This window comes from Panthera pardus, unplaced genomic scaffold (genome assembly GCF_024362965.1).
Source record: "Panthera pardus isolate Hobbes unplaced genomic scaffold, ASM2436296v1 HiC_scaffold_8, whole genome shotgun sequence".
Lineage (NCBI taxonomy): Eukaryota > Metazoa > Chordata > Mammalia > Carnivora > Felidae > Panthera > Panthera pardus.
The window spans coordinates 110,043,574-110,293,374 of record NW_026527013.1 but is presented as its reverse complement, the minus strand read 5'-3'; the positions used below and the strand labels follow the sequence as shown (position 1 = coordinate 110,293,374).

The 249,801-nt window shown below is 36.1% G+C and overlaps 1 protein-coding gene and 1 long non-coding RNA gene across 4 annotated transcripts; one reads left to right on the top strand and one right to left on the bottom strand.

The window, feature by feature from the left end:
* Positions 1-43,746: 43,746 nt before the first annotated feature.
* Positions 43,747-56,414, bottom strand: LOC109263788 (uncharacterized). The gene is made up of 3 exons (XR_008420591.1): positions 55,905-56,414; positions 46,747-46,966; positions 43,747-44,351 (listed from the first exon to the last, which is right to left on the bottom strand). It is a non-coding gene; the product is annotated as an uncharacterized LOC109263788 (long non-coding RNA).
* SNX13 (sorting nexin 13) lies at positions 55,064-196,358 on the top strand. Of its 3 annotated transcripts, XM_019443527.2 has the most exons (27): positions 55,071-55,876; positions 99,961-100,073; positions 104,221-104,323; positions 106,065-106,154; positions 107,336-107,457; positions 113,292-113,363; positions 122,624-122,745; positions 122,838-122,939; positions 124,194-124,282; positions 128,976-129,059; positions 132,642-132,780; positions 133,148-133,236; positions 137,726-137,825; positions 139,613-139,806; positions 147,200-147,304; positions 147,906-148,038; positions 150,580-150,617; positions 155,083-155,152; positions 159,464-159,603; positions 176,805-176,912; positions 178,646-178,756; positions 183,454-183,615; positions 185,087-185,158; positions 188,099-188,244; positions 188,523-188,591; positions 190,249-190,361; positions 192,811-196,358. In XM_019443527.2, exons 1-27 carry the CDS (start codon positions 55,079-55,081, stop codon positions 193,056-193,058), a joined length of 3,732 nt encoding a protein of 1,243 aa, XP_019299072.1. In that variant the 5' UTR covers positions 55,071-55,078; the 3' UTR covers positions 193,059-196,358. The 3 variants fall into 3 exon arrangements, with proteins under 3 accessions (XP_019299074.1, XP_019299072.1, XP_019299073.2); XM_019443529.2 differs by lacking the exon at positions 183,454-183,615 and having other exon boundaries at positions 55,064-55,876; XM_019443528.2 differs by lacking the exon at positions 113,292-113,363 and having other exon boundaries at positions 55,104-55,876.
* Positions 196,359-249,801: the final 53,443 nt, after the last annotated feature.

Below are 249,801 nucleotides of genomic sequence, written 5' to 3'. Positions count from 1 at the left end.
GACCTTATATAGTAAAGAGGATTTACTACAATCATCTTGACAATCTTGAAAAAATAAAACTATCGTAAAATAAGAATAGAATGAAGCTTACTTGACCTGATAAAGCAAATCCATTAGAGACTTACAAAGATATAATTAATAATTCCCACTACAAGCAGTCAAATTTCTAAGCCAGTGGAATAAGACAAGAAAAAGAGCAGTATTGGATAAAAAGAGGCAGAACTGTCAGTATTTACAACTGTCATAATTATCAACAAAAAGATCCAACAATCAAAAGAAAAACTATTTCTTTGAGAGGTCAGCAAAATGACTACCGATAAGATAAAGTATTTGCCTTTCCTAAACACCAACAAAACATAATTTTAAAATATATTTGAAAAAAGATTGCCACAACCTAGAGCAATAAAATCTGCAAAATAACCAGTAAGAAACTCCAAAACTGTAGGATTGGTATGAAAAAACTTTGCTAAAGGATATAAAAAATATGAATCTGGGAGGAAGAACAATATGAGAGTTTCCTCAAATCACCTAGTTAGTATAATCCCAATAAAAATCCTAATAGTATTTAAAAAGACAGAGAAGCTTTTCTTGAAGTTCATCTAGAAAGATAAGTAATAAATATTCAAGATATTTTTCAAAATGTTTTTGTACTATAATAAAACATGAGGTTATAGTAATTAAAACTGTTGTATTGATGCGGGAATGAACACATAAATTAATATTACAGAATTTAAATTCCTGAAACAGACCCATGAATACTTACAGGAATTTAGCACACCCATACCCCATTTAATGGAGGGATTGTATTACTGGACAGAGAAGCATAACTGAATCAATTCTATAGGAGAATCACTATCACAAATCCCTATGGGATATGCTTTTCTGGTATCCTGCTTTGGCAACCACTCCTACAATCTACTCAGATTCTCTGAAATGGGGATGAGATTCCTGCCATAATCTTTTCCTTAAGTATCTTCATATAATTGTTGGTCAATCTAAATCATAGTGATGTTATAATGGGCTTTTTAATGTCAGTTGTCACTTATCAATATATATCTTTTTGATGATCTTAACACTCTGCTTACTTGATTGTATCCTGGAAAGCACCTCCAGCCTCTTCAAAACTTATATTTTAAGTACCATTATAACACCATTACCTTGTATATATGAAATATATCAAGTGTTATTTCTACACATTTAACCAGTCATTTTGGACAAACTGTTCTCAGAATACAAAACAAACGAAAGAGAAGCCATAGCATAATAAATTACACACACTGCAGAATATATTCACCAAATGGTTAGCAAAGTAGCAGATTCTGTAGCTGAAAGCTATAGTGTACTTATGCTTAGTGGCCAAGAACTATTTTATACAGTCCATCACAATACATACCAGCTCCTATTGGCTGAGAGCTCACAACAGTACTTAGAAGCTGAAGGGGAGGAAATACATATATATATAGAGAGAGAGAGAGTTGGCCCTTGAACATGGTGAGAGTTAGGGGGTGTTGACCCCACAAACAGTCAGAAACCCTCTTAAAACTTTTGACTTCCCCCAAATTTAACCATTAATACCCTACTGTTGACTGGATGCCTTACTGGTAACATAAACAACAGATTAACACATATTTTGCATATTATATGCATTATATACTGTATTTCACAATAAAGTGGGCTAGAGGAAAGAAAATGTTATTAAGAAAATTATAAGGAAGAGAACATACACTTATAGGACTGTATAGTGTTTATGAAAAACAATTGGCATGTAAATGGACTGAAGCAGTTCAAATCTGTGTAGTTCAAGGGTCAACTGTGTGTGTGTGTGTGTGTGTGTGTGTGTGTATGTATATATATATATGTATATATGTATATATATGTATGTATATGTATATATGTGTATATATATGTATGTATATGTATATATACATATGTATATGTGTGTGTGTGTGTGTATATATATATATATATATATATATATCTCATAATTAATTCTTCCCAAGTGGCATTAAATCAAGTATGCATATATGACAAAATTGGTATATCATGTCATTAGATAAATAGTGCCTTGATCAATCAATGATGGTGGAAAACTATTAATTGGGAAACAAGTTTTTTCTCATCCTTAAATGATGCATAAAAATAAATTCCAGGGGAGATGGTAATGAAAAACAAAACTCTAAAGCAGTGGAATAAAATGTGGAATAACTTTTATATTCTTGTAACGGAGAAGGCAATATACCGTATAGCCTTTCAAGCCTAAAATCCCACCTTGAAATTTTGCCCTCTCACTTCCGATAACTATATTCACAAAATTATGGAATCTGTTGGTCTAAAGTCACAACTATTCCACTGCTCTTTAATGTATTCATTAAAATAATTTAGTTAAGCAAATTGACTATAGATCATTCCCTTTCTCAATATCCCAATCCCTCTTTGAAGTTTTTTTTTTTTTTTAGAAATTTTCTATAAGACTTCCTTGTTTGGGGATCCTATCTTTTTTAAGTTTGTTTTTACTTATTTTGAGGGAGAGAGAGAACGTGCGCAGGTAAGGGACAGAGAGAGAGGAAGAGAGAGAGAATCTCAAGCACGGTCCACACTGTGAGTACAAAGCCCAATAGCAGGCCTCAAACTCTCAAAATGTGAGATCATGACATGAGCCAAAATCAAGAGTTGAAGGCTTAACTGACTAAGCCACTCAGGAACCCCTATCTTTTATCTCTATGAACTTTCAGTTCTTTCATTCTATTAGGATTTGTTGGCAATTGGTTTCCATGTATTTTATATCATGTGGAAATGATTTACTTTTCTGTCCTTTTGATGGTTTCCCTTCGGGCTAAGCATTTATTTTATTTTTATTTTATTTCTGTTGGCCTTCCTCATTCTCCTTGGCATTTCTAAAATCCATTATCAGATTGATAACTATTTTGTTATCAAGATGACCTCTCTCCCTGACTTTTTATGACCCTCCAATAGAGGCTTTTCTCCCAACTCTTGGCACTTCTCAAACTTTTCCCCCAACAGCCCCCAATACAGCTTATTCTCAGCCACTGTGGGCAAATATTAAGGGTAAAGACCTCTTTACATCACTAATGTCTAAGGTAAGAACCCTAATATCCTCCTACAGATTCTCTCTGCACTTCTGCCAGACTTATTTTCCTAAAATATTTTTCATTACCTTGATCTCATAATAAAGTTTTCAATGATTTCCTTTTTATTGTTTACAGAAAAACCATCCTTTATTCTGATGCCTGACTATCAAAATCTGGTCCACTATTCCCAATATACACTTTCTGCTCTGTTCATATTGGTCTATTTATTGACCCAGAAGATAGTTGCAAATCTCTGCCATCATTCCTTTACATACATTCTCCTAACTTCCAATAGCCTCTCTGTTACCCTCCACTTGACTAAATCTTACTTTTCTTCAAGGCCCTCTTCTTTTACAAACGTCACAATTTCTGATCTCTTTGTGTCCTTCTCCTGCAAGCTCCTATTGTCTGCATCATTCTTTACAATGTTGCCTATTCCGATGAGATTAATTTGGGTAGTCATTAAGGAATGGGAATGCTTCATATATTCTTTTTTTGTTCTTTTTTCTTTTAGAGAGGGAGAGCGTGCATGTGCACACCCTGAGAGGGAGTGAGACAGAGGGAGAGACAGAGAATCATCTGCCCAGAGAATCATCAGAGCCTGATGTGGGGCCCGAATCAGGGCTTGATCCCATGACCCTGGGATCATGACCTGAGCCAGAGTCAAGAGTCACATGTTCAATTGACTGAGCCACCTAGCTGCCCCTCATAAATTTTTTGCATCTTCAAGATGTCTTACTTAATGTTTACCATATACTAAGCAGTCAGTTATTATAGTTTGGTTGATATTTTTAAATTGATATAAATCTTGCCTAAAGATGGGTAAACCTAGGAATAGCTAAACTGGTGTCTTAAATACCAACCTAAAGATTTTATATTTACTTAAAAAGTAATAGGGAGTTTTGCAGCCTTTTCAGTATATTTTCAATAGACGGTGTTAAAATGAAAATAGTACTTTCTGAAGATAATACAGGAGAATTGTATAAAGTGAACTGGACTAGAAAGACTCTGCCACTGGGAGATCCATGCGTCTAGGTGATTTCCATTTTGAGAAATTAGGCCAAAATAATATTTTTCAAAAATTTATATAGTAAATTAAGAAGCTCTCATTTTCCTAATCTCTAATGTACACAAGGGATGTTACTGGAATTCAGCCTGAGTATAAATTTCTAAGTGTAGCTTTGACAGTATCTCTTATCAGATGACATGATTAATGATGTTTTCTTCAGAGTGGCTTCAGTTAGTGTTTTATTAAGATGCTTCCCAAATCCTAATGCTCATTCAAAGATAGTCAGATGATTCTACTCAGGAGCATCTGGCAGGAATCAAAAAAGATAAGGCAGTGATTGAATGGTTTTAAATAATATATTTTACCCAGATTTAATTATTATTCAACTAGTGACTTCGTTCTCTGTTTTTATATTCATCATTCTTGATTTTCTAGAAAAAAACCATTATTTCTTTACCCTCATTTCATTGCAGACACTATGCAATGACTGGCATAACTCATTGCTTAGAGCTAGGGCAGGGAGCCTCCCTTTTATAACATTAAACAGCTTGATTGTCATATAAGCAATGAGTCTACTTCACAGACTTAAAATCTTCTTCCTTGCTTACCAATTAGCTTTTTCACTTAATAGTCCTACCACTTCAGAGAGGATTAGGGGCACCAGCCCTGTGAAAGTCTCCAGGAATGACATACCATGCAGGGAACAGCAAGGACAAAGGCTGTGAGGTGGAAACATGCACATGTTAGAACAACAGAAAGAAGGCTAGTATTTCCCAGAGTGGAGTGAGTGAGAGGAAAAGAGGAATGAGTCAGTAAATTGGGCAGAACCAGATAAGGTGGGGAAGCTATCACATGCACCGAATTTCTCGGATCAAATGGGTCTGTTGTTTGCTCCTGACCGGTAAGTGCTCAAATCTCTATCAGGAAGATTATGTCTTAAATTATTACTGCTCAATAACTTAATGTCTGTCCCTCAGAGAGGTTTTCTGAATAAAAAGACAACTCAAGGGCACCTGGGTAGCTTAGTTGGTTAAGCATGGAACCTGAGCATGGAGCCTACGTGAAACTGTCTCTTTCTCTCTATCTGCCCCTTTCCCCTGCTCGTGCTCGCTCTCTGTCTCTCTCTCCCTCTCTCTCTTTCTCAAAAATATAAACAAACAAACAAACAAATAAATAAGGCAATTCAAATAATCCCAAACTTGCCAGAACATAAAATTCATGGACTCCTAGTCTTAACCTTCTGAATCTTCCAGATAAGAAGCCTGGGAAACAGTATTTTTAAACAATTAATCTAGATGATTAATCGAGATGATCAGGCCAGCTTAGAAAAAACAAAAGTGAGAATAATTTTGAGAGAATTAAAGTGAGAGAATTTTGAGTGCGGAAGGCAGTTTTGAGCAGTAGCATATCAAATCACATACTACTTTGTTTATATTTGTGGCAGCTCAAGCCAATACAGGCACATAGCTGCCATTTTCCTCACCCATGTCCCTGGCCTTCATCTCCAATGGATCCCAGGGCGCCTTCCTGTTGACTTACACATGACCTCAGATTTCTTCTCCATGCAGAAATCCAGGTGGCCACTACCAATTAGTAAGACCTGACAGCAGGTGAAACTTATATGCCATTCCTCTGTTACGGTGACCACTAGATCAGGAGGATTTCTCAGCTGATTTGTATTTTGAGAAATATTGAATTGTTACATAGAAAAATGTATTTGTATTTGTGGGTTGGTCTGTAGGATTAACTTTGTTTAATTAACTCAGAAAATATATTGATATAGACCTCGTAGCTGCAGCATCTTTAAAAAATGGATTTAGTACTTTCATTTATAAAAGTTTATGTATACAAACGTATTTTTGTAATGTGGGGCAGTAAAAACAAGAATGAGCTCTAGAAGTAGACACACCTTAATTTTAATTCTGACTGTGCTGCTTACCAGCTATACTATGAGCCAGTTAATACATGTCTTTGAATCCCTGATTCCTCATCTCCGTAATGGAGACAAAATATCTCACACAATGTTGTGATTCACTATGAACATGTATGCAACAGCTAGAACAGTTTTGGTCAGATGGTATGTATGTGAAATAAAGCCTAGATATCCTCTTTGCCTTTGCTTGAAGCAGAATTCTTCCTCTGTTAATAGACACACTTATAGACTTTGTCCTGTGTTCCTCTATTTGGTAACAGAATTTGGGTAGTGTAATGTGGAAACCTTAAGAAATACTCTAAAATGTTATTAATTCAAAGTTTGATAACTAATATGTATTCAAACAAGCAAAATCCTCAATTAGACTTTCTTATGTGTATGGGTGTATGTCTAGGCTCTTAAGAAAACTATGGAACGATAGTCCCTTAGAATTAAGTGGGATCCTCCACATCATTAGTGCAACATGCTGAACTGCTACAGGCAAGTGATAAAAAAATAACCTCAAATTGGGGCCTCATTTATAAAAATGTGTGTCCTGGAGTTAATATGGAATTGTCCAAAACTATACTTTGTGCTTCTTCATTAAAGAATAACGTCTGTGAATTATATGTAATAGTCAATTATTGAAGTAATACCAAGTTACGTGCATTATACCACCATGATAAGTCAGGAGAGTTAAGCTAACCTAAGAAAAGTAAATATAGGAAGAGTTTATGTCCATAAAAGTTTTCTACACAGCTCAAACGGTCAGAAATCTGAATGAATCAGGGCACCTAGGTGACTAAGTCAGTTAAGCATCTGCCTTTGGCTCAGGTCATGACCTCATGGTTGAGTTCGAGTCCTGCTTCCACTGAGCTCATGCCCCACTTCAGTTGAGCTCAAGCCCCACTTAGGTGACCACCAGTCCACTTTGGGTGAGCCCTGCTTCTCTCCCTTTCTCTCTGCCCCTTGCTTACTTGCACCCCCTCTCTATCCAAAATAAAAGAAGAAGAAATCTGAATGAATCAGAACAATACAATCCCTGTACATGATAGTTATTTAACGTTTTACTGAAATTATATGTAAATACCTCTCAAATTTTCCCATCTTCTTTGTTGCCTCTGCCACTTAGACATGTGTACTTCTTCAAAACACATGTCAATGGGCTAAAATATAAAAAAGTTAGACTATGGGCTCTTGCTAACTGCATTATTGCCTCAGTTCCAAGGGTCAATCCTCATTTTATATCTCCCACTTCTCCTTCCTCAAGTACTCTCGCAGGGATCTGCTAGTTTCTGAACGGAAATCAGAGATCAAAAGCTTTGAATCTGTAAGCTGGTATAGGCTTAGAATTCATCGCTGTGATGCATCTGCTACCCGTAGTGCTTGGGTTCTCACTGTCCTTTTCTTCTTTACCATCAACACAGCTCAGCCCAAGGTCTGCTATTTGAGGACCAAGCCTCAGGTGTCTAAGCATTCCTTGGGTTGGCATACTCTGACACTCTCTCCTCCCATTATCTCTCTTCTCCATATTCTTTCAGCTTTGTGCTCTGCTTCCTGTTTGGTCTGGGGCCCTACATTAAATCCCAAGTGATATCAAGGCTCTAGAAGTTTGCTGGCTCTAGCATCTGCATCCTTTCCTGGGGAGAAGCCTGGAATAGTCTCTCCCACACCTGCTACATTGTCACATCTGGTCAGCTCTCTTGCTCCATCACTTAGATTTCCCATCACTGTGTTCTGTCCATCAGATGAACTCTTTTAATTCTGGCAGTTGCCAGTATCATGCCCAAGCATGCCTTTTGGATGCTGTGCTTTGGGAGCTTGCTTCTGACCTCACTGGGCCTACTCTACCACTTCCTGTACCCTTACCTCTGCCACAGTGAATAAGTAGCATTCTACCCAGTGTTGGCCGTCACCTGCTCCTTGCTGTGGTCCCTATCTGCTTATTAACAAGGCCAACCTAAAGTAGTTCTACTTCTTCCCCTGCCATTAATTTTAACCTATACAATCTCTTTAATAATGCTGACAGATTAATCTTCAAAGGCATCCCTTTAATGTCATCACTCTAATGCTCAAAAGCTCTATAATAGCTTCCTATTCCCTATTGTGTTTAACACATTTTTCTTTTGACTTTTAGAAACCTCCCAGAATCCATCCAAATGTCCGAATAATTCCCAAGAGTCAGATATTACTTGCTCACTGGCCAAGTCCTTCACTCATGCTGTTGGTCTCACATAAAGTGCCTCCTTCCTCTTTCCTTAATGCCCCAGTCCTAGTCATTGCTCAAAGACAAATTCAAGTGGAAATTCCAACATACAATCTTTCCTGACCTCTCCAGTGCTTTGGTACATTGACCAGCTTTTACCAATTTTGTTCTTAATTATTTCCTCATTGCTCCATACGTTTCATCAATGAGCCCTCATTTTCCAAAGAAGTTTGGAAGGATTCTGAAAGAGATGACTATTTTCTCTGGTCCTTATCCCTTTCAGTGCTTGGAACAGTAATGGAAGGCATGAAATAGACAGATAAAACAAGTTCATTTGGTTTAGAAAGTGCCCTACAGAGGCACCTGGCTGGCTCAGTCAGTAAAGTATTCTTGACCTCAGGGATGTGAGTTCAAGAACCACTGCTTTGGGTGTAGAGATTTCTTAAAAATAAAATATTAAAAAAAAAAAAAGTAAAAAGTGCCCTATAGGCAAATTTTTAATTTCCATTGAAAACACATTGGTCACTAAGCTGAATAGCGATTTAGTTATGTTTGATATAGTGATTCAATTATATGGTACTTTCCTCTGTCAAAGCTAAGTATCAAAGAAGACATAAGGTGACTCCACCTGTGTAAAGCAGAAACAGGTGTTACAATTGTGGAAGCCTGTCTAGAGCGGTAACCGGGATGGTACCTGACTTGGCTGAGTTAAAAAGCCTGAGAATAACTGTTTCCTGGTTGTTTTACTCAGAGAGAATTTCTGAGGTATTTCTTTCAAACAGTGCAGAGCGCTGAGAAACTATGCTCCCAAATAAAAGAAAAAGAAAGAGAGAAGAGGGTGGGGAGAGCGGAGATAGGGGAAGAACAACGAATATAAATATAAAGATTCTTCTCTATGAAACAGCTAAGAATTTCATCAGAAAAAGCTTATAGGGGAGCCATGCCTAGCAACATTTACCTTGCATGTAAACAGGGGGTGCTGGTAAGTGCTTAACAACCAGCTCTCTGGAAAACAAAAGCCCTGATTTGTACTGTTTGCATATTTCCTTGGAATAAACACTCCAAATTGCCAAATTCAAGCTACCAACGTGCCCTTAGTGAACACGGAATTGGAAAGAATGAGTGTAACTGTGTCACATGTGCTGGTAGGCGAGGCCCTTGCATAAAAGTTTAGGAAAGTCTCAATGAAAACTTTGTAAATAAACATGAGGGCTTTTAAATTCTCTCATATTATTCAGTTTTCTGAAGTTTCAGGCAGTGAACCCCTTATTGAAAAGGGCTTAACTGCTCTTATTAAAATAAGACTGAGCCACAGCAACTTCTTACTCAACACTTCTCCAGGGGCAAGGGAAATAAAAGGAAAAGTGAACTATTGGGACCTCATCAAGATAAAAAGCTTCTGTACAGGTAAGCAAGCAATAAGCAAAACTAAAAGGCAACTGACAAAATGGGAGAAGATATTTGCAAATGATATCAGATAAAGGGTTAGTATCCAAAATCTGTAAAGAACTTATCAAACTCAACACCCAAAAGAGAAATAATCCAGTAAAGAAACGAACAAAACACATGAATAGACATTTTTGCAACGAAACATCCAGATGGCTACCAGACAGATGAAAAGATGCTCAACATCACTAGTCATCAGGGAAATATATATCAAAACCACAATGAGATACCACTTCACACCTGTCAGAATGGCTGAAATTAACAACTCAGGAAACAACAGATGTTGGTGAGGATATGGAGAAAGGGGAACCCTCTTGCACTGATGGTGGGAATACAAACTGGTTCCGCCACTCTGGAGAATAGTATGGAAGTTTCTCAAAAAGTTAAAAATAGAACTACCCTATGACTCAGCAATTGCACTACTAGGTATCTATCTAAAGGATATAGGAGTGTTGATTTGAAGGGGTACCTGCACCCCAATGTTTATAGGAGCACTATCAACAATAGCCAAATTATGGAAAGAACCCAAATGTCCATTGACGGATGAATGGATAAAAAAGATGTGGTGTATACACACACACACACACACACACACACAGACACACACACACACACTGGAATATTGCTCAGTGATCAAAAAGAATGAAATCTTGCCATTTGCAACAATGTGCATGGAACTAGAGTATATTATGCTAAGCGAAATTAAAGACAAATATCATATGATTTTACTTGTATGTGTAATTTAAGAAATAAAACAGATGAACATATGGGAAGGGAAGTGAAAATAAGATAAGAACAGAGAGGGAAACAAACCATAAGAGACTCTTAAACACAGAGAACAAACTGAGGGTTGCTGGCAGGGTGTTGGGTGAGTGGATGGGCTAAATGGGCAATGGGCCTTAAGGAGGGCACTTGTTGGGATGAACCCTGGGTGTTATATGTAAGTGATGAATCACTCAATTCTACTCATGAAATCATTATTACACTATATGTTAACTAACTTGGATTTAAATTTTTAAAAAATGAAAAAAAAATAAGATTGATGACATAGTGTTCTGGGAAGACTAGGTCCTATTCTTCAAATAGACTTTGGAAGCAAACAACCCAGTATTGCAGAATATATAGAAACATTTGCCATCAATTTTTCTGTTCTTGAAATAATTGTTTTTATAACTAACAACATTCTTGTATAATCCACAATTTTTATGAGAAGAATTTGGTTTTTCACAATAATAACCTGTCTTAGTCATTTTGGTCTGCTATAACAAGATACCATAGTTTGGGAAACTTACACAAACATTTCTTTCATGTTGTTATGGAGGCTGGAAAATCCAAGATCAAGGTGCTGGCAGATTCGATGTCTGGTGACAGCAGGCTTCCCAGTTTGCAGCCTTGCTATATCCTCGCAGTGTGTAGAGAGAGATTTTGTATCTCCTCTTCTTTTTGTGAGGCCATTAATCCCATCATGAGGGTCTCACCCTCTTGACCTAATCTCAACCTGATTTCCTTCCAAAGGCCCCCATCTCCTAATACCATCACACTAGGCATTAGTGCTTCCAGCAACACTGGAATCTGGGGGCAGACCCAAACATTCATTCAGTCCTACATAACCAAAAGGAGTAGGACAGGAGTTGTGGCCAGCATTGGGGGCAGGAGGAAGCTGAGAAAGGGTAAGGTAAAGCAGAGAGCTTGGTGGAGAGCTCTTATTCAGCTTAACTGAACATACCTTTCTTCCTCTTAGGCCAACAGGGACAATAATGTTCTATGGCGATTTTAGAGAAGTGAAAGTGAGAAACTGTTTAAGAATTAGTTGACCAAAAAGTAAGTAAACTGATCTAAGCTAAAAGGTAACAAAATATAAATTGATATTAGCGTGATCTATACAAAATAAGTTTGGACAAGTTTGATTTATTTAAATGAATAAAAACAAAATGTTAATTTATGAACATAATTCGGTAGGCTAATTAGTCATGCAGTACAGCATTGCCCTTCGACAGTTTATTTCCATCAGCAGAATTAATCACAGCAGAGCAGATGTAGTAGGGACAATCCAAGGTTAAAACAAATGATACAAAATAATGAACTAGAGCACAAGATGATAACCTGGAGAAAGTAATGATTTATTATTCTGCCAGAGCCTTCTGTGGATTGTGCAGCCACTTTATGCAAGCCTGTCTCCCTTTTAACCAGATATCTCTGATTGTAGTGATCTTTTACTTTGCATTAATTTTATCTGCCTTTGAAGGTAATGTAACTGTGATAAGAGCCAATTAGTTTTGCACCATCGAGAAGCACAATGAAATGTGACTTAAGAAAACAAAGATAAAATTAACTGTCTAAATGAGACTACAAGGCAATCTCATCTTTGCTATTTTCTTATAGGGCTAAAGCACCATACGTTCAGCATCATAAACTGAAGGACAACTATAAGGATATTTAAGTTGGTTCAAAGACATGCTGTAATGAACACAATTCTTCCAGAGTAACATTAACCAGTAATTTAATGCTAACTTTCCACAGGCCTTGAGATCTATATCTACAGATTACATTACAGACAAACACAAATGGCAGGGTAGCACTATGGGGAACCAAGTCCCTTTTAAACTTTGTTTGGGATTTTGATTATGAAATAAAATGAGCCAAAAGGGTCTTCAGTTGAACATCATCTGGCTTTATTATACCATCATCATTGTTTCCCTGTTGCTTCAGTATACCCAGGAAAATTCCAGTGTTTAAATCTCAGAGGTATTGGAAAAAGGAAAAAATTTTGGTGGAGTTAAAATTTTGCATGACTTTTGTGTGTTTAGCTTATGCTTCTGGTAAGAAATGGATGCAGATAATGGTTACGTAACACAAACCCATTACATTCTTCTAGGTCTCCTATTTATCATAAAAATAAATAATTTAAAATCTTTTTTTAAGATTTTATTTTTAAGTAGTCTCTACACCCAACATGAAGCTCAAACCTATAACCCTGAGATCAAGAGTTGCATGCTCCACTGACTGAGCCAGCCAGGCACCCCAACAATTTTAGTCTTATATGAGTTTTTTGAGGGTTAGACAAATTGATAATGAAAGGTTGTAGTATTTTTTAATCAAGAAACTTACACATATAGACCAAAGGAATAGACTAGAGAGCCCAGAAATAAACCCACAAATAAATGATCAATTAATTTACGACAAAGGAGGCAGGAATATAAAATGGAGGACAGTCTGTTCAATCAATGGTTTTGGGAAAACTGGAGTGACTCATGCAAAAGGATGAAACTAGAGTACTGTTTTATCCCATAAACAAAAGTTAACTCAAAATGGATTAATGACTTGATTGTAAGACCTGCAACTATAAAACTTCTAGAAGAAAACGTGGGCAGTAAGCTCCTTGACATTGGTCTAGGTGATGATTTTTTGGATTTGACTCCAAAAGCAAAGGCAACAAAAGCAAAAATTAATAACTGGGAATACATAAACTAAAAAGCTTCTCATGGCAAAGGCAAAAATGAAAGGCAACCTGCTGAATGGGATAAAATATTGGCAAATCATGTATCTGATAAAGGGCTACCATCCAAAATACATAAAGAACTCATGCGACTCAATACCAAAAACAAACAAACAATCTGATTTAAAAATGGCAGTTTCAAAGGAGAACAGAAGTTGAAGACTCCAAAGACCAAGAAGGCCAACACCAAAGCAGAAACTAAGTGAAAAAAAACACTAGTAAAAACCATGAAAAGCAAATAGATATGGTGATGACACTAGAAGTCAGGTCCAGTGAGTTCCAGATTAATTTTTGGGCAAGGGGCTTGTTTGCAGAGAAGCCCCTTCACCAGGCTCTCTGTACCTGGCACCTGGCAATTTTTGAATTCTAGTTTAAAACTATATTAAGGCTGGACTTTAAAGAACAAATGGAAGAGAATTCTTTCCTAAGCACTATGATCCATTAAAGAAGTTTCTAATCCTAGTTACTCTGCTCCCACTATGTGAGTCACATGGGAAGAATTATTTTCCCCTCAGTATCTCAGCTTTCCATCTATAACCAGGGAGAGGATTCAGCTAGTCTCTACCAACCTTAAACTGTTAGCATCCAATTATTGTATAACTAAACCTACAATTGTTGGAATTTCCTCTCTCTATCTTAAAAACAAGGATGTTTTAATATTAGTCACTTAAGTCAGGGTATTTAAGCAAATGTTTTACTGTTGGAGACCTGGTATACCAATGATGTTCACACAAGGTTCAATATCGTTGAGGATATTTGCAGGTACTCCATATGGAACATATGCAGTGACAGTTTTAAGAAAATCAGTTTCCAGATCTTTTTTTTTTTTTTTTGAATGTTGTTTTTCTTAAGCCTAAGAAAATGCCTATGGTCAAAGTATCATGTCTATTTTCTTCTTCTACCTTCACTTTCCCTAACACCCTTGTCCACTTTACCAGAGAAAGGCATATCCTCACCCGCCCTGAATTTACAAGGTGGCATTTCCCCAGGTTATAGAAAGATGATGTGGTTGCCAGACAAAGGGTAATTCTAAATGTGGGGGTCTGTGAAGCCTCCCTTGATCAAGACACCATTTGGGTCTCTTTTAATTTTTTAAAATGTTTTCAAGGAGTAGGTAGTGAAATATTCCATATTTATGTCCTATGAATGTCTCAGGTCTGAGAGGAAAGAACAATGGTGAAGGTAAATTAGTGGGTTTCGGTTTTGTTCATTTTTTTTTAGCATAAACTCAGAGCTGGAGGATATATATTTCCATTAAGATTTGCTAAAATATTATTGATGATGTCAATTCACATTTGTCTTTTCTTTGGGTAGGTCTCCTGCTTAGCATCACTTGCTAACTACTTCTCTGGTGATTTTTTCATTCCTATCACACACTTACTCTGTTTGGACCCACTTAAAGAGGATGTGTTGTGGATTCTTCTGTAAATAATGCACTTAGAAACACTCACGAAAAGACTTCACGTAAGCCATAGACTTATCAGTGAACTTTTAGTGACCTTTCACTAAAACTTGTCTCACTTTGGAAATAAGGCATAGTTAGCCATGGGTACACCCTTTATTGAAAAGAGAAAAAGCTGCATTCATCATATTAAGAAATGCATCTGATAAAATCTTACTTAAATGTTTAACATTTTATAAAAAACATAATAAATTTAGGTTTCTTTGACCAATCAGTTAATATTAAATATCATCATAATTCAACCCAAAAGAAAGAAATTGTAAACACTTAAGACTTTATGATAATAGCCAATAAATCAATTTTCAAATGTCATTTTATGTGTATATTTTGATTCAGAGAGGTGTAATACTATACTCAGTAAATCCTTTTTTTCTTAATGTTTGTTTTATTTCTGAGACAGAGAGGGACACAGAGAGAGAGAGAGAGAGAGAGAGAGTGGGAGTGGAGAAGGGAAGAGAGAGAAGGAGACACAGAATGGAAACAGGCTCTAGGCTCCAAGCTGTCAGCCCAGAGCCCTATGCGGGGCTCAAACCCACAAACTGTGAGATCATGAACTGATCTGAAGTTGGAAGCTCAATAGACTGAGCCACCCAGGTACCCCTCAATAAATCCTTTCAAAACATAAATACTTCAAACATAAAATACTTCAAACATAAAAATAGAGTATATTAGAACAAAAAAAAAAATCAGTGAGGTGAGTGTAATGAAAATATAAGGAGGAAAAGGAACAATGTATACTTTCTGACAAAAAAAAGCCTGTTGATGTATCTTTCAAATGTACCATGATGGGCATCCAATCACTATGATATTGAATTCCATTAGCTATATTTAAGAACACTGTAACAGTTTTAGTTTATTTAAAGTGTTAATATTTTAAAAATGTGGAAATGGCATGTTTACTAATTATTATTCCCCTGATAAAATTTAAACATTCACTTAAAATGAGTAATTAAGTATCTGAATTTTTCAAAACATTGTTAAGAATAAAACAAAAAATTCAAGAATCATAAATGGGAAACTTTATATTTGGTATTTAATGTTTTCATGCCATTACAAATGATCTTACTAAGAACATGGAAAAGCATTCAAAATATATGCTTACTAAATGATGATCTATCATGATATATTGCAATTTGAAAAATCTAGAGATGCTAAAATTTTAGCACTATCATCATATTATGCCATTTATTTGAAAAATATTCATTAGGTTATAATATTAATATTAAATACTAAAATATTAACAATGGCCTGGGTAGAAAAATTATAAGTAATTTTAATCTTAGTTTATGTATTTTCCTACTTTTTCTTTTTTTCTAATTTTCATACCCTAAGCACATATTATTTATGTCGTAAGAAAAATTATTTAAAATAAAACAGTAGAGTCTATATTTTGATCTGAACACCAGCAGCTTTCTAAGCAAAAACAACAACAAAAAAAATCCCTGCGAAATTAGATTTTTTTATTATAATTCTGAAGCTTTCGCCAGGACAAATGCTAAAATAAAGCCTTCCTTTTTGATCCAAAATTCAGCTGTTTTTATCTAGGATTCTCAGGACATTTATTCTGAACAGGAAGGGCAGAATCAGGTCCCATAATAGCAACGGTACTACATCGCTAAAAATATGCTACATAAGTCTTTGTAAAAAGGCCAATCAGCAGAAAACATATTCTATAAAGGCATCTCCTGCATGTTCCTGAATTATAACTTACCTTAACGGAAAAAATATAGAAACTAAGGAACACAGAAATAGTAGACAACTTACATGCCACATTAAGTTTGAATTATTATTCTTCAAGGAGTTCTGAGGCTGTTCAGTGTGTATTAAATCTCGAACAAGTTACAGGTTTTTGGAACCAAACAGTAATTGGTTTGTAAAACTGGCTTAAGCATTTCCATCTGCACACATAAAATTTTGATTAATTTTCTTTCTAGCTATGTGGTGAGGCATAGCAATGTATTTTGACATTGAGCTCTTATCCACATTTAGAAAGCTGAAAGGTCATTATACTTGCACTCTCAGTGAAGACATGTCTTGATAGCAATGGCCTGTTCAAAAATAGTACCAGGTGATACTTGGGTGACACTCATATGGAGTTCTGTTTTGTCTATAACCACAACTTTCATAGGACTTGATTCTACAAACCCTTGACTGAACACTTTGATTGTGTTTGTGTCATCTTGCATATTTTGGAAGTATTGACCAGAAGAATATCCTTATAACTTTATGTCAGTACACGTCTCTTTCCTCATCTTAACCATTGTCTCCAAAATTACCCGTTATTTTAACATATGGAAGACAAAGTTTCACAGAAAATGTAAATTAGAACATACTAATAAGCAAAGTTGAAATTGTGCTTAATCTAGCCCAGTGGGTTAATGAAATAGAACTTTGGATGCCAAATGGGATATTAAGGCAAGGCCGAGTCTTGAATCCATACTTATTTCAAATGTACAGGTTATTGCATTCTATGGGTTACCTCTAAATACTTAGGGAAGAGAACCCTTGAGTTTCATGTAGAGATAGGTGATATTACTCCCCTGGAAGTAGAACTTTGAAATAGAAGCAACTTAAAATAAGCAGCGATGAACAGTTCCAGGGTACTTTTATAGAAGGGCTCTTGAAGAGGAGAAACTGCACTCAAGTTTGAACTGCCCACCAAACCCTTCCTCGCTTATAAAAATCTACTTTTCATTTTAATAGGTGATTTATCTTCCAACATACTGCTGAACATTGTTTTCTAATATAGAACATTCCTCATAAAAACAGATTTTTGTGCTAGATTTTGCAATTCATTCTATGCTGCTTTCACCCTATAACTGTCCACACAGTGCCCCTTCCAAATTCTTTTTAGTTTATATTTAGAGACTAACGGTGGCTACCATAATTCCATAATCACTTCTGATGAGATGTTAGGAACAATACACCTAACATCAGAATTTGAACACCAATTCTAATACTGACTAGGTGTTTGACACTTGACACATTACTTGAATATCCAAAATGTTTGTTTCAGCAACATTTAGGTGGAAATAGTAATATCCACCTCATGTTGTTGCAAGGAATAAACAGGGAAAAAATCTTTTCCTTTTCCTTTTCTTTTAAAAAATGTTTATTTATTTTTGAGAGAGAGAGAGAGAGAAGACAAGCAGGGAAGGGGCAGAAAGAAAGGGAGACAGAATCTGAAGCAGGGTCCAGGCTCTGAGCTGTCAACGCAGAGCCCAACACAGGGCTCGAACCACGAACTGTGAGATCATGACCTGAGCCACTTTTTCTAGCACTTAATAGTTCCCCAACAAGTGTTCTGTTATATTTTCTCCTACTGTACCATCTATTTGGTTACATTTATTGAAAATTAACCATGGGAAAATCTCTATAGGATTAATGCTAAGAAATCAATAACTATGTGAAAACAATATTCTTCTGGCCATCAAAGTTGGATGGATCAGGTTAGAGATAAATCTATGTTAAACTGAATTCCATGCCATAATTGGTTTGATCACAGTCTGTATTAACCATCACATGCTCTGATGTACTTACCTTATTGGTGCCTTTGTTTAATGGATGTCCTTAATAATTCTGTCAATGTCAATGCTGTTTAAGCTTTTTAATTGTCTTTAGAGTTCAGTTAACACAGTGATGTTACATTGAAATTAAGAATATAATTTAAGATCCTAAGTGTTAAACAAATGTGGTTTGATTTGGCTAAAAGTCCAAAAGCAAACGAAGAAAAAAGAATTTGCTGCCATCGATAGATTTACTTTTATTGAAGATCAAATTAGTGAAGGCTTACTGCAAGGGGAAATTTATTAATAAAAATCATCCTGCAAATGTAGGATTAACCACAAAGCAATTAAGGAAAAGCGAGTGCCACTCATTCACATGTGGAGAAAGTATTAAATAGTCATTTCAATGCTGTTGTGACCTTTGTTTCCCCAGGCAATGACAACTTTGGAAGCAATCAAAGCTTAGGCAAATAATCACATTAGTAATTGGGTCCATTTGCCGTACAGAATTTTTCCTGGGACTCCAAACTCTTTTTTCCTGGTGGGGCTATTTAAAAAAATTGAATAGAGCTAGTCAGTTATTTTATGTAATGCTACTCTGGAAATTTCCATGGATATGTTAAAAGGGCAAGTTAATTAATACAAACAGAAATAACTACTGGTTTTCTTCATCAATTCCCATCTGTTGTTAGGAGCTCATAATTATAACATACTCTTGCTGATAAAAAGCACAGACAAATAACAGGAAAGAGAAGGGAAGCATACAGTCCCTCTTCCTACTGGAAAGGTTCTTGCTCAATTCCCGTCTAACTGGTTCACTGAGTAGATAAAAGCTCAGTGTAGTAAAATCTCTACTTATGCAGTTCAGTATCACCATGGAAACGTCTCCCCCTCAGTGAAATAATGAGATGGTAATGAAAACAGCTGCCACATAATGAACCTAGGCACAAGCAGAGGCCAAGTTACTCATGCCAAAAAGTGAGTGACAGAAGGGTCAAATAGATAGGGGTGGGATGGGCAAGGAGTAAGAAGCAAGCCCATCAGTGTGCATTATGGGAAGGGGTGGGAAGAACTGGAATTCTAATATTGAAACTCAGAATTTGGTTATTGCAACTTTTGGTACTGAATTTGTGGCATTCCCATTTTAGAGACAATTGGGTATAGAACTTGAGTTTGATTATCTGAATTCAGCCTAATATTTCACATTTTCAACACTTCAAACTCACAATATGTGGCTTAACCATTTAGGGTTCTATATTCTGCTGGGTTCTAAGGAGCATGTGTAAAATGGGAACTACATCAGGATGCCAGGGGGACAGATACATGTTGGAGGAATAAAAGGATGTAATGCCTTCTCTCAAAGTGTTCCCAAGTGAATAGAAACTACAACCTCCTCTTCTGGGCCCACCAATTTTAAGATTAAGAGTAGAAATAGGTTGGAACTAATGAAAAGGCTTGGATTCATAGAACAAATGTGGTGGCATGAACTCAAAAGGTCTGGGCCAAGAGTGAGAAACAAGGAATATAACAACATGAAATACACACATACACACACACACACACACACACACACACACACACGTATATAATTTATATGTAAGTTATATTTAATGTAAATATCATGTATATGTATATACATTATATATTTATAAACATTAGCAATTGACCTGAAAATCTCCTTTAAGGAGAGAGCCACTTTTGTTTGATCAGGTACTGGGAGACTGGGTCTTCAGGGCTATGATATAGCTGGTCACTGAAAGGGAACAGGGCATCATGGATCTTGCCCTAGATTTCATCCAGAGATAAAGTGATAACTAGACCCAGAGAAACCATTTCAAAAGGGAGTGGGAGACAAATATACATGTTTTTTAATACACTACATAAGCTATTCTGATTTGATATAATAGTTTTACCTGGTAACTTGCTGCATATACAGGCTAAGGGAAAGGAAACTATCACAAAAGGAAAAACAGGCATGAAGAGGGAAAATAAGGAGTTTGATTTCAGATGAAGTAGGACTACCAGAGTCTTCAAAAACTTGTTGGCAATGGAAATCTTATTTATTTCTTCCACGCATCCATGCATCTATTCCTTAATTGAATAGAACATTATCAAATGTCTATTAGTGCCTGCACTGGGATTAGAGGGGAGGGCAAGTGTATAGAGCAGTTAACAAGACAGATGTGGTCTTTGTCCTCATGGGTCTCACAATCTCAAGGGTTGACACCAGAGGTAGAGACTATTGGTTCATGAAGATTGGCTTTAAGAGGAAAAATGGAAGAAACTAGAGGCAATGGCAAAGTTAAAGATTTTTTTTTTTTTAATGAGGAAAGAGCTAGTAGGCAGAGGTTAAAGATACAGAGAGGAGATAAATGATAAAGTAGACCTAGAAGAAGAAAGGAAGGTCTGGACTTGATAATTCTCACATATAGTTGGGGAAAGATGATGGGAGGTACAGTTGGCCAGGGAAGGAGTTTCAGTTGCTCCAGTTTGCCAGTGTCTATGCCCATGGTGAGGTAGAAAGTAAGGACAATTGCTAAAAAGATCTGGAGGGCAGGAGTCCTAGGGGTTTCTATGAGGAAGTTTAGAATGGCCTGATGAGAAATATGCAGTCATCTAGTGGTTAAAATGCATTGTTCTGACATCAGAGAGGAATTGGTTTGAACTCTGGCTCCTTCATCTACTATGATGAGGGGCAAATGGTTTAATGTCCCCAGTCCTAAATTTCTTCACCTGTAAGATGAAGTCAATAGTAATACCTGTCATGGGGTGCTTGTAGGATTAAATGAGATAATGCTTGTAAAATATCTATAACAAGGAGTGTTCAATAAATATAAGCTATCAATTATATTAACAGAAATAAAAGGGCAGACAAATTACTAGAGCTTTGGAGAGAGTGTATATTGACACATGATATTTTTAGAAGGATTTTCACATGGCCTTAAAGGACCAACTGAGACTACTCTATATTTTGAATGGCCCCCTTCTCTACAGTTAGGCAATATTTATAGCTGTCCTTTGCAGCCTGGATATAACAGGGGGGGAAAGGATAGATTGTACAATTGAGTTGAGAATTTGCAGGCAGGATTGACCAAAGAAACTTTAAGGGTGTTAGTGAGAGATGCTTTGGCATCCACTGTGAGGTACATTGTCTGTAGAGAAGCAAGTAGAGTGGGCAGAAGTTGAATGAAAGTGAAGATGCTATGAGAAGGCAGATAACCTTGAGCCAGAGGGAGGTAGAGTGAAACTAGAAGGAGCCATCTAAGAGCTGGAGAAAGAAAGTGTTGCTATGAATAGAGAGTATGACTCCAGAGAGCTCCACAAGAGCTCTGTCCATCCACAGCATGCCTATGAAAGCAGGTTAAGGTTCACTGAGGGCTCAAAATGTGGTCAGCAAACCCCACTTCATGAGGTCCCAGCTGCTCCCAACCAGACAGGCAGCTCATGTATACTGCCTGCCTCCCATTCCACTGAGTTTCAAATGGCTTTCTCAGATGATTCAGAGTCCTTCTCAATGGTCACCCAGTATAAGACACCAGTCTCTCCCCATTGTGCAGTCCCAATACCATCAGGGGTTCTGTAAGTGTTTTCTCTTGGAATACACATATCCCCAATATTAGGGGAATTAGGCAATATTTATAGCTCATCCACTGTGAGGTATGTTGTGTTTACAGAAGCATTGCTCTGTCCCCAAGGTGCTAATCAAACCCTTCATTTCAGGTACTCCTCCATAGGCGGGCTTGTTCTTGACTAATAGCTGATGACCCTAACTTAGGTGATCAGGTAAAGGCTGATGAGCCTTTCTGCTCTTCCCTACCTCAGTCAAGCTGCCAAAAAGCCCCCAGCTGCCCCCAGTGGCTGATGACTCTAAGGTCTCTCCTCCCTGTGACCGGCCTTAGCTGGGGTAGGTACGAGGAATGCCAAAATTTTCCTCCTGATGCAAACCAATCAGTAAAGCTCTGCTGATGATCGAATGGATGATGGAAGACACTAGCCATTAGAAATGGTATCAGTTTTGCAGTTTGTTTAGTAGGTTTAAAATGTGCAGTCATTACCCAAATATGCAGAAATGATGATGGAAATCTCATACTTCTACCATTTCAATACCTTTAACTCTTCTTTAAAATGTAATGTCTTCCAAGCAGGTGGTTAAAAAAAAAGTCATTTTCCTTCTCCTTCTCCTCCTCCTCCGCCTCTTCAATCTTCTCTTCTCTCCCCTAAGTGAACCAAGTTCCCTGAGAACAGGGAGTATCTTGTCCCAAAACTGTGTGCTTTGTCAGTCGTGTCCTGTCTCTATCCTGTTCCTCTCCCTTCACCCACTACCCATCTTCAGGCATGCTAACTTGGCATTTGCTATGGTTTGGATGCCCTTACTTGGCCTTTGGGTATTATGGGCTGCCATCTGCTGCTGCTAACCGTGCTGACTGCCCTGATGCCTGGTCACAAGATCCCATGCATTTGGAGATTTCTCATCCTAATTTCAAGCCTTTTTCACCCCCTCCCTCCACTTCTTAGCTCTTCTATATACCTCTAGAGAGCTCAAAGACACGCAGCTGTTTTCCCCTCCTATGCTGCAATGTGTGTGGGTCTCTGCAAGTGCACCATCAGGGTCTATTGTCCAGACACATTCTCCAGCTGCGGATCCAAGTCCCATAGCAGCAGGATTCTTGCAGAATTTCTTTAAGGAGTCTGTGTTCTTCTTTGCTATTTTTCTTGAATTCCTCTTCAATCTGTTTGAATTTTCTAGCTAAGGCAGGATCTAAATCTTAGTCATCTTCCTCTCACCTTCTTCTTGACAACTAGCTAAAATGTTATCTCTTTTCCTAGTGGTGAGAAAGATGCCCAGACATTAAAGAGTAAATTCTTCCCATTTTATGATTTATAGCGTAAACCATAGATTTTCAAGGTATAAATTGCAATTCATTAATAGGTTATAAAATCTATTTTTGTTAACGTTAAATAGAATCAAACATAATAGAAAATGCTACTCTATCATATCATAGGTGTAAGTATTGTTTTGTAAAACTTCTGTTTTATTTGTGTGTTTGTGTGTGTGTTGTATACTGGATCAAGATGTAAAAATATTAATTTCTGTGAACTACCAACAAAAAAAGTTTTAAAAACCCTGGTGTAAACTTTTTTTCAGTTCTCCAAGCTCTGGCTTTTTGGAGCCTAAAACATTTTTCTCCTTCAAATTGTTTGGCTCTTGTAAATCAAAGTGTTTGACCTGTCATTGGTTTTTGACATAAATTTTCAGATATCAGTATTGGCTTTTTATTCCAGATTCTATCATATCTTCCTCTGAGACAATGGACAACACTGGATGATTGGGTAAAGATGCTTATGACAAGAAAAAAAGTAGGAAAAAAGAAACTGGGACTAAAGTGTTCATAAATTTTCCTATTAAATGGTCTCAGAATGCATATCAACAATTAACTTCCCAAGTGGGTGAAAATAAAAGGATTCACACAGTTCCATATAAATGAAGCTATGATTGTTTTATGCAATAACTATATCTAACATTTACTGAACATCTAACGTGCCAGGGATGGGAACATAGAGATGAATAAGAAATTTCTGCTCACATCCTAACTGTGTAGGCAGATAAAAATAATTCATAATGTAGTAAGTGCTGGTAACATAAGTCAATGCAAAGTGCTGAAGGTCCATAGAAGAAGAATGTCAAATTTCAGAATTCTGAAGACAAATAGGGGTTTTCCAGGCAAAGAATGGGAGGAAGTATACTCCAGGCAGAAGGAATAGCAAAAGTGGGAAAAGTACATGAATGCACAGTGCATGTTTAGGGTAATTGGATGGAAAATACAAGGCAGAAGTGTAGTGAGATAAGGCTGAAAACAAAGACTGAGGACAGACTGAAAAATGGGACGTTCTTAACACAATCCTGGCAATAGCATATATTAATTTTATTGCTATGTGCCATGCTTAGGTATTCGTACTTAACTTTTGTAAGGCACATGGGAGCCGGAAAGTTTTAAACAAATGTGTGCTTTTTCAATGTGTTTTAGAAAGGTAAGTGCAGTGGAGAAATGTTATGATGTGAAGAAAGTTAGTAGAATCAAAAAGAATATGGCAATCAATTGGAGGTGGGGAATGAGGGTGCCAAGGGCATTCCAAAAGCCCCTAGCTTAGGGTAAGTGTGTGGATGGCAATAGCAGTACCTAAGATGTGGTTTGTAGGAAAAATTGCAGATTTGAGAAGCATAGGATCTCATGTGAAGTTTGACATAAAACTACAAGTAGGGGAAGAAACTATAAAGGTCATCAACAATATTAAGGGAATTTATTCTAGTGTGGGTTTCCAGGAAGGGAGGACTGAAGATGCGTGCCTATCATAAAGATACTCTTTCTCAAGGTGTTTGATGAGATCTGACTGCATCAGAATGGGGCAGAAGGGGAGAATAGATAATCTCAATATAATACTGGGGTGGGGCATATGCTGAGGCGACAAATCCAGTTGAAGGCTAAGAATGTCTGTGTCACCTAGAGTGACTAGAGATAGGCAGTAGGTGGTAGTAGAGTCAAACCTCTGTAAAGGGAAAATCTATTTTGACTTGTTTGTCTGATGGGCAACCAAGCATAATGATATATAATTCAGGGAAAGATAATATCTGGGACTCCCAGTGGGCAGACAACTAGTGCTTGTGTGGGGGAAATCTGTCAGTAGGTAACACATTCACTGGTGGGTCTTATGGGAGAATTCTAGTGCCTAAGAGAAAAACTGATAAGGCAAGTAACTACAGACCTTTGAAAAATGGAATACTCTGTGGGTTAATACCCCACTGGCATCCCCACTAGGGACCTAGGTAAGGAAACAAAAACAGGGATCCAAGTATAAGGCTCTGGGTACAGTTTGGGAAGTGGGTCTTGGCAATAAGATAGAAGCCTATTACTAGCTGACCAGGCAGAACATGGAGAAGAGAGCTGATAGGGAACTGAATTGCAGAATGTTAGTACTTCTCTACGTGGCTAGCACATTATAATCACTTGGGGGTAATCGAAAGAAATATCTTCGCCTAGTACCAAATCTAAACCAATTAAAATCAGAATCTCTGAGGGTGAAGACTGGGCATTGATATTTAACACAAAAACCATGCAAGTGTCCTAAGTCAAAGTTGAGAAACACTAAAGTATTCTTAACCTTAACTGCCCATTGTAATCACCTGGGTAGCTTAAAACAATCCTGAGGCCAGGTTCAATCCCAATAGATTCTACTTTAACAAGTCTGGGGTTTGGCTTGGACATCAGGCCTTTAAAAAAGGTCCCTAGACAATTATAATATGTAGAGATTTGTGGTCTAAAACTATACTCTCCAATATGGTAGCCACTAGCTACATGTGGCTATAAAGCACATGAAATGTCACTATTCTGAGTCAAGATGTTCTATGAGAATAAAATACATACTGGATTTCAAAGACTATGAAAATAATAATGTAAAATATTCATCAATAATTTTTAAGTTGATTACATGTCAGAATGCTAATATTTTGGGTATGTTAGGTCAAGTAATATATTAATAAACTTAATTTTGCATTTTGTTTTACTTTTTAAAATTAGCTACTAGAACATTCAAAATTACTTATGTGACTCATGTTATATTTCCATTGGACAAACGACAGTCTAGCGCTTCTTACATGTTTCCAGCCTGAAGTCCAAATTGGTTCTAAGGAATGCAATTGAACTAAGCCTAGGATAGACTGGCTGTGGGAGGAAAAAGGCCTGTGGCCAAAAAGATCTTTTCTTTATACAACCCTTATTTACTCATAAAATTAAAGTATGTCAGGGTTAAAGGGAATATTAAAAGTCATTCAGTTTAACTCCATTTTATACTAAGAACTGTATATTTCATTTCACTTTGTTGTCCTAAATGAAATACTTCCAATTAGTTATTATGATTAGGTAACAAACATTTTCCTTTAATAATGTAAATAACCCGAGACTAAAGAAACTTAATCACTGACACAAGATTCAAACAAATTCTTTCCTTGTAGTACCTAAGGGAAGGCTGTGGGGAGACAAACAGATTGCTTTTCTCATAATCCCTAAAGGAAAGCTGTGGGGGAAGAAATTTGAGTTTGGACTTGGGGAGGGGAGCAAGGTAAATGGGAACAGTGAGTACTCTGGAGAATAAAATAGGTCTCAGAGGAATCCTACAAGGGGCACTTAGTACAGGAAGAAGACACCATGAATCTGAATGGACCAGGAGGAGATAGTGGAAAAAAAAAAGATACTAAAAGGAATTGGGAAGCTTTTTATTTCAAAATTTTGCCTGTTTCCAAGGAAACAGGAGAAAGAAAACTCGATCTCCATTTTTGCAATTCCCGTAAGTCTGACTAATACTACAGTATTAAAGTTTAGTGACACTGAAAGTTAAATAGGCTTTTAAAAATTAAAAGTTGCCCATGTAGAACACTGACTGTTAAGTGGAAAATTCCTCATAAAACTTAGCTACATACAGCACCTGGATTTTCTAAATGGTAGCACATGGCATAAACCTGGACAGAACTACACTTTGGAGGGGTTGCTTTATAGCTCAGAGTTTGTGTCTCTTTGAAGGCTAATATCCTTGAGTTAGATACTTTGGACAAGAAGGAAAGTGTTCATTTCCTCTTCATATATGAGAGTTGGCCATGATGTAGTTTAGAGAATCAGGAACATTAAAATGGGCCTAGGAGTCCAAACTTGATTTGGTAACTTTTTGACAATGAATTTTTTTAAAAAGTAAATTCTGTTTCCTGTGCTTTGAGAAAGAGGTCTCTGTTTCTCCTATCACTTCCTCATATGAGATGATGATCATTTAAATCCAGTTCTATCTGTGCAACTTGTAGCAAATGCAAGATTCTTCTTTAAGGTGAGGCATTCTGCTTTTGGGTACAAAAATAGAACCTCAATCTACACATTCAATGCAATCCCAATCAAAATTGCACCAGCATTCTTCTCGAAACTAGAACAAGCAATCCTAAAATTCATATGGAACCACAAAAGGCCCCGAATAGCCAAAGTAATTTTGAAGAAGAAGACCAAAGCAGGAGGCATCACAATCCCAGACTTTAGCCTCTACTACAAAGCTGTCATCATCAAGACAGCATGGTATTGGCATAAAAACAGACACATAGACCAATGGAATAGAATAGAAACCCCAGAACTAGACCCACAAACGTATGGCCAACTCATCTTTGACAAAGCAGGAAAGAACATCCAATGGAAAAAAGACAGTCTCTTTAACAAATGGTGCTGGGAGAACTGGACAGCAACATGCAGAAGGTTGAAACTAGACCACTTTCTCACACCATTCACAAAAATAAACTCAAAATGGATAAAGGACCTGAATGTGAGACAGGAAACCATCAAAACCTTAGAGGAGAAAGCAGGAAAAGACCTCTCTGACCTCAGCCGTAGCAATCTCTTACTCGGCACATCCCCAAAGGCAAGGGAATTAAAAGCAAAAGTGAATTACTGGGACCTTATGAAGATAAAAAGCTTCTGCACAGCAAAGGAAACAACCAACAAAACTAAAAGGCAACCCACGGAATGGGAAAAGATATTTGCAAATGACACATCGGACAAAGGGCTAGTATCCAAAATCTATAAAGAGCTCATCAAACTCCACACCCGAAAAACAAATAACCCAGTGAAGAAATGGGCAGAAAACATGAATAGACACTTCTCTAAAGAAGACATCCGGATGGCCAACAGGCACACGAAAAGATGTTCAACGTCGCTCCTTATCAGGGAAATACAAATCAAAACCACACTCAGATACCACCTCACGCCAGTCAGAGTGGCCAAAATGAAGAAATCAGGGGACTATAGATGCTGGAGAGGATGTGGAGAAACAGGAACCCTCTTGCACTGTTGGTGGGAATGCAAATTGGTGCAGCCGCTCTGGAAAGCAGTGTGGAGGTTCCTCAGAAAATTAAAAATAGACCTACCCTATGACCCAGCAATAGCACTGCTAGGAATTTATCCAAGGGATACAGGAGTACTGATGCATAGGGGCACCTGTACCCCAATGTTTATAGCGGCACTCTCAACAATAGCCAAATTATGGAAAGAGCCTAAATGTCCATCAACTGATGAATGGATAAAGAAATTGTGGTTTATATACACAATGGAATACTACGTGGCAATGAGAAAAAATGAAATATGGCCTTTTGTAGCAACATGGATGGAACTGGAGAGTGTGATGCTAAGTGAAATAAGCCATACAGAGAAAGACAGATACCATATGGTTTCACTCTTATGTGGATCCTGAGAAACATAACAGAAACCCATGGGGGAGGGGAAGGAAAAAAAAAAAAAAAAAAAGAGGTTAGAGTGGGAGAGAGCCAAAGCATTAGAGACTGTTAAAAACTGAGAACAAACTGAGGGTTGATGGGGGGTGGGAGGCAGGGCAGGGTGGGAGGGAGGGCAGGGTGGGTGATGGGTATTGAGGAGGGCACCTTTTGGGATGAGCACTGGGTGTTGTATGGAAACAAATTTGACAGTAAATTTCATATATTAAAAAATAAAAAAAAAAAAACAAAAAAAAAACAAAAAACAAAAAACAAAAATAGAACCTCAGTAGGGTGGTAAAAAGAAATTCTGGCCAAGCGAAGGGGGCCATGTGAATAAAAAATTTAGATCAGCCAAAAAATTTTGAATTGATATTCTGCTCTAAATATATTATTGGCTCACTCACACAAACAAAACAAAACAAAATAAAACTCCTTATGTAATCTTTGTGAAAGAAAAATTGACCAAAAATTTTAATGATAAGAGGAAATTCGAAGATTACAAGAGAAATGTGTTTAGTTAACAGGTTTGTGGGTGCTTAGATACTCACTTATATCTTGTGGGCTTTATTCTTCCCAGCTTTGTAAACCAAGATTCACCTCCCAGAACTTTGAGTACCAGGCTGCTGTCTGATTGAGTTCCAGAAATGTCTCTACATGTAGTGCAGTTCTTTTTAAAATCCCATGTCCTTATTTATCTCCTTTTTCTCCACTCTGCAGCAATGGACCCATCTGAGTCAACTGAGTATACAGTCAATTGCCTTTTTTCAAAAAGAAACACTTTCTTGCTTCCAAATGAGTCTGTGCTTAACAAATTTTTTCTTCTCACATGTAAACTGATTTTTTTCTTGATTGAAAAACAAGTCTGTGATTCTCAGAGTTTCTTAGGAAGTAAAAGTGAGGCATAGAGAACAACTTAAAGAGTCCAAGAGGCTCTTATAAACTAGCTTCAGAAAACTTCACAAACACCTCAGGAAAATGTGGCAGTTATGAAATTTGTTGTGTATCAAATTCCTAGCAGAGCTTTTATACCTCCTACTTGGAAGTTTCTTACTTTTTAATTTTTAGTATGCATTCAAATCTAACTTATCAGAATCACATTGGCCCAAATTGGGTAAATAGGGTATAATAATGCATGACATTTCTTCCTAGTTTTTTAAAATTTTTTTAAAATTTTTTGATAACATTAATTCATTTTTGAGAGACAGAGTGTGAGTGGGGGAGGGGCAGAGAGAGAGGGAGACACAGAATCAAAAGCAGGCTCCAGGCTCTGAGCTATCTGCACAGAGCCCAATGCGGGGCTCAAACCCATCAACTGTGAGATCATGACCTGAGCTGAAGTCAGACGCTCAACTGACGGAGCCGCTCAGGCACCCCTCTTCCTAATTTTTAAATAAAATAGTGTCACTTTTACTTGTGGTTTTTAATAGAACCCTGGTTTTTTAACTGAGTACATAATCACTCAGAATAAAGACTACATTTCTCAGCTATCCAGGTAGCTCATTATGGATACTAATAAGTTCTATTCAACGAGAAAAAATGAAGTGATGAGCACAAGTTTTAGGAAGAATATCATTCAATAAAATGGGAGTGCAGATGGTGATGACATTACAATGCATACCTCTTTCTCCATCCACACATATTATAAATATATATGCACATATATATATATCTACACACACACATATATATATACACATGTATATGTATATATACACATACATATATACATATATATGTGTAGATATATATGTGCATATATATATACACATATATATATATATATATATATATATCAGAAGAAATGCAGAAACCATTCCAAGCTTTGCCAAATATAATTTTATATTCGTTTTTATAAACAATTAGACACATTTTGGAAATTGTTCATTTTCTCACTTCAGTGACTAATATCCTCACCCCCTACGCCCATGCCATATGGCTTTTTTTAATGTTCCTTTTACACATAAAAGAGTATGGAGACAGGGCTAGGCCCAGGAGAGCCTAAATAAAATCTCTTTATGAGTTTGTCACATTGACCAGTCTCTTTGAGATTCTAGCTGATACCATTTATCAGTCAGAAGAGCATATGATTTTTGATCCTAGGGTGGTGAGTTTGAGCCCCATGTGGGTGTAGCAGTTACTAAAAATAAATTAATTAATAAACTCCCAAAAACGAGAATAGTAAGAACAAGAATAACCAATATATACATTCAGAATGTCAAGTGCCAGTCACTGTGTATAAACATGATCTTATTTCATGCTTACTGCACCATAGAGAAGTAGGTATTGCTATCATCCCCATTTTAAAGAAAACCTAATTTTAGGATAAAGTTTAATTCCTTATTCATTCTTCTCTTGCTGGGACTAAAAATGAAAGAACTGTGAAGTGTAGCAAGTTATTTGGGTGGTAAGTGCCTGGAGTTATTCTGCACAACCCATTGCTGGGGCCCTTACAAATATAAAAAAAGCACAAAACACCTCATACAGATGTGTTTTGTGAGTAAGTGGGTTGGAGGAGGGCATTGTTTTTAATCAGTCAGCCTGAGTATTTTGGTCCTTGACAACCTAATTAAACTCTAGCTTTGGCTATTTTCTGTCAATGAGATGCAAAGAAACAAAGATATGAGTCATTTTGCTTTTTTCTTTTTTGGATATTTTTCCTTCAGTTAAATCAATATCATTAAACAATCTCAGAGAACCTGGAGTTTTGGACATCCTTCATATTTTTGAAAATTAGTGTGTTCAGGAAAAAAATTATTAATACAGAATTCTATTCCGCATGATAAAAATACAACCTTGACATGAAACTGTTGCCAGGAGAGGATTATATTCCTCAAAGAAAAAATTGGTTAAAACATTCATCTTTATTCTTTTTTGCTTCATCCCATCAACTTAATGAAACCACGAATGACAAGCTATAAGGAAAACCTGCATCTCAAGCCATGATTTTCTTCCTAAAATCAAATCTATTTTTAACAGCTACTGTGAGCCAGGGACTAATTTTTACACAAAATTATACATTCATGGAAAAACTGTGAATGAATCTACTGCTTGTTAAATGAACGTTAAGTAAGTGATGGAGTAAGCTGCCACCTAGAGTTGAGATTTCAATTCAGTTCAAAATATAATATGAAATTGATTCTATCAGTCTGAGATTTTTTTTTAATGTCTCAATATTTAGATGTACACAGAAGTCCTTTACTTCTGAAAGTTAATGTCTGTATAGATTTGGAAATTTTGCCAAAGAAGAAAAGGGTAATATTTCTTAAGGAAGCTACAAGAGTCCTAGAAGTTAAATATGTTGATATGCATTAGCCATATATATATATTTTTTAATGAGTCTTTGGGAAAATATATTTAATATGTGAACACATGTAAGTACTCCCAAAATGATTTGGAATGTCTTATGTTAGGGCACCTGGCTGGCTCAGTTGGTAAAGCATGCAACTCTTGATCACAGAGTCATGAGTTCAAGCCCCATAGTGGGCATGGAGATTACTTTAAAAAAAGTCTTATAACTTTCTGGAACAACAGTCTATTTAGCCCAACTCTTTTATTAATAACCTATTTGATTTCCTGCTTCACTTACAGCCATACTGAGGGCCAAAGGCTTCTACTGTATGTGTATCAGGATCAGTGTCAAAATCCGGGTCAACTGGGGCACCTGGCTGGCTTGTTGGAAGAGCATGCGACTTTTGATGTCAGGGCTGTGAGTTCAAACCCCAGGTTGGGGGTAAAGATTACTTAAACTATTATTTATTTATTTATCTACCTATCTATCTATTTACTTATTTATTTGGCAGAGGCAGGCAGTTATGGAGGGGCAAAGAGAGAGGAGAGAGAGCACAGAGCCCGACTTGGGCTCAAACTCACCAACTCTGAGATCATGACCTGAGCTGAAATCTAGAGTTGGACGCTTAACCAACTGAGCCACCCTGGCACCCCAGGTGTAGAGACTACTTAAATAAATAACACTTTAAAGAAAAATCTGGGTCACTTATTCAAATTTAAATATGACTGTTAATTGTTCAAAGGTCTGGAAAGCTAATGTTTTCACTTCCTTAAACAAGGTTGGTCTAAAATCATACTCTTGTCAGAAACGCTGAAATTAATAGATTAGTCATTAGAAAACCCAGCTGGCTTAATAAATTGTGAATAGCCCATTCTCACCCTGAATTTGCATCTACCCAAAAGTGTGGAAAGGATTTCTATGTCCTAACCACTCCACGTGCAGCATGGATGGAGCCATGACTGCATGGATGGAGACATACATGCTCTGTATGGATTTTCTGAGTCAAACAGAGCTGGAGATTGTCTATGAAGTAAGAGTTTAGGGTAAGGGGTACCTGGGTGGCTCAGTTGGTTAAACGTCTAACTTCAGCTCCTGTTGTGATCTCATGATTCATGAGTTCCTGGCTCAGTTGGTTAAACGTCTAACTTCAGCTCATGTTGTGATCTCATGATTCATGAGTTCCAGCCCTGCATCAGGCTCTGCGCAGCCTCCTATCAGGCTCTGCACTGGCAGTGTGGAGCCTACTTGGGACTCTCTCTCTCCCTTTCTCTGCTTCTCCCTTGATCTCTCTCTCCCTCTCTCTGTCTCTGTCTCTCTCTCTCAAACTAAATAAACTTAAAAAAAAAAGAGTTTAGGGTAAGCTATCTCTTCATCTGCACAATTCTATGATTGTACGTTTTTCACCTGACTACACTCATTCTTCAACCTTGGCCATGTACCTGGTTTATCTATCAGTCTCTTGGTGCGTGGAGAATAAATTGTTGACTCTTTTCCACCTCACGGAATGTCCTACTTCTTTCTCCTACTCCAGGACTTCCTCATTCTTGTTCTCTCCACCCACTTTCACAGCACACATTTATTGTCCTCATTTTGTCCCACAAAATTCTTTTTCAATAATCCTTTCCCCCTCATTTCCATCATCCTCTGTGTGACCTCTATGGCCCAGTCCCCTGAGGGCAAATGTGTGTTTAATCCTGTTGATTTGTTTTAACTTCCCTTGGCTCTTCTAGGCTCTCCCTAAGAGTCCTTGCCTCCCTTACAGCTCCCCATAGGAAGCTCTTGCTTTCCTGCTTCTACAATCAGCCAGAAAGGAAGCAAGATAGGTTTCCTTCTCACTCCCTGGCAATGTCTGTATTGTTAAACTGTATTCTTTGACTTGTCATTATTTGACATTTGCACTTTATTCCTTCTGTCCAACTTGCCTACAAGTCCCTATGCATCTTCTTTTCTCTTTCTTCTCCCCCCCCCCTTCACTAAGCCATTTTTGTCTACTTTAGACATTTTTGATCTTCTTTGCCCTCTTGGTTTCTACCCCATGTTTAACTATAATATTAGTGTCTTGCCATTTATATCAAAATGTCTTACAACATGAATTGAATACCCGCTGTGTGAAAGGCATTATTCTATGTGCTTTGCAGTAGTTATTACTTCATGTTAAAAAAAAAAACCAAAAAAACAAAAAAACAACTTCAAGAAGTAGGTATTATTATTGCCCCTATTTGGCAGGTGAGGAAACCTATGCACACAAAAACCTAAGTAACTTGACCAAGGGAACACAGGCAGTAATTAGTAAACCAGGAATTTGAATCCCAAAAGGTTAGGCTCCAGAATCCATAGACAAAGTCACTAGGCTCTACTGCCTCCATGTCTTAGCACTTCTCTTAACTCTTCCTTTTACTTCCAGTGCATACTATGACTCTCAAAAATTATCAGAAAACCTAGATTCAGGTTGCTTTGAGAAGGGGCTATGAAAGTCTTCTCACCTCAGGCCACTGCAACAGCAAAGCACTGTGGATCCAGGCAGCTCTGCTGTAAACAGCAAAATGGTAGAAAGGATTTGGAATTAGACAGACTCGGATTTGATTCAGGCTCCATCCCGTATATGGTAGACGTTGTGTGGTTATTTGGCTTTTCAAGTTCTTCTTGTGTGACACGGAGATAGGTGTCTATCTTTAGTTCATGTCAGGATTCTAATCCAAAATTAAGTCTCTTTCCATTTTCCCTCTTACTCCTTCTAGTCATGTCTCCACTAATTTATTGTTTTAATTATTTTCAATGTTTATTTATTTTTGAGAGAGAGAGAGAGAGAGAGAGAGAGAGAGAGACAGAGCATGAGCAGGGGAGGGGCAGAGATAGAGGGAAACAGAAATCGAAGCAGGCCCTAGGCTCTGAGCTGTCAGAACAGAGTCCGATGCAGGGCTTGAATTCATGAGCCATGAGATCATGACCTGAGTCAGATGCTGAACCAACTGAGCCACCCAGGCACCCCTTGTCTCCGCTAATTTAATACTGTCTTCTGGTAGTTGTTCTCAACTGAGAAAGATGACTGATACCTGAGCTGATAGAGATCTGGAGCCCTGGACCCTATCCTTCCCCCTCTATACTCTCTTCATTGTCCACTCTTGTAATGTTTGATTCTTATCAGCATCTGCTAAATGGAAGGCTAAAATTATTTTCTATAAAACTCACCAGAAGTAGTAAGTAAATGCCTAGAAAACAAAGGGTATTTTCCATAGGAAGTGGGAAATGGGAAAATTGCTTGTGAATGCAAGGTGACTCAAAGAATCTTCACGGTATTTGTGGAGAGTTAGGCAAATATACATATATGTTCTACCATCTATAAGTGACTGTATGAATTAGTATACATATATATGGGTTACAGATTTGTGAGGGAATATTAGATGAGATAACGCAAGTCAAACGATTAGCATAGAGCTAGGCATGTAGTAAGTACTCAATAAATATTAACTATTGTTTTCATTACAGTCCTGTAAGTGAGTCTATCACTTGATTATTAAAAGCCTGACTAGTATTCTTTGCAAATAAAAATAACAGGACATGCCCATTTCAGAAGTGAACACACAACTGCTTTCATATTTTTATCTTTTCAGTTTGATCAAATAGATTACACTACTCACATACTACCGATTATACTGTACTTGAATTTAGATCCATATTAGCTTTTCAAATTTAATGTTGTAGTCTGAATGGTGCTCTTAGAATATAAGTGGGAGGGCACCTGGGTGGCTCAGTTGGTTAAGCATCAGACTCTTGATTTTGGCTCAGGATATCATCTCGTGGTTTGTGAGATTGAGCCCCATGTTGGGCTCTGCACTGACAGTGCCAGGCCTGCTTGGGATTTTCTCTCTCTCTCTCTCTCTCTCTCTCTCTCTCTCTCTCTCTCTCTCTCTCTCTTTGTCTCTGCCCTCTCCTGCTCACTCTCTTTCTCTCTTCCTCTCTCTCTCTCTCAAAATAAATAAGTATTTTAAAAAATATATAAGGGGAAACTTTAAGCAATATCAACATTGCTTAATCAATGTGTAGATCAGATCATTTCTCTTCACCAATATGTTGAGAACACTGAAAATATGCTACAGGAATGTGAATGTTTTAGGTGTTTAGAAAACAAACCATACTTTTCTAGGGGATTATTTTTGTGTGTATTATTGCTTCATGTCATATTCCAGCATGGGCAAAAGGAAACCTGCTCTGGTTAATAAAATGGGCTAATTCTGGAAAGTGGCATCAAATATAGGCAGAAGTTTCGGGAGCAGTTGTTCACCACAAAAATGCATACGTGCAGCTGTTCCTGATAAAAAATCAGAAATCCCCCAGGAAACTGATAGAAGCTAAAATGGAAAATAGATGGGTAACTAGATACTATCAACAAAAGTTCAGGGTTCAGGGACAGATGAGTACTCAAGAATATTGCTAGACCCATGAGCCACCAAGGTTATTGAGTTGCCCTGGACACATTAGTAAACTCTGCCTGCATCTTCTTATTTGTAAGACAGGGTAATAATAAACCTATGGGATAGGATTGTCTAGAGAATTTAAAAAGATAGTAAGCGGAAAAGCACTTCAAACAGCTTCAGATCATAGTATCTGCTTATTAGATGTTAGTCGTCACCATCATCATCATCATCATCATCACCATCACCATCTGTATTTAAATTTAAAAATGGGCCATCTGAGTACTTATTCCCTGGAAACTCCTTCCAGTGATAATCACTTTGACAAATTTCCCATCTGCTAGGAATTGTTTCAGCCCTGTGAATTGATCATACTTCTACCATTTTCTTTAGCCTCATATCATTAAAGATATAGCAGCAGAACGTCCTTTATTAATAGTGAAAGGGAACCAACAATTATTTTCTTCTTTACATTTATTCTAGTCTGAAGATTTAAAAATCATGTTGCCTTTCATCAGCACAGATCCCAAGGAAGTTTACTAGTTCTTCAAGTTTGAGAAGGGCTTGATATTTTCTTTCTTTTTAAAAAAAAATTTTTAATGTTTTATTTTATTTTTTTGAGAGATAGAGAGAGACAGAGCACGAGCAGGGGAGGGGTAGAGAGCGAGGGAGACACAGACATCAAGGCAGGCTCCAGGCTCTGAGCCATCAGCACAGAGACCAATGCGGGGCTTGAAACCACGGATGCAGGATCATGACCTGAGCCAAAGTCGGATGCTCAACTGACTGAGCCACCCAGGTGCCCTAGAGCTTGATATTTTCAAAGCAGCTTCAAATATTAAACATCCCCATGAAGTAAATCAGTAACTTCATCTTTCATCATAGATAAACAGGACACGGTGAGTTAAAACAATAATTTGCCTTAGGTTATGAACTAGCTCATCATTTGAAATGTCTTCCTTTCAGTTAACTAGTCTGTGCTTCAATCTAATAGGCCAAGCTACAACAAACAATATCAAAGTACTTATTTGTATTTTGTTATATTTACTGAGTCATCACGGTAACCTGTTCCTCATGAATCTGAACTTTGCATCTCATGTTCTACCTGCATGAAATGGCCTTTCTTCCCTAGCCCCTTTGTATTCTATTTTCTACTCACTGTTGTAACTTATATGCAACCTCCTGTAAGAAGCCTTCCCCGATTTGCAGTCTCCTATTTATTGTTAATATAACACTCTGGATCCCACAGATCCATAGTGTATTACAGCAAAAACTATACTCTATTGGAACAATAGGCTCTCTGGAAAAAAAAATTCTTATTTGTTTTTATATTCTCTAGCACATGCCTAGCACATGGCATATGCTCAACCAAAAATTTTGAAGAAAGAATGCCTAAATGATATGTGTATTAGGACACAAGAGGATGTACCATGACAACAAACGCAGCCTACGTTTATTTCTAATTTTAATATAAGTATCCAACAGATCAGAAGGAGGTTCTTTCCCAATAATTCAAGAATACAGGTTGACAAGGCTCTACCATCTTGTGGTTACTGGCTTGTCTGAAGAAGGTGGCCACGATTTCCAAGCAGGTTCTGGGTTGCCAAGATGGGAGAGGAAAATGCTGGCGGATGGCACAGGAAATGAAATTTACCTGTGATAGTAATTTCCTTCCAAAAATTATTGGCCAGAACTACTCAACATGTAAGGTAGACAATGCGTATCCCTGGCTTATCTCCTTCTGTCTCCAGCCTACATGAATTCAATGGATAGCACCTGTGGCTCCTTTTCAACCACCTGCCTTTGAGCAGGTACTCTCTTTGAAACTTCTTTGTACAGATTTAGAAGTGCTTGGCATTCACATGGATGAACCCTGATGTGGGTGTTGTTTAATGACTATTCTGTGCAAGAATATAAGCTCAGTTTCCTTTTCTCAGCTTAGGACAATTCAGAGATGTCACTTATCCTCCAGAATTCTCCTGTGGGATCATGCTAAAACCTATCCTGAGTGGGACTTTTGTCTGAACATTTACTTGGCTTTATTTAATTCCTTGTTTTGCTTCATTTCTTTACTATTCTCCCTTGTGAATATTTTCTTAATACAACACTTGCATACACATTTTTGTCTTAGAAACTGCATCCAAGAAGCTCAACCTAAAATACTGACACCTAACTAAAAGATGGGCAAAGGGGCACCTAGATGGCTTAGTTGGTTAAGCATCAGACTTCGGCTTAGGTCATGATCTCGTGGTCTATGAGGTTAAGCCCCGCATCAGGCTCTGGGCTGACAGCTGAGCCTGGAGTCTTCTTCAGATTCTTTGTCTCCCTCTCTCTCTCTGCCCCTCCACTGCTCATGTTCTGTCTCTCTCTCTCCTCCTCCTCTCTCTCTCTCAAAAATAAATAAACATTAAAAAAAAAAAAGGTGGGAAAAAAAGTATTACACATGTCTTTTCCTGAAAGAGAAGAACCGATATAGGTAAGCCCTGTTATTTCTACCACAGCACGATGAAAATCAATTTGATGATTAAAGGCTAAAAGACGTGGGGTTTAGCTATCTAACTACCAAACAAGGACTAGACATCAAGAAGACGGAAGACAGAAAAAGGTTCCCTGAAAAGAACGACTTCTTTGCTGGGTGAGAAGCTGGGGAAGTCAGGCCAGTGGCCCAAAATACAAAGTTGAAAGAAGCCCTGGGCTTGGTTCTGGCAGAAGTCGTTACTTGAGGAGGGTCGATTGTGCAGTACAAATAAAGATGACAGGCAATACAAGGAGCCCACGTGACATCACAGTATAAACAGTATATGCAGGAAAGCGTAAACACCGGAAGAAGTCAATTTGATGCTACTTTTGGGTTATTATTTCACAATAGGTCCTTAATCAATGATGAACGGTAGGGGGATTTGAGGGATAGGATGTGGCCTTCTGATGGGAAGATGGCAGTAAATTTTATGCAGGGTTGCCAGGTAGTAGAGAAGCAGGCTAGAGGCTCCAGTTTCAGTCTAGTACCAGGTAGGGAATCAAAGGCAGAATCCCAATTGTATGAAGTAAGCATGCTGTGAGAGAGAGAGTCATGTTGCCCTTGATTGGCACAGATCTGCTCAGTGTGCATAGACACCCTAGTACTGATTCCTATAGCTGCAAGATTCATCCCACACCCCTCAAGTTGATTTTCTCTGCTCAGCTTCCTATTGAATAAAGATTCCTTCAGGAATAAAGGATGGGAAGTAAAAGATTTCTTATTAATGCTTCCAGATTTTGAGTTAAAATTAAAAAGCCTTTCCATCCACCCATGTTTTAAATGAATCCACTTATGTTTTGTGCTTATATGATATTTTTTACATTAGATATCCGATGCAGTCAGAGTTTTCTCTTTGGTATGGGTGAGATACGCGTCTAATTTTGTCTCTTCCAAAATTCTGTTTAATATTCTAAAATAATTTTTTAAATCCATCATTCCCCCGGTCATTTAAACAGCCACCTGTATATCATTTACTAAGTTCCACAGGTAGTTGGATCTCTTTCTGGGCTTGTATTGTTACATGTGTCTCTGTATTCATGTATCCACTCCCTATTTTTTAAATTATAGAGACTTTATAGTGTGTTTTGTATCACATAGGGCTAGTCCTCGCTCATTAGATTTTCTTTAGAGTTTCTCTAGCTACCCTTGCATGTTTATCTTACCATATGAACTTTAAAATCAACCTATATTAATCAAAACAAAAACAAAAACAAACAACTTCAAGGTATTTTTATTAATATTAATCAGGATCACAATAAATTTATATATTAACTTGGAGAGAATTTACATCTTTATAATGTTGAGTTGTTTTATCTCAAAACAAGGGATGCCTTTCCATTTCTTTAGGTCTACTTTCTGGGTTCAAGAGTATTCAAATTTTTTTCTATATAGGTTTGTCACCTTTTTTGTTAAGATTATTCTTAAGTATTTCTCTTTTCATTGTTACTATATTTTTTTTTAATTTTTTTTTTTAACGTTTTATTTATTTTTGAGACAGAGAGAGACAGAGCATGAACGGGGGAGGGGCAGAGAGAGAGGGAGACACAGAATCGGAAACAGGCTCCAGGCTCCGAGCCATCAGCCTAGAGCCTGACGCGGGGCTTGAACTCACAAACCGCGAGATCGTGACCTGAGCTGAAGTCGGACGCTTAACGGACTGAGCCACCCAGGCGCCCCTCCATTGTTACTATATTTTTACTTCAATTATAGATTTTAAGTGATTATTTGTCTGTGAAAGTTATTGATTTTTATAGTTAGTTTAATATCTCCTACCTTATTAAGTGTTTTTTCTTATTGGTATTAGAATTGATTCTCTTCTGTGTTTTAGGTGTACGAATATATCATATGTCATTGGATATAGTTTTACTCTTTCTTTTTCGATTCTTATACTTCTGCTTATTCTCTCTTATACAATTGAATTCACTGATACCTCTGCTCCAAGAGAATAGTAGTGGAGCTAACGGGCATCTTTGCCTTGTTCCTGACTTTGGTGGTTCTCTATAAACTCATCATGTTATGGAATAGTGTACCAACTTGCTGAGCTTTTTCAACATATGTAGGCCTGTGTATGGTTCCTGAGGATCTGTTTTATGAAAAGCTTCAAAAGTGATTCTAATATAAACTCTCATTTGAGTGTATGCTCCATAATCATACAAGATAAAAGTAAGTAAATTAAACAATTACATGAACATTTGAGTCACATTTTGTATAGGAGTGGTGGATATGAAGACAGCATTTTTTCCTTCAAGGAGCTCAATTTAATAGACAAGAAAGACATAAACCCATGGTTGTGTACAGTATAACTATTACTCAATAGAAAGTGTTCCATCACTAGTATCCTTCCTGAAAGTTGTCTTTATCTAGAGAGTTAATAAAATATTTACTGTGAAGTTTTCCAAGATTGCATCCTATAATGCTATCTATTGGTCTCTGATTTTTAAACTAATTCAAAATTGGCCTTTATCAAGAGTCACTGACTGAAAAAACCATGATGTCCCACAAAAATTCTAAATTTCCTGCCCTGCTTCCCCCTCACCCCACATCTTATTTTCAAACTGTAGCTATATTGATTATAGCAAGCAATGTAACTCATTTGTCAATTCCTGGTATTGTCATAATTATTTTACCATCAGAGAACAATCGGTTGTCTGTTAGACAAAATTATGTGCTACATTGTTTTAAGAAGAAAGGAATTCTCTACTTTTGTTAAGCAGTTTACACAAATATTTTAAATATTCTTTACCTATCCCAAACCAACTCTGAGACCCATATTTTCCCTCTGTGCCTATTGGGTTTATTCTTTTTAAGTTCTCAGGTACTTTCAAATTTGGAGGGGGGTATAAAAGATGGTCTTAATGCTTGCGGTGGAGGGTAGAAGTAGACCTTTTGGAAAAAGAAGAGATAGAGTTTTAAACCTGAAATGGACTGTGGAATTTTACAAATTAGAAATAATGGGTTAAATCTTTGTCCTTCTGTGTCCTTCAGCTTGTTGGTGCAACATTTGGATGGCTTTCTCCCACTTGCTGTCTCTCTGTCAGTCTCCTTGGTCGGAAGGACTGTCTATTTGGGAGTTACTCATGATTATTGTTTAATTTGAGATAAGTTAATACTTTTTTTAAAGTTTATTTATTTTGTAGAGGGAGGGGCAGAGAGAGAGGGAAAGAGAGTGAATCCCAAGCAGCCTGTCAGTGCGGAGCCCGACTAGGGTCTTGAACTCAGGAACTGGGAGATCATGACCTGAGCCAAAATCTAGAGTCGGGTGCCTAACCCAGGTGCTTTGGGATAAGTTACTACTTTTAATGTCACGGTAGGGCATCTTATGGAAGAACTGAATATATAAATAAGTATATGATAAAGAATAATGAGTCACATATTTCTTGTTCCCAAACAGAATTTTAATGTCTAACTTTTTATTCTTGGAGCTGAACACCTACAGCCATGTTCATTTGCACTTCTATAATGAACTGTGATGAAAATCTGGATTCCGGGGACAGGAACATCCAGGGGCAAATCTCTTAGCCTTGTTGTACCCAAACCTTTCTTTTAGCTGTAAATTAAAGGATGGCAAAACATTGTCTGTTTGGTCATCGGGGCCTTCATACCTTTCTATTTCATGCTTATCTATCAATCTATTTGTACATGTTTGGATTAATAATATAGCCAATAGTATAAGAAATATTTGTAAAGGCAATTGTAGACTCCAAGAATGTGAGCTAGCCTTAAAGGTCAGACTAGCTTGACTACCCATTAAATAGATACAACCTACTGTAGCCTTAGAATTAAAGATAGAATTTCTTTCTGTGCATCTATGAATCATTCTCAACTGGGAACTTAATGATTAACATGATTAGAGAAACAACACTAAATTTCATCTCAAAGTAAAGTTGGAATGTGGTAAAATTTTTGTTAAAATGGTCCAGTTGATTTGATAGCTTTAGCTCCTAAACTTTCATTATTAGATTTACCAGTTAACCTGATATCTTAGTCTAGTTGTATTCAGTATAAGCCTTAAACATTATTCACTTCAGCCTTGACAGGATATTTACAATGTTGTCTATTGGCTATGATGACAAAGTATTTTTAGTTCTTAGAAACTTCAGTGTACCACATTTTAATTTTCAAACCAAATATATTTTCAAAGAAACCTTGACTACATTACTTTATTGTGGCCGTTATATTTTAAATGAGATTTAAATAATTTCTTCTGGTGCAATAGGTACAATCCACCAGAACTGTTACAAAGGCTAACAAAATATTGCTTCAGTGAGGTAAGTGGGGCCTGCACAGCCTTCTGTGTCATGCTTATCCAAGCAATAAATTACTTTCTTAGACAAAAATCATCTTATGAAATTGCTTTAGCTTTTTCTGAAGTAAAGGTATTGAATACATAGTATTGGGAACACTTTATTTTGCTTTTTATCACATACAATTATTTTCCACTTGATAGCTAACACACAAGAGAACAAGATGGATTTCTTATATTTTACTGTTTTCTCATTTATATTGTGTCCAGTTTTAATTTTCCTCAATAAAGATTCTTTCTGCCCTATAACTTAATTTCACTGGCTTCTTAACCCAGAAGTCTTTTTGAAAGTAATCTTAAAACGTCTGAGTTGTATTTATCAAATTTAAATTTAATGCATAATATTATTTCCCTATTGTTTTCCTGAAGGTTATTTCCAAAGGTAGATAAAAGTCAAGTCTAAAGGTTTTTTAGAATATAGATAGTGGCTTCTTATTAGATGTTCATCTTCTTTGATGTTTGACAAGTGAATAGCGAGTGCCTCTCATTTTACTCTCTTGAGAAATATGCTAACAATATCACACATATACAAATAGGCTAGTATGTGAAGAAAGTAACAAGGAAGGAATTAAATGAAAAATAAGTGTCTTTGGTATTTAAAGCTCTTAGGAAGCCTTAGAATCTAGTTTAAAAACATCAGGCAAAGACAGACTCCAATCCATACTCAGGTGAATGTAACCACCTTGGTATGGTATATTCTGAGTAAATTCTGACACAGAAAGCTATTTGTTTAGTTTATTTTTATTCATACTAACTTAAGTCAGCTTTTGTGGGCTTATAGGTCTTTTTTTTTTTTTTTTTTTAATCTGAGGCAAACTACAAAACTATTCCCGGGAGGCGGGGATGCAAAGTGCACTTAGAATCGAACACAAAATCTTGCATACAATTTCATGTAGTTTGCAGACTTGCCAAAGCCCACCCATTAACTGCATAGGGATTTGTATTAGTCGGGACTCTAATATTACAAGTAAAGAGGAAATCAGTTCATGTTATTTTAAGGCAAAGGTAAATGTAGTGGTCCCTGTTTCTAGGAAGATACTGAAATAACTCATAGAAATGAAGAAATGGCTACAGAAAGTAATGCCTATAGAAAGAATTGGATCTGGGAACTCAACATTCCCAGAACATACTCTTTCTGCTGCTCATTTCTGCTTGTCTCTACTTCTCTTGACATATTAATATCACTTTCTCCTGTTCTGCAGATATGCCTCCTTTATGTGGCACAGAACATACTTGCCAGCAGATTCTACTTAGCAACCCCAAAAATATAGTATCCTGAACATACATAGTATCAAAGCCAGAAAGGGATTCCATCTCTGCTTATATCACTTGTCAATTCACTAATCACTGTTGCTCAAATTAATCAGGTGCAAGTTCTACGGCCACTTCTGTGGCAAGGGAGGCAGAGTCTGTAAGCAAAAGAAAGAGGACGGGTCACCTTAAACACTATAACTGACATTGTTGGGTCTCCACATCAAGAATCTGAAATAATAGAGATGCTGAACAAGGAATTACCTTTCTCAACCTTTGAGAACTATTACAAGTCATAACCAATCAAATGTGAGGTTGGAGGAGAGGAAGAATAAGCTGGCAACCAATGGCTGAACTGAGACTGTGTGAAGGGGGTCAGAGTGTCAGTGCTCAACAGTGGTAAGCTGGTTAAGTGGCTCTGCAGGGGGAAAAAAATGGTACACATATATTTATAGGTATATATAGATTTATCACGGATTTTACCAATACCAGAAAATGAGTGGCACACAATTTATTTAAAATGATACAATGTTCAGGGGACACCTGGGTGGCTCAGTTGGCTAAGCATCCGACTTCGGCTCAGGTCATGATCTCGTGGTCCATGAGTGCAAGCCCTGCATTGGACTCTGTGGTGACAGCTTAGAGCCTGGAGCCTGCTTAGGATTGTGTGTCTCCCTCTCTCTCTGTCCTTCCCCCACTCACGCCCTGTTTCTCTCCTTCTCTCAAAAATAAATCAATGTTAAAAAAAAGAATATAGAAAAAGATACAACGTTCAATATTGTTTATTATTTGCATATAGGCAATTAACTCTCTTCTAATGATTTTGTCGATTTTTGCGGAATTCTTGTATTCTAGCTCAACTGTGATTGCAACTGACAAACAAGTGTGAACAAACACTGGTTGATATTTTATTTTTCTTTAACAAGTAAGATGTCAGAAGTTCATTCATTTGTCAACAGTGTGAGCAACTTCCTTCCTGAAATGGATAGTAGTGTTTGAATACTAGAATAGTTCCTCAAATTTTTTTGTGTGTTATTTACAATATAACAGTTGGTCATGACACCTTTCAAGTTTAATATGCATTATCAACATGTTCTTGATCCCTTCCTTAACTCTAGAAAATCAGCAAAACAGTAACTCACATCTTGATTTTGTAATATTTACCAATTTCCTTGGTGTAAACACTCCCTCCACAGCTGGTCTCCAGCTATCACCAGGATACCACGAACAAAGAGTTAGGAAGAGATGTGAAGTAGCCCACTATTCTATAGTTTTTTTTCCCCACGCAATAAACATAAATGACCTCGAAAACACAGATAGTGGTAAAAAGTAGTAAAATAGTTGGGAAGCAAAGATTTTTTTTGAGTATTTGTGGCCTTCATTTTACATATAATTTATTTAATTGTAAGTTCATATACTTTAATTTTTAGTAATGATTGTATCTAAAAACCGGCGAGTAAAATTCCACGAATTTTAACAATTGGCCCCTAGCTCATGAGTCAGGCTGAAGCAGCTCTGTGATGCTTTGCATGATTTTTATGAAACATAGGTAAGAAATAGTACTTGAAGTTACTGTAAAATAGAGAGCTAAAATGTAAAATTAAGGTTCTGTTATGGCATCACTATGATTTCTCTAAAATAGTGTACTCAGTAATACTGGTGGATATCCAGTATTAAACATGCTCAAATTTGAATGGCTTTACTTCATAGTTTGACAAGTTTTAGATTGTTCGCCATTTTAGATTTTTCAAATCCATTTTCTTTTGTATTAGGGCAAGTGATCAGGTACCTATTTTATCACACTAACAAAATGTGTCATTTCCATTAGCTTTATATTTTAGTTAGAAAAGGAAGCCAAAGCAGAATCTCTGCAAGCCTTTTCTGCTCCTTCATCAATGTGTGTGATTAAAATCTCACTTCTTTTGCTTCATTGCATTATAAACTATCAGAATCTCTTTCATATTCTAATAATCTTCTAAAAAACTATACTAGACAAAGTGGGACAATGAACACTAGGAATACGCTTTTTATCTTAGATAGACTGCCATCTTTCAGAGAAAATAATTTGGCCAAAAAATAGGAATGAAGGAAAAGAACAGTGAGAAAACCTTTGATATTTTACTTTACTTTTACATTTTTAGCACCAAATACAAAAGCATCTGCTTACTAGCTTTCTAGCAACTCAAAACTCTCATGTGCTTTAAAGGAATACATGATATGGATAAATGAGAGTAATTGTTGAATAAGTTAAGTTGAAAACTGGATAGTAATTGTGTCATTTAGTAATCATTTTGTCTTGTGGAGGGCAGATTTATTACTTTTAAACATTGTATTGTGAAAACCTATCAGTTTTAGCTAGCATACATTTTGAATTTTAGTGTGTTTCTTAAAATAAGCCAAGAAAAACATACGATTATAGGAGACGCAGTATTCCAAAGATATTTCTAAGGAATTGGTTAAAAAGAAAAGGGATAATGAATGAGACTAATAAATAAGGGAAAGATAATCTGGGGCTTAGGAGAAAAATCAGAAATAAACTGATAATAAACTTACTATCAAAATGGGACTTTGCAGATCAACTCTGGACTTAACTTCTCATAAATGTCCATGTGCTGCAGCAAAACAGACATGCTGTTGAAGTTAGCGCACAACTGTACTCTGTAGTTTATTCTTACTGGTGGTTGCAGATCACAGGTCATCCCTTTCAGTTCCAGTGGGGCTCAGAGGCAGCCCGTGACCATGGTCACAAGGACATTAGGGACTAAGGGTTAGCCTAAGGAGACAGAGAAAGAGTTGATTAATGAGAGACTTATCAATGTCAGACACAGTCGAGGAGAAGGGATACAATTGGTTTAGGAAAATGGAAAAGCATAGGTCTCTGAGGGTGAAAAGTGAAGGAGAAGAGAAATTACACAGCTCAAGTCTGGTACTTCACTGGGGAAGGGAGGCAGAAGAAAAGACATAGACGGGATACCATCCCCTTAGGTTACAGTGTAAGCCCGGCATGAGGCAGAGGCCAATAGGCGTGAGGCAGACATAGAAAGATCGCATGATGTCAGTGATAAAGAGGCCTCAAGTGGGCTCAGAGAAATTAGCTGAATGTATTATGCATATCAATCAATGAGAAAAATTCAATAAAAACGTGAGATTAACTTTTACTATCAGGAGAGGTAAGTTGTGTTTACATTAGAGTAGAACTATGGTTAGATTTTGACAAGTTAACAGAAAAAAATCAGATAAAACTCTATAGGGTTCATACCCTTATTTCTTCTTTTATGAGGGAGGGGGGAAAGTGGGTAAACTGGAAAAACAAGTTATTTTTAGATACATTATAGTTTAATTCAAGAGATCCTGAAGAGATCTAGGCTGCAACAAGCAGGAAATGTTTGAGAAAAAGAGAGTTTTTATTGGACATTCAAAGGGCATATTAACTCCTAGATTTGTGGCTGAGTGTGTGGGAAATATAGTAGGAAAAAAAAGTTTCAAATCTGAAAAGTCTAGACTCAAATTGATTTGCTATTAGCACAGAACTCTGAGGTGAATTAAATAAACTTCTGAGTCTCGATGTCCTCATTTAAAAAATGTAGCTAACAATACTTACCATGAAGTGTAAAGGTAACAAGACACCCAATGCACCTGGCACAGAGGTGTGTAATAACATTATTTCCCTTGTTCCTGAGTGAACTTTCAGTGTGGGAGACTCTCCTGATCAGGGTGAGGAGCACCTGTAAGGCATCCCCAGGCAAAACTTGCCCCACAGTCCAATTAACCAAAGTCATTCTTTGATACAACTCCCGAGCCAAACACCTGACTGTATTACCTCCTTAGTTCCCAATTTTGCCACATTCTTGGATAATGGGTATTGGAACTCCCTGGGAAGGCTCTTACCACTTTAAGAGGAACTTGTCCTTCGTTTCTGGTTCATGCTGGCCTTTTATTCACTCTTTTTCCTCTTCCATTAACTCTCCTGGCTTTCTTTTCTGAGTAGACCAGATGAAACAGGGTCTTCAGCCTGTCCACCTCTCCCAGAAATACTCTGTGTGTGTGTGTGTGTATGTGTGTGTGTTTAATGTGTAACACTAGGTTGTGATTTGATAAAGTAGTTCTACTTAAAAACTGGTGTAACTACTAAGGCTCTTCTTAAGTACTATCACTTAAAACAGTCCCCTCATCCTGGGAATTGGGTGGCAGAAGAGAGGGTAAGGATTTCTCAGGTTAGACACTTTATACTCCCAGTAAGTTGAGTTAAAAAGTATTTTATTTGGGGTGTATATTGCTAGATGTGATAACAACAACTCACAACAACGAAATAACTTGTCACTCATGCAAAGTCTAAAGTTTTTTTCTTTTTTGATCTAATAGATGGGTTCTCCTGTGTGGTTCCCTCCATCTATTACCTTAACCAACAGCCAAGGTCACCTTGGAAGGTGGAGAGAGAGGAGGATTGCTACATTCCATTGGCCTGAGCTAGTTACACAACCCCACCTAGACAGGCAGGATTTGTAATTTTTTTCAATTCCCAGAGGAAAATGAAATGACTAGGTCAATACAGCATCATCTGCCACAGAATGATTTAGACAGATATTATGAAATATTCCCTCTTTCCCAAAAGCTAATGGTTCATAGATTAAAAACTTGCTTCTAAAGACCAAAATCAAATTTGGAAGATAGAAACTTAATTACATTTTCACATCACAGAATTTCAGTGTAACCAAAATTTCTGGCATAACCATGAAGAATACATTTGATGAATTAATCAGAGACACAGCTTGAAACAAAGTAAAAGCTCTTGTTTAGGAGATCTACAGTCTTTCACAGAGTAATACAACACAATTAAGGTACTGATAACATAGAACTTAATTTGGGGTTAACGAAATTATATTAAAAATAATTTTGTAATTGTTAAATTTAGGATAGCCAGAATGGCCATTTTTCATGCAGTTTTAAGCTCAGTGTATATCAAACTAATATTTTATACTTATTTGCTTGCCTGTGATATTTCCCCCATCAGCTTCCTGCCCTAAACAGTGCAAATAATATATAGAAAGATGAAGGGCAAGATGGCTTGCATTTTAATTATATGATACTAAGATTTGAAGGGAAAGCCAGATCTCATTTATTTCTTTCCCTACCCCCTTTTTTTGGAAGCTAAATTACATTAGATGAAAAATGTAAAGATGATAAATGTCTTCTTTGTACCTTTTAACCACTGGAAGTTCAGTGGTAATAAATGTTTCAGTATGAATTCTATAATCCTGTGATCTTTACAATTTGGATAGTTAGTCCATTTATGCTTTAGTGAATAAAATGATGTGTAAACAAATAAACCAACTTCATGATTCTATTAAAGAATCTGGTAAATAACCAATCATATTCCTTTACCCAGAAGGCAGACATCTCACTTACAGAAACAGTTTTTTTTTTTTTAATGGATTCCTTCATTCATCCTTCTGCTACTCCTACCAATAAAAACAAACATTTCCCATTCAAAGCAGAACATTTAGCTCTGTTAGCAACAGAAAGAACACTTCCCCAGCAACAGGAAAACCCAAAAAGGACATCTATTTTTAAAAATAAAATGTGAAGCCCTCTGCATTTTGCTGATTTAGTGAACAAGATAAATCTTATCCATCCAAATTAGGTGAATGCCCTATAGATTTCAGGAATAAATAGCCTGATTTCACATTCCTTTTATTTGAGTATTTGCTTTGTTTTTTTTTTATAGCCCAGGACTTTCCTTGACATGTTTGCTGATTTCTCTGTTCGTGGATATTTACACACATTGCCATGATAAGGTAGGAAGTGTCTTATTTTAAGTGGTAAGGTGGTAATTCAAGGAGTTCATTACCATACGCATAACAGTTCACAGCAGAGTGTGCCTCTGTTCTGTAGCAAGGTTTTTGAAAACGGTGATGATGAGTATGTTCGTTGGAGGAAAGTGATAGGAAAATGAACTGCAACTTACTTGCTATCATTAAGTACCAGTTTTAAACTTGAAAAAGCTTAAAGAGTGTTTGCTCTTGAGACAGAGGACATTGTCCAATGCTTCAAATAACACCTCCCATGTATACAGTATATTAGTGTTAAATTAATTATATGTTTTAATCTCCTAGCTTTACAGAAAAAGACAGTATGCTCAACAAATGATGGATTTTCATTTCCAAGGTTTAATCTTATTTGATAGTAAAGACGGGACCACAATGTAAATCTTCTCAGGCTCATATTCATTACATTCGACAGTCAATATTATGGGGCACATGTCTAATATCTCTTCAACTTAATTGTGTGTATGTCTATTACGAATAGGTTTAAATGTAAAATTTTTATTAAACACAGAAAGATCACTGTACATGCAAGGGTGAAGGCAGGTCAAATTAACTTTGTACCAATTAACATATTACCATTTAAAAACAATAGTAATTTTTAGAATGATCTTATTTTTTTACCTTAGTTGTTAAGCTATTAAAGTAGGGAACAATAGAATAGCAGTGTTTAATTTCACCCTTACTCTGTAAAAATGGAACTAGCTGAGTTAAGCTTTAAATATGGGGACATATTGGGTTCTGTCTATGAGCACGGATTCCTTTTCTCATTTCCTCCTTGGGATAAAGGCAAAAAAAGGAGGTCAAAGGCCAATCACAATTCTTATGATTCACATAAGAAATTGAGGACATGATTCTTGAAAAATTTTAATTTTTAAGATTAACTAATTTAATATACTTGAAGATACAGTATTTACACATATATAATTCAGAATTATACAACTATACAGAATTATATAGCTATATATATATATACACACATATATTTTTTCATTAAATATAGACTACATATAATTATACATTGTATGTAGACACTATGCATATGTCTGGGTATACATTAAATATAGACTACATTCTACATGCATACATTGAATAATACTATGTATACTATTTATACATTAAATATAGATTACACTATATGCAGACATTATGTATATGTCTAGGTATACATTAAATATAGACAATTTGAGCAACAAAATAAGAGTATTGGATTTAACCTGAAGTATAAAATAAAGGTCTATGAATCTTTACTCATATGATTGAATCAATAAAAAATGAAGAAGAGAAAGATTTCCCATGCCAAATAATTTCAAATCATTTAAGTAGATATTCCACCTTCATAATTCCCTGCTGATAGTGTCTGGCCTGCTGATAGCGACTTCCTTCCAAGGAGTAGAGCAATATGGAAAGAGGGAAAAAGTAACTTTGTACTGGAGAAGTCTGACAAACGCTACCTCAGCCAGGTTGATTGAAACCAGCGTTAACAGTGATAAATGATGTTGATAGTGTGTATGCTTGATAGATGACTTGGATTCACTAACTTTGTCATGGTCTTAAAGTGTAATAAGATCTACTGTGAAAGTCTTCTTCAACTGTTAAGTATATTATATGCAAAATGCCTCCCACAGCATCTTGGGCCCATCCTAGGTACTGAAAAATAGTGTTCGTATTTGAGAATTAAATGTTTGAAAGGTGCTCTAGTTTTTGTGATGTTAAAAACAAAACTATTTTATTTAAAAACTATTTATTTCAAAAACTATTGGCTGAGGTTGCCAGTGATCTTATACTTTTGAAATGTCAACATTATTATTTTGCTATAGCTGCATCTATTGTTAGGAAAACTTCATATTGTTTGTTTCTTAGGCTTGAGTTGCCTCAGTATTTCCTCAAAAAATACTATGTAAGAAAAAAGCACAGACTGGGCTATTTGAAGCTAGACTTCAGATCACTCTTAAATGCCCTGAAATTTCTGCTTACTGCTGTTTACAGCTGTTACTAAAGCTTTAACAAAGACTCAGGATATCCTGCTGTTGACTGTTCTTAGAATGTGTCTTCTCTGTTGGCAGTACATTACTTCAACGCCAATTCACTGGCTTTGATATTGGGCTTTGTTAATGAATGTGTAGTACTATTTAATGTTCAGTAGAGGTGTAGTTGACACTGACGATATTGTATTACAAGGAAACTGGAGTTAATAAAATGGCTCAAAAACCCAAAAGATTAAAAAGTAGCAACTGTTTGATAGGTGTGATTTGCTTGAAACGTTGATGCTCTATTCTTCCAGTTTCTCAAAAAGAATTGTAGCCAATTTGTGACAACCTGAATACTTGGGAGAGTTTTTTTCGTCTGATATATCCAGGCAAACTGGATATATCAAATTGTTGCTTGGGGGTTTAGAAATCACTGGCAGTGGCCTGTTGAAAAGCATTATACACTTGATTTTTGCCTCTGACCTCTTTTGTCATCCTTTCCTGCATTAATTGGGCAGATTGGACAGTGCTACTGGGGAATCAAACCTTTTGCAGTAACAGCCACGTAAATATCCTTATCATGTGTTTAAGACAGATTGTTTTGTTTTGAATTTCTGATTGATAGCCAAAGGACCCTACGTCTCAGATCAGTTGGTCCCAGGTTTCCTCTGTAACAACTGATATGATGTTTTTAAGACTACATGGAATGCAACTGTAATCTGTACCAAATTAGGTGCTTATTTTAAGCTAGTGGATTCTGTAAACATTCTCTTTCCCAACTATATAACTCAATTTCCATAACTCGCCAAAATGGCATACCTTAATCAGTTTCTGCTTGCCTTGCTAGCAATTAATTTTAACTCATGCCCAAGATAGAAGGTTTGTTTTGAATATATTTTATCTTTATTATCCCCTATCCCATTACCACCATTTAAAATATCAGCAATGAGCTAGGTGAAGGAAAAGGCATAGCTCACAATTCTGTCATAAACTTTTCTCTAGCATTCTAGTGACAGTAAAAGTAATTCCCCCATAATTGCAAAATAAGAACACATAATCGCCAATTTTTTTTTTTTTTAATTAACCTTTCAACAGTAAAGATTGCGTTTTAAATCAGGGGCACCTGGGTGGCTCAGTCCGTTAAGCATCTGGCTCTTGATTTCAGTTAGGTCATGATCTAGCCCCATGTTGGGTTCTGCACTGACAGGCCAGGGCCTGCTTAGGATTCTCTAACCCCCCCCCCCCCCCCCCCCCCCCGCTCCGCTTGCTCATATGTTCTCTCTCTCTCTCAAAATAAATAAACATTAAAAAAAATAAATCATCTTTAATTAGGCTTTTTCCTTTTGAGGTCTTTTAGGAAATGATTTACCCATTCATTGAAGAAATTTTTATTGAGTATCTACTATGTGTCATGCAGTATTCTTATATTATAGGTGCTGAGGAAACATCCATGAACAAAGCAAAAAAATCCCTGACCTTGTGGAGTTTATGTCCTAATGGAAGGAAGGCAGACAATAAGAAAAAGAGTAACTGTTAGAAAGTGTAAGAGTTATGAACTAAAGGAAGGGAGGATAGAGACAGGCAACATTTTAAATGGGATGGTCAGAGTAGGCTTCTTTAAAAAGATGACATTTGAGCAGGGATGGGACAGAAGTGAAGGGGCTAGCCATGCAAGTATTTGGTGGATAGATCCTTCTAGATAGAGTGCAGTCAGTGCAAAGGCCCCAAGTCAAGAACATGACTTGCTGTTATAGGAGCAGGAAAGCTGGGACAAAGTGCCTGGTAGAAATGAGGTCAGAGCAGTGGATGTGAGGAGAGACCTGCAAGGCTAGCTAGCATAAGGTTTTTTAGGTCACAGAAAGGACGCTCGCTGAGAAAACTGGGAGCTGATGATTTTGGCTTTCTCTCTCCTAGGTCTACAGATAAACTCTTAAATATTAAAAGCATGTCCGGGTCATATTACAGGTTGGTATAAACTGAAGTAATGCCTACACTTACTTTACTACCTTTAGACCAAGTGAAAATGTATTACTTCTGTAATGGGAAAATACGTGCAAAAAGTTAAATACTTAGGCTAGACACCTAAATTATAGTTGTAATTCACTAGTTGGTGTCTTAAATATTAACAAGTCTCCTTCTCTGTTTTCTTACTTACAGGTTGGAACAATATCTTTTTCCAGCTTCCTTGTTGTCTCTAGTATCTCTTAGTTTCCCTTAATATCTTAGTCCAGATAGTATTTTCCAATCGTATTTCCTATCATGGCTTAAACACATTTTATTGTGTTGCAGAGGTCAGAATTCTGCTGGCCCAGGAATACGGAAATTATGTATCAGATGTGTATCAAAACAAAAACTACTTTGCCTCAATTAGTTGAATTGGGCAAAATGAGGGTTTTTCTTGATTTTTTACCTGACTACCTAAATAGTTTTGTTTCCTTGGGGAGGATACAATAGAGATAACACAAGTTTGTAATATTTTGAGACTATAATAGTAATGTATTAAGCAAATTTCATTTTATAGAATAGTACCGTTGTTAAGGAAGGAGATTCGGGAAAAGGGGAATGAACGACGTTAGTTTTCAAAGTGCTTTTGTACCCCTCATAAAAAAAGATGGAAGGGTTCTGCATATCAAATCTGAAAATCTTCAATTTCCTTCTAAACTAATTTCTAACACACAACAGAACAACACGCTTTGACAGCAGGTTCAGGTAAACCACTTTCGTTAAAATTCAGGTAGAAGTGACTGCCTCTAACTCCACATATTGTAACTCATCTAGTGGTAGATTCAGAATGGTGTCAGTCTCAGGGGCTTCTTTGAATGCACACTGAGGGCCAGAGTTCAGTCCCATTTCAGCTTGGCACTAGCTACAATGCCACTTGCTGAAATCTGCTCACACTGATACACCAGACACATTGTATCAAGAGGCTAGTAGAGCTGTAAAAGATGACAGCTAAAAAGCAAAAGTGGCTTTATTATTTTTTTTAAGAGGTCTCTTAGAAAAAGCAAAACTAAGATCTCATTGTGATGTAGGTGCTGGCCAATCACTTAATCAGCGACCGTCCTAAGTGCTAGGATCCTGGGTAAAGCTGATATGCCTGTATCAATTCTACAACCTGTCGCACACCCCAAAAGAGGGCTCGCTGACGATTGGTTAAGGACAAAGGAAAGTTTCTGTCAAAGTTCAAGAAGAGAGGGACTGCGTGAGGAGCAGTTTCAGATCATATTTAACCCCAGACCGTGGAGGGAACCGAGCCTCCGCGTGCTCTTCGGTCGCCGCTGTGCAAAGGAAATGCCAGAGGGAAGTTTGTCTACAGGACATCTGCCTCCCAGTTCCCGAGAAGCGCGAGGTCCGCAGCGCCATCAGTCGAAGGCTCGGCCTCTGCCCATCTTACTCCACCCTAGGGCCGGCCTACGCCGGCGAGCCGCGGAGGACGACCCAACCCGGAGGGCGAGCGCGCCCGCTCCCGGGCTGGCCTCACACTGGGCCCCGTCTCTACTACCGGCAATCGCAAGTTACCCTGGGAACCCAGCTTTGGAGGCCTCACCGCGGTGGCCGAGTGGGCCGCGAGGCGCCCGCCTCCGCTTCCCCACGCGCCGGCGCCATGGAGACGGTCACGAGTCGCCGGCGGCTCCTGCGCCCACCAATGGAAGCGCACGTCGCAGAGAGACGCGGACGTCGCTCTTCCAAGATGGCGGCGCGTCCGTCGCGAGCAGCCGGGCCGGGGGGAAGCCAGCGAAGCCGAGTAAAGCCGCCGCCCGGGAGACGACTGAAGGAGCTGTTTCGGCCGTTGGCGGCGGCTCCGGCAGTTTTCGCTGCTGCTACGGCTGTTGCCATGCGGCGAGGCTAGGGAGGAGCTCACTTCCCCGGGGTGTAATAATGTTAACAGAGGTAAGCGGCGACGGCGGCCAGTGTTTACCTGTGAAATGGGGAAGGGGCCGGCGCCAGCTCTTCCGAGAACAGCGTTTCTCCTGACCGCGGTCCCGACCCTGCGTAGCGGGCCCCGGGGCCCGAAGAGCAACGGGGATCCTACAAGTGCCCCCTGAATAGGAGCTGTGCTGACTCAACAGAGTCCCACCACCTCCGGCTGCTGTGCCTCTTCTTTCGTAGTTGCCACTTGCCCGTCGCCCGAGGCACTGGCCACCCTCTTGCTGTCGCTACCTCCTAACTCATCGTTTCCTTCGTGGTGTCCCCTTACACGCTGCTCCGTGGCAGCGTTGGTCTCTGCGTTGGTGCTGCTGTTCCCCTACGGTTTGCCCGAGATCTCCCTTCTCCGGTCCCTGGCCTCCAAGGGCCCTCCACCTCCAAGCTCGGTCAGCATCCTGGGTTTGTCACTTGGCCAGACCGGTTTTTCCTACCCCCTACTTTGACTACTTCGTGAAGTGGACCTTTTTTCTCGAGCCACACTTGGATAGCCCAGTTATCTCACCTCCCCCTCTAACCCCCACCCATTGTCACCTTTTTAAATCGTAGGAATCAGAAAGTTCAGTTTAGCATCTACACTCTTGATTTGCTTAAGGCTCCCTTGATACTCTCCGTGGAATAGCTTTTTTTTTTTTTCCCCCCCTCGTTTGGACCTGAAATGGAAGTAGGGCAACTATGACTAGCCAGTCAGTTTCCCTTTTCTAGTGCTTGATGTCCATTGCAAAAAGCAGACTTTTTGAAGAAGTAGAGTTCCTTACTAGCAATACGTTCAGGGGAGGAATTAAATTGATCTCATCAGATACTTGACCCCGGTTAACAGTTAGGTGTAGTGCTATGTGGTGGTGTGGGCGTCACTGAAGATAAATTGTGCAGCTTGTGGATTTGAGCAAATGTCTTAGAAGTTACTCGCTTGAAGTCCTGTGAAGGTTCTGGTATCAGCTGTCAGGGACTACTAGTTTGGGCATCTTTGTGGGCTGCACTAAGGAAAGGAAACAGTTTTAATGGGCAGTATTCCTTCCTACCTGGGCCAAAAGGAAATAAAAACGTTTGTAGATGAGTGGCTTTTGTGGCGTGAAAATGTGATGAAAAAGCATTTACTTGCCTTTACCATTTGATTAATTCTGAGGAAGTTCACACTTGGTATTTGCACATAATGTACGCACAGAGCCTGGAGTATGATGTATCTGGTAAATATTTTACTGGCTGACTTTAATGAACTAATTATCTCTAATAGTTTGCATTTCACTTTATATTTTTAAATTCCACATTATTTTGCATCCTGGAGTTTATTTTATTCCCGGAGATTATGGTATAAGTTTCTGTTTTCATTAGCAGTATTAGGTTAAAAAAAAAAAAAAGACCTAAGTAGCAGTTCTATTTTTACCTTCACTGTGATATTTTGGTGAGAACAATTAGCCTTCTAACAAGGTTTCAGTGCTGTCTCTAATGTACGATATTTTATGATCTTTCGATGAAACTTGGCTTAGGTTAGCATGTTGTAAAAAGTTGTAATGCTGTCATATGAGCTCCGTGTCTGCTAGTAAAATGCTAGTGTCTTGATGTGGAAGGACTGTGCCTTCTAAGTTTCTGTACTGTAAAACGATTTTGTGTTTCAGGGAAATATTTTAAGCAGTAAACCATTGATGCTAGTAAGAAGTACTGTAGTGCTGGGGCACCTGAGTGCTCAGTAGGTTGTGTCCCTCTGTGTCAGGTCATTCCACGGTTTGTGGGTTTGAGCCCCGTGTCGGTCTGTGTGCCGAGAGCTCAGAGCCTGGAGCCTGTTTCAGATACCGTGTTTCCCTCTCTCTCTGCCCTTCCCCCGCTCGTGCTCTGCCTCTAGCTCAAAAATAAATAAACATTAAAAATTTTTTAAACATTAAAAAAAAAAAAAGGTGTCCTCTGGTGCGTTGTGTGTCTACCGGTGTGCAACTTGTAAGTGGCAGAGTCAGTGGCAGTTCCTGCTGAGTCCATTCTCTTAACTACTATGTGGGATTGCCTCTCCGGAGAAAGGCCCAGATTAAACGGCACTTGGATTTTATCTTTGGTTTTTAGTATTCATTTTATAGATTAGAAAACTGAAGCCCAGGGACTTGTCCAAGGTCAAGCAGTTATTAGTTGCAAATACGAAACTTGAATCCCATCTCCTGACTCAGTACAGAATTCTATTTAGCTTTCAGTAATTTTCAGCTCTCTTGATCGATGTTAATAATACACTATTTCTTGTCTGAATATTGTCAGTAGGTAAACTGAGACTTATCATTACTTAAGAAAGACTTCTTGCTTTAGCTTTTTTTTTTAAGTCTGAAAAATAGTCCTATTTTGAAATATCGTAGATATAAAATTGTACTCCATATTGGTTACTAAAAAATTAGTAGTGTAGTACTTTATTTTACTGCTTCTCTTAGTTTTAACACAGATCAGGAGGCATTAGGGGAGGTGAAGAGGTGATTTAATTCATGTTAGATTTCAAAATATTTAGTTACGAGCTGTGTTACAGAAGATTCTCTTGTTCAACAAGTGTATACTATGCTTAGAAAGTGGTGAGTGGTACTATCTGCTTGGGTCTTTTGCATCTCAGCATTGAGGTAGGAGATACTATTCTCATTAGCCAGGTGAGAAGACAGAGACTCAGTTAAAATAGTTGGCTTAAAATTATATAACAAGTGGTGGAGCTGGGAATCATACCTAGGTCGTCTTATTCCAAATTGTGTGCTGTTTTTGTGGCTCAGTATGGAATGTGTCATTGATTTTCTTTTGTAATCGATAGTCATCAGTATACTATTTTTAGGTTTAGGTTTTTTGGTTTTTGTTTTTGAACCAAAGTAGGGATGCCAAGTATATAGATACATAATAATAACAGTAGTGATAAACATTCATATGAAACTTTTCAGTTTTGCATTTTGTCAAAATAGATCTTTGAAACCTTTTCAGAAATGAGAAACCATTCATGTGAGCAATTAAGGGCCATACTAAGCTACAAGGAAAAATTACTCAATTCAGCAAATTAATATGTACATTGAACTTTGAAACCTGTGATATGATAGATTGGTGTGATTTGAAAGTAGAGCACCAGTAGGTTCTTCTGCCCCCGTCCCCCCCCCCTTATTTAAAAAAAAATTTTTTTTTAATGTTTATTTATTTTTGAGGCAGAGACAGAGCATGAACGGGGGAGGGTCAGAGAGAGGGAGACACAGAATCTGAAACAAGCTCCAGGCTCTGAGCTGTCAGCACAGAGCCCGACGCGGGGCTTGAACTCACTGACCGCGAGATCATGACCCGAGCCGAAGTCGGCCACTCAACCGACTGAGCCACCCAGGTGCACCCCCCCCCCCCCTTATTTTTTAAAAGAGGAGGTAGCATAGTTTCTGATTTAAACCTTTTGACTTCAATTTGTATTATTTTCATTCTCAATATAATTGAAATATTTATGAGACTTGCTAGACATATCTGTGTGTCTTTTGCATTTTCCATATAGGGATGACAGCTTTGTTTGTTTTAAATGTTTAAATTATTTTTCCCCTTCTGTCTTTGCCCTTTAGGACGTCTTACTCTTAATGTTACTCTTATTTGTCATAGTATACTTGAAAATTATTTGTTTCATACCCACTCTTCCTCCACCACTCTCTTTTTAAAAATAAGTGTAAATTTCCATATATCATAATTAGGGTCTGGGATGTTTACTTAAGGATTTGTTAAAATCTGAATTTTCACAGCATTAGAATATAATGAAATATTTATCAGTGAATTTTCATTAAACACATTTTTAAACTTTTTTCAAAAGCTATTAAGGTTATTATTCTGAGCATTTGTTATTAACAGAGAACTAAAGCTATAGAAGATACAAGAAAATGTGTTGAATTTGAACCAGAGCTGTGGTATACTCAGGAGATTGTTTTTGCCTAACACCCAGTTATCAGTCAGCCTGTTGACATTTGTGTGTGCTTTTAAAAATATGGAGTGAAAAGTTGTAGCTGTTTAAACTTAATAGTTTGAGTTGTGTGCAAATGTGAGGCATTAGTAGATGTTAAAAAAGGTTTACGTTGGTGTTAAGTCACTGCCACCCAGATTTGTTGGTTTTTAGATATTAATACTAAATTGTTGATTTTGTGGTTAACAAGTATGATACAGATGGGAAAAGATGTAGTCTGTAGCACTTTTAAAAGTTCCAGGTTAATAGTTGTTAACAGAATAAAATTTTGTGTTTCAAATACATTTTGAAGATACTTGCACAAAGGAAGATAATTGCTTTGTTCTTTCAGGATTTCTCATAGCTTTTGATAGGTGATTTGCTCTCAAAGAACGTGATAGAATTTGCATTATATGGCAAAGTTGTTTAAATTTTTTTTTTTTAACGTTTATTTATTTTTGAGACAGAGAGAGACACAGCATGAACGGGGGAGGGGCAGAGAGAGAGGGAAACACAGAATCGGAAGCAGGCTCCAGGCTCTGAGCCATCAGCCCAGAGCCGGACGCGGGGCTCGAACTCGCGGACCGCGAGGTCGTGACCTGAGTTGAAGTCGGACGCGTAACCGACTGAGCCACCCAGGCGCCCCAATGGCAAAGTTGTTTAACCATGTGATGGGTAATTTTGTCAGTTTGGCCACGGAGGGTCAAGATTAAACATTATTTCTGGGTGTGTCTCTTAGGGTGTACTGGATGAGGATGAGATTAGCATTTGAGTCAGTGGTCTCTTTAAAGTAGATTGCTCTTCCATTGTGGATGCTCACTATCTAAACTATGTAATCCATTGAGTGCCAGAATAGGACACATGGAGGGAGGAAGAATTTGCCTCCCTCCCCCCCCACCCCACCCCGCCCCACCTTACTGCTTGAGCTGGGCATCCATCACATCTTATTTCATCTCCTGCCCCCAGGGATTTAAATGATCAGTTCCCTGGTTCTTAGGCCTTTGGACTGAATTACCACTAGTTTTCCTGGATCCCCAGCTTGCACATGGCAGATGGTGGGACTTCTCAGCCCCTGTCATCATGGGAACCAATTCCTCATAATCTCCTTAAAAAGTTCTGTATCTATATCTCCTGTTGTTTCTGTTTCTTTGGAGAACCCTAATAGCAGAGACTTAGAGAGTTTCTTGTATGGGAAATCCTGAGATGTGATAAGTTGTACAGCAAGGAAAGGTCTTTGGACGTTCAGGGCTCTTTTGAAAGACACATACACACACACACACTCTCTTGCCCATCATAAATGTTTAGTAAAAATTTATGACTTGATTAGGTTAAGAGAAATATTCTTGGGATGGGTTAATCTTTAAACTGCATGAGCAATTTTTAAAATAATTAATTAATGATATTGTAAAGGCTACTAACTAGAATAAGAACTATAGCCTCAATTGGCATTTAAAGGATGTTAAAAAGTAGGAAAGAGATTTTATAAGGGGAGTGGAAGGACATCACTGTCTAGAATGAGACTGGCTTGTAACTGTACATACAATATTGTTTAGCATCTTTTGATAAGCCAAATTGAATTTTGCCAACATTTCTCAAGAATTTTAAAGGGGTGGGGTGCCTGGTTGGCTCAGTCACTAGTAGGGTGTGTGACTCTTGATCTCAGGGTTATGAGTTTGAACCCCGTATTGGGTGTAGAGATTACCTAAAAATAAAATCTTAAAAAAAAAATTAAAAACAAAGTTTATTCTTGAGAGGGAGAGAGAGAAAGAGAGAGAGGGAGGGAATGAGGGAGGGAGGGAGAGGGTGAACAAGCAGGGGAGGGGCAGAGAGAGAGAGAGAGAGAGAGAGAGAGAGAGAATCTGAAGCAGGCTCCAAGCTGTCACACAGAGCTGACATAGGACTTGAACTCACGAACCACAAGATCATAACCTGAGCTAGTCGGACACTTAACTGCCTGAGCCACCCAGGCGGCCCCCCCGCCAAAAAAAAGAAATTTAAAAGGCTTTTGTTTTATTTTTTCCCTTTTGATTCCAGGTTTTCAGAGCTTATAAATAAATTACATTCATAATTACTTTCATTATGTTTTATTAATCCAGCACACATAAACCCCTTCCCTCCTGATCAGTAGCTAGCTAGTTGATCGAATTGCAAGCAGAAGCAAATATATGTGACATTTTAGTTAAGCCCTGTAACTTTATATTGAACATGCCTTCCATTTGGTATTTTGAAATACTAAAATAGAGGTTTTAGATGTTCATAACTATCCTTGGGGGTCCTAAATAGGGAGATATCAGTGTATATGACTCCGTTGTTTGGATGGATTGTTCTAAAGTTTGTTGACCAGTTTTCCATAGACATTGATAAAAACTATTTTCTTAACTAGTCTATGGTATGTTTATGGTTAAAGTGTTACATTAATTGCTACACATTTATAAAATTATTTTATTTGAGGAAATATGGAATTAAATTTGGGAGAAGAACTGAGAAATAAGTAGAAGTGTTTGTAGTTTTAAAGATTACAGGTATTGGTTGTATGTCATATGGTCCCTGTAAAATGTATTGGCTTTTCATCTCTTTACGTAGTAACTACCAGTACATATATAGCCTTTTGCAGATTATGTAGTGTGGTTTCTGTATTAATCTGGTTATGTTAAATGTGCTCATGCTTGCTTATGTTCAGTTTCATTTCTAGCTATGGAATGAAGAGAAATCTCTTAAAGGGAGAAGAAAAGGGGAATGAGAGGATCTTTGCTTCAGGTGGAATTAAGCCGTGTTAGCCGAATTATAATGGGAAAGGAGGGAGCATGAACTTTTGGAAGAGGGAGAAAATAGGTTCTATCATGGGGAGGAGTGTTCAGTGCTGGTCACTAACTAGCTAGCTATTTGGTGACTTTATGGCATTCCCTGAGTGACTTTTTAAATGTGTTTTGAAATTTTGTGGTTTCACAGACCATTAATTGCTCTCTTTATTGATGGTAATCTAAAACTGGCTTTCCATTTCTCAGGTTTAATTTTGATATTACAACACTTTATTATTATTTTTTAAAATGTTTATTTTGAGAGAGAGAAAAAGCTTGCGAGCAGGGGAGGAGCAGAGAGGAAGGGAGAGAGAATCCCAAGCAGGTTCCTGCTGTGTGTGGAGTCCTACATGGAGCTCGATCACGATCACTGTGAGGTCATGACTGGAGCCGGGGGATGCTTAACCGTCTATGCTACCCAGGTGTCCTGTTACTACAGAGCTTTAAATATCTGAGAGGAGAGGGAACTTTGAATTAAATCAAGTGGACAGCTTTTAAACTATCTTAACCCCTTTAAAAAGAGGTTAATATTGAGTGAATAGATAGGCTGGACTCGTGGTAATGCATCCTCATGTCTGTAAACAAGTTACACCTACCATGGTAGTGAGACAACATACAAATAACCTTAAGTAATATAAGGCTGAGTCACAACTTCACTTATTTATGATGTGACATTGGGGAAGCTGTTTGAAATTTTTGAGTCTTAGTTTCCTTCTTTATAAAATTGGATAATAATAGCAACTTTCTAGCTGCTCTCACATTGTTGTGAAGATCAGATAAAATGAGAGTACAGAGAATATAACTCTTTGTAAATTGCCAATCATTATACAAATATTAGTAGTTAAACTGTCAGGTGTTTTCTCTGTATGCCTTGCACTAGTGTGAATTCAAGTCCTAGGCTCCATCCAGGTTTATGGCTCACTAGCTGCTCAGTGGGGGGATGAATGGATCTCCTGAGAAAGAGGGTGCCCCCCTGGCCATCGGTGTAGTTATAGGGGAATCAGGCAATAGGTTAGAAGAGGTGAAAGAAAAAAAAAAGTAGACCAAGAGCATGTCTTGCAAACTAGTAATGAGGTTAGTTTCCCTTGTAGTTGGTAAACTGATTAAGAATTTTTGAAACAAATTCTAAAACAAATATTTTGAAAAAGGTTACTTATTTGAGGTTTAGTAGTCATTTGTACATGTTCTTAAATATTTGTGACAAAAGAAAACTTTTAATCAGTCCTAGTTATTTCTTTAAAGAAGAAGCTGTTAGGATAATTTTCATTAAGCTTTGGTTTTAACTTGTACTGGATATTCATTTTTGTGGATTAATTTGTTCACCAAACACAAATATACCTACTGTATGGTAGGCAAATAAGAAGTTCTGGTGCTGAAGTGGTGAGTCAGATCTGAAACCTGCCCTCAGAAAATTCACTATCAGAGCTAAATTGTGCCAGTTGGGCAGTCACTCAGCTGAAGCCTTGAAGTCTTTTGTCAAAATAAAACAAGTACCATAATTAAAGGATGGGAAATTAAGAGAAATAAAAGGTTGGAATATGTAATCAAAAGGTAATTACTTGCATTAGCTTTATAACTCCAGGTAGAATTACCAGTTTGGATGAGATGGCAGCTCTAAAATGAGTTTCTCCTTGCAGTTGAAGCATCAACCATCTTGCCTGTCTATGTGTGTATATATATATTCATATATATTTATATATGAGAACAGAGAAGCAAAAAAAAAAAAAAAATCTGTGAATTTGTCATGTTTCTCCACCCCAAAAATATTCTAAATCTCCTTAAGAGTTCTACTATAGTCTACTGAAGGATCCAGCTGAATTCCATTATCCTGGTGAAAGTAACACTTGGTCTCCACCTTCATATGCTATATATTCATTTATTTATCTTTTTTGTGTTTCTTCCCCACTAGAATGTAAACTGAAGATGTGGCTCACATTTGTGTTTTCAGTGCTTAGAATAGAGCTTGACACCTAGTGTCCTCACTAAATATCTATTAAATGAATGAATGTTAAATATTTCCTTCAGTAAGGTTAAGGTAAAAGTGAAAAGACAAAAGCTGTCTACCGTAAATTTAAGCTGTCACATTAATTATCCTTCAAGGATTAGTTACTATCAGTGTCTATTAGACATTTTTCAGTAGGGCATTGTGGTTGAATATTGTGTTTGGGATCACAAAACAACAACAACAAAAAAAAAATAGAAAAAGTTGAACACCAGGCTTTTTTGTTAGAATGTAATTAATTCTGTCTTGATTTTTCCAACAGGTAAAAATCTGATTGGATTGATCTTTTCTTCTTTTTTTTTTTAATGTTTATTTATGAGAGAGAGAGAGGAGCGAGCACGCATGGGTGGGGGAGGAGCAGAGTGAGAGAGGGACACAGAAATTGAAGCAGGCTCCAGGCTCTGAGCTGTCAGCTCAGAGCTCCACGTGGGGCTCAAACTCATGAACTGCGAGATGATGAACTGAGCCGAAGTTGGATGCTTAACCAACTTGAGCCACCCAGGTGCTCTTGGATTGATCTTATTTTCGTATGACCAATTACAAATGCAGGAACAACTTAGAATTTCATCTTGCATCTTTTTAATACTTAATTTTTCTTTTTTTTAAGTTGGCTCCACACCCAGAGTGGAGCCCAGTGCAGGGCTTGAACTCACAACCCTGATGAGATCAACACCTGAACTGAGATCAAGAGTTGGACACTTAACCATCTGAACCACCTAGGAGCCTCGATACTTGATTTTTATTACGATCTTACGTGTACTATTTAAAATCTATATTCCTGAACTAGATAAACTTAAAGCTTTGTTTCTAATAGTATAATAGTGCTGATTTTTGTGTTTTGTTGAGTGTTTCACAGTTTGCATGGCCTCTAATGCTATCTTGAAAGTTTGCAAGTATGAGTAAAAATTTGGGCATGGATATTAAAAAGTTGGAAATTTTGGGGGGTATACCTTCAAGGAAGGCAGCTGTTGCTCTAATCTCTTGACTAAAATTCCTCTCAGTGTCACTATTGGATACAGAGTATTGTTAGATCATTTCACTCATCTATACTTCCATTGTAAATTTAGAAATCGTATGTACCAGAGAAATTCCCAAAGTAATTCTATGTTCAACTGTGAGAATTGAACTGTTTTAATGATCTTTAAGTTAGTATGAAATACTCACATAAGGAGGCTGGAATTATTTACTATAGTTGGTTTATTGTACTGTTTTCTCCAATTTCACGAGGAACATTTTTATTCTGATGCATCTGTGAAACCCCCAAGGTGAATCCTGCTTTTGCCTTGTCCTTAGCTCTGCATTACAGGGGAGTCCTTGTAAGTTACTTCACTTAAACCTGAATTGGTTTTGCTCCTGGAGCCCTGGGACTACTTTTAAGTAGGTTGGCTGTGGTTTGGCACCTGAGAGAGTGTGTGATTCTTTGTATTGTGACTTTTTAAAAAAATTTTTTTTGAGAGAGAGAGAGAGAGAGAGAGAGCGAGTGAGCGCATGTGCAAGTGAGCAGGGGAGGGCAGAGAGAGAAGGAGATAGAGAATCTGAAGTAGACTCCAGGCTCTGAGCTGTTTACATAGAGCCTGACATGGGGCTTGAACTTACAAACCATTAGATCATGACCTGAGCCAAAGTTGGACACTTAACTGACTGAGCCACCCAGGCGCCCCTGTATTGTGAGACACCATGCATGTGTGGAGAATGGCTTTTGGATTCACCATCATTTGAGGCTTAGACATCATAAAACTGATTGAAGTTGTACAGTGCTAATGGAAGAGTTAAGTGTAGTGTGAAATAAAATGTCATCTCATTTTAGTTATTAACATAAATTTTGGGAAGTAATTGGTCTGATGTTAAGATATGATCTTTTGTGTTATGTACTGTTTCTTTAAGTCATAATATTGTACTTTAGAGTTCTTGATTTCTCTTCCCGAGTTTATTTGAGATGGCATATTTTTTTCAGGATATTTAATCAGACTGCAGCTATTAATATAATCAGCTATTTTTACATCCGAAGTTAATTACTAACATCTCATGCATTTTCTTGGGTAGTACCTAAGTGCTTAACACTTTAAACTGTTGGAGTAGTCTAATTCTGGTAAAAGTGGGCAGAATAAGGGGAAATGGGCTAAAGGGATGTTGGAGGCAGCTTTAAAGGTGTAACAGTAAAGAGAAAAAGAAACATTGAAATAATGTATTTTACAAAGAGAGAGTGTGTTTACTACATAACAATTTTAGAAATATAAATTAGGCTTAAGAGTATTTTATAATTTATTAAAAGTTTGTTGTATGAACCAAAAAGCTCTGCAAGTTAATGTCTGATAACTCAGAATATTCAATCAATTAATAGACACTAACGCAAAATTTACAGGACTACCAAAGTGTGATTATCTTTGTAGTGGGGTGCAGTGATAATCATCATTTTTTCTATATCTATATACTTTTTATCTGTACATGCACATATATGTGTGCATCTTCTGATCACAAATTGAACATTCCTAAGTTTTAAGTGTCATATATGGATGGTTAAGAGTGATGGCTGTGTCATATTATTTGGATTTGAATCAAAGTTTTGTCACTTTGGAGCATTTTGGCTTTGAAAAGTTATTAATTTTTTTACCCTTAGTTTTCTCATCTGTGTGACTGTAAGTTAATGGTACTCATGCCACAGGGTTGTTAGAAGTATTAAGTGAAATAACACATGTTAAGTACTGTGAACAGTGTTTCCCACAGTAACACTCAGTAAATACTAGGTTTTATTATTGATTTTTCAGATGTAAATAGCAAGTAGCTTATTTTCATAACTTACAATTTAGTGTTTGGAGTTGTTTTCTGTGTTGTTTGTGTCATTAAGGTTTCAAAATGTCAAAAATAACAAATCCTCTTTGACCTAGATGGTCTAATTCTTCCCTTTCTGTCTCCATTTTTACTGACTTTCTAATTTATGTATTACATTAAGTGCTAGATTAAGACTGGATTTCAGGAGGAAATAGGTGCTACCTTTACATTATGAATTGGTCATAACTAGAACTTTTGACTAACTAATGTATCTCTTCTGGCCATTAAAGTTTTTTACTGTAGATGAAGTGAAAGGGAAAAGTAGTACAATTTCATATTAAGCTTTAAAAATGCCAGTGTTGTGGGGTGCCTGGGTGGCTCAGTCAGTTAAGCGTCCAGCTTCAGCTCAGGTCATGGTCTCATGGTCCATGGGTTCAAGCTCCACATCAGGCTCTTTGCTGACAGCTCAGAACCTGGAGCCTGCTTTGGTTTCCGTGTCTCTCTCTCTCTGCCCCGCCCCCCCCCCCCCGCCCCCATGCTCTGTCTCTCAAAAATGAATAAACATTCAAAAAATTTTTTAAAAATGTCAGTGTTGTGTAGTTTTCTATTATGGGAAGTACTATGATTCTTGTCAGTTTGATAAAGTTTTATGTAAAGCAGCTTTGAATTTAGGTAAGCTCTTTTAGATTGTTCCTTTTATAGGGGATAGACAGGTGAGGAACACAAGAATCCTTTGTTTAAGATATAAATATGTATATATATATATATATATATATATATATATACATATATACATGCATATATAATTGGCTTGATTAGTATTACTAATACTGTGCAGTAGGTTAAGAAAAGGACTGAGGGCTACGCTATTACAAATAAAATTTGTACTTACGAGTCTAAATATGGATACGAAATATAATTTCAGTCTATACAACAGCTGCCTATTTGCATTCATACAATAATATAATAAACTGCTATACTTAAGAAGGGGGTGTTCATGTTATAAAAACATTTTACTTAGCTGGAGATTATGCCATCACAGTCCTTTGTGGGTGAATCTAGATGTCTTTATCTTCCTTTCTATACTTAGTTTTGCTTTCTTATTACTGATGCTTTTTGGATGTGTTGATTATTTTCTCTTGGCTTCTGTCTTTTACTATTCTCTGTGTCTGTAAGCTTGCAGTTTGCTCTCTTAGGGCTTTTCCCCAATCTTTACCCTTTCCTCCCTCCCTTCCTACCCTAAACAGGACATGATAGAGAATTTAACTTTGATTTTTAAATTACACAACACTTATGGATATAAAAATATTTTCTGTTGTTAACTTAAGTGGTGAACAAATAAAACAGTTTATATATATTTAATACATTGTATTAGAATTTCTTTTTGTGGTTGTATGCCTCTTGTCTAAATTTATTTTGATTAAAAAAGACTCATCATCTCTGAGTTAATGAACACTGCTGAGGTTTTTTTTTTTTTTATTATGATTTTAGAGGATTTTGTAGTACTTTCAGGGTCATTGTTCTGATATTAAGTTGTTACTGTACAGCCTTCAGAAATGTGAAGGAAATTATGTGAATCTGTGCCAACTCTAGAACATACCCTGAAAGTTATCTGAATTCTAATAGCTGCATCAGATCTAATTGACATCAGATTCTTAAAGAGTACCAAGGGCTTTAAGATATTAGTGTCAGTTTAGTTACTTTAGGTATTTCTGATAAATTGAATTTTTAAAAATAAATCACTTTTATTTGGCTATTCAGATATCGGGTATAGAATTTTGCCTATCCCCTCCTTTTTTAAAAAGTCTACTTGAGAGTCAGTTTATTTTATTTTTTTAAATGTTTATTTATTTTTGAGACAGAGAGAGACAGACCATGAACGGGGGAGGAGCAGAGAGAGAGAGGGAGACACAGAATCCAAAGCAGGCTCCAGGCTCTGAGCTGTCAGCACAGAGCCCGATGCGGGGCTGGAACTCACAGACCATGAGATCGTGACCTGAGCCGAAGTCAGACGCTTAACCGACTGAGCCACCCAGGGGCCCCGAGAGTCAGTTTAAAATAATGGTATAGAGCATGCTTGAATTTTAAACAAAGTTCAGTTCATGGTCCAGTTCTATGACTGAGCTGTTCCCTCATTTGCAGAATAGAGTTAGTAATACAACTTCTGTCAGAGTTGTTGTGAGAAATATACGTAAAGTGGTTAGCAAAGGTCTTAGCCAGTGCTAAGCACTTAATAAATGATGGCTCCTATTGTTTTAGAGGATGCCCTTTTTCATAAGAAAGAAAGGAAAGGTAGAAGATTGGTGATAGTTCATTGCTAAGCTGTACGTTGAAATACAGCTCTCTCTGCTGTGATAGGCTTGTGTTGTTTTGATTTCCCCTTGGTGCTATATTATGGGGAAAAGCAGAAGTTGAGTTGTGAATATCAAAACTCTTATTCTTGTATTGTTATAGTCATATATAAATGAGGGAGAAGAGAGACCATTTATGAATATGGCCTGTTTTATCTTGCTTTTGCACCCAGGAACTGCTGTGGTAAAAGTTTTGTGTACTTCAGAACACTTTTGTAAGTGGAAGTCTTCTGGTGTATTAATTGAATTCATTCTTTATAATTCAGTTTTTTTAAAGGTACTTATTAATATGAATTGCCATGTAACTAAGCTTATTTTTCAGTATGAGTTAATGATAAGAGAATGGTCTTTGATGTTTGAGGATCTTTATGTAGCCCAGAGAGGGTAGGTAAGCAGTATACCAATTGTGGGATTAGAAATGCCAAGTGTAATATTGTATTATATCAGAACAGTACATTTCAGTTTAGTGTCATAGTGACAGGATCTAAAGAGAACAAGGTATTTGTGGAATGGGAAGAAAATTAGTGAGAAACCTGGACATTCAAGATTTTAATTTTTTTTTTTTGTTTTCTTGCCTTGCAAAATATAATGGAACAATGCCCCCTTTCCCATTAAAACATTTCCATGGTTGTTTGAAAAAATGTAGTACATGAAAACACTCTCCATTATTCAGAAGGATAATTTTTAAAATAATGTACTTAAAGAAGTATATAAATTATATAAAAATAAAAAGTACATAATTTAAATCAATTTTTTAAAATGCAAGTTTGCAAACATACAGAAACCTTGAAAAATACTGCCATTAGCACCCATGTACCTGCTAAGTACTTGGATTTGCTAACATTTTTTTGTCATATTTGCTTTATTTTTGACTCTGTGTGTGTTGTTATTGTAGCTGAATCTTTTTTGTTTTTTTGAGTTTATTTATTTATTGTGAGAGAGAGAATCCCAAGCAGGCTCTGTGCTGTTAGTGGGGAGAGTCTGGTGGGTGGGCCCAGGCTCATGACCATAAGATAGTGACCTGAGCCAAAAAATCAGCAGTCGGACCCCATAACCGAGTGAGCCACCCGGGTGCTCCTGTAGCTGAATCATTTTAAAGTAAACTGCAGATATTATGTCACTTCTCCTCACAATATCCCATAATCTTCCAAAAATAAGGATTTTTTTGGGGGGGGAGGGGACTTTTTAAGTTTCTATTTTAATTCCCGTATAGTTAACCTACAGTGTTCTGTCAGTTTCAGGTGTACAGTATAGTGATTCACCAAGTCCGTACATTACCTGATGCTCGTCACAAGTGTGCTCCTTAATCCCCATCACCTATTTAACCCATCTCCCCATTCCCTTCCCCTTTGGTAACCATCATTTCTCTATAATCAAGAGTTTGTTTCTTGATTTGTCTTTTTCCCCTTTGCTCATTTGTCTTGTTTCTTAAATTTCATATATGAGTGATATATGGCATTTATCTTTCTCAGACTTATTTTGCTTAGCTTAATATTCTCTAGCTCCATCCATGCCATTGTAAATGGCAAGATTTCTTTCTTTTGTATGACTGAATAATATTCCATTGTATATATATACACCACATCTGTATCCACTCAGCAATTGATGGACACTCGGGCTGCTTCCATATCTTGGCTATTGTGACTAATACTGCTAAACACAGGGGTGCATGTGTCCCTTTGAATTGGTGTTTTTGTATTCTTTGGGTAAATAAGTACCCAATAGTGCGATTGCTGGATCTTAGGGTAGGTCCATTTTTAATTTTTAATTTTTGAGGAACCTGCATACTGTTTTCCAGAGTGGCTGCACCAGTTTGCATTCCTACCAACCATATGCAAGTGTTTCTTTTTCTCCACCTGTTGTTTGTTGTGTTATTGATTTTAGCCATTCTGACAGGTTTGAGGAGATATCTCACTGTAGTTTTGATTTGCATTTCCCTGATGGTAAGTGATGATGAACATCTTTTCATGTGTCTGTTGGCCATCTATACATCCCTGGAGAAATGTCTGTTCATGTCTTCTGCCATTTTTTTTTTAAAAAAGTGTATTTACTTATTTATTTTGAGAGAGAGAGAGAGAGAATGAATCCCAAGCAGGCTCCGTGCTGTCAGTGCAGAGCCGGACATAAGGCTTGATCTGATGATCCGTGGATCCGTGAGATCATGACCTGAGCTGAAACCATGAGTTGGACGCTTAACTGACTGAGCCACCCAGGTGCCCCTGCACATATTTTAGTTGGATTTATTATGGGTATTGAGTTTTATCAGTTCTTTATATATTTTGGATAGTAACCTTTTATCAGATATGTCATTAGCAAATATCTTCTCCCATTCCATCGGTTGCCATTTAGTTTTGCTGATTGTTTCCTTCTCTGTGCAGATGCTTTTTATTTTGATGTAGTTTCATATATTTGCTTTTATTTCCCTTGCTTCAGGAGACAACTAGAAAAAAGTTGCTATGGCTGATGTCAAAGTGGTTACTGCCTATGTTCTCTTCTAGGATTTTTTATGGTTTCAGGTCTCACATTTAGATCTCTAATCCATTTTGAGTTCATTTTTGTGTATGATGTAAGAAAGTGGTCCAGTTTCTTTCCTTTGCATGTTACTGTCCAGTTTTCCCAGCACCATCTGTGAAGAAACTTTTTCCCATTGAATATTCTTTCTTGCTTTGTTGAAGATTAATTGACCATATAGTTATGGATATCTGGGTTTTCTCTTCTGTTCATCTCTATGTCTGTTTTTGTGCCAGCTCCATACTGTTTTGATCCCTGCAGCTTTGTAATATAACTTGAAGTCCGGAATTGTATGACTTCAACTTTTCTTTTCCTTTTCGAGATTGCTTTGACTATTTGGGCTCTTTGTGGTTCCATACAAATTTTAGAATTGTTTGTTCTGGTTCTGTGAAAAATGTTGTTAGTATTTTGATGGGGATTGTATTAAATGAGGATTAAAAAAAATTTTTTTTAATGTTCATTTATTTTTGAGAGAGGCAGAGTGTGAGCAGGGGAGGGGCAGACAGGGAGGGAGACACAGAATCCAAAGCAAGCCCCAGGCTCTGAACTGCCAGCACAGAGCCTGACGCGCGGCTCGAACCCATGAACTGTGAGACCATGACCTGAGCCAAAGTCAGACGCCCAACTGACTGAGCCACCCAGGCACCCCAAATGAGGATTTTTAAAAATTTAGCCACAGTATTATTGTTACACCTAATAAAACTACCAGTAATTTTCTGTTGTCATTGAATATTCACTGTATTAAAATTCCCCAGTTTGAACCAGGATCTACTCCAGTAATATCTTTAATCCAGAATAGGTAATCTCATCTTTGTTTCTCCTCTCTTTCTCATCCTCAGTTTCCTCTTCATTGTTGTGAGTGTTCTGTTTTAGGATGCTGTGTGGAATGCACACAGCAACATCGTGGACCTCCATGATTGTACCTACTCCTCTACCTCCCATCACCTTTTGATAACCAAAAAATGGCTCCCATGTTGCTAAATGTCTCCCAGGGAGCAAAGTTGTCCCTGGCTGAGAGCCACTGCATTAAAGGTAGTACCTTTTCTGCACTTCAATTTTTTAGATACTTATTCTTTAGAATTTTTTTTTTATCTTGATTCTGTTCTGTTGTTCTGCGTGTCCAGCCTGTTTTGCTTATTTATTTTACTTTTCTTTGTTGTTTAACTAGTAAGTGGTACTCTAAAAATAGTTTTATTGAGATATTATTCATATACCATATAATTCATTCAAAGGGTATAAATTCGGTGACTTTAATAAGAATTATGCTTCCATTGCTGCAATAAGTTGTAGAACTCCTTACCCCCAAATAGAAAAACCCTCACCCTTTAGCCATCATTTCCAAATCTTCCTTCCTTTGAGCCCCAGACCATCACAAATATGTCTCTGTGGATTTGCCTATTCGGGACATTTTGTATGAATGGAATCAGAATATGTGGACTTTGTGATTGGCTTCTTTCACTTAGCATGTTTTCACGGTTCATCCATGTTTGTAGCACGTATTAGTACTTGAAACTTTTTTAATTGCTGAATATTCCATTGTATAGCTACACCACATTTTGTGCATCCTTTTATCTTTTGATGGGCATTGGGTCATTTCCATTTTTGGGCTATTCTGAATAATGCTGGTATGAACACTTGTGTGCAGGTTTTTGTATGGACATATGTTTTTATTTCTCTTGGGATGTATACTAGGAATGGAATTTCTGGATCATATGTTAACTATATTTAACCTTTTGAGGAACTGTGGAGTGTTTTCCAAAGCGGCTTATACCATTTGACATTCCCATCAGCAATATAGTTAAGGTTCTAATTTCCACATCCTTGAGATTATTTGTTATTATCTCTCTTTTTGGTTATAGCTGTCTGGTGGGTGAGAAGTGGTGTCTTATAGTGGTTTTGATTTGCATTTCCCTTATGCATAATGTTGTTGAACCTTTTTTCATCTGCTTTTCATGACCAGTTATCTTCACTGGAGAAATTTGTATACGAATCTCGTGCTCATTTTAAAATTGGGCTATTTGTATATTTCTTACTCAGTTTTAACAGTTTGTTGTATGTTATATATAGAGGTTCATTAGCAGATGTATAATTTATAAACATTTTCTCCCATTCTGTGTCTTGGGTTTCATTTTCTTGATGGTATCATTTGAGTGCAAACTTTTCTGATCTTGATATAGTCCAATCTATCTACTTTTCTTTGGTTGATAGTGCTTCTGGTGTCAAAAGGTATTTACATTTTGCAATGCATTTTTGGTTAACTTCAGGAGATAGTATTAACTTAAGATAGACTTAACAGATAAAAGTAGGACTGAAATTAAATCGTTGCAGTTTTCTCCAACTTGAGTTAAAAAAAATTATTTTTTGTGAATTTTAATATCATATCTAGGTGGTGTGTATGTGTTTATAGAAAAGACTTTACTGAGATTTGAGGGTGATGAGTTGGGTTTACATTGTGCAGTGTTGGATAATTAACAACCACTGTATTCTTTAGTGGGGAAGCTAACTACAGTAACCTGAAATTCTGCAGTGTTTCTGTCTTCATTTGCCTTGCTATGAGTGTTCTTCATGGTTAGTAACACCCCTGGAGGAGGAGGAATCTTCGAAAAGCAAAAATACAATATATTTCCAACCTTGCCCTCTCTGCTCCTGTAATCTGCTTACTCCTGCTCACTAAATTCTTGGATGCATTATCTCCTTGATAAATTCTTAGTTGTATTATCTCATGATAATTTCGGTGCTTATTCATTATTTTTTCTCCTAGCATAATCTGAGTTTCTAGGTACTAACTTTGGAGATCCTTTATTGGCCTGGCTTGATTCAGCATGACTCTAGGTTCAGGAATCTTATTTCAGATCATGATACTCTTGAGGATCATCTCTGTTTATGGTTCGGCTGCCTCTCCACAGTCACTTGCAGCAGTGTCTGCCTTCCTCACCCCCACCTTCTTAGTTATACTTCTTACTGAATGTTGTAAGATTCTTGTTAACTACTTAAATAGACTTTGGTAATATACAAATATCTAGTTTTTCTTTAAGATTTTCCATATGCAAATCTGTTTTAAAGGTCATGTGTGTTAAGCTATTGCCTCATTATTACCGTAATTTGACCACCTATTTTGTCTTGCTTTCTCCAGAAGGTGAAAGGTTTTACTTGGTGAAGTACAAGTTTTATGACAGCCTTTGTGATCTTAGCTTGATAGGAAGAAATGTAATAATGTATTCATTTAAATATTTTAAGTGAATTGTTAATCAAATATTAATAAAATCAGTTAAGAATATGGTATATCTTTTGTAGGAAAAGTGATATGTGTAATCTAAAAATAGTATTGTTTGCGCTTTATTTTCTTGTTAAAAAATTACATGAATTTTGAAAAGTAAATCAGTGCAAAAGCATTTTTTAGTAAAAAGTGAAAGTATTGTTTTCTTTTTCCATTAAAAATGTTTCTGTATTTACTTCCATTCCTTTCTCTATATTTCAACACGCTAGAGAATTTTCATTAAATGTTTAAAAATTACTGTTAAGATAGTGATGTGAATTACCTTTTCCTGCTTTGATAAGTTTCTGAAATGTTTATCTAATTTTTCCAATGGTTTTTGTTTGTTGGTACACTTAAACTCTTATCTTCTCTCTACTGTGTAGACAGTAGTTGCTCAATGAATTGATTTGATACAGAAACCAAGGGTAAGTGGAACCTAAGTGTTTGGATGCCAGTTGATGATCAGAAAGGAAGATAAACTGTTGAAGATTAATATTGGGGAAAAAAGTCTTGATATGTATAATGTTTTAGATGATTGATCAGGATACTGTGTGTTCAGTATATACTACTGAGAGCATACTGTATGTGCCAAATGTTACACTTGGCACCAAGAATACATCAATGAACAAAACATACACAATTTATGTCCTCATGAGACTTATAGCATATGGTATATATATCAGAAAATAAACAAGCACTTCCAACATAATGTGATAAATGAGGATATTGGCAAGAGAGTGGTTGAAATGGTAAACCATGGAGTCCTATTTAGATAGGGAAGTGAATACAGAAGTGGGCTAAATGAGGAGAAAGTAGAAGAATCAAGTGTCTGCAACTCTGAATGACAAAAATAGTTGCAGTTGATATAACTAATTTGAGCTGGAAGATTGTGGTCAGAGAATAAGATAATTTTCACATTTCCCTTTCAAAAAAGACAGGTGATGATGAAGTCTAGAGTGTGGTGTTATAGTGGCTAAAGTGGAGTTGCATTGAAAGTTGGCAGAGATCAAATGCTAATGATGTTCAAAGTAGCGTAATGGTTGGATTATCCATATGTATGTTAAATACTTCAAGGTTATGTAGCATTTGGGAGAGAAGAATATTGTGTGCCATGTATAAAGAGTTTTGAGTGAATAGTTAGGAATTCCTTGGAGACTAATAGTTCCCACCTGTGACCATATTGGAATCACCTGGGGGACTTTACAAACTAATAATGCTCTTTCCTTAACTTTGATGCACCTTGGAAAAATGGCTAGCTCTCATCCCTAGCTTCTCTGATTCAATTTGCATGTGGTGTAACGTGGGCAGTGAGACTTTAAATGCCCCAGGTGATTCCAAGGTGCAGGAATTGCACAGGAACAGGGGGTTTTACAGGAAACTGCCTGGGACTTATGATTGGGATCATGACCCAGCATCAAAAAGTGGGACTAAGTGATAAATGAAAAAATAAGCAACCTTTGAGAGGGTTGCTGGAGAAGCAGCTTTTACTTAAAGCCAACAGTGAGGGTTTTGAGGTGTGCTAGTTTTTATTGTGGAGCAGAGTAAACCTACAGGAAAGCTTTGGGAGGGAAGGAGGCAGTGGGAAGTAGGATAATGGAGGGGAAAAACGCAAGAACAGTACAGTGGTTAGTGTACAGGTGAGTTCTGGTAAGTGAATAAATTTGTTGGTACTGACCAAAAACAACAGGGCATAGTGGGTTTGGAATTCATGTGGAAAGTACATTCATTAGTCCCACAGTGGATGACAGTTGGTAATGGGTTAATGGTTCTCAGGAGTTAGTTTCAACCTTGATGGGTTCAACATCATAGGAAATGGTAGCCTTGTACCCTTCTCTTTGTTACAGGGTTTGGGTTGATTGAGCAAGATCCATGGAGAGACCCAGAGTTCTGGGAGGTTAGTCTACAGGCTCCCTGGGGAGGGGTTAGAGGCATGGTCTGTTTGTTCTGCTACTGGCAGGTGGCAGCTTTGGAGCCTTAAGGCTTGGTCAGTTCTGCATAGCCTAGTTTTGTTTACTCCAATTTGCTGCTTATGTGATTTTGGCACTCTGCTGTACCTACTAATACTGGCAAAGCCTTCCCTATTTCTTTACTTTTACACTTGATGCTTTTCAGGAAAAATTTTGTTTCCAGTTTCAGATTTGTGAGCAACTATTGATGGGTTCCCCGCCCCCCCCCCCCCCCCCAATGTACAAGATGTGACATAGACTTAGAAATAGTGAAAAAGGACCTTATGTATTACATAGGCAAACTTCCCTTATTATATATTAGAATTTTAAGTTGTAGAGAGTCAAAGTGAGTTTCACAAAGAAACCACTCAGCCTAGATTAACTGACGTATAAACCATATATGGGCCTAAAGGTTTATAATTGTTAAACTGATTCAAATTTGTGGCAGAATAAATGGGTTAGTTGCAGCTCGTTTAATCATTTTGACATGTAACTTTAAACTTGGGAAATGAGATCATCAGACCTCCCTGTCAACAGAGTGCAGCCAGTTTACTTTTCTTTTAAAATTAAAGCTTTTTAAAGTATAATACTTGAAGGCTGAAAGAGCTACCCTAGCTATGCAAATATACTATGAAATTACTTTTGAATGAGTTCATTCAAAACATTCTAAAAAAATTTCGATATATTTTGGTCAAAATAAGGTAAGTAGTAATGTAGTAAATTTGATAACAGCCTGGTGTAGAAATAAGAAAATTGTATGCTAAGTGGAAAACAAGACTTTTTGCATAATTATAGTGTATCATGTTAACTAGCAATTAAAACCCATGTGCTTTTACTAAGCAAAATGTATGTCATGATTAAAGCTTTTATACTTTTTAAAATTAGATGATTTTTCATACAGTGACCTTATTTCATATGTGTTTGAATTGTGGAATTAAAAGTAATTTTTTGAGGCTATGATACAAAGCAAATGAAGCCTATGATAGGTCATGGGGATTTAGGGTACATAAAAAAGATGGTTGTAACAGCTAGGTTATGACATGCGTTTTTATATCTTTTGTATTCATAGTTTTCAGATGTACTTAGCAAAGTGAAAATTGAGGCACAATTATGCTAAATAGTGCTTGTTTTCCTTTTCTGTCTTTTTTTATAAGTTTTAGAGCACATGAGTGGGGGAGGGGGGGGAGAGAGAGAGAGAGAGAGAGAGAGAGAGAGACAGACAGACAATCTTAAGCAGACTTCACGCTCAGCATAGAGACCAACATGGGGCTCTATCCCATAATCTTGGCATCATGACCTGAGCTGAAATCAAGAGTTGATGCTCAACCAACTGAGCCACCTGGGTGCCCCTCCTTTTCTCTTCTTGGATTGCGTTCATTGACTTATCTGATGTTTAGGTCGATATGAATGGTACTGATAGTTCTAAAACTCAGATGATATTTATTAAAAAAACTACACGACAAGTCAGTTGTCTCAGTCATCTTTCGTTACATCTTAATGTTTAAACAATACAGATTCAGGTGATTCAGAGGAATGTTAAAATTTTTCTTTGGTTATGACAGCTGACATCTTTTGGCTTAAATTTTCTAAGCCAAAATTATTTCTACTCTCCTGTATGGTGGGAAATTCTGGTAACTCAGGTCAACATTTGTTATGTTGGAATATATCGAAAGCTGCTTCCTGTGGGAAACTTTGGCTTTTGCTCATTTGTTTTTGCTTTTGTCGGCCACCTTATAAAAGTAGGGTTGTGAGAACACTAGTTAGTGTCTTTAAGACTTACCTGATTTTTAGGTGTATGTGGGTTAACTCTAAATTAGAAATATAGACTACCAACATCTCAGACTGTATGATACTCAGTACAGAGCCCAAAAGATTTGATACTGAGGCAAAATCCCCAACAGTTATTTAATCCAACTTTTCTTCTAGACTCTTTCATCTAGTTTTTTGTTGATAATTGTGGTTAGATTCTCTAATTTTTGCACTTGGATATGTAGTTTGACCCCTAGAAAACCTTAATCTTAGAACACATTAGTTTTACTCCTTGCAGAATTGTCTTCATTGAATTGACTTTTAATGTTTATGTCCACTTTTATTTAAAGTCATTATGAGAAGCAATGTTGTTAAACTTTCTAATGACTTTCCTGCATAACTATTGTTGAGAACATTAACCAGTACTTCATGCTTTGTTTTTCAGATAAATTCCTATATGATACAATTGTTTAAAAATTCAGAGCTGCAAATAGAGAGCACTAGTTAAGTGAGAGGAACCTTGGATATCATCTGTTTCCAACCTGTTTACAGATGAAGAAATTAAGGCCCAGAGAGGTCAGCTATAAGTAGCTGGCCTAGAACCCGAGTCTGGAAATTGTGTCTTCTAACAACTGACCCAGTTTTTTTTTTAAGTTTTTAAAAAAATTGAGATGAAATTGAAGTTGACATAGCAGAGTTAACCATTTTAAAATGAACAGTTCATTGGCATTTAGTATATTCACAGTGTTGTGCAACTACTACCTCTATCTAGTTCCAAGACATTTTCATCACCTCAAAAAGAAGACTTTATTCATTACACTTGTTCCCCATTTTCTCCCTCCTCCTCCTCCTCCCCGCCCCGCCACCCCCCCCACCCCCCACCCCCCACCCCGGCAGTTGGCAGCCACCATTCTGCATTCTGTCTCTATGGATGTAGCTATTCTGGATATTTCACATAAATGGAATCATACAGTTTGACCTTTAGTATATGGCATCTTTCATTTAGCATAATGTATACATGTTGTAGCATGCATCAGTACTTTATTCCTTTTTATGGCTGATTAATGCTCTGTTGTATGTAGATACCACAATTTGTTTACATCCATTCACTTATTGACAGACATTTGGGCCATTTCCACTTTTTGGCTATTATGAATAGTGATGCCATGAATGTATATGTACATGTATTTGAGTTTTCAGTCCTTTGGGGTATTTCACTGGAAGTGAAATTTCTGGGTCACGTAGTAACTGTTCATTGTAGGGTCTTTCCATTTTACCTATCACCTAGTTTTATTTATTTATTTTTGTTTCCTCTCTCCTCCACTATGATAAGAGCATGGTGACTTGGAAAAGAAAGTGAGCCAAAAAAAGTTTTTTAAAGGTATGAGCTCTTGGTATGTTTTATGCAATAGATTTTCTTTTTTTTTTTTTTTTTTAATTTTTTTTTTTTAAGTTTATTTATTTTTGAGACAGAGAGAGACAGAGCATGAACGGGGGAGGGTCAGAGAGAGTGGGAGACACAGAATCAGAAGCAGGCTCCAGGCTCTGAGCCATCAGCCCAGAGCCTGATGCGGGGCTCGAACTCACGGACCGCGAGATGGTGACCTGAGCCGAAGTCAGACGCTTAACCGACTGAGCCACCCAGGCGCCCCTGCAATAGATTTTCAACCACACTTATCCTTTTTTTTTTTTTTTTTTGCTCCCTGTGGTTTATTGGTTTATTGAATTTGATTTTGGTTTGTTCCTTTCATTCAAACTGAAATTGTACTCCTTCATTTCTTTTTCCTTACTAGAACCCATGAGAATGGTTTTAGACATCTAAGTAAATTTATTTATTGTCATTTATGACAACGACCTGAAGATAATCGAAAAGAAGAAATAGCAACACAGATAGTCTTGGCTTCTTTCAAGGAGTTATGTTTAGGTTTTAATTGACTTAAGTGCAGGTCAGATTTCTTTGTCTTCCACTTGTGTTTTTGGGGTCAGTTGGTAGGGCTTGGCAGTTTTTGTGTTGATCAAAAATTTTGAGACCATTGCATCACTTTAATGTATTTATTAAAACAATGCCTTATATTATACTTGATGAATGGTTGTTGTAGAAAATTTAAAGTAAATGCTTTAAGGTAGATTAAATAGTCATCAAATCTCTTGTTTTTGAGGTAAAGCTGATTTTGATTTAGTTGGACTAAATAATGACCCTCTGTCATTATTGAAGTGTCATATATATATATATATATATATATATATATATGTATGTATGTACATATTTCATTTTTTCTTTGGTTTTAATAATAAAATGGCTCTCACTGAATTATCTGTTTGCCTAGAAAGAAAAAAAAAAGTGTTAAACTATTGTTAACCCTGGAAGACCTAATTGAGTTTTCCTGTTCACTGAGAAAACTTATTCCAAATAAGATTATAAGCCTACATTTATAGTACTTGAGGAAAGACTCTGGAGGTCATTATTATTAGTATTTTTTTTACTTCAGTTTTAGAAGATAGAGATATAACAGGTACATAGAATACATTTATTTAACTTTATGAAAAGTATTAGGTAAATTAGACTTTTTTTTTTTTTTTTTTTTTTTAACATGCAGAGCACAGAGCAATTTTGGAATTATCTTAGGTGACAAGAATTTTATTGAAAAGGTAGATGATGAAATCAGTAAAATAAGAGCATTATTACAGTCATGCTTCATAGAACAGAGAAATGCCTTGCCTATTTAGCTACCTGGTTACCTTGTGACCCTCTTCAGCATTAGATTTTTGTTAACCCCTGTGGTAGTGCTTTGCTATTATTATTATTGACTCTCTGTTACTGCCTTACTGCTGCTTTTATCCCTCTTAGTACCAATTGACAGTTTTAAGAGAAGATCTTATCAGTCATATCAGAGTCACCATTTTCGCTAGGCTACCTATGTTATTTGATAGAGCTTTTCTGCCAGGTCATCTCACAGAACATTAAACCGGCTATAGAAATCCACCATTATAGCGGTCTCTGGTCTATCATGGTGGGGGTCATTTATGTGAATCAGAACATGGTACTGTATTCTTAAGGAATCCTTCAGAAGATCCTTTAAGGTATGGTAGGCAGGTAGGACTTTTTTGAGAAAAGTCCAAGAAGGGAGGCATTATATCAGGTGAATACCTTGCTTGTCTTGAAGTTTTATATTTTGACATAGTTACTACATTTGCTTTAGGTGCTGCTTTATGGATTTCTGGGGTCTTAGGAGAAAACCATTTTATATTCCAAGTTTACGTCTTTCATGTAGTTAGAAAAATTTGCAAGAGACTTCCAAAGGGTTGCTTTAAGAGTAAATACATGTTTGAATTTGTTGTGTATGTACACATAAACACACCCCTCACACTGTCATCTCGAGTTAACTTTTAAGCCATTTGAATATGGGAGATCTATAATCCAATTCCATCTTTTCAAAGTGAGTAAACAAAAGTTGAGAGACATTTTGATTGCCCAGATTTGCACGATATCTTAGAGGAGAGCTATGATTAGAAACCGGAATTTCTAACTACTTCTGCCTTACAGTGTGTAGTGCCTATTTAGTGACTTAGAAAAACAAAAACAGCTTCTGTATTCCTGGCATTAATCTAATCTTGTTTAGGACTTTCCAGTTGGGAATCTTAATTGTAAGAAACAGAAATATACCCCAGCTACCTCATATAAAAAGGAGAATTCAGGGAAGTAAAATGAAACACAGCTGGTCCTGTGGGAACTGAAAAGCTGACTGAGATCTCAACTCTCTCAGTCTCTCTCCTCCTCTTCTTTCTCTCCTTCCCTCCCTTTCTTCCTCACCCTCTCTCCTTCTCCCCAATCCTTCTTTCTCCTTCTCTCCCACTTTGTCTTTCTTTCTCTCACAGGTAACCACAAAGTCTCTCATCTCAGCTTTGCAGGGTGTATTTGCTTCATTTTCAGTTTTTGTCTCAGTTGGTTTCCTGGCTTACTCATTGGCTTATCTGTTCCTTAAAATAGCCACCTCAGCCCCAGAATGTACATATTCTTTTTCAGGTCCATTGCCCACCATTGGCTGGCTACAATTTGTACTTTTTTAAGTTACTGACAGAGAGCCTAGCTCAGATCACTGATGAAGTCAGGTCTCACAAGGTATACATTGTCTGCTAAACAGTAAGTTGACTTCCTTTGTGTCATAGAAAGGAAGTTGACTTCCTAGAGATACCTGGTCTAGACCATGGTGAGGTTGGGGGAGGGAAACGTAAGTAGGATAATAGGATTCTTAGAGCTGTGGATGAAAGGATGGGATGAGTAGATGTAACCTGCTTTTTACATATGTAACAATTACTGGCTTTATATTTCAAATAAAAATTATTTTGTCTTGTTCACTCCTAAATAATTGGATGGCAAAGACTGAAAAGATCTTAGCATGGGACATCATATCCTATACATTTGTGCATTAAGTTCCATTAATTGTGAATGAATCTCTGAAATGATAACTTGAGATACTTGATAATTCTTATTATCACTTCTAGACACATGCTTCTAGGGGCTATTTCTTTTTAGGTTTTTTTTTTTTTGGGGGGGGGTCAGTTCTATTAGAAAAGGAGCCTCCTCCTGAATTCATTCATATATTCGTATTCATACATATCACAGACTCTGAATTGTATTATGTTCCAGGAATTTTGGTAGCTATGAAGAGATAACGTTGAACATGATACCTAAGTTCCGTGCGGTAAAAGAACTTTAAATTTTGGAAACAGCTATACCTCTTGCAATTAATTAGAGGTCCAACTGTCTTTGTACCTTTGAACCCTTCAGCTACTGCTCAGTCACACCTATTTGATGTGTCTTCTTTTTACTAGGTTTTTTTCCTAGACCCTGGCATACATACAAATCTCTTCCCACTTATTCCTAAAACTACTGCAGTGTTGTTCTATGCTTACTACTCTATTATGCTGCTCTCAGTAAAATCATCAGTTACCATTTGTTGTCAAGTCCCCTGGACACTGCTGATAACTTCTTTCTTATGGAGATACTGTTAGCTTCTAGGACTCCACTGAGTTATGGGTTCTTTTTGTCTTTTTAAGCTTGCCTTCTCAGCCCTGGTCATGGGCTTCATTTTTCTTTTTCTGCCCTTTAAAATGTTGATGTTACCAGTATTTCAGTTTTGACTTGATGCTCTCTTCATGATCTACTTCATTCTAATTTATAAGATTACTATTTGTGTGACAGTAACTTCAAATTCTGTATCTGTAGCCAGAGTATTTTTCCTTGAAAATAACTTGTATTACTATATTCAGTTGCTTGCAGATTATCTTCACTTGAGGTCTTGTATATTACCCTCAACATGCCCCTTAATGAACTTGACTTCTTCATCTACAAAACAAAACAATAAACATTCCCCCAACCCTGTTGTCCTCGGTGTTGTTTTGGGTGACTGGTTGTTCAGCCAGTTACTACTGAAGCTTAAAAAGCTATGATGATGGCTCTTTCTCATGCTCCATGCAGTTACGCACAAGGTTTATTGCTTGAGTCATCCAGATACTTCTCCAGTCTATAGACTTTGGTCCATCCACCCTACCTTTGCCCTGTTTCTGACTTTTAGATAACATGACTGTAATTGCCCTTCATAGGTTTTTCTGTCTCCAGTTTTGAAATCTTGCAGGTAGTTGATAGAATGGTTTAAACTTGAGTATCGTGTATACTTCTTACAGTCTACTTTATAAAAACAACCTTCACTGGACTCCCCATGGAAGCGTTTCTTGCTTCAGTGCCTATTCCTGTCGTCTTTTTATCAGGTTCCCTGTTCTTCATCTGACTATGGCCTGTTACTCTCTGAGACTAATCTTAGGTATCACCTGTTTCAGGTTGCTTCCTCTGATTTGTTGTCCTTTCTCCTCTTCATGCTGGATCAGATCACTTATTGCCTTGCAATAGCTGATGCATTTCTATCATTTTACTTACTGCATTTTTTTATATTTGTATATATGTGATTCTTTTCACAAGACTGTGAGCTTCTTGAGGCATGAACAGTGCTTTACTTATCTTTGAAACCGCAGAACTTGGCTATGGTGGGCACATGATAGATCTTAGTAAATGTTTAGTCAATTAATGAAAGAAGCTTCCAGTCTAGAAAGGCACATACATATGAATAACTCTGTAGAATTAAAAAAGAAAAATTTAATGTTTATTTTTAAGAGAGAGACAGAGTGCAAGCGGGGGAGGGCAGCGAGAGAGGGAGACACAGAATCCAAAGCAGGCTCTAGGCCCTGAGCCATCAGCACAGAACCTGATGCAGGGCTAAAACTCACGAGCCATGAAATTATGACCTGAGCGAAAGTCGGACGCTTGACTGACTGAGCCACCCAGGTGCCCCTGTAGAATTTTAAATAGTGCTGTGTAGACAGAGAATGCAGGGACTGAACATTCTCTCTATGGAGAGAGATGTGCTTGTGAGGGAGGACTTGTTTCATGGAACATGTAAGTTTGAGCTGGTACTTGAGGGGAATTTGATAGAGATTCTTGCTAAAGAGGAAAGATAATCCATCCTAAAGGATACACAGAAGAGAATGAGTTCTGCTCATGGAATAGCCAGGTATTTCAGAATCTTTTCAAAGGTCATTTTGGCAGTAAGGAGGATAGAAAAGAGGGGAGGCAGAAATTGTAGTCTTGCAGGCTATAGTGAAGGTCTTGCCTAAGGCTTTAATGGTGAAGAGGGGAAGGACCCAAGAGATATTTAGGATATAAAATGTAATTGGTTGGATGTGACAGTTCCAAGAGGGGACAGTCCAAGATAACTCTGAGATTTATCTTTTCAGTAATTGGATAGGCACTGATGCTTCTTTTAAGTAAGGGAATATAGGAGATATTTAAGGTATGTAATGAGTTTAATTTTAGACATGATGAATTTGAGGTACCCATGAGAACCTTAGGCAGAAATGTTAAGTATGCAGTTCAGTGTAAGTTTTAGAAACTCAAGAGGCATATGTGGGCTGGAGGCACAGTTCTGAAAGTCACAGACAGTACATAAGAGGTAGTGAAAAGTGGTGGATTAGAAAACAAAGTTACTCAGGGATTGGATGTATAGAAGATTCTATGACAGTGAAAACAGAATCCTGGGAATTGCAGGCTTTTTTTTTTTTTTCTTCTTTTTTTTTTTTTTTCTTAAAGATGATCAGGGCATATGTACAGAGCAGTATTAATTTTCCTTGATCCCTTTACTTATTTTGAAGGAGAGAGAGAGAGAGAGGGAGGGAGCACAAGTAGGGGAGGGGCAGAGAGAGAGGGAGAGAGAGAATCCTAAGCAGGCTTTACTCTCTGCACCAAGACCAATAATGGGGGTCGATCCCAGGACTGTGAGATCATGACCTGAGCTAAAATCACCAGTTGGGACACCTAACCTCCTGAGCCACCCCATCGCCCCTCCTTTTATCCTTAACCACTTTAACAGATTTCAGAAGTTTCCTGTTTGTCATCCCTATTTGTGATTTCCTAATTTTTTTTCCTTCCTTTTTTTACCCATTGGATTCTTCTAGAGACTATTAGCTTATTCTTCTTTAAAGTGTTTGTTGTCAGACTAAACTAGGGAAAAGGAAAGGCCTGACTTAGATATGTGAATTCAGGTCTCTTCCATGAAATGGGCACATGCATTTATACCTTTGCTTCCACTAAGTAATAGACTGTTGCCATTTTTAAAACATGTTACTCTTGGTTTATCTTCTGTTTTCCCACTTTTGATAATGACATAGTTATAGGTCAACATTTGGCATCTTTAAAACAGCTGTGAAGTTCTGACGATAAATTACATCTTGGACCCAGAATCAGATAAACCTTAGCAGGTGTTGGTACTGTGGCAATACTGAGGACTTCCTGGCTCATTTTCATGGGGGTTATTGCCACTCAATTTTATCTCATTGTTCCCTTGCAGGCATGTTATTCTTTGATATCCAAATTTTTCATTTTTCAAGAAAAGCCTGAAATTCTGATTTGTATGTGATGTTTTAAATGTTTATTAAGAATTAAAAAAAAATCATTTGTTGGCCAAATAAAACACACCACTTTTTCATCCCTTTCTCCAACCTTAAATTGTTTATAACAAAGATCAACCAGAGATCAACCAAAGATCTCAGAATCACCTACTGAGATATTTGAGATATATTTGGTTCTATTGCATATTAGGATAAGAGAGGAAACTTGACTGGAAGCCACAGAAGACTATGGTGGAAAAGGAGACAGGTTCAATCCCTTAGTTTGGAAGATTGAATAATAATTGGGTCATGAAGTCAAATGGGCTGAGACTTACTCCACATGCAGTAAGTATTCTGACAGTGAATTTTCCTTACCCTCTGCTCCTTGTTTGCTGAGGTCTTGATTCTGAACACTTAGGGAGGATATTTTTCTATTATTTTATGCTGAATATTTAAGTACAGAATTAAAACACCCTCCTTCTCCTCTCTCTCTCTCTCTCTCTCTCTCTCTCTCTCTCTGTGTCTCTTTGTTTCTGTCTCTGTCTTTCTCACACCCTTCCCACTCTACTTTGTTGTTTTGCCCCAAGAATGCAACCCAAATAAATAATGTTTCTGTCAGTTTCAAGTTCAGAACACCTAATTTGTTAGGGCTTACGGTATTATCTTGATTTATTTCTTTTTGTTGAGTCAATTTTTATAGGAAGTCTCCTACTCATTCCATGGGAAAATCAGAGAGATATATTGGAGCTTACCTTTGGCTTTTCTGCTTTTTCTTCATGGGAGGGAGGAGTAATGATTCTTGCAAGTGGAACTGTCATAGTTTTGATTGTGCATGTTTTAGCAACAGCTTTTTCTCGTAAGTAAATAAATTTCATTGGTATAAAAATTAGAACTTACAATTAAAAATTATATTTAAGGGGCACCTGGGTGGTTCAGTCGGGTGAGTGTCCAGCTTCAGCTCAGGTTATGATCTCATGGTTCCTGAGTTTGGGCCCCGCCTAGGGCTCTGTGCTGACAGCTCAGAGCCTGGAGCCTGCTTCAGATTCTGTGTTCCCCTCTCTATCTGCCCCTCCCCACTCATGCTCTGTCTCTTTCTGCCTCTCAAAAATAAAGAAAACTAATAAAAAATTTTTAAAAAATTATATTTAAAATAGTGCCACAAAATGTTAGAATTTGATGATTAATTTTTGAATTCACTGGCTTTTCACCGTATCATAGTAGATTATAAGAGGTATTTATTTACTAGGAGCCTTGAATAAGGGAAGTGTAATTTTCTTTGGGTGGAGAGGGGACTCTAAGTGGAATTGAAGTATGTGCTGGTATATTATATCAACCAAAATTTTGATGATCTAATAATTATCCATATTTAGGTGATACATATTTTTTATATGTTTGTAGTTTATCTTAGAGTTTTCTGTGTCAGAGTGGTTGATCTCTAGTTTCCTATACTAAGATGAGAGATTATGAAATTTGTGAAGTGAATTTAAATAGTTAATTTTAATATATAAAAATAGTTTTGTGTTTTTTTTTTTACATTTTATTAAAAGTTGCATGAATTTTGAGTTTGACTTTTAGCATTTGTTCTTTTATGACTGATGGCATCTTGTTATCATTTTCTCTCTTTGTGAAATCATTTTGTACTTGTGATTATTTATATGCAGTTTTTAAAAGATTTTTCGGTGAGCAATTTTCAGTTTACGAATTGGGGGAAAGGTATAGAGATTCCTATCTGTTTTCTGCTCTCATATACATGTAGTCTCCCTTATATATCTCTCACAAGAATGGTAGATTTTGTGGAGGCTAAACTTAAATTGATGCATGATAATCACCCAAACTCTAGTTTACCTTGGGGTTCACCTTTGTTCGTGTTGTACATTTGGTGGGTTGCAGCAGAAGTATAATAACATATCCATCATAATATCATCCAGGGTGTTCTCAGTCCCCTAAAAATTCTCTGTACTCTTTACTTGTTCGTCTTCCTATCTTGTCTCCCTCAACCACTGATGTTTTTATTGTCTTCATAGTTTTGCCTTTTGTAGAATGTTATATAGTTGGAATCATACTGTATGTAACTTTTTTATATTAGCTTTTTTAACATTGTAACACACATTTAAGGTTCTCCATGTCTTTTCATGGTTAGATAGCTCATTTCTTTTTAGTGGTGAATAATATTCCATTGTTTGAACGTACCACAGTTTTATCTACTCAGCTACTTTAGGACATCTTGGTTGCTTCTAAGTTTTGCCAGTGATGAATACACTTGCTTTAAATAAATTCTGTGCAGGTTTTTATAGGCATGTTTTCATTCCTTGTGGGTAAATACCAAGGAGCATGATTTCTGGATCATATGGTAAGAGTATATTTAGTTTTGTAAGAAATCACCAAATTGACCTCCAGAATGGCATTTTACCTTTCCACTAGCAGTGTATGAGATTTCCTGTTGTCCCACGTCATGTCAGTATTTGGTGTTGTCAGTGTCCTGGATATTGGCCATTCTGATAGATGTGTGGTGGTATCTCATTGTGGTTTTAATTCACATCTCCCTGATGACATATGATGTAGAATATCTTCTCACATGGTTATTTGCGTGTATATCTTCTTCAGTGAGGTGTCTATTAAAGTCTTTGGCTCATTTTTTAATTAGGATTGTTTGTTTTCTTATTTTTGAATTTTAAGAGTTCTTTGTATATTCTGGATAACTCCTTTATCTGATGTGTCTTTTGCAAATATTTTCTCCTAGTCTGTGGCTGATCTTTTACTTATTGTGATACTATCTTTTGCTGAACAGAAGTTTTTAATTTTAATGAAGTGCAGTTTATCATTTATTTCTTAATGGGTTGTCTTTGGTGTTGTAGCTAAAAAGTCATCATCATGCTCAAGGTCATGTAGGTTTTCTCTTATGTTTTCTTCTGGAGTTTTATAGTTTTGTCTTTTACTTTCAGGTCTTTGATCTATTTTGAGTTATTTTTTATGACAGTTATAAGATATGTTGTCTTAAATTCATTTTTTTTTTTTTTTTTGCATATGGATGTTTATTTTTCCCAGTATCATTTGTTGAAAAGAATGTCTTTGATTATGTGTAGTTTTTTGGAAGTTCTTGAATAGTGCATTTATCCCTCACAACTTACTTTGTTGCCATTTATAAATGGAATCTTTAAATATATTTAGGGATAACATTATAAATAGCCTTGAGCATTGGGCTTAAATTCAGTAAACAAATGATATTCTCTGTCCTACTTTTAAATCCAAGGGTACTTTCTCTTGAATAGCCTTAGCATCTGTGAATCTTTGTTCAGTTGGAGTTTTTATTTTTGGAAATTACCAGAACTTTAGTGAATAAAGTTTGTAATCAGTTTTGGGTAATACCATTTTGATGGAAAAAAAGTAGCTGACTGTAAAGAAAAGAGATTGATTTTCTTAACTGCAAAATTGCCTTTTGAAGGCAATTTCAAAGGAGTTTGCTCTAGAGGCTTTATCTTTTCTGTATTTCCACTTTGTAAATCTTTTTATTGTGATACTTAATCACTGTTCTATGTTGTCATTACAAGTGTATTTTACTTATTTAGTTTGTGAGCATATTGAGGACAGAAACTGATACATCTTTGTATAATTAAGGCCCAGTACATAACTATGTAATTATTATAGAATCATATGAAATCCCCCAAAATAATTATTTTGAATAGTTGTTCTTATATAAAACGTGCACGTAACCACGCAAAAAATAGGATGTTAAAACTCATTACTTAGTTGCATATTTAAAAGAATCTTTTTCTTTTCTTTTTCTTTTCTTTTTCTTTTCATTTCTTCTCTTTTCTTTTTGAAAGAGACACATGTGAGTAGGGGAGGGGCAGAGAGAGAGGGAGACACAGAATCTGAAGCAGGTTCCAGGCTCTGAGCTGTCAGCACGGTTCCCAACGTGGGGCTCAAAACCATGAACCATGAGATCATGACCTGCACTGAAGTTGGATGCTTAACTGACTGAGCTACCCAGGGGCCCCTAAAAGAATAATAGCCAAGTGTATGTTGCTCTACTGTGAACTAATGATAGGAAATTTTTAATCCCAAATTATTTTCTGGGGTGTAAACATGGAGCATGTTTGTGGGCTGTTTATTTTGTGAAGTGGTTACTTAAGAAATTCAAGTACATTTGCTATGTACGTAAATTTTGTGATTATTGTGTATGTTTAAACAATTTTTTAATAAAGCATTTCAAGCATTAAAAGTAGAAAGATTAATGAATTCCCTATCCTCATGCCCAGCTTAGACATTTATCAACACATGGGCAGTTACGTTTTATCTATATGTTTTTTCACTTTTTCCCCAGTCTCTACTTACAGAATTATTTTGAAGTGTATTCTAGATATAGAATTTAATCTGTAAATAATTCCTCATGTGTCTGTAAAACATAAAGATTCTCTTTGTTAAAATATAACCATAATGTCATTCTACCAAGTAAAAAATAAGCAGTAACTTAATATCATTAAATATCCAGAAAATATTAAGAATTACCCATTACCCATTTCTCTTTTCCTTCCTCATCCTTTTTTCTCTTTTCCTTTCTCCACTGTATTTCCTTTAAAATCAAGTTGAATAAGCTCTACATATTGCAATTTTACCCACAGATTCTCCCAAACCCTCTTCCTTCCTCCCTTCCCCCCTTCTCTTATATGGGTTTTCTCTTACCCTTCATTTGTTGAAGGAACTCTGTGTTTTTTGCCCTTTAGTGTTTCTCACAGTCTCGAGTTTTTGCTTAGGTCATCTCCATGGTGTACTGTAACATTTTCTCTAGTCTTCTGATTTCCTGAAATCAGATTCAGGTTTGATTCCCCCTCCATACAAGAATATTTCATAGATGGTGGTGTGTTTTTTTCTTTCAGGAAGCATATGATATCTGGTTTGTGTTCGTTCTTTCTCTCCCTCCCTCCTTCCCTTCTTCCTCTGCTAGACCTCTAATATATTAAGGATTGCAATATGGTGCTATTCTGATTCAATCATTTCTTCTTTATTATATGGAATATTTCCTTAAAGAGAAATTAAATTTTCATAAACTGTCTGATTACCCTGATAAATGCTTAATTCTGTGCCACTTTTCAAACAGAGTTGCACCCTTTAAAGGTCATTAATGGAATTTAAAAAAAGTCTTCATATTTTCATGAACTCAAATATTTGAAGTGCTCCCGTCCACTGCAGTTACTAATCTTAGTGATGCCATCTTTAACCAATTAAAGCGTTTTCAGGTTGTCTTGAGTCCTTTTTTTGTTTTTGTTTTTTTTCAACGTTTTTTATTTATTTTTGGGACAGAGAGAGACATAGCATGAACGGGGGAGGGGCAGAGAGAGAGGGAGACACAGAATCGGAAACAGGCTCCAGGCTCCGAGCCATCAGCCCAGAGCCTGACGCGGGGCTCGAACTCACGGACCGCGAGATCGTGACCTGGCTGAAGTCGGACGCCTAACCGACTGCGCCACCCAGGCGCCCCGGGTCCTTTTTTTAAAGTTTATTTGTTTGGGGGGCTCAAACCCATGAACCGTGAGATCATGCATGACCTGAGCCAAAGTCAAGAGCCTGACTGAACCACCCAAACGCCTCTCCTGAGTCCTTCTGACTTGTCCTCAGTGGTCTATAGTAGCTTTCTGGTATAGCAAGGTACGCAGGCCCAGTTTAAACTTATTTCCTGCCCCAGTCTTGGAATCAACCATTGCTTCAATAGCCCTGGTTTGCTTTAGTGGAACTGTCAACACTATTTTTCTACTGAAGCACACTATTAGATTTTCATTGTTATTGTTATTAGAGTGCATATCACTAATGATCCACAGTTGAATAACTGTATTGTAAAATCACTTAAAATAGTTTCTCTGTGTGGTTATTCCACATTAGTAGTATATAGTTAGATTGATTTTACTTTGCTTTTGATGGTGTAAACGTATTTATACCATTACAAAATCAGATCCACACAACAAAGTATTTTTAGATGTCTAGTTCTTATAATTGTCTCCTCTACCTCCATTTTCTTCATTCCTCATAAATCATTTAAAAAAGTATCTGTATATACTTATATTAAAAAAATAAGCAAATGTGTGTTTATTTATAACTCTCTTCTTAGGTGAATGATAGCTATACATACTTTACTAATATGTAGTTGAATTCAGAATAATCAGGGTCAGTATGCTGATACAAAAAAAAAAATGCAGTTTGTGTAGAATACATAGAACTGGTATTTTCCGTTCTGATATCTTGATGGATTCTAGTAGCACATAATTAGAAATTTAACTGTCTTATTCTTTGGTACGTTTAAAATTTTTGCGTTAATCAGTTATTTTTTAGGGAATACTTTTCCTTTTTGTATGTCATATATATATACGACATGTGTACACATATGTCATCTATATACACACATATGTTTGTCTCCTTCATAAACAAATTAAAAATAGACCTTTATCTGCCAAATGGAAACATTAGGAAAAGAATCTATTTTGCTTCTTTTTGATGGAGATTGAAGGTTTATTATTTAAACATATCTCTATTATTTTTGAGATTTATTACTTACATAGACTCCAAAACAGTATGTGTAACTAGAAATATGTAGTCTCTGAAAATCTCTTTTGATTAATTTATTTCATTCTTGTGTATCTACTAGAGACCTTTTATTAGAAATTCGGGAAACTTTGATAAAGTAGTTTTTCAGTTTGAGGCTTTGAGTATTTATTGGAAGTCTGTCAGGACTATTCTTTGCTATACTGCTTCATCCACATTTTAAATAATTTTATGATTTTTCCTGTATAAGAGAAAGTGTTCAGTTAATACAGTCTTTTGTTTTCTTTTGTTTTCAATACTACAGTTACATCAAGACTCCAATTCAGTGATTCCCAGTGTATGGGCTGTGGGGATGAGAAGAGGGTCTGCAGCCTATAACGTAGTTTGTATCCTGAATAAACAAATGCATATTATGAATGTACCTGCTATTGTTTTCAAACTGTGTATAGGTATGTGGTAATTGACAGTAATCTAGTTTAAAAAACAGTAATTTATTGTAGCTTGTATATTCTTTGTCATTGGATGCTAGGAGTCCTGATTGTGTATAATTGTGTGGTAGTCTATGACCTTTTATAACTACTGCTCTAATAAAAAGTGAAGGGTTTGTTCAAGCGGTCATCTGTATATTTGTATATAATTCATTCTTGAAAATCTGTAACAGTTGAACAATACACTTTTCTTGTAAGGGAGAAGGTTCTATTACCAGAGAACTAAAAATACACACCCCCGATTGGGAGAGGTAGGAGAAACTCCACAAGTATCCAGTGGCTGTTACCTTTGCAGGTTGGGTATTCAGCCATCTTGGAGACCAGGGTCATTGACTGAGGTGTCTACCCTTTCCACAGGCCCTCTGTCTCCCCTGGCTCAATACACCCGATCACAGTAGTCTTTAACTATCCTCCCAAGAATATACTAGGTATCTTAAGTAAGAGTGAGTGGAAGAGGGTCTTTATTCCTGTGTCCCTGGAGTGTGAAAAGCGGGGTTTGGGACCAGTTGCCCCAGCAAATGTACTCATGATCCCTGTGTGGCTCCTGTTCTGTGACTTCCTCCCTGAAAAGGAAATAATAAGGTGGGATGCCGTGAGCATGTGTTGAGGCAGCCTAAGGAAAGCTTTTTTGTACATCAGTCTCGTGGAAGAACAAAGTCCAGCTTTTTGAGTGATTTTTGAGAGTGGGAATTTGGTATGGTTTGTACTAGAAAGAATGTATAGCTCTGCTTAAAGCCATAAGGTGAGGGGTGGAGGAGCACTTCAATTTAGGCTGCTTTTCCTTTTCACTTTTCCTAGACCTTCTTCCTTTCTTGCCATTTCCCCTTTCCCCTCCTTTTCTCCCTTCCCCTTTCCTTCCATCCCCTTCGTTTTACTTCTCTAGTTAGTAAATTAAATAGTTACATAATTAGTGAACAACTTCTTTGTACCAGGCTTTGGTTAAATTATTATATAATGTTGAATAAGACAAGGTTCCTATAGTTACAATAAGGCCACTCTTCTTATGAGTACTTATTTTTTTTGTTAAGTAAAGTTTCATAAGAAGTAAGATTTCATAAGAAATCATATGACTTCTGTGACCCAAATTGGCGCTGAAGTAGTATCAGTTTTAAGATACTCATCCCTATCTGTCTGGCTGCCCTATGCCATATAATGTGTTCAGATATACCAGGTCATTATAACTCTGAGGGTGGTTGACCCATTCTAGTGAGACTTACATCACAGTCTGACGTCCATGTTGTGGGAGCTCTGACCATCTGTTTTTTATGTGATCTAAAATAAAATAGCTGTTTCCACTTAGTCCCATTCTCCTATAGCCAGGAGAATCTGGGTCTGGCTTTGCATTGAAATAGCTGTGTCATTATGAAGAAAGTTACTTAATCAATCTATTACAGTTAGATTTGACTTGAGAGTCCACTTACTGTGCTAATGGGAATTTTGGATCAAAGAGAGTGATTTTGCAGAGGTTACACAGAATGTTAGTGGTAAACTGACTCTATTTTCTTTGTGTTCTTACTACTATATGATGCTACCCTTACTATCATAAGAGACTATGGTGAGGAACAGATGAAATAGATATCAACAGGACTTGATAGGCATAAAATATTACAGGGAAAATTATTTCCACTTGCTTCCTGTTGTCAGGAGGCATTATCCTTTCTTGGTTCTTGAACATCTTGGAAGCAGGGGTCAGTTTTTATGTCTATGTGTCCCTATGCTCAAAGCCACACTGATGTGTATAGGTGTCAGGACATACTCATAAATTGAGACCCTTGAAATTCTTTCCGTTACTTATGTAGGGTATACATGGTTATATTGATTTTCTAATAAAAATTATATACTTATATTCAGACCAGGGATTTATTATATTCATTACAAGACATTTTCTGACTAATATCTTGGGAAGCGTATTAAATTGATTAATTTTTGGATAAAGGGAAGCACTCGATGATTTTAACATTCTTTTCTTTTTGTGATTTAACTTTAGGTAGTTGTCAGTGACAAATTTTAAGGTTTAATAAGGAGCTGGGATTTCCCTAGAATCAAATCTCACTTTTATGCTTACTAGCTTGCATGACCTTGGGCAGTTTTTTATTTTAAGCTTCTCTGTGCCTTGGTTTCTCTCTTGCTAAACTAGGAATAATTGTGATTAAGGTAAAATTGAATACAAGACCAGGGACTCATTTACTCCCCACAACAGCCACATAGGTGAGGAAATTAAGGCATTTGGTGATTACCCAACTAATAAATAGTAAAGGTGAGATTTGCACTCAGTCTAACTCCAAAGTCCATACTTTTGGGGCACTATGTTGTACTAAGTTCTTGATTACTTCATAAAATGTTCTGAGAAATAAATGAGATAGTGTTTAGAATGTTTGGTACAGTTTTGGTTCTCAAAGCTTTTTGAATTTTTGAGTTGTGGAAAAGGTTTTGTGGACCTAGTGATTAAGGAAAATTATAAATAGGTAGTTGTTCTTAGTTCTAAACAGTTCTGATAGCTTGTTAGAAATGAAAGAATCACAGAGATAATGGATCAGCATCTGCATTTTAAGAGTCTGTATTTAAGGTCCTTAAAGTTTGAGAAGCACTAGAGTAGATGATTTTGAAAATTTCTTCCAATGCCTAGTTGATAAGTCCGTGATTTTAAGGAATCACATAGCATGGGTATTTCGGTGTTGATTATTGTATTTAGAGGAGAAAATGATAATATGTCAAGTATTATTTTAATGTAAATCACTGTAATAGAGATATGTTTCTATTTTTTGGCTTCCATGGTAGGTCAGTTCTTGAGGTAATGAATACTTATTTGAATTTGTAAAAAGTTTCTGATGTGGTACAGAATTATCCTAAATTTTATCATCTTAGGAAATAATTAGAACTCAAGATTTTTATATGGTTATGGTGTAAGATTAGTTGTTTTTCTTAATCTCACCAAATAATAACATTATAATATCAACCAATTACATTATATCTGGGAACACTTGGAATAATATGAAACTTTCTAGTTTTGGACAATTCACTATTCTGGTGTTTCCATGAACAGTTTAAAATTTGACGTTAACTATAAATGAGCTCCTGACTTGCTTGATTTGACATGCTTAATTTTATTAGTCTCTGGAATATAAAAATTTCTTTCACAATTAAAGAAAGGGTCTTCTCTTGTAGAGTTTTAAAACTATGACAGTAATGTCTATTTTGTTCACTGTTAAGTCACTAGTGCCTGGCACATTGTGATAGATATTGACAAGTGTTTGTAGAATGAATGAGTAATAATTCATTTTTTTGATCATTTTGCTACCATTTTCAAATGAGAAGAGACAAGATTCTGAAAACTTATGTTTTAGACATTCGAGCATCTACCATGGTAACTAACTGCTGCATTAAATAATCTTCCCCATATTAACTAACTGTGATTCTTCTTTAAAAATTTTTTTAATTGTGAGATGTATGATTCACATAGAAGAAATATTACATTTATTCAGTTTAAGGCAAACAGTTGATTAAGAAATAGAACCCTACTGAATATTTGAGAAGCCTCCTGTGGGTTGTCCTCCAATTGCATGCTCCCTTCCTTTATCTACAGAGGTAGCCAGTTTGCTTCGTTTCATTTTTTTTTTTTAATTTTTTTTAACGTTTATTTATTTTTGAGACAGAGAGAGACAGAGCATGAACAGGGGAGGGGCAGAGAGAGAGGGAGACACAGAATCGGAAGCAGGCTCCAGGCTCTGAGCCATCAGCCCAGAGCCCGACGCGGGGCTCGAACTCACGGACCGCGAGATCGTGACCTGAGCTGAAGTCGGATGCTTAACCGACTGAGCCATCCAGGCACCCCTGCTTCGTTTCATTTTAAAACCTCTTAAAATATCCAAGCAGTAAGTTGTTTAGTTTTGACAAACTGGCTAGCAAGCATAAATCTAACATTGTAAAGAAAGAATAATATTGTAAATATTAGGCCAGATCTCAATGGAGAAGGTAGATTGATTAAAGTATTTGGGTCATAGTCTGGTTTCAGCTTTCCTGAGAGTGTATGAGAACTCTTTGCAGGGAATTCAGTGGATAAAGTTTTGAGTGAATCTTGGGAAATAGCATCTGCTTTCCATAGTTGGGCCTCTGGCAGTACTGTAGTGTGGATCAGGTACTGGATGTTCAGCAGAAGGATTGGACTGCTTTTGTATTTTAAATCCCCATGGTTTACTTTCAGCTCTTAGAAGTCAGAGACCACTTCTGTAGGTGAAATAGTTTCCCCAGCTGATTCAAGGAGGAAATCATGAGGTCAGAGCAGAAACTTCATCAGTGGGTGTTCTGTCCTCTGGTTAAAAAGATAATAGTGGCCAGAATGAGGAAAAAGGATAATAAATACAAACGAACAAGATTGAAGTAGCCTTATATAGAAGAAGAAATATTTAAAATTTCCACAGAGTGACATTAAAGAGGATATGAATAAATGGAAAAACATTACTTGGGGTAGGAAGACTCATTATTATAAATTATACTTAAATAAATCTTTTCTAAGATTTCTGTTCATGTGTCATCTAGCCGAAAGCTTCTTATATAGTCCTATATATATAACTTATATAGCAATCATATGTAATTGCTTTATTTTTCTCCATAGCACTTTTCCCTGGCTGATATAACTGTACATTTATTTATTACTTGTTTTTTCCCCTTCTGGAATGTAAACTTATGCAAATGTGTAAATTTATGAGAGTATGCTTATCTCTCTCTTTTCTAGAAAGTAGCCTTATGAGGATATGTTTTATTCCTTGTGGTTTCCCCAAGCACCTTCAGCTTATAGCACATAAGAAACATTCATTGACTGAGGAATGAATGAATAAATAAAACTGTTCTTTCTCTCATAATCCATAGAACTTACTGTCTATTCCAGTTTTTTGGTCATTAATTTTGTTCACTTTAGCATCTTATAATGCTTTCTATTATTTTCTTTTGGTTCAGTGTCTAATTGTTTCATTCCTGTAAGACATTCTTCTCTGTGCTCCTTGATGGCAGGAATGGGACAAGTGCATCCTTTGTAGGCCTCACAGTACAAGGCAAATGCATGTAGGAACTTACTGAATTGAATACGTTTATTTATTCGTAAGGACTTAAATTGCTAAAATCCAGTTTGCTTTCAACAAAAGGAGTATTTTAAATATATAATACAATATAATTCTAAACAAAACAGGGTTTTTTGTTTATTTTTAAGGATTGAGAATTTTGGAGATTTTTTTGAGCTCATGGTGTATTTTGGTAACTGAAAATTGGAAGTTGTGCAATTATAATTTTATAAATTTCTATGTAAATTTGAGTAAAATTTTCAGTGAGATGTGGATTTCTTACCTTGAAATTTTAAGTTTTAAAAAATGTTGTTATACTGTATTTCTGTTGGAACTTAGTTTTAAGATGAAATACTCTAAACATGTACAACTTTGGAGGCTATTTAACCTTTTATATATATGTGTGCATATGTAAATGTTTTTATAAATACTTTTTTTTATCATTTCTCATGCCAGCATATCATTCAACAGTTTGTGTAATGATTGCTTTTGTGCTTTTACATTGCCACTAGATTTTTAAAAAATCATTGCTGATGTAGTATACATACCTTTCTACATATAGATTCTGTATATTGTTTCTTAGAGATAAGTCTCCAAGAATGTAGTTAACATTTTCAAAAACAAATTATGTAACAAATACTGCAAATAGTACTGTATATGTTGAAAGGATGTAAAAGTTTTGTTTTTTCTTTTCTAATTCATATGGAAATTTATTTATTAAAAATTATTTTCCTTTTCTTTATTTCAGACCAGTCTATCCATATGGGGATGGGGAAGCCTTGGCATTGTCCTTTCTCTAATAACCTTTGGACCCTTTGTAATATTTTATTTGGCATTTTATATCCTCTGCTTTGTGGGTGGGTAAGTATTCTCAAAGATAATCTTATAATTGCTATGTCATACTCTGTTGTTAAAAATTGAAACAAATGACCATGAGACCTCAAGAAGAAGAAAAAAATGACCATGAGAAATGGAAGTATGGTTTGTGAATGCTCTTTTTTGCAAATTATTTTTTACCAAAGTTAAATGAAATAAAATGAAGATACCTGATAAAATAAAAGCAATGTAATGGGGGACTCTTGGGTGGCTCAGTCGGTTGAGCATCCGACTTTGGCTTAGGTCATCGTCTCCCAGTTCGTGAGTTCGAGCCCTGTGTCGGGCTCTGTGCTGACAGCTCAGAGCCTGGAGCCTGGTTTGGATTCTGTGTCTCCTCTCTCTCTATCCCTCCCCCCCATTCGTGCTTGTGTGCGCTGTCTCTCTCTCAAAAATAAACAAACATTAAAAAAAAAAAAAAAACAATGGTGATTGTTATTTGTATCAGAAATATGCATAATAATTTTCAAAAAGCTTTCAATTTCCAATGATATAAACTTTTTGTATAATTTGACAGTTTTAAAGAGTTTTTATTCCTTTTAGTGTTATTACCTTTTAGGAGTGAAAAAATTTTAAATCTATTATATTAATAAGTTATATTGAGATGATTCAAGTTTTATATAGTATAGAAGATACTGTTTCATTGATTAGACTTCAAACAATGTTAATTTCCCTTGGGGAATGCTGTTACTTTGTTATAGAAAATTCAAACAACCGATTTTGCCTTTTTCTCTTCATGTTTGTTTGGTTAACAGTGTTTATGCTTTACCTTGAATTGATAATCCTTTACAAGAGAGGTTTCAGTCATGATTTAGTATAGCTTCCTATATGGAGCATTTGGTATCAGATGTGAGTTGTATATGAGAAAATCTATAGAAAACAGAGGTAGATGCTTGTTATTTAGATACTCAAACCAAGGTCGCTTAGCTGAGTATTTTGTTGTTACTATGTGTGTGTGAATGTACATATATGTTTGTGTGTGTGTCTGTATTTTTAAGATACGTTTATGTAATTGTGGAATGAATACCTTTGAGTTCTTTTTTTTTTTTTTTTTTTAAGTTTATGTATTTTGAGAGAAAGCAAGCAAGCACGGGCACCATTGTGGAGGGTGGGAGAGGGAGAGAATCCCAAGCAGGCTTCTGGCTGTCATCGTGGAGTAGGCTGACATGGGACTCAAATTTTCGAACCGTAGTAAGATCATGACTGAGCCAAAGTCAAGAATTGGGTGCTTAACTGACTCAGCCACCTAGGCACCCTCTTGAGTTCTTTTTAAAAAATCTTTTGAGACCCCAAATATTTGGAAGAGCTATTTGAACCTATAGGTTTAGAGAACTTAGCTGAATTGAATAGCATATATAAACTGTGTCCTGAGAGACTGTGTAAGATACTCAAGAACTGACTTCTAAATGTACATAACACCACCCACCTCTTTCACAATAGGGTTTGAAAGTTATGTGTAGCCATTTTATAGGGAGTGCACCCACTGTTTGTAGAACAAGTGAGAATCAAATCAAACATTTACCTCAAGGACTATTCCTAAAACTATATTTCAGATTGAATATTTTCATCATTATTGCTTAGATATGATACTATATACTGAAGCAATTAGAAATAAGCCATAGGAATTAGATAAGTAAAATTTTGAATATCTTTGTTGATTATAAAGATGACTGAAGACTTTATAGGTCTACAGCCTTCTTTGCTTCATAAATTAGACTTCTTTGTTACAAATTAAGACCAGAGCAGCATGGTTGCATAACTATACGGTTGCACCTCTTCTCTATAGGGTCATGAGTGATTTTACCGATTGGAAAGGAGACTGTTTTGACATGTTTCTCTGAAAAGGAGAGATTTCTTCTGTTCACTAAATGAATAAAACTTTGGCAAAAGTGATGGAGAAGGATTTCAGAATATTTTCCAATATTTCATAAAGGGAGGAAATTGCAACTTTATTTGTCAGCAGGAGCTCTAGGATCCTTTGGAAGGTGGAGGAGTGGAGAATCATTTCTCTTACACGAAAGTGCTCCATATAAAGTTTTGGAAAAGGGGAAGGGTGATGAGTCCATTCATTTCAGAGTCATGGTAACTTTTCTTGTTCCCTTTGTGAGTCTGCAGATTTATCAAGAAGTAATCTCAAAATATTTTTTAGACACTTCTAAAGTTCTGTAAATTTTTAGATAAGATGGAATTTTGAAGGGTGTGTGAAGGCCACTAAAACTCTTTGGGTAGATAATATGAAGAGTCACATGGTAGGGTCTGAAATTCTAAGTTGATATTATATCATAAATTGATTGGATGTTCTGTCCCAGGTTGTTGATCTCCATGAAATTCCCTGCTATGGTAAGGGAACTTTAACTTAAATACTAAGGGCTTCCCAAAATTGTCTCGGGGGTTAATTAAGCATTTCTCAATTAACTCTGTTATGGTCAATGAGTACCATAATTCCTGAATCACATCTTTCCTATATTGTCTTTAACTACAAAGAATGATTGTCTTTTCTTTAATGTAACTTTGTATGGTTTAATGCTTTATGAATTGTAAGAACGAAAATAGGTTTTTAAATATCAATCTTAAGTAAAATAATTACATTCCATATACTAACCATTTCTTAATTTTAGTGCTTTTTTATTGTACAAGTTTTTAAAGTTATTTTTTCCCCTTAAAAATACAAGTTTGAGAGGAATTAATACATTTCCTATGGCAACCACCTTTTGTTTTTGTTCTGCAGTTTGCCCTTCTGCATTGTTGCTAATGTATATATTTTGCTTATAGTCAAAGCTAATTCCTTATTTTCTAATAAAAAGAAAACTTTTGGAAGGAAGATCATTTAGGGATTTTTTTTGTGTGTTTTTTAAAAAAAATTTTGGGGATGCTATTGATACTATATTATGGGCTACTTCATGTGGTTCTGTTGTATCGGATGATAGAGTCATTTGTAGCATCTGATTTTACTTAAACCTCAAGGCTGAAACTATTAATTAGGTTCTTTGTAAGATCAAACTGTTCCTTCGCTTACTTTCCTACTATCATACTTTGGACAAAGGTTAGTGTTTTATCAGTCTGTTTCATGATAATATTTTTGTTAGCACTATTAACTTAATGTAAGCATTTTATTGTGTCTGTAAATGTACATATCACTAGATAAAACTGAACTATGGGGCCAGCTTGATTCTTACTAATAATAGCAGATGCAAGACAGGTGAAATTTTTGGTAATTCTGAGGCCAGCTCTTTTAAAAAGAAACAAAAATAGAATTGATGACATGGGCTCATATGACTTGGTTTTCTCCACTCCCCTTTCTGCGTTTGTGGTGCTTATACTAAGGAGCAGATAGCCACAGAAAGCAGAGAACTTTGAGAATCTTCCTTTCAGTAGTTGAGGCTGACCATAGTTAATTTTTCACAGTTCCCTTGTCACCACAGCCTTTGAATCATTGGAAGATTACTCCAAGATCATTGTAAAGTTAGAATTTGATGGTTTTTTTTTGTTTTTTTTTTATGGATTTTAGTGGTGCTTAGATTTAAGTGGTAAATTTTAAATATAGAAAATATTGATAACGTTTAGTAAATACAGTAAAGCAGTTCTAAACCAGTTTTTGTCTTACTGCAACTCTGTAATTATTTCAAAACAATTAGCCTTTGGGATATATTTATATGTATCTTTAATTTCCAGTCTGACTTTAAACTATAAATTAAATCTCTTTCTTTCCTGTATAGCCTTTATTTATTTTATTTCCATAGTGGCAAATTATATTACTATCTCACATTAATCAGTTAACTACAGAAATGTGTGATTTTAGCTATGGATTTAGATCCTATTTGTCTTTGGTTAGCTAGCCTACTTACTTATCGAGGGCTGATTTTCCTAAAGTTTGAACTTGTTTCCCGGGATTCTTTATGAAGTATATTGTATAAAAACTTTGAAAGGCACTCTTGTGTAAATTCATAAAATATTTATAGGTGTTTTAAACTTCAAAACATAACAAAATTGTCAGTTACTTGCCTTGCCAAAGTCAAAAACTGACTTTTTAGTGAATGACAGGGCATCTATTAAACCTGAAAAATACATTTGGTAATAGATGTGTTAACTTATAATAAAATTTTATTTTTTTATCTAAAATTAATTTTTCCCCCAGGGGTTTTGTGGTTACTCTCCTGTTTGGAAAAACAAACTCAGAGAAGTACCTAGAACAGTGTGAACACTCATTTCTTCCTCCAACATCCACTGGGATTCCTAAGGTAAATAGAGTAAAGGAATGTGTGAAACCTCAAAGTCCTTTTCTATGCGGTGATGATAATGTGATCACCTGTATATGGCTTGGCAATTTTCCTGTAATTCACTAATGCTCACTGTCAATTTATGGGAGACTTCCTGATCATGCTTAGAAAATGCATTTTTAAAAGATTACTTTGAAAACTTTTTTAATGTTAGATGTTAAAAAGTGGAAATGCAAGTTTTAGGAAAAGATAGAAATTTGGGCCCTCATCCTGCTATCTTAACATAAGATTTCAAAATTTGGAATGAAGTAAATTACATAGAAACCGGAGAGAAGAAAATGGGCACTTTTCTTTAACTGACTTGGAAAATACAGCTTGCAGTTAGGCTATGCAGTATCTATAATTTTAATAATTTAGGCCCAGTTTTATACATATATATATATATATATATATATATATATATCCAACATCTTGAATGTTGGTATATTTCTATTTTTTATATCATAACCTATAAAAATAAATTGGAATTCAGTATTATAAATAAGCTTCAGATTTGCATTGCCTTCAATTGTTGGGTATTCAGGATGGTTTGTTTCATCTTGTATGAAGAGAGACGAATGGTCTGGAGTTGATACCTGTATTTTAACTTTACATTTATTAACTTGTCCATTATGTGCTAAGATGTAGGAGATGCAGAGATAGTAATATACAGTATTATTTTATATTACTGAAATAAAAGAATTTCACCCCATCCTAGTAACTTTCATATTAATAATTTTTTTTTCTTCTAATACTTAACATTTAAAATCTCTTTGAGACTTTCTCCTGGCCTCCTTTAGAATTCCTGTTTATACGTATTCTTTTGAGTTTGCTCACAAATCTTTTCGAGGAAATGAACCTTTTCTTTTTGGATTGTTTCTTAGCCATCCATTACTTTTCATTCATTGGAATGGTACATAATATAGGATGGGAAATATGTTAAAAATTAATATCCTAAATGGAAATAATAACAGTCAAGACTAGCTAAGTCTTATAATCTGTTTTTTAGTACATCATATAAAAAGAGTGATTTTCATTTGCTATTTCTAAAATGATATATAAGTATGTTTTATGAAAAAAGTCTTAGCAGTTGCATGTTATAATTTGAAGCCTATGTTATATATATATATATATATATATATATATATATATATATATATATATATATTTGTGCTTTGCTATTTGTTCATATTTTTAATTGAAGAGTGTCCCACTGATTTTCACTGTATTTCCAGTCCACTGATCTTTCTGAAGACTACAGAGAAATAGAGGAATTCATTTTCTTTAGTTGCTAGAAATCATCCCTAAATAAAGTTAATTAAAATATATTCATTTGGCAGCTGTGTATATAGGCTGGGAAGGGAGAAGAGGAGAGTTTAATAAAGACAATTATTAATTTGACTCACCTGAAACACTAACTTAGGGCTTTGAAGTTTAATTGAAATATAGCAACAATATCTTTTCAGTTTTCTCACATTATAAATAATATTTGCTGATTTTTTAAATTTTTGAGGATAACAATAGAATTTTTTTCTGGGTGTCTAACTTTGTTAGAGAAACTTTGAGAGCTGGTGTTTGGTTTATACCAGAGCCTTAAGAAATAGGGCTATTGTTGACTGACTTGAAGATGACAGGAAAGTTACAATGAATATTCAGTTAGAAGTGAACTATAGAGATTTTAAATTGAGAAACTGTGCAGTAAAATGTTATTATTTTCTTTAAGTGCTTAGAAGAAATGAAACGAGAAGCCAGGACTATAAAGATTGATAGAAGATTGACAGGTGCCAATATAATTGATGAACCTCTCCAGCAAGTGAGTTTTCCTTTGTGGTATTTGCATACCTTGTATTGTGTAATAAGGTTTATTTCTTTTGAAAATACTAGGAAATATTTTTTGTTATATATGTAATATGCTGGAAATTTATTATGCTGTCCTTGGATCCTGTATTTAAACATGGTACCTTATTTGAGAAATCATTCATAATGAAGGGGCTTATGTAATATTCAAGCCTTTTGTTTGAATTTGCGTTTAGAAAAAAGTTTCTTTGATAATGTTTCTAATTATTTTAAAGTTAAAATGCTCTTTAGCTGATGAACAAGCTTAGTGGTTTGGTAAATCAGACATTTTTTTCCTATTGTTTTTTAAATGGATATACTTGATTTGATTAAAAAAATATTGGGGCGCCTGGGTGGCGCAGTCGGTTGAGCGTCCGACTTCAGCCAGGTCACGATCTCGCGGTCCGGTCCGTGAGTTCGAGCCCCGCATCAGGCTCTGGGCTGATGGCTCGGAGCCTGGAGCCTGTTTCCGATTCTGTGTCTCCCTCTCTCTCTGCCCCTCCCCCGTTCATGCTCTGTCTCTCTCTGTCCCAAAAATAAATTTAAAAAACGTTGAAAAAAAAAATTAAAAAAAAAAAAAATTTAAAAATTAGATTAAAAAATTTTTTTCTCCTCCCAGATATTTTTCGTTGATGTTTATTTAATTATATGATTATTATGTGTACTTTAAAATTCTAACATTTCTTTTGTAGATGAACCATATTTAGTGTACCTGATTTTCAAAAATAATACACATCAAGTTGTATTATTTGCTGTTTATTGGCTGCTTTAATACTGTTGCAGTATCCAAGGTCCTAGAATTAAGTGAACTCCTTTGTCTTTTTTGGTAATTTGACTGCAGTATATTTGAAGATATAATCTTGGAAAAGAGGTTTCTTTTTGAGAATTAGGGTCATTTGGTATTATTTTGCACCTCATTCCATTGAACTAATTAAACTCTTGATTGTATCATGGCACTGAAAGTTTATGCTTTTTGCAGACTCTGTCTTTACCTGAATATGGGTGGGGATTGACCACAGATAAGGCAGTTTTTTTAAAATCACAGTTTAGTGTGTAGAGAGTAAATATAAATTGATAAATAATCCTTCCAGGTTTTAATTCGCCACTGATCCTTTTTAAATCCTAAAGCTGTATTTTTCCCCAATATTTTTGTTTTAGGTTATCCAGTTTTCCTTGAGGGATTATGTCCAGTACTGGTATTATACACTAAGTGATGATGAATCTTTTCTTCTTGAAATTAGGCAGACTCTTCAAAATGCACTCATTCAGTTTGCTACTAGGTAAGGTCACTGTTTGATGCAGAAAAATTTAAAATATATTGTTTATACCAGTAAGGAAAATGACTTTTAAATGGAAGGGGGAAATTGATTATTAAAAGGTAAGTAGAGGGCTTCTGGGTGGCTCAGTTGGTGAAGTGGCCAATTTCAGTTCAGGGCATGATCTCAGGGTCCGTGAGTTCGAGCCCCACGTCAGGCTCTGTGCTGACAGCTCAGAGCCCGGAACCTGCTTCAGATTCTGTCTCCCTCTCTCTCTGCCCCTCCCTCCTTCTCACTCTGTCTCTTTCTCTCAAAAATAAACATTAAAAAAATTTTTTTAAAAAAGGTAAGTAGAACAGTAGTTATTATTGTGAGATAACGCTCGGATTATAGAACTGGAGCTCTAAAAACATATACTTCTTTAACCTTTATATTTACAGGATGTTGATCTTGATTAAGCCTTGATTTCTGTCTGGATGTAAGTTTCTTCATCCAGGTCTGGTCATGTGACTTTCACCCCACTTATTGAGAATACCTTTTTTTTCCCCCTCTTATCCAGATACTCTGTTTTATTTTACTGCCATGGAAGTCGTTTCAGTATAACTTCTCTTTTACTTTTGACACATACCTAGTAGAAGTACTTTTAGGGGGAGAAGAAACCAAAGGATCATTAAGTCAGTGGAGAATATTCAGTTTATTTTCAGAAGGGAGTGTAGTTTGATGAGTTTGCTTTAAGAAATTTTTAGGAGATATACTAAATTTCTTACCTTACAAAACTTGCTTATATACTACCTTTCGTATGACAAAATATTTTGGTCTCTATTGTATTTAAACTACTTGATTTTTTGGGTGGCCATTTCATATCCAGAAATTACTTATTTTTGAAAGAAAGGATTTTATGTTTGGATGAGTTTGCATTTTTTTTATTTTTTATTGAAGGATTTTGTTACCCACTCCACACACAGATTTTCCTACCAGCCTGTAGCCTCAAGGCAGGAAGTTGCATGCCTTGGCCTTCAGTACACTTTCAAATCTGAAGGTGTTGTTTTTTAGCCAGCCCCTCTTCTTCCCCACTTAAATTCTTGAAATACAATCTTGTACTTCTGACAGTCTTGGAGAATTAGAGCTTTGCCCTGGGGCTTGTATGGCATTTTCATCTCTGTGCACATAGATGTTTCCAGCTCATGCTACCCTGTCAGGACTTTTCAGCTGTAACTCATTTAATCCTGAGCTTCAGAGTAGGAGCTTAGTTCCTCAACCTCAGGTCACTGGGGAGGCCTGCAGTAATGTGTATGGTTTGAATAATAACCTTACGTGTAGAGATAGATCTGAACTCCTTCTCCCTCAGTGTTAACAGCAAACATTTGCCCAGTAGCCAGCCATCATTACAAGTGTACGCTCCCTGTGGAACACCAAAAATAAGGTATGATAAAAAGTCAGAGATTGGATTTTATCTCCTTTATTTCATATATATAGCATTATTGAGTATTGGGTATTCATTCTTTCAGGTAACTCTTCTGAATCAGTCATTCACTACTTTCTATAGTAACATCATCCTAATGACTTTTTTTTTCTTCCTTTGGAAAGGTAGAAATAAGAGTCCATTATTGATGTATCTGACGGCCTAAGTATGTATTGAAATCTAACAAATTTTAGACCTGGAAAGAACTTTGAACTAGTAATTGGGAGACTTGAGTTTGCATTCTGCTCTACTACTTAGCTATGGAACTATGAACAAGTATTTTAAACTTTTTGAATCTTTGTTTTTCTCGTATGTGAAATAAGCATAATCATACCTTCCCTGTTCTTTGTTCCTTACAGGGTTATTGTTGTCATCAAATTTATTTAATTCATTCAACTAATATTTTGTGCCTACTTTGTACCAACCAGGTGCTGCTGCAGATACTGCAGTGAATAAAACAGAATCCCCATTTGATGGAATGTAATAAAAATAACACTTGTGAAAATGTTTTTAAAGTTGTGAAGGAATTTGAAATTTAAATTTTTAACGCCCTCCAGCATTTATAATTTCACAGATGAGGAAGCTAAGGTCCAGAAAGATTGATTAGTCCAAGATTATCCACAGTCTAGTATTCTTCTTTCATTCCCTACCAGATATGTCATGATTTAGATTTTTCATCTTAGGAGTGCCTTGGTGGCTCAGCCTGTTAAGCAGCTGACTTTGGCTCAGGTCATGATCTTATGGTTTGTGAGTTCCAACACTGCATTGGGCTCCCTGCTGACAGTGTGGAGCCTGCTTGGGATGCTTGCTCACTGGCTCTCTCCCCCTCCCCACCCTCTCTGCCTCTCTCTGTCCCTCCCCCACTCATGCTCCCTGTCTCAAAACAAAACCAAAAACAAACAAAAAACTTTAGATTTTCATCCTAATTTCCCCCCCTTTTTACCTCTCATTGCACTACTTTCCCTGTTTTTGATCCCCCAAACCACCTTTTCTTTACCCTTCATGTAATAAATTGTTTTGTTTTTATTCTTTCCCCCCTTTTGTAACATTGTGTGCTATCAAGGTGAATATTTGGGTGATTGCAGAAAGAGTCAGGTTTCTTTCATCCTGGACTGACCTGAATTTATATCTTTGCTTTCTCATTGACCTTAAGTTTTTGGACAAATAAATCCTCTCCTTTTGAACCTTAGTTTCCTCATTTGTAATAGACTGATAATAACGAAGTTACTTTTGAGGCTGTTTTCAGGGTAAAAATGATACAAAGTCAAGTCCCTGGTATTTAGTAAGGTTCAGTAATTGTGTCATCCATGTGAATGACTTTATTTTTGTTCTATGTTGGCTTTTTCTTTTACTACTAAAAGGTATGTCTTACAGAGTCTCCATGATTGTTTTCAATGATAGTATGGAAAGTAGGTCTGTTTGCAGTCACTTGAATACTACTTTGTTCCTTGTTCTGTGCTGTCTGTTGTTTCTGGAGCATGTAACAGGAGCATTAAGTTATTGCCTCTGCCCTTCAAGGTACAGTCTTGTATAGGGGCCCATGAAGCCCTGAAAGTGTATGCACAACTGTTTTTTTTTAATTGGGTGATTACAGATTTCATTTTAAAAAGGGCCTATGAACCCAGAAAAAAATTTGAAGCCCTCCATTTTGGTGGTCATATTTATTCATTACCTTGAGGAAACAATTACAGAGTATTGGCATAAAATGTAAAGCTAATTTTGAGACACAGTAGGAAGAAAAGACATATGAAGAGTCTGAAGTCCTGATTTTGAGCTTTAATGCTATTATTAAGCTGTAAGACCTTGAATGAACAGAATATATAAATTCTTTGAGTCTGGTGATAACTCATATCTACTTATCAGGTTGTTAGGTTTAAATGACATCACATGACATCACATGTGAGAGAGGACCTTGTATTAACATTAGTATCGATTACTCTAGTAGCAGTTTGGGGATGGGAACCTTCATGGAGCACACTTGAGTTCTCTGTGGTAGAACCTGAGTGTGAACTAGGCTGGAGCTTTAGGGGATGAATCTGTGATAACCTTTGTATTTTTATTCCTCTTTCAAATAAGATATTATGATACAGCACTGAGAGCTCTGGGATATCTGTATTACAGTTCTACCTGTACCATTGAGTTATAGTGTACTTAAGATTTCTTACCATTTATGTAAAATAATAACATTTGTAGCAAACTCAGAATTGTGAGGGGCAAATGAGATGATGTTCAGAAAGCATTTCATGGAATATTTATCAGCCAATAAGTGGTATTTTGAGCAAGTTACTTGACTTTCTCTGTTTCAATCTCTGCATCAGTAAAATGGGATAATTATCCCATGGGGTTATTGTAATGTTTATATATGGTACTAGTGCATGTAAAATACCACAGGATTGGTACACAGTAAATGTTCAGTGTATGTTAACTTAATTTTTGTATGTAACTTAATTTTTGCTACTTACTATGTTCCTAGAATATATACACAGATTCTTTTACCTTATCTTAGTTTGTTTGGGGGGCATGGAGTGGGGGGGGGGAGATCAAATTAAAGCACTTAAGACATAGAGCAACAAAGTAGTCATTTGTGTGGTATTAAAAGCAATTTTTTTTTTAAAGTTTATTTTGAGAGAGAGAGGGTGCACATGAGTGTGGGAGGGGCTCAGCACAGAGCCCAATGCAGGGCTTGATCTCATGACTCTGGGATCATGACTTGAGCTGAAATCAGAAGTTGGATGCTTAACTGCCTGAGTGAGCACCCAGGCGTCCCAAGAGCAATTTTTATGTAGAGGTAGAATGGACCAGAGTAACTAATGAAGACTTCTTGTGGATTAAGGTTAAAACTGGTCTTCAAGAATGGATATGTGGGATAGAGAGAGGGATGAAGGACGTGTTAGGAAAGAGCAAAGTTCTGAGAAGGGGGATAAGGTTAGTGTAGTAGAAGCCATAGGGAAATACAAGTGATCAAGTAACCTAGTTGCGCTCAAAGGTAAAATATGGCAACTCTGTTCCTTCGCCTCTGTTCCCCTTAACCCCAAGGTTAGTAGAAAAAAGATATATTCTAATGCCACGGCTGTGTTCTTCCTAAAGGGTTTTCCTGTGGGAGGAGGAGGTATGGCTATGTATGTTCCAGGATTCGGTGGATACTAATGATAGCGCTCTTTCTGGAATGATGGGAGATATGTTCTGATTATTTAGCCATTTTTCTCACAACCTTTGTCATAGAAGTAATAGATCATGTGTTCCTAGACTCCTCCAAAAGGGAAGCACAACTCAGATAATGGACATTTGTATCAGTAAAGTTGTACACTCTTTTGCCATTTTCTAGTCTTTGCCATTTGAAGACTTAGCTTAAAACTGACCTTAATCAGGGGCACTTGGGTGGCTCAGTCAGTTAAGCGTCTGACTTGGCTCAGGTCATGATGCCATGGCTCACGGGTTCGAGCCCTTTGTAAGGCTTTGTGCTCACAGCTCAGAGGCTGGAGCCTGCTTCGGCTTCTGTGTCTCCCTCTCTCCCTCTGCCCCTCCGCCGCTCATGCCCGGTCTCTAATATACATAAACAATAAAAAATGAAGAAAAACAGACTTTAATTAAAAAAATGATTATTGTCCTATTTACTACAGTACAGCAAAAACAATTAGGATTATTTATTTGTTTACTTATTTTAAAGATTTCATTTTTAAGTGATCTCTAGTGTTGGGCTCGAACCCACAATCCTGAGATCCAGAGTTGCATGCCCCAACAGCTGAGCCAGCCAGGTGTCCCAGGAACCGTTAAGTATTTAAAAGAAGGGAAAATAACTTAATGTTTTTACATATGTAGAATAGAACAGGGGTTGTTAATTGTATATTATATAATTCACATATCACACAATTTAACCACTTAAAGTCAGTGACTTTTATTTATGGAGTTATGCAGTCTTCATCACAGTCATTTCAAGAACACGTAAATGACCCACAAGAAACCTTGTATCTACTGTCATTCACTCCCTGTATTCCCCTCCCCGCGCCCCCCCCCCCCCTCCAGTATCTATTTCTAGGTAACCCTTACCTAATTTCTGTTCCTCCTAATTATGTGTCCTTTTGTGACTGGCTTCTTTTTCTTTCACTTAGCATAATGTTTTCGAGGTTTATCCATGTAGCATATGTTACTATTCTTTCTTATTGCTGAATAAGAAATAACAAATAACAACTGCCAGACAGGCACTCTGTGATTTTGTCTGTCTTTTTGATTACAGCTGTCTTAGTGGGTGTGAAGCGGTATTTCATTATGGTTTTGATTTGCATTTCCCTGAGAGATAGTGGTATTGAGCATTTTTTCATGGGATTATGAGTTATTTGTTGTTATTTGTTATTTATTTCATCGTATGATAATAAACCACATTTTGTTTATTCATTAGTTGGTGGACATGTGGATTCATCAGCTGGTGGATATGTGGATTGTTTCCACCTTTTGGATATTATGAAGAATGGTACTGTGGACATTCATGTACAGGTTTTTCTGTGGACTTACGTTTGTATTTCTCTTGGATATACAGGAGTAGAATTTCTATGTCTGTTTCTAACTCTAACCTTTGAGGAGCTGCAAATTGTTTTTCAAAGTGGCTACATATTCTCACCACTACACTATGAGGGTTCTGATTTCTCCACATCCTCGCCTACACTTGATTTTGTCTTTTCTTTTTTCTTCATTTAAGTAACCTCTGTACCCTACATGGGGCTTGAACTCATGACCCTGAGATCAAGGGTTGCATGCTCTTTTGATTGTGCCAGACAGGCATTCTGTGATTTTGTCTGTCTTTTTGATTACAGCTGTCTTAGTGCGTGTGAAGTGGTATTTCATAATTGTTTTGATTTGCATTTCCCTGAGAGGTAGTGGTATTGAGCATTTTTTCATGGGCTTATGAGTTATTTTTTGTATAGCATCTTTAGCGGATGTCTACTCAGATTTTTCCCCATTTTAAAATTAGGTTATTGAGTAATTTTATTAAGTATAGTATATTGTAGACAGTTTTTGTAAATACAGTTTTATTGGACAGTCACACTCATTTGTTTGCATTTTTGTCCATGGCTGCTCCTGTGCTACAATAGCAGAGTTGACTAGTTGTGACCCGGACCATGTGGTCTGCAAAGCCTAAAAAAAAATTGCCATTTGGCTCATTAGAAAATAAGTTTTCTGACTCTTGAATTAGTTTTGTAGTCATTAAAATATTTAGGAAGCATTGTTAAACTAATAGGAAATACATTAGAGTAAAAATTATTCAACATAGTGTATGATTTTAGCCATGTAAGAAAACCATAAATATGCATGCATAGCAAAGAGACTGATGGGAAATACACTAAAATATTAACTGATCTTTGGATTGTGGATTATGGCTGATTAAGGCTGATGCTGAAAATTAAAAGAAGGAAATTACATTTGGGGCACCTCAGTGGTTCAGTCAGTTAAGTGTCTGACTGGCTCAGGTCATGTCACAGTTAGTGGGTTCAAGGCCTGTGTCGGGCTCTGTGCTGACAGCTCAGAGCCTGTAGCCCGCTTCAGATTCTGTGTCTCCTTCTCTCTCTGCCCCTCCCCTACTCGTGTTCTGTCTCTCTGTGTCTCTCAAAAGTAAATAAATATTAAAAAAACAAAAAAAAAAGGAAGGAAAGAAATTACATTTTACAGAATGAGACTGTATTCTTTTTATAGCCAGAGACCGAAGATAGAAACATTTGGTAACGAGCAATAAAGATATCTAGGATGGCAGCCACATCCCTTTATTTCTTTGGGAAGTGATCTGGAAACTAATGCTCAAAATAGTGTTTTTATATGTGATTAAATAGTAACTAGTCAAATTCTTCTTGATTTAGGTCCATTTATGACTTGTATGACTTGTTTTTCCCTACAGAATTTTGATATATTTTACTGTGGGGTCTAGGAATGTTTCATTTGTCAGGTACATCTTGTTAGAAAAGCTTGTTTATTTTAATATTTTAATACTTAACCTTATATCTAAGAGGATGCACACTTAGCCCTAGGTTATTTCTTTTCCTTTCCTACAGCTTGATTAAGGCTTCCATCGCTGTGTTCTTTATACTCACCCTCTAAAATAGCTGAGTGTGTGCCTCATGTGTGTTTCTCTAAGTTGTTCATTGTATTCTGAGATCTGTGTCCTTTAGAACATCTGGATCTTTAATCTCTTTGAAGCATTGGGCACAGGATGTAGAATTGAACATCTTATGTGGTGTTAGAGTTCACTAAATATAATTTCCCTTAATATGGTTACATAAAACTGCATGCCTAAATTTTTTTTCCATTTTTTTTAGTTTTCTTATAACTTTAAGAGTCAGGAGGTTTTGTGTTATTAAGGCACAGTAAATAAAACACTGAATGGAAAATTAAGAATCCTGATTTATTTATTTTTAATTTAAAAAAATTTTTTAAATGTTCATGTATTCTTGAGAATACAGTGGGTGGGTTCCCCTCGTTGGGCTCATTGCTGACAGTGTGGAGCCTGGGGCCTGGTTCACGTTCTGTGTCTCCCTCTCTGTCTGCCATTCCTTTCTTGTGCTCACTCTCACTCTCAAAAATAAATAAACTTTTTAAAAAAATTAAAAAAACTAAAGCCTTGATCTCACTAACTGTATGATCTAGAAGAAGTAATTGAAGTCTGGCTCTATAATGGTGGGACTTGTAATTATTTCAGATCCCTTGAAATTCTAAAATACTAAGACTTCCTTGGTCAGGTTGTATTAGTGTCGGTTTGTTTTTATTTTTCCAGTCATACCTCATCCTCAAAACATGCACTCACATACTCTGTCATACCTTACATTTTGGATACCATTTGGGGAGTTACTTTTTATAGTGTCTTATGTTGCTAATGAAATTTGATTTACTTAGGAATTAAAGTGCTCTTCTATCTGTTGTTTTACTAGTAGGAGGTCTTAGAGTAGAATGATAATAAAGTTTGTTTATACTTATTATTATGTTTCTATGTGGTTAGGAAGAATGCTTGACTTAAGACATAAAAGACATTTAGTGGACTAATCTTTTCTCGATGGTTAAGTCTTATATCATTGAAAATGAAAAAAAAAAATTATTATCCAAATTATTTATGGCTGCTATTCTTTATAGAATGGTGAAAACAATACATTTGTCGTTTTAGAAGTCTAAGTTTTGTGAAGTGTAAATATTCCTCCCATAGTTGATTTTAAGCTATTGGCAGGCAGTCACTGAACATGGAACTAGAAAAGGAATGTGCACATTTGGCTCTCCCACTTTCTTTTTTTTCCCCTGCTGGGAAAAGGTGCTTCCAATGAAGGGAGCAGACAGATTTGTAATGATGAAGCAGTGAGACTTGTTTCCTTGTGTGGTTGATGATTCAGTTCTTTTATATGTATTTGAGGATTATGGTAAAGAGTAAAGTAAATTTAATGTAAATTCAGTAATGTGAAAAAAAAGTTTCATTATTTTATTCATATCCTTATAATTACATTTTTAAAGTAGATTTTCAAAGGGAAGCAAAGGTGCTCTGGAGAGATGGTTACGGTCACATGTATTTATGAGTAAGTTGAGATGGCACGAAGGGTAATTCTTTTAATGGATTTAGAAGCAAGTTTACAGTTCTGTGCCTTAAAAACCTGCACAAATTCAATTTCAGGCTGAAGCTTTGGACACTGTAACAAAGTAGTCCTTCAAGGGCTCCTGAAGGCTGGAAACAAGTTAAGGTTTATGTTAAAGTGTGTATCCTTTCTGATAGTGAATTATGAGGGGGAAGTTACTGCCTGATTCAGTGGCTCAAGAAGGGATTCTTCTTTAACAGGCCACCTACTTTCACTAAAAGATGTCTTTGGATCAGTTGATCAAAAGCCCTCTACTGCAGTAAAACATTTTTCAAAATCTCCTCTAAGATTCTTGCTTATTAAAATCTACCCAGGAAAAAGTAGGAATTTTATTACAGTAAAGATTTTTTTTCAAATGCCCATTTTTTTAAAATAGAAGGTAAAAGAGATGATATAGGAGATTAATACATATTATTATAATTTTATGTGATTGTTTATTATATTGCTTTGTTAATATATCTTTAAAAAGCCTTCAGATATGTACATGTATGTGTGTGTATATATACATATACACTAAAACACGTACACACTATGCAGTATTCAGTGCCATTCTTACTGTATTCAAATAGGGTCTTAGTAGTTATTTCTGAAAAAAAAAATGTGGCATCAGGAACACAACATTTATTACAGGATTTTGTGTGTGTGGGGGGGGGGGGCGGGAAATCAGTTTTTACTTTTATCCCTTTGACATAAAAGACCATTTCCAGGAAAGTATTCTGCCACGGATGTGAAAATTGCCTTTACTACCCAACAGCCACCCCGTCTTTAGTCAGGCACATCCACCGCATGATGACCCTTACATATACCATGCTTATTCCCTCCTTTTGCTCATTCCTATATCCTGTCTTTCTCCCATTTCAGTACCACTCATTCAATAAGATTTGTTTTAAATGTAGCTTCTTTATTTAATCCGTTTAAATTACAGCATAACACTTCACTTCTACTTTTGTGTGTAGTTATTGTCAGTAAAATTTTCAGCTAGTTTTGGTATGTTTCCAATTCTGTACTGCTGTGGTAGCAATTCTCTTAACTTATTTCAGTTAACCAGTATTCTCTATTCCCTTTGTAAGACATACAGATTTATGCCCTCAGCATTAAAGCTAGGTGAAAAGACCACTTTCTAGCATTTATGTCCGCTCTTGTTCCCATCTTTTGAGTTTTAGGTTTCTCAAAAGTATGCTTGGCCTCCAGAATATCTGGTCCACTTGGTCTGTGTTGTTAGCTGAACATGTGTGATTTAGAGGAGAAAGATAACCAAATATGTTAAAAAAGAAAGTTGTATTTGTCCAGATGTGTGTATCCCAGTTAAGCTTATTATAATCATCATTTAATTTACTCCTACATAGTTGGAAGAACTATGAGAATGGCAAGGTAGTTTCTATGAAAACTGCCTTTTGCATTGGATTTTACTCAAAGCTAGGTGTTAAATGGATTATAGTTGAATCAGGTGTGCACAAGACAAGTAATGAAATATTGGTGGAAAATCTTTTTTTTTTTTAATTTTTAAAAAAATATTTATTTACTCTTGAGACAGAGACAGAGCATGAGCAGGGGGAGGGGCAGAGAGAGAGGGAGACACAGAATCCAAAGCAGGCTCCAGGCTCTGAGCTGTCAGCACAGAGCCCAACGCGGGGCTTGAACTCACCGACTGTGAGGTCATGACCTGAAGCTGAAGTCGGATGCTTATCTGACTGAGCCTCCCAGGCGCCCCAGAAATATTGGTGGAAAATCTTGAAAGACTCTGCATTCAGATTTGTTCACAAATGTCTTTAGTTATACTGTTTAAAAGGAATTGGGTGCCAAACTGTTGCAGTGTAGGAACGTTTTATTAAAGACAAAAGCCACATTGATATATCATTTAGCAAAACCTTGGTCAAATATAAAGTCTTTATTTTATGTTGAAAGTTTATATGATTTACGTTAAAATGAAATATATTCATGACTCCATTTGGTCAGATATTTTCATTTTCTTACCAGTTACCAGTTTTCCATGTCCTGTGTGTGCGTGTGTGTGTGTGTGTGTGTGTGTGTGTGTGTGTGTGGTACATGCTTGGATGCGTATTCAGGTTATATAATCATGGACTCTTAAAACTCTTTAGTCCTTAGAGAAAACAAACCCTGGGAAGTGATGTGGCTTGCTGAATTTCACAACTAATGTAATGGTGCTCTTTTACAGAAATAGTTACTTGATTTTGGTGTGTTTTTTTGCATTACTGATGATGAGCTGTACACTGCTTAGCATAGATGGAATCAGTGATGTAATTTATATAATCTCATTGTCAGCCCCCATATTTGGGATATTCATTGTCTTGTTTTGGTATTAGCATTAAGTAACTTTAGGATTTAGAAAGGCAAGAAGAACTTCTCACTTTGTGTCCTATTTCAGAACTTAAATAGGGAACCGTCATGTGTGCCTCATGTTGTCTCTCTTGGGACACTTGTTAACAGTGTTTTGACCCTGAAAGAGGAATCCATGAATCAGTATGCATCGAGTGCCTCCAGTGTTCAACACACTGTTTAGCTATGGGAGATACCCTTGTGAATAAAAGGAACACAGAATAAGACAGACAAAGTCTCTGGCTTCCTGAGGTTTTTATCTCAGCAATTAAATTCATCTCTAGCAGTTGAATTATTTCACTGTAGGTTGTAAGTGCTATAAAGAATGGAAAATTTGGTGCTTTGACATTGTATCACTGCAGATCCATACCTAGTCTGAAGAAATAAGGCAGAGAGGGAGAAGAGTGAGGGTCAGGGAAGGCTGCCAAGTGAAATTGACTTTTTAGATGAACTCTAAAGTAAGTGGGAATTGTCAAGTGAATGTGAGGGAGAGAAGGGAAATGTGTGGAGGGTGGGTGGGGGTGAACAAACTTGGCAGAGGGATCAGCGTATCTACAGGCTTTGAAATAAGACAGGACGTATTTGAGTTTGAGAAATGGAAAGAGCCCGTGAGTCAGCAGAACAGAAAGGAAGTAAGAGGGTGGAACAGATGGTGATGAGGAAGTAAGCAGGGTCATCCTGGGTATGCACGTTCTTAGAGAAAGTGTTCATGCTTAGCCCTAAGATCCATGGGGAGTTATTGAAGGGGTTTTGAATCTCTTATCTTGTACTATCATATTTGTATTTTTAAAAAGATCGCTCTGGCTGCTGTATGCATCCAGAATGATGGGGATACAAAGGTGGTAGACATGGGAAACCGTTTAAAATAAAAGGCCAGGAATAGAATGCTGGCCGGAGGAATGGAGATAAAGACATGCAAATATATGTTCAGAGAGGTAAACTTGATGGTTTGGTTTTTGCTCTTATACTTTAGTAAAACTTCATTACTTGTTTGCATTTCTAGTTAACTTTCTTAATTTTTGCAACTATTTTGCCAAGATATGACAGAAAGGCTTTAGCGGCCTGCTGTAAATTTTAGAATCTCAGGGTAGGTTTGACTATATCACTTATCCCCTTGGTAATATAGGCAATAATTCTCTCCTTATTTAAATTCAAGAAATGAAAGCTTATAATAGTAATAAAATGAATTTTATTTTATTGTGTAATAATCCAAGTGTTTTTATTAGAATAAGAATCATGTGGAGGAATAGTTTAAACAAAGTGAAAAGAGCCTTGACTTGTAGATATAATTTAAGAATAATTGATACTAAGAGCTCTAATAGAAAACTACATGTGGATCAATAGAAGGAAGTGTGGCTGTCACATAAATTGAATGATTTTTAATGTTCCATTTTTACCTATTACATAATTTTAGAAAGTACGTCACTATCTTCAGAATATTTCCATAAGTTTTAAAAGATAAATAGTACTAGAAATTTTTAGTAGATGTTTTTCTAATTTACAAAGGGAAGCAGTGTGTTCTTCTTCTATCTTCCTAACCTAGAAGAGTTCTTTTGAGTTGAGATTAACATTAAATTTGCACATACTCAGTGGAAGTGAGTTAAGCGAGGAGAAAATAGTGATCTTAGAGATATAGAATACTGTGTTCCCTGTTTTTTTCATCCTCAACATATTTATCTTTTAAGGTAGAAATCCCTATTTTAAATTTAAAATAAATTTTATGTACTTGAATTGCTTATTTTCACTTATTTTGAGTGTTGCTGTCTGTAATGAGTTGAGATGAGTTGAGAACACCTTCTAAAATTAGTAAATTGGAAAGGCTGGATGGCTCAGTTGGTTGAGCATCTGCCTCTTGAATTCACCTTAGGTCATGTTCTCAGGGTTGTGAGATTGAGCCCTGTGCTGGGTTCTGCATTGAGCATGGAGCCTGCTTGAGGTTCTCTCTTTCTCTCATTCTGCCCTTCTGCTCATGCTCTCTCTCTTTCTCAAATAATATTTAAAAAATTTTAAATTAGTAAATTGTATTTTGTTTGCAAAATTCAGCAAAATATATCAATTGCATTGTACCATGAAATGTAACAGATATAATTTGAAAGTTTACATATTCAGCTTCTAAATTTGTTAGAATGAACCTTGTATCGATTAAATGAGTAATGACCTATACCAACTGATTTCTATTATAAAATTTTGAGGTATGGATGATTTTTTATACATAACTCAAGCAAAGGTTGAGTTATTTATATGCTTATAGAGATTGTTATTTTTTTCTATTTATTTATTTATTTGTTTGTTTCTAAAGTTGATTTGTTTTGAAAGGGGGGGAGGGGCAGAAAGAGAAGGAGAGAGAGAATCCCAAGCAGTCTCCTCACTGTCAGTGTGAAGCCCCATGCGGGGCTTAAACTCACAAACCGTGAGATCATGACTTGAGCCGAAACCAAGAGTCAGATGCTTAACCTACTGAGCCACCCAAGCGCCCTTTTTTCTTTTTTAAATAAGAATAAAGAAAACTCTAGAGACTGCTAGATTTAAATTTTTATTTTTAAATTGAGGCTGAGTATTGTTATTAAATGTAGTATATGGTTATATACTATGGCTCTTACAGTACTCTAAATAATGTTAACCCCTTCTCACATCCCTGAGTGAAGGTTACCTTTTTAATGTTAATTTGTTTTTGTGTTCATGTACTTAAAGTTTACTCTTTCTTCCCATGTATGTATCAGAATTATGGTTGTTCATTTAAAAAAATATTGTATTAATAACTTCTGTTTTTATTTGAAAACAAGCGTCTGTTACAGTCCTCTATGCTATTGCCACCTTTAAGATTTCTCCAGAAGTGCAACAATAATCAAGTTAATTTCTTCATTAGCTTCTTTATTACATATATTTGGGTAAATAACATAATGAATTATAGTTTACTTTTTCTTTGCTCTTCTCTCACCCAGCATCTTCATGAGTAGATTCTTTCTTTTATCTACTTGGTTTGTTTCAAAAAAAGGTGAATTAAGTTGAATGCTAATTTAAGGAAAATAGCCCTGGAAAAACTATTTAAAAATATCACTTAATCCAGGGACAGGTGTAAACTGTTTTCGGCTTATCTGTTTTGTTACCTGTTTCACTGGTGTACTAAATTAGCAATGTTTCTTGAGGTTTGTTACTTTTAAAATAGAGTACTAGGTAGCTTAATGAAATTAGTAATCCTCTTTTTCATGGATAGTGACTTTTTATATCATTCTTTAAACTATTTCTGTGGGACTATATTTCAAATGATCAAGTTTTTAAGTGCTAGTATCTGCAAATGGAAATCAGCCTCCTACTGATGGTATTTGGTTCAGAACTTGGGCTGTATAATTAAGGTGAAGAATGTGGAGAATTCAGTAAGGGTTCAGAAGGAATCAAGAAATGTCTCAAATGCTCTTTTAAAAGCAAGCAAAAACATTCTGAATCCCTAATTTATTCTTACATGTGGGGTGAGAAATTACATGATATACCTGTTGTCAGACTCATTTCAGATATAACTGGAAAAACTATTTTTCTATTTATTTTATGCACTTAGAAAGTATTTTTAAGCTGTGGCAGATAAAATATTTCAAATAATATTGTTCAAAGACCTAATCAAGTAGATTTGATATACTTTGGGTCTTGTGAAAGGGAGGACTAAGATGTAATAGTAATTAACTGAACAAAATCTCATTATAAATAAATTCAGTCTCTGTGATGATCATGTTGTCTGTGAGTCATTAAAATGAATTTATACTTTCTGATTAAAACATTTATATAATGTGTTTTTTATAAGGTCAAAAGAAATAGACTGGCAACCTTATTTTACTACACGCATTGTAGATGATTTTGGCACACACCTACGAGTATTCAGAAAGGCTCAACAGAAGATAACAGAGAAAGATGATCAAGCAAAAGGTAATATGTCTATTGCCTTTGAAAATTAGGACTTTAAAATCTGTTTTTCTTTATTATTCTGCATTTCTTGAATTGTTCTTTTCTTTGTCCAGGTACAGCAGAAGATCTTGTGGATACCTTCTTTGAAGTTGAAGTTGAAATGGAGAAGGATGTTTGCCGTGATCTAGTGTGCACTTCTCCCAAAGATGAAGAAGGTTTTCTTTTCAATTTAAGTCTTTGGAGAACAGTGTGCAGAATGGTTAGAGACAAGTTAGCTGAACAACGAATAGAAGGGTAAAAGGTGAAATTATTTTTACAGGAAAGGTAGCATAGTGTAGACACTGTCACTATTCATTGTATTTTTTTTTTTTTTTTTTTAGCTATTAAAAGTAGTTTCCAGATTCTTTTCTTTTTTTTTAAAGTAATCTTTAAAATTTGAAGATGAGATTAGAGATTACCTCTCTTAAAATATAGCAAGCACAAACATTTTATGATTGTATATTTACTTTTTATGATCTGTAGTAGATTATCTTCTCCTTGAGTTTATCATTTCTACTTCAAGAATACACTGTTACCCTAAAATATTTTCTAAAAGAATGAGTGTAATTTCAGATAAAATTTATGGAGTTGAATGGACTTGTACTTTCTTTGTCAGAGGTTAGACTAGATAAGTTTTAGCTGAAGATGTCTTTTTTTAGTTTTATAGCCACTGAGAAAGAGTCAGAAAGAGTCTTTGCTACTTGACACATTTTTTGTTGTTAACAGAATCGGCTGTATAATTACGTTTCCAGGAAATGTTAGCATATGAACAACTACAGAAAAGCGTTTGTGGTTGTGGAAACTGTTTTCTTTGACTTCTACAATGTGCGCAACTTTTTGTTTTCCTCTTTTATCCTTTTTTCTTCTTTCCTTTTTATATTTATTGTGCAATGCAATTTTTTAATTGCCATTTCCTTAGCACTGACCTGAAATAATAACCAAATAGAAGAAATAGAGTGATGTGCGTAAATTGAGCCCTCATAAATTAGTAACGTAGAAGAGCATAACTTCTTCTTTTGTTATTATCTGACAGAATAGTGGAAGTTCTTTCTTTGAAAGAAGAATTACAGGTATATCTTAAAATATGCAAGAAGCTTTTACGTATACAAGGTAATTTGTAGTAGAAGTGTAGAATACACGGTACAGCTAAAACTGTTTTGGGGAAAACACTTTTATAATTGAAGTTTCTCAATGATTCAAAAATAGCGTAAAACTGAGCAGAATAAAAAAAATATTAGTTTGATTAATGAATAGTTACTGTTTGGAGAATAATGAAAAAACTTTAATGAATACTGTATGGACTAATTAATTATTGAAATAATAAACTTGTATAATCAGCCGCTTATTTCTGCCTTTTTGTGTTTTTTTTAATCAAGAGTAGGTGGAGATTTTATATTTTCTAATGTAACGGCCACCTTTTTCATTTCTAGGATTCCTAAGGGATCTGTGTGAGGTCTTACTATATTTATTGCTACCTCCTGGAGATTTCCAGAACAAGATCATGCGATACTTTGTCAGGGTAAGTGTAAACTCCTATTAAATAAATGTCTGAAGAAACTTAGAGTAATAATTTTCAAAATATTTGGTCTCAGGACCCTGTGAAACTCTTAAAACTCATTGAGGACCCCAAAGAGTTTTTGTTTACATGGGTTTTTGTTTATAGATTTATTTATCAATATTTACTGTATCATAAGTTAAAACTAAGAAATTTTGAAACACAAGAATGCACAAGCACACATTCCATTAGTTAATTAATGATATCATCACACCATCATGTTCGTTTCTGAAAATAACACTGTGTGTTTGTCTCCCTCCATCCCTCAGAGGTCTCTGGACAACACTTAGACAAACTGCCTTAGAGTCAGATACTGGGATTTTGGGTTATAACAAGGATATGTTTTAGATTTTATTTAATATAGCTTTACCTATAAACTTACTGGAATGAGGCTAATTAAAATAATACTTCTGGATAGAAACTTAAAAAAAAAACCCAGACAGTTAAGATTCTGCTTCTTATAATTAGAAAATTATTAAGTGGGATGAGAACAGTAGTTTTGGAATGTTTATGTCCTGTATGTAAACATTTGGAGTAAAATTCCAAATATGGATATAAAGGAATAATATTTTGGTTTTGGCTGCTGGTTATGATTGAGAAATGCTAGCTAGCTACAACTATTATGCTGGTTGAATGGGTAAAATGAAAGCTTCTAATTTATATGAAAAGGAAAGCTTAGAATCTTTTTAGTCTATCATCCAGCAAAATAGATACTAATTGCTGAGGTGTGCTTTTATGCTTATATGTTATTATTTAAGCAATACCACACAATTTCTTAGTACCTAAGTTGAGTTCAGTGTCCTTCTCAAGTAGGGTAGTGGTACTGTGAATTAGGTAGAAAATGATTGGTTTTAATAGGAAATGTCTGATAGATGATGTATTTTTAAGACCAGTTATTTGGGCTAGTCATTATCACGGGTGGTAAAATACCTGACAGGTTAATCGCTAGATTTCACAACTGTCACTGAAGGAAGATACTGGTAGTCAGTTATAGCTCTCATTCACAGAATCATTGTCTTCCTGGTACATTTGACAGCCACTGCTAGGCAGTGTCTCAGCTACTTCCTTATGGCTGACAATCTTTTCCCTCTTGAAATTCTGTCTTGTCTTGGGTTCCATGTCATTGCTCTCTTGATTTTTCTCTTCGCTTGGTCTCTTTTTTAGTCCTTTTTAGATGCCTTAACTCCTCTTATATCTAACTTTTAAATACTTAAGTTCTTAATCCTAAGCCCTCTTCTTACCCATTCCTATGCCTTTAAAATCCATTCAAGTGCTAATGACTTTCAAATTTATATCTTGGTACAGACTTCACTTATGAGTCCCAGGCTACTGTGACATGCTGCCCACTGAAATCACCATTCGATTGACCTTTTAAACTTCAAATGTCCAAAATGGAAATCCTACTCTTGTTTCCATGTCCTCTCTTGCCTTTTAAGTCTTTTCTCCATCCTAGCCAATGCCATGACCATCAAGTAAATTTTTCACATCTTGAGTTCTTCCAGAGATTTGCAAGGCCATGCATGATGTGGCCTTGTTTACCTCTCTGGCCTTTGTGCCATGCAGTCACTGTATTCCAGTGATACTGATTTCTCCAAAAGTGCCATTTTCTCCCCACCATAGGGCCATCTTATACTCTTTTTTGTCTGCTCAGAATGGTTCCCCTTATTTTCTTGGGTAAATTGTCTACATCTTTCATATCTCACCTTCTCAGAAATGCCTCCCCTGACCACCCAATCTAAACTTCCCTCATAATTCCCTATTACCATACGTAAGTAAACAGTTATTTTCCTTCATAGCATTTGCCATATATTATAACTGGGTTGTTGTGTTTATTTACTTGCTGCCTCTTTCTGCCAGTAGTACTGTGAGCCCCATAAGGACAGAGGACATATCTGTATCATCATTATGTACTTAGTGGCTATCATCACACCTGGCACATAGCAGATACCCAGTCAGAGAATTAGTTTTAGTAAGAGGAAACCTATTTGCCCTTCTTGCTGCTGTGGTGTACATGCTACTTTAGCTTCTTGAAGATTAAATTGACTTTTAGGAGATGGAATGAAGATGTGCCTTATTACATGAGGTTATAGTTTAAATAAGTAGGATTGTTTAAAAAGCAAATATATTTTGCTATAGATTGCTCTTTTAGACCATTATTTCATTTCTTTATGTTTGAATAATTATAGGGTACTATATTCAGCAAATCAGTTTTTTCTTTTTTTCTTTCAGCTTGATGGTTGATCAGTTTTCTTTTGTTGGTAATTCAGGTTTTCCCCAAAGATGCTTTTGATCAGATTAAATAACAGATTAAAGAGTTGTTACTTATTTCCTTTATAGGGATCCTTTATATGAATTGTACAAATCACAGAACTTGACTGTAATAATTGCTATTTAGTCGTGTCTGCTTTCTTTCCATTACCATGTTTTATTTAAAGATTCATGGCCTCAGTGACTTTGTAGCTTTTAAGCCTTCATATTGGACAGCTGGCACTTCTGTCAAAGTAGAAATTATAAGGAAAAGGCTACCTATTTTGGAATGTTTAGAGCTTTCACTAGAACCTGTATAGGAATTGTTGAGTCATAGGATTACATCTTGACTAACCAGACCCTTTCATGAGGCAAATTAGAAGATCAAAGTAATTTTCTAAGACAGATTGACAGATTGCATTGACTAATAAGAATCACTAGATCTATTCAAAATTCTTTCCCACATGTGTTTTTTTCTTATTTTGCAAAGAAACTTGCAAAAAACTTGGTTTTATTTATGCATTTTCTTCTTACATAGTACATTTAAAAATTTGAGCATATGAGTTCACCTGGGTGGCTCAGTCGGTTGGGCGACCGACTACAAGCTCAGGTCATAATCTCCTGGTGTGTGAGTTCGAGCCCCGGGTCAGGCTCTTTGGTGACAGCTCAGAGCCTGGAGCCTGTTTCCAATTTTGTGTCTCCCTCTTTCTCTGCCCCTTCCCTGCTTGCTCTCTCAAAAATAGCAAACATTAAAATTTGAGCATATGTGGCCAGAGACATAACTTGAAGGAATGAATTATATAAATATAATTTTTAAAATTTGGAGACTGAAGCTAATCTTGAAAGAATAAAAAATTACTTCTAATTTAAGACTGTAAGATGTCTTAAAAGATGCTTGAAAAAGTTATTGGACCTGCCCCACGTTGGGCATAGAGATGACTTTAAAAAAAAAAAAAAGATGTGCCTAGCTGGCTCACTTGGTAGGTTATACCACTCTAGGTCTCAGGGTTGTGAGCCGTCAGGGTTTGAGCCCCACTTTGGGTGTAGAGATTACATTTAAAAAATGTGAAGAAAAGAAAGGAATTATAAAACAGAAAGTTATTGGAACCTTCATGGATGCCTTTTGGAAATGTTAATTCATCCTTAGGTAATAGTTGTCAGAGACTTGCACAGCTTACAAAAAGTGGAATTTATATAAGATAACTCACTGAAGGAAAATAAAGTGAAGGCTACCTTTATGAACTTATTATACTGGAAAATGAACCAGATAAGTTAGAGATCTTGGTAAAAGGAATAAATAAATTGGTCCTTTAATTAGAGAAGTGAAACATCCTGTTAAACTGACATTTATTTAGCCTTTCCAGTATTCTTAAGAAATGGTGTTTTATAAATTTAGATATCACATGTGTAAAAGGATGAAGATTAATAATGGGTGAAAATATGGTATAAATAGGATCAGCACTAAATTCTTAATTTGCTTTATTTCCATTCCTTTAATATTTATCAAATGCCTGCCATGTTTAAGACAGTGACCTTGAGTAAATATTTTTGAAGATAGATAAATCAGTAGATCAACTAACAAACGTCACTTATATACAGAAGGTTCCTGGATATTTGCGGTGTTTCAGAGAAGTAGAAGATAACACAATTACATGGGGAATGATAAGTGATAAATGCCATAAATTCAGGGCACGAGTGTATCTTAAACATGTAAGTAAAAAAGTGTTCAGCTGGAATGATCAGGGTTTAATTTGATTGGAGATTTCATTCTGTAGTCAAGGGCAGGATTTTAATAGGTTGCAGAGTAAACAGTTGTAAAGAATGAGAAGATATATTCTAGAGAAAGATGAATAATTATATTACCATATTATTTTTTTATTTTCTCTTAGGAAAAATTTCAAACACAGACAAGTATAGAGAATAATGCAGTAGACATTTATGTACCAACTAGCAAAATTTAACCACTGTTAATGTTTTGCTATAGTTGCTCTTTTCCTCCCTTGAAGGTAACCACTATTTTACAATTGGTGTGTATCTTTTCCTATTATCCTTCATTTTTATTCTTTTAATTAGATGTAGGAATTCATAGACACTTGGTGCCATGTTTTGCCTTCTAAAACTTGACATAAATGCTAACATACTAGAGATACCCTTCTGCTTTTTTCTACTCAACTCTAGATGTCATTGTGGAGATACGGCCAAGTTGATACAGGTAGCTTTATCTCATTTATTTTAACTGAGGTGGTATTAGGTCATCTTTTTATAAGATGTGTTGATTATCAAGTTTTACATGTGTCATATCTTTCTTAAGTAACAGCATTATGTTATTTACATTATGCTATTGATTTGAGAAGTATATTAAGTTAAATTTGCTTTTTTTTTTTTTTTTTTTTTTACATTTTTGGTCCAGGAAATCCTTGCACGAGGAGTTCTTCTTCCATTAATAAATCAACTCAGTGATCCTGATTATATTAATCAATATATCATATGGATGGTATGTACTTTCTAAAATTACAACTCTGTTTTTAAAGCATTTTTTTAAAATTTAGAAATAATATCTGGGGATCAGGATGATCAAGCAATAATTTATTGAATAAATTAGGTAAAAATATATTTATAGATAATCTTTATGTTTCTGGTATTTCTGTTTGCTCATAGGTTGAAAGTGCTAGACAAATTCATTGTAAGAAGTTTGTTGATACGATAATCCTCTCACAATTTTGGTATTGTTACCACTTATTTAAATTTAAAAAAAGGATGTTTTCCTGACGGAGTGTATAGATTATGAGTACTTTTAAAAACTGCTATTTGGTTTCAAACACGGCTGTGGTCTGAACTACTTAAATATATGTACTTTATGTTTTATACTATATAGTGGAGGAAAATGGGGTAGGAAACCTGGACTGAGAATGGGAGCCTGTGTGTTTTAGGTTTGTTTCTGTAAGTTGCTTAGTGTGTATATAAGTAGCTAACTCATAGTTTTCTCATCTTGGCAGACATATCAAAGGGTTAGTGATTATTAAGTTTAGTAGTTATTTTTGTGTGATTATATATGGCTTTCCTCAATAAATTCATGGTCAAGGAAATATTGTAAATGGAGTGTTGCTGGAATACTTTGATAAATACTTCCAGATCTTTGATTCATTTTCTTGAATTGGAATTTTTCCAGTAACTCAGTCTAGTTTTCGTAGGAGAGAGTTACTTTATTTATTGTTCTTTGTTTCCAGTAGCCATTATCAAACTAGCCATTATCAAACTATGGAGGTCACACAACTTGATTCTTCTTTTCCTTTATCCTACTAGGCTCTACCAAAAGCTTTAAAAATATGTATATCTGTCTAATTAAAATTTTTACAAATACGTATCCTCTGGTTAGGAGTTCTACTCTGAAATTTATTCTTTTTTTTTTTTTTTTTTCTTTTTTTTCTTTTTTTTTACTCTGAAATTTATTCTAAAGTAGTAATAAGTTTGAAACAAAGGCCATTAATGGCCGTTGCTTATAATACTGAAAACTTGAAAGCTTTTTAAGTGTTCTACATAGAGGATTGTGTAATTATGGCATATTGACACAGTAGAATATTTTGCAGCCATTAAAAAGAATGATGATGGTAGTGTATCTTGAATATGAAAACATGTTTATATTTTTAAGTTGAAAAGGATAACTAAAAGTGATGTGTGTTTGTAGATAATGCTTTTTAAAAACAAATATGTAAATATTTATTAATGACTGTATAATTCTGATAGTGTATATACTGATTGAAATGTTAATAGAAAGGTAGGATTATGGTAGTTTTAATTTTTCTCTTTTGTTTATATATTTCATTTTATATGGAATATTGGGTATATAACAAAAAAGTAATGTTTTAAGAAATAGGAAAATACAGGTAAAATTTAAAAACATTTAACTAATAAAATAAGGGTAAAAGGTATTAAAACATTTTGTTATAACACCAGAAAATGGATGTTTTATGGTGTATAATCTTACCTGTGTTACAGAAAAGGGTGCATGTTCACCAGAATGTTATCTCTCACTCATGGGATTAGGAAATATTTTTATTCCTATTTATATTTTTCTTTAGCTTTCAATTTTTCTTTTGCTGACCTTGTATTAACTGTATAATTAATTGTATGGTGAAAACATTTTGGGGGGGGAGATTTAACATATAGATAGTCTAAAAAGAATTCAAAACACCAAATTTTTACTTGTTCTTCCCACACTTGGGCTTCTACTATTGTGTATGATGCTTGTGTCTTTTTGCTATTTAATGAACAGGAATTGATCACTATTTTACTTGCAACACAATATCAGAAAATATATTTAAAAGAGAGGAGTTTATCAATAAAGGATCTCTAGCCTACTTGTGGTCTGGTTTACAGTCTTTTGACATTATTTGTGTGGAAAACCTTGTATGCATAGGTATTATAAACATTAAAATAAGCTCAGTTCTTAGTTCAGTTCATTTCTATGAACTTAGTGTACAGTTCATTTCTATTTGAAAGGAAAAGTTTAGAGCAGTTTATTATTTATTTATTTATTTTTGAGAGAGAGGGCACAAGTGAGTGAGGGCCAGAGAGAGAGAAAGACAGGGAGAGAGAAAACTCTATGAGGCAGAGAGAAAGAGAGAGAGGGAGAGAAGTGGGGCTCACCTGAAGCAGGGCTCAAGCTCACCTGATGGGGGATCTCGAATTCAAAAACCATGAGATCATGACCTGAGCCAAAGTCCAGTGCCTAACCACGTGAGCCACCCAGGCACCCCCAACAGTAAGCAGTTTAGTAGTAACATATTTTCTCTCTGTATAAACTGTTAGTGTTACCCAACAGTATTTTTTTTTTTTAAGTTTTTTAAAATTTATTTTGAGAGAGGCAGAGAGGGAGAGTGAGAATCCTAAGCAGGCTCCCTGCTGTGAGCACAAAACCCTACTCAGGGCTGGAGCTCACAACCTTGAGATCATGACCTGGGCAGAAATCAAGAGTCTGAAGCTTAACTGGAAGCTTAACCCACTGAACCACCCAGGCACCCCACCCCACAGTTTTAAGTCATTTCTAAAAATAGTATGGGTGAATTTGCATTATTCATCTCTGAGTATGTATTTTTTTTAATACAAACTAAGGATAAGTCTTATCTTTTACTGTGGAATAGATTACTTAATTGGCTCATATTGTTATCTCTAGAGCAGATGAATGGACAGCTGTTAATTTGTTTCTTAATGTATTCTTAGAAAAATCAAGACTTTAATAACCTACCTTTTTTTTAATCACTCAAGTAAAATTTACATGAAGTAAAAGAAATTGCCAAGTGGTCTTCCGAAGTTGTGTTCTAATTTTGCACTTTGGTAGTACCATTTGAGAGTTTTTGTGTCTCCACTTTCTGGTCAACATTTGGCATTGTCGTTTTGTTGTGATTAACTTGCATATCTAAATGATATTTGAGCATCTTTTCATACACTTACTGGCCAGTTTTTCCTTAGTTCTGAACTTAAACAATCACTAGTTTTTTGACCTCTTTGGAGAATGGATAATATCTCAAGTCTGCTACCTTTTCATAGATCCCCTTATTGCTTTACTTAAATTTTATTGGCAATCACAGTGGTTAGTTACTTCATAATATCCTTGACTACTTTTTCTCCCTCTATCTTTGTTATTTGCTTGGTGCAACCACACTCTGGTTAAATTCAGCTCTACTCTCCACCCCATTCCTGTTCTTAAATAGCACGTGGCTCGAGAAAAAGACAAAATGACAGAGTTATTTATGTCATCACATTGATTCTGTGCAATTTAGGTCAGAGAATGTTACTTTTCTCTTTAAAACCCTGCAGTAACTTTTCATTCCGCTCAGAGTAAAAGCCATAACACATATTGTACGCTGCCCGATGTGCCTTCCATTGCCACTAATCTCGTCTTCTACTCCTCTGCCTCTTCCCGGGACCATGAGTACAGAGGTTTTCATTTTGTTTTCTTATACGCACTGGAATAAACACTTGCTGTAAGGTTCTGCCTAGCACATGGTAGGCACTGAAGATTCCTTTTTTCCTTAATAAGTCCCCCTTGCACATATTGTTTGAACTTTTTTTATAGATCCGTGATTCTAATTGCAACTATGAGGCCTTTATGAACATTATTAAATTGAGTGACAATATTGGAGAGCTAGAAGCAGTCAGAGATAAGGCAGTAGAAGAATTACAGTATCTTCGATCTCTAGATACGGTTGGTGATGGTAAGTCATTTAAGTATGAAAATGTCTTCTTTAATCATTACTATATCTCTAAATAAAACTTTAATTTGCCTAAGTGTCATTTTATGCTATTTTTTACCTTAACTGCATCTAAATCTTTATTATGTTAACATGTGCTAAGAATAAAAGCATTATAATTTCCTGAATGTGAAGCAATTAATACTGTAAGTCTCTAAAAATAATTGGCATGGTTTAACTTTAATTAAATAATTTCACCATAAAATTTCAGATTATTTCTCTTATTGTTTGCTCTGTTCATTGGTTATTATGTTAAAGTAAGTGCATGTTTAAAGTATTTCATAAATAACATTACCGATTTCTAGCTCACAATCAATTTGTTTGCTTTTAGATATCAACACTATCAAAAATCAAATAAATAGCTTATTGTTTGTAAAAAAAGTATGTGACTCAAGAATACAGCGGTTACAGTCAGGCAAAGTAAGTACTTTCTAATTAATGTTTAGTTACAAATACCTTAAATTCATTTAAATATCTAGCAAATAACAAGAATTGGGATATTAACCAGTGTAGCCCTCCACAAAAGGCCTTGCAGAAAACTTTTTGGATACACTGTATTATCCTATTTATTAAACGAAGCTAAAGAGATTAAAAACTTCCTGAATAATGCTACAGTAATTAAAGGTTTTTTATTTATTCATCTATTCATTTGTTATTCAAAATTCAACCTTTACATAAATTTATACAGTGGGCACCATTTTAGATGGATGTAATAGACAAAATCTCTCTCTTCATTGAACTTAACATTTTAGTTGCAGAATCAAAAAATAAACCACTAAGTAAATTAATATATAATGCTAAAAAATGTACAATATGAAAAATAACAAGTAAAGCAAACTAGAGGGATAGAGAATGTATAAGACTGTTTTAGATAGATGCTGACTGATTTGGTGACATGTGAGCATAGAGAAATCTGATAGATTAATGAGAAAGTCCTGAGAATTTTTGTCTTTTATTGATCTTTCAGGCAAAGGTAAAAGCGTATACAAAGGTCCTGAGATAGGAAAGTGCTGAGTTAGAGCAGGTCAGTATGGCTGGTATAGAATGAATGAGAAGGGATTATATTAGGAATGAAACTGGAGAGGAACCTTGGGGGTTAGATCATATATAGTTTTATCTGCCATGCAAAATTATTTCAAAATTCTAATTATGATGGGAACCCACTGGAGATTTGTTCTGGCGACTGACATGATCTGACTTATGAGTTAAAATGACTACTTTGGGGGCGCCTGGGTGGCGCAGTCGGTTAAGCGTCCGACTTCAGCCAGGTCACGATCTCGCGGTCCGTGAGTTCGAGCCCCGCGTCAGGCTCTGGACTGATGGCTCGGAGCCTGGAGCCTGTTTCCGATTCTGTGTCTCCCTCTCTCTCTGCCCCTCCCCCGTTCATGCTCTCTCTCTGTCCCAAAAATAAATAAAAAACGTTGAAAAAAAAATTTAAAATGACTACTTTGACTCTTGGTGATGACTGGATTGTGGTGGAGTTGCGGGGGACAAGAATGGAGACTGACAGATCATTAGGAGACTACTGCTTTAGTCAAGTAAGAGATGTCTACAGAGGTTGTGAGAAGTAATTGAAGACTGGATATAGTACTGACAGATTTACTAAGAGATTAAATATCGAGTAAGAGAAAAAAAAGGAGGATTCCTAGAATTTTTGGCCTGAGCAACTGCATGAAAAATGTTGCTATTTACATTTATAAAATGGATAATACAGGGAAGAGGAGTTTTGGCAGAGAGAATTAAATTTTCATGTTTTAGTTTGAGATCCCTGTTAAACAGTCAAGTCAACTCACTAATTGGTAAACTTTATAGTTCAAGGGAACGGTCAGTGATGGCCTAAACTTTGAGGATCCTCAGGATTATTAGACAGTTATTTAAAGTTGAGACTGGATGGATGAGGTTTCTTACAAGAGTGAAGGTGAGTAAGAAGATACCAAAGACTTAGTTCAGTGGCACTATAGTTACTAGAGTTTAAGACAAAGTGGAAGATCTAGCTAAAGAAACAGCTAAGTTGCTGATGAAATTAAAGGAAAACCTGGGAGTGTGATATTCCAGAAGCCAAGCATAGAAAGTTTTTAAAGAAGTGAGAGATCACATATTTCAAAGGCTGCTAATAAGTTGAGGAAGATGAAGACTCAGAATTGGCCATTAGATTTGCCACCAGGGGAATATTGGTGATCTGATAATAGCATTTTGGAGTAGTGGAGAGAAACCCTAAGTGAAACCAGTCCAGGAGAAAATGGGAAAAGATGAATTAGAAATAGTGATTATAGGCAGCTGTTTGGAGGAGTTTTGCCCTGCAGAGAAGCAGAGAAATGGGGCTTTAAAACAGAAAAAAAGCAGTTTTTACTACTTTTAGTTTTTAGTGTAGTCAGGGTTTTTTTGGCTGATTTTCTATTTTGGAAATTTATTGTGACTCTCTGGGCTTGTAATTTTGGAGTGTATTTAAATTTATTAAGGAACAGAAGACTAATTTTTGTAAATCTTGGTTTAGTTTGCTGGATTAATTATAACTGACCTTACTTGAGGCCACATTTGTCATATACCTGAGTATATGTGTATGTATGACTGTTCTAGTTAAGTGTTATTTTAAAATTATATACCCGTGCAAATTCAGAATGGAAGAATGGTATGATTTCACTTATGCTTAGTTTACCTTATCTAGACCTTAGAGTTAGTGATCCTTCATCATCATTATTTAAAGTCCATTTGTTGGGACACCTTTTGATAGCAAATCCTTTTAAAATTTAGATGTCTTGTTTGAAGCTCGTCACTTCTATTTTGAATATCAAGCTTCACCTTTTTAGTAGTTCAGGTCATACAGTAGTTTTTCTTTGAAAGAAAAATCAGAATCCCCACAGAGGTGAAGTTTTTTAACCATACTACCCATCTTGAAGTCTTAGAAGGCCCTTTATCTTTTTTATTACTAATAAGGTTGCAGTGAATACTCTTCTGCATCCCTTATCTGTGGAGCTGCTTCTGGGAAGGAGAAAAAGGGATAAATTTGAAGAAAGAAGATTTAGATAGGAGAAATCATATGCTGGCATTGGGTAACTTTATGCCAAACGTTTTAAGTCACTTATCTGTTTATTATACAGTATTTAAAGAAATTTTTTTTGCATTAAATTTTTTCCCGTATTTTATTTTATTTTTTATTTTATTTTATTTTATTTTATTTTATTTTATTTTATTTTATTATTTTTTTAATTTACTTCCAAGTTAGCATATAGTGCAACAGTTATTTCAGGAATAGATTCCTTAATGCCCCTTATCCATTTAACCCATCCCCCTCCCACAACCCCCCAGTAACCCTCTCTTTGTTCTCCATATTGAAGAGTCTCTTATGTTTTGTCCCCTCCCTATTTTTATATTATTTTTGCTTCCCTTCCTTGTGTTCATCTGTTCTGTGCCTTAAACTCCTCATATGAGTGAAGTCATATATTTGTCTTTCTCTGACTAATTTCGCTTAGGATTATACCCTCTAGTTCCATCCACATAGTTGCAGATGGCAAGATTTCATTCTTTTTGATTGCCAAGTAATACTCCATTGTGTGTGTGTGTGTGTGTGTGTGTGTGTGTGTGTGTGTGTGCTTTTTTTTTTTGCATGTTGAGTTTGATAAGTTCTTTATATATTTTGGATACTAACCCTTTATCTGATATGTCTTTTGCAAATGTCTTCTCCCATTCTGTCGGTTGCCTTTTAGTGTTGCTGATTGTTTCCTTTGCTGTGCAGAAGCTTTTTATTTTGATGAGGTTCCAGTAGTTCATTTTTGCTTTTGTTTCCCTTGCCTCTGGAGCCATGTTGATTAAGAAGTTGCTGCGGCCAAGATCAAAGAGGTTTTTGCCTGCTTTCTCCTTGAGGATTTTGATGGCTTCCTATCTTACATTTAGGTCTTTCATCCATTTTGAGTTTATTTATATGAAGGGAGATACTAAATACAGAGGACATTTTCCCTCCTTTTTTCAAGTTATCTTCTTTCTCCTTTATGTACTACCTGTATCTAATTTAGTATCCACACCTAATTAAGGCAGCCTAACTTTCAGAAAAACCTCACTGTCTTTCTTTTTTAAAAAGATGGTTATGAGGGATGGATTTAGGAATACAGACAAACTGATACTTTACCGAAACATCATGGGTTTTATGGGAAAAGCTGCAGGCTTTGAAAACAGTCTTTCTTGCCAGCTCTGTGATCATAGGCAGCCTTTCTGATCTTAAGCTTTCTTCTCCAGTAAGTAGGATTGGCAATATTTATCCAATAGGATTGTTGTGGATAATAAAGTAATGTGTATAATGTACCTAGCACTGTGCTTGACATATAGATTCTTTAAATTTTGAACCTATGTTTGTTTTATTTTTTTATTTTTCATTTTTTTCTGTGTGTAGGTAGTTATCTTACTGTGTTACTTTGAAAAATGAATATAATTTACTATTTAGGTAGTGTGAGAAGAACATTTTATATAAAGACTGTAGAGTTTTTGCTCTGTGAGAAGCAAAATGACTCTGAATATTTTCTGTTTTCTCATTGGATAGACCTCAATCTATACTTGAGAATGTTGGTATTTATTTATTATTGCACATCGTGAGTATTCCATACATCCCTTTAGCCCCTAAAATATTTGTTTTCATTTGAAATATGTGTAGAGATAGAGAATATTTGAAATTCCAATAATTTAGAATTATTTTGTATTGAAAGAAATGGATGCTTATCATACTTTTAATGCATATTCACTAAACAACTTAAAATAACTAGGAAATTCTCCAGGCTTATACTGTTTTGAGAACCTAAATGAATGAGAAGGAAAAAACACTTTATTCCATTTTAGTGTAATGTTTTTATATCTATGTAATGATCTTTAACCTAGTGAGTGAATAGAAAAAATATTAACCTATATTTACTTTTATTTGTAGGAAATAAATACTGTGAAACTGGCAGCAAACTTTGGGAAACTTTGCACAGTCCCCTTGGACAGCATTCTTGTAGACAATGTTGCACTACAGTTTTTTATGGGTAGGTAAATCCATCTTACGAAAATAATAATAGCCCTTGAAATTTTTAGTTAAGTTTATTTTTTATTTTGAGAGAGAGAGTGAGAGCGAGCCTGAGTGGGGGAGGGGCAGGGAGAGAGAGGAAGAGAGAGAGAATCCTAAGCAGGCTCCACACTGTCAGCATGGACCCCAGTGTGGGACTCTAACCCACGAACTGTGAGATCATGACCTGAGCTAAAATCAAGAGTCAAACACTTTACTGATTGAGCCACCCGGGTGCCCCACCCCTTGAAATTTTTAATAATTGTAAAGATTACTAAAATTTAAATATCTGAAATTAAGCATGCCAGTTATGTCTTTCCTCCGCTCTTCATTTTCTGAAATAGTCCTTTTCTTTGGAAATCATCGAGGTGGAGATTTATTTTGTTTTGAAGGAACGAAATGCTTTGCATAACTTAAATGTGTGTTTGTTAAATTGCTTTTAAAATAAACCCTAGGAGGGGCGCCCGGGTAGCTCATTTGGGTAAGCATCCGACTCTCGATCTCAGCTCAGGTCTTGATCTCAGGGTCATGAGTTCAAGTCTCACATGGGCTCCATGCTGAGTGTGCAGCCTACTTAAAAGAAACACTCAGTGGTGTTTAAAAATAAACTCTAGGAGATTCTACTATGAATTTAAATTGATTAATTTATTTTGAGAAAGAAAGAGAGTGAGCAGGAGAGGGAGAGAGAAAATCCCAAGCAAGTTCTGCACAGTCAACACAGAGCCCGACATGGGGCTCGAGCTCATGAACTGTTAAGATCATGACCTGACCCGAAATCAGGTGTTGGACACTTAGCTGACTAAGCCACCCAGGTGCCTCTAAATTGTTTGGGAAAGAGTACTTTATCAGCAGTACACAGTGCTTATAAGTTATTTGTATCTTTCAGTGCATGAATGGGAAAGGGGTTTTTTATATCATTTTAATAAATATAAATATTTAGTAATTTTGATAATATAGTTGATCCTTGAACAACACAAATTTGAGTTCTGCAGATTCACTTTACTTGGATTTTATCCAATAAATACAGTACAGTAATACAAATGTGTTTTTCTAATGACTCGTAATAATTTCCTTCTCTAGCTTACTTTATAGTAAGAATACAGCATATGATACATTTAACATACAAAATGTTATATGTGTTAATTAACTGTTTATATTAATGGTAAGGCTTCCAGTCAAGAGTGGACTACTAGTAGTTATGGTTTGGGGGGAGTCTAAAGTTACACATGGATTTTTGACTGCATGGTGAGTCAGTGCCCCTAACCTCTGCATTGTTCAAGGGTCAACTATACATCAAAATTGCTTTTATCTGGAGGACATTTTTATTAAACTTCCCTGATTCTTCATTTTCATGACCAAAAGCATAAATACATGGCTTGTTGAAGATACTAATCCTTATTTTTTAAATTTGTGGAAATATTAATATTATAATTAATAATCTTTATTGAGAACAGAAGCTGAATATTGAAATAATTTATTTCTGATGAAGCCTTCTGTGCAATTATATCCCCTAGAAATTTTATCATGAAAAATGAAATTTTTTTTTAAAAAAATATGCTTCAGTTTGTGCTTTTTACATAACTGTGGTCTTTTTAGCTTAACAATTTGTGATGTAAGTATTCTTTACCTCAAGCATTTGCCTAACAGTTTGAAAATATAGGGTTTTAAGTATTTGAAACTTTAATCCTTCTTAACTTGTTATATGGTTACATGCACCCAAAAACATGTGACATGAATAAGTACATTGTTATGGATTTTGTTTGTTAGATTACATGCAGCAAACTGGAGGTCAAGCACACCTCTTTTTCTGGATGACAGTGGAAGGATACCGAGTTACAGCCCAACAGCAACTAGAAGTTTTATTAAGTCGTCAGAAGGATGGAAAACATCAAACTAACCAAACCAAAGGTCTTCTAAGAGCAGCTGCTGTTGGAATATATGAACAGTATTTATCAGAAAAGGTGGGGATATATTTTTGTTACTGTTTTCTTAACTTCTTTGGTAGCACCTTTAGTAATAATTTTTGTAATATAAATGAATATTCATTACTTATACTAGGCACTGCTGCTTGGAAACAGTGTCTCATTTAAATCTGATAACAGTCTTATTGTATATTATTATCTTCATTTTATAGGTAAAGAAACTCATGTTTAGAAAATTGAATTAACTTTGCCAAGGTCACGCAAATACTAATGATAGAATCAAGATTCAAGGGCACACACTCTAGATTCAAGGACACAAAAGATTGAAAGTAAAAGAATGGAAAAAGATAAACCATGCAAGCAGTAACCAAAACAGCTGGAGCGGCTATACTAATATTAGACAATAGATTTTAAGACAAAATTTGTTTTTAGAGAAAAGAGGAACATTTTATAATGCTAAAAGGGTCAGTTGATCAAAATGATAAAATAATTATAAACACAACAGCAAAACCTACACAGACACATAGAACAAAACCTGATAGAATTGAAGGGAGAAATAGACAATTTAACAGTAATAGTTGAAGACTTCAATACCCACTCGATAATTGACAGAATGATTAGAAAGAAAATGACCAAATGGGAAAAAAAAAATGGCCAAAATTATACAAGAATCGAAGAACACTGTAAACCAATTAGATCTAATACATCTGTAGAATACTTGCACTAACAACAGCAGAATACCCACTATTTTCAAGCTCTTGTGGAACATTGTCTAGGGTAGACAGACTTTTTACTAGGCCATAAAACAACTCTGAATTTAAAAGGATTGAAATTAGGGGCACCTGGGGAGCTCACTTGATTGAGTGCCTGGCTCTTGATTTTGACTCAGGTAATGACCTCACTGTTCAGGGAATTGAGCCCCATGTCAGCCTCTGTAGTGACAGCGCAGAGCCTGCTTGGGTTCTCTTCTTCCCTCCCCTTCCCTGCCCCTTCCCTGCTTGTGTGCTCTCTCTCTCTCAAAAATAAGTAAAGAAACATTAAAAAATGTATTGAAACCATAGAAAGAATGTCTATCGTAGTACAATTAATTAGAAATTAACAAAGGAATTTTGAGAAATTATAAATATTTAAAAATTAACACATTTCTAAGTAGTCTCTAGGTCATAAGGAAATCAGAAGGAAATTAGAAGGTATTTTGAATTGAATGAAAATGAGAACACAATGTATCACAATTTATGGGATGCAATTACAGCAGTGCTTAGAGGGAAATTTGTAGCTTTAAATGCCTAGTTAGAAAGAAGAAAGATCTCAAAATGACAATTTATATTTTCATCTTAAACCAGAAGAAGAAAAGCAAAATAAATTCAAGGTAAACTGAAGGAAGGAAGCAGTAAAGATCAGAATAGACATGAGTGAAATGAAAAACAGAAAAACAGTAATGAAAACAATAAAACCAAGAAGTGTTTCTTTGAAAGAGAAATAAAATTGAAAAACTTTAGCAGGATTGGCCAAGAAAGAAAGTCACAGATACCAAAATCATGAGGCATCATTACCAACCATATAGAAATCAAAAAGACCATAAGCAAATATTATAAACAACTTTATCACAACAAACTAGACACCTTAGGTGACATGGGCAAATGCTTTCAAAGACACAGATTGCCAAACTGTCATTCTGATAACAAAGCCAGACAAAGACCTCACTCAGGAGACTATCGACCAATATCCCTCATTAATATGGACACAGCAATCCTTGAGATTTCTCACACTCCAGTACTTGTAATGGCTATGCTATAATACCTTTTAATTTATACTTAACTAGCACAAAAGTTGGATTTGAATTTAAGTGTGAATTTTGTTTGAAACCTGTTCATTCGTCCATTTGCTTATATTTTTGCCTTATGAAATATATCATACGTAACAGAGTGCACATTTTAAAGAATAATACTATAACAGACACCTTTATACACCCCATTTAGCTGAAGAAATAAAACATTTACTATGCTTTTGAAGATCCCTAATATATTCTTCACCTGTGTTCACCTATGATGTTTACCGGTTTCTTTAATTCCTGATGAAATCAGTTTCTTGTAATTATTCACTTGCTTTTCCCTACCATTTTAATATACATGTGTGTTCTAAAGCACACATTGCTTGTACACTGCTTTATTTATTTATTTATTTATTTTTATTTATTTATTTTGAGAGAGAGAGAGAGAAAGCGTGAGCAGGGGAGGGGTGAGGAGAGAAAGGGGGAGAGAGACTCCCTGCTGTCAGCTCAGAACCCAATGCAGAGCTCGATGGACAAACCACGAGATCATGGCCTGAGCTGAAATCAAGAGGAGTCAGAGTCGGACATTTAACCGACTAAGCCACCCAGGTGCCCCCTTAGCTTTGTTTTTAGCCTTTATATAAATGGTCTGATACTATATGCGTTGTTTTATTCTCATTATTATATTGATATTTATACATTTTGATTCATGTAAGTATAGTTCATTTTCACTGAAGTATTTTATCATACACATATACAAGACTTTATTTACCTTCAGTAATATTTATGAGCAATTTGGCTTGTTTTCCATTTCTTTTCTCTCATACTTTTGTTCTGAATATTGCTGTTCATGTTTTCTTATTGCACACATTCAAGAGTTTCTATTTAAAAACACAGCTTTAAGGTATATATCAAAGTCTTTCTATGTTAGTTTTTAAAGTAGGTTGTGGTCATTTCTTTTTTATGTAATCCAGTGTGGGGATTATAGTTAATACTGGATAAATAAAAAATTAATAATTATTTAAGCTAATTTCTTTCAGCATTTTAAAGATAGCATTTCATTGTTTTCTGGCTTTTATGTTTCTACTGAGAAGTCAACTATGAGTTTGTTACTCTTTTGAAGGTCATCTCTTTTTAAAGCATTGAAAGACCTCCTGAGTCTTGGGAAACCTTTCCCCAGGACACAGCAAGTCCCACATTTTAGCATTGGATGGAGAAGATTGACAAAAATTCAAAACCTCAATGTGATGCCAGAAATTCAGGGCTGAAGGCAACATATTAGTGTCAAATGACTATGGTGTGGATTTTTCACAGTCATCGTTGTCTTTTTTCCTTAGCTTATAATATTGGCAGCCATTATTTGCTCTTCACAGTAATGGACTCTATTGTCTATACTGCATCTACAATTTAAGTGATTTGTTATCCTGGATATTCACAGTCTGTCTTTTACTTTTCCTGTCATGTGTTTTGTATTGTGATAGGACTTTTTAATTTTAAATTTCTTGAATGTTTATTTATTATTGAGAGACAGAGATAGACAGAGCATGAGCAGGGGAGGGGCAGAGAGAGAGGGAGACACAGAATCCGAAGCAGGCTCTAGGCTCTGAGCTGTCAGCACAGAGCCTGACGTGGTGCTTGAACTCACAAACCGCGAAATCATGACTTGAGCCGAAGTTGGATGCTTAACCAACTGAGCCACCCAGGTGTCCCAGGACTTTTTAATTTTTAACATTATGAATATTAAAACCATGTTTTCTAAAAGTTGAGACATGAAAATGAGGATAATTACAGTACCAACATCAGCATGACCTAGACAGTGCCAGAAAAGAAGACTAAATGACTATGTCGTTTTAATGACAAAGAGAAGGAGCCTTATACCTGGATTAGGGAGAGTAACCAAAATAAAGCATACTACATGATGTATAAAAAATGTTTTGAGATTGGTTTTGGTGGAGAAGAGGATATAAAAGCAAATATTGAAACTGAATATTGCAAATAATTTTAAGTTAATAAAAAGTTTTTGCTTTTGTTTTTTGTTTTTTTCCATCTCCCCAAAAGACCCCAGTGATCAGTTAAAACTAGTGAGGATTAAGTGAATTAGCTTGGGCACAGTGTACAAATGAACACACATTAGCCTATCTGTCCCTTGCTTGCTTTGTAAAAGTAGAGTTACTTTTAAACTGAATAGTGTTACATTTCATGATTCAGAAGTTTCAGCTGAAATATCCTGTGGGTAAACAAGAGAGAAAGTTTTGATAACGTGTTCTGGCCCTTTCAAGTTTAGAACTTATTCTGGCAGTTCTTAACCAGCAGTCATGCTTTTGGTAGTGTATTGTGTTACATCACATTGTGGCAAGAAGGGTATGTTTCCCATAGCTACTAGGTTCTTCGATGTGAAGAAATGGGGAGTTTTAGATAATCTTGATGTTTAACATTTTAATAAATTGCAGAAAACATAAAAGAAACTTTGCTTTTATATAAATACATATTTATCAGACAGTGCAAATGTAAATTTTGACAAATTTCTTTCAGTCTATAAACTTCTTACCGAAGAAAATGAAAAGATCTTACCTGCTAAATAATGTATTCCTTCTATACAATACTGCTAAAATGGGGTACCATTTGCTTACCTGTGATACCGAGGCTTTCATAAAAGTTTTTTGGTCAATTTTTAGTTTCTTCAAAACATTCATAAACACTTAATGAGATTCTTGACATTATAAAAGTGTCAGAAAATAAGCATTTTAGACATTTGCTTCAACATGGCTATAGCTATCGTTGCCAGCCATAGAAAAAATGCTAAAATATTGATAGCAGTAAAATCATGTTTTCAAAGAATGGGAGAAGAATAATGTCTTCTAATTTGAAAATACATAAAAAATAAATATGGTGGAAAGAATTATGGTAAACCAATATTTTTATTTTTATTTATTTATTTTTTTGGTAAACAGAAATTTCTATGCCTTTTTCTCCAGAACTGTTGAATGATCTTTGAAGAGGCTAAGAGGAACCTTGAGAAGGGTGGTTTGACCTAAGTTGTTTTTGTGTGGGTTATAGAAAAACTCAGTGAACAAAATGGCTAATGTTTTTGTTTGTTTGTTTGAGATGAGACTATTGAGGACTCAAAAAATATCACCAGAAAGGGACTGCCAGCTTTAATAGGATTTTCTGTTTCTTTACTAAAACTATAATTTGTTTGGAATTCACCTTCACTCTCACAAGTTTAAATGATCTGTGTGTTTTAAAACCATTTTTCTTGAGGAAGAGAAGTTTAACTTTTAATGACATGCATTATGCTTTGAAGTGTTTAAAATGGGCATTTTAGACATAAAGTCTATATGGTAAATTCTTAGATACACTGGGCCTATAGGTCTAAAAACCTGCTGCTGCTTTTAGTAAGGAAAGTCTTAGTATTCTATGCCAAAATGGTTTTATTGAAAGGATATTTATTTATTTATTTTATTTATATATTTAAAAAAAATTTTTTTTAACGTTTATTTTTGAGACAGAGAGAGACAGAGCATGAATGGGGGAGGGTCAGAGAGAGGGAGACACAGAATCTGAAACAGGCTCCAGGCTCTGAGCTGTCAGCACAGAGCCCGACGCGGGGCTCGAACTCACGGAGGACGAGATCATGACCTGAGCCACCCAGGCACCCTGAAAGGGTATTTATTTAACCTGATGTCATCACATTAGACTGATAAGGGAAATAAGTGTGATGTAGGCTTAAGAATAGAGGTAAAAGTCAAGGTGAATTTTGTATTTGGTTGTATTCAGTTATACCCTCTGGTTTAAGAAGAAAAAAGAAAAAAGTCCTAAAGTCTGCAGGCAGATTAGAGAAGTATTGTTAAAAAAGGAAACATAAAAAGTAAAAATATCTTCATCAGATCGTGGAATAAAAAGGAAAGTCATTTTTTAAGTTAAATATAGATAATACCTGTTTAGTCTTATTATATTTATAATCTTTTTAAAAGTCTTCTATTTATGCACTTTAATAATACACAATAATAAAGCCTGCAATATTTATTATATAATGAAGAGCTTAAAAAGTTAAATTGTGTATCAGAAAACAGAACCTAAATAGTTAGGTTTTTCTCAAACATTATTTGTTGAATTAGTCCTATTAATTACTAATTGCCACTATTAAGTAGTCCTCTTGTTTAAATAATCACATTTGTGTAGTGGAAAAGTGCAGAACACACATTAATAGATAATTCTGAAAAAACACATTTTTGTATTTTTATGTTAAATAGTAAAAAATGTATATAAATATTTTTTTCTATATTGATTCTTTGAGATCTGGTTAGTTGTGTCCTGTGATAACTCTTTAAAAACGTTGGTCACCCTATACCAAAGATGAGGCTTAATTCAGTTCTGTATATTTGAGATTATAGGAAAAAGTAAACTAAATGTGAAATGTTGTAATTTTCAAATTTGCATCTTCTTATTTCCTAGAAACTGAGTTTAGTCATCTTAGAGGGCAAATGAAAGGACAAAACTAGCTAACATCAGTTCCTCTCTAATATTTTTTTACAGACTTGAAGTTGTTTAGTTTTTTTGTTGTTTCAGGGGAAAACATACACACACCACCACACCACATCCTCTCATACACAGTCAACAAATAAGCACCCTCCCCTTCCTCCTCCAAAAAGCTCCAACCACCCTGCACCACCTACTTGGGTTTACTAATTATAATGTTGAATTAACAAGGGAACATTAGAAGTTGTATAGTCCTTTTCCTATACATTTATACTCTGTTGTTTACTTATTTGTAAACCTTTCTCTTTTTCTGTATTTATCCATTCTTTTCTTTAGATAATTCTATTGGATAGCATAAAGAAATTATTTAAACAATGCATTCTTGTTCTAGTTTTTTAAAAGTTAACATCCTTATCACTCATTTATTCTCCAGAGGCTTCAGAACTAAAAATTCAAGTTGACATGCCAAAGAAGACCATATTTCTAGTTTTTCAGCATTTTTTTCTTTCAATAAAGAAATTTTTCACATTGAACATCAGATTTTATATTTCTGTGGTGTATCTGTCATATTATGCACTTTAAAATGAAAGTCGTTGGAAGAAATTAACTTTTCATATTTTTGCCCTCCCATATCACACTGGGATTTTGCTACAGCGATATAAAGCCAAATTTAGGAAAAGGATAGTCTCTTTTAAAGGCAACTTAAAAGGACTGTTTCTAGTGTTAAATGATAAGTAAAAAATGGCTTATTGTTTTGACAGTCATTAAATAGACATCCAGGGCTACTGGATGTTAAACACTAATTCCTAATGACAGTGTTTCTTATGTGCTAGACACTGGGATTGTATGCCTTAGATAAATCTCTCATGGTTACATAATAATCGTAGGTGGTATTATATCCATTTTGCATATTGTGGAAATTAAGCCTATTGAGAGGGAACTTATTCAGCAAATGCCAGGATTTAAATCCATGTTTGTCTCCCATTCTGTATTACATTATGACAAGAAGGTTTGGTTCTTATTTCAGCCTTATTAAACATCACAGTGTTGTTTACAAAGCAAGGATTTTTTGCCAGTTACTTTCAATAATATGATTCCACTATGTAATTCTTCTATAAAGAATAAACTTGTATTTAGAAACGCAAAATGCCATTACTACTGTTATTTTTCTCTGTTTGTTAGGCATCTCCAAGAGTTACTGTTGATGATTATTTGGTAGCAAAATTAGCAGATACTTTGAATCATGAAGATCCAACCCCTGAAATCTTTGATGACATTCAAAGGAAGGTATATGTTGAGTTTATCATTCTTTCTTATAAAAAATATGTATTTCTTTGTACATGTAATTCAATTTTTCAAAGGTTATTGAAACATAAAAGTATAAATAACTAAAAAGGTGAGTAATAGAACTCAGATTTCTCAGTTACAAAAAGGATAATAGGCCAGTTTGTTCATTTAATTGACAAGTGAGGAAAATACTTATGTTGGGTTGGTATTTAAATCTAAAGGGCCAGATACATAGTCTTAGACTTTCATGAGTTGATATGTCAGTAACCTGATGTAATTTATTTTACTGTGATCCTGGAGCCTTTATGTGGGCTTGTTTCTTAGAATATAGTACTTCCTAGAACACTATATATAACCTGTCATGTGACTTGTGTTGCTGTAGGACCATTTTCAATGCAGTTTAGGTATTGGAGTGTCCCTTAGTTGTGAAATTAGTTGAGAAATCATTATTTGTGATAGAGGCTTATTGTTGATATCTATATATCTGTGATCTGTGATTCTTTATAGCAAGACCTCTGTCTAGCTTTTGGTGAAATCTTATTAGTGAAAATTAGTATATTATCTGTATTAATGGTGGAATATCTTAATTTATTTCAATAAGGTTTATGAATTGATGCTACGAGATGAAAGATTTTATCCTTCCTTCAGACAGAATGCACTTTATGTGCGCATGTTAGCCGAGCTGGATATGTTAAAAGATCCTAGTTTCAGAGGATCAGATGATGGTGATGGAGGTAAGGTGACACACATTGCACATGTGTGTGTGTTTGTGTGTGTGTGTGTGTGTGTGTGTGTGTGTGTGTACACATAACGTATTCCTACATATATTCTGTTGCCAAAACATGATCTTTAAAACAAGATAGAAAATACCTTGAAGCCCAATTATAAATTATATTTAAATCTATAAATGAATGACAAAGTTTAGTTACCTCACTAAATCAAAATGTTGAAAATTTAATAACAGATTAGAACATAGCTATAAAAGCCTTGGAGTCTTAAAAAATGTTTTCTTGAATTGTATCACCCAAATATTTTTTATGATAGTTTCCCTTTTGCTAATAACTAATAGTATTCATGATTAACAGGATTATTGAGAGGATTAAATGAGATAACAAGTAGTGATCCTGAGAGTGTACCATAATCCAAAGAGCATTGTTTTAAAAAAACAGTTTTTTTCCCTTTAATTATACCCTGCACAGTATAAGCTGGAAGAAGCTACAAAAGTCATTTGTTTCAACATTGAATTTTTTCAGATGAGGCTATTACCGCTGTGGCATAATGAGGAAAGCAGATTTTGAGAATCAGAATATTTAGATTTTACTCCTGTTCTGCTACTTAGTACCTCTGTGATGTTGGCCAAATACTTAATTTCTTTAAGCCTCATTTTTCTTAGTTGTAAATCTAGGATAAAATTTTTGCCATATTTTCAGAGTTATTATGATATCATTTGTCAGATTTAAGGGAAATTATGTATATGAGAATGATTTATAGACTAAAACACAAATACCAGTTTTTATCAGTAGTATATAAGCTGTTATTTTTTTTTTTTAATTTTTTTTTTTTCCAACGTTTTTTATTTATTTTTGGGACAGAGAGAGACAGAGCATGAACGGGGGAGGGGCAGAGAGAGAGAGGGAGACACAGAATCGGAAACAGGCTCCAGGCTCCGAGCCATCAGCCCAGAGCCTGACGCGGGGCTCAGAGCCTGACGCGGGGCTCAGAGCCTGACGCGGGGCTCAGAGCCTGACGCGGGGCTCGAACTCACGGACCCTGAGATCGTGACCTGGCTGAAGTCGGACGCTTAACCGACTGCGCCACCCAGGCGCCCCTAAGCTGTTATTTAAAAATAGTGGGAGAGGCAGCCTTTAGAGCACAAGTCTCCATATTGTGAGGCCCAGTGGCCATTTTACTTGTGATCCAATTCATTAGTACTTATTAAACTAATTAAATATATAAGATTTGATTTATTTCAATAAGGTTTGAAATTTGTCTATATAAGCAATGAAAATAAAAAGTAAATGGGAAAGATTTGACAAAGTAATTATTTTAAGAGAATGCTTAAAATTTTTAAAATTTTAATTTTTTAAAATTTAAAAATTTTTTTTTTTTTGAAGAGTACTTCTGTAGGAGCTAACCTCAAGTTTAGTTTATCTGTACTTACTGTCTGTTGAAAAATCTTTTACAAAGCTGCTGTGAATTTGCAAGTAGCAGCGCTATTTCCAGAAAGGACTATTAGAATTTTTTTTTGTCTATTTCAATTCCATCTACTTTAGAAATTTCTTAGTATTGTGAAGTGGATTTGCTATATGACCCAGAATGAAAGAAGATATGTTGAATCATAATCAGCTAATTGTATGTGCTTCTAAATGATATATAATTTAAAATGGCGATAGTAGCAATATATTCTGTGGGAGTAGTTTTTGATCCTATAGTGTAAGAACTTTTCCAAAGTCTTGTAAATTCACTTGTAGCTTTTATTCATAATCTCTTAAGTGCTAAAAACCATACCTTAACTTAAAACTGTATATGAATTTTACTTGGCCATACATTAATTTGTATTTTTAACAGAGTTGCATCTTAATGGATAACTTCGCGTGTTCAGATATAGAATAAAAAACTGAGGGAAAGACATTAATTTTAATAATGTATAATTGACTTAGCTCTCTAACATTACTGTTTAAAAATAATTTTAGTTGCTTTTTAATTAAATGGCATTGTATATGAAGTTTTATATATCTTGTTTTATTAGTGAGATATTTAGGAACCTAGGGTTGCAATGTTTTTGAGCCAAATCTACCAAGAATAAGTGGAAATAATAGCTATATTAATAATCTATTTATTCTTCACAGGAAAGAAAAGTTTTATTTGTAATATGTCTTAATCCAGTAAAAACTAACAAAATACTTGAGACCTTTCTTAATGGACTTCACTCTGCAGTGTTTTCCTCATATTTACACTGTATCAGACAACTTCATATGATAATGGGAAAATAAAATATTTAATAATTGTTTTCCTATACATGAACACCTTTTTTTGGTATATGTTTTAGATGGGGCAACTTAGGTACATAAATATTTTCACTGAAATACCTGGCTTGGAAAACCATGAGGCTTAAGGAAACAGGTGTTTGGGAGTACCGTACCACAGTTTTCTGTGCTCTTTTGTTAATAAGTCTTTGCTTTGGTGACTTTCATTCTTAGCGTTTTAACCTTAGATAAAACAACTCTTTCCAAAATGTTATTAATGTATACTAAGTTGAATTTTCCCTCCCACAGAATCTTTTAATGGGTCTCCTACAGGAAGCATAAATTTGGTAAGTACTCTTAGGGTGCCTTAATTATTAAAGTGGCTTGAAAATATTATAAAAGGTGAGCCATAACATACATAAATAAATGATATATTAGAAGCTCTCAGATCATGCTTTAATATTTTAAGAAGTTACTTGCTTTAAAAGAAATGTTAAATTCACATATAAGAGCCTCTGAAATTTATTTTCACTTATAAGAGTGTGCTTAAGTCACACCTGCATAATTCAGTTGTATTTGATAAAAAATCGATTTCATATTTTCATTCCCAATATTTAGTATTTTGAAGTGACTTTGAACAGTGGTGTTTTGAATAGTAAACTTGTGACATATAAATGTGTACATTGAAATTCGCTCTTTCTTTTTGTGTGTAGAAGAGAAATATAAAATTAGGATATCTGAAAAATTCCAGATATTTCTAATAGTGTACACTGTAACAAATTCAGGTTTTTGTATATATAGAAAAAAAAGCTTAAAGCCTTATAGTAAATTAAGCAACTTTATCTTACGATTACAGGTTTAAGAATGACATATTTTTTAACATATAAGCTGTCATTGGCATTTTATACATTCATAGTAAAGTGTGAAATAATGAACATTTCAGTTCTTTTATATATCCATCCTTGGCATGAATAACTTACTTCATAAAATGTTGCTAGGAAGAAATATTATCTTCTATGAAAGTTTCAGTGCAATGTTTATGGGGGTGGTTAGGGAGAGATTGTTTCCTTTGTTTTTCATTCTAGCTACACTACTTTCATACTTTTTGTAATAGCTAAATGGTCTAGAGGTCCATTATCTTATGTTGTCTTCTGTATTACTAAAATGACCATATTGAGTGTTTTATTACTCTATAAATTACATAACCTTTAACAAAATACCAAGGCAGTCAGCTATAGTGTTATGTCAGAGGTGGTGTAACATTTAGAATATTTTCCTAAGTCATTTGGTATCACTACCATTTTTTTGTTGTACTCCATAGCCTTATAACGAGAAGGAATAACTCCCAGAGCATGAAGAAAGTATTAGTAATAATGTTCATTATATAGAAAAAATGCCTAAATGCAATGAAACTTTTCCTTCATTTGAAATTTCAGGTATTCATATTTGTAGTGTTTGTATAAATGTGTGAACACTAGTAACAAATACTTGTTTCCTTTATTCCATATTTGGAATAAATGCTTTTTCAAATAAGTTTCTTTATCACATAGTGATAGAAACCAGAACACTATCTTGATTGACAAAGGTCACACTTGAGGTTGATGACTTGACGTATTTTGTTATTCACTTAATTTTATTAAATTTGAGCTTTTAAGTAGGTGGAGTCTTTTGGATTCTTTTTAAATATATAGACAATTTTTTAAATTACTATTTTTTTAGGAAGAGAGTGTGTGTGAGTGGGGGAGAGGGGGGAGAAGGAAAGCAGGGAAGAGAGAGAGAGAGAGAGAGAGAGAGAGAGAGAGAGAGAGAGAGAGAGAGAGAGAATATCTTAGGCAGGCTCCATGATCAGCAGGGAGCCTGATCCCAGGACCCAAAGTCAAGAGTCAGGGGCTCAACTGACTGCACCACCCAGGAATCCCAATATATAGATAAATGTTAGCGGATAGCTCCATTTTAAAAATAGCTTGAAGTTTGTAAAATAGGTCATAATAGTTTTTTCCCATATAATAAGCAAAGAAAATATTTATTTGTATTGATTTACTCATTTTTCAATTGAGATTGGCACATGAATTGTAAACATTTCTAGCAGGGACATCATAGTTGTATGGGTTATCATAGTAAATCTGAATTTTCAGTTTTTGACTTAGCATAGTAGTTTAAAAAAGGATCTTCTTTTTTTGCCAAAGATTCAAGAATCTTAACCCAAGGATCACTGAACAAAAACTATGTTTTATTTCAGGGCAGCATTAGTGTACTTGTTTTGATCATAGTTTTCTTTTACTAAATAGTACTTATAATTCTAAATCAGACTGTAATTAATATTATTTCATCACTTGTAATTTTATATAGTCTCCTTGATATTTACATTTGCATTATACCTGTGACTAGTGTTTAAGAGATGTTTCAATAGATTATTTCATCATATTTAATGAAAATAATACTTATTAATTGTATATTTTAGGTGTACTAAAAAGACATTTATGTACAAAGTTCTATAACAACTTCTGGGTTGCATAGTATAAGATGCTAACATGTTTAAAGTAAGTAGCATTTAGCTGTTGAAATGTTACCTACAAGGAAAGGTTAATCATAATAATAATGATAGTAATTAACAACAATAATACTTTTTGAAAAACAATTGTTATATATTCTCTGTGATAGTTTGTAATTGGAAGAAGATCGTAGTAGATAACAATCTGAATTTTGTAGAAAATTCTATTTTCTTTGAAGCTTTTTCATATAAAAGTAATATTAAAACAAAGGTTATATTTCTAACAAGATATTTGACTATTGGTCATATGACCACTTAAATAAGTGGATTCTTTTTTTCTTTTCAAAGCATTATAATTTACTTTATAAACTGACAAAATTGTAGAGCAAGTATTATGCCATTACATCATGGGGAAAACTGAGGTACAAGAAAGAACAGTTGATTTGGCTAAAGTCTCTTAGGGTATCACTGGAGAAGCCCCATTTTAACTAAATGATTCACCTTCTTGACTTGACCAGGGGAATGCTGTGGATTATTTGTGTGGAATTATCATATTTTGCTTCTCTTAATCAGTCTTCAGTAGATAAATTTTGGCCTTCTCCTTAGAATGCAATTGCCTTAATTTAAATGGCTTTGTGTAACATGTATGGCTGCATTTAAGTCATTTAACTGACTCTTTAGTAGTATTGGTAATATCATGTTAAGACTTCGGAGTTCATTCAGATACTGTGGTTTTTAAAGTGTAAGATCTCTGAACCATATAATGTCTGTGTGTCAAGAAGTCCCCAAGACCATTTTGATGTTCAGTGATTACTAAGAGGACTCACAGGGCTCAGCATAGTCATGCTTATAGATAGGATTTATTATAGACAAAGGATATAAAGCAAAATCAAAAGGAAAAGGCTCATGGGACAAAGTCCAGAGGAAACCAGATACAAGTTTCCAAGAATCCTCTCCCATGGAAACCTCATGGGACATACTTAATTCTCCCAGCAGTGAAAGTGACAACACATATGAAATGCTGGTACTAAGAAAGCCCATCTGAGACTAAGTGACCAAGGTTTTCATTGGAAGCCGGTCACATAGGCAAACTTCTGGTTAGTGTATACTAAAATTCAAGACTCCCAAAAGGAAAGCGGGTGTTCAACATAAACCACATTGTTTATACAAACAGGTTAGGTACAATGAATGACTTTTAGCAGTTAGGCAGTGGTGGGAACCTTCCCACCAATTGTCATCCAAGGGCCAGGCTTGTAAGCAGTCCTTTCTGAGGAGAGCAATTTCAAGTTAATTCTTTTTTGTTGCTGTTTATTTTTCTCCAGCTTTACTGAGTTATAACTGACATAAAACATTATATAAGTTGAATACATACAACATATTGATTTGATAATTACATAATGGTTACTACCATAAGGTTAGCTAACCCCTCTATCACATCACATAGTTACCATTTTTATATTAAGAACATATAAGATTTACCTTCAGTAATTTCAAGTACATAATATGGTGTTATTATTATTATTATTATTATTATTATTATTATTATTATTATCACTACTACTACTACAATAAATATAATTGACTCAAGGTAACTCTTTCCTGCAGTCTATCATGATGTGATTATGTTCCCTTCTAGGTATGTGTGGGTGTATGTATCTGAGGCAAAAAAGTTTTAAATTTAAACCCAAAGGCCATAGTTAAAAAAGATTCATTTTGAATCACTCAGTAATGATTTTTGTGCAATTATTTTTCAAAATTATTTGAAATCTGTCTTAGAGTCTGGATTCACTTCATACAGATCACAATAATAGATAACTTTTTGTGTTAGGCAGTCTTACTAAATGTTTTACATGTCTTCTTATTTAATCCTTATGTAACCAATGTGTAGGTACTATTATTCTCATGTTAGATAAGGAATCTAAAATTATTTCTAAATTAATAAATAATAAGGAATTGGTTCTAGTACATTTTAAAAAATTGAAATGTTAAGAATATGTCTACTGATTTTTTCCATATTTTTTTCTTGCCATGTATTGAATATAATCAAGAAGTAGCAAGTGCGGATAAGCAATGAAGGAAGAAATAATCTGATGTACTAAGTTGATTTCCGAATTTCTTTGTTTTATAGTTTTTTTAATTGTGGATTTTCTCTATCCTGTTCATATAAATAGAGAGGATTATTGTTGGGGGAGGGATACAAATAATATAAAGATTACATGGGGCAAAGATGGGTAAGGCATATGTGACATAAAATGCTTTAACACTTTTTTTCCTATAAAATTAAAAATGTATACATTTATTTATTTATTTTTTTTTCCAAGTCGTTAGATGACCTTTCAAATGTATCTTCTGATGACTCAGTACAACTTCATGCTTACATTTCAGACACTGGTAAGAGACTTTGTGGTACAATTATTGCTTAAAAATTATTGATTATTATTACACCTGGATTATTTTCCACATATATTTTTACAAACCATTTTTCTGTTCTATAGTCGTATTTTTAAGTTACATGTTTTTCTGCATTGTTTTTTGTTAACTTCTAAAATGTTTATTGTGTATATGGTTTGATATATACTTTGTATCATGTTTGATGATACCTTATATGTATGTTAGAATATACTTATATATCTTCCTTCTCTAAGGTTGTTACTGTTAACACTTGGAAAAGCTTAAATTCTAAGCATTTTGTCATAGCTAATAAACTTGAAACCCAGTCTTTTCCTCTTGTTTGTGTCTAGCTGATAACTGTCTGCAGAATTCTTAAGAAATCACTTGGGGTAGATTTTAGCTCAATCTTTTTCATAATGCAGAGTCAGACTAGATAACTGGGTTAATGAAACTTTGGTATAGGAGCTTACAGAAGTTTAAGGAATGCTTGGATAAGGTGAGAAACCTCTAAAATTTTGTGACTCAGTCAGCATACATGCAAAATGGTTAGTGAACTGAGGAAAAAAATCAATTTACATCATTGCCACTGGGTTATTAGATAATGCCAATGAGTAGTAGGTAATGGTGGTTTACTTGTCCAGCCTCTCACTAGATTACAGGATTATGTCTGTCAGATTACATTTGAAATATTACCATATTGAGGTATCTCAGTTCAATTTCGTGCTTACGTTTTAGGTACTAAAAAGAGATCTTACAGTACCAATGCAGTTTAAAAGATAATTTACATCTTTTTTTTTTTTTTTTTTTTTTTTTTTTTTTAAGATCTCTGTTTTCTTTTGCTTCTCACTGGAGCTAGAATCTCATTTTGCACTGTGTTACCTGCCATATTTCTGAAATAAGTTATTTATAATTGCTGTCTAAGTTGTTCTTTTATCCTTTACAGTTAGTTGGTGCATACACTACCTGCTCTTAAGGGTCATTGGATGACACCTTTGTCAATAAAACCAGAAGTTTTGTTGCTTTTCCTTCTAGCTTTTGTTATAGTTGTTTCACTGTTGTTTCAATTTTCCTTCCTGAAATGTAAAATTCTTTTTAAAAGTCTCTCTTTTCTTTGTTGGTTTGTCTTCCAAATGGGAGGATATTTCCAAACTGCAAATATTCGGTATTTGTCCTTATTTCTTTCTTGAGGACCTTATACTTTATGTCTCAAGGAAGATACTCATGTTCATGTTTCTTTTGTAGATCTTTCTTTTCTCTAAACATTCTGATTTTCTAGCTCCTTTATCCATTTACTTAAAAGTATTTATTAGCTTCTTAAAATGTATGGAAGCACTAAAAGCATTTTTAATAAATTGTTATTTCTGTCAGACAAACTTAAGTATAAATACTAAAGAGGCAACATAATATAGTTGTTAAGAGCATAACTTTTTTCCCATTTGCGTGGGTTCAAGTCCCAGCTCTGCCACCTAATGGTTGGGTGAACCTGGCAAGCTCCTTAACTTCTGTGATCCATAAAATGGATCAATAATAATGTGTACCTCACAGAGCTGTTCTGAGACTAATTAATTACATTAGTAATTACGTGAGTAGCCATTATATATTAGTGTTTGTTCAATAAATATTTTACCAGTTAGACTTCATAGTCTCTGAGTCTAGATTTTATGTTTTTAACATCTTATTACAGGAAGTAGAACGTAGATTCTAGTGAAGTGCTTCTCAAGGAGTGATCCATGGGCTACTGAACACTTCTCTTTGTGTAATCTTTAAAATCTACTAGCTAAATTCAGCAATGTACTTAGTGATGAGAGCTTGATTTACATTCTGGTCTAGTTCCTTATCTCATTCTGGATTAGTGACACATAGCTTGTACATCACCTGCCATAAGTAACATTGTCTTAATGAAAGCAAAACCTATTTCCACTGTAATATCTCACCGTCATCTTATAATAAATATATGCAGCCTCATTATCTGTTTTTAAAATCAAATTACCTTTTTGTCTTCTGCACAACCTATTCTTCCTATTGTTCATGCACCCGAGTCATGAGCTCCTCTGCCTGTCAATTTGTGAGAAATCTTTTTTAGAATGCTTTCTTAACATTCTTCCCTTTATTTCTTTTCTATTCCATCCTAGTCTTGCTCTTGTTAACTTCTAGTTGGTTATGATTTGTTGCCTAATAGGCTTCTGCTTTCTGTTTTCTTTCACCAAACCTCTCTTGAACACAACAGATAAAACTGTTGCCTCATTGCCGTGCTAACTCTGTTGAGTGGTGCTGGTTCTATAACAGGATGAAAAAGTTCGGTGTAGTTTGTTCTGCACAGGTCTCTGTGAGAAGGATCATTGGAAGAAGTGAACAGTGGATAATAAATAATGTTACAGAGAGCTAAAGTCTCAGAGAGTGAAGCAACCAAAGTCTATCCCTAATCTTATATTTTGACAAATCAGGAAATTGATATTAGATAAAAAGGGAACAAAGGGCAATTCTGAGTAGACAGTGCAAATCTTAGAAAAATGTTGATGAAAGCCTAAAAGAGGTTTCTGTCCAAACTGCATTTGCCAGTTTGGATTTTTAGCGTTCATGCTATTAAAATAATTTAGTAAGATGCTATGCAAACCCTTCTGGGCCTAATTATATACAAAATACAAAATATTTAGTCAGCCACTATTTCCCCTCACAATTATGGATTAATGTAATCTATTATTAGAAGAGCAATTTATACTTGTGGGCCAAGTGGTAGTATAAAGTGCTATTGGAAATCCTGCCTTCCACGCATAGAAAGGCTGAAAACAGTAAAATAAAAATAGCTACAGGGAGAAATGTACAGGTGCCATAGGCCATGACGAAAAATAAATTTAGGAAAGCAAAGTGGAGTTGAAGCCAGGGAGCTCACAGGAGCATAAACATTTCTATCTTGATTTTATTTTTTTTTTATTTTAATCAAAAAAGATTTTTTTTTTTTTTTATTTTAGAGAGTGAGCGAGTAGGGGAGAAGGGCAAAGGGAGAGAGAGAGAGGGAGAGAGGGAGTGAGTCTAAGCAGGCTCTGTACTTAGCATGGAGCCCCATGTGGGGCTCAATTTCACGACTCTGGGATCATGACCTGAGCTGAAACTGAGCCACTCGGGCACCCCTGCTATTTTGATTTTTGAGAGCATTTTCATGTCTCTCAAATTTAGAAGTGGCAGGATGAGCTAAGGCCATAGTAAGCTGGAACCTAGTACTTCACATGAAGCCCAGAGTAACCAAGGGTGGCTTAATAGGAACGAGGAACTAGAAAAACTTAGCCTGGTGTCAAGAGAATAAAACAAAGAATGCCAAGATCATGTCTGGAAATGGTACCCACAAGAAATTGAAAGCCCGTCTTGATTCCCAGCGTGGGTGTGTCTAGATATAGCCATCCTCAAGTGATTGTGTACCACAGGGTCTCCTAGCCTGAGGGGATATTAAAAACACTCGTAGAGATAAAAGCTAAGGCAAGAATGCAACACTTTGTCAAAAGAACCAAAATAAAATCATAGAAAAAAATACTGTAATTGAGACTGAGGTCAGTGGATGGATTAAGAATCAGACCAGATATAGATGACTAGAGACTCAAAACTTGTAGAGACCTGAAGAAACGATCTAGAATACAACACTAGAAGGAGGAAAGAAACTGGAAAATAGGAAAGAAAATTAGAGAAAATGATTCACAACAAATGTCTTAAGTTTAGTACAAAATCGGAACAGGTTTTGAGTTTACCTCACTAGGATGCTGTGTAGGAAAATGTCTTTAAAAAAAAAAAAATCTCCAGAATGAACTACATTTATAAATTTTTGATAATTGTAAACAGTAAAGAGACTTGCCAGAAGTCCATGAATTGTAGTTCTTGGCTTTTGCTTTGTGTTTGGTGGGAGAGATATTAATTGAAATACAATTGAATAGTGAAAGCTAGTATCAAAGGTTGTTATTTTATATCTGTTACTTTTCTTTTATTAAATATGTAGAGAATAATGTTACATTATGAGGCAGTAGTGTGGTGTCATACTAAGAATAGGTACAAGCTCTTGAGGAAGTGAGTCGAAGTAGGTAGGTATCACTGTGTGGCTAGTAGTGTCATCATAAACTTATAATGTGAATGTGAGTCCAGAGGATGAGAGTCTTTTATCCTTTGGTGACATCCTTTTGTCTCAGTCTGTCATTTCAAATTCTTCTTCACTTCATGTTCTTTTGTTTGTTTTTGTTCTTCATCTTCCTCTTCTGTGTGTGTTTTGCTCCTCTTCATTTTGTTTGAAATGACTAGTATATGCTGACTATGACCCATATGCTGTGGCAGGCGTTTGTAATGATCATGGCAAGACGTACGCGTTATATGCTATCACTGTTCACCGGCGTGGTCTTAACAGCGAGGAGATGTGGAAAACCTATCGCCGTTACAGCGACTTTCATGACTTCCACATGAGGATCACTGAACAGGTAATCCTCCACTGAATGTACATTTTCGAGTTTGTGCATTTTTTGTTGTTTCCTAATTTGATGTTTGATTCTAAATAGCTCTGAGGATGCTAAGATAATGAGCAGAGCCAAAGGAAGTAAGGTAAGAATTTTTGTATAGTCAGCATAATGTTAGAATGATTAGGAGCATTTAACCAGTAAATCAGTCTTAAACCAGTTATAACCATTGTAGACTAGTGACAAAATATCAGTGGTCTGCTTTGGAAAATTATAATGAATGTATCTTTCTAACTGTGTGTGTGTGTGTGTGTGTTTGTGTGTGTGTGTTTGTGTGTGTGTTGTGCTTTGCAAGAGGTTTTTGGGATTTAGGTTTGGTTTAAGATATGGAGGAGTATCACTGTAGGGCATTTTGTGTTTTTATTTTGGACAATATAATCCAGAGCTATAGTTAAATAGTATCCTTACCCAATAGTGTAACAGTTAAATCCTTGGTCTATTAAGTTGTTTTAAGAACCACAACCTAAATTAAGTTTAACATTAGCCAATTAATGTTTTAACTCTTACTAAATACATCCCTCTTGTTTTATAGAAGTATGTGGACGCTTAAAGACAACAAATGTAAATGAATTATTTCTCTATTTTACTTTTTATTAAATACTTTTTTCCTTAACTTAAAAAAAAAATAGATCATCATCACATGAATTGGAATATGTGATCTATGGAATGTAACTTTTGAGAATCTGTGATTTCATTCAAAGTTTTTTAACTATACATGCTGGTTTTAAACCAGTAAAAATACTGATAATTAATGGTGACATCTGAATGGACAGAAGCTTTGAAATGACATTGTATTATTTGACTAATCAGAAAATATCTTTTTTCAGTTAAGATAATGGAAAAAATATGGTTGGCACCATGATCATTTCATTAAAATACTCTGTGAATAGAGTGAGATAAACAATTAATAGCTTAAAAGTGATTAAAACCAGATTAGGGTTGACTCCAGAAGCCCATATGAAAAATACTATTTTAAATTATATTCATAAGGAAATTAACAACTTTGGACATGTCTCTTCTTCTGTTTTTGTTGTCTTGGTTTGTTTCTTCAGCTTAGATTGATTTTTTTGCAGAGGTGAAAGAATTTTCTGTCCCACATTGATGAAATAATTGCTTTAATTTTATAAATATTACCTATTTTAGAGTCTAAAATCCCACAGCTTATATTATCTGTCTTCCCATCCTCATATATCAACCAAACCTGATAAATTTTAAAATAATTTGAATTGCTAAGTAGTTTTATTTACTTGGAAATCAATGGGAATTTGGAATAATGTGAAATTTTCTTTGTTTGAATAGTGTTAACTTTTTACTATTAAGAGGAATAATAACTGCATAATTTAAATATTCTAGGCAAGGACTGTAAATATCATGTTTATGTTTACATGTTGACAATTATAAGTGAAGAACATACTTTAAAAAAAAAACAAAACCTTTATTAATAGAACAGTCCATACAGAAATTTCCTTTTACAATACAGCAAAAATTCAATGAAATTAATAAAGTGAATTCATTTTTATTTTTTATTACTTTTTTTTTTTTTTAACATTTATTTATTTGAGAGACAGAGCACAAATGGGGGAGCGGCAGAGAGAGAAGAAGACAGAATCTGAAGCGGGCTCCAGGCTGTTAGCTGTCAGCTGTCAGCACAGAGCCTGATGCAGGGCTTGAATCCACAAACTGTGAGATCTTGACCTGAGCCAAAGTCGGTTAACAACTGAGCTACCCAGGTGCCCCAAGAGAAGTCATTTGTAAAAGGGCTCATTGCAGGCAAAGTGCATGTGTTTTGACTTTGTGTTTCTTATCAAGTCACAGTAGTGTATGATTACTTAGATTGCTCACAGAGCTTAAGAATTTAAAAACAAAGCTTCTAAGTGAAAATGTAGCTTTAAGGAAAATGCTGAACATTTGTAAATAAGACCCAGGCTATTCGCCTTTTAGCTCTGCCTTATCTATATTTTTTTTTAATTTTTTTTTTTTTTTTACATTTATTTATTTTTGAGACAGAGAGAGACAGCATGAACGGGGGAGGGTCAGAGAGAGGGAGACACAGAATCTGAAACAGGCTCCAGGCTCTGAGCTGTCAGCACAGAGCCCGACGCGGGGCTCGAACTCACGGACCGCGAGATCATGACCTGAGCCAAAGTCGGCCGCTTAACCGACTGAGCCACCCAGGCGCCCCTGTCTTATCTATATTTTTAAACTCAAATCTCTCATAAAACAGCAGAAGAAAAATGCAGTGATTCATAGTAATTCATCAGTTGGTAACAGTACAACCTATTGACACAAATAAATTTTAACTCCATAGAGCTCTTCAAGTGTTAACATTATTTTAAAACAGATTTTGTTTTCTTAACTTTGTGATGTAAGCTTTTCCAGTCTAAATATACTATCATTTTCTTTACAGATGTTTTTAGGCTCATTGGATGTTTTATTGATAAAGATTTATAAAATTGAAAGAAAATAATTAATATTAAATATCACGTTATTTTAGAAATGGCCTGAACTATGCATTTATTTATTCAGCATATATATATATATATATATATATATATATATATATATATATATATATATATATATATACATACACACACACTGAGTTTTTTCTGTGTGCCTGGTACTGTTCTCAGTGCTCAGAATACAACAGTGAGCAAGACAGACCTAGTCTTTGCCTCTGGGAGCCTACATTCTAGTAGACACTGCAATTGTATTATATTGAGTGAATTGTATATTAGCACAGATAAAATACTAGTGATTTAAATATTAAGTATGCTTTAAGGTAACTGAGTAAAAGTATTTATGTGCTTGGATATAAACAAATTTTGAATCCTTGTAACGTTTAAAAAATATTTTAAAAATATTTAAAAAATAATGGGGGGCACCTGGCTGGCTCAGTCATTAAGTGACCAACTTCAGCTCAGGTCATGATCTCACCATTCATGGGTTTGAGCCTCATGTCAGGCTCTGTGCTGACAGCTCAGAGCTTGGAACCTGCTTCAGATTCTGTGTCTCCCTCTCTCTCTGCTGCTTTCCCATTCACACTCTGTCTGTCTCTCAAAAATAAATATTAAAAAAAAAAATACATTCATGAATTTTTGCAGAGAGAATTATATTACCTTTTAGGGAATGGGCTCCCTTTACCTTGTATTTAAATATAATCTTTAAAATACCACGATTATAGTAAGTTTAATTAGAGTATAAAATTTCCCCATTTTTCTTTTTATAATAGCAATATTTGAGAAAACTATCAGTCCTATATTCTTCTGTTCTAGACAGTTTAAAAAGGAGTTTGATAATCTTGGCTTTAAGAAAATAACTATTTTTGTGGCATTTAATTTATTTCTTTTTATTAACAACATTTAATAATTTAAAGTTTCTGAAATTAAAAAAATTTCTTTTTAATGTTTATTTTTGACAGAGAGAGAGAGAGCAAGTAGAGGAGGGGCAGAGAGAGAGGTAGACACAGAATCTGAATCAGGCTCCAGACTCAGCCGTCAGCACAGAGCTCGATGTGATGCTTGAACTCACAAACCACAAGGTCATAACCTGAGCTGAAGTCAGACACTTAACCAACTGAGCCTCTCAGGCACCCCCAAAATAAATTGTTGTTTTATTGCATACTGTTATTCCCTTGATGTATTAATTTGCCAGGGCTATCATAACAAAATATCATAGACTAAGTGGCTTAAACAATAAAAATAATTTTCTTGCAGTTCTGGAGGTTAGAAGTCCAACATCAAGGTGTTGGTAAATTTGTTTTTTTCCTGAAATATCTCTCTTTGGCTGTCAAATGGATGCCTTTCTTAATATGGCCTCACATGGCCTTTTCTGTGTGTGCTCACGTCCCTGGTGTCTCTTTTCTCTTTGCGTGTTCAGATTTCCTCCTCTTATAATGATACCAGTCATATTAGATTACACCCACCCTGAGGGCTTTGTTTTACTTAATTCCCTCTCTGAAGTCCCTGTCTGCATATATAACCCCATTCTGAAGTACTAGGGGTTAAAGACTCAGCATCTGAACTTGGGAGCGCAGTACACTTCACCCATAACGTACTTGTAATAGTAGAATAAAGTATGTATTCTGTAAAATTAAATCAGTAGTTTCGGAGAGGTGGGTGGCCAACATGGCTGAGACGTAGGGGAATCTGTACTTCCCATGTCTCTCAAACAAAGAAGGGCTGAAGCCAAAGGACTTTGAACCCCAAGAGTCTGGGAGGAAAAGAAACTAAGTTTACCAGGGAGAAACCAGGACAACCTGAGGGGCCATAGGGCTATTTCAAGGAAAAAATTAAACCACACCTGGTGGAGGGTCCAAAACATCATTACGAGTAGGGAAATAAAATAACCAAAGTCACAACAACAGAGAGAAAGTAACACTCTCCACAAAACACTTCCTGAAGGGCCAGACCCTGGACAGTGTATGACCCCCTTTAACATAGCAGTGCTCGCAGATGTAGAGCACACATGACAAGCTTTTAAAACTCATAAGGGACAGAAAACTAGCCAAAATAATGCAATGGAAGAATTCTCATCAAATTCCAGGAAGAAATGACAGCTAAAAAATTGATCAAAACAGATACAAGCAACATAACTGAACAAGACTTTAGGAATCTATTGCCACAGAGATCAAGAGTTATCATGAATTTAAAAAGTGCTATAATGAGGTGCAAAATAAAATGGAGGTGGCCACAGTGTGAACTGAAGAGACAGAAAGGGAGAATAGGTGAATTAGAAGATAAAATTATGGAAAAAGAGAAAAAAAATCTAGGATTATGAGGGGAGAATTAGAGAACTAAGTGATTCAATGAAACGGAACAATGACTGTATCATAGGAATTCCAGAAGAAGAGAGAGAAAGGGGCTGAAGGTGTTACAAACAAATCGTAACTGAGAATGTCCCAATGTGGGGAAGGAAACAGGCATTGAAATCCAAGAGGCACAGAGAACTCCCTTCAGACGTAACTTGAATCAATCTTCTGCACCACATATCATAGGGAAACTGGCAAAATACAAGGATAAAGAGAGGATTCTGATAAACAAGCCTTAACATACAAGGGTAGACACATAAGGGTAGTAGCAGACCTATCCACTGAAAGTTGGCAGACCAGAAAGGAGTGGCAGGAAATTTTCAGTGTGTGAACAGGAAAAATATGCAGCCAAGAATCCTTTGTCCAGCAAGCCTGTCATTCAGAATAGAAGGAGAGAAAGATTTTCCCAAACAAAAACTGAAAGAATTCATCACCAATAAACCAGCCGTACAAGAGATCCTAAAGGGGATTCTGTGAGTGAAATGTTGCAAGGACCACAAAGTACCAGAGACATCACTACAAGCATGAAACCTGCAGATAACACAATGACTCTAAACGCATATCTTTAAATAATAACACTGAATGCAAGTGTACTAAATGCTGCAATCAAAAGACATAGCGTATCAGAATGGATAAAGAAACAAGACCCATCTATTTGCTGTCTACAAGAGACTCATTTTAGATCTGAGGACACCTTCAGATTGAAAGTGAGGGGATGGAGAGCTATCTATCATCCTAGTGAAAATCAAAAGAAAGCTGGAGTAGCCATACTTATATCAGACAAACTGGACTTTAAAAAAGGTTGTAACGAGAGATGAAGGGCATTATATAATAATCACTGGGTCTATCCATCAGGAAGAGCTAACAATTATAAATGTCTATGCACCGAATTCAGGAGCACCCAAATATGTAAAACAATTAATCACAAACATAAGCAACCTTATTGATAAGAATGTGGTAATTGCAGGGGACTTTAATACTCCACTTACAGCACTGGACAGATCATCTAGACAGAGAATCTGTAAAGAAACAATGGCCCTGAACGATACATTGGACCAGATGGACTTGACAGATACATTTAGAACTCTGTATCCCAAAGCAGCAGAATATACTTTCTTCTCGAGTGCACATGGCACATTCTCCAAGACAGACCACATAATGGGTCACAAAACAGCCCTCAGTAAATATAAAAGAATTGAGATCATACCATGCGCACTTTGAGATCTCAATGCTAGGAAACTTGAAATCAACCCGAGGAAAAAGTCTGGAAAACCTACAGAAGCATGGAGGTTAAAGAACATCCTGCTAAAGAACGAATAGGTCAACCAGGCAATTAGAGAAGAAATTAAAAAATATATGGAAACAAATGCAAATGAAAATACAACAATCCAAACCCTTTTGGATGCAGCAAAAGCAGTCCTAAGAGGAAAATACATTGCAATCCAGGCCCATCTTGAGAAATAAGAAAGATCCCAAATACAGAATCTATCAGCACACCTAAAGGAACTAGAAGCAGAACAACAAAGACACCCCAAACCTAGCAGAAGAAGAGAAATAATAAAGATCAGAGCAGAAATGAACAATATAGAATCACAAAAACAAAACAAAACAGTAGAACAGATCAATTAAACCAAGAGTTGGTTTTTTGAAAAGATAAACATAATTAATAAACCTCTAGCCAGGCTTCGGAAAAAGAAAAGAGAGAGGACCCAAATAGATAAAATCACAATTGAAAATGGATTTATTACACCCAATCCCTTAGAAATACAAGCAATTACCAAGGAATACTATGAAAAATTATATGCCAACAAACCGGACAACCTGGAAGAAATTGGACAAATTCCTAAACACCCATACAGTACCAAAACTCAAGCAGGAAGAAATAGAAAATTTGAACAGGCCCATAACTAGTGAAGAAATTGAATCACTTACCAAAAATCTCCTAACAAATAAGAGTCCTGGACCAGATGACTTCCAAGGGGAATTCTACCAGACATTTAAAGCATAGTTAATATCTGCTTTATTATATTTTATATATTATATATTATATATATAATTATATATAATTTAATAATATATATAATATTATAATATATATATTATTAATATCTGCTAATATTCTCAAGCTGTTCCAAAAAATAGAAATGGAAGGAAAGCTTCCTGACTCATTCTATGAAGCCAGCATTACTTTGATTCCCAAACCAGACAGAGACCCCATAAAAAAGGAGACCTACAGGCCAATATCCCGGATGAATATGGATGCAAAGATTCTCAACAAGATACTAGCAAATCGAATTCAACAGCATATAAAAAGAATTACCATGATCAAGTGGGATTCATTCCTGGGCTGCAGGGCTGGTTCAACATTCACAAATCAATCAATGTGATACATCACATTAATAAAAGAAAAGAACCATATCATTCTGTCAATAGATGCAAAAAAGTATTTGACAAAATACAGCATCCTTTCTTGATAAAAATCGTCAAGAAAGTCGGGATAGAAACATCATAAAAGCCATTTATGCTGGGGTGCCTGGGTGGCTCGGTTGGGCGACCGACTTCGGCTCAGGTCACAATCTTGCAGTCTGTGAGTTCAAGCCCCATGTTGGGCTCTGTGCTGACAGCTCAGAGCCTGGAGCCTGCTTCAGATTCTGTGTCTCCCCCTCTCTCTACCCCTCCCCTGCTCACGCTCTGTGTCTCTCAATAATAAATAAATGTTAAAGAAAAAAAATTTAAAAACATTTATGAAAAGCCCACAGCTAATATCATCCTCAGTGGGGAAAACTGAGAGCTTTTCCCCTGAGATCAGGAACGTGACAGGGATGTCCACTCTCACCACTGTTGTTTAACATAGTGTTGGAAGTCCTAACATCAACAATCAGACAACAAAATGCAAAGGCATCAAAATTGGGAAAGATGAAGTCAAACTTTTCACCTTTCGCAGACAACATGATACTCTATGTGGAAAACCTGACAGATTCCACCAAAAGTCTGCTAGAACTGATACCATGAATTCAGCAAAGTCTCAGGGTACAAAATCAATGTACAGAAATTGGTTGCATTTTTATACACCCGTAATTAAGCAACAGAAAGAGAAATAAAGACACTGATCCCATTTACAGTTGCACCAAGAACCATAGAATACCTTGGAATAAACCTAACCAAAGATGTAAAAGATCTGTATGCTGAAAACTATAGAAAGCTTATGAAGGAAATTGAAGAAGACACAAAGAAATGGGAAAACATTCCATCCTCATGGATTGGAAGAATAAATATTGTTAAAATGTCAATACTACCCAAAGCAATCTACACATTCAGTGCAATCCCAATCAAAATTGCACCAGCATTCTTTTCAAAGCTAGAACAATCCTAAGATTTGTATGGATCCACAAAAGACCCCAAATAGACAAAGTAATATTGAAGAGGAAAACCAAAGTGGGAGGCATCACAATCCCAGACTTTAGCCTCTACTACAAAGCTGTTATCATCAAGACCATATAGTATTGGCACAAAAACAGACACATAGACCAGTGGAATAGAATAGAAACTCCAGAATTGGACCCACAAATGTATGGCTAACTAATCTTTGACAAAGCAGCAAAGAGTGTCCAATGGAAAAAAGACAGCCTCTTTAGCAAATAATGCTGGGAGAACTGGACAGCAACATGGAGAAGAATGAAACTAGACCACTTCCTTGCACCATACACAAAAATAAACTGAAAATGGATAAAGGACCTAAATGTGAGACAGGAAATCATCAAAACCGTAGAGGAGAAAGCAGGAAAAAACCTCTTTTATCTTAGCCACTGCAGGTTCTTACTCGAGACATCTCCAAAGGTAAGGGAATTAAAAGCAAAAATGAACTGTTGGGACCTCATGACGATAAAAAGCTTCTGCACTGCAAGAGAAACAGTCAACAAAACTAAAAGGCAACTGACAGAATGGGAAAAGATATTTGGAAATGACATACCGGATAAAGGGCTGGTATCCAAAATCTATAAAGAGCTCATCAAACTCCACACCCGAAAAACAAATAATCCAGTGAAGAAATGGGCAGAAGACATGAATAGAGTCTTTTCCAAAGAAGACATCCAGATGGTCAACAGACACATGAAAAGGTGCTCAGCGTCGCTCTTCATCAGGGAAATACAAATCAAAACCACACTGAGAGTCAGAGTGGCTAAAATGAACAAATCAGGAGACTATAGATGCTGGCGAGTATGTGGAGAAATGGGAACCCTCTTGCACTGTTGGTGGGAATGCAAACTGGTGCAGCCGCTCTGGAAAACAGTGTGGAGTTTCCTCAAAAAATTAAAAATAGATCTACCCTATGACCCAGCAATAGCACTGCTAGGAATTTACCCAAGGGATACAGGAGTGCTGATGCATAGGGACACATATACCCTCATGTTTATAGCAGCACTTTCAACAATAGCTAAATTAGAGAAAGAGCCTAAATGTCCATCAGCTGACGAACAGATAAAGAAGATGTGGTTTATATGTATAATGGAATACTATGTAGCAATGAGAAAGAATGAAATATGGCCTTTTGTAGCAATGTGGATGGAACCGGAGAGTGTTATCCTAAGTGAAATAAATCACGCAGAGAAAGATACCATATGTTTTCACTCATAGGTGGATCTTGAGACACTGAACAGAAGACCATGGGGGAGGGGAAGGGGGAAAAAAAAGTTACAGGGAGGGAAGCAAACCATAAGAGACTCTTGGATACTGAGAACAAACTAAGGATTGCTGAGAGGTTGGGGGAGAGGGGAAAGTGGGTGATGGGCATTGAGGAGGGAACTTGTTGGGCTGAGCACTGGGTGTTATATGGAAACCAATTTGACAATAAATTATATTAAAAATAAATCAGTAGTTTAGGATAATGTAGATAAGTAATATTCTGGAAAATTAAATATTTTTAGGACACCTTGAAAAAATAAATTTATTTCCATAAGGTATGATTTTTTTAAAAAAATTTTTGAGGGAGTCTCCGGAGTCAAGCGCAGACTAGAGGCCCACGGAAGAGGGTAGGAAGGGCGGCGAGGCGGTGCGCGCTCCACGGACTGGCGGGAGGGAGCCGGGGCGGAGGGGCGGCTCGCCGGCCAAGCAGAGCCCCCGAGTCTGGCTGGCAAAAGCGGAAGGGCCGGACAGACTGTGTTCCGACAGCAAGCGCGACTTAGCGTCTGGGAGGTCATAAGTTAACAGCTCTGCTCGGAAAGCGGGAAGGCTGGAGGACAAAGGGAGGGAGAGCTGCTGAGCCCCCGGACGGCAGAGCTCAGCTTGGCGGGGAACAAAGGCGCCAGCGCCATCTCCCCCGCCCATCCCCCAGCCAAAATCCCAAAGGGAACCAGCTCCTGCCAGGGAACTTGCTCGCTCCGCGCAAACACCCAACTCTGTGCTTCTGCGGAGCCAAACCTCCGGCAGCGGATCTGACTCCCTCCCGCTGCCACAGGGCTCCTCCTGAAGTGGATCACCTAAGGAGAAGCGAGCTAAGCCTGCCCCTCCAGCCCCCGTGCACCTTGCCTACCCACCCCAGCTAATACGCCAGATCCCCAGCAACACAAGCCTGGCAGTGTGCAAGTAGCCCAGACGGAACACGCCACCCCACAGTGAATCCCGCCCCTAGGAGAGGGGAAGAGAAGGCACACACCAGTCTGACTGTGGCCCCAGCGGTGGGCTGGGGGCAGACATCGGGTCGGACTGCGGCCCCGCCCACTAACTCCAGTTATACACCACAGCACAGGGGAAGTGCACTGCAGGTCCTCACCACTCCAGGGACTCTCCAAAATGACCAAACGGAAGAATTCCCCTCAGAAGAATCTCCAGGAAATAACAACAGCTAATGAACTGATCAAAAAGGATTTAAATAATATAACAGAAAGTGAATTTAGAATAATAGTCATAAAATTAATCGCTGGGCTTGAAAACAGTATACAGGACAGCAGAGAATCTCTTGCCACAAAGATCGAGGGACTAAGGAACAGTCACGAGGAGTTGAAAAACGCTTTAAACGAAATGCAAAACAAAATGGAATCCACGATGGCTCGGCTTGAAGAGGCAGAGGAGAGAATAGGTGAACTAGAAGATAAAGTTATGGAGAAAGAGGAAGCTGAAAGAAAGAGAGATAAAAAAATCCAGGAGTATGAGGGGAAAATTAGAGAACTAAGTGATACACTAAAAAAAAATAATATACGCATAATTGGTATCCCAGAGGAGGAAGAGAGAGGGAAAGGTGCTGAAGGGGTACTTGAACACATTATAGCTGAGAACTTCCCTGAACTGGGGAAGGAAAAAGGCATTGAAATCCAAGAGGCACAGAGAACTCCCTTCAGACGTAACTTGAATCGATCTTCTGCACGACATATCATAGTGAAACTGGCAAAATACAAGGATAAAGAGAAAATTCTGAAAGCAGCAAGGGATAAACGTGCCCTCACATATAAAGGGAGACCTATAAGACTCGTGACTGATCTCTCCTTTGAAACTTGGCAGGCCAGAAAGGCTTGGCACGATATCTACAGTGTGCTAAACAGAAAAAATATGCAGCCGAGAATCCTTTATCCAGCAAGTCTGTCATTTAGAATAGAAGGAGAGATAAAGGTCTTCCCGAACAAACAAAAACTGAAGGAATTTGTCACCACGAAACCAGCCCTACAAGAGATCCTAAGGGGGATCCTGTGAGACAAAGTACCAGAGACATCACTACAAGCATAAAACATACAGACATCACAATGACTCTAAACCCATATCTTTCTATAATAACACTGAATGTAAATGGATTAAATGCGCCAACTAAAAGACATAGGCTATCAGAATGGATAAAAAAGCAAGACCCATCTATTTGCTGTCTACAAGAGACTCATTTTAGATCTGAGGACACCTTTAGATTGAGAGTGAGGGGATGGAGAACTATTTATCATGCTCCTGGAAGCCAAAAGAAAGCTGGAGTAGCCATACTTATATCAGACAAACTAGACTTTAAATTAAAGGCTGTAACAAGAGATGAAGAAGGGCATTATATAATAATCACAGGGTCTATCCACCAGGAAGAGCTAACTATTATAAATGTCTATGCGCCAAATACCCGAGCCCCCAGATATATAAAACAATTACTCATAAACATAAGCAACCTTATTGATAAGAATGTGGTCATTGCAGGGGACTTTAACACCCCACTTACAGAAATGGATAGATCATCTAGACACACAGTCAATAAAGAAACAAGGGCCCTGAATGATACATTGGATCAGATGGACTTGACAGATATATTTAGAACTCTGCATCCCAAAGCAACAGAATATACTTTCTTCTCGAGTGCACATGGAACATTCTCCAAGATAGATCATATACTGGGTCACAAAACAGCCCTTCATAAGTTTACAAGAATTGAAATTATACCATGCATACTTTCAGACCACAATGCTATGAAGCTTGAAATCAACCACAGGAAAAAGTCTGGAAAACCTCCAAAAGCATGGAGGTTAAAGAACACCCTACTAACGAATGAGTGGGTCAACCAGGCAATTAGAGAAGAAATTAAAATATACATGGAAACAAACGAAAATGAAAATACAACAATCCAAATGCTTTGGGATGCAGCGAAGGCAGTCCTGAGAGGAAAATACATTGCAATCCAGGCCTATCTCAAGAAACAAGAAAAATCCCAAATACAAAATCTAACAGCACACCTAAAGGAAATAGAAGCAGAACAGCAAAGGCAGCCTAAACCCAGCAGAAGAAGAGAAATAATAAAGATCAGAGCAGAAATAAACAATATAGAATCTAAAAAAACTGTAGAGCAGATCAACGAAACCAAGAGTTGGTTTTTTGAAAAAATAAACAAAATTGACAAACCTCTAGCCAGGCTTCTCAAAAAGAAAAGGGAGATGACCCAAATAGATAAAATCATGAATGAAAATGGAATGATTACAACCAATCCCTCAGAGATACAAACAATTATCAGGGAATACTATGAAAAATTATATGCCAGCAAATTGGACAACCTGGAAGAAATGGACAAATTTCTAAACACCCACACTCTTCCAAAACTCAATCAGGAGGAAATAGAAAGCTTGAACAGACCCATAACCAGCGAAGAAATTGAATCGGTTATCAAAAATCTCCCAACAAATAAGAGTCCAGGACCAGATGGCTTCCCAGGGGAGTTCTACCAGACGTTTAAAGCAGAGATAATACCTATCCTTCTCAAGCTATTCCAAGAAATAGAAAGGGAAGGAAAACTTCCAGACTCATTCTATGAAGCCAGTATTACTTTGATTCCTAAACCAGACAGAGACCCAGTAAAAAAAGAGAACTACAGGCCAATATCCCTGATGAATATGGATGCAAAAATTCTTAATAAGATACTAGCAAATCGAATTCAACAGCATATAAAAAGAATTATTCACCATGATCAAGTGGGATTCATTCCTGGGATGCAGGGCTGGTTCAACATTCGCAAATCGATCAACGTGATACATCACATTAACAAAAAAAAAGAGAAGAACCATATGATCCTGTCAATCGATGCAGAAAAGGCCTTTGACAAAATCCAGCACCCTTTCTTAATAAAAACCCTTGAGAAAGTCGGGATAGAAGGAACATACTTAAAGATCATAAAGGCCATTTATGAAAAGCCCACAGCTAACATCATCCTCAACGGGGAAAAACTGAGAGCTTTTTCCCTGAGATCAGGAACACGACAGGGATGCCCACTGTCACCGCTCTTGTTTAACATAGTGCTGGAAGTTCTAGCATCAGCAATCAGACAACAAAAGGAAATCAAAGGCATCAAAATTGGCAAAGATGAAGTCAAGCTTTCGCTTTTTGCAGATGACATGATATTATACATGGAAAATCCGATAGACTCCACCAAAAGTCTGCTAGAACTGATACATGAATTCAGCAAAGTTGCAGGATACAAAATCAATGTGCAGAAATCAGTTGCATTCTTATACACTAACAATGAAGCAACAGAAAGACAAATGAAGAAACTGATCCCATTCACAATTGCACCAAGAAGCATAAAATACCTAGGAATAAATCTAACCAAAGATGTAAAAGATCTGTATGCTGAAAACTATAGAAAGCTTATGCAGGTAATTGAAGAAGATATAAAGAAATGGAAAGACATTCCCTGCTCATGGATTGGAAGAATAAATATTGTCAAAATGTCAATACTACCCAAAGCTATCTACACATTCAATGCAATCCCAATCAAAATTGCACCAGCATTCTTCTCGAAACTAGAACAAGCAATCCTAAAATTCATATGGAACCACAAAAGGCCCCGAATAGCCAAAGTAATTTTGAAGAAGAAGACCAAAGCAGGAGGCATCACAATCCCAGACTTTAGCCTCTACTACAAAGCTGTCATCATCAAGTCAGCATGGTATTGGCATAAAAACAGACACATAGACCAATGGAATAGAATAGAAACCCCAGAACTAGACCCACAAACGTATGGCCAACTCATCTTTGACAAAGCAGGAAAGAACATCCAATGGAAAAAAGACAGTCTCTTTAACAAATGGTGCTGGGAGAACTGGACAGCAACATGCAGAAGGTTGAAACTAGACCACTTTCTCACACCATTCACAAAAATAAACTCAAAATGGATAAAGGAACTGAATGTGAGACAGGAGACCATCAAAACCTTAGAGGAGAAAGCAGGAAAAGACCTCTCTGACCTCAGCCGTAGCAATCTCTTACTCGGCACATCCCCAAAGGCAAGGGAATTAAAAGCAAAAGTGAATTACTGGGACCTTATGAAGATAAAAAGCTTCTGCACAGCAAAGGAAACAACCAACAAAACTAAAAGGCAACCCACGGAATGGGAAAAGATATTTGCAAATGACACAACGGACAAAGGGCTAGTATCCAAAATCTATAAAGAGCTCATCAAACTCCACACCCGAAAAACAAATAACCCAGTGAAGAAATGGGCAGAAAACATGAATAGACACTTTTCTAAAGAAGACATCCGGATGGCCAACAGGCACATGAAAAGATGTTCAACGTCGCTCCTTATCAGGGAAATACAAATCAAAACCACACTCAGATATCACCTCACGCCAGTCAGAGTGGCCAAAATGAAGAAATCAGGAGACTATAGATGCTGGAGAGGATGTGGAGAAACAGGAACCCTCTTGCACTGTTGGTGGGAATGCAAATTGGTGCAGCCGCTCTGGAAAGCAGTGTGGAGGTTCCTCAGAAAATTAAAAATAGACCTACCCTATGACCCAGCAATAGCACTGCTAGGAATTTACCCAAGGGATACAGGAGTACTGATGCATAGGGGCACCTGTACCCCAATGTTTATAGCGGCACTCTCAACAATAGCCAAATTATGGAAAGAGCCTAAATGTCCATCAACTGATGAATGGATAAAGAAATTGTGGTTTATATACACAATGGAATACTACGTGGCAATGAGAAAAAATGAAATATGGCCTTTTGTAGCAACATGGATGGAACTGGAGAGTGTGATGCTAAGTGAAATAAGCCATACAGAGAAAGACAGATACCATATGGTTTCACTCTTATGTGGATCCTGAGAAACATAACAGAAACCCATGGGGGAGGGGAAGGAAAAAAAAAAAAAAAAAAAAGAGGCTAGAGTGGGAGAGAGCCAAAGCATAAGAGACTGTTAAAAACTGAGAACAAACTGAGGGTTGATGGGGGGTGGGAGGGAGGGCAGGGTGGGTGATGGGTATTGAGGAGGGCACCTTTTGGGATGAGCACTGGGTGTTGTATGGAAACCAATTTGACAGTAAATCATATATTAAAAAATAAAAAAAACAAAAACAAAAACAAAAACAAAAACAAAAAAAAAAAATTTTTTTAAAACCAGGAGCTCTCCACTGGACATTTGATCTAATGAGGACCTATTTTAATACTGTTGTGGCCAAACAAATTTATGAATATCACTCCAGCATAACATTTTCCCTGTAAATTGCATGTTTCCTTTTTTTGTTGTTGTTGTTGTTGTTGTTGTTGTTGTTGATTTTTTTTGGGGGTGGTTGCCTTTGTTGAGGCAAAAGAGTTGCCTTTACCTTTCATGTATAACATACAATGAACTTATTCACATTATAGTGTCAAGCAACTATCTGATTTGCCATTCCATTTAAAAATTTATCAGAATGGGATACCTGAGTGACTCAGTCGGTTGAGGCTGACTTTAGCTCAGGTCATGAACTCGCGGCTCGTGGGTTCGAGCCCTGCATATACTCACTGCTGTCAGCCTGTCAGCGCAGAGCCTGCTTTGAATCCTCTGTTCCCCTCTCTCTGCCCCTCCCCCACTTGCACTCCCAAAAATAAATAAATATTGAAAAATAAAATAAATTATCTGAATCTTTCAGTTGGAGATATAAATCATCCTGCATCTTTTCATTTCCTCTTTAATCTCTGCACCAGGAATGAATTTTCTCTATAGATCCATTATTGTTGATGTTTTTAAACAAAGAATGGTTTTAGAAAGTTTGTTTCACTTCAGGACATGTATCACATGGGAAAGACACTAAGATTGCTTGAAATTTCAATTACTAGACTGCTGGCCAGGCTTAGTCACTAGCTAAATGACTTTGCTCTTACACTCTGTTAGCCCCTGGTACAGTTAAAATTTGTGCTTTAGCAAGGCACAGCAGAGTACTGTATATGTGGATCTTTGAAGGTGTGCCTAAATGTTAAGTCTATAAATGCTAGACTTAGAGGGTGTATACTTTGTGTTTGTGGCCTTATAAAGATAAGATACATATTAATGGCTCTTAGACTTTTTCTTAGTAATCTGTGAGTTCATTTCTCATGTGTTTGGTGGGGAAGAAGTGTCAGTGTTACACTATAATTGTTTATATACAGAGTTGTAGTATAATTGCAATCTGTATTTTGAAATTACCTTTTGTTTTTAATAGCTATTACAATGATTAACTGATTTAAAGTCATTAATAGTAAAAAAGATTTGTTAGATTTCTTAAAGAGCCAGAAACTCATGGATCTTTGATCATTAAAAATATATTTGCTAATACTTTATTCGTAAGTCAAAATGTTAAAGAAAACACTTTTAAAACCTTTTAGTATTGATAATTCTGAACAAAATTGGGAGTTTTAAAATGAAATCCCATGTGGACATCACCCATCTTTATTAGTTATTCATGTTTGTCATTCTTAATTGAAAATACTCCTTTATTAATAAATAGCATTACTACTGTGTTTTGGACATATTTTCTTATTTTTGCTTAGTATAATGCATTGCAAAAGAATCTGTTAAAGATGCTTTTGATAAATAGAGGATTGTTATTTGGAAAATACTTTTTTTCTAGAAAACTAAAATTATTGAATGTATTTTATCTTCTAGTTTGAAAATCTGTCAAGCATATTGAAGCTTCCTGGTAAAAAGACGTTTAATAATATGGATAGAGATTTTTTAGAAAAGAGAAAAAAGGATCTAAATGCATATTTGCAGGTAAGTCCTTGTTTATTATTACTCATGGATTTTTATTTTAATATAGCGTATAGATATAGTAGATTTTTCTTTATTAAGTAATGTTTTAATATAATAGTGGAATAGAATACCACCTTTGAGTAGCATGTCCAATGTGAGATGCAGTCTGCTCAGTAATTTATCAACATTATTTCTCTGTTTATTGACGAAGAAGTTTTCTAGACACTGAGTGATCAGGATTTTGTGTGTTCAGGGTTAGACGCATACACCTATCTTTTCTACATTACTGTAAAGTCTAGGTGTTTGATGGTACACCAAACAGTTTAATGTTTCCAATTCAGTGGATAGTAGCTCTTCAAGGTGCATCCAAAGCTAGCAGATTTTCATTCCTGATAAATGCTTCCTATGGTCCATAATGAGTCTAAGGCTTCTAAAATTGTAGGATAGTTCAAGAGAGGAATAGATTCAAGGGACTGTTTCTGACATGTAGTATTTTAGATTTACAGATTTCTGTCATGAAATAACAAAATTTGTCTCACAAGTTACTTACCTCATGAGCTGTTAGGACTCCCCGAAGTAACTTTGTTTTAGACATGGGTACCCAGATGCCAGATATAATAATGATACTACATTATAGTTCTTTATTCCAATGAATAATTTGCAAAGGTTTACTAGTAGACCCAGCCTCAGCCCAGGTATATAATGTTCTATTATTTAGATCCCCACTCCATCCTCTAGAACAAGGATCAGCAAATGGCAGACTGCAGACCAAATCTAGCTCACCACATGTTTTATTAAGTTTTATTAGAAAACAGCTATCCATTTAGTTTATTATCGTCTGTTACTGCTTTTACATTACTACAGCAGAGTTGAGTAGTTTCAGCAAACACAGTGGGCCACAAACCTGAAATAATTACTATATGAACCTTTATGAAAGGTTTACTGACCCTGCCTTAGTATTTCGTGAAACTTAGCTAATGCTATACTGGATATTTTGTTGGGAAAGTTTCTCTCTCTCTTACACATTTATAAAAGCATTTATAAGTTCAATTTGGTTTATTTATAACCATAATTGTAATTCCATGGCATTATTATTTCCTGAAAGGATAGTGAAAACATATAATCTCTTACTATTTACCTTTGTCTACTGGAGTCTCCCCTTATCCATGGTTTTGCTTTCTGTGGTTTGTTATCTATGGCCAGCTGTGGTCTAGAAGCAGAGATCGTCCTTCTGACGGATTGTCAGAAGGTCATTAGTAGCCTGATACTATGTCACACGCATATTGTCATTCACTTCACCTCATCTAATCATGTAGGCATTTTATCATCTCTTACCATCACAAAAAGGATGGAGACAGTAAGATATTTTGAGAGAGAGACCACATTCACACAACTTTTGTTAGAGTTTATTAGAATTGTTCTATTTTTAGCTGTTGGTAATCTCTTACTGTGCCTGATTTATAAGTTAAACTTTATCACAGGTATGGAGAGGGAGGACTACTGTGGTAAATCCATTCGGACAGCTTTGACATTAGATGCACTGAAAGTCAAAAATAGCACAATGAGAAAAATAGGCACCAAACTGTTAATGATAGTAGAATTGTTGATGACTTTATTTATAAACTGTATAATTGTGTTTTTTAAAGCACAGAATTAAAATTCTGTATATTCTTAACTTTCTAGCAGATAAAATTATAGACAGGAGTAAATTTCCAGTACCATATCAATATAAGATACCATTTTTTTCCTGTTAGTTACTACTAACTCCTGAAATGATGAAAGCATCCCCAGCTTTGGCTCACTATGTGTATGATTTCCTTGAGAACAAAGCCTACAGTAAAGGGAAAGGGGATTTTGCTCGCAAGGTAAGCAGACTATTACACTGGTTTTCTTTATAGGTCCGTTTTCATACTTTCTTTTTAAATAAAACAAAATAAATTTGTATATGTATGTTTTAAAACCAGAAAATTTTCTTAAATACTTCATGGCATGTTTATCTTCTATGCATTAGTAAACTTACTATTGATAGGTATTCCTAATAAGTATAAACTCCTGTTTTTACATGTAGATTAAAGTCTAACAGGAGCTTGAAAAAAAGAAAAAAGATTTTTTGAAATAATGCAATAAGGAAGGTTTACCTGAGATAGGTCACAAGCTTTTCAATAACTTGAGAAGGAACTTTTACTGGGAGGAAATGTCTTATACATGGAATAAGGGTAAGAAAAAATGTTAAATAGTTTATGTTCCCGAAAGTATTTATGTCCCTTGAGTGAAAACGTTATTATTTTAAATGCCTTTCAAAGAATATGAGCTGTACACTTGGAATTAGATGGTAGGTTAAGACAATAAATGACTACCGAAATTGGGCAAGATTGTTTAGTAGGTGAGAATACAGACTTTGGAATTAGTCTTTGGTTTAACTCCTTACTCTCCCATTTACTAGCTATGACTTGGAATATGTTACTTCACCTTTTGGTCCTTTAGTTTTCTCAAGTAATGAAGACGTTCTCATTTTGAAGCGTTGTACGAATCAAATGTGATACTCCTTGTGTTATAGCACCTGGTACATCAGTAACCTCGGAATGAATGTTGGTTCTTAGTAGTAGTAGTGGCAGTAATAACAGGAGAAGTCACAGCACTCGGGAAAGCTGGGTGAATAATGTGCAGGAACTCTATATACTCTTGCAACTTTTTAGAAGTCTCAGATTATTTCAAAATGAAAAACAAAACAAAACCCACAACCTCCCTGCCACTCCTTCCCCCCACCCCCACCGAAAAGACTCTTTTTTTTTTTTTTTTAGAAGATGAAGAAATTGGTACAAAATAAGTAAAAATTAAGCATCAGAACTTTTATGATTTCTCTAGGGTGTTGGGTCTTAATGTCCAAGTGGATGTTAAGATTTTTAAGTGGAGTGTTATAATAACAAGCTCCATATTATGTACCTTACAATGTCGGAAGGAGGGGATGTGGTGGGATTGTCATTGTATTTCATGATTGACATGATTGAGTGGAAATTTCAACTCTGAATAGTTTTATTGTCAGTAGAGATTCCTTCTAGTGTTCCGTCTTTTTGATGTTTACCTTATATGCTCTCTTAAGATTGTATCAATTTTAAGATAAACTAATGAATTGATGACAGTTTTTTTGAGATAAAAGAAACATTACATCAGATCTACCCAATTCTTTTAAAAATTTTTTTTTATTTTATTTTTAAGAGAGAATGAGACAGGGGTGCCTGGGTGGCTCAGTCAGTTGAGCGGCCGACTTCAGCCCAGGTCATGATCTCGTGGTCCGTGGGTTCGAGCCCCACGTCGGGCTCTGTGCTGACAGCTCGGAGCCTGGAGCCTGTTTCGGATTCTGTGTCTCCCTCTCTCTGACCCTCCCCCGTTCATGCTTTGTCTCTCTCTGTCTCAAAAATAAATAAACGTTAAAAAAAAAAGAGAGAGAGAATGAGACAGAGACTGAGTGCGAGCAGGGGAGGGGCAGAGAGAGAGGGAGACAAAGAATCTGAGTCTCCAGGCTCTGACAGCAGAGAGCCAGACGTGGGGCTCGAACCCACAGACCGTGAGATCATGACCTGAGCTGAAGTGAGACACTCAACCGACTGAGCCCCCCAGGCTCCCCTACCCAATTCTTTTTTATCAACCATAGTAGCGTCTGTGTGTGTGTGTGTGTGTGTGTGTGTGTGTGTGTGTTTGTGTAAAGCACATATATGTTTGTATATCCAAACAGCTATGTGTCACTTTTTAAAAATATTACTACTGGAGTTTAAAGATCCTTCCAAATCATTTCTGGAAATCCTTAGTAACATACATTTTTGATAAATCATGTTGGTAATTACCAAGTTCATCTTGACCTCTTTTAGATTGGCAAAATAATTTTATGCATGTCAAGAATTAGAGGTTTTTCAGCTACATATCCTTTTTGGCTAAATTATAATTTAATATTTTTTCCTTAATTATATTTCACTGGACATTAAATAGCTATTAGAGAAAATCATCTGCAAGCATTTTATCCGTGGCTCTCAGAGCTTGAGAAATAATACATTATAACACATTAACTTGGTCACACAATTTGTCTAGCCTTGCAAGACATGCAGGCGATTCCTAGGAAGAGATAAGTAACAGTCTTCCTTTATGCACACAGTTATCTTTCTTCCAGTTTATTTTATTTTATTTTTTATTTGTATGTTATTTATTTATTTATTTATTTATTTATTTATTTATTTATTTATAACATTTATTTATTGTTGAGAGACAGAGAGAGAGTGTGAGCAGGGGAGGGCAGAGAGAGAGGGAGACACAGAATCTGAAGCAGTTTCCAGGCTGTGAGCTGTCAGCACAGAGCCCGATGTAGGGCTCAAACCCATAAACCACGAGATCATGACCTGAGCGGAAGTTGAACGCTTAACCGACTGAGCCACCCAGGCTTCCCTATTTTTATTTTAGAAAGAGATAGCATGAGCCACGGAGAGGGGAGAATCTCAAGCAGGCTCCATGCTCAGTGCAGAACCTGACACAAAGCTTAATCCCACAACCCTGAGATCACAACCCAAGCTGAAATCAAGAGTCAGATGCTCAACCGACTGAGCCACCCAAGCACCCCTCTATCCAGTTTTACATCATGGTATGAGGCATTTTAAGCTATAGTTAGGGATCTAAATTTAAGTTAAAATTAATTTGTGTTGTTACTGATACACATATCTGAAGTGATAATGAATAGGCAACATTTTTGGTAAGTCAGGATACGTGTACATTTATGATGGCAATCCATAATTCACTCCTCTGCTTGGTAATTTACACATTTGTTTGTTTGTTTGTTTGTTTGTTTAAGCATGTTTTAAGAGATATCCTGTTTTTGGAAACCTTGTCATAAGTGTTGGACTCTGTTTTTATGCTTCTAAAATTCTGGTTTTTTTCAGGATTAGGCATCAGAATCATTTGTGGAGGTTTTTCCATCCCCCTAGTTTATCCATTCCGCACCCCCAACACAGATGCTTGGACTTTACCCTCAGAAATTAAAAAGCAAAAAGGAAGAAGGATAGAAAAATAAATGGATTCTGTAGGTCAAGGATGGTGCACAGGCAACTATTTATAATTATTAACTAACTCATGATATAGATTTAGGTTCTGTCTTTTAAAAGAGTATCAGTGATAGTTTAGTGTTAAGATAGCATGAGGCTACATATATAAGACCACACAATTTTACAGACAAGGGCACATGCACAGAGTGAGTTTCATCTTTTTATCCTTTTTACCTCTGCATCTGTGTACCAGTGGTAGTGTTTTTCAAATCCTTCTTCATCTTTGATTTTTGTCCTTTGGTTCTCCTCTGACTTGTTCTTTGTGACAGTGTCCCTCCTGAATGTTACATATTCCATCAAGCATATCTGTAGCGCTATTGGCTCAGTTTAATCCAAGGAGTAACTAAAAACTCCCAGTTATTTTACAGTTCTCTTGAAATTCACTTTTTGCTGTTGTTTATTAATAGTACTTATTTTATCTTTTCTAGTTTTTCTTAATGAAAAAATCATGAAAACGTTAGAGTAAAGGAATTTTGTCTTCTTGAACTCATCTCTTAACATTGTGCTGTGTCCCTGAAGCAATGGAGTTCGTTTTTTTCTTTTTCTTTTTCTTTTTCTTTTTCTTTTTCTTTTTCTTTTTCTTTTTCTTTTTCTTTTTCTTTTTCTTTTTCTTTTTCTTTTTTTTTCAGGGAACATAATTTGTTTCTGCAATAGTTTTCATGCAACTCACATTTTCTGGAAAATATTCTTTAGTTTTTTGTATGACTTTGGTTTTCTGTCCCTTTTTTCTTTTTTGTTTCTATTAAAAATCTCAGTACCATATGTAGGCTATTTTGGTTTCTAGATATTTCTCCCTTTCTTAATTGAAATTATCTAACATTTGTACAATCAGAATGTCAATTTTAATGCTTCCTAGCCCTCTGGAGATTATTCCTTTTTATGTTCCTCATCACATTTTCTTTTATACTTCTTCTATTCTGTCTTACTAAAGGATTCCATGTTCCCTGTATAGATTTAAACATTATGTAATGTAATCTAAAACTTATTTAAAAAAAAAAGATCTTAGTTGTTAATTACTTGAGCTTTCTGCTTATTTTATCTAATTGTTTATTTTTCAGTGTTTCCTCAAAATGTCTATGTTATTGTTGCCTTGAATTGTAGCTGAAGTACATTGTGGCTAATTCCATTTGCGTTAATTTCTCTTTGGGAATTTTTTTTTTTTTTTTCAGGATTTCCTTAATAAGGCAGCCAAACTTAGTATCTCTAACAGTGTATTTTATTTTTATATAAGTGAAAGCTTATATTTTCTAGCAATAGCCTCATCATCCCCAAGCTTTTAATCATATTTGTGTGAAAATACAGCTTTAAGACCATACATTTTGAAGACAACAGTTCTGTACTTTTAAAATACAATGAGATATTATAGACTAGAAAATGATTGCATTCTTCTTGTGTATTGATTCTGTTTTTCCCACACTTCTCAGTTAAGTAACAAATCTGATAAAATGAAGTCATGGTATGATATCTTTTCCCCTTAGATGGACACTTTTGTAAATCCACTTCGAAATTCTATGAGGAATGTTTCAAATGCAGTTAAATCCCTCCCTGATAGCTTGGCAGAGGGAATGACTAAAATGTCAGACAACATGGGCAAAATGTCAGAAAGATTAGGCCAAGACATAAAGCAATCATTTTTCAAGGTAAGAAGATGTTTTCAGTAATACCTACAGCAAACTATTTTTAAGTTAACTAAGATTTATTGAGCTCCTGCTTAGATTTACCTTATTTCTTTTCAGAAGTCCACAGCCTTCTAGACATATAGTCTTATAAATAATAAAAAAAACTAAAGAGAATAAATTCTTATCAGAAATGGATACTCTACAATCCAGTCATTCCTCAAGCTCTGCTGTGGTAGAATTGTAAAAGCCAGTGATGTTAACATTATTTATACTGTTATATTCTATTATGCCGTTTTTATTTTATGATGCTATTAAATTCTAAAACAAAGCAAGTAAGCGCTATTGTGCAAATTAGCTATGTTAGTATTCATCAGGAAACATAAAGCCTAATTTCTCCTGATTCACATGATCAAGTGGCTAGATCAGAGGGAGGAAAAATCTCACAGTCCTCTATCTCTGAGCCCATAACTTATTTTTATATACCAGTGAGTGGTATTAGAGTTTCCTAGGAAACTTTTTCATTACATTAGCAAATACAGGTAGCAGACCAAATAGGTTGTTACTTTCTCATTTATACTTTTTATTATTTTGACCTACTTGTTTAAGGTTATGATCAAGACTATAAAAGAAAGGATGTAACTATTAGAGTTTTCTATTTGTTAGATCATGTGTCAGATCTAACTAAATATCTATCATATATATGCGTATGTATGTATATTTAAGTAACAGAAATTCATTAAGAGACAACTCCTAAAATAATGTGTATCTCAATCCATACTTTTCTATTTATTCTCATACTTTCTCTGATGCTTTATCTTTGTTTCTAATCATGGGAACATAACGCTAACACTGAAAATGAGGATTTTCCAGTGCCATTCTTGCTGATAACTACCCATATGACTTTGTACAGAACTCACTGAGCTTTTCCAGGTCCCTTTTCCTTACTAGTAACATGAAGGGGTTATAGGTAATCTTGATGATTCCTGTCATGCTGACAAATGATAATTTGTCCATTTTCCCCATAACTTATATTATCTAACAACAGGTTAATTCATTTTTTAAGCTTGTTAATATACTGTTAAGCTCCCTATGGTAAAAGAAAGAAGATTGGAATTTTGTTCCCTGGCTGTGCTACGAACATTTGGTTTTTAAATCATTTAACCTTTCTTAGCTTTAATTTCTTCTAAAAAGTATAGGAGTTTGACTAAATAATCTCCCCTTCCAACTCAAAAGTCCATTTTTTCTTTTAAAGGAAAAAATATCTTTTGGTAAAGAAGTAATCACACTTTAACATTTGGTTTCTAATTGTAGATTATTAATACTTTTTAATAGTATGTAAATTTTGCTTATGTATTGTCCCCAAAATAAAATTAAACACTATTATTATGCTTAGTGCTCATTTTGATTGATTATTGTATTGTGTTCTTTCACTGTCTTCTTTAGTGTGTTTACTTTGTTGTTTTTTGTTTTTGTTTTTGTTTTTAAACGTTAGGTGCCTCCTTTAATTCCGAAGACTGATTCAGATCCTGAACATTGTCGGGTCTCAGCTCAACTTGATGATACTGTGAGTTAATTTTGTTTTTGGTAGTACTCAACTGTAATTGAAATCATACTTGGCAAATCTTTTTAACTTTTTAACAAAGTATAATATGTATATCTATCAGTAATGTGTATATATTGTATGTGTTAAGTTTGATGATTTCTTACAAACTGAACATGTCCATGTAATCACTCTAAACAAGAAACAGAATGTTAATACCCCAGAAAGCCCCTAATGCTCTCTTCCTGTCACTATCCTCTCCCCACCAAGGATAATCACTATCCTGACTTCTACCCTGCTTTTATACTTTATATAAATGAAACAGTAAGGTATGTACTCCTTTAAGTCTGGCTTATTTTGCTCAACATTGTGATATTCTTCCATGTTGTTTTGTGTGATTGTAGTTTCTTCATTCTTGTCGACCTACAGTATTCCATTTTGTAAATATAATTTATTTGTTGTATTATGAGTAGTACTCCTATGGACATTCTTGTACATGTCATTTGATTAAAAAATTAAGTACACATTTCTGTTGGGTCTATACCCAGGAATGGAATTGCTTGGTTAGAGGGTATTCATAGATTCAGTTTTAATAGATACTGTCAAATAGTTTTCCACAGTGTCCGTGCTGCTTACACTGCTACCAGCAATGCATGAGAATTTCAATGCTCCATAGCCTGCCAACAGTCAATATGTTACGTCTTTTAAATTTTAGCCACTCGGGTTGTCTCATGTGGGTTTCCATTTCTCTGATGACTGTTGAAATGTTGAACCTTTTTGCATATGTTTATTGGCCATTTGGGTGTCTTGTCTTGTGTGTCTAGCTCTTTCCTCTGTTTTCTGTTGGCTTGGCTGTCTTTGTCTTTTTGATTAACAAGAGTGCTTTATATAATCTGAATAGTGGTTCTTTGTTATATATAAGTATTTGTGTATTGTGAATATCTTCTGATTTGTGTCCTGTTGTGTAATGTATATATATAATCTGTGCCTACTGAAAGGTCACAGAGATCACCTATGATTTTCTTTAAAAATATTTTTTATTTTATCATGGAAAAATTTAGATTCCCCATTCATCTAGGATTGATTTTTGTGTATGGAATGAGGGTAGGGGTCCAGTTGACCCAGGCACCATTTAATGAGAAGGCCCTCTTTTCCCATGTGTCCTATATTTCTCCCTTGTGACAAATCAGATTATCATATATGTTTGAGTCTGGGCTTTGTATTCTGTTTTCTTAGGCAGATTTATTTTCAAGTTACAATTACCTCCCTTCAGTTTCACATTGAAATTCTTATAATAAACTGTATTAAAGATAATCTATTATTTGCTTTTTAAAATTCATTTTAGAATGTTTTGTTACGATTTATGCTGGTATAATATCCAAAACATCATACCTTCTGTTAGAGGTTTTTACAATTTAGGTATTTATTAGAATTACCATGTTGTTCCAAACTTGTGAGTATACTTGATTAGAGACTAGAGCAATATTTATTTTACCTCAGGAGTGAAATTGGTCTCTTTCCCCACCAGCCATGCCCCTCACCAACCTCAGCCACCCCTTGTTTGGTTTAGCTATGAGTTTTCAACATGTGAAAGGAAAGGTGCACTAAGAAAATGTTGACAGCATGACAGTGAAAAATATATAACTCATGGAATTTCCTAAAGATTTAAGTTACAACATGGATGAGGAAATAATTAGAGTATGTTGGTGATGAAAGTATTATAAAATTACTGGCATTTATATGCAGTTTTATTATAGTTCTAAATCTTTGCTTTGTATGTATTTTTGGAATCAAAACATTCTAGTTGCATTTACTTTTTACCTTTTTTTAAACTTTTTTTAACTTTTTTCTAGTTGTCTTTACTTTTACCTTTATTTTTATACCATTAATTGCATATTCCCATAACAAAAGTGTACAGATTTTTACTTGTTAAAAGTTAAAATTTTAGAAATGTAGTGAAATACGCCTTTTGTAGTATTAACTTAGCTATATACTGGATTTTATTTCAGCTTCTTAAAATACCTAAATACAGACAACTCACTAACAAAGGAAAACATGTTATTTTGTGTAGATTGTGTTTTGTTCTATTAAATAAAGAGAAATGTTGAGAATATTTTGTTCTCTTGTAAAAGATGCTCCAGAAAATAGGCAAAGGGAATAGCGTTTACCTTATCAGACTAGTACAGACTCTACTAAAAGTAAAAGAGCCAAATTTTCTCTTCCCAGGACTTCATAGATTCACTTTAAGAAGTTTTTTTCTCTACCACCGTGGAATTGTAGGGTTGTGAAATTTTATATTGTGTCAAAATGACTGTTAAAAACATATATTTTATTTTATTTTTTCAATATATGAAGTTTATTGTCAAATTGGTTTCCATACAACACCCAGTGCTCATCCCAAAAGGTGCCCTCCTCAATACCCATCACCCACCCTCCCCTCCCTCCCACCCCCCATCAACCCTCAGTTTGTTCTCAGTTTTTAACAGTCTCTTATGATTTGGCTCTCTCCCACTCTAACCTCTTTTTTTTTTTTTTTTTCCGTCCCCTCCCCCATGGGTTTCTGTTAAGTTTCTCAGGATCCACATAAGAGTGAAACCATATGGTATCTGTCTTTCTCTGTATGGCTTATTTCACTTAGCATCACACTCTCCAGTTCCATCCACGTTGCTACAAAGGGCCATATTTCATTCTTTCTCATTGCCACGTAGTATTCCATTGTGTATATAAACCACAATTTTTTTATCCATTCATCAGTTGATGGACATTTAGGCTCTTTCCATAATTTGGCTATTAAAAACATATATTTTAAAAATTAGACTGAAATGTTAGATTATGAAGACTATAATACAACTTGTTCTCTGATGTCTGAAATAGTGGCAATAATTTTGTAAAAGCAGCAGAAGTAGCCATTCATAATAGATAGGTAACTCAAACATTTTTTTATTTCTTCCCATATTTTGTCAGGTGGATGACAATATTCCACTTAGAGTAATGCTGCTTCTTATGGATGAAGTGTTTGACTTAAAAGAGAGGAATCAGTGGTTGCGAAGGAATATCAAAAACCTACTTCAGCAGCTTATTAGAGCCACTTATGGTGATACTATTAACAGGTACCAGGGTTTTTTGTTTTTTTCTCTTTTTTTTTTTTTTTTTCATCCCTTAGAACTGTTCTTACTTAGCTTTTAAACTTGTACTTCTGGAAGTAGATTGCTCAACTTTTATAGGAGAATTTTCATCTCTGGGCCTTTTATGATCATTAAAACAGCCTGGTGTTTTTACAGATAATTTACATACAAACTAAGTTGCTTACTCCATGAAAGTAGTGTTTCCTTATTTTATATATTTTCTAAAATTTTCACCCTACTCATTTAAATTTCCTTACTTTCAGAAAAATAGTTGACCATGTCGATTGGATGACCTCACCTGAGCAAGTAGCGGACTTAGTGAAACGTTTCAGGTATATCTTAAGACACAGTCACTTCTTTCAGGTAGTACAGTGTTTAGCATTGTTATCACTAATTAACTTACACTGCTTTTCTTTTCTTTGTTTTCTTCCTTTTTGATGAACAAAAAAGACTTGTAAGAATTATAATAAACATTTGTTCCATGGACGCTTTGATCTGTGTTTCTTTAAAACCAGAATTGAAACAAGTGTTATAGAATAATCTTTAAGATACTGGTTACATTTTATCATAGTAATGTGACTTGAAAATAATTGAAATCCTTGATTTTAAATGAAAATTAAAAAAAAAATATGTACATCTCTGGCTCTGGACTTATTATTAACTATTTGAACCTCTGAAAAGAATATAAATCAAGAGCAGTAGTACTCCAGTTCATATGTTCATCCTACACAAATACCCTGCGCCTCTCCTCTGTGCCTAGTAATTTGCCAGTCATCAGGACTGAGATAAAATACAGTCCCTTTAAGGAAAGCATGGCATAATCCAGAAATGAACCTCTTTTCTAAAAGTGAAAGATAAGGCATATTCATGGCATCATGTACTTTGAAGTAACAGAAGCAAGAAAGGAGCTGTCAATATTGAACCTTAATTATTTGCTTGGCACCTACTGCTTTATGTACACTTTCTGATTTTTATCCTATTTTATGAGATACGAATTTTTGTCTCCATTTTTTATTATGTGGAAACTGAGGTTTAGAGAAGTTCAGCTGCTTGTCCAAAGGCTCACATGCTGTAAAGTAGGGAACAGCAAATTTCTTTAATCTGAAGCTGAGTTTCTCCTCCCTACCCCACACTGTTTCCAAAAGTCTGACCACCTGCTATGGCACATGTACATTCCATTTCAGGGTAGGGTAGTGATGTTTACTCTGGAGCACTGATTCCCAGCCTTGGCTGCATGTTGGAATCACTTGGAGAGCTTTAAAAAATAGTGATGTTTGGGTCCCATCTTAGGAGCCTAACTTACTAATTAATCCAGTAGAAGGCCTAAACATTAAGATTTTAAAGCTCCCATGTGTTTCTCATGTTCAGTCAAAGTTAAGAAAAACTGCTCTGGGAAGTCTGTCTCCCTCAGCCCAAATTCCCAGGTGGAACCTTAGGTATTGTGCTCAGTTCCTATCTTTGGCCTGTGAATTGGAGAATAGAAATCAGACACACCAAGTGAGGGAGAATAGGGTGTGAATGTGAAAGGAATGTTGTAAAAAGGCTAGCTGTAAGTGTGTGTGCAGGATTGGTTCAAATTGGCTAAGTTATAGGGGCACCAAGGGAGATTAACTATAAGGTATCCAAATTCAAGCTATTATGAGGTTGTATTTGGATAAGATTTCATTCTCATTGAGATCAGAGGCCTACTTTGAGTTTAAATGTAGTCGCCTATATATTCCATTTTGCTATCTTTATCACTTGTTAATGTTTGTAAGTTATTCTAGGGCAGAATTCATCTGTTACTTTTCCAATGTATATCCCTTTACACTTAAAATTGAACCCTGCTCTTAGTTACTATTTGTTGAATATCATACATCTATAAAATTTCATAATGTTTCCACTTTCTGTTAACATTTGTGTCTTCTGTAGAAAATTGGAATAATTGTGCTAACTTGTATCATTTGAAAATGAAAGTTTTTACAAGATTTATTTGATTTTCTTAAATAGAGATGCCTTTTGGCCAAATGGCATTTTAGCAGAGACTGTTCCATGCAGAGATAAAGCTATTCGAATGAGAACAAGAGTTGCAGGAAAAACTAAATTACTTTCAATTATGCCAGGTGAGTGAACATGTTTGATAAAAATCTTATTAATTTGTAGTTCTTCTGAATTTTTGGCATTGAGCATGCTGGTTTAGCTGCCTTTTGATTATAGTAACTACCAGTTAATGACTTGCCGTATATCAGCTATTGTGCTACGCATTTCTCATATATTCTTTACTAATTCTCATAACAGTATTAAGAAGCTAGGCACTGTTAACATCACAGCTTTCTATGGGTGGAAACAGCAGCTCAAAGAGGTTAAAGAAGCTACCCCAGGTTCAGAGCTAGTATAATAAGTGACTGTTCAGCTTCTGCTCTGTGCTCAGCAACTGGAAAAGCCACTACTTTCAGTCATGAAAAACAGTGGTGCTTTTAACCACTTCATTTGCTACCTTGAACCATTTTGAGAATAAAGTTGATGATAAATATCCTGTGTAACAGATGAAAGGGCTAATAAAAGAACATGAAATGTGAGGTTTCCAGGAAGAATATTTGTCCTACTTCAGAGAAAAAACAAATTCTTTCAGAGATTCCTTTTGCATAGTAACAACTGTTTGGTCCATTAATCTCTATTAAAACATGATTCCAAAGAAAGTATACATAGTGGCATTCTGTTCTAATTTGCATTACTTTAGAACACTGCTATCTCACTAACTTAGACTCACTTTGTCCCCATTTTGACTTCTCTCAACAAGAGAGCCTATGTCATATGAAAAGCAGTTTTGTGTGACTGGATGGATGTTTGCTTCCTTCTTTAGTTACGAATATCTTTGAAAATACTTAGATATTTCTTCTCCACATTTTAATTATGAATATAGAGAATGGAGAAGGAGTATTTGTGAAGTTCTTTAACATCATTTAAGGTTTTTTTTCTCTTTGTTTTTCTTTAAAACTATATTTTCATCATAGATTTAAAAATCTCTCTTCCATCGGTTAAGTTGGAGGTCTGCCAAATGGTTATTAATTCTGCCTTATAGATTATACTCTTGCATTTGGAGAAAAAAAAACAAATCATAGAAATAACATCTTAGGAAAATAGAAATAAACAATAGCTTAGGATGAAATATTATTTAATGTACTATTTATTAGTAAACCAGTTGTGCTGTAGACTGAATTACATAGCTGAAAGAAACTTTATTGCATTTGTTCAGTAAATATTTATTAAGAGCGTATCATGTGCCACACTTTCTTTGCATGAATCTCTGCCTTCTTGGAGCTTGCATTCTGTTAGGGAGACACAGGCAGAAGGCAGAGCAATAGAGAAAAGCCAGAATGTGAGCTCTTGGTGAACGCTGAGGAGACCAGTAGTCTGGTGAGTTGCTGTTGTGAGAGGAGAGGACACTTGTGTGAGGACTCGACGGAAGTGAGGGAAAATACAAAGCTGTATGTTTTTATATATACATAATCCCCTACCTGTTTTTAGTACATTCATAAGCCATTTGCTTTAAATTGTATAGTACTCCTACTTAGAGACATACTTTTTGGAAGTTGTATGTTTCTTTTGAAAACAATTACATAGCATTTACTGCTATTGGGGTCCTGATTATAAATCATTAAGGATAATCATACATATTCCCTTACTCAGATATCTGTAATAACTTCACGTTGCCTAGGAGTAAACTCCAAACTTGGCTCACTCTGGTAGCCACAGCACTTTTTTCCATTCTTCCCTCCACTTTTTTTTTTTTCCAAAGAATCTTAAAATTTAGCTGAATTGTAGCGCTCCCATTTTTCGAACCTGCCTTGTTTTTTCCACTTAGGGCTCATTTGCTCATTGCTCTCTCCACCAAAGGTAAACCATCATCTGTTTGTGCCTGTCAACATCCCGCTCAGGTAGCAAAGTCTACCTCACTCGTCACTTCCACAAAGAGAGCCTTTCCTTGTTGTGTACCATGTGAAATTCTCCCCTCTGTAAACATCTTCATACTTATGGTATTTTCATGGCACTTTGACCATTGCAAGTTTTTTGAGATCAGTAATCAGCTTTCGTACATCATTTCCTTATAGTATTTCTCACTGTGCATTAGATACATTAAGACTATTTGTACAGTGTTTAAGACTTTGTGGATTACTTTTCACATTATTTCATTAAAGTTCTCTAAATTCTTACAGTTATAAGAGTTTGCTTATTGTAAATCCCCATTTTACAGATAAGGAAACAAACTCAGGATGGGTAAGTACCATATAGGTATTAAGGGATTCTAACTCTAATGTGGGGTTTCTGAGTCCGGATCCTGACTTTTCCTTTGCTTTATCATCCCCAGTGTCTAGTAAGTAGGTGGCTGCCTGCAGATGTTTAAATTTTAAGTCTCAGTTATAATATGTAGCCAAAACACATTAACTGAATACCTCCTGTATTACTCAACTGTGTATTTAATATACTTTATTTAACTTAGAGCATAGTTTAGGCCTTGCGTTTCCTTTATATGAGTAATGAATTATGTTTATTTTCCCCCTCTTCATTTAGATGAACTGAAGCACATTATTGGGGCTGAGACAACACGAAAAGGTATTCTTCGTGTTTTCGAAATGTTTCAGCACAACCAGTTAAATAGGAGAATGGTTTATGTCTTCCTGGAAGGCTTTTTGGAAACCTTATTTCCACAGTATAAATTTCGTGAACTTTTCAACAAACTGCATTCACGGTCAAAGCAGATACAGAAATATAAACAGAAACTTCAGACTACTCAAGCGCCTTCTTTACAGAAAAGGTGACACTCCAATCTATGAAGCTGGTGTTCATTTTGTCCAAGACTAATAATATGGACAGATCTTCTGGGGCTTAACTCATATACTGTTGTGTCGCACCAGTCTTTCAGTGTCTCAAAATAGATTATTAATACATCCATAGGACTGTGGTTCTTCTCATCCTCGTCTGTAATCCAGCCACTACCAAGAGAGATTTCTGTGTCTTAAATGATTTGGTGCATATTTTTGCAGCATTGAGAGGATACTGCCCCCTTCTCAAGCAAGAATGACGTTGGTCTCTTCCATTTCAGCCTAATCAGCATTCTCCAGCAATGACAAAGTGCCAGAATGTATATACGAAAGCTAAGGAAAGCACAAAACAATGGTTCACAGATAAACTGGCTAATTTGTTTAACACTGGGAAACTGTGCAGTGTATGACTTGGAGGGATTTGTTTTTTGCATAATAATTTTATAGGTCTTTATCAGAATTTTGATATAATGTGGATTAGCCAGGCGAATGATCTTTGCAACATCTGCTTCAGGTCTGGGGAAAGTGACAGGATGCCCTTAAAGTATGAAGTAACCTTATATCCTAATCACAGTTTTGTGACATAAAATAAAACCAATCAAAACCAGAATTTGATTGGATTTGTTATTCATTGGTATAAAACAAATTTTAATTGATTCTTATGTGCTTTGGGGCTCTATTTTGCTCTTATGGTACTCAACCATAAATTTTCTTCTGGTATTCTGTGTGCAAAAAGAAGCATATAGTGGCATTCTCACTTAAGTTTCAAAATTATTACAGGTTTCTTTATCTTTAAGAGATTACGGATTATACAATAGGGAGTATAATCTCTTGAAAGAACTGCCAAATACATTGTTGTTTTAAAAAATATGGAAATTTAAAAAAACACACTCTTGAAAGTTACAATATGATAATTTTAAATTGTGTGATCTAGACATACCTTAGGCGATTGCAAAAGTAGCAAATCAAAGGATTAAATGAGCTTAGTAGTCATGTGTAAACATACAAATTCTTAATTCTATTACTGTGTATATATGAAAATAAATAAAAACAGAACTATAATATTTTTTAAAATATGCTTTTATTTATATTTTGCATAATGTAAAATTCTACTAAATAAAGCGAGTTGGCAAAACCCCTGGGTGTATACATTTAAATCCCTAAAATAATTTTATACCAACAACAACAAATTACCTTTTCCAGTTTTGGAGCCTCTGCATTTCTTATAGTTTCTCGTTCTCCATTTGTCCATCTTGGAAGTCTTCATATCCCTTGTATGCAGGATTTCTGCATAGTTTTAAATACTTACACTGACTAAGGGTTTGGGTATGTCAGCATTTTTTGTTTTAAAAATACTTAACACTACAACCTTAAAATAGTGAAGCTACTCATCAGACCACTGAGCCAAGATCCTGGTATTAAAAGAACGTCTGGGTGCTTAAGATAAAGGGACAGAGTATCAGTATCCCAGTTATTTGGGAGCTTTAAGATTGGAACAAGATGTTACTGTCTTGTTTTCACTGAGGTCCTACTTACAGAGTGAAGCCTAATAACAGAATAAAGCCTTCCTTTAAAGCTTTATAATAATAATCATATTTATTAATGATGCTGTTGTGCATACTTACAGTATGCATATATTCAGTATGTGTTGCATGTCTAAAGAATTACATAAATGAAATCCCTTTCATTGCAACTTGGAAATGAGAAAAGATCCTTATTGACTCTGGTGGAAGAAATAGTATTTTTTCTTCTCATTGTGTCTCCCTGCTGAGGTCCCTCCCGATGCCCCAGGCTTTCAAAGTGAGGATTTGTGAAACACGTCTGTGGGATGCATCGGCATGGCCACAAGTGCAATGATTTTCAAATATACCCTTGCCCATTTCAAGTATATTTTTGACATAAATAAGTCTAAGAGTAAACAAGAATTCATGTAAGAGCCTAGTGTGTACCTGTGAAAAGCATTTCCAGATAATGTGAGGAATGTTGGCCATCAACCAGGGAAAGAAAGGTCGTGCAAAATGGCAACTTTTCATAACAGAGCCCTGCAAGGTAACTGCAGTCATACCAAAAACTATATGAGTAAGTGGGTTTTTAAAACAATTTTTGTTGAAAGAGTTTATATTTCAGAAGCAGAAATGTCAAATGGTAGAGTCTATGTAAATGGCTGTGCGTCTTCTCCACGCACATCTGTGTTTTTACATCAGAGAGAGCTGTGGTCATGCTAAAATTAGAGATACGTTTTAATGACTTGGTCAAGCTGTATGTAAAATATTTAATCCATGTCAAGTACAGTGTACTACATTTAATAAAGTTATTACATTTAATGCATTTATTGCATATATAAATATATACCTGAAGAGGCTTTAAGTCTTCGGATATTTGATTTTTGAATGTGTTTTTAAGTCAGTGGTGCCTTTAGGCAAGAACCTTCAAAATTAATCATATTTTGTTTGGGTTTTCTGATTTTTCAGGTAACATATAAACTATTTAGAAACCGTCACTACTAACTTCTAGTTTATTCACCTAAAAATTGATTGTATGATTTAAATATAGTGCTTAGCTGGGCATTTCCTACGATTAGGGTGTTCTGAATAGTTGCTGAAAAATTGTGCCATTGACCAATGGATGCACTTGGTTAGCCTTAATTTTTTTGTTAAAAAAAAAGTTAAAAACTTTCTTGTATATTTCAGTTCGCTCATTTTAAGTTTGTGCTGCTGGTGTTTGGGGGAAAATCAGTTAAGTGCTACCAGAAAGTGTATCAATTTTTTAAAAATTAAGAACAATATAAATTTCACAATTTAAAATTTTAATTTTGTGCAATATTTTCATTTAATGCATGTGTATTTGAGTAATTGTAAAATAAATGAATTTTTAATGTTTTGAGATCTAGTTTAAACTGTTTCTTAACCCAACAACTTACATTCCGTTGTTGCTGCATCCTTTTATTTAAGGACTTGTTTTAAAAGTCTTTTTTGTCACTCCTTGTAAAATTATTTTGTTATTAGTAAATTTTGCTTATAGGAGCATGGCTCCTGTACTACAAGGGAAGAATATAAAGAGCACATCTTAGTATTATAGTTGTTAAAAGATAACTTGTGCATATCATTGTACAGTAAATGTCAACTGTGTGCCTAACCTATCAATACTTTCCTTCTTTAACAAAGAAGAAACAACAATCAGAATGTCAGTTATTTTTATTGAACTAAAAGGAAGATTAAAGTTTTTATTTGGTTTGCGTTATGTTCTGTCCATTAGAAAATACTAATAAAGTATTAACAAACCTTTTTGTTGAATTTATTCAGTAATGTTGTATTTTTATTACTTAAAAAAAAAAATGCTTGTTCAGTGGTCTTTTAGTGTCTGTGTATATTTTCCTTTCTTTTCATTTTAGCAACCAGGCAGTTCAAGTTCCAGATTGATAGAAGAGCTGTTGAGTGATTACCGACAACTAATTGAATTTAATATTTCCATTTTATGGGGCAAGTAATTTACTACCATAATGTTAAGGAAACTTCATACAAAATTAGAAAGTCATTTCCTCATTGAGAAAGATCTATAATAAATAATCCATTAACAGTTTTTATTTGATCTCATTTTTAATTCATAGTCTTCCTAATATTTTAGATGTTTCAGTTCTAAAGGCAATAGACTCAGTACTCAACGTGGCTATGTCTGGGTGGTCATAATATTCTTAGTCTTCTTATATCTGTATAGACTTCTCAGACATCAACTGTGAGTACTTTTACCCTACTAGGGACAGGCATAGTATTTGTTAAAGTGCACACTGTAAAATATTGGTCCCCTTTACGATGTTTCTGAGCAGTAATGTACTTCTATGTAACTTATGCAAGTCTACATACTATTCAAAACCCTAAAATGTTCCTTTACAATCCAAGTGATACTATCAAAGTTTCTGAAAATTTCTGTAATAAATGAGTCTGTTTAATTTTGTTTACCTAACTTCCCAAACTTAACCACAGAATTTTTTGTCATATGCACCTTAATTAATAGCTTGAGGATAATGTTCCCAAGGAACATGATTTGAGAAATCGTAGATGGGGAGGAAAAAAAGGTGAAGCATCTTTAATTAGGGAATATAAACTCTAGACAGAAAAACCAGTGGACTTGGGCCACAAAGTTTTATTTGTAGCCTATCATTCCAATGGAAAGTTGAATCTTTGGAAGATAAAGGAGAATATGAAAAATTAACAGGTTGTTAAATAGCAGCTTTAGAGTTTAATTCGACCCTGGGTACCAGAATAATGAACTCAGTAAGGGATAATATAGTGTCCCGTGAGGAGTGGGAAAGATACTTGCAAAAGATCTTGCTAGTGTGGTCAAAAGGGTATTACTAGCAAGTGCAGAGGGGAGAGAGGAATGTGATACATTTCAGTTCTTAAAATGTGTACCAGACATTGGCCCATATATACTGGCAAATATCTGGCCTGGGCAAACTTGAAGCAGCCGACAACCCAGAACGTCACAAGAAAAAAAAAAAATTAACACGGGGCACCTGGTTGGCTCAGTTGGTTAAGTGTCCGACTTCAGCTGAGATCATGATCTCGTGGTTCGTGGTTTTGAGCCCCACATTGGGCTCGGTGCTGACAGCTCAGAGCCTGGAGCCTGCTCTGGATTCTGTGTCTCCCTCTCTCTCTCTGGCCCTCCCCCACTTGTGCTCTGTCTCTCATAAATAAAAACATTAAAAAAAAATTAACTCATTTACCAATTCACAGTGTATGAGAAATGCATGAAATACGGTATTTTAACGTAAGTGGGTAAACATGACCTTTCACATATCAGGTGGAATAAAAGTAGGACTTTGCATTGGAAGTCCCAAAGACCACCCCCTGGCGATTCACTGGAAGAGCTGACAGGACTCCAAGCATATGGTCCTACTCACAGCTAAGATTTATTACAGCAAAAAGCTATATAGAACAAGATCAAAGGAAAAGGATGCCTGGCACAAAGTCTGAGGGAAACCTCATGAGCTTCGAAAGTTCCCTTACAAATGAAGTCTTGCAGAATACACTTAATTCCCCTGCAGCAATGAATTGTGACAACACGTGAACTATTGCCTACCAGGGGAGCTCATTCAAGATTGATTTTTATTGGGGAGAGGTCCTGTAGGCACCCTCTGCATGGTATGTACCAAAATTCTGGACTCCCTGCGGGAAAGCACGTGTTCTGTACGAGCCATATATTTCGTACAAATAGTTGAGGCTTAATGAGCCACTTTTATCAGTTTAGGGAATGGTAGGAATGCTTCCAAAATCTAACTTCTCAGATACCTGAGAACAAGGGCCAGTCTTGCAAGCAGGGTTTTCAAAGGACAGCAGTCCTACCTGCAATGTTAACTTTTTTTTTTTTTTTTTTTTGCATACCTATATATCTTGATCCAAAGAAATGGCTAATAGTAAAAAAAAAAAAAAGATTTGCACTGAAAGTCAATAAGATTTATCCTCCTGTAGAAGCCTCTATACCTAGAGGTGGAAACAGTAGAGAGAATTCAGATGTAGATAAAAGGGAAAAAAGATCAAATGATATAATATGGATATATACTCCCAAGAAGCTTGAGGAACAGATTTGTGTATTTCCAATAAAGACTCCCATAGCACCCAGTTACTTAGTATTTCATAATCAAAATGACTTTTTGAGGTGTAATACTGTTCTCCAGTTTATAGATGGGAGTCATTTACCCCCAATTTCACAGCCGTTAAGTGTGAGGATGAAATCTCCACGGTGGTGGTCTGGGTGGTGGTCTGATTGTAGTGTGTGCCACGGTTTCTCAGTAGTGCTGTTGATATTTCAGGCTGCATAATTTGTTGGAGCTGTCCTGTGCACGATGGGATCTTTATCAGCCTCCCTGGGCCCTACCCACTTGATAATTCCAGTAGCACTACCCCTCACCCCCAGTTATGATAACCAAGAATGACTCCAGTGATGTCTGGGGCAAAACTGCTCCCAGTTGAGAGCCACTGATATGCTGTCATAGAGACAGTCTTTTCTCCATAAGCAAACAGCCAACAAATGTGTGGCTTCCCTTGTATGGAGAATGTAAAGGGGATGCCTAAGTCTGCGTTAAGAGGAGGGGAAGGCCAGGGACTGGCAGCAAAACCAAGTATTTTACTTAAGGAAGCATCCAATAGTTGAGGGGCGGGGGAAGAAAATAAAGGGATTTTGCAACCTGAGAAAACAGCGTTTTTCTTGAGGATGTGAAATGAATGGTTATATGAGAAAATTGCCATGATCAGGCTATTAACTAAGGAACACTGATATTGTGGGATATTTTTCTTTCAGATACCTACTGTCCTTTTTATTTTGTGAGCCAGCCCTTCTAGGGCCTGAAAATTCCCTTGCAGTCTTTGTAAACACCTTTCCCTAATGCTCTTGTTTCTTGAGTTTTCCTTTGACAGGTGCAAAGCCCACTGAGATGCCCAGGTGACTCACCTAATGCACTGACTTCACCTTTAGGGATGAACCTCCTTAAACAATTACAGCTTTTATCCCTGCTGTTTTCTTTTTCTTTCCCTCTGCTTCTTTTTCTGGGTCTTGGTCAAGTCCAGTTCTGGTTTTGATTAAGTGCACAGCTGCTTTATTTCTCCGTTGGTTGAAGCAATGTTGAGAAGCTGGTTTTTGCCATCTGATCTTCTGATTGTCTATCAAGCAGCCAGTTGTCTTTTTTGTTTGCCGGTTTTGAGGATTCTTAGTATCATACTGACATTTTAGTAAGGCTGGGAGCTGGTCACACCTGTGAGATTAGGACGAGCTTGTTGCAGCCCACAGGTGTTTCTACTGGCAGAAGTAGACCACTCCATCTTGTTTGTCTTCCTCATACAGTACTACAAGCTTAAAAAAGGAAAAAAAAAAAAAAAAAAAAGACAAGAAAATGTTTTCGTGCCTGTGGGAAAGGGAGCACCTTCCCGCAGTCCTTCTTGCCTCTCAACTCCCTCCTTCCAAAGCTGCTGTAGTGAATTGGTGAGTTTTGCTCTTTATTTTTGATTCAGGATGCAGTGGTAAAAGTGAGGCTGCTAGTTGTGTGTGTGTGTGTGTGTGTGTGTGTGTGTGTAAATGGAGAAGAAAATGTCTTTTCTCTTAATATAAAAGAAAGTTGGCCTTTTACAAATTGTTTGTGACACTGTATTTGTCGCTGGCATTTACCCACTTCATTGCCTCAACTTCTGGAAATTAATTGGGCATAAAAATTGATCGCACTATTGGGAATATCTAATGTAAAAATACAGATTAACCATCAAATAGGAGAGAACACATACGAAGATTTTTAAAAAAATGGAAATTAGTTTCACTGGCTTTAGGGTAAGAGTTGAGACTTAGGAATTTTCCTTGGTTTTTATAACAGTTATTTCAATGAGTATGTATGCATGACAGAATGGGACTGCAGATTGAAAGATTACTTTTGGCTTGTCAGGAGCTTCATGACTTTCTATGCAACCTGAAGAATGCTAAGTAGCCTGATTTTTCTTGCTCATTTAAAAAAAATTAAATGTTTATTATTTTTTTTTAATTTTTTTATATTGTATTTATTTTTGATAGAGACAGAGCACAAGTGGGGGAGGGGCAGAGAGAGAGAGGGAGACACAGAATCCGAAGCAGGCTCCAGGTTCTGAGCTATCAGCACAGACCCCAACGTGGGGCTCAAACCCACAAACTGTGAGATCATGACCCGAGTTGAAGTTGGACGTTTAACCAACTGAGTCACCCAGGCGCCCCTCTTGATCATTTTTTAAAAACCAAAAAAAACATTAATGAACCAGATGACTATATGAAAGATACTCAATTATAAAATATTAAATTTAATGAAGCTCCTATTTTGATTGCATAAGTTGACTAGGACTTAATATAAATTAAAAATAAAGGAACCAAATAAGTTTCAGGGAGAAAATGTCAACAAATAGTCCAGTGGATAAGTTTGCTAGTTCTTTAAGGAAACTCGAATTCTTGCTGAAGAAGGTGGGTACAAAAAGCTTGTCATTCTTTAAGTTAATGGCCTTAATACAAGATAAGAAACAAAAGCATGCATCAGTTATCAAATAAAAGAACAATGCTAAGAACTTGTTTTAATAATTAGGTATTAGGTAAAAGTCAGAAAATATTCCTAAATGAAGTGAATAATTAGACAAATAATTTTAATAATTATGGTTTAAATGTTGGTTTTAATAATTTTGGTTTAAAACATCTACATGTCTTCACCTTAGTGTTAAAAGTAATATTACGCTGAAGTTTCTAATTATTAAAAAATTTGGATATGTTTTCCTATGTAAAGCCCAATTTGAGTGCCTTGAATTTCCTATGCTGATTTAATGGATCAAGTAAGTTATCTTTGTCTCCACAAAACTTTTAGGTTATGAAAATGTAGAAGTTGTGTTTGACTGATTTAGTAGTGTTCAAATGGGAGTGAGTTTACCTTTCATGCAACATAAGGGAATATCTGGACATTTTTGATTGTCGGGACCAGAGAAGTTGCTAGTAGCCTCTTAATAAGTAGAGGCCAGGAATGTAGCTAAACATCCTATCGTAGCCCACAACAAAGAACTTTCTGGTCCAAAACATCAATAGTACTGAGGATGTAAATCACTGAGCTGAATAAAATTATTATGGCTTTATAAAAAGACTTTAATCTTCTGATGGCTTCAGATCATAAAACAGTGTTACACAGAGAGTTACTATGTTTAAAATGACTATGTAAAATTTTTTTCATATTGTTTTTGAAATTCATGTATGTTGTTACATGTATCAATAACTCATGCTTTTTATTGTTGTTAATGTTCCATAATATATATATGGATAACAACAATTGTTTTATCTACTCATCAGTTGAAGGACACTGGGTTATTTCAAGACCTCGGTAATTATAAATAAAGCTACTATAAACATGGTTGTATAATAAAGAATTTGACCTCTATCCTTTGTTGCTGACTCTGGAAGACTCTAAATTCATGGAATTTCCCTTGTAATAGGAGTGTTTTTGTTATTCATGAGCCCCTTAGAGCACCTGAGTCATGCTAAGGCGATGAGTTGACTTAGGAAGGGAGCTGATCTCCAGAAAGATCAGTCACATGATGAGGAGGTTTGGGACTTAGAGCCAGCTGACCTTTGGTGAGGAGAGGGGGGACTTGATATTGAGTTTCATTACATGGCCAGTGATTCAGTCATCCATGACTCTGTCATGAAAGTCCAATACAAACTGTGGACCTCAAAGCTCACTAGAACTTCCTGGTTGAACAACAAACATATTATTGTGCTAGTAGTTTGACCCACCTTTATTCTACAGGAAGGGGGCAAGAAAGATCGGCATTGGGGAACCTCACAGAACTCACCCTATGTGCCTCTTTATTTGACTGTCCTGATTTATATCCTTGATAGTAAAAGTGTCATCATAATTATAGTGCTTTTCTGAATTCTGTGAATAGTTCTAGTGAATTACTAAAACAAGAGGTTGTTGGAACTCCTGGATTCATAACCAGTTTATCAAAAGTACAAGTGGCCTGGGCACTCCCAAATGTGGTTGGCATCAGGATTAAGGGCAATCTTGTTGGAGACTGTGCCTTTAAACCCGTAGAATGTGATGATAACTCTGAATGATTAGCGTTAGAATTGTATTGCAGTATGTCAGCTGGGGGCAGAATAAGCCTTCACATACAGGTGTTTGTGCATATGCCTTCATTCTCTTGGGTAAATACCTAGGAGAGGCATTGCTAGGTTCTTTGATAAATATATATATTTATATTTTTTTTTCCAAAATTGCCAAACTGTTTTTTTTAAAGTGGTTGTATGTAGCATTTTGTGTTCCCACTAGTGATTTGTTACAGTTTCAGTTTCTCTGCATCCTTGTCAGCACTGGGTATTATAAAGCTTTTTTTTTTTTTTTTTTTTTTTTTTTTTTTATGATTTTACTTTTAAGTAATCCCTCTACCCAAACATGGGGTCAAACTCGTGACACTGAGATCAAGAGTCATGTGCTCCACTGACTGAGACAGCCAGGTGCCCCTGGCTTTCCTTTTTTTTTTTTTTTTTTTAAGTTTAGACATTTTACTGGTTGTGTCTCATTGTCTCTTAGTGTGGCTTTAATATGCATTTCCCTGCTGACTAATATTTTATGTATCTTTTCATATACTTATTTGCCATCCTATCTCTTCCTTTGTGAAGTGTATACTCAAATCTTTCTAACAGATGTGTATTTTTCAAAGGATTTTCTCCTTGTTTGTGGCTTATCTTTTAATTTCCTTAACAGTCTCTTTTGAAGAGTAGATTTTAATACATTTTAATAAAGTGTCATTTATCAGTTTTTCCTTTTTTATTCTTCTGTCTTATCTAAGAAAACTTTCCTTAATACCACAAAGGTAATCTCTTTCAGAAGTTTCATAGTTTTAGGTTTTACATATATTTCAGTCTGCATTCCCTCTCAAATTAAGTTAGTGTATGATGTGAGGTATGAGTTGAGGTTCCTCTTTTTCTGCATATTGATAGACAATTATTACTGCACCACCACTGCAGAAACTATCCTGTTCCCCCGTTGAATTATCTTGTCACTTTTGTTGGATGTCAATTGGCCATAAATATGTGATTCTATTTCTAGATTTCTATTCCATGGATCCATATATTCTTTGGCCAACATCATACGTTATAGTTTTAGAGTAAATCTCAAAATTACATTACATGAACCCTCTGACTTGGTTTTGTTTTCTTCAAAATAGTTGTAGCTATTTAGGCTCCTTTACTTCTCCTTACAAATTTTAGAATGAGCTTGTTTGAAAAACAAAATGAAGACAAAAAACCCTACTAGGATTTTGAGTGGGATTACATTTAATCACTAACTCATTGAGGTAAGAATTGGCATCTTAATATTGAATCTTCCAATCCATGAATATGGTATGATTTCTCTCCTCAGTGTTTTATAGTTTCATGGACCAAGTATTTTACATATTTTGCTAGATTTAATCTGTGTTTCACGTTTTTTTAAAATGTTATTGGAAATGGTATTATATTTTAACTTCCAGCTGTTTATTGTTAGTATATAGAAATGTGATATTTTATGTTGACCTTATTTTCTGTGATCTTACTAAACTCACTAAGGATTCTTTGGAATTTTCTACATGATAATCACATATTCTGTTAATATAGGCAGTTTTAAATCTCTTTCTAATCTATAAGCTTCCTCTCTCTCTTTCTTTCTCTCTCTCTCTTGCTTTACTTCTCTGGCTCAGAACTTTAGTATTTTGCTGAATAGGAATGATGAGAGAGGATGTCCATGCCTGTTTTCTCACCAGTAAGTTTCGAGGTGAGCTGTAGGCTTTTGGTAGGTTTGATCACAAATGGATGGTTTTTAGTGATATGCTTATTGTTTTTAGACTGGTGAATTAAATAGATGATTTCCTAATGTTGAATAGACCTTCCATTCCTGTGATTAACCTCAGTTGGTCACAATTTATTATCCTTTTTATAAATTGTTGCATTTTAACTGCTATTACTAACATTTTTTACAGTTGTGATCATGAGGGATATTAGTCACTGATTCTCTTGCAAAGTCTGGTCTTGGTAACAAGGATAATGATTTTGTAAAATGAGTTGGGAGGTGTTCCTTTTATTTTTTATATTCTGTAAGAATGTGTGTAAAATTGGTATTATTTCTTCCAAAATGTTAGAAATTACCTGTGGGGTCATAGAGTCCTGGAGTTTTCTTATGTATAAAATTTTGAACTATGAATTCACTATCTTATATAGATAGAGAATTATTCACATTGCCTCTTCTTGAGAAAATTTTGGTAGTTGACATATTTTAAGGAATTTGTCCATTTCATCTCAGTCAGGGTTTTTCAACCAAAGTGGCATTTGGATAGGATAATTCTTTGCTGTGGGAGGGTGTCCTTGGAATGATCGAGTGTTTGGCGGCATCCCAGGCCTCTACATACTAGATGGCAGGAACAAGCCCCCCATTTGTGACAACCCAAAATGTCTTCAGACACACGTCCCCTGTTGACTGAGAACCACTGATTTAAGTTGTCAAATTCATTGTCATAATGTTTCTTGTGATATTCTTTATCTTTTAATGTATGTATGAGCTGAAGGAATTTTCTGTCTTTGATCTCTGATGTTGGTAATTTGTGTCTTTTCTTCTTCTCCCTCTCCTTCCCTCCTTCCTCTCTCTATCTTTTTCTCTTATCAGATTGGCTAGAGTTTCATTAATTTTCTTAGAGCTACTTTTGATTTCATTTGATTTGGTTTCATTTGATTTTCTCTGCTACTTTTTTGCTTTCAATTGTATTTATTTAGGCTTTTGTCTTTATGTCTCTCCTTCTTGATTTCAATTTCCTCCTCCATTTGTAGTTCCTTAAAGTAGAAGCTTAGATTATTTCCTAATATACTCATTTAGTATTATTATAAATTTCCCTCTAGTGTGCTTTAGTTTCACCCCATACATTTGGGATTGTTTTCTATTTATTTTCATTCAATTCAAAAGGTATTTTATTTCTATTTGACTCCTTTCTTCCATGAGTTACTTAGAAGTGTATTTAATTTCTAAACATTTTGGGATTTTCCATATATATGCTATTGATTTCTAGTCTATTCCATTTTGGTTAAAGAACACTATATACTTGCCGTTGTTTTTAACTTTTCTGGGATTTATCTTGGTGAATCTTTCATGTGCCGTTGAAAAGAATGTATATTCTGTTGTTACTGGGTGGAGTATTCAATCATTGTTGGTTAGGTCTTTGGTTGTAGTGCTCAGGCCTGCATCTATACCGTGTTTTATTTCTGCTTGGTCTTTCAATTACTAAAATAGGAGTGGTTGAAGTCCCCAGTCACAGTTGTGAGTCTGTTTCCTTTTAGTTCTATTAGGTTTCGCTTCATGTCATTGAAGCTTTGTTTCATGCATATTGACGAATTGCCCCATTTATCATTGCCTAATGCTTCTCTTTATCACTCATGATATTAGTTGTTCTGATGTCTACTTTGATAATAAGAAGACCTTAATAAAACCATACTGCAGGCTAGACTTAGGCCATGAGCCATAGTGTGTTCACTTCTGTTTTAAAGGTTTCTTGTTCACAAGACGTAGTTGACTCTTTTGTTGCTGGTTGGTTGGTTGATCTCTGCCATTTAATTTGGGTATTTAAATCACTTAAATTGTTATAATTGTTGTTAAATTTAAATTTATCATCTTGCTAGTTGTTTTCTTTTTTTTCCATTTATTCTCTGTTCCCTTTTTCCTCTTCTTTTGGATTGGTTTTTATGAATCTGTTTTATCTTTCCTAATGGCTTTTAGCTTTACTTCTTAAAAAAAATAATAGTTCTAAAGTTTAAAATGGTTTTGTTTTTAATTTATGTGGAGAGAGAGAGAGAGAGGAAGGGGCAAAGAGAGATGGGGAGAGAATCTCAAACAGGCTCTGTGCTGTCAGCACAAAGCCTGATGTGGGGCTTGAACCCACAAACTATGAGATCATGACCTGAGCCGAAATCAAGCATCAAGAAGCTCAACCGAATGAGGCACCTGTGTGCCCCAGTTCTTCTAAAGTTTAAAATATATGTCTTTAGGGGCGCCTGGGCGACTCTCTTTCTCAAAAATAAGTAAACATTTATATAATATATATATGTATATATATGTATGCATATATATGTATATACACTATATATACAATGTATATACACTATATACATTGTATCTAGATATACATTGTATATATTATATATACATTGTATGTACACTGTATACACATTGTATATACATTGTATGTGTATATAAACATTTATATAATATATATGTATGCGTATATATATGTATGCATACATATGCATATATATACGCATATATATGTATATGTGTGTGTGTATATATATATTTATACAAACTTTAACTTGTCACAGCTGTTTTAAAATCTGTAAGAATCGTACAATGTATTTCCAGTTTCTCCCTCCTTTATTGTTGTTTTATTTTACATTTCATTTTTACACATATTACAAGCCTTACAGCTAAATTCTTAATTATTTTACCTTAGCCAAATATTTCTTAAAGTGGCTAAAAACAAGGAAAAATATCATTTATACTTCGGTTCATTTTTGCCATTTCCAAAGCTTTCCATTTGTTTGTGCAAATCCAAGTTTCCATCTGGTAATAATACTCTTGCCTCAGAAATTCTGACTTAACATTCCTTGTGATACACATCTCTTGCCATTGAGTTCTCTCAGTTTTTGCTGTCTACAAAAGTCTTTACTTCACCTTAATTTTTGAACAATATTTTCATGTGTGTACTATTCTGGGTTGATTCTGCTTTTTTTCCCCCTCCAGTACTATAAATATGCTATACCATGACTATAAAAACATCAGTGGTTGTCAGGGAGTTGGGAGGTGGAAAGGGAGGGATGAATAGGTGAAACAAAGGGGATTTTCTGGGGGCATCTGGGTGGCTCAGTCACTTAAGCCTCGTACTTTGGCTCAGGTCATGATCTCATAGTTCATGAGTTTGAGCCCCGTATAGGGCTCTGTGCTGACAGCTCAGAGCCTGAAGCCTGCCTCTGATCTGTGTCTTCCTCTCTGCTCCTTCCCTTCTCACACTCTGTCTCTCTCTCTCTCTCTCAAAAACAAAATCATAAGCATAAAAAAAATTAAACAAAAGGGATTTTCTGGGTGAGGAAACTTTTTTTAATAAAACAAATGGTGGATACACATCATTAGGCATATGTTAAAGCCCACAAAACTACACAATTCAAAGAGTAAACCTTAATTTAAAGTATGGACTATAGTTATGTAATCCATAGTTTACATGGTCAATATACATTAATAATGTACAGCATGGAATAATTAAAACTACATTAATTATTATAATAAGCAATTGTAACAATTGTTTAACACTAGTACAAGATGTTAATAATAGGGAAAACTGTGCGGAGTTGGAGAGTGAAGTGGAGAGGGGTGGGTATATCGAATTTTATGAACTATCTCTTAATTGTGTAAACCTAAAACTACTAACAAAAATAAAGTCTATTAATGATTTTTAAAAATACATTTTTAGAAATGTTTTTGTGTGAAAAGTCTGATGTAATTCTTTTGTTTGTTTCTTTACGTAGGTTGCATCTTTTTTTTCTTTTTGCTAGTTGCCTTCAAGATTTTTTTTCTTTGCTTTGGAGCATTTTATGATGTCTCTAGATTTTTGTGTGTGCATATGCCTGTGTACATGCATGTGGTTTTCATCTTGCTTACTTACAACGCTTTTCTGAGCTTCATGGATCTGGGATTTTACATATTTCATTATTCTTAGAAAAGATCTTCATATATTTTTTATTTCTTTTTCTCTTACTTTTTCTAGGACTCCACTTACCCATATGTTTGTTTGATTGATTGGTATCCTACATTTCTGGGATTTATTCCCACTCTTTTTCTCTTTGTCTTCAATACAGGAGAGAGGATTTGGTTGATTCATCTAATCAACATCCAGTTTAGGGGATTCCTTTTTTTTTTTAATGTTTATTTATGTTTGAGAGAGAAAGAAGGAGAGATGGAGTGAGAGCGGGGGGAGGGGCAGAGAGGGAGAGAGATACAGAATGTGGAGCAGGTTCCGGGCTCCAAGCTGTCAGCACAGAGCCCAGACTGACTTGGGGCTGAAACTCAGGAACTGCAAGATCACGACCCAAGCCAGAGTGGGACGCTTACCTGACTGAGCCACCCAGGTGCCCCAGTTTAGGGAATTCCTATTGGGTGGAGATTTTAGAACAAACCACCTCAATAGTCATCATTGGGTTGGGAGCCTTTCTTTGTCCGGTCATCTATGCCAATCCTTTATGGTATGGAGCATGGATGGTCTATATCTGATTGTCTCAGCAGGCATCAGAGGCAAGATTTCTGATAGAGGTAATATGCATGGCCAGCATCCCAAGTATGACAGACTTCTGTAACCAATACAGGTTACAAGGGAAAGCAAAGTAGGAAAAGTAAAATCATGCTTTGGAAAAGGGAAATCAAGATATTTTTCATGCTCCTGCCCTAAGTCACAGACATATTGTACAGAAGCTCATTCACCCTCTGGTGTCCATGAGTTCATAGGAGATAGTTACTTCCATTTTACCTAGAATTTCTATGAAGAATAGAAGAGAGTTACCCCTGAGAAGGCAGAGGAAAATTTAAATGACACCTAGAATCAAGTGGTTAATAATATACTGAAGATTAGATACCAGGTCTGGGTTCCTATTATAACAGTATCACACATTGCACCAAAGCTACACTTGTCTGAAGTTGGTACATAGAAAACAGTTTTTAAGGAATTTACTAATTGATCCGCTCTGCTGAAGGGTAATTGTGGGGAAAGATAATCCTTTTTTAACTGTAGTGAGACTTCTCCCTTCCTGATTACTGCTCCTACTTATTGACTTGTACTGTATGCAGTGAGGGAAAAGGAAAAGGACATTGGAATAAGACTGTCATGGCTAAGGTAGTAGTTCTATAACCCAGTGACTCTGTGTCCCTGTCACTGACAAAAATCATTCTCGGGCAAAAACGAGTTGGAGCCTCAGCTATGCTCATTCTTTCTTTCTTTTTTTTTTTTTTTTTTTAACATTTATTTATTTTTTTTGAAAAACACAGAGAGGCAGAGCACAAGGAGGGGAGGGGCAGAGAGGGAGGGAGACACAGAATCTAAAGCAGGCTGCAGGCTCTGAATTGTCAGCACAGAGACCGACATGGGGCTTGAACCCACGAACTGTGAGATCATGACCTGAGCCCAAGTCGGACGCTTAACCGACTGAGCCACCCAGGGCCTCCAATGAGCTCATTCTTGAATTCAAACGCTTTCAGGCACACATAAGTGATGTATGGAGAGGTCCTGAGAACCTTCTGGAAGAGGATGTTTCCAAAGGAAAGAGGGAGTCTGGGTTAGAAGCTTGGTCAGATAACATTGCCCCAGTGATCTGAAAGGAATAGCAGTACTGAGAGCAGCATCTCAAAGAGGGGCCTTCCCAAAATTTCTGTAAAACCTTGGTGTAACATGGTGATTATTTAGGATTCATGTAACTGAGAGCATAGCTCAGAGAAGGAGCTGAGAGGTAAAGTCTCCTCACTTCCCCAGGAAAGCTTTGAGGCACTGTGGGCTCTGAAGAACAGAGCACATTTTGGGCACCTGTGAACTGCTGGCAAGGAGAGCTCTCGTGGGCATGAGCCCTAGAAAGGCTCTGGGCCCTGGTTCTTCCTGTATGCATTCTTCTGGGAATTGTTTTCCTGTTAGCTCAGTCATTGGTTAGTAATTTGTTTTTCTTTGGAGACTTTTTAACTGTTGGGTGTTAGGCTTCCTAGATGATATCTACACATTCTTTGGCAGACCCATTTCTATTTCTTGAGTTATTGCTGAGCTTACAAATTACTTCGGGGGATTTTCTTAGGTGGAGAGAGAAGCATCAAACACTAAGTGGTAAAGAAATGAATGATTCTGTTCCTTCAGTCCATCTACCAGCTGGTATTTAGAACTACTCTCTCGTGTTGGTCCTATGAAGGCATGGGACCTCAACTTAGGGAATTAAATTTATTTCTATTGAGCAATAATCATGGAGATAAAGTTACCAAAGATCAGTTTACAAATTATAAAAAAATAACTTGGTACTTTTCACATCTTGTTCTTTTTTTTTTTAATGTTTATTTTGAGAGAGACCGGGGGAGGGGGGGGGCGGAGAGGCAGAGAAACAGGGAGACAGAGGACCTCAAGCATGCTCAGCACCATCAGCACAAACCTGACACATGGCTTGAACTGACAAGTCATGAGATCGTGACCTGAGCTGAAACCAAGAGTTGGACGCTCAACGGACTGAGCCACCCAGGTGCCCCAGTACTTTTTACATCTTCTAATTCTGCATTTCAGAGTGTCCCTTAAGACTTTGATTCATAAGACTGTTCTGTATTGACTAAAGGTGTGCCTTTTCCTGAATAATAATAATCCTAGCTAGTGTTCAGTGAGTGCTCGACATTGAACTCCTTTACATAGCTTGCCTATTGTAATCCTTGAAAAATCTGCATGAGGTACTATTATCATTATTATCCCATTCTATAGCAGCAGAGCCTCATTGACAGGAGCAAGGTATATAATCTGTGCATGGTCACACAGTTAAGACTCAGTTGAGCCAGAATTCCAAGTTGCTATGCCACCTTGCCTTCAAATAGTGAGGAAAATGCCACTGGGTAGAAAGCCAAGCTTGAAAGCATAGGGACTGGACCATGAATCACAGTGGGGACACATGGCCAGGACAAGAAAACCCACGGCCCGTGATGTATGAGCATATGAGTTTGATTAATGGATGTGGGAGCCCCGAATACAGAATACTATGAAAAGGATAACCCCTGAAACATTGGGCTGCATGTAGGAAATGTAAGACATTATTAATGTTGCATATCAGTTAGTAGACCTGTTTCTATGAAGAGATGGTTGTGGATGCAGACCATTTCCTTTGAATTCTTATTCTTAACAATTCTTGTCCCCGTCCAATAATTTGGAAGGGAGTGTGAATCTACAAATTGTCCTACAACCATAAGATCATACATTCAAATTGGCAGATTGACAAATTAGAATGCCAGTTTCAAGAAGAAATAAAATTTCCAAAGTTGATTAGGTCAATGTTGCTTTGCAATCTGATATGCAATCTCATATCAGAAGGCCTACATAAGTTGTCCTGGGACTCAGTTGTGACTAAAGGACTGGTAGGAGCAGGCTTGCTGGAGCTCCCCTGGCACAAGCTGAAACACATTTTGAGATGAGAGATTTTTATAACCTCTAAGTACAGAGGTTTCAAGAATGATAGGCCTCAAGGGAAGAGTACGATGCCTGTTACTCATTTAGATGATCCTCAAGTCCTTTTTCTACTTTGAGTTTGAAGGCGAAAGCTATAATGAAAGATCAGGTCAAAAATGAATCAAGACAGGATCCTGAGATCACAAGGTGCCAGGAACCCGGGCGTCAGCACCAAGAGACAGCCCCTCAGCATGGAGCTCAGGGGTTTGCAATCTTCGACACAGAGATGTGACCATGAGGGCCTCACCAGCCTTGTGGTACCTTAAAAAGGCATTAGTCAGCACAACACAATGAGCCAGAGCTTGTGAGGAAGGCTGAAAGCTACAGGGTAGTCAAGAATACCAGGATGGGGAACACATGAGATGCCTCCTAGAACAATTCAGGGAGGATTTGAGACATTCGTAGGTTCCCCAGCAAATGTGAGTGGAGACAAGGAACCATTGCTGGTGGCTGTATTGCAACCCAATGTATACATACAGGCTGTGCTCACTATGCAATGGGGTTATGTGGCTGATGTCTAGAAACGTCGCCCTTTGGGTCTGTCTCCTGCTTAGAATTCATGAATCACCAGGGGTACCTGAGAGATGCTTTGGATGATGTCGAACCAGTCAGTACCATTGTGATGTGAGCTTGCAGCTTCCTAAAGTCTCTCTAACAAAAAAGTTCAGGCTTCGGAATAGGTAATCCTCAAACAGTAAGTTGGAAAATTACAATAAAGAGACACAGTTGCACTAGTTAGCTGGTCCTTAATAATGCCGGTTTCTAAAAGACACCATCTTTAAATCCATACACACTTTGGAGGAGAGAAGCACTTCAGATGGCTGGAGAACAGTCTACTCTCTTGGAAAATCTTTCAGCAACAGGTGTTACTTCTTTTTGTCTTGAGGACATCAAACCCTCAGAGAAGCATGAAATTTTTCCTAATGCAGCTTAGCTGCTAATCATTCACAAAGAAATGAAATTTTGATGGAGTTGTGAACACATGCCTTTTGGCACCTGTTTTTGCCATCTTGGTTTGTTTTTCTTCCCACAGCGTTTTACACCTTCTAATTTAATTTGTGACTGGCCCCTTTCCTCCCAGCTGTTCAGGCCTAGAAAGCACACACACATATTCAAATGGGTTACTGGAGCTTAACACGGCACAGGGACTGAGCCAACAGCATTGGCCAAGTCATACTCAGGTCTTGAGGCCAGCGCTCCTGGTGCCTTATCCCACTATGCACTGGTAACTTGAGACTAGAGGTCTAATATGGAGCCTGCAAAGTTCAAACACTGTCAGAAAGTCTATCCCGTCCAAACAGGGCTTTCTAGGGGATTAAAGAGACCTTGGGTCACAGTGTGGCCTATGCAAGAGCTTTGTGATATGAAAAGTGACTTTGTCGGAGTAACCTCTGTGACATTCTCACCATACGCCTGAGTCAAGCTGCCCTTGTGTTGTGGTTTCTGGGGAATGTGTGTAGATCCTGGATCCAACAGCAGACCCACACACCAAGTTCAGAGCCTAGAAGATTGGAACTTGTGATTTTATCCTGCACTTCACATGAAGTCAAGGAGATGTGAATGGGCAGAATTAGTATACTTTCTCTTTTGGGCTACAGACAGTGTGAATTTAATCCCAATCCAAACGGTTGCTATTTTCCAAAGAGTACATGTGGAGTTGAGCAGAGAGAATGATATGAATTCAAAAATCTCATCAGGGGAGTATCACAATATCTTTATCAATAAGGACAGTGTTTCTCTAGATGTGGGTCCTTCTGAAGCCTCACTGTAAAACCACCGTTTGTTACTGCTATAATTTCCCTGGGACAATGAGGGATGTTGGCAATAACACGGTACATTAAAAGACCATAAATTTATCTGCAGGACTCAAATAATATTTTGGTACAAAGGCAAAAGCCTCTGGCTGCCTTGTAAATCAAAAACATGGTCCCAAGGGGACAAAATAAATCCAGAAAAAATCCAAAATACCTAAGAAAATTCAATTTGTGATAAAGAGGTTATCTCATATCAGCAGAGCAAGGAAGGCAATTTAATAATGGATGTTTTGAAAATAGTGATCTCATTCGTATCTCCACCTGTATATCACAATAAATTGAAAATACATTAAGAATCCCATGTGAAAAAGAAATTCTAAAAGCACCATAAGAAAATATTGGGAGGATTTCCTTGCACCCCTGAAGTGGGAAAGGTCTTTCTAATGATGATTCAAAATCCAAAAGCTATAAAATGAAAAATTCAAGTACAAAAGATAAAAACAACTTTTGCATGATAAATTATACCCCAACCGTATCAAAAATCAAATGACAAACTGGGAAGAATTTTTAAGAACCAAAGGCTGAACTCCCAATACACAAAGATCTCCAAAAAATCAATTTTGAAAAAGATTTATTTTAAACATAAAGGCAGCACATTATTTATATTCTGCATCCTGTCTTTGAGCTTAGTGATAGCTTCTTTATACTTTTTCACCACTGTGTTTTATTGTTTGGGGAATTTCTTTACCCAGTCAGTCCCCTATTGATGTACACGTGTATGGGATACTCCCCCCAAATCTATAGCTTTAAATAATTTTTCAAGAAAAAGAATTGCAGTGTTCAAGAGCTGAGACTGTGAAGTCAGTTCACCTGGGGGTTCCAGTTTTGGCTATTATCAATTTCAAGCTATGTGACCTTGACTTTGGGCCTCTGTTCATCTGTGTAATGGGTTTGAAGTTAATGGTATCAGCAACATGAGATTGTGGTGAGGATTCAATGTGTTACCATACGAGTAAAGGATTTAGAATAGTACCTGACCTAAGATAACTGTTGTAGAAGGCTTAATCATTATGATTATCACTTTTTGGCAAATAATATATAAATTGTATTAGCTCTACTTTTATAACCTCTACTTTTATAATGTTTAGGACTCATAGTGAAAGAGAACTGAAGGGAGAGATGTTATTTAATTTTTAATTTTTAATGTTTATTTTTGAGAAAGAGAGAGAGAGGGCAGGGGAGGGGCAGAGAGGGAGGGAGACACAGAATCTGAAGCAGGCTCCAGGCTCTGACCTGTCACACAGAGCCTGATGCGGAGCTCGAACCCACGGAACCATGAGATCATGACCTGAGCCCAAGTCAGATGCTTATCAACTGAGCCACCTAGGTGCCCCAGAGATGCTCTCTTCCAAAGTCAAAACATGGAATCCAATGGTGGGAAAATAATTCTATTACTTGCTGTTTCTTGCTTTTTAGTGAAGAGCTGCTTACAAATGCAGCCCAACAAGCATCAGGCCTGGATGCCAGGAAGGGTGAAGAGCAGCCCTGGAACCTGCATTGTAATAAGCATACCAGGGGTTCTGCTGCAGGTGGCCCCAGACAACTTTTTTTTTTTTTTTAACTTTTTGAAGTAGTTTTTATTTTCTCCACTTTAAAGGTACAGAGACTGAACGCAGAGAAAGCAAGTTCATAGCCCACTAATTTGGAAGCATTACTGACAAGATTTGACATAAAGCCTTTTTGGTTTGCCACACTGAGTCTTAACTCCACAAAACTACTACTTCTCCTCCTCCTCCTCCTCCTTCATTAAGAGACTTCATTTTTTTAGAACATTTTTAGATTTACAGAAAAATTGAACATATAGTTCAGGGAGTTTCTACATTACTCCTCCTTGTTTCTATTATTATTACATAATAATACATGTACATAATATCTCATAATAATACAAGGTACATCTTGCATTGGTGTGGTACATTGGTTACAGTAACTAAATGGATACATCATTGTTGCATTAACAGAAGTACATATTTTACAGGTGATTTTTAGGGCAGAAAAACTATTCTGTAGGATACTGTTATGGTGGACACATGTCATAAGACATTTCCCAAGACACACAGAATGTACAACACAAAGAGTGAACCTTGTAAACTATGTATGTAAACTGGGTAGTTTAGTTACTGCAAACCAGACAACATTTTGAAAAAGTACTGCTAACTGTCCCCTGGGTGGACGTTTGAATTGTAAGTGTAGTGACTTAGAGAAATTGATCAGGCTCAAGTTTCTTAAAAGTTACGCCAGTGTTTCACCATAACAAGTATCATAAACCAGTTCAGAAGAGAAAATGTTGACTTTATTGAGGTGTTCTTTCCCACTGCCTTTGGGGTATGTTGCTTACTTGTGTTTTGCATTTTAATTTATATTGCAAGTTCATGAAATGAGTGAACTTGATTTTCAGTTTTTTTCAGTGTCTTCCAAGTCCAGGACATATTCTCTTAGCACGTTCTTGTTCATATTCTAATGCTATGTAAAGCTAATAAAGAAAGAAGTTCTAATTCTGCTTCAAGAATTCTTGTTAGATTGGAACATTGAGATTGAGTGGCATGAAAGACCACAGGCTTCAGAGTCGGTCAATTCTCAGCTCATCGATGACTAAACAGAAATGTTGGGAAACTTACTAAACTGTCCTGAAAATAAAGTAACCCCTTTATAAAATCAGGATGTAAATACTGCATGCTCACAGTTATTCCAATGAATAGAGAGACTATAAAGAGGATGCCAACCCAGCAGGTGTTCAGTCATGGTAGATATTATTTGATTAGAATTGGGTTTTCCAGGGAATTCTCTTCTGGTTGTTTGATGCCCCCTCCTGGACAGTCCAGAATGTGTAGTAAGCAAGAGTTCATTTATTTGCTTCAAATATAAGGTTATACGAGGTTTCTAGAAGCATTATTTCAGGAAGAGTCTGAAGTCAGAGCCAGATATCCATCCAGTCTAACCAAGGAGAAAATCTAATAGAGAGGCACTGGGCAGAAACCTGAGAAGCAAGATAAGGGTGGAAGGCAGAGCCCAGAATTTTCTGAATGATAATATTAATTATGATAATTTGTTGATATTTACATGTTCAGAATTTGTATACATTATCTCAATCTTCATTGAAATTCTATGGTACATAGAGTAAATCTTCATGACCTTGGATTAAGCAACAGTACCCGAAACAAAAAGAACCATAGGAAAAAAAAAAAAACATAGAGAAATTGGGCTTCATCAAAATTAAAAGTGTTTTCTTATATGTGGAATCTAAAAAAAAAAAAAATCCAAACCCATAGAAAAAGAGATCAGACTCTTACCAGAGCCAGAATATAGAGGGAATGGGAAATGGAGGAAGGTCATCAAAAGATACCAACTTCTAGTTAAAAGATGAGTAGGCACTAGGGATGTAATGTACAACATAATGACTATAGATAACACTGCTGTACATATATAGACAAGTTGTTAAGAGAGTAAACCTTAAGAGTTCTCATCACAAAGAGAATTACTTTTTCCTTGCCTTTCTTTTTATTGTATCTGTATGAGAAGTTAGATGTTAGCTGAACCTATTGTGGTAATCATTTCACAACATATGTAAATCCAACTATCATGCTAGGTACCCTAAAACTATACAGTGATATATGTCATTTATTTTTCAATAAAACTGGAAAAAAATTAGAAGTATTTTGTTTCAAAGAACACCATCAAGAAAGTGAAAAGACAGCCCACAGGGAGAAAATATTTGCAAGTCATCTACCTGATAAGAGACTTGCAACCAGAATATAAAATGAATCCTTACAACTCACTAATAAAAAGGCAAATTACTCAGTTAAAGAATGGGCAAAGGGTCTGAATATACATTCCTCCCAAGGAGATATACAAGTGTCCAATAGCACATGAAAAGACACTCTACGTTGTTATTAGTCATTAGGGAAATACAAATTAAAAAAAAAAAAAACAATGGGAGACTATATTCATGAGAATGACTTTAACAAAAAAATACAAACAAGGATGCGGAGAAACATAGAACCCTCATCCACTGCTTGGGAATGTAAAATGGTGCAGCCATTTTGGAAAACTATTTGGCATTTCCTCAGCATGTTAAACATAGAGTCACCATATGACCTAGCAGTTCGACTTCCAGGTATATACCCAAGAGAAAGGAAAACATATATCCACACAAAAATTTGTTCAAACATGTTTATATGGCTGTACTATTCATAGTAGCCCTAGTTGGGAGCAACACAAATGTCCATTAACTGATGAAAGGATAAACAAAATGTGGCATATTTATACAGTGGGATATTATTTGGCAATAATGAGGAATAAATATCGGTACATGCTACAATATGGGTAAATGCTCATTGAAAAAAAGTAGTTACAAAAGGCTGTATAATGTATGATTCTATTTACATGAAATGTTCCCAGTAGGCAAATCTATAGAAACAGAAAGTAGATTAATGTTATCAGGGACTAGGGGAAGAAAGGGAAATAAGGTGTGACTGCTCATGGTTATGGAATTCCTTTTTGGGGTAATGAAAATGTTCTGGAATTAATGGTGATGGTCACACAATTCTGTGAATACACTAAAAAGCCCTGAAATATATTCTTTAAATGTGTAAATTGTATCGTCTATGAATTAAATCCCAATAAAGCTGTCAATAAGTGTATATTCAAAAAAATCTTGTGAAGTACATGTTCTGTTTGATAGATAAAGTAACTGAGCGTGGTTGAAAGCCAAATGAGCTAATGATGGAGCCAGAATTCAAAAGCAGTCTGTCATCTCCACAACCTGGATTTTTTTTTTTTTCTAAATTAGGTTCTAGTTAGTTAACATATAGTGTAGTATTGGCTTCAGGAGTAGAATTTAGTGATTCATCACTTACATAAAACACCCAGTGCTCATCGCAACAAGTGCCCTCTTTAATGCCCATCACCCATTTAGCCCCTCCCCTCACCACCTTCCCTCCAGCAACCCTAGGTTTGTTCTCGGTATTTAACAGTTCTTATGGTTTGCCTCCCTCTCTGTTTTTAAATTTTCATTGTTTTGATCACTGAGTACTATTCCATTGTAATGTATACACCACATCTTCTTTATCCATTTATCTGTTGATGGACATTGGGGCTCTGTCCATAATTTGGCTATCGTTGATTGTGCTGCTGTAAACTTTGGGGTCCACATGTTCCTTCAAATCAGCATTTTTGTATCTTTTGGATAAATAACTAGTACTGCAATTTCTGGGTAGGGTAGTTTTATTTTTAACTTTTTGAGGAGCCTCCATACTGTTTTCCAGGTGGCTGCACCTCTTTGTATTTTCACCAACAGTGTCAAAGTGTTCCCCTTTCTCTGCATCCTCACCAACATCTGTTGTTGCCTGAGTTGTTGATTTTAGCCATTCTGCCAGGTGTGAGGTGGTATCTCATTGTGGTTTTGATTTTTATTTCCCTGATGATGAGTGATTTTGAGCATCTTTGCATGTGTCTGTTAGCCATCTGGATGTCTTCTTTGGAAAATGTCCATTCATGTCTTCTGCCCATTTCTTCACTGGATTATTTGTTTTTCAGGTGTTGAGTTTGGTAAGTTCTTAAAAATTTGGATACTAGCCCTTTACCTGATATGTCATTTGTAAACGACTTCTCCCATTCTGTGGACTGTCTTTTAGTTTTGTTGACTGTTTCCTTCACTATGCAGAAGCTTTTTATCTTGATGAGGTCCCAATAGTTCATTTTTGCTTTTGTTTCCCTTACCTTTGGGAGACATGTTAATAAGAAGTTGTTGTGGCCAAGGTCAAAGAAGTTGCAGCTGGTTCTCTCCTCTAGGATTTTGATGGTTTCCTGTCTTACATTTAGTTCTTCCATCCATTTTGAATTTATTTTTGTGTATGCTGTAAGAAAATGGTCCAGTTTCATTCTTCTGCATGTCACCGTCCAGTTTTCCCAACACCATTTGCTGAAGAGACTCTTTTTTCCATTGGATACTCTTTCCTGCTTTGTCAAATATTAGTTGGCCATACATTTGTGGGTCCATTTCTGGCTTTTCTATTTTGTTCCATTGATCTGTGTGTCTGTTTTTATGCCAGTATCATACTGTTTTGATGATATCAGCTTTGTAATACAGTTTGAAGCCCAGAATTGTGATGCCTCCAACTTTGGTTTTCTTTTTCAGCATTACTTTGGCTCTTCAGGGTCTTTTCTAGTTCCATACACATTTTAACATTGTGTGTTATAGCTCTGTGAAAAATGCTGATGTTATTTTGATAGGGATTGCATGAATGTGTAGATTGCTTTGGGTAATATAGACATTTTAACACTATTTGTTCTTCCAATTCATGAGCATGGCACATTTTTCCATTTCTTTGTGTCTTCTTCAATTTCTTTCATAAGCATACTATAATTTTCAATATACATATCTTTTACCCCTTTAGTTAGTTTTATTCTTAGGTATCTTATGGGTTTTGGTGCAATTGTAAATGGGATCTATTCCTTGATTTCTCTTTCTGCTGCTTCATTATTGGTGTATAGAAATTCAACAGATTTCCGTATGTTGATTTTACATCCTGCAACTTTGCTGAACTCATGTATCAGTTCTAGTAATATTTTGATTCCGCTCCCTGGATTCTTGACCAGAATATTCTAAGGCTCTAAAGCTTTCCTGAGCTAGAGAGAGAACCTGAAGTAACTTTTATAAGGGACCTTTGGTCTTAGGCCTCCCAGAGGAGTGCCATTGCTTAATAGTCAGGCCTGGTTTCTGAGGCAGATTGTTTTGACATGATTCTGGTTTACCACGTCGTGAAGGAGTGATCTCAGCACGCTGAAATTATTCAGTGGTTGCTAAGATCTTGACAAGACCAACTGATGTGTATGGCACAGAAGGCTTTACACAGGACATTCACTGGGATATACTGAGTCCAGAGGCTCTGAAACTTTGGTGCCTTTCAGCATCACCTGAAAATCTTGTTGAAAATGCAAATATCCAGGTTCTACCCAAGACACACTGAATCTAAAAGTAAACAACACTGCCTGGTGGTGAGTGTTGTCAGCTGGATGAGACAAAGACAGAAAATCTGTTGATAACGGATAGGTCCTTATAAATAGGCGTTGCTTACCAAAAACTCTAGAGGAGGTTATTCCAATTCTGGCACCAGAGGCACTGCTCAAGAGCAGTGAGCTGCTGTGTGCCACAAGCTGACCCCCAGCTATTATCGGAGAATCTCCAGAAACCTTGCTTAGAATTGCGAACCACAATAGGGGCTGAAGGAGCAAAACTTTGATTCTGAGAGGTCCGATACATGTTTGGACTATATCAAGAAAAATAATTTGTCTTCTTTTGAAAAATACTCAAATAATCAAGAAAAATATGAAGTTCTAAGTAAAATTCATCCCACATTTTCCACCGCAGAAAACCATTGTTTTATGCTTTGATGACAACAATCCCAGATATATGACTCTGAGCCTACGTACATGTAGACAGTCTTTTAACAGCTTTACATGAATAGGGTAACAGAGTCAATGCCTGATATTTTGCAGACTTGGTATGAGTATCTTTGGGACCTATATGTTTTTGAGAGAAAAGACCCTATCTTAAAGAAAGACAGTTTGGGTTTGATGTTTACAGTTTTATAATAGTCACCATTTTATATGAAGAATAAAAACAATCCTAGTCTTAAAGTACATATCCCAAATCAACAGATCGCACATTTTTTTATTGCTGCTTATGTCATTACCCTCTTTTTCCTATGTTAATTGCAAAGCTAATAAAGAAATAGATTGAAATAAACAGTTCATTTCTTCCATAAATTTTTAGCAGTGCAGGAAATATAATGGTTGTCAAAAAAAATTTATGAATGCTTTCTAGATGCATGAATGTGTACAGGTCCTTGGAAACAAAAATTGTGGTGTTTGAGAGTTTTTAACTTTTAAGTTAATACTTCCTTTTTTTTTCTTAATATGAAATTTATTGTCAAATTGGTTTCCATACAACATCCAGTGCTCATCCCAACAGGTGCCCTCCTCAATACCCATCACCCACTCACCCCTCCCTCCCACCCCCCATAAACCCTCAGTTTGTTCTCAGTTTTTAGGATTCTCTTATGTTTTGGCTCCCTCCCTCTCTAACCATTTTTTTTTCCTTCCCCTTCCCCATGGTCTTCTGTTCTGTTAAGTTTCTCAGGATCCACATAGGAGTGAAAACATATGGAATCTGTCCTTCTCTGTATGACTTATTTCACTTAGCATAACACTCTCCAGTTCCATCCACGTTGCTACAAAAGGCCATGTTTCATTCTTTCTCATTGCCACATAGTACTCCATTGTGTATATAAACCACAGTTTCTTTATCCATTCGTCAGTTGATGGACATTTAGGTTCTTTCCATAATTTAGCTATTGTTGAGAGTGCTGCTATAAACTTTGGGGTACAAGTGCCCCTGTGCATCAGTACTCCTGTATCCCTTGGGTAAATTCCTAGCAGTGCTACTGCTGGGTCATAGGGTAGCTCTATTTTTAATTTTTTGAGGAACCTCCACACTGTTTTCCAGAGCGGCTGCACCAGTTTGCATTCCCACCAACAGTGCAAGAGGGTTCCCATTTCTCTACATCCTCTCCAGCATCTATAGTCTCCTGTTTTGTTCATTTTAGCCACTCTGACTGGCGTGAGATGATATCTCAGTGTGGTTTTGATTTGTATTTCCCTGATGAGGAGCGACGTTGAGCATCTTTTCATGTGCCTGTTGGCCATCCGGATGTCTTCTTTAGAGAAGTGTCTATTCATGTTTTCTGCCCATTTCTTCACTGGATCATTTGTTTTTTGGGTGTGGAGTTTGGTGAGCTCTTTATAAATTTTGGATACTAGCCCTTTGTCTGATATGTCATTTGCAAATATCTTTTCCCATTCCGTTGGTTACCTTTTAGTTTTGTTGACTGTTTCCTTTGCAGTGCAGAAGCTTTTTATCTTCATGAGGTCCCAATAGTTCATTTTTGCTTTTAATTCCCTTGCGTTTCATATGTAGAAGGACAAAATATTAGGTTTTTCCCACTCTGTTTCTTTGCAATTCTAAAATTCTACTGGAGCAAAAATTAACTTATAAGCTAGTCTATAAACCTCACTGTACTTTCTAATAAACATACACTGAACATGTCCCAATAAATGTTCACTGACAAAAATTGTAAAAGTTTTCAAAACCAAACCTTATGTTCTGATAATCACTCTTCCTGTCTTCATGGAATTCAACAGAATGTTTTCACTTTTTATGCTGGGGGACGTCTACATGAGACTGGAATTCTCGATTCCAGAACCAAGAGCAAAAGGTAAATTAATCTAGAAAATAGGTGGAAGATACTTTGTTTTGAAACACTTTTTTTTTTATTTTCCATGGCATGAGAACTGATCCTAAAAATGTTAGCTGTTTTTCAAGAGAAAGATTTAATTTGATCTACAGAAATAATAAGGAGCAAACCTTCTTTTATTAATGTTTATTTAAAATGAAAAAAAATTCAGTATAATTAACTTACAGTGTTACATTCATTTCAGGTGTACAATATAGTGATTCAACACTTACATACATTGTTCAGTGCTCATCATAAGTGTACTCTTAACCCCCTTCACCGATTTCACCCGTCCGCCTACCCACCTCCGTTCTGGCAACTGCCAGTTAGTTTTCTGTATTTAAGAGTCTGGTTTCTTTTTGGTTTTGGTTTTGTTTTTTGGTTTTGTTTTGGTTTGGTTTGGTTTGGCTCATTTTCCTTTGTTCTTTTGTTTTGTTTCTTAAATTCCAGACATGAGTGAAATCATATGGTGGGAAAGTGCAAATCTTTTTTATTCACAGTTAAATGGGCTATTAGTAAGGATTTAGAAAACATCTGGAGCAAACAGACAGAAATCTCTTATCCTCAGTGATAGCACATTTAAATATAAAGATATGTATTTGACACTTTTTTTTTTCTCCACACGTATTTGCCTTCACCTACTGTTGGTATGAATCCATATTCTTTTTTTAGAGGTGTATTCCTCCCTCTAGAAAATATTAAAATTCTCTTGGGATATCCATAAATAAACAACAAGTTCTTTTTAATTTCAAGGGATTTTGCACAAATATAACTTTTTGACTTGTTAACCACTTCTTTCTTTGTAATTGGACAGTTTGATAAAAGTGAAAATTAAACTTTTTCATAAAAAGCATACAAATACCAATCACTTATTAAAAGCTTTTCCTTTTTATATGCCCTAAGGGACTACACACTGGCTTTCGAAGTCTGCTAATCCACAGGATACTGGATCCTTTTTTTTTTTTTTTTTCCTGAACCTGATGGCAATGCCTGGGTTAGGGACGGGGGGTGGTTATAAACAGTTCCTAGGTTTTGAAGGGTTAATGTTAGGAGTATAAATATATATTTGATCATTTGCTTTTAGCAATTTCAGTTACTGACTAACCAATTATCACTTGTAGATAGTGACAGAGCAAAAAAACCAAAGAGAGAAAACACTGAAAAATAGAAGTGTCAAGTGGCATTAACAGTGCTGGGCACGCCCTGCTTTCCTTCCAAAGAGCAGTGTCACGATGAACTTCAGAGGGTCTTTTTATATTGGCACACATATGTGGACACCCCAGGTGGACAGAAACTCCTGCTTAGGGTGAAAGTTTTCTTGAGATTTTCCTATGAATGTTGCATCTCTGTGCCACCAAACACCAAGCCTCGGGGTGAAAACTCAGAGCCTGACTGCCCTTCACATGGTCGTGAATGTTGAGATAGACGAAATACCCCTGCATGGGGGTATTCAGTCTTTATAGCCACTCACTTGTTTAGAGAGAGATTCTTACTCTTTCAGGAAGATGTCAGGCTAAGTTCACGTGATCCTTGGTAAAGCCATCTGCATAGGCCACTGAATTGCGCTCAGAAGGAATAGGGAATACCAAGGCTGGTTCATATTGCCCCACTGGGGAATTTATGTCCATTTTGAGATCATGGCCAAAGGCAATTAAATCACCTAGGGAAGTGTGGGCCAATACTGACAGAATCAGAAAATGTTTGAAAATAGCATTGGGAAATTGAAGGTACCTGAATGAGATTTACCACTTTCCATTTACATGTACTGGACCAGCTATAACATCAGAGCTCAGAAGCCTAAGTAGGAGCCGTGGTAGGAATTACAATGGTAACAGAAGTTTCTCTGAAGTTTGAGAACCTCTAGGCCGCTTTGCAGATGCTGCTTCCTGAAGGGACTACTATTAGATAATAAATATTACCCATCTTTTATTTAGATTTATTGAAAAGGAAGGTCTTTCAGAGGCCACCTCATAGATACATTTTCAGTGCAAAAAAAAAATGGAGTACTGTTATGGATTGTGAAAAGCATAGTATATATATTAAAATAAATAGATTGCAGTCTTAGCTCTCACTAACTAGACTTGTGATCAGGGAGTTTTACCCTTTAAGAAATTAACATGAAAGTAGATAAGAATATAATTTCAAATGGCAAATGTATTATTATCATTAAAATTGTGGTAGCCCTGTTAACCTTAGAGAATAGGACCTTTTGATATCCTTCAGGCTTCCTGAAGTATTTATTATTAAATCTTAATATCATAAAGCAAGATGGGATCTTGAATTAGACCCTGAATGAAAATACCTTTATTAGATCACTGTTAAAGCTTGATATATTGAACCTCAGTTTACAGGGTGAGAGTCAAAAAGACGCTTGGGGTGCCTGGGTGGCTCAGTTGGATAAGCGTCCGACTCCTGGTTTTGGCTCTGATCATGATTTCACAGTTTCTGAGTTTGAGCCCTGCATCGGGCTCCATGCTGATAGTGTGGAGCTGGTTTCAGATTCTCTCTCTCCCTCTCTGCCTTTCCTATGCTTGTGCTATCTCTTACTAAAACATAAAATAAACCTAAAATTAAAAAAGACATTTGATACGCTGAGATAAGCAAGTAGAGCTGAGGAAGGACTCTGTGATGAAATGTATCTGCGGGGTTCTGTGCACGTTATTGTTAGATATGATAGAGACAGTATGACTCTATTCTGAAGCTTTCTGAGCTAAACAGTAGAGGTTAAAATGACAGAACTGATCCTTGGCTTCTGACAATAATAGAGTAGTTAATTGAAGACAAACTCTCCCATTGAGTTTATCTAGACATGCTACGCAAAAGAAACAAACATTGGTTTTCAGATAGTAGATTACTACCAAGGCAATCAGAAATTGAGGCATGAAAATCCCAGAGAGAAGGGAAGTGCTTTGAGGTGTGTACCTTCCTCCTCAAAACATTAGTGAATTTGTAGGTGCCATCAAACCAAGAGGCTTACAGGCCGAGTAGCTGCTGCTAAAACAAAAACAAAAACAAAAACAAAAACAAAAAACTGTGTAGAGTTTTGAGCTATCTCACAAGGGTAGAGAAAAAGAGAGAGAAAGAAAGGATTTGAAGGCCCATCAAGAAAGGGAACACTGGAATACCCACACTTCCAGTAGGATGTCAGAAGGGACTATACCTTGGGAGTAAGGGCAAGTTAAAAAATACCAGTCTTTATAAGGACTAAAACCCAGTTTTTAAACAGTTGAAGCCCATATTGGGTTAAGGTAATGTGCCAATACTGTAACTACCCATCTCCCCTCCCCAATATAAAAATAAATCTTCTCCAATAAAATAGAGGGGGGCACTTGGGTGGTTCAGCTGGTTGAGAGACCAACTTTTGATGTCATCTCAGGTCATGATCTCATGGTTGTGGGATCAAGCCCCATCTTGGGCTCTGGGCTGGGCATGGAGCCTGCTTAGGGTTCTCTTTTTCCCTCTTCCTCCTCATGCTCTCTCTCTTTGTCTCTCTCAAGAAAAAGAAAGAAAGAAAGAAAGAAAGAAAGAAAGAAAGAAAGAAAGAAAGAAAGAAAATCTTCTCCAGAGGAATATAATACCAACCATATACTCATATATCTCTAGATTCTCCCATTGAATTTATTCACTTTATTATGCAGGAAAATACAGGCAGAAAACTAAAAACAAAAGGAAAAGATATATTAGAAATCAACAGGTGTTTCAATTATTGGAGCTTTCCAACATAGGCTTTAAAATGACAGTAAGTATTGTTTCAATAAAATCAATAAAATGAAGAATTTCATCAAACACTAAAATATATAGAAAATAACATAAAAATTCAAGTACTTAAAAGTAACTCTAGGTCTGAGTTTAATGGATTAGATATATCACAGGACTAGTGAATGGAAAGGTAAATTGGAAGAAAATATACAGATGAAGAGGGGAAAAAAAAGGAAAATACACGACCTGGTGAAAAAGTCCAACATACATGTAGTAGTAGTCTCCAAAATATAGAATGGAATGGGACAAAAGCAAATATTTGAAAAGATTTGAAATACACTGAGAATTCTCTGAAACAGATAAAAATACATTAAGCCATATATTGAAAAAGCTCTATAAACCTCAAGTAGGATAAATATAAAGAAATCACACCTTAGCACATCCTAGTAAAACTATTAAAAATCACATACTAAGAGAAAATATTAAAAGAAGCCAACAGAAAAAATACATTACCTTCACAGGAGTAACAAGAAGCTGAATTCTCATAGAAATGGTAGAAGTCAGAAGACAATGTGCTAACAGCTTTAAAGTCCTAAAAGGAATGCCAACTGGGAACTATATATCCATTGGATAGGTCTTTCAAAAATTAATGCAAAATAAAGATACTTGCAAACAAAACAAAGATAAACCCATGCTTATGTGGTCAATCTGCAAAAAAGAGTGCAAGTATATCCAATGGGGAAAACACAGTCTCTTCAACAAATAATGCTGTAAAAACTGGACAGCAGCATGCAAAAGAATGAAATTGGACCATTTTCTTACACCATGCACAAAAATTCACTCAAAATGGATTAAAGACCTAAGTGTGGCACCTGAAACCATAAAATTCCTAGAAGAAAACATATGCAATAATTTCTTTGACATCGGTTGCAGAAACATTTTTCTAAATATGTCTCATTAGGCAAGGGGAACAAAAGCAAAAATAAGCTATTAGTATTACACCAAATGAAAAGCTTTTGCACAGTGAAGGAAACCATCATCAAAACAAAAAGTCAATCTATTGAATGGGCTAAGACATTTGCAAATCATGTATCCAATAAGGAATTAATGTCCAAAATAATATAAATAACTTATACAATTCAACACCTAAAAAACAAATAATCCAATTAAAAATGAGCAGAGGACCTGAACAGGCATTTTTCCAAAGAAAATATGCAGATGGCCAACAGACACATGAGAAGATACTCAACATCACTAATTATCAGGGAAATGCTAATCAAAACTACAATGAGATATCACTCGACACCTGTCAGAATGGTTAAAATTGAAAACACAAGGAATAAGTATTGGTGAGGATATGGAGAAAAGGAACGTCATGCACTGTTCACGGGAATGCAAACTGGTGAAACCACTGTGGAAAACAATAGGGAGTTGCTTTAAAAAATTCAAAATAGTAGTATCATATGATCCAGTGATTCCACTATTTGGTATTTACCTGAAGAAAACAAAAACACTTATTCAGAAAGATATATTGCAGCATCAGTTACAATAGCCAAGTTATGGAAGTGACTCAAGTCTCCATCCACAGATGAATGCATAAAGAGATGCATAAAAGGCAGTGAGATCTTGCTATTTGCAGCAACATGAATGGACCTAGCGGGCATAATGCTAAGTGAAATAAGTCAGTCAAGGAAAAACAATTACCATATTATTTCACTCATATGTCCAGTTTAAGAAACAAAACAAAGAGACAAATAAAATAACCGGACTCTAAAACACAGAGAACAAACTAGTGGTTGCCTGAGGGGAGGTAGGTAGGGGGATGGGTGAAATAGATAAAAGGGAAAAGAATACACTTATCTTGATGAGTGCTGAACAATGTATAGAAATGTTAAATCTTTGTACACCTAAAATTAATATAACACTCTGTTTATTATACTTGAATAAAAAAGGTAAAAAAAAAAACTGTTCTAAAGACTAAAAAAAAAAGCAAAATAAATGTATTTGCAATAAAATAAAGAAAGTTTGCCACTACTACTAGACTCATGCTAAAAGAAATATCCAAAGTGAATTTTCAGGAAGAAGAAAAATCATCCCAGGTGAATGCATGGAAGTGCAAAAAGGATTGGCAAGTAATGGAAAGGCTAAATGCATGGGTAAGTCTAAATAATCAGTTACAGCATGTGAGAACAACGTTCTAAAGGCTTAAAACAGGAAGGATGAAAATACTTGAGAATTACAGGACGAAAGGCAGGAAAGTGAATAATTGAGTCATGGGGTTGTAAGGTTCCTAAGCTGTTAAAAGTACTGAACAGGTAAAAGTAGTTCAGCCAGGGATGCATGTTATCATCTCTAGTAACTCCTAACAGCAGAGAAAAACAATATATAATAAATAATAAAGGGGGGACATGAAATGACAGAAGTAGTTGACGAATACAAAGGAGGGCAAAAAGAAAAGGAAGAAAGGTAACATATAAGACAAATGGACCAAATAAGAAAAAAAAAAGGGGTAGAATCAAACTTAAATACACACGTTACATTAAATATAAATGGAATTCAATGAAAAGTCAAGAATTGTCAGACTAGATTAAAAACAAAACATCTGTATTCAAGAAATAGTTAAAAGAAAAAGGAAGAATGAAAGTAAACAGACGAAAAAGATAAACCATGCAAACTTGAACCAAGAGAAAAATAGGGCTGGTGGAGCTTTGTGTGTGTCAGATAAAGCAGGCTTCGATAAAAGTGTTTCTTCAAATAGAGAGGAACACTTTATGATGGCGACAGTAATCAGTACATCAGTATAATGTTTAATTTGTACGCATCTAGTAGCCCCTGCTTCAAATAGATGAATCCAAATTGGCATGATAAATCACAAAAGTGGGCAAATGTACAATTCTAGCTGGAGTTGGAATATACCTCTCTCAGTAACAATAGAACAAGTGTCAAAACCGAGCCCACGGTGTTACAGAATACTTGAGTAGCAAAATTATCAAATTTGACCAAATACCATAGCCCTAGTTTTACGTGTGATAATGGAGTATTGGTTATATTTTTTAAACGTATTTTTCTGTTAGGGAAACATATTGTAGTACTTAACAAATGGGGGGATGAAAGGCCCTGAAGAGGGTGGCTTTAGATAAGTCATGGGGGACAGAGGATGCATTGGAAAGGAAATGGAGGTACAGCAACGTTAGAGAAGTAGTGTGGCCCGGACTTATGGCCCCAGTATCAGAGTGAGACTGAAAGACAACAGACAACGCAAAGATCAATAATTTGCAAGTATAATTTTTACAAGTTAGATTGCTTATCATTATGCTTCAAAAATTTTAAAGAGCACGACAGTAGCATAACACATTTTAAAAACAATCATCAGTAAAACTCAGGGACATCCCAGCAATTTACGTATATCTGTTAATTTCATATTTTGTTGTAATCTATAGAAACTGGAGTACGCTTTCCCTTCCATTACAATGCACTGTTGCTTTAATATTTTGCAACAGCTTCCCTTTAACAGAGATTCCTTTTCCAACCGAATACGTACTTGAAAATGCTCTAAACAAGTAATTTAAATCTTCCAGAGGTTATAATTTAAATCTTTCCAGGGAGTATAAAAGTCTTAATGGATCCAATTCCTTTGTAGTTACCTCTAGTTAAATCATGCTTTACTCTCAAAGTCGATTTTTAACTCAGTTAATTCTTCCTGAAAATACTGGCTAACATGTTCCACTTCTTTTGTTAAATGAATAAATCACAGAAAATGATACTGTAAAGATCGTTTTAGATCCTTAAGTTTTATTATCATATCTTTTTAACAGCTTCCAATTGGGAGTCTATTTTCAAATCAATGGTTTAAACCAATCAGTTTTTAGTTGCTGTTAAAACAGAAACTCTGAAAATTCTGTGGGCAGGCTTGCTTTAAAATTATTTAAATTGTCTATTAACTCTCATTAAGTTTTCTTTTACTTTAATGATCTCATTTCCTTCCAGTTTAAGAAGGATTTCATTTAAGCTTTTAAGGATATTTTAGAGAGTTTTGTGTAATTTTATATTTTAAGTTTTATTGCTTAATATTTCATTTGATAAAATAAAAATCAAAAATAGTATTCAACAATGCTATCAAATATTAAAACAAAAACAAAACAAAACAAATAATTTTCTTTGGAGGGTCAACTTCCTTTTGTAGTATAAGATACACAAATTCTTCTTTATATCGTTGAACATTTTACAAAATAATCTGTCATTTAAGGGATCACTCTTGGGGCGCCTGGGTGACTCAGTCGGTTGAGCGGCCGACTTAGGCTCAGGTCATGATCTCACAGCTCGTGAGTTCGAGCCCCGCGTTGGGCTCTGTGCTGACAGCTCACAGCCTGGAGCCTGTTTCGGTTTCTGTGTCTCCCTCTCTCTCTGCCCCTAACCCACTCGCATTCTGTCTCTGTCTCTCTCAAAAATAAACATTAAAAAAAAAAAAAGGGATCACTCTTAATTTTATGAATTGACCTAATAGCATATACTGATCTATCAAGTCTCTTACTACGGTTCTTGGCAATTAATTGCCAAGGAATAATATAATGAATTGCTAAAATATTTGTTGCTACTTCTTTTAAGTTCCTATAAATCTATTGCTAAAGAATTCAAGACACAGGCCCCAAATGAAGTTGCTTATGCTAAGCCTCACATCACCTGAGATTTAACTATAAATTCAGCTCTCCCTGAAATAGAATCTTAAACCAATCAGGAATTGTCTGATCAGCACTAGTTAGCTAATCTGCCCAATAGACAAATATTCGCTAGAGGAAAATAACTTTGCAATAATGAACCTTTTTTTTTTTTTTTTTTTTTTTTGGCCTCATATAAGTTCCTTGTTCCCACTCCCTGCTGGTTATAAACATTTTTTTTTCATTTTGTATAGCTCCTCAGAGCTCCTTTCTTAAGCTAGATTGGATGCTGCCCAATTCAAATGGATTTTTTTTCTCAAACTCTTAAAATTTTTAAAATATGCTTCAGTTTATCTTTTCATATTGTGTTACTAACTAGTTATAGTTGCAACTTTACCTTTTGTATAAGTAAGTAGATTGGGGAAGGTAATACTTTGCCTGTTAAAAAGGTAAAGACTTCAAACACTGACAACTTTTTTTATCCATTGCCAGTAATTTAGAAAAAATCATTCCCTTGAGTACTTTTTCTCCTTAACACTGTTACCTACATGTAAGATCTCCTTGTCATGGGAGATATATGTTCTTTTGATTGTTGTTTATTAAATGACTGAATTTTGCCATCTTTTACCATTTTATTTTATTTTTATTTTTTTAATGTTTTTATTTATTTTTGAGACAGAGAGAGACAGAGCATGAGCGAGGATGGGGCAGAGAGAGAGAGGGAGACACAGAATCTGAAGCACGCTCCAGGCTCTGAGCTGTCAGCACAGAGCCCGATGCGGGGCTTGAATTCACAGATCATGACCTGAACTGAAGTCAGACGCTCACCCGACTGAGCCACCCAGGCGCCCCTATCTTTTACCATTTTAATGGTTATTCTTATTTTTGTATATAATGTGTTTTAATTTATTTTTGAGAGAGACAGAGTGCAAGCGGAGGAGGGGAAGAGAGAGAGGGAGACACAGAATCTGAAGCAGGCTCCAGGCTCTGAGCTGTGACCACAGAGCTCGATGCAGGGCTTGAACCCATGAACAGTGAGATCATGACTGACCTGAGCAGAAGTTGGATGCTAACTGACTGAGCCACCCAGGTGACCCAAAATACATTTACTTTAAAATAACTATAACCTTTGGGATATTTTACTGGGTTTTGAACATGGACAGAAATATCCCCTTTTTTATTCAAGCCCTCCCTAAAACTAGCTGACTTATTAGCTAAAAAGAAAGTAAAATTTAAACTGGATCAACTAAATGGTCAGGACTCAGTAATGTAAGATTAAAAGATAGCTTTATTTTTTTTCCTACCATTTTTGAAAACTTCTCTGTCAGATATTCCTTCTTCACACCTAGATGGTATTTTCTGGCCACTTTCAGTTTCATTTTTCAGGGATTAAAAGAGCAGTCTGATCTAAACTGAACTTCTCAGATCCACTTCAGTGTTTTTCCCTTGCTCTTGGGCGTGACCCAGAAGGTCAGGAAGGGGGTGTTGAGTCTTCTCTCTTTCTTAGTTTATATCTTCCTGACTTCCATCCTTTCCCTCTGCATCTGTCAGAGTTAGATGGGACAGAGGAGTAAGACATATGGGGCAAAAGAAGAGTCTTATTTATTTAGCAAGTGCTTCTTGGAGATCTTAGCTGTCAAGTGTTCTCTGGTATGGCAGGCTCCTAATGCTGGCTTTTTCTTTGTTTTTTTTTTCCTTTTTAAAAAAATTAAAAAAAATTTTTTTTTAACGTTTATTTATTTTTGAGACAGAGAGACTGAGCATGAACAGGGGAGGGGCAGAGAGAGAGAGGGAGACACAGAATCGGAAGCAGGATCCAGGCTCTGAGCCATCAGCCCAGAGCCCGACGCGGGGCTCAAACTCACGGACCGTGAGATCGTGACCTGAGCTGAAGTCGGAGGCTTAACCGACTGAGCCACCCAGGCGCCCCAAAAAATTTTTTAAATGTTTATTCACTTTTGAAAGACAGAAAGAATGCAAGCAGGGGAGGGGCAGAGAGACAGGGAGACAGAGAATCTGAAGCAGGGTCCAGTCTCCGAACTGTCAGCACAGAGCCAAACGCGGGGCTCAAACCCACAAACAGTGAGATCATGACTTGATCCAAAGTTGGACGTTTAATCTACTGAGCCACCCAGGCACCCTTTAATGGTTATTCTGAAACCAGTATAATTCTTAAATGGAAGGCAATAAATTATTTTGTTTAGATTTTTTTTTTCCCTTTGTCACATAACTGTCACCTTTCTCCAACATTGGGTGCCTTATCCCATCTGTGATCATTTGTGTTATTTGATGATCTTTCTGATTAGAAGATTTTTAAGCACTTGAAGTGGCAATATTTATAGTTTTCAAACATCTTTATTAACTCTTACAAAGATAAGTCTATTTTGCCCACTCTGTTAGTGTGTTTCTTGTAAAATATTCCGTTGATCTTGCTGGTTGTTTCCTCAATTAAAAAAAAAAAAAAGTACACATGCACATTTGCAGGGCTAAGATGGTTTGTCTCAATCCAGACCTATTAGTTTTGAAAATAATGAAATATTACCATTCCAGTTGGTAATTAACCTCTATTCTGAGTCTCTGAGTTTTCAAAACAGTATGTTCATATATACTTTGTGTTTGTATCTAAAATAGCCATAGGGTCTCGACTCAGATGTTTGTAAGTGGGTATAACATATGTTTTTCTCATCTACATTAATGTCTGGAGAAGTATTTGGATGTTTGGAGGAATGTGGTACAATTTTTGGTAATGTTGGACTTCTAGCATCCCTGGTCTCACATTAAATACCAATAGTTCCTCAGTCACTGGGAAAACCAAAAATGTGTCTACATTTTTCCAGAATGTTCCATATCTGCATTGAGAAACACTGGATTAGCATATATTATTAAGTACTAGTATATCTCCTGCATTGGCCCATCAGAAAGACTTGAGTCAAAACATTTAACTTTATGTTACCTTCGAAAGACCAGAACAGAATAATCTTAGTTCCATATAAATAGAGAATGTGAGGCAAATGACACCAAAACTGTACAGGGAGGGTCAGGAAAGAGTAGCAATGAGGACATTATCTGAAAGAAAACACTGTAAGCCCATGTGATTTTCCATAACAATAATGACAAAAATAATTATGATTTGTTGGACAATTGCTTTTCACCAGGCTCTGGGATGATTGTTTTATGTGTTTGGATTTTATTTAATCCTTTCAACAGCCAAATCTGGAATAGGTATTGCTATGCACTTGAGAGGAAAGCTATATTCTCAAGAAAGCTGCCTGCTGTGTGGTCTGAGCCTGATGTCTGGCTTCTAAGCAGGAGGGCTCTGAGGATGGGGTTTGAGGCTGGGGTCTAAAGATCACCACTTTCCTCAGACCCAGGAAATATACAGAGTGAATGGTTGAAAGCACAGCCAACTTCATCTATGGGGTTTTTCTGCCCCTCTAAATCCTAGGATCTTGATTTTTTAAAACATTCCTCTGTGCAATTTCTATTTTATAAGTTTCTTCCTCTCACTTTTCAAAATTGAGCTATTAAATTGAGGCAATCATTTTTTAAAAAGCATTTTGTCATACCACTCCTTGAATTCTTGGACTGATTACCAGAGTTTTGTTTTCTTATAGGAGTAATTAAACTCTTTCTGTATCTGATTATTTTCTGTAAATAGACAGAAATTGCTATTTGGAGACACATGATTTCCAGCAGAAACTTGGAGCATCAACTTATTGGCTAGAAAGAAGCCATTTAGTCCAAATATTTGTTGGAGAGAACAATGTCTTTGTTAATCCCTGTCATTTGGGAACGCAATATTGATTCTTCCTCTAAATTCAGATCTGTTGACACATCATTGATGGTAATAGTTGGGCTCAGAAATGTGTAAGTAAGGTCCGGTGAAAAGTGCGTGTTCTTTGGATTTCAGTCAGACGCATCCTGATTGTGTGTTGGCCGTAGCAGATAATTACAGAACCGCAGAAGCCCCATTAGAGCCTCACTGAGACCAGTTTCGGCGAGGAGAGGCTTTTTACATTAACCGATGTGCTTCAGCTATGGGAAACCTATTTTAAACAGAAGCAATTTTGCTTTAAGTCTGACTTTGCCTCTCCTAATGACAGGAGGTGCCTATATTAAAAAACAAGTAAGTAATAAAAAACTTTTAGTTACTCTATTGTTTATATTCAGTACTCTTGGGAAAAGAGAAGTTACGGGGAGAGAAAGTGATAGTGGATGTACTTACAGATTGGTTATCTGAACTGGTGGAAAAGATTAAGAAGCTCTAGGAGGCACAGTGTCTTCCAGTGATGAAATCTGTCACTATAAGTCCAATGGAGACTATATTTATATTTACAGTATTTAATGAATAAAGAAAAATAAGATCATTGGGTTCCAAAGGCTAATACTAACTTCAAAGGTCAGAGTCTTTCTTTGGGTGGGAATTGGAAGCCATCAGGAACCCTGAGAGAAATTAGTCAAAATACTTGTGTATGCAACACTGGCAAAGAAGTTTTATGAACAGTAAAGGGCTTTCCAAGCATTGGTAACACATATGCAAAGTTTTCATGTTGCTGAAGGGCATGTGGGGTACAGCCTGATAATGAGGAGTTTACCAAGGCTGAATGTGGAGAGTGTTGGCAGATGAAGTAGGCTCTTTTGGAATCTGACCCCAAACAAATACCACTTTGTCTCCCAGACTGTCCCCTGAATTATTCGATACATGTAAACCTTCAATATAAAGCTGACGGATTCAGCTTGATTACAGTAACATTTTAAGCTTAGGGTCAAGTTTGGGGCCAAGGCTAAGATCTAGAAGGATGATTGAAAAAAAGTGATGTCGTTTTAAATATTGGGTGAATTTTAGCCCCGATTTTGTGGAAAATAGATCCATCAAAAGCTTATGTTTTGAATTCATCATTAGAAAGTTCAAACCCAGGGAAGAGAGAATGAGGGAAATAGGAAATGAGGCAGAGGAGAGAGGACAGGTCTGAGGGAGTGCATGATAGGGAGGGCTTGTGCTAGTTCTCCAGAGCAACTGATGGCTCTACCTCTCAGGGCCATTTTCTGGGAGCCATTTGAACTACTGAATATTAGGAAAGTCTTTCTGAGGGAGAGAGTGAAGAAAAAATTTATCTGACAATGCCCATTCCCCATCGGTTAAAGATTTACCCCTCCAAGGTATTAATTCCTCAGGGGATATTAACTCCATAGAGCCAGGGTGCACACAATTGATCATTAAGAAGATTCCTGGCTTCTCATGTTTCAGCAGCAATAGAAAACCTGGGGACAGTGAAGACACATGTGCTGTGGGCTTGAAGCCAGGTCCTGTGGGCTTGTGCAGTGAAAGCTAATGGAAAACAAGTGGCTAGGGGTCCTGGAGACAGGTGGGGCCAGGAGGATCTGAAATAGCAAGTGTGAGTCCTGATACAGGGGGTGATGTGTGCCTGGGCAGTACAGCTCTTGAATGCCTGGCCTCTCACCATGAATCAAGATAACATTTAGTTAACACTGTATGTAGAGAGACCCATAAGAGAGGCCATCTTTGGCCCCAATGTAGCAAACAGGACATGTAGCAGGTGCTCATTCTTCTCCAGAGCAGATGGGGACCCAACTGTCTTGGTGCACCATTAAGATGGATTTGATGGAGGGGCACCTGGGTGGCTCAGTTGGTTAAGCTTCTGACTCGGTTTTGGCTCAGGGCATGATCTCATGGTTCTTGAGTTTGAGCCCCACATAGGGCTCTGTGCTGAGAGTCTGCTTGGGACCCTGCTTTGGATTTTCTCTCTTCCTCTCTCTCTGTCCTTCCTCCATTCTCTCTCTCAAAATAAATAAATAAACTTAAAAAAAAAAAGATGGATTTGATGGAAAGTAGCTGACAACTCCAGCTGGTATAGCATTAAGGAAATGTATTAACTCAGATAAGAGGAAGTCTAGAATTTGGTGAATTCAGCAGTTGAATCATGTTCAAGCTCTCTGCTTTCAAATAGGCTACCATCTGCCCAGATTTCTTTCTTTCCTTTTTTTTTTTTTCTGAGAACTAGTCCTATGTAATATGTTCCAATATCATACATTTTTCTGTTTCTCTTTATACAACAGCCCTGGCACCACAAGATAGAAACGACTGACTGTTTTGTCAGCTGTTTCACAACCTCCTGAACAAAGTTGCCAATTTCCAAGCTAGGAACATGAGTTGGGTTCTCATTTATTTCTTCCCTATATTTTGCATTCACACAAATCCACGTTTTACATTCCCTTATTTGCCATACGTCCTCTTCCGGTATCATATTTTGTACTTTTAGGATTCTTGGTTGCAAACAACGATAAAAACGTGGCTAACTTAAGCAGAAATTGAATCCATTAAAAGTCTAGCTAGGCCGCCAGCATCTACGGGAAAGCTGGAAAAACAACTCAGGCAGAAACCATGACAGGTAAAGCACAGCCAAAATTCTGCCACAGGACGATCTGCTTAGACTATCACTGCTGGTAGCGCTGCCTGCCTACACCTGTCCCCATGCAGCTGGATTCATTGTCCCTGTCACACCCCTCCCCAGGTTGAACCATCTGACCCATCTATTGGGTAATGATTTCTCATTATTATGATTTCCCTTGCTAAAAATCCTAAAAAGTGAATAACACGTGCATTTCAGAAGTAGAGACCTTTGTCAATTGAATTGATTTTTTTCAGCCCCTGTTGTCTCTAAAGACCTGGCTTTTCAAATAATGAATCTTAAACATTATCCAGTGGCAAACCACATTATCGTGGGAGCTGCTTCCCTGGTGGGTTTTCACTACAAATGATTGATGTTTTCTCCCTATTGGTTCTACTTCAGTTTTAATCAAATAAAATCAAGTAATCTGAGTTTTCTGCCCTAGGATTTGGCATGTTTTCTGGAAACTAAATGAATAAATTTATTGAGCATGCATAGCTTGAAATTTTCTGGTGATAGTGTTTTATTGATTTGCTCTTTGTAATTAAATCAAATAAGCTAACATTTCTAGGTACCCAAGCAGAGTGAACATGACTTAAACATTTATCGAACTGGATTTGTTATTTTGTGCAATTGTGCTGATGGACACACTGAACCGTGCAAGATGAGATATGAAATGTAATAAAACCCACATATTATCCACAGAGCAAAGTCTACTTTTATCTGAGCTGTCCAGATTTTTTAGCACCAGCTGAGGAGGAAAAGGTCTGAGTAATGGTGGCTTATATTACCCATCCCAGTGTGATTACAGTTAGAAAAAAAATGGCTTGTTTCTAGCCTAGCGGGTCTTTCCTCCAAGGAACCAAAACCGTGACTGCATTTCGCAGATGTTTTCAATGTGTTTAGTTAAAGAAAAGCAGTAGAAATCAAAAAAAAAATTTAATTTTGGAAATGGGATCTATAAGATATACATGAACAAAACATTTGACTGACTTTTTAATCCTTAAGCCAGCTTTTAAGATAATTTAAACTAGTCCACATTTTTCATGAATTGTGTACATCCTTATTAGACCAGCTAGGGGCTATCAAAAGGAAAAGCCTTTGCTACTAACACAAAGGGCCATAAAGAATCACTTGTATTAACAAAGTGCATTAACAGAATCAATGACTAGATTATTTTGCTTTCATAATGTGTAAGGGAACATTCCCCACCAGGTCCTCTGCCATAACCACAGACGTGCATATGGTAGGCTATTCGTGGACTTAATTCTGCTAAAATTGCATATGGGAAATTCAATCTAAATAAACCTAGAAACATAGTCTCTCTCTGTCTCTGTCTCTGTCTCTCTGTCTCTCTGTCTCCTAGGAAAAAGACTAGGGTTTAAAGAGTGACATATTGAAACTGGATGTCGTTATAAATAGCACCACTGCATCCTTGTGATTCTGTCCTAGAGCATAATGGTGGGAGGTCGTCCTCTTTCTACCAGGATGGTAACACTGGAGGAACAAAAAAGGGCCAATCTGGAGAGCATTCATCACTCTTCATGAGCATTGCTAAATGAGTCCTTCTGGAAAGGCTGTTTAGCTCCTGGAGATACTTCAAAAGAGCCCATGGAAGCCTGGAAAAAGCAGGTTGTCTCTGCAAACTTTAAAGGGCTTTGGGAGCTACCTGAGTTTCTTGGGCCGGAATGTATTCTGTATTTGGCAGTAACCAAACTAGCTGAATCAGATCCATTACAGACTCACCGAGTGTGTGGCTCTTGACCTTGTAAAGATCAGGCACTCCCTTTCAAATGCCTGACGCCGTAATCCTAGTTGAGAGGTACAGATTGGGAGTGACCTGTGATTTTCAGGTTTCCTTTTGATCTTCCAGCCCCCCTCATTTGCTGCTCTGCCACATGTGCATTCCAGCACAGTAACTGTCCCTGTACCTTCCCTAGAGAGCCCCCCACCTGCTCACCACCAGCCGCCTCTTTGAAGTGATGGGCTTCTTTTCGTATGGCGCCCCCATCCCTCATCCTCCTACTCCTCCAGACCCTCCCTGTCCCATTAAACACACACACACTCACCCACACTCAAACACACACATGCACGCACATGCACTGCACTGAGATCCTAGTTCAAACTGTAGAAGCTGATGTGATTTCTCTACATTTTGATTTCCCACAGCACAGTGTACCGTGGTTTTAAATGATTTTGTAACTGATAGGAATGGCACCATTAGGCAAATATTATTCAGTGCCATTATTAAATTTCTCCTCTCTTCTCTGTGGTGACCTGAGGGTAATTTATAAGTACGAACAACTGCACATTATGGTCCAGCACAGAATATTTCTTTCCACTTTTCATTTAAGCTTAAGTTATACAAAAGCTGTTGTGGACTTTATGTGGACTCACCCATAATTTTCTAGTTAGTTAAATCATTTATCAAATGGCTGGCAGATCTCTGTTGTTCTGTGTCTTTTTAGAACAGTGATAAGGATTAACTACTTGATCCAGTATTATTAGTAATTATTAAACAGCAAATCAGAATCTCAATTTCTCCACTTCTTAGTGACCACTGGAAAATAAAAGCATGAATCAATTTTTTTTACAGAAAGACCTATATCTTTAATTTAATCAGCATTAAGTACAGAATGCAGAGTCTAGTATAATGCTGAAGATCTTTTTATCCTGAGGTCTCCCATGTTACATTTAAAAAAAAAAAATTTTTTTTTAACGTTTGTTTATTTTTGAGACAGAGAGAGACAGAGCATGAATAGGGGAGGGGCAGAGAGAGAGGGAGATACAGAGTCTGAAACAGGTTCCAGGCTCTGAGCTGTCAGCACAGAGCTCGACGTGGGGCTCGAACTCAGCGGACCGCAAGATCATGACCTCAGCTGAAGTCGGACGCTTAACCGACCAAGACACCCAGGCGCCCCAACTCATGTTACATTTTAAAGCAGATTCCAGTTAAAGGGATAACAGGATGGAGACTTGCTTCATTTTGCTAGCTGGGGACAGGTTTCGCAACTTCTAAGAGTCTCAGTCTCCTCCTCTGTAAAGTGAAGATAATGGTTTGTCCGTCTCTCCCCAGTCATAGGGTTGAATGAGACTAGTACTTGAAAGTATAGGAACCTGCTGTATGAGGAGGAATCCTGAAACTGCTTGTGTGGAAACTGGTGGGCAGCTGACCCATGCTGACTTCCTCTTCCCGGGGATTAAGGGAAACTCAATGAGTGGGTCTTTTCTCCAGTACCTTCTGGTGAGCCACATCTTCCAGGCTCCTCTCTGCTTCTCCCAAATTGATTTCGCACTCATTGCCTAACCATAGCCACCTGACCTAGCGATTCCAATTCCCCAAGGCACAGATTTTTAAAAGATAGCATTTGCCAAATCCCTGGGATGAGTTTAGAATACTTCTTCCCTACCAGCCATTTTGACCAAACTAACATGTTCACGTTTGGAGGCTTCCCCACCCTCATTTGACAGTCAAGATGTCTTAACAAATGGTTGATGGCTACATATTAATGGAATTGGACCAATATTGAAAACTTTTCACAAACTTCTTTCAATTTAATTATGTGATCAAATTTTTTTTTATTTAACATGCTGAAAATTCTTTCTGACTTTTCTTAGTACTTTTCTTTTTTTGAATTATAGTCACCAGGATCAGTTCCCTTCTATAGAAAATTTACAACAACAAAAAAGTTTTTTAAAATTTTTGTTTATTTTTGAGAGAGAGAGAGAAACAGACTGTGAGCAGGGGAGGGGCAGAGAGAGAGGCAGACACAGAATTGGAAACAGGCTCCAGCCTCTGAGCTGTCAGCACAGAGCCCAACGCAGGGCTGGAACTCATGAACCGTGAGATCATGACCTGAGCTGAAGTCAAATGCTTAATCAACTGAGCCACGCAAGTGCCCCAACAAAAATTTGATTTATCCATCATATTGTTTTAACCCATGTCATTTTTTTTTTTTTACCCATTGCCATTGTAGGGTTTTGGGGGCATTATTTCTTTAAATTTTTTAATTTACGAAGATGTCTTTGCCCACAGAAAAGTTGGAGGGAGAATAAAACAAATGATCTTATACTCCTTCCATAAGTACATTGAATTTACCATAGCTATTCTAGCTCTTTAACACATTTTCCCTTCCCCAAATCAGTAAGAGTGGGATGCAGAATCATAGCACTTCACCCCTAAATACTTGTCTGTCCTGAGTACATTATTCTACAAAAACCAACTCCTTAGTTGAATTGGGCTTATAGTTAATAAGGGGGAAATGATTCAACCAACATGAATTCAGTAGCATCAACTAACATAAAGTTCATACTGAATTTTTTCAAATTGTCCCCAACTGGTCCTGTGTAGTTTTTTGTTGTTTTCATTTTTGGGGTCTGAGTTTGATTCAGCTTCCCACCTCACACATGGCTATTGTTTCCCTTGTGAAAGAAAGCAAAATGGACAGTCTTCTGTTGTTGTACCTCACCTACGCCATCACAGTCAGGGGCACTTTGCCCTCTAAGATAGACAAAAGTAACTGGGTCACTCTGTTTGTTTTGGATCCTAAAAAACACAAAGCAAATGTGGACATTTGCATAAATCTAAAGTCCCTTGCAAAAGCAAATTTAGCCTTAACTTTCACAGTGCAAATACTGGAATATATGTCACAACCTTTGTTAGTATGTCAATTATAAGAGAATATTGCTTTATTTCCACCATAAGCAGACTAATGTAAACGTGGTAACCTTGAGAAGTTTTGTGGTTTTCCCTTTTTGTGCATTTGTGATTTCTTTTTTTATATTGGGCTAATTCCTTTGTGTCTGTTTGTATGTCCTTTATTTTTTTTTAAGTTTACTTATTTATTTTGAAAGAGAGAGAGAGTGTGCACACAAGCTGAGGAGGGGCAGAGAGAGAGGGAGACAGAATTGGGAGACAGAATCTGAAGCAGGCTCCAGGCTCTCTGAACTGTCAGCACAGAGCCCAATGCAGGGCTTGAACTCACAAGCCATGAGATCATGACATGAGCTGAAGTTGGATGCCTAACTGACTGAGCCACCCAGGCGCCCTTGTTTGCATGTCCTTTAGATACTTGCCTCTCCAAGTCTTCACTGCGTTCTCCTGAGTCTCTCTCAATCTGGAGCAATCCCACTGTTTCCCTCTGTTTTTCATGACACTGATTCCTTTCAAGAGTCTACGAAGGTTGTACTGCAGAAGATCCCACACTGAGAAACGTTTGATGTGATAAAAATCCATGACCATCATTACTCTTTTTGATGCCAACATTGTTCCAAATTAGCCAGAGAGCACCACTTCAAAAGCCAGTGTCCTACTGATGTTTGAGCACCTCCTTGCTTTCTGGTACACTGAGTTGTTCCAGATTCATCCCAGCCCTGAAATCAGTTATATCTCCAAATGGTCATTGGTTCCCTTTCACTGGAGGTTGTATTTGGAAATCATGATCTAGGACTTTTCAATGGATAAAGCTAGGATAATTAAAAAAAAATTGTATTGTTACATCCAATTCAGTTCAACAACACATGAGTTTTCCCTGCTTTCTGCCATTCCATTTTATATCTCTTCTCTCTGCAGTGAAACTACTGGTTCCTAACAACATCTCCTATATTTACTCCTTTATTCCAAAGTACAATATTTCCGAATTACAACACCAATAGCAACAAAACTACTGAGTAGTTTAAGATTACTTTGTATTTTGGGGGCACCTGGGTGGCTCAGTCAGTTGAGAGGCTGAGTGTTTGACTTTGGCTCAGCTCACGATCTCATGGTTCCTGAGTTTGAGCCCCACGTCAGGTTTGCTGCTGTCAGCACAATGCCTGCTTCGGATCCTCTGTCCCTCTCTCTCTCTGCCCCTTCCCTGCTTGTGCTCTCTCCTTTCTCTCCCTTTCTCTCTCTCCTTCTCTCAAAAATAAACAAAACATTTTTTAAAAAAGATTGCTTTGCATTTTTTTGTTCCCAGAATATATCCCACAATACTGTGTTCTAATTACACGAATGACTTATGTTCTCTGTATGATTATGTTATTAATTACATATACTTTTAGGATAGTTTCTCATTATATTTAATTTTAGAATTTACTTTTTCTATCATTTCTGATTTAATTTTGTTTATTGGATATGTAAAATGTTTTATATGTTTATATAAGTCAAAACTAAAAATTAATTTACACTCAGAATAGTTTTGCTCTTCCTGTCTCTCCTGTACACCATTCCTATCTACTGCTGCTGGTAACTATTTTTGTTAGCTGATCTACCTTTCCTGTGTTTCGTATAAGCAAAAACTAGATATTTTCTTACAAAATAGGAAGAGTTCTACATATACTGTCCTTTTGAACTTTGCTTTTTTTACTTAAAAATATATACTCGAAATGACTCCTAAGTGGCTCACAGAGCTTTCTTCATTATGGCCATGATTCCTATAAGATTCAGTTCTCCTGGCCTAATGGATTTTTCTATAAATTTTAAGTCGATAGATTTACTGTGTGCAGCCAATGTCAATTATGTCTTTATGTTTTCCCAGGTCAGTTTTTTTATTAAAGTATTTCACTGTCACAAAGATGTTATTCTGTTTATCATCAAAAACAAATTTTTTGTTTGTTTTCACATCACTTTAAAAAAATCTCACTAGTAAATCCGGCATTCTAAAAACGGAGATTATTGGGGCACCTGGGTGGCTCAGTTGGTTAAGCGTCCACCTTTGGGTCAGGTCATGATCTCATGGCTCGTGACTTCCAGCCTCTCACAGGGCTCTGTGCTGACAGCTCAGACCCTGGAGCTTGCTTCAGATTCTCTGTCTCCCTCTATCTCTGCCTCTCCCCACTCATGCTCTATCTCTCTCAAAAATAAGTAAACATTAAAAAAAATTTTTAAACAGTGGGATTATTTCTTTTACTCTCTCTCTGCCCTTCCCTGGTTTGCGTCTCTCTCTTTCTCTCTCTCTCTTTCAAAAAATAAATAAACATTAATTTTTTTATTTTTAAAGGGGGGCAACTAGGTGGCTCCGTCGGTTAAGCATCCAATTTGGCTCAGGTCATGATCTCATGGTTCATGAGTTTGAGCCCCTCATTGCTCATAGTGCAGAGCCTGCTTGGGATTTCTCTCTCCCCGCCTCTCTTTTTCTGCCTCTCCCTGACTTGCTCTCTCTCTCTCTCTCAAAAAATAAATGAAATGGTGGGATTAAAAAAATTAAAAAATGGTGGGATTATTTATTTTTAGAAATATTTATTATTAATTTGATAATTAACCTCTGATTCATAATCTAATCTGTGAGAAGATTTTTAAAAACTTCCTTTAGGATACCCTATTATTCAGGATTAGATGACAAATCAATTTTACATTCTTTATATCACTTTGGTGATGGTAGTCATTGACTATGTGGCTGGCTAAGCAGAGTTAAGTGGCAAGGTAAAAACTGGTTAAAAGTCCCTGGTTTAAAATGACAGAATTAAAGGTGCCTGGCTGGTTCAGTCAGTAGAACATGTGGCTCTTGGTCTCAGTGTCGTGAGCTTAAGCCCCACTTTGGGTAGGTAGCCTACTTTAAAAAAACCCAAAAATTAAAAATTACAAAACAAAACAAAACAAAACAAAAAATATGTCTTGGTAAACCCAACCTTAAAATGGCAGAGTTAAATAGTGGGGTCAGATGGTCTGGTTTATCTTCAGGACAGCTGTATGAAGAGTCTATGCTGTTGTGTTAAACAGATTATTCTGATGTGCAGCATGTAAGATTCATCCAAGTTGTCTTTTGATATTATATCAGATGGTAAGAGCTTCTGTTATCACTATAAATTGGAGTTTTCTAGTAAATTATTAGAAAACACTGTTAGAAGAATTTGGTGAGTTGGTAGCTCTCTTGCTCAAGCCTGAAAATCTCAGAAACAAATTTCACCAACTATGTCATTTGTTTGTGATTGTGCCAGTTACAACATGGCTCCTGTTACTGTCGTTGGTTTAACTCTGGAAAATGCTGTTGCTAGGCAATAAGGACTTACTGGTCAGATCTCAATGGCTTCTTGAGGAAAATCCCAAACTCATACCTTTGTTGCAATTCTTGCACTGACTTCTTTTTCTGTGACATTGCAAAATTTATGTCAGGTGTCTCCTTTTGAAGTGATGATGCAAACTGGAAGTGTTGGAAGGGAGTCAAGGTGGGCAAGAAATGCAATGTAGGAGGAGTGAAATAATCTAGGGGTCAATTTGCCTTTCTTCATGTTTCACACTGAGGCATTACCATATTTTCACAGAGTTCAAGAGATTGCAGCTGCCCTCTCTGTGCCACTTAGCCATTTCATCTCAGGCTGTCTTGCGTACCAGCTTTTCATCTATAAAATGGAGGTAACGCTATTTACTGTTAGTGCCCTCCTCACTCTCTTCCATGTTGGAATATTATATTCATGATTATTCTTTGCTCTCAGTTCTTTGAAGATCACGCTTCTGTAGGGTGATGCTTGCCAGTGGTTGCTGTAAACCTCTAAATTAAACTGTGCCTGTCTACAGACTGTACAAATAAATATACGACATTTTTATTATTGCTGTAGCAATAGAGCAGTATGACACTATTTGGCCCCAGGTGTATTTTCTAAACCTTCTCCATCATACTATTTTTACTTTGGTGGCTGTTGGAGTTTGCTGGGCTGTAGTGGTTGAGAAGTGGGTACGAGCTTTGGAGTGTGATATCATGTATTACGGTCACTCTTTCAAGTCATTTATTTAAAACCTGGAAAGTGCGTAAGGGTTTACTTTCTTTGCTCCAGGGCTAGCACACACATCATTATGAATTATCAAGCCATGCTGACAGTGTACTTTTCCTTCTGGGTAAAGCAACTGTAGAAGCACGTATCTATGGATCAGAGACCACTAGCCTGTGGGAGGGAAGAAGAATGGAGGTCCAAGTTTGAGCCTTAGCTGTCACCCCTTGGCTTTGGACATGTCTAGAGATGCTTGAGATTGCGGCAGTGGACTTTTGTGTATTTACAGGAGAGAAAAGGTACTTGCTCTAACTAAGGAGAGAGTCAGAAGACACAGGCTTAGTCTCATCGCAGGGTCCTGGCTTTGGAGTAGAGGGTGGAACCGAGGATAACACGACAACTGTCCTTTTGGAGTCTCCTCTGGCCCAGCCCACAATACTGATTTTGTGGGAAGGGGCTTTAAGCGGACCAGAAAGGGAGAGGTTCACAGAAAGTGTCATTGAGCCACTACAGATTTAAAACCGCTGTGTTTTGGGAACTGGGTAATAGATTGAAGGAATCTTGTGGCTTTGTTTAGTGGATTGGAAATTCCAGTATCAGCAGTTATGGCAGTGACAGAACACAGAGCAAATGGTAGCCACACCATGTGAGACTTCCCTGGGACTCCAGAAATCATTATGTAGTGGAGTGTATGTGTGTGTGTGTGTTGGGGGAAATGTGTATGGGGAGGCACTTCAAGAGTTCTATTAGTCCTAAGATTACAGGTGGAGATAGAATCAGAGACACCATGTTTCACACTTATCGGGACCCTCCATTTTGTTTTAGACCAGTGCAGTAGTTTGCTTAATAATTTGAAGATAAATGGAGGCAGAGAGGCACAATAATGTGGTCTACTTAATGCCTGTGAAATACACACTTAACAATGGTTAAGATGGGAAATTTTATGTTATGTGTATTTTACCACATTAAAATTAAAAAAAAAAAATGGGGTGGGCAGGAGGGAGATACAAGTTACTTCTCCTTTTAAGGAAAAACAGGTACTATTTTTACATTTAATTTAATAAGTAGAAAAACGTGGGATAAAGGATAGCCTCAAAGGGATTTCTGCCAGTCAGGCTGAATAATAATCCACTCTGGTTGAGTCATTAGCTCTCCTATCTGGTCATTAATCCCTGTGCCTTGAAAACAGACAAGCACCAAGCACAATCCTTCAATCTACTTTCCAGTAGGATACCCGAATTACACTCACTCCACTGAACCTTTTCCAGACCAGATGTTTGAAGACTTTTCAGTCCTCTGGATGAAAACTGTCCTTTATCTTCTTGATTTACGACAGCCTTTCATTTAATGATCAAACGGAGCCACTAATAATTCTGTTCTAGATGTCTTAGAAGGTCCTCAGCAGAATATTTATGTCTCATAGGCTCTTGGCCTTCAATCCTGCTTTACTCTATCACACGCACGGGTCTTAGTGCCCTATGCGCTCTCTTCCATGTTGGAATATTATTTACATGATTCTTCTTTCCTCTCACTTCTTTGAAGATCACGCCTCTGTAGGGTGATGCTTGAAATGGCTATCACTTGGGGTGAAATACACCAGGTACTACCCTAAGCCACTCCTGTAACTTGAACCAGGTGGGCCATGGAATTCCATTGTCATACTTACCAGGTGTTATGAAAGGTTTTCTGTTTTACCTACTCAATGCAGTAAGGTTTGGGAAATGTGATTCTTGTATAGTGAGCAATAAAATGACTATATGTTAATATCTGCATTTTCTTTTAGAAGAAAGATAATGAAAGGGATATCTTTTCTTAAGAATGAGAAAAATTATTGGGGCGCCTCGGTGGCTCAGTCAGTTGAGCATCTGACTTCGGCTGATCTCACATGATCTCACAGCTCGTGGGTTTGAACCCCACGTCGGGCTCCGTGCTGACAGCTTGGAACCTGGAGCCTGCTTCAGATTCTGTGTCTCCCTCTCTTTCTGCCCCTCCCCTGCTCGTGCTCTGTCATTCTCTCTCCCTCAAAAATAAATAAACATTAAAAAAAAAATTATTAAAGGACTCAACAGTAAGACTGAAGTGGTTGGAGCACTCAGAGAGAGGCACAGTTAGAAATACAACTTGCTATTTCTACTTGAAATTTTCCCCCTTGGCTGTAAGAATAGCACCTCACAAAGCAATTGAGAGGTCTAATCTTTTTAGTCTTTAGACATTATATCACACAGTCATGCAGCAACTGATTGGAAAACACTTGGTTTGATTTTGCTAAGACCACAGGCCAGAGAGTATTTATTCTTACCTGTAGGGGAACAAAGGTGATTATAGTTCCAGTAAATATAAAGGAGAATATATGCCATTTTGAGGCCACAAGGCCACCTACCCTCTCTCCAGAAAGGCTTTCTTATCCATTGTTAGGTGCCTGAAATCATGTTATGATTACTTTTTCTCCTCTGTAGTTTAAGATCTTATATGTAAATGTCTCTGCAAGGAGTTAAGCCACTTTTTCTAAGTGTGGGAGTATCTGTTTTAAAGTCACCTAGGGTACTCATTAAAATGCAGATTTGTACCAAGGTCATTTGAATCAGAAATTTGGGGATTTACATTTCAATCAGCCCCTAGGTGATTGTTTTCCACCAAAGATGGATATCACTATTTAAATCTCTTACAGTCTTTTTGACATAATTGAGCTGTTTTGCTGAGGGCAAATGTTGGCAGGGAGGAGATGTGGAGAGCATTCAGGAGAGGGATGGGAGGATAGAGCAACTCTCAAGGGAAGAAAAAAAAAGGAGGGAAAAAATGACAGGAAATAGAGAGCCTGTTAGGAGAGATACTTGTCCTGCCTGTTTCACAGTTTGATCTTTGGAAATTGGGAAGGGCTTTGAGGGTGTTCCAGAACTTGCACTACAGGAGAATTTAAAAGAAGAAAATATATACTCAGGCCATAGGCAAATTAGAAGGTACAGAGCAGACATCCTATTCAACAATGGGGAATGATAGCTTGAAACTCCTGGAAATACTACAAGAAATTACAAATTGAAAGAGGACTTAGAATGCCATAAACACCATATTTTCACATCCCCAAACAGAAGAACATGAATGCAAATGAATATAAACACACATTTAACAAAAATATAATGGAAAATTATGGAAAGAATCTGATATGTATTATAAACCTACTATATGCCAGGAACTTGCACATACTTGTCTAATCCTTACAACCGCTCTAGGAGGTCCTTTTATGGTCAGATTCAAAAATGAAAAACAGGATCAGAAAAGTTAAGTACCTTGCTCTATATGATCATCGGATAGTGACTTAGGAGTCCACATTCTTAACACCGGGCACAGCGGGTTCCGTACTGTGGCAGAGACAGATAGTTGCTCGCCGCAGCCCAAGTTATCTTCTCTCTG

Coding starts and splice junctions, on each gene's coding strand:
- SNX13 (XM_019443527.2), top strand. CDS start 55,079: ATGCCTGTATCAATTCTACAACCTGTCGCACACCCCAAAAGAGGGCTC. Junction 132,781..133,147: donor TCTAGATACGGTTGGTGATG/GTAAGTCATTTA, acceptor GTTTGCTTTTAG/ATATCAACACTATCAAAAAT. Junction 137,826..139,612: donor TGCACTACAGTTTTTTATGG/GTAGGTAAATCC, acceptor TTTGTTTGTTAG/ATTACATGCAGCAAACTGGA.